Source organism: Callorhinchus milii, unplaced genomic scaffold (genome assembly GCF_018977255.1).
Source record: "Callorhinchus milii isolate IMCB2004 unplaced genomic scaffold, IMCB_Cmil_1.0 Scaffold14, whole genome shotgun sequence".
NCBI classification, from domain to species: Eukaryota; Metazoa; Chordata; class Chondrichthyes; order Chimaeriformes; family Callorhinchidae; genus Callorhinchus; species Callorhinchus milii.
This window is the reverse complement of record NW_024704755.1, coordinates 14,077,409-14,365,766: the sequence shown is the minus strand read 5'-3', so window position 1 is coordinate 14,365,766 and position 288,358 is coordinate 14,077,409. Positions and strand designations below refer to the sequence as shown.

The 288,358-nt window shown below is 43.3% G+C and overlaps 6 protein-coding genes and 1 long non-coding RNA gene across 11 annotated transcripts; 2 read left to right on the top strand and 5 right to left on the bottom strand.

Annotated features, from left to right (window-relative positions):
• Window positions 1–32,429: 32,429 nt before the first annotated feature.
• smpd3 (sphingomyelin phosphodiesterase 3) lies at window positions 32,430–54,358 on the top strand. Its single transcript, XM_007904682.2, has 7 exons — window positions 32,430–33,765; window positions 46,072–46,147; window positions 46,767–46,922; window positions 50,840–50,929; window positions 51,530–51,593; window positions 52,066–52,222; window positions 52,719–54,358. Exons 1-7 carry the CDS (start codon window positions 32,437–32,439, stop codon window positions 52,818–52,820), a joined length of 1,974 nt encoding a protein of 657 aa, XP_007902873.1. The 5' UTR covers window positions 32,430–32,436; the 3' UTR covers window positions 52,821–54,358.
• Window positions 54,359–56,555: 2,197 nt separating this feature from the next.
• On the bottom strand, window positions 56,556–70,350 carry prmt7 (protein arginine methyltransferase 7). The gene is made up of 17 exons (XM_042340279.1): window positions 70,208–70,350; window positions 67,603–67,639; window positions 66,882–67,031; window positions 66,046–66,154; window positions 65,406–65,518; window positions 64,619–64,863; window positions 63,799–63,979; window positions 63,098–63,225; window positions 61,740–61,875; window positions 61,299–61,382; window positions 60,991–61,038; window positions 60,750–60,839; window positions 60,470–60,631; window positions 59,788–59,862; window positions 59,161–59,321; window positions 57,774–57,870; window positions 56,556–57,001 (listed from the first exon to the last, which is right to left on the bottom strand). The coding sequence occupies exons 1-17, from the start codon at window positions 70,300–70,302 to the stop codon at window positions 56,843–56,845; spliced, it is 2,070 nt and encodes a 689-aa protein (XP_042196213.1). The 5' UTR covers window positions 70,303–70,350; the 3' UTR covers window positions 56,556–56,842.
• Window positions 70,351–73,013: 2,663 nt separating this feature from the next.
• b3gnt9 (UDP-GlcNAc:betaGal beta-1,3-N-acetylglucosaminyltransferase 9) lies at window positions 73,014–76,458 on the top strand. Of its 2 annotated transcripts, none has more exons than XM_007904684.2 (2): window positions 73,014–73,328; window positions 75,075–76,458. In XM_007904684.2, the coding sequence occupies exon 2, from the start codon at window positions 75,188–75,190 to the stop codon at window positions 76,412–76,414; it is 1,227 nt and encodes a 408-aa protein (XP_007902875.1). In that variant the 5' UTR covers window positions 73,014–73,328; window positions 75,075–75,187; the 3' UTR covers window positions 76,415–76,458. The 2 variants fall into 2 exon arrangements, with proteins under 2 accessions (XP_007902875.1, XP_007902876.1); XM_007904685.2 differs by lacking the exon at window positions 73,014–73,328 and adding an exon at window positions 74,706–74,785.
• Window positions 76,459–81,937: 5,479 nt separating this feature from the next.
• On the bottom strand, window positions 81,938–115,609 carry phaf1 (phagosome assembly factor 1). Its single transcript, XM_042340289.1, has 16 exons — window positions 115,163–115,609; window positions 108,961–109,043; window positions 104,808–104,891; window positions 100,148–100,191; window positions 97,190–97,269; window positions 96,308–96,402; window positions 95,411–95,508; window positions 94,419–94,531; window positions 92,045–92,178; window positions 90,237–90,320; window positions 90,063–90,145; window positions 87,882–87,925; window positions 87,444–87,502; window positions 86,611–86,669; window positions 84,231–84,303; window positions 81,938–83,645 (listed from the first exon to the last, which is right to left on the bottom strand). The coding sequence occupies exons 1-16, from the start codon at window positions 115,224–115,226 to the stop codon at window positions 83,556–83,558; spliced, it is 1,287 nt and encodes a 428-aa protein (XP_042196223.1). The 5' UTR covers window positions 115,227–115,609; the 3' UTR covers window positions 81,938–83,555.
• A 5,895-nt stretch (window positions 115,610–121,504) lies between these two features.
• Window positions 121,505–155,951, bottom strand: cbfb (core-binding factor subunit beta). Of its 4 annotated transcripts, none has more exons than XM_007904688.2 (6): window positions 155,652–155,951; window positions 154,011–154,097; window positions 150,654–150,770; window positions 129,853–129,969; window positions 126,173–126,265; window positions 121,505–123,117 (listed from the first exon to the last, which is right to left on the bottom strand). In XM_007904688.2, the coding sequence occupies exons 1-6, from the start codon at window positions 155,727–155,729 to the stop codon at window positions 123,049–123,051; spliced, it is 561 nt and encodes a 186-aa protein (XP_007902879.1). In that variant the 5' UTR covers window positions 155,730–155,951; the 3' UTR covers window positions 121,505–123,048.
• Window positions 155,952–169,352: 13,401 nt separating this feature from the next.
• gnao1b (guanine nucleotide binding protein (G protein), alpha activating activity polypeptide O, b) lies at window positions 169,353–258,889 on the bottom strand. Its single transcript, XM_042340414.1, has 8 exons — window positions 258,863–258,889; window positions 252,367–252,425; window positions 251,831–251,972; window positions 203,184–203,344; window positions 193,973–194,101; window positions 192,504–192,633; window positions 182,011–182,164; window positions 169,353–169,746 (listed from the first exon to the last, which is right to left on the bottom strand). Exons 1-8 carry the CDS (start codon window positions 258,887–258,889, stop codon window positions 169,559–169,561), a joined length of 990 nt encoding a protein of 329 aa, XP_042196348.1. The 3' UTR covers window positions 169,353–169,558.
• Window positions 258,890–285,638: 26,749 nt separating this feature from the next.
• Window positions 285,639–287,483, bottom strand: LOC103185929. Its single transcript, XR_488696.1, has 2 exons — window positions 287,329–287,483; window positions 285,639–285,804 (listed from the first exon to the last, which is right to left on the bottom strand). It is a non-coding gene; the product is annotated as an uncharacterized LOC103185929 (long non-coding RNA).
• Between the last annotated feature and the right edge of the window lie 875 nt (window positions 287,484–288,358).

The following is a 288,358-nucleotide window of genomic DNA, read 5'->3' as shown; positions in this document are numbered from 1 at the left end:
AATGTTAGGGAGGTTACACATACTGCTTGAGGGTAGGGGGATGGTTTGTGAGAGTTGCATTGTATTCTTACAGAAGGAACGCCTTTTGACTTACGGCAGTGTTTGTTATTTAACTGCAACTGTTCTGTCGCGACTGCTTTGTCAACCACTGTCAGACTAATAAGTTTGCAAAAAGCCAGCCCTAGTCCTGAGCCTCAGAAGGAGTTTTTGATAATGAAATGGAAACATACGATGGAATGAGTGGACATGACAATGTAATCCCCAAAGGGAAAAATTCAACAAAAAATAATTTATTTTGTTTGCAGTTAACATAAATAATTTAGAAATTTTCTATGTGCAGCCTAACATTAACGGATATTGTCAACTTCTATTATACTTGAAAATATTCCGAGTTCACTGTGGAACCACAAAGAGTTGGTGAGCATTCTTCTGATTGAGTTTCTTTGAATACAGTTTATAAAAAATATATATAATAATAAATTGGTCACTTCAATCCACGACTGTTTGTGAGACACTGCTGTGTGCAATTGGTAGCTACGTTTCACCCACAAATACAGTCAATTCACTTTACTGTATATTCTGTGAAGTGCTTTGAAATGTCTTGAAGACGTGATAAGGGGCTATGTCAAATGCAAGGATTATTACAGTATCTCCCGTGCTCACAGAGCTATACTATAGCTGCCACTTGTTCATGGCAACCAAGTGTGTCCAGAGGTCCAGGCTCTTGCTAGTGATCTGAGTGCTGCTGAACACGAAGGAACATGTTAAAATGATAGTGGGTGTAACTGATGCTGATTGTATCAACTTGATCCTGTATGTACTGGATGAAATAGTGCATTAGCTTGCAAGCATTGATCTAATGCAGAGTGCGAAGTGGAATACACGTACTGCAGATTATCATGATACAGAGAGTGTCAGTCAGAGTATATATAAAACACATCAGTCAGAGTGTCAGCTGATGATACAGAATGGCAAAAGTTTGTCAGCATGCTACAACTGTAGAAAACAGCCTCCAGCTTTGGGGGGGATAGCAGCGATGAAAGGCTGGACTGAGGTACCATATCTTTGCTACCTTTGGGGGTAAAGACTGGAGGGGAGCTTAGCAAAACTTCTGCAGAACTTTGCTTCAAGAGTTGAAGTGGACTGAATCTTTGATCTATCCGATTACATGTGGTATGTGGAAGGAATGAGCTTCCACATAATGGCTGTGTACAGCACTATGGACAGCATGCATCAGAGTACAGCAGGAGCAAGCAACATGACCAGTGCTAGTGCTAACAGAGCTTAACACATGGTTCAGAATGGGCCAATACCCAACAGTGTGTTCACATGTGACAATGTGCAGGGAAACAGAATGTAAATCACCGGGCGTTGTAAGTGAAACCATCATGCCACAAAGTGGATCAGAATGTAGCAGCGTGGAAGAGCAGAGTGGCTTTTGTGTGCTTCCTCGGCTACCCAAAGAGTTCTTGCGCTGCTCAATTGTTGAACTTCCATGACAGTTTGATAAATGAGCAGCTCTACACAGAAGAAATGACAAATGGCAGTATATTGGACCAAAATCTAATGTGTGTTATAACACATCCCATCCGTTCTGTTAGTTTCCCAGTTGAGTGAAAGCATGTGTGATAATGCGCTTTATGTTTAATGTCTTATTTTTACACAAGGCAAGGTAAGAAAAATGCTTCTCCCTCTAGGCTGATTGTCAGCTGGAAACTATTTGAATTCTGATTTCAAAGAAAGAACAAAGTAACAATGCCTCCAGTGTGCACAGCTCTCACCACCTGCAGATGAGAGTTGAAGGTAAATGTCACCACTGATGGGCACTACTTCATAGGGGACATCACACATTGGGCTTATCACTGGCAACAACACATAACAAGTCAATCACTGATCGCCACCTACCCTTGCGATTAATGCTAACCCAAAGGGTCCATCTCACTGACTGGCACTTAGCTAGTGTCCATAAATACTAAAGAATAAAGTATTAGGTCAGCGGGTTGCTTTAATAGAGGCAAGTGTTTTCTCTTTTTATCTGTTCTTCTTTTCTGCTGTGCAATATCCATCCCTGGAGGTTTCATTTGCACATGTCAAATGAATGGAACTAAAATCTATGAAGATAACTAAAATTTTACTCTTCAGTATTCGAGGGGCTAATATCCTGTTTGTAACTTTTCTGTTTAATCCAACAGTGTGTGGTGACAAGGGCACAAGGATAACTGTGCATGTGGTGGTTTATCAAGAAGAGACATCCTCTGCCATAACCTTGACAGGTCAGTCGCCTTTCTCTGTCAAATTATGAAGCTATAATCTGGATAAATAACATCACACAATAAATTACATTTGTATAGCACCTGCCTCTCATGTCAGAAGGATGGCCCAAAGCGCTGGTCAGTCAGGGATCCGCACCCTAGTTGGTGGTTGGGATCAGGAGGGTTGGAGGATGGGGAGGTCAGGACAGACAAATGGGGCATTCCAGATCATTGAGTCCTGAATCTGCACACTCAATACTGATTCTGGAATTACTCCAGGTCTCAATAAACAGAGCATTTAAATTGCATTTCCTTTTCCAGGTCTTGATTATCTTTGATGAAGTTTTCTCTGTAAGAAAACTTCCTGGTGTCTGGCCTAAACTTGCCCATCAAAACCATGAACCTGTGTTCTCTTGTCCTGCTGCCTTGGTATATCTGAAAGTATTCTCCTGCATTTACTTTCTCTTTCCTGTTTAGGGTATTATATTTCTCTCTAAGATCCCCTCTAAGTTATTTCTTTTCAAGGCTGATAAGCCCTATCTTATTTAGTTGTTTCTCATAGTTCAACTCTCCCAACATTAAGGGTCAGATCTCACTGCTCTGTGCTATTCCTAAGGCCTTAGCAGCCCCTTATGTCACTGTGACAAGAGCTGTATCTGGTACTCCAGGTGCAGCCTAAAGAGACTACTGTACAGCTTGGCATCTGAGCTCACTGATTTAGCAATGTAGCCCAACAAGCTGTTTGCATTTTTTTCCTGCCTCACACTGTTTGAATGTGATTGGCAATGAGTCATTTTTTTTATTTCCCCTTGGCAACTTCTATCTCTTCCATGTAGTGCAGTAAATGTGTTCCTACTATGTTTTGAAACTCTTACAGTGATTATGAGTTTACTCCATATACAATGTTTGTTATTAGTAGATAGATTTCTTCTTTTAATGTTCAAAAATGGTTAACAACAACAACAAAAATTAAATTTATAGCGCGCCTTTCACGTCGGGAGGGTGTCCCAAAGTGCTGAACAGTCAGGTGTTGGGGCCCGAGTATGGGGGAGGGGTGGTATAGGGGTGAGGGAAGGCAGAGAGGTGGGAGGGAGACCAAAGGCACGATCGAAGAGAAGGGTAATAAAGATGTAAGTAACCATTTTCTAAGAAAGACAGATTGATACTTTGAAAGTAAAGGTTCTGAAGTTATGTAGAAAATACAGGGAATGGGATTAAACAATCTGCTCTAATGTAATAAACTGGTGGAATTGGCTTGGTGGGCTGATTGTCTTCCTCCTGTTCCTTGTTCCTACCCATTCACTATGTGTATCTCTTATGTTTAATTCCTGCATGCATTTAGCCGCATTGAACTTCATTTGCCAATGATCAGTCCAGATGCAGAACCTATACACTCTTTGTAAAATAATGTCTGTTTTCTCTGATTCCAAGGGGTTGGGTGTTGGGGAGGACCCAGTACTGAACATGAGGCACTCCACATTTTCCTCTCTGTCCTCCCCTCCTCCCTATTCCAACCCCAACAATTGCCTTCTGCTTCCTTCCCCTTAGCCAGTTATACATCAATGTCCGTGACTTATCCTTGATACATGGCGACGTCAGTTTATAAAGGATAACTCCACACAGTGCAAAGCTGCGTCAAACCTGGAATTAACTTTCCTTCTCTGTCTGAGAGCTGCTCACTGGATATATTTGCTAAAAACAGAGTAGTCTCCCCTGGAAATAATTAATTCACACCAAGTAAGATCCCAGCTTTGGTTCAGTGTTTTGTGATTAATGTTTTCAGTGAATTGCTGTATAAATAGGCTGCAGGGCAGAGATTTATAAATAGGCTATTTGTATCTGTAGTTAAAAACTCTTGATCTAATCATAATCCTGATCCAATTATAATCCTGACCCAAGCAGAATATTTCTCTGCAGCCTAGTTATGTTTAGTAAGATTCAACCACATTTAGCCATGCAAGATGCTGTGTATCACAGATCGCTTCGCTGTTGGAGGGCAGTAGTGGATATAGACTGTTGGAAGTGCATTATAGTGCAGGTATTTCAGACTGCAGTGTGGGATGAATTTAATAGAGTAGGACCTTGTACAGTGTTATAGAATTACTGTATGGAAGTGATAATACAGCACCAGAGATCTTCTTTGACAAGCTTCCAAGAATATAGATTGTTGGAATAGAATACACACTCTCTCCTTTGAGGCACACATCCTGCTTACCTAATTTCGGAAAGTATTAGGAGCAGGTTGGCAAGAACCAAGGCTTGGGGACCCAGAGTGTGTGTTGGGGTACTGCTGGAGTCTAACCAGCTAATACTGCATAGCTTGCCATTGATATTGCTGTCCGGCAAGCTTTCCCGCTGCTTGTCCAGCTAGGACCACCCTACCGTTAGGACTTTGGCTTGCAGGGTTAACAGGAGCTGAGTGGGATGACTCCCTGCCCCAGTGACTAGTCTGCTCTTCTAGGTCCTGCTGATGAGCCAAGCTGGCTGTGCTGTCATCAACCATGCTCTGGAATACACTGGCTAGTACGCTAAGGGACACTGCAGATAATTATAGCAACTGCCAATGTTGCCCTGGCTGCAATCGGCTAACTCAACACAGAATGACAAATCATAACTCCTGGTCTGTAAGGGGAGTACTGCACGTTTTGTCACCAGGTCATTGAGGAAGCCGGGGTTATTTATTGAAGGCGTTGTGCTGCTCTTATGTGTTAAGCAATCTTACTCAATTCTGCATCAAGGCACCTCTGGCTCAGTTCTATTTGGCTCACTGCTATTTCCTTGCTTCATGTAATCATAGTAATAGCTCCCATCCTGTTCATCTGTGCTGACCTTCCAAGTCGTTCAACACAATGTGTAAAAGTTTACCATGCAGAGAGATTGCAAGTATTCTTAATTTACAGACAATGAAAGATTTATTTCCAGTGAACAACAACAACAAGATTCAATTTATAGAGTGCCTTTCACGTCGGGAGGACGTCCCAAGGCACTGGACAGTTGGGTCAGGACCCGAGCAGGGGGGAAATGGTCAGGGTGAGGGGAGGGAAGAAAGGGAGCGAGGAGGGGGTAGAGAGTCGAGAGGGGAGCTGAAGGCACAGTCGAAGAGAAAGGTTTTGAGACCGGCCTTGAAGGAGGAAAGGGAGGAAGCGGCGAAGGCACTGGGGGATGGAGTTCCAGAGCCTAGGGGCTGAGAGGCTGAAGGCCCGACCACCGATGGTAGGGCGGTTGGGGCGGGGGATGTGGAGCAGACCGGAGCCAGAGGAACGGAGGGTACGGGCAGGTGAGTAGGGGATAGTAGGTCGGAGAGGTAGGAGGGAGCAAGGCCGTGAATGGTCTTGTAGGTGAGGATGAGGATCTTGAATTCGATCCTCTGGGGGATGGGGAGCCAGTGGAGGCGAGCGAGGGTGGGAGTGATGTGGTCGCGGTGTTTGGTGCGGGACAGTACACGAGCTGCAGAGTTCTGAATGACCTGCAGTGTGGAGGGAGGGCCGGGAAGGCCGGCGAGGAGAGAGTTCCCATAGTCCAGCCTTGAGGTGATAAAGGCGTGGACCAGAGTTTCAGCAGCGTGAGGGGTGAGGTAGTGCCGTAGTCTGGCGATGTTCCGGAGTGGGTGGAAGGTGGTACCAGTTGTGGTGCGGATATGAAGAAGAAAGGACAGCTCAGGGTCGAACAGAACGCCGAGGTTCCTGACGGCTTTGAGAGGTGGAGAGTGCAGCCTTGGATGCTGATGCTGTCAGCGCCTGAGGTGCGGAGGCGCTGACGTGAGCCAATCAGGAGGGCCTCAGTTTTGCGCACGTTGAGCTGAAGAAAGTTGTCTCGTCCAGGACTCGATGTCAGACAGGCAGCTGTCAGGACATCGGGGGTCGTGGAGTTGAGGGTAGAGGAGGAAAGGTAGAGTTGGGTGTCATCCGCATACATGTGGAAGTTAACCCCATGTCTGCGGATGATGTCACCACAGGGGGAGCATATAGAGGGTGAAGAGGAGGAGACCGAGGACAGATCACACTTAGCACCTGAAATTGGAGTTGTCTGTCTGATAACGATGCTATTGTTCGGTAAAGCTGACCGGCTATAAGGCTTTTGTGCAATGTTATGCTCTTCTACCAAGCCATCGATCTGGTTTTCACCTTTGTTAACTGTAATGCTCGGGGAACTCAGCAATTTTGGTCTCAGCTAAAAATCAAAGTCTTTCTAGACCACCATTTGAGTCAGTGACATCTTCAACAGTCCGTTTACCCACTCGATTCCCTGCCTCCATGACAAGCTATATTTTTGTGGATTTGTGTGAAGTTCTGTAGCATATTGATTAGAGCACTTGCTTCGCAACCGAGAGGACCCGGGTTTGATTCCTGGACATGGCAAAACCTTGGATAAGTTTCCTTAGTCCACACACCTCTCTTTACCTTGCAGCAAGTAGAAACCCAGTTGTTAGTCGATTGGCGGATCACTTCCTAGGGGTAATAATCCCTTTTATCCAAAACCAAATTGTCAAATCAAACCACGACTGTTTCTGAGACACTGCTGTGCGCAATTGGCTGCCGCGTTTCACCCACAAAATATACAATCAATTCACTTTGCAACATATTCTGTGAAGTGCTTTGAGACGTTTCAACGACGTGATAAGGCGCTAGATCAAATGCAAGGATTATTATTATTACTTTTAAACTAACTAGCTGGGGAGTTCTTGTTTTATGATGATTCCTGAATCAATTTGACGCCAATTATCCACAGTGTAAACCATGTGCAAACTACTTGCACAGACATAATTACAAGTGTCCTTAATTATGCAATTAACTATCATGTTTGTTGGTTAATTACATAATTAAGAGTACCTTTAATTGTTTAGCACATATTACACCTGTGTACATCTAGTTTGCACATTATTTATACATTCTTGTATTGGACCCCAAAGCAGACGGCAGATTTTAAACTGATGGCTCTGTTTAATCATTAGAAAAGAGCATGGAACCTGCATTAAAGCATTCAAACCTCCTTCCACAACTTTACATAAGAACATAAGAATTTGCTGGAGAAAGAAGACCGAGGTCCATCTAGTTCGCCTTCCACCATCCGGGCAGTCGCTTGACATGTCGTGTCCCAAACTATATACTGTATCCTGAGATAATATTTTTTAGCAGAAATCTATCTAATTTGTTCTTGAAATAAACAACACTTTCTGCTTCCACCGTCTCCCTAGGGAACCTACAAAGTCTACCTTCTTGTGGATTCTTTCCTCTCCCGACTAGCTCGTCTCCTTGGGATAAAATATTACCTAGATTGCTTCTGAGCTTTAATTCAGATAGTGCCTATTCTGAATTTAGTCTGGCAAATGTGAACAAGTTCTCTCAAAATCTGCCCAAGAAATAACCTCTCAAAATGTGCCCTGTAAACACATTAACACTTCTCATTCTGTACCTCTGGGTCATCTCACACACTGCTCTGACTGCACATTAATGCCTTCAGTGAGCCCCAATCGCACACCGAGAGATGAAGCAGTTACCATGGCAACTCTTCAAGATGTATGGCGGTGTGGGATTCAGTGCCTTTGTGGCTGGTTAGTTGGCCAACCTCTGAAGCTGTGTCAGTGACATCCACAGGGACTGCTCATCACTGCAAGTGTTTTAGGTACATAGGCCAAGAGGCAGCATGTTTGACAGTGAAAGCAGAGAGAGAGAGACAGACAGGCAGTAGACATCTTGCTTTATTTTAATATAAAAATAGTACTTTGAACATCAAAAGGCTACAGCTAAACAACTGTCCCTGTGTGGTCAATTTGGATTTTGAGGGGTATTTTCGTAATGGTTTACAGGGAGATTCACGATTCTAGGGTTTGATTGCAAAGTGTAAACAGCAGAATACTTTATATTGTGGTAGATGGGCTTGGGAGATGGATATTGTGTATTTTAGGATTCAATCATTCTGTTTGGCCTTCATCCCTAGGTTGGTTCAAGTTAGGGATGGAAGTCCTGCCTCTGCATTGACCAGTGACAGTGATAAGTACATCACACAGCATACAGTGCTGGTCGTGTATGTTGCTGATGGAAATTAGCCTTTACATTTCCTACAAAACAAGTTGCTACACTTCAAAGTAACTCACTGCACAAAGCACTTTGAGATGTTTGTTTGGAGCTGCAGTGAATGCAAGTGTATTTGTTAGAATTATTACTAACAAACATAAGCCAGGCTCATTCTCTAACTCAGTGACAAACACCAATCCTGCAATCTAAATGTAACGCAGAATTTATTGTAAATGGGGACATTGTCACAGTGAATTAAATTATGCTACATTTACACGGGATTCCAAATTTAAATGTACTCCATTAAAATACAGATCAGTGTTTGATTTCTAGGTAATCTTACTTTCACCCTCCCCCCACGTCCCCCTTGCTCATAACAACCAAAATATTCATCCACAAAATATAGTCAATTTACTTTACAGTAATTATAAAGCGCTTGTAAAGCGCTTTGACTCATCTCAAAGTTGTGATAAGGTGCTATATCAAATGCAAGAATTATTATTATTAAAAGTAGGTATATCGCAGAATGGAAGTCATCTATGCCTAGAAATTAGAATGAAAATGTCATTTTTATTTTACTGTAAAACCTTTCTGGAATAAGAATAATCAAGCATTTAGTTGAAACAACAGGTCTAACTATGAAAGAAGTGTCTGCAAGAATTAATATAATTTGGCGCTTTCTGCCTCTGCCCAGAACAACTGATGAAAATAAAGCAATGTCCATTAAATAGTGTGCAGGGTATTGGATCCTCTATATCTATTACTGAGACTGATGGATTCTCCATGTCTGTTATTGAGTCTGTATCCTTTGTGCTATTGTATGATGAAGGCCCTGCCCAGTCCAGCTCTACCAAACAGACCAGGTCGTTGGTTCAAATTCCAGTGTATGCTGCATTAGCTGCACTGCAAATAAACTCGATGTCCCTGGTTAGCCAGGGCTCCCATTCTTCTTCTCTATCCTATGCAGAATACCCTACTGAAAGCTCCATATGTGTAGATATCAGGTGAGGCTGCGATTTTACCCTGGAGTCTAACACCCTGATGTCATTCACTTTCAAGGCTCACACTTGAATAGTGGTACCTTCAACGAAAAAACAAACATCACCAATACCACTATTTAAGTGCTGGTAACAGTTTACTGTAAATCTTAAGCTAAATTGTGTCCTAACAATCTGGACAGCTGTAATATACCAGTTGTTTGAACTAAATGATGTTGAATTGTGTTGAATTCTTGGTTTCTTGCCCCTAGCCCAGGGAGGTCTACACTTCCCACATTGTCTCTGGGGTGCAGACTCATAAACACAAATGCTTTTGCAAAATATTTTGTTCATTCTCAACTGACAATCTGCTTCCCCCTCAGCAGACTTGCTGGGTTCATCCCAATGATGTATCTTCAAAGCCAAGCTCTGGATCGCATCCAGTGTAACAAAACGTCAGGCCTGGTTTGTACTCTGGAGCCCATCTACTGATCTGTGTATGTCAGTAAACAGCTCAATGTTGGCATGAAACAGAGTGTCTACAAGAGTACACAGGCTGTGCTGTCTCTCATAACTTTGAGTCTATGGCCCTTTATATCACACAGATCCAAAAGAAAAAGAAAAAACATGAAATCTGAGTTAAAAGCAGCACCAAATGCAGGAGTCACACTGCAGTGTCTAAAAGAGAAAGAATCTTAGTGAAGTGACACAGCTTTAACTTCAATCTTTTCTTTCAGACTCTGATTCACTTGCTGTGTTTGGGAATCAGCTATTGTACAGAAGTGTCACTGTGATCTTTTCTCTCTGGGTTTTGGTCTGGGAGGCTTCCTATAAAGGTACAACACACATGTGAAAATATAATATTGCTGGTATATAATAATAATCTTTACATTTGTTATAGTGTCTTGCATGTTCCACCTGAACTCGCAGAAATCTCACTTTACGGAAGTAATCTGAGAGGGTTGAGATATCTGGCTCCGCATAGTCAGGATGAAGTTTAGAATAAAGTCCTATACGTCCACTATACATTGATTTTACTATAGGTATTGTGTACATGCATCTTAATGTAGATATCCTGTTCGTACATCTCGCTACATACAGTATATTATAGGTATTCTGCATGTTCATCTTTATGTATCCTATACTTTTACCTTACTGTGGGCATATGACATGCATATCAAGCTTCTGGAGTAGAGGACTGGTAAATCAGCTCTGGAATGATCTATCTGCTCTTGAAAAATATATCAGTTCTGGATAAATCTACTAGATTCAAATTCAGTTTTCAGAGTACATGATTGGCTGTGGACTAATGTTCCATTTGTAGATAAATGTCCCACGTCGGGAACAGTACTCTGGCTCTGAGGTTGTTTGCTGACTTGCCAATTCCACTTTGTCTTAATGTGGCTCGCTTGGAAGGATAGATTCCTGGGAGTGTGAGCACATTGGTATAAGAAATCCCTGGAGATCATCACTGTAAGTAGATGGAATTAACTGATGTTATTTCAAACATTTGCACTGTATCCAGGAACTGCTTAACCCATCAGCAGAGAACATCCTTCAAATCTTATTAGACTTCTCATTGTGACTGATTGCTTGGATGACTTAGATATTCACAGCCACTCAGTGGGATCTGAATTTCCTCAACCTGATACCTGCTAACTCTACTCAATCCTGCCTCGCTCCTCTTTATATATCTTTAAATCCCACCATAAGGCTTGACTCTTCAACTATCCCTACGGTCACTTCCTCCTCCCTCTCCCCACCATCCCTCGCTCAGTGTCCAACACCACTATTTTATTAGCTTGGAAACCCAACCCTGAATTTAGGGCACTATGTAGGGCACCAATTCAGGGTAAAGTAGAAAAATAAGCCTCTACTCTTTAACGTAGGGATAGTTTCAGGCAGGTCCATCTAGCTACTCATCCAACTTCTCTGAGAATTCCCTCTGTCCTTCAAACGTATCACTTAAAACCTTGAATCCTTTTCATTGCCAGGAACTTGTCTTGTTCACGCACCAGACACTTTAATTCCAGCCAAACTTGTTCAGATCAGAATCAATTGATCTTTTCACCGAGAAATGCTCCATTAGTTGATCGCGCATCAACAATCGGTGGTTATCATTAGTTGTGCTCTATGTGCTTTGTGGCCTCTGCTTGGTTAATGGAGCAGCTGACCTCCAGGAGGCTGAGCCAGGGTTAGGAGCCAGTGTAGGGCAAATACACATATACACGTGCGTGTGTTTGTGGGGGTTGTGCGGTTACTCCATTGCGTCTGGCCTCAGTAAGCAGGAAATATGACGCAAATCAACCACATCCTCTCCTAATCAAGGCTCCTCTTCACAGCAGCCTCTGCTGCAATTAAAAAGCTTCATTTCACATATTGCAAGTTCCACAAGATCGACTCGAGACTTTCCAAACCCGACTCGTCTCCTCGCCTCCTCCGCAACCCCTTTACAATCAGATGCCTCTGAATCTGGTCACAGTTCAGTAATGTCTTAAAAAACAGTTACACCTTAAGTCTAGTTGTCAACGATTGTCGGGAGCCAAAATATAACAGACTCGCACAAGATGGGAGAAAATATTCACTGATTTCCAAACCAGTTGATTTGGTTTGTTATGAACACGTATTGCTGGATTTTTCACATCGTACTTATTTGAAGGGGTTTATTTCCTTGGAGGAGAGCCTTTACGGACAGGCACTGAATGGCAGTCAGAGAATAGCAGCCGCAGACAGTGACAGCAACACAGCAACATCGGTCTGAACACATCGGTCAGATGATGTGGATTGAGAGATCCTGGACTCTTCTCTCATGGGGTTCCTGAGAGATGTTGAAGGTGAACTTAGTTGCAAGGTGAGCCTGTTCGATTTGAGGTGCTGTTCTCTTTGAAGGTGGGGCGTTTTGAATACCTAGCTCACGGGGAAGAGAAGTGTGTGTTTGTGTGTGAGTGCCCTCAGCCAATGTTCCCATTCATTCATGTGAGTTGGGGACCTTTCACTCTGGTGGTGCATATGTGCTGGGCTCCTACTCCTGCCACAGTCTACAAGCAGTCCTATTGTGACACTCTTTGCTTTGTGCGCTTCTCTATATAAGGGAAACTTTCTCTGTTTTGAATGTACATATTGTATTATATAGTATAACAAAATGAAAGTGCTGCAAATGCAGCAGTTGCGAGTCAAAGTCAGATGTTCCAAAGCTGCAGAATTCAGTGAGCATGGACTCCTCAGCAGCAATTCCCAATGGAAATAATCCATCTGAATGTTTGATACTGATGGTCAGTAGGTAATCAGTACACAGGTATACAGTGCATAGTACACAGACTTGTATAGATAAGCACAGATACAATGACATAGATGCAATTCTGAACGATCTTTGGTTCAGACCTGTTATGTTGAATACTTCTTGCACTAAGTTGGGAGGTTTTTGCATACACAGCAGGCACGAGTTTGAAGTCTGACTGAGATGTAGGAGAGACAGTAATTCTAGCTAAGTAACCACAATTCAGTTCATGTCTTCCAAAATACAGTTCAGGAGCATCTCAGCATCCACAGAACAGATAGTTTGCAGTCTGGTATGTAGACAGTGATGGGTGGATGGAAAGAGGGGTTTAAACATTTACTTTGTCTTTAAATACTTAATGTTTCCTACTGTAGATACTCACTTCCTCTCTCGCTGTTCCTCTAGAACAGAACAGATAGACTGCAGTCTGGACTGCAGACCACAAGGTGTCTCATGAATGCAAAAGAGATCCTATCAGTGCAGTAAATGTTGCCTATGACTGAGTCCAGTTTGATCTCTTCTGGTAACATTTACAGTCCTAGTTCATATATGAGTAATGGCCTTTTGAGAGAGTGTCTGGAGTTTGGAACTGTACCCAGCAGAAGGAAAAAATTATTCTTCAGGGAGAAGGAGAGGGGAGAAAGCCAGAGACTCCCAGCCCATCTTGCCCTGGATCACCAGAGAAGCCAAAGGAGATTGACTTTGCTTACCTACCCAAAATGTTGACCCACTTTACTTTCTCCATAGATGCTGCCTGACCTGCTGAGTGTTCCCAACGATCTCTGTTTTTGTTGGAGATTTATTCTGCTTCACACACTCAATGAAGGTGCTACCGTGTTGTACTACTCTGTTAAATAAGCTTAGTAAATTTGTTCCATGCTCCTAGAAATGGCTATAATGCCATTTCTAATTGTAAATAAAATTATATTCTAAATGTACAGTTCAATTTTAGATATTAATCTGCTCCCGGTGCCTCAGTTCTGAATGAGGTGATGCAGTGTGAATGAGGGTGGAGGAGATTCACTGTTGGAGTTTATGAGGTGCGGGAGAGAGGGGTAAAAGGCAGAAATAGAAGAAAAGAGAGTGCATTGCCTGAAAGGGTGGTGGAAGCCGATTCATTAACAACCTTTAAGAGAGAAGTAGATAATTATTTGGGGAGGATAAGTTTGCAGGGCTATGGGGGGAGAGTGGGAGTGATTTGGAAGCTCTTTTCAAAGAGCCAGCACAGACACGATGGGCCAAATGGCCTCCTTCTGTGCTGTATATTTCTATGATTTTATGAGTGATCCCCCCAAAAAAGTTGTGATTAAGGAGATAGTCATGTGCTTTAAAAGAGGAGTAATTTACACAAACCAGGTTAGTTGTTAACACACTGTTTTGTCTAATCCTGAATAATCAATAGGGGTTTAATCATTTACTCTGCCTTTAAATATTTAATGCTTCCCACTGTAGGCACCTGCTGAGAAAAAGTCACTTCCTTCCTTGCTGTTCCCCTCGTGGAGTTCATGCATATTTCTGAAAGCTGGCGAGCGGTTTAACCCATCAGCTGCTGAGTGTGGAGTTGAAGCTCAGGGTGCCTGCAACTGAGTGATAAACAGAATGAATGCTTGTGCAATAATAATAATAATCCTTGCATTTGATATAGCACTTTTCACGTCTTCTAGACGTTTCAAAGCGCTTCACAGAATAGGCAGTAAAGTGAATTGATTGTATATTTGTGGGCAAAATGCAGCAGCCAATTGCGCACAGCAGTGTCCCACAAACAGTCATGTATTCAAATGACCAATTTATTATTGTTCTTTTTTCTTGAGGAATTATTATCAGGCGTGTATGTGGAGTAAGGAAACTTGCCCAAGGTTTCACTCTGCTGGGTATCTAACCCAGGTCTCTCACTTGCAAAGCGAGTACTCTAACCACTGAGCTACAGGACTCCACAATGAGGGTAACATACTCCCAGATATAACCTCTCTCCCCACAGGAGGCAGAGCTTAAAGCACTGATGCCTCCATTCCCATGCCTTGAAATAACGCTTGATGCCAAAATACTGAAATCCCTTAAAATCCAACCACCACAAGTATTGTGCAATCAGTCAATGGTTCGTGTTGCCCACTGTTAGGATGGAAATCTGCTTGGGGTTATAAACTGGGGTTTTCACTTTGTGGTGCAGACGAACACTATGCGTAGGTGTTGGAGGTACTGTTCCTTGGATGAGTCATTAAACAGAGGTTCATTCTAAGCGCGGATGCTAAAGATTCCATGGCAATATTTGAAAAGAGAAGGGAGTTTCCAATGTCTAACCAGTAATCCTCCAGATCAGATAAGTTAACCTCATGACTGTTTCCATGTGTAAGTTGTGTGTGTGTGTGTGTGTGTATGTATACATATATATATATATATATTTGGATCTCTGAATGGTTTGGATGCTCTCAAGCACGTTGCTAGGTTTCCCCGTATATCAGACACACGGCTGACCAAAAAACCCAAATACTTTGTGGGACTCACTGTGCGCTTATATAATAGTTGCCATGTTTTCCTACAAAATATAGTTAATACACTTGAAAGTAATTACTGTTACTAAATTACTAAATAGATAATTATTTGGGGAGAACAAGCTTGCAGGACTATGGGGAGAGAGCAGGGGAGTGGGATTGAATTGGATAGCTCTTTTTAAAGACCAGCTCAGACACGATGGGCCGAATGGCCTCCCTCTGTACTGTATAATTCTATGATTCTATGACTGAAGCAGTGTGAGACATTTCAACCTGAGGAGATGCTATGAATCTATGAGTTCTCACATAAATGGTCATTAACACAATAATAGTCAAGGTTTTTCACTTTCTGTATTTATTTCCTCTCCAATTACCCCTCCTCCCATCTCTTCCTGAACATGTTTGACTCTATTGGAGTATGCTTCTGTGAGTATCAGTCTCTCTTATCCAGGCACCATTAATCATGTGAGTGCCAGCAGTTCACATTTAGCAACAGGCCCGATCGATCCTGCTCTCATCTGATGGCCACACACCTGGGAACTGTGTGGTTCAGCTACTAAAGTTAGGGCGGAAGTTACATTAGGTTGTTTTTAAAACAAATTACAGCGATATTTAAAGCTGGATAATAATCATAGGGAGAAAGGCTTTGTTTCTTTTACACAATTTTTTTTTAAATATTGCTTAAAGTAACATTCTGTTCATTTGTGTGACTTCCCTTTTGCTGGTGCACTGAAAAATCAATAATAATCCTTGCATTAAATATAACACCATTCATGTCAGGAGGGCGTCTTGATGGGCTTTACAGGATCTACTGTAAAGTGCAGTGACTATTTTGTAGATGAATGTGGCAGCCAACTTGTGCACAGCAATATCCCACAAACAGCCGTGAAAAGAATTACTAATTTTATCTGGGGATTGTTGGCCAGGACACTGGGAGAAACTCCCTTCATTTTTGAATAATAATAATAATCCTTGCATTTGATATAGCGCTTTTCACGTCTTCTAGACGTCCCAAAGCGCTTCACAGAATATACTGTAAAGTGAATTGACTGTATATTTGTGGGCGAATGCGGCAGCCAATTGCGCACAGCAATGTCCAACAAACAGTCGTAGATTGAAAATGATCAATTTATTATTGTTTTTGGTTTTGGAGGGATTATTATTAGGCTCTGTGTGGAGTAAGGAAACTTGCCCAAGGTTTCGCCCTCTGCCTGGAACTGAAGTCAGGTCTCTCGCTTGCAAAGCGAGTGCTCTAACCACTGAGCTACAGGACTCCATAGTGCTATGGGATCTTTAAAGTCATCTTGGAAAGGCAAATAGAACCTTAGTTTAATGTCTCATCCAAAGGGGATGGCTCCTCCACCAATGCAGTAATCCCCCAGCATTGTTTAGAGTGTCATCTTAGACTATGAGTTCAAAGTCCCGATGTGGTGCTTGATCCCACAACCTTCTGACTCGGGCAATAGTTCTACCAGTCTGGAACATCACAGAGTAACATCACACCAAAGATAGAATGTGTAATTATACCAGACCACAGAAACAATCTCACGAGACTCACAAAAATCAGGTTTCAGGAATCGCGCAGATAGCATGTAGAAAACTAAACCATGATTTTAAAATTCAGGAGATCATTGGAGAAGGTCAGTAACCCGCTCTTGGTAAATAGAGAACTTTGATGCAGCTTCTGCTGAAATTGGCAGTCTCTGCACATTGCAGAGGCTATTCTCCAGCTGTGAACTCACCAAGAGTAGATCAGTGGCAGTGACCTCTACACCTGTTGTGGCCTCCTGTGCACTATGCCCCTTCCTCCATCCAAGCGGTTGAGCAGATGACTGGGTTCTGGGCAGATGACTGGGTTCCTGGCTGCTGTCAGCTGTGTTGTATAGCTGATCACTTAGACCAATGTGTACTGATCCTTTCTTTTGTGTGTGTGAGTGTACAGTGCTTGTGCTGTGCATGGTAGGTACAATAATCAGTGGTGTGTGTGCAATGGTCTACTTTTCAGCTGCAGACATTAGCTGAGAAAAGATCACTCAGAGGATTTGGGTATATAACTTCCTCTAACCCACTGTGACCCCATAGCAAGTATTCTGCTTGTAATGAAGCTCCCTGTCTGGCTGAACTGAAAGAACCTGATAAACAGACGTATTCAGCTGCAGTCTCAGCTCCTGCTTGTTAGTTGCTTTGTTCTCAGGAGAAGTCCACTGATGTTTGAAGGGCTTATAAGATCCCATACAGATAAAATCTGATTAAATTATTATTGGGGCCCATGAGTCAACCATAGACTCTGCTTTGCAAAAGCAGTCCCCAGCGAAATGAACATTCTCATGCTTCTTAAAAATCCTTTTGTCGGGGAGAGACTTCATTAGAATCCAGACTGTAGCTCAATCCTGAAGATCTGTTATTCTATAGAAAACATTTTGAACCTGTCTTTCAGATTCTAGCCTGTAACTCACTTCTGTGGATCTTCTGAGCTATGTATAAAACATCCAAAACCCTTGATTAGACTCAGCAACAACTTGCATATATATATATATTATATATATACTGCCTCTCACATTGGATGAACGTTTTGAAGGGCTTCACCAAGCAGGGAGAAGAGGAAGGCAAATTTCAGGATGATGGCCAAAGCCATAGTCCAAGAAAAGTTTTTAAGAGGGCTATGAAATCAGGCAAAGAAGAAACACTGTGAAAGGATTTAGGGGGAAAATGTTCCAGACAGCAGTTCAGGAAACATAGTGGCTGAAGGCTCAGTCGCTGATGTTGGATTTGATGGAGTAAGGAACCAAATTGGTAAGAGCTTGAGTCTCTGTTCTCTCCAGCCTGCAACCCGTTCCAAAGGACGGTTGTTATAAAGTTAAACCATCCAAGCCTCTCAGTGAGGTTCTAGTTGGTGACTTGTGCCTGGGTATGCGATCGCAATGTATAACTGTCTGTGATGGTTTGACATCCGTTCTTGCTGTAGTTGAACAATATTTGTTAGGTCAGGGTATTAAAGGATATGAGGCAAGGATGGCTAATTGGACTTGAGGTTCAGATCAGCTATGATCTTATAGAATGGTGGAACAGGCTTGAGGGTCTGAATGGCCTACTACTGTTTTTGTTTGCAGTGGAACATTATTTAGTCTCAACATAAAAATAGTCTGGAATGAGGAAAGGCCATTCAGCCACTAAAGCCCATCTTTGCCTCATTGAATCACACGCCCCTTTGAATAACCACAATGTTTAGTCTCTGTCGTTGCTTGGTAGAACACTCCAAATATGTGGAGCTTTTTCCTGATAGACCCTGGCCAAAGTTCAGGGAAATTATAAAATATATTCATCAATAAGATGGCTGAGAAAATACCCCTTTGTGTTTCTCTCTAAACCCATCTGGCCCACACTGATGGTCTATTTAGACTATTTCCAGCTCTTTCCTCCCTCAGCTGGAGCAAGGCTAATATCCCTCAACCTCCTTTTCAGTTAGGAATCTGTTAGTTTCCTCTTTGAACGTTTTACCCCTTTACGAGGTTTTAGTCTGTCCAGAAAACAAGTGAGTTAGTATTTCATTGTTCATCAGGGTATGTTGTGTTGTGCTTCACTGGATCAGATACACATCGGCAGTCATTAATATTACAGCATGCCAGGCAGCTCTACTGACAGTTCCTGTCAGACCTCCTGTGGAGTTACCATGTGCCACATCAGTCAGAAGCCTGTGTTGATGAATATTTCAACTGGTCTGCTGCCTGGAGAGCGGACAGCCAGCAGGGACTTTACGTACTGCCTGTCAATAGGTCAAACAAGTCTTCCTTGGTTTCAAGAAAGCCTAAATCCTGTTGCGCTGATAATAGTGTGCAGGGCAGACAGATGAGCTGGGTACAGGCACAAATACAGAACCCCTTCCTGCCCAGAGTCCATGTCTGTCCCTGATGCAGATCAGGAAAGTTCTATTCATACAGCACGGTAGACACCAGGGAAGTGCCGCTGCTGAGTTGATTTCAGGAATGCCGGATTTAAAAGTTCCTGGATTTCGCACTTATCAAAGGTAGTTTATATCAAAAGCAGGTTTGTTAACAGCAAAACATCTTGCAGATGTATGTCAACCTATGCCACTCTTGATCATTCAGCAGGATGCACAGTGCACCGAGCTGAACAGAGGGCTGTTGGGTGCAGTTACATTCAGTTCCTCACTGTCTCTTAATGGTGGTTCCAGTTTCCTTTATGTTCAAGAACAAGAACAGTCTTTACATACTGGATCTCATTTAAAGCTGAGTTAGTGAATTAGTGGAACACTGGTCTTTATAAGTTAAAGGGGATGTGAATTGCTCAGTGCTAAACATCACAAAGGGAGACATCTTCCGTGTATCTCTCATTCTCTACCCTCATAAGGTATTGGTACACTTTACAGTCCTTTGTCTCCGTGTAGTTGTCCCAATCACCACCACCCCCCCCCCCCCCACCCCACTCCACACTAGTTATGGAGTAACACAATGAGGTGAGTGCTCCAAAAAGTGTCAGCGGACACGATGATAGCTGCAAGTGCCATCTTTTAGATGAGACTTTGAGCCAGGGATCTGTCTGCCTGTTCAGGTGGATATTAAACACTCAATGACATCAAATCCAAAAGAGATGGTAGTTTTCCCTGGATGTTCTGTCCAACAATCCTCCAGATTAATTGGTTATTCATGGGACCTCGCTGTGAGCAGAAATGACTGACATTTTGGCCTGCAAAACAAGGCACTGCACTTGATAGTAATTACTGGTCCTTTGAGACGCTGAGAGTGTAGGTTGGTTCTTTTTCAGCCTTCCCCTGTCTCTGGGAAAGACAGGGGAAGGCTTTCACGTCCTCCCGACGTGAAAGGCGCTCTATAAATGGAATCTTGTTGTTGTTGTTGTTATGGATGGAAATAATTGTGATGTTCCAATAATTGGGCAATGGGGATTGTTGATGTAAAGAGCCTAGGTGTAAGAGAAGTGGTTCTCTGCAATATACAGAGGTTGGAAAGACACTATTTAGTGGAAGCTTCACATCCTATGTAAAGCTATTGGACAGTTCAGTCCACCGTTCTATCGCTGATCTGTGAGGATGCTGGTGTGTGAGCCAGGCAGCGGGGCTGGGGTGCTATAATTGGTCTCTGCACCCCTTAGCTAGGGTTAGGAAAATCTAGCCAGAGTTCCTGCTCCTAACCTTCCTGGCTCTGAAGCTTCTGCTAACTGCAGAATGAAAAAGCACCTGAGGTTAAGCGGGCTGAGCGATTAAATTTTTTGCTGGAATCCCTCCGTGCGCTAAATGCCAATGCCACGCAAGCTTGATATCAGTGAAACAGGAAAGCTTTGCTATTTTCTATTAAATCTGTTGACCTCCCATGCTGCATCTTGTATAAAACTGTTCCATAAAGAGATTTTAATATTTTTTAAATAAAATGGATAGCACTGGAATGCTTCCTTTTTAGGGTAACTAAGCAGCTCCATGCTGCATTGTCGGAGAGATCATGAAAGAAAAGTGCTCATAATGCTGTGATCCTTTAATGCATGTTCTTACTTACCTGTAAAATACACATCAAATTCAGGCCAATCCGGGCTCAAATCTTCCGCTCTAATTCACAAAAATCATCCTCAGCAGCTTGAGACAGGTACTGACACAGATCATAGCAATAGTCCTGATCCCAATAGTTTGTCAGTGAGCAGATAGAATCAATCTACAAACTGACTCAAACTCATATGTACCACATATATAGATTCGAGGAGGGGGTGGGGTGTCTGTGTAATGTATATATTAAATACAGGAGGTGTTGGTGTGCTGTATACATAGATACAAGAGGGGTCAGTGAATGATATTTTTCTAATAATGAATCATCCTTGCATCTGATATAGTGCCTCATCACGTCGTTGAGACGTCTCAAAGCACTTCACAGAATATACTGTAAAGTGGATTGACTGTGTTTCAAGGGTGAAACTTGTATCTTTGTTCCCTGCTTTTCCTGTAAGATTGGATTGAATTTCAATTATTTGAGTGCTGCCTTGGGTGATTTGCTGTTAATTGATTATACCTGTCTTTCCTGAGCTTCAATCATGTCGTGTCTCGCAAATTAAACATCTAATTATTTGTTGGTCGTTAGGTGGGTCAGCGCTCGTGTTAATGTTGGAGTCGTGATTCCTGTCACATCGAGTTGCCAGCAGCAATGGAGACATTCATGCCATCCGGCATGAATCAATAGCCTAGAAAAACAAAGAATGGTGGGGGGAAATAGTGCGTTCTAATAGAGTTAAGAAGTAGAGCCGAGCAGGAGGTGAAATGGACAGACGAGTTAGCTGCAGTTTAGTGAGGAGACTAAAAGGTGAATTGATCTGTACGCTACAATGTTAAATGCAGAATTGTTGAGCTGTTGAAAGGTGGAATACTCAAGGAGTTCCCTATTTTAAGATGGTCCACAAGGATCTGTGTTACAGTATTGGATAGCAGTTAGGCAATAAGCCTAAACAGACAACTAGAATCGGTTTGGGGGAGTAAGCTAGCATTTGCTGAAGGCTGGCAGAACCAAATGATTACAGCTGCTGATCTGTGTGTGTGTGCTTGTGTGTTTTAATTGTTGGATTCTGAAGTGGTTGATGTTTATTGATATATTTCTGTGCCTGTGTGCTTGTCTTTGCCAATACATATGTCTGTCTATGCCTGGTACCCATGCTCCACATATTCTCCACTAAGAAGGATACACCTGGCTAAGTTGGGCTCAAGCCTCACGTCAGGACTTTGAATTCACAGTCTATAATAATAATAATCTTTGCATTTGATACAGCGCCTTATCACGTCTTCTAGACGTCTCAAAGCGCTTCACAGAATATACTGTAAAGTGAATTGACTGTATGTTTTGAGGGCCAAACGCAGCCGCCAATTGCGCACAGCAGTGTCCCACAAACAGTCGTGGATTTAGTGACCAAATTTTTTTTTGAAGCGATTATTAACCCTGGGAAAGCAATCCGCCAATCAACTAACAACCGAGTTCCTACTTACTGTTAGGTAAATAGAGGCATGTGGAGTAAGAAAACATGCCCAACATTTCGTGCTGCGGGAAATGCAGGTCACCTCACTTGAGAGGCGAGTGCTCTAACCACTAAACTACAGTCTAGGCTGACACTCCAGTGCAATGCTGGGGATGTGGTGCATTGTTAGTGGTGCCATCTTTTGTATGAGAGTTAAATCAAGGGTACAAATTCTTGACTCTCCAGCGCCTTGGGACGTCTTCTTGACATGAAAGGCACTGTACAAATGTAATTTGTTGTTGTTGTCCTATCTCCCTTTTCAGGTAGATGTTAAACATCCCATGGCCCTATTTGGGGAAAAAAATGTTTCTCCTCGCATTTTGGCCAACAATTCAACAGATTAAATTAGTCATTCTATTCCCGACTTTCGTGGGACATGCTGTGTGCAAATTGGCCACTACATTTGCCTGCAAAGCACTTCGAGACGTTTCAACAATATGATAAGATGCTATGTCAAATACAAGGATAATTATTATCTCTGCAGCCCAGCATGTGGGTGCAGCCCTCTGTAATGTATACATGCTGGCTGGTCTGTGTGCGCATCCACAGGACCAGGAGACGATTGTGATTTATTTATTGACGCTTTTATCCTCGATCAAAATAATTACAATGAGTGAAGCAACATTAAAGCGATTGAATTAGCTGAGTAATCAGAGACGTGTCTGTCTCCCAGCTTCCTGATTGAGACAGTCGGCAGGGAATTGTGTTCCTTCAGATGTAGCGGCAAAAACATTCATCAAAAAAATTGCTGATTAAAGACTGTGGCCATCAAACCTGAAACTTCAAGGCTTCTCAGCAGCAGCAGCACTGGTACACATTGCCGTGCAATCGAATAGACTCATTGCTGTCAGACACATATTATTATTCAATAAGAGACTTAATTTCCTGAAATCTTTGGATGCCTGCTGTAAAGTAAAGCCATTTGCACCTTTGAACACTCCTTTTTTCTAATACCATTTGTTTCTCAAATGTGTCACTGCATTGATTGCTTTTTATTGACTTTTTTCATTCCAATTTGTGTCAGTGTCCTTACTTCAGTGTGCCTCAGTGTGCCCTCATCTCTGGGTCAGAAGATTGTGAGCTGCAGCCCCATCCCAGGATTTGAGCTCATATCTAATCTGCGAGATTCTAAACCTAGGTCTTGTCTCGAGTTCTCCCCAAATTCTGACCAATATTTCTCCCTCCCTCCCTCATCTAAAACCTCTGAACATGCTGATTAATTTGTCCTTTATGTTTTTTGCTGTTTGTGGGATATTTCTGATGCAGATTATATGGTGTCTAGATAACAACTTCAAAATAACTCTGTGAGTGAAGCACTTTGACACGTTCCAATCTGATAAGCCACTGTTTCCATTCTTTTAATATGTTAAAGCTGGTGCCTCACAACATCCAGCTGACAGTTTTATTTTTAAACAACAAAACTTATTAATGTGGGCAGATATCTTGATTAATGTGGTCCAAGGCACTGTGTGTTCAAGCAATTAGTGCAGTGAATTGGCAGATTAAAAAGTAAACTACATGGAAAAAAGCAAGTAAATAGTGCTAAAATGATTCTCTTAAAAGAGCCAGCTCAGACAGGATGATAATAATACTTGCATTTGATATAGCGCCTTATCACATATTTGAGACATATCAATGCGCTTCACAGAATATACTGTAAAGGTAATTGACTGTATATTTTGTGGGCGAAATGCGGCAGCCAATTGATGGGCCAAATGGCCGCCTTCTGTACTGTAAATTTCTATGGTTCTAAGTATTGACCTGATTTAACTTAACAGTCCCTGCGTCAGGCAGGCAGTAGTATGGGAGTTAGAATTGGCCTTGGTGATCCTGGGCTGCATAGGTAGGAAATTAGCCTGTGTCCTGCTCCTAATCATTTTGCAATAACTTCCAAGTTTGAAGGTAGACATGTGTGAATAGGATCAGACTCGGCTGTAATGATCAAATTACGTGCCATCAATCATTGTCTTGGTTCAGACATCAACAATAGTCACTTGTACAAGATACTGGAATGTAGCTGACAACTATGCAACTGTACTCCAGCATGAGTCAGTGCCTTCAGCAGAAGGGGAAACATTTGTGATTCGGGTATACTTTTTTCATGGGGCAATGATTAACCGAGGCGTTGAATTTAATTTATTTTGTCTGTGGAGATTATCCTTTATTGCATCTCTTCATTCCAGTCAGTACTGTCATGAGCTTTGCCCTGTTAGAGTTTTACATTCTCGTTTAGCTGTGGTTAGTATAAGGACTGGCAATATCCCTTTATTTCAGCAAAAGGTCTTGAGGTTAGAAATTGTCTCAGTAACCACTTCACAATAAGTAGTAGCTAATGACCAACATTACTTTTTAAGTGTAGCTGTGGATGAGATTGCTGTATTTAAACATAGCGATCAGAAAGCAAGTGGGAGGTAGAACTCTGCGAGCAGGTCTGAAGATAAGGGATGCTGCATTGCCTCAGTCCAACCCAGCAGAATCTCACAGTTTCCGAAATATAACCCAAACTGGTAAATAATTGCATCATCAACCAAAAGGGATTAGATTACATAGAAACCACATCAGACACAAAGGACTTTAAATGGAATTTCTACTCAAATACCTTCCAATGGTTTGATTCCTTTCCAAATCTTGGCCACTGACAGGCATAAACCTTCCTGCTGCAGAAGCGAGTATTTCTCTCTCCTGTGTGTGGGTTCTACTCACACAAGGGAATCTCTGAAATTCACAAGTCACTGGCAGCCCCCAGATCATAAGAACATAAGAATTAGGAGCAGGAGTAGGCCATTCGGCCCCTCAAGCCTGTCCCGCAATTCGATAAGATCATGGCTGATCTTCTGACCTAACTCTAGTTACCTGCCCTATCCCCATATCCCTTAATTCCTCTATTTTTAAAAAAAAATCTATCAGTTTCAGCCTTGAAGATGTTCAAGGGCTGAGCATCTACAGCCTTCTGGGGTAGTGAATTCCATAAATTCACTACCCTCTGAGTGAAGAAATGTTTCCTCAACTCTGTTCTAAAAGGCTGACCCTTAATTTTAAGACTGTGACCCCTGGCTATAGATTCTCCTACCAGGGGAAACAGACTCTCAGTGTCTACTTTATCAGCCCTTTAAGAATCTTATATGTTTCAATAAGATCTCCCATTGTAATTCTTCTGTACTATAGAGAATACAGCCCTGGTTTATTCAGCCTATCCTCATAGGTCAGTCCCCTCATCCCAGGAACTAACCTGGTGAATCTACACTGCATCCCCTCTAAGGCAAGTATTTCCTTTTTTAAATAAGGAGACAAAAACTGCACACAATACTCTAGGTGCGGTCTCACCAAGGCCCTATACAGTTGCAGCAAGACTTCCCTACTCTTGTACTCTAAACCTTTTGCAATGAACGCTAACATGCCGTTCGCCTTCTTAGTTGCTGCTGCACCTGCAAACTAACTTTTTGGGACTGGTGTACAAGGACACCCAAATCCCTCTGAACACTAACACTATCTAATCTCTCCCCCTCTAGAAAATAATCTGTTTTTCTATTTTTGCTACCTAGGTGAATACTTCACACTTCCCCACATTAAATTCCATCTGCCACCTACTCGCCCACTCCCCGAGCCTATCTATATCCTGTTGCAATCTTTTTGCATCATCCTCAGAGCTTACTCTCCCACCGAGTTTAGTCTCATCCGCGAATATAGATATGTTACATTCAATGTCCTCGTCTAGATCATTGATGTAAATTGTAAATAGCTGAGGCCCAAGCACTGATCCTTGTGGCACTCCACTAGTCACATCCTGCCAATTCGAGAATGACCCGTTTATCCCTACTCTCTGTTTTCTACCCGTTAGCCACTCTTCAATCTATGCTAATATGTTCCCATTAATTCCCTGGGCCTCAACCTTGTGCAATAGCCTTTTGTGTGGCACTTTGTCAAATGCCTTTTTAAAATCTAAATATACTACATCTACTGGTTCCCCCCTATCTAACCTGCAGATACATCTTCAAAAAACTCTAAAAGATTAGTTAAGCATGACTTCCCTTTTGTAAAGCCATGCTGACTCTGCCTAATCTTGTTATGGTCTTCCAGGAATCCCATAACGACATCTTTAATTAAGGACTCAAGAATTTTCCCTACCACTGATGTCAGACTAACTGGTCTATAGTTCCCCATCTTTTCTCTCCCACCCTTCTTAAATAGTTGTGTTACGTTTGCAATCTTCCAATCAATGGGAACCATTCCAGAATCCAGAGAATTTTGGAAGATCAAAGACAAGCCATCCACTATCTCAGTAGCCACCTCTTTTAAAACCCGAGGATGTAGGCCATCAGGTCCAGGAAATTTATCAGTTTTAAGACCTGATAATTTATCTAAAAACATTTCTTTACCAATATTAATTCCTCCAAGTTGCTCGCTAACATTGTCTTCTTGGTTCCCCTCTATTCTTGGTAGGTTTTCCGTGTCTTCTAAGGTGAAGATAGTAGCAAAGTACTTGTTTAATGACTCTGCCATGTCTTTGTCTCCTACTATAATTCCCCCCGTCTCTGCCTGTAGCAGACCCACATTTACCTTTTGACAGCCTCTTCCTCTTTATATATTTATAAAATCAGGGTCCATTAGTCAAGTTGTGCAGTCTAAGGGTGGGCAGTCACAAACCCATTTCCCAGTGGAAGGGTCCCACTCCACAAAATCATCATTAATGTGACATTAAATTGGCAATCTCATTCATAGGAACTATTCAAACACGGTTGGAGCGGGAATTGGAAATGTTATATTAGTGCAGAATGCATGTGGCAGGGTTACTAATAATCTTTGCATTTGATATAGTGCCTTCTCACATCTTTGAGACGTCTCAAAACGCTTCACATAATAGACCATAAAGTGAATTGACTGTATATTTTGTGGGCGAAACGCGGCAACCAATTGCGCACAGCAGTGTCCCACAAAGAGAAGGCAAAGTACTGCAGTCGTGGATTGAGTGACCAATTTTTTTTATTAAGTAAATGTCATTTCCAAGAAGAAATCAATGAATACTTTCCAATAAGGTTAGCACAAAATAGTGCTAACCTCATATTATTTGTGCATTGCTACATCTGGGAGTAGTTGATGCTGAAATTGAGCAAGTGTTCTATTTCCTAGCAATAACTTGCCTACCTTGATCGCCAAAGTATTTATGGGGAAGAGAGAGAAGGGTTTAAATTGTTAAATGATTACACATCAGTGAAGCAATTGATTACTGAACCAGTGAGTATTGGCACAGTTCAGTGCTATAAAATGAAGTATAGCCAGTCTCAGTCTGAGATTCTGGTTAACAAATAACTTGAAGTCTCTCCCAATGATTGATTGTCATATGTTCGGTACAAAAGACCTGAGGCCAAGGCAATAATAACATTACTGTTAATAATGTTCCCAGCGATGCAACATAATATAAACTTACAGGCAAGTGAGGAAGAGGTCTGGAAGTGGCTGTGAGCAGCTGTTGTGTGTCGAGGCAATAATTTCATGTTTCATGTTGTGTGTGCTTCTGGTGCAAAATGAGGTGTTGAGATCAAAATTTTCATGCCTCTTCAAAATGTCTATTGTATATTTGAAATATAATTAATTGGCATTAGATTGAAGTTTATGGGTTTGGGAAGGAGAAATGACTGAAAGAGTGAGGTATGTGGGATTGGTAATGAGGTTCCTTTGTGCTGGACTGTATGTTGTTTATTGCTAAGAAACCCAACACTACAGCTACCCAAGAACATACCCTTTAATGCGATTGCTCTCAGTTTCTCAAATGGTTTAGTGGGCACCATGTTATAAATACGAGAAGGTTTCAGATTGGAAGTCCAGCCTTTGTGCTGAGTGAATGAATAGTATAGCTCATCTCAGGGCAGTAATTAGAATGCAGCAATTTGGCCTCAGTTTCTGAAGTAAAATCAGACAAGTTTACTACTCCTATTCACTATCAAGAGGTCCCTTCTAGAGGTGAAAGTATGTGGATATCTGGTGAAAACCTCACCACACCACATCTGATAAATTCAGTTCATCACAGTACACTTGAGTACTAGCTGACCGGTCTGGCAATGGAACTCCGGAGTGCAGTTGGACTTCGAATCGCTCTCTCCCACCCTCCCGGCAGCAAGTGTGCAAATTGTTGTGCCCTTTAAGTCTGGAGTTTTATAATCTGAGCTCTGGACTACAAATTCCATTCTAATCCATTGAGGATTAATTATGTAAAACCCCTTGGTGTTGTTTAGAATTCATTTTCTGTCTGTCTCTGAAGAGAGTGAGATGACGAACTAGCTTCAGTGAAATGCATTCCTGTAAATCTGTCCATGAGATAGTGAATTAAAGGATAATCAAGGACGTGAATGGCACTATTTAATGAATTGCACTCGCCAGCAGCTCAGGGTAATGTGCTTTGTGATGACGGGGCCATTTAGTGACGTCTGTAGCCTGTCTGCACAGTGCCATACTGCTCAAGCATGGCTGTCAAGTCCGCAAGCCAAAATACTGAACTCCCATAAAATACTCTGTATTCATTGTTTTAGAGTCGAGGGTAATCCATTGCATCGCTATCAATAATTACTCAACATATACCCATAATAATGAACAATTTATTAAAACAGCGGAAATCAGACAGTTTATCCAGCAAGTGTCTGAGCCTTAAGCAGGAAGGTATTGGGTTCAACCTATCCTTCCTGTCTTAGCAGATCACAGCCAGAGAGACAGTAATGCACTGGGGTGGAAAAAGCAGGCAGGGTTACCGCTCTGATGGCAGTATAGTGTGGGTTGGGTTTGGCTTGGCTGTGACTCCCCTGCGATTGACTAACCTGGCAACGCTCTGTGCCAAGGCTCAAACACAGTGGCCACTCGGGTGAGGTAATGTAAGCTGACTGCTGCCTGTGGAATTCGAACTATAAGCATCCACAATGGGTTTGCTTCAGAATCAAAACGCACCTTCTGCCAAGGTAGATTAGCTCCAGGGTCGGTGCCATGGAAACATTGACCACCTACAACGGCATGGAATTCCAATTCACCAGCAACAGCACCAAATCATCCTGAGTGGTGCTGTGAATGGCCAGATTGTGTCTTTGTGAAATTACCTCACGGGAGATTTTCTATTCTGGGAGACTATTCTGATAAAATAACGGACTAAAAGGATATAATTGAGCTCAGATTTAATGATCCACTGAAAGAAAATGGACTCTGCATTGTGACACTTAATACAATCTTAACCCTGAGTCCTGCCTGTCCCTGTATATTCTTATATGGTTCTATTATATTATGATCGCTGCACCCCAAATGCGCCCCCAACTTCAGATTAGTTACCTGATTCATTCTCCAAAACTAAATCTAGAACTGCTTCTCCTTCCAAGTAAGGCTACCCATAAATTGATTAAGAAAGCAGTCTTGCAGGCATTCTAAAAATACAACTCCATTTTGCCCCATGAGTTCTTGAGCCTGATGGATCTATATCTATAGTATTGCAAGGCACTGTTAATGACTAGCCAACATGACTCGTACGAGCAGATTATTCGTTCAATATAGAGGTTGTTTCCATTCCGTTCTTGTTAACCCTACAAGCCAAACTCCTCATGAAAAGGGTGGTCCTAGCTGGAAACGCGATGGGAAGCTTCTCAGGCAGTGCTGTCAACAGCAAGTTATGTGGTTTTAGCTGGTTCAAACTCCAGTAGTATCCCATTGTACATTCTGGAGTCCCCCAGCTTTGGGTCTTGCCAACCTGTGCCTAATATCTTCCGTCATTAGGTAAGCATTCAGGGAGAGAATTTGCGTTCCTTTCCAGAGAAACGGAAATTTCCATACACAGTGGAAAATGTATGTGGACCTCTGTCTGGTTTGGATACTCTTAACCATGATGATAAGTTTCTTTTGACTAATTTAACAACAACCGATATAGTTTTTTCCCATAAATCTGATACAGAAAGCAAGAAATCTCATTAAATGTTTCCATGCTGAACATTTCGTCTCCAACAGCTGAAAGCATTTTCTTAGTTGATCATATCCCTAAAGAAGAGAAGCCTCCTCTCTTAATCTGACAGTGATATCACTTCCAGCAAGAAATCAATGAATGGGTTCCATTAATATTTTATGTGAGAAAACAATTATTTTTTTCTCTCTCACGCACACAAAAAACAGATGATATCAGGTTCTGGTAAACAAAATGTATTACATGAAATTGGAATGAATGCTATTCCGATAAAGCATAGAGTGCCAGCCAGGAGACAGCATCAGGTGTCTTTACACAGGGACCAGTAGTAACTACAGGGCGGCTGACTCTTGCTGTGCAGTAGCTGTGCAATAACTGCAGGGTGTGGAGCAATGAGGAGCTTTGGTAGCTGTCAGTTTCAGTTTGTAAAGCTATCTGGTGAACAATAGAGATATCACAGTAACCTTTCATTGCAAATAATTATAATAGATTAGCAGCTTTGTCAAAATAGAACACAATACAATAAATATCAGAACTTGCATTTGATGTAGTGCTATCCTCTCAAAAGAGTTCACACAATCAGTGTGATTCAGGTTTAATAACTGTTGTTGCTATATAGGGAAACAAAGCAGCTAATCTGTGCCAGCAACAACCCACCCATAGAATGAATCCGGTCGATGTGATTGATAGATGTTTGTCAATTATCTCAATGATTTCTTACAAAAATAAGTTTTATACAGAAGTGCTCAGAGGACATTCTTAAGACTCTACCCTGCATGAACAGCATTATATAAATGAAAGTTGTTCTTGTTTTAGGTAAATATTGTTTTATAAATCCAAGTTATTCCTACAGTTAGTCAATTTTTGCTTAACTCGTGTGCAGTTATGCTGTATTTTTAAAACATCACAATGTCACTTGTCATCTAAGTGACCATTCCTGCTGGAATAACATGTTTGACTGTTTATATAGTAGTAGAAAAATCCATCATTGAGGCCATGAATAACAGTATAATGTGATCAAACACCTAACTCCATTCAGGCCCTGGAGTCACAATTATCCACTTTGCGCAACAATACAATACAAATTTACACTTACATAGTGCCTTTCATGTCAGGATGACATCCCAAAGTACTTAATTGTACTGGCTGGGCACGGAAGCTGAGGGTGGGTGGGGAGGGGAAAGATGACTGAAAGCATGGTCAAAGAGGCAGGTCTTGAGACAAATTAAACAAATTGAAACATTCAATTACAGTTTTTACAAGCATTTAATCCCACTCCTCAGGTTAAATCCAGACCCAACAGAGTGGTGAAGCTCACCTCTCTCTGATAGCTCCCAAAGATCCACTGTGGAAAAAGGCAGAAAAGTCAATTTCCAGAGAGCAGATGAGTGATCTTATTGTGTTTGATCCTGCCATCTTGGGGCAAAAAGGAAAAAATGTTATCTGTTAATTTGAAAATTGGGGAGAAAAAAGGATCAAATTCAACAACGTGTTTATGGGGTGGGTGGGGGGCGAAGATCACTTTCAATTTCAAATGCTTCAATCCATTTGATCTCACCAACCTTTCATCTTATCAAGCTATTTCTTTACTTGTCCCTGGTAGTGTTGGATATTAGGAAGTGAACCTGGTTGAGAGTAGCTATTGTACACTTAGTACTGAACTTACTTATATAGTATTTTATTATAGTGCTTTCAGCCTCTGTGCCCTGAAACCCTGGAACACTCTCCCTCAATCCCTCCGCTTTGTCCCCTCCATCCCCATCTTCAGGTCATACCTGAAGACCTTCCTTTTCAACCGTGCTTACGGTCCATCCCTCCCCCCTGGACTGGCATCAGGCTCTAGCACTGTCGGGTGTTCTGCAACACTACCCTGCATAAGGAGTGCTATATAAATACAGGTTGTTATTGTGGCAAAGGTTAAGCCATGTACCGACTAGAGAGAGGAGACTGAGACATTTTACACCACAGCACCATCTAGCCTCGGTGGAGCACAGTGTCAGCTGTAACTCACTCTAATTCGAGTTGCAGGGCGTATCCATTACAGACGAGGACATTTCCATGGAGAGGTGGTCCACACATATGTCTGGTTTAGATACTATTCAGTATGGGAATGAGTTTCAGTATGTATCAAACAATGACGAAAAATATTCGAGTTGTCAATGATCTTTTGTTTCTCTTCAGGTGATTGGTGATTTCCTGTCCCAGCTCTTGCCAAGGGAGGATTGAACAAAAAGATTTTCAATTGGCAGTGAATGGATCTGCACAGACCAGACCTGCACAATCTCCTTGAGTGGCAATCAGTGAAAAACAGCTAACTTACACACACACCTCTGTCTCCACCTTTAACTTCATCACAAGATGGTGATAATAGCTCCAAGATGATTAAACCTATTCTTCTAAGACACCGTCACCTTCTTTCTCAGTACAACAATGACTGCAGCATAATGTAGGAGCTTAGAGACTGGAGTCCCCATTTTGTTGCCATGGTTTTGTACACATCTGCTTTTCCCAACTCCTTCTTACAAACTCTTCACTCGCTGGCCTGGGCGCTGGTGTTTCCCTGTTATTGGTTCACCGACCGATTACTAGTATCCTTTCTGCCCACGACCTATGAAAAAGGTCAAAGATCAGACGATTCATGTTACCTACGGGCACTTTGCCTTATTATTGCCACGCCCATCTACCTGGCACTGCTGGTTGCTTCTCTACCATTTGCCCTCGTAGGCTTCCTCCTCTGGGCTCCTCTTCAGTCTACTCGACGACCCTACATTTATTCCAAGTTTGAGGACAAATCTCGTAGCTACGGATCACCGGGAGTCAGTGATTGGAAGGCAGTGGGTAGTGGGAAAAGTTTCTGCTTCGCCACAGCCAACGTGTGTTTGCTTCCTGACTCCCTGGCCCGGTTTAACAACCTTTCCAATACTCAGATTCGATCCAGCGAGATTGGTAAGAGGATCCGAAATGGAGCAAGCAGACCTCAGATTAAGATCTACATCGACTCTCCCACCAACACGTCCATAAGCGCGGCAAGTTGGAGCAGCCTGGGTTTCTCCAACAGTGCTGAGAACGCCAACCGCGCCAATCACTCGGGCATCAAACGCACTTCTTCCATGGAATATAAAGGAGACAATTTCACCACTAACAGCATCGAGGAGAATAAAGACCCCAAGCCAAGAGGGGAGCAGAACGATGGGGAGACCAGTTCCTTTATTGTCCGTGTCAGTGGTGATGATGGAAGCCAACTATCTGACATTGATATAGATGCCTCCATCATACAGATTAACATGTCGAGTTCTGCAGACCAGTCGGTCGATGTGCAGTCCCAGACAGGGAACCACCACCAACAGAAAGAAGGGGACGTGGGCAGCCTGGACAGCAACACTGCCTCCAGGGAATCTCTGATCCGCTTCCGAATCAGTGACGGCCCAATGGACAGCAGCGCAATGAATAATAAATTACTGTACAAGGCCTCGGTGATGAAGAAAGCCTCCATGAAGAAGAAGAGACATGTGGATGACACGTTCGATCATGAGACTTCTGCTTTCTTCCCCGCGAACCTAGACTTCCTGTGCCTCCAGGAAGTGTTTGACAAGCGAGCGGGAGAGAAGTTGAAAGAGCAGTTGAACCCCTACTTTCAGTACATCCTGTACGATGTTGGGACGTACGCCTGGCACAGCTGCTGCAGCTTCAAGTTTTTTAACAGCGGCCTCTTTTTTGCCAGCCGTTACCCGGTTTTAGACGTGGAGTTTCACTGTTATCCCAACGGGAAGGGAGACGATTCCCTGGCTGCCAAGGGTGCCCTATTTGTGAAGGTAGGAGTCAACTGCTGGAAATGCTCTACTGCAAATAATCTTCAGGACAAAAGAATTCAAAGTAGTGAATGTCAAACGATATCTAGGATACAATATCGTAGCCTTAAGATCATTGTCTCAAAATGTAAGGAAATGCATTGTTTTGAAAAGCCTCTCTACTGGTTGACCACACATCCAGTAGATTGTGCTAAAGAGGGACCAGGTTGATTTATTTTATGAGATTATTTTATAACCTCCCCATGCATCTCTGACTGAGACCAGCAAACTCAGCACAGAGCAGGGTTCAAAACAGCCCTCCCTGTCTGTAAACTGCAGCTCTATCCTCTGCATCAGTGAGGGTTGCCCTCTTAAGTTCAGACATAATTTTGAACTGGGCAATTGCTAACAGTGAAGGAGGGATGTTTTAAGGTAGTTGTCATGAGCTGGTGCAGCCAACAGTGCCCGAATAAAAATTGTTGTTACTGTCTAGAATGCACTGCCTGAAAGGATGGTGGAAACGGATTCAATAACAACTTTCAAAGGGGAATTGGAACTTGAATTGGAAAGCTACTTGAAAAGGAAACATTTGCAAGGATATGGGAAAAGAGCAGAAGAGTGGGAATCATTGGGTAGCTCTTCCAAAGAGCCGGCACAGCATGATGGGCCAAATGGCTTCCTTTTATGCTGCAATATTCTATTATTCTATGACTGTGTGAAGCATGATGTCAAATCCCCAACATATTTCCCCTCAAATGGGCTTCATATTGAGCGTAGCTTATAGAAAATTCCAGGCCTTGTTCCACAGTCGAGGTTGTCAGCTGCTTTTCTAATCGCACAATGCACTGGCATCTGCCACAGATAGTAACAGAAAAGTGCAGTGGGAGGAAGACTCTCTCTTTGAGTCATGGCTGCTGCCCGTCTGACCATTGGTGTTGTGGGGATGCATGGATGAGTCAAACAGCTTGACAGATGTAGACAAGCTAAATAATAGATGTGGGCTCAGTGTAGGCCGAGCTCAACCACTCACCAGCAGGACTGCCTTAAAGCTCCTGTGTTACCCTTTGCCCTGTGCTGGAAATGACCAGCCACATAAACTAAACTGACTGACTGAGATCAGCGCAGGAGGATCAGAGCAAATAATCGGTTTAGCTTTCACATTTGTTAATTCTAATTCATTGATGACCTCTAGCAATCCTCACAATTTTTTTCATAGTAAATATAATATGCAGGACTGATGCTGTAGCCAGAATCCAATCCTGTCTTCATATATACTGTATAATATATAGAGCAGTGTTATCACCAACAACACTGGTGTATTACGTTAATATATACAGCAAGGTTATACAGAGTAATGTATAATTTACTATTATATAATGTTTACAGAAGTGTTATGCCACATTAGTGCAGGACTTTTCTATCCCAATGAAACACAGAATTATCCAGTTATAAATGTAGAGTTTCACTCTTAGCCAAAGGGGTCAGTGGTCACTACTTAATGCACAATGACAACAGTAGCGGCATTGTGAAATAAATCACTGTTATGGACACATTCACATTCCTTCGGGACTTGAGCAAGAACCTGACAAGTGGACAGACAGAATGTGTGCCAATCCCACACAGCCTCAAGGGGAGATACCTATGTAATGCAGGTCACAGACATCTCCTTGAGGACGTGCTGTTAGCCTGGAATCCTATTGGTTACTGAACAATTAATCACAACACAAGTCAGAAACTTGGTCCTGCTCAGGGACAATTTGGATGTGAAGAACAAGTGTAGAGTTGAATCACGCATTGAAATTAGACATTTTTGATCCTTTGTCTCTTTCACCTGCCTTTTACAGTCGCTCTCATTGTGCCTGACAAATAGTGTTTGACCTTGGGAGGAGGCAAGCACAATAGAGCTTTAGGTCTAACTTCCCCCTGAATATCTGTCTCTTGAACAAGGCACTATAGCACACTCTGAGATTAGACTTTACACCAGACGGATTCCTTGTGTATTCAACACAAAGAGGCCGACTGTGATGGTCTTGTTGAAGTTTCAACACATCAGGGAGATAGCACACAGAGCACCTGGTGATACTGTCCAGATGGTCAGTGATCTAGCCATATCTAACGTGAAGATTTGTGGTGTTATTACACACCATCTGGTGCGATTGAAAATCATGGTGTGGTTGAGTTCACTGGCCGTTGTGTTCAGGAGACAGGGGATACCTGATCTGCAATCAGTGAGTCAGACATAGCTTCTAACTGTAGGGGCTAAAAGATCAGATCCTTGCATTTGGTACAGCTGCAAGGGAAAGCACTTACAAGGATTATATGACTTGTGATGTTTCACTGAGTGCTGTCCTTACATGCCACTTCCACCCACACCCCATTACATCCCATCAATGTTGCATCCTGTAGCTCAGTGGTTAGAGCACTCGCCTCGCAAGCAAGAGATCTGGGTTCGATTCCGGGCAGGGCAAAACCTTGGGCAAGTTTCCTTACTCCACATGCCTGATAATAATCCCTCAAGAAAACAAAACAATAATAAACTGGTCACTTCAATCCACGACTGTTTGTGGGACATTGCTGTGCGCAATTGGCTGCCGCGTTTGCCCACAAATATACAGTCAATTCACTTTACAGTGTGTTCTGTGAAGCGCTTTGGGACGTCCTCCTGACGTGAAAAGCGCTATATCAAATGCAAGGATTATTATTATTATTATTCTGTGAAGGGCTTTGAGACGTCTAGAAGATGTGAAAAGTGCTATATCAAATGCAAGGATTATTATTATTATTATTACCTAAACCGTGTCACCCTCCACCTCGCCACTCTGAATGTATAAAGGGTATCACACAGAGAGTGTGAGAGTGAGGCAAGTCTGCCTGCTCTGTGGCTGAAATCTGCTATTGTTTCATTTTACGATTAATCTCATGGAAAGCAGCAATGTGATTGAATCACCATCGCTGTGTCTGCTGCGGATTATATTTGTACTGGCACACAAACTGGTCCATTCATTCATCACCCTTTGAGTGCCATGGAGTGAGTCAGCTTAATACTTCATTGAAGTATCTCACGGTGTTTAATTTTACAGCAGCACATTTTACGTATTAATTTACAAATGCTATCACACTGTGGAGTTAAACTTTAGCCTGTTAACTATTCAAGGTATAAAGAGGGCTGAGAAGATGCTGTACCCCTGCAGTCAGGACATTTCAGAACAGAACAAAGCCACACGGTGACTCGCAGCATCTCCTCCATGCTTCTCCCTACCCAACCATGTGGAATTCTCAGTTTAAATGACGTTGGGCTGGAAAAAAAACACTAGTCAGACCATCTGGTCAGTTCTATTTTCAAACTCCATCTTTCCCTACGTCTACAATTCCTCTTAGATATATACATGCTGATACATGCACACATGTACAACAACAAGATTACATTTGCATAGCGCCTTTCACGTCGGGAGGATGTCCCAAGGCACATTTCAGACCCGAGCTGGGGTCAAGGAGGGAGAAGGGAGGGGAGGGGAAGGGGGGTGGCCGATGGCATGGTCGAAGAGGAGGGTTTTGAGGTGGGACTTGAAGGAGGCTAAGGAGGGGGCGAGGTGGAGTGATTGGGGGATGGAATTCCAAAGGTTGGGGATAGAGTGGCTGAAGGCTCTCCCGCCAATGGTGGGGCGGGGGACGTGGAGCAAGTCGGAGCCATATGTACACATATATATGCATGTAGACACACAAGTATGTAAACACAAGTATGCTTATATACACGTACACATGGGGTCACTATTCTGGCACTAACACTGCTCTTTGGGAGGTGCATTAATGTAGACTTATGGTAGGGACCTTGATGACTTGCGTTCTCTTACTGGTTAGATTTTCCTTCCAGGAACTGCCATCTGTATCTCAATTTACAATGTGTGATGTATTGCTGTGCGAGCTCTGGCTCAGCGCACTGCTCTGAACTGACAAGGGGGCAAATCACCCAAGCTGGGCATCAGAATCAGAATGAAAACCCAGCTGTTTAGATCTGTCATGCTAATGACTAACACTTAGAGTGTGGCCTCTGCTCTGGTAAGCGGTCTCTGGCACCCTCTACTCAACTTGTGTTAGAGGAGAGCGTCCACACTGCAGAACCTAGCTCTGGAGTCGAGGACAAACACTAGGCTTGCCTCCCAAGCTAGAGACCCTGGGTTCGATTCCCAGGCAGGGAGAAACGTTAGGCAAGTTTCCTTACTCCATACCTCTCTGTTTACCTAGCAGTAAGTAGGATCCTGGTTGTTAGTTAATTGGTGGATGGCTTTCCAGGGGTGGTAATTCCTCAAAAAAAATCTCCAGGGGTGTTAATCCCCTTTTTTAAAATAAAAAGAATGGTCACTCAATCCAGGACTGTTTGTGGGACATTGCTGTGCACATTTGGCTGCCGTGTTTTGCCCACAAAATGCACAGTCAATCCACTGCGTGGGGGTGTGTGTGTGCACTTCGCAGGTGACAGTGGTCACCTATCCTTTTCCTGTATTGTGTGGATGAAGGCTTTACAGAATAATCATAGTTACATATGAAGCTTAAGCTGCTTTGCTGCCTGCTATAAATAATGAAAGAGACAGTCCTTTTAACTCAATATTCAAGATATAGACTGTGGTTGTTGTTGTTAGGAATTTCTGGACAACTGAGGAAGAGGCAGCTGGAAAAGGCAGGGTTTCCCTGATATGGATTTGGTGACTGAGGTTTCCAGCTGCCTCTTCCTCAGTTGTCCAGAAATTCCTAACAACAACAAAATTACATTTATAGAGCGCCTTTCATGTCAGGAGGACGTCCCAAGGCACTGGACAGTCAGGGGTCAGGACCCGAGCATGGGGGAGGGGTGGGGTAGGGGTGAGGGAAGGCAGAGAGGTGGGAGGACGACCGAAGGCACGATCGAAGAGGAGGGTCTTGAGACCGGACTTGAAGGAGGCAACGAAGGAAGTGAGGCGAAGGGACTGTGGGATGTAGCTCCAGAGTGGGGGCAGAGAGGCTGAAAGCTCAGCAACTGATGGTAGGGGGTGTTGGGCGGGAGACATGGAGCAGGCCGGAGCCCGCTGAACGGAGGGAGGGGGCAGGTTGGTAGGGAGTCAGCAGGTCAGAGAGATAGGAGGGGGCAAAGCCATGGATGGCCTTGAAAGTGAGGACAAGGATCTTGAATTCGATCCTTTGAGGGATGGGGAGCCAGTGGAGTCAGGCGAGGGTGGGAGTCACGGTGCCTGGTGCGCAAGAGTACACGAGCTGCAGAGTTTTGGATGATCTGCAGCTTGTGAAGGGAAGAGTTGGGAAGGCCAATGAAGAGGGGATTTCCATAATTGAGCCTTGATGTGACGAATGTGTGGGTGAAGGTCTCGGCAGCCTGAGGGGTGAGGCAGTGGCGGAGTCTGCCAATGTTGCGGAGGTGGTGGTAGGCAGTGCCGGTCATGGTGCGGATGTGGGGGAGAAAGGACAGTTCGGGGTCAAACAAGACACCCGGGTTCCTGACTGGCTTAGTGAGGTTGAGTGTGCAGCCATGGATGCTGATGCTGCCAGTGCCCGAGGTGCGGAGGCACTGGTGTGAGCCAATCAGGAGGGCCTCGGTCTTGCTGATGTTCAGCTGGAGAAAGTTGCCCCTTGTCCAAGACTTAATGTCGGACAGGCAGTCGGTCAGGACGCCAGTAATTGAGGGTGGAGACAGAGAGATAGAGTTGGGTGTCATCCGCATACATGTCGAAATTTACCCCATGTCTGCAGATGATGTCACCAAGGGGGGAGCACGTAGAGGGTGAAGAGGAGGGGACTAAGGACAGAGCCCTGAGGAACGCCGCATGAGACGGTGCAGGGGCTGGGACGAAATGGAGGCAGTGTGAAAGGTAGAACCTGAACCAGTCAAGGTCAGAACCTTGGAGGTTGAAGTGGGAGGAGAGGCGGTGAAGGAGGATTGAATGATCCACAGTGTCAAAAGCGGCGGAGAGGTCGAGGAGGATGAGGAGGCAGAGGGAGTCCTGGTCACACATGGTCAGGATGTCATTTGTAACCTTAACCAGAGCAGTTTCTAAACCCGATTAGAGGGGCTCATGGAAGGAGTGGGAGAAGAGGAAAGAATGAAGCTGGAAGGCAACGGCTCTCTCAAGGACCTTGGACAGAAAAGGGAGGTTGGAGATGGACCGGTAGCTGGATAGCTGTGTTGGGTCAAGCGAAGGTTTCTTCAAGGTGGGGATGATAGTGACTGTTTTGAGGAGGGTAGGAACAGTGCTGGATGACAGGGAGAGGTTGATGATGTCGGCGAGTAGAGGGGCAAGGAGGTGGAGCTGGGATTTAAGGAGAGGGGTGGGATGGGGTCCAGGGAGCAGGTGTTGGGCTTCATGGAGGATATGGTGGTGATTATAGAGGAGGGGGTGACAGGTTCAAAGGTGTGGAAGGAGGGATGGGTAGAGGTCGGAGTGTGTGGGGTGGGGGCGGAGTGGAAGTTGGGAAGGCAATGGCAGCTGAGTGGACTCCCTTGCTTTTGGACTTGAGGAAGTCCAGCATTATCTCACAGTGAGAGTCGGAGGAAAGAATCTGCGAGGTGTGGCAGGGAGGGCAGAGGGGCCGGTTGGTGTTGGAGAACAGGAGCCTAGAGTTGCCCTTCACTTCCAGGATTAACCTGGAAACAAAGGACGATTTGGCCGAGGTGAGAATGGAGTGGTAGGTTTTGATGAGGTCCTTCCAGATGTGCCAGTGGAGCGTTATGCCGGATTTGAGCCAAGTGCATTCGGCAGCCTGCACCTGGCCCTTGAGCGAGCGGAGGTGGCTGGTGAACCAGGGTGAGGATCGGAAATAGGAGCCAGTTTGGGAGCTGAGGAGGGCAAGGACATTGAGTGTGGTGGAGAGGGTGCTGTGGAGGAGATTAAATGCAGAGGATGGATTGGTGGCAGAGGTGGACAGAGGGGGAGGAGTTCAGAGGATTCCAGGGCAGCGGAGAGGGATTGCGGGGAGAGCTTTTTCCATGGGCAGTAGGAGATGGTGGTAAGGTTGGAGGCAGTGGGGAGAGGGATATAGGAGTTGAGGGAGATGAAATGGTGGTCAGAGATGGCCTTGTCGGCGATGGTGACAAGGCAGACACTGAAGCCCTGGGTGATCACCAGTTCAAGCGGGTGGCCATGAACATGGGTAGCAGAGTGGATATGGAGGGAGAGGTTGAGAGAGGAGAGGAGAGAGGTGGAGGTGGAGAAGTGGGTGTGAAGTGGAAGTTGAAATTACCTAGGATGATGTGGCGGTCGGAGCAGAGGCAGAGGGAAACTAGAAAGGTGGAAGCGTCAGAGATGAAGGTGGGGGAGCATTTGGGGGGCGCGGTAATTTAGGAGAATTTTTAATGAGAGATGGGATGGATGGCAGAGGGTAAGGTGTTCAAAGGAGGGGAAATGAGCCAGTGGAATAGGGGGATTGGGCAAGTGACGCCCTGGAGATGAGGGCCACACCACCGCCATGACGGTTGGGGTGTAGGGCATGGTGGTAGGTATAGCCGGGTGGTGTGGCCTCAGTGAGGGAGAAGGTGTCACCTGGGGTAATCTAGGTTTCCGTGAGGGCCATAATATCAATCGAGGATGAGATCATTGACGGCCAGGGTCTTATTGAAGATGGAGCGGACGTTTTGAAGGCCAATGCGGAGTGGACAGTTGGCAGGGGGATGTGTGGGATAGGAGGGGGTAGTGGATTGGTTGGCAAGGAGGGTGGGGATGTGGATGAGGGAGGAGAGGTTGGCCCCCGGGGTCTGGGTCCAGGGTGGCTTACGGCGGTAGTGGGGAATGGGGCAGTCGGTGTGACTGCTGCTGGATGTCGTCGATGTCTCAAAGTACTTCATAAGGCAAACTGTATCCTATGTATTTTGTGGACGAAACGCAGCAGCCAGTTTGCAGACAGTAATGTCCCACAAACAGCCAAGTTTATTTGAGGGGTTTGTTGACCAGGACACAAGGAGAAACTCCCTTCGCTTTTCGAATAGTGCCATGGGATCTTTAGGCAGACAAAACTTTGGTTTAACGTATTATCTGAAGGGCGGCACCTCCGAAAATTCAGCACTCCCCCAGCACTGCATTAGAGTATCAGCTTAGACAGTGTGATTACAAGTCCCGGAATAGGGCTTAAACCTACAACCTTCTGACTCCACGGCAAGTGTGCTTCCACTGCACCAGGCTGATACATACCCTATGACATGATAAGGCATTATACCAGATGTAAAGATTATTATAGCTGTGCATCCTTTCAATTGATAAACTTATAAAAGGAGACTTTGAATGTATAGTTATGGGGTCTATCACATCACAATTACCAGTGTTAGCAATCAATCAATGGGGAATGGTCTCCAGTGGACATACACTTCTATCCCCATGCTGGAAATTGCATGTGTGGCCATGAGAGGACAGGATGGAACTCAGCGGTGATGCTATTTAGGATGAGTAGCCTTTTAACACTCATATCTATGCTCACACATAAAGAATGGCCTCCAGAACAAGACACTAGAGGAGGACAGCCATTGAGTTTCACCCGCAAACCCCTCCTCCCCCCCCCCCTCCCCAGCAAGAGACAGAACTTCCAGGAGAACAAGGCAGAAACTAGTAATAAAAAGAAAAATTGAGTTGGCCAAATCCCACAGAGAGATTAAACCCTTCTCGTTGCTCTCAATGATGAAATATTTCAGCCCCTGTTGAATGACCGACACTTCATTCTGGGATTGCTAACAACCACATTGAATGAGAAGATGAAAGAATTAGACAGCTGCTTGATATTCTTTGCTGTTTCTCTTCCTATCCTCCCCGGACGGATCCTGATCGTCGAAAGCAATTCCTTATTTGGCTCTGGCTGCCCAGAATCTGTGAGGAATAACCTCGTGGCTGATGTCCAGCAACTCGCCCTCGGTGCAGAATAAAAACGGGAGAAATTGGCCATTTCTCTCAAACACAGGCATCCTGCGGCATAATGAGGCCCAATACAGGCAATTAAACAGTGCAAGATAACTGATATCTTGCCCCAAGTGAGCAACCTCGAAATTCCATTACAACTCCTCTCGCTCAGGAGCTTCTCATGCTAGTTTACAAGTGGTCCATTAAATGGTATCCTATCCTCAGAGCTCAGCAATCTGCTAATAACCCTGAATACCAGCTGGTGTCAGACTGGTGCTCGCTGGAACTGTGAACATCAGCCACTGAGAAAAGGGAGCAGGTAAACTGTCAACTATATGAGTTGACTAAAAGCCACCATGAAATTAAAGCTAGAAATTACCATAATAATAATAATAATAATAATAATAATCCTTGCATTTGATATAGCGTTTTTCACGTTGGGAGGACATCCTAAAGCGCTTCACAGAACACACTGTAAAATGAATTGACTGTATATTTGTGGGCGAACGCGGCAGCCAATTGCGCACAGCAATGTCCCACAAACAGTCGTGGATTGAAAATGACCAATTTTATTATTGTTTTTTGTTTTCGAGGGATTATTATTAGGCTCTGTGTGGAGTAAGGAAACTTGCCCAAGGTTTCGCCCTCTGCCTGGAATTGAACTCAGGTCTCTCACTTGCAAAGCGAGTGCTCTAACCACTGAGCTACAGGACTCTAATATATTTGATAGAGAACATATTCTCTATTATATATTGAAGCTGTGGTACAGTGCATACTGGATACAGCAAGTGGAGACAATGCTGTTTATTCAATTTAATCTAATCTCATAATAATAATCCTTGTATTTGATATAGCGCCTTACCATGTCTTCAAGACTTCTCAAAGCGCTTCTAAATTTCAATGTGTGAGGCGGAGGTTATTACGGAATCCTGTCGGGATGCAATCTATATTTTAAAATAACTGGTTTGCTTATAATAGCCCACTGGGGCTTACTAATGTGAAATGTCTCACATAATAATAGACTGGGCATTATTGGAGTGCAATGGTTTATATGATAATGCATAGAGTTTTATTGCAGAGTAATGGTATATGATAACGCACCTGGGATTATTGTTGTGAAATGATTGACTCAATAATGCCTGGGTGTTATCGGAGTATAATGGCTCTCTTAATGTTGCACTGGACATTATTAGAGTGTAAAAATTTTATGATAATGCTCTGGGTGTTACTGGAATGAAATGATTCATAATATTTCATTGAATGTTATTGAAGTGGAATATCCACTACCCATCAGATCAATCTTAAGACTCTCATTTTGACTGCAATGTTGTCCTCAACTCCCACCGTGTTCGATTGGGGGAGTTGAGGACAAATTTGAAAGGTGCTGCATCAATACAAATTGATGCTATTGTTGTCATGGTTTATATAACACTTCGCAAAATAAAGTACCATGTGGCACCTTTGGTATTAGGGTGAGTTAATGAGAGTTTGTTTCCCACCGAGAATATCTTGTTGCTTGTGCATGAAGCATCATCGAAAATGGCCTTTATATATTCTGTGGTTTTAGGAATACTAAATCTCAAGCAATCTGTACACTAGATATCTGAACTTATGGACTGAATTTCACAGGGTGCAGAATGCCACCCTGAACAAACCTGAGGTCAGCATACACATACACAAATATTGCACATGATTGTACAAAAATTCACCACCATGTGCATCCTAACCTGCACAAGCCCTGCACATAGACACCAGCGAGTTGCGGAAACACACCACACATATGAACACACGTGTAGGTTAGCCACCGCCCATGCATGAAAAAGATGAAACTGAGGCATGGACAAGGAAAGATTTTGCCCTTTTAAGGCTCTCTTTCCCTTTTCAAGCAAGACACCTTAATAATATCTAATAATAATTATCCTTGCATTTGAAATAGGGCCTTATCACGTCTTCGAGAACTTTCAAAAGGCTTCACAAAATATATTGTAAAGTGAATTGATTGCATATTTTGTGGGCATAATGCGGCAGCCAATTGCACACAGCAGTGTCCCACAAACGGTGATGGATTGAGTGAACAAATTATTCTTTTTTTTTTAAATTTTTTTGAAAGGATTATTGCCCCCAGAAAAGAGATTCGCCAATCGACTAACAACTGGATTACTACTTACTGCTAACCACTAAGCTACAGGATTCCACCTTTGAGGCTGACTAACCCGCACTCGGCTCTTGACCCCCACCTGCGCGCTCACAGCGGGCTCTAACAATCCACTGGTTGGCAGCACGCTTTGGAACGAGAAGGTCACGACACAAACTCGTCTGGCAGAGAATCAGCTCGACATTTACAGAGTTTGCCTCTCCGTGCTGCTGATTATACTCACTGACGCTGCCCAATTGCTGCCCTAATGAAAAAATGTAATTAGTTGCTCGGAACCAGAATATTGACATGGAATGTTGGTCTTTCTCACTCGGGAGATTGGGAGCTCAATGACGATGTAGTTTCAGCATTTACCAGTCAAGAAAAAGGACTGCATAAATGTTACCACAATGAGTGACAATTACCCTTCTGAATAAACAGCAACTCCCCAGTTATCTGCCACAGAGAGTAACTCTCACTTTGCTGAATAAATTGCTGTTCTCCATGATTACAGAATATCCTGCTCTGATTCTGCTGGTCAGGTGGTTAAGATATTCCTTCCCAGTTGGGCTTTGGGTAAAGGCTGCATTAGGAAAGTGCTTTAATGCAGCCTTGGGATGTCCTCCTGACGTTCTCTCTTGCTGCTGATTATATTCCCTGACAATTGCTCCTTAATGAGAAAATATAATTAGTTTCTAGAAACCAGCATACTGACACGGGATATTGGGCCTTTCAGCACCTTGGGACGTCCTCCCAATGTGAAAGGCTGTGTAAGTGTAATTTGCTGTTGGAAAGGACTGGCTCTCTGCCCTGCACCACTATTCTCCCTCCTCATTATGTGACCCTCTGGATAAAGTGACCTCTTATTGGAGGTGATAAGAAGGAAGGGGATTGAGGGAATCTCAGAGCTTGGTGGGAAGCCTGGCTGGTGTGACAGACTCCATTTGGAGCACTGTGGATCATCAAGGACAGGATCCATTTAGAGTATCAAGTAAATTTAGTGCCAACACTGAGGGTCAGATCATAGGCAGGTTAATCTGTAGGAGGAAAGGTTTGTAGAGAGACCCGTTTATTCCAACATCATGTTCCTCTGCAGCTTAGACAGGAAGGACACCACTGTCTTACAAAAGTCCATGTCCTCTCGACCATTTCTCCAGAGCTCAGAATAAATCAGAGAGAAATGTTCCTGAACAGATGTGCATCAGGTTATTCAGGACGTTCTTTGCTTATTCTGGATGTTTCAGTGAAACTCAGATAACACACCGGCAAATGCTAACCTCAGGCCCAAAGCCCTTTCATTGCCCTGACGCTTCTCACTTTCCTCTCCACCAGGTGCACGTTGGAACCACACCTCAGGACCAAAGAATTGTGGGATATGTCTCCTGTACTCACCTTCAAGCGTTGGCTGGTGAGTAGTTAGTTACCTTCACATTCCCGGTGATTGTGTGCAGCAAATAAATAGGCTGACAGTCTCCTCTCCCTCACACTGATAGTCTTGCTCTGCCACTTTAGCGTGAAGTGGAGTCTCCCTGGGGCAGTTAGACACATCGCTGCACAGTGAGTGATGCCAGGCAGAAAGGCTGAGGCGAAATACCGCACCATTGATGTGGCTCCTGCTGCCGGCTGCACACATACTGCACTGCACATTACCAGGATTTTTAGAAATATTTTTCTACTTCTTCCAAATACTAACACACAGACTAACCTTTGCTCCTCATTTGTGATCACATTGGTCTATTCTTGACGGCAGCCCAAATGAGTGAGATGAAACAAAAATATTCCACATGTGCAGGTACTCGGACAGTATGGTTAGAATGGGAAATCTCCCTAAAATCAGGTAGCATAGATCTCGCTGGCATTAATGACCGCAGTGAGTGAGATATAATAATAGGAGCCTGAGATGATGGTTGTGTGAGGGATGCCACTGACCTTTGTGTTCAGTCTTTTCCATATAACGCCTCGATGCTGGTATACATGATACTACTGTATTTAATTAAGACAATGGCTGACATTTGCCTTTGACTCAGGAGACGCTGCCATCCGCTGTGAACAGATGGACAACCTGCTGGAGTGGCTGGATGCGTTCCACAAATCTACCTCTTCATCAAACGCTGCTGAGCCCGAGGAGCTGGTGGCGTTCGATGTACTGTGTGGGGACCTGAACTTCGACAACTGCTCCTCAGGTGAGCGTCTGTCACAAAGCCACCCGCCTGCACCTCACCCCAGATCAGTGGCTTCACATATTACTGTGAACTTTGAGGGAAATTCCCCACTTGGGTTGTCAGAGGTGAGACTATCTTAAAATAATCAGACCTGGCTAATTAGGGGGTCAGTAAGCTTGTGTTTGAATTGGGAGCTAAACAAAGTTAGGTGCACACTGTTCTATTATTAATAATAATCCTGTTCTATTGTTAGTAACCACCCTGTTCCAAACTAATAACAATCTGGTTCATTATTAGTAATAATCCGGCTCTATTGTTAGTAACATTCCGGCTCCACTGTTAGATATGGGGTTGTTATTGGACATTACTGTCAGGGCAGTAGACTTACAACACCAAAACCAACCATTTGGCCCAACTGATTAATGCACGTGGCTCTCTACCCTTCCTAATCTCCTCTCCCATACCCTCTATTCACTCCCCCCTCATGTATGTTTAGTATGAAATACATTGAAATGTACATTCAGTATGAAACCCCTCTCCTGCGGCTTAGTGTGTTAGTAGATTCTCTATGTGGGGTAGGTAACCTCTGATTGAAGAATGATCAGGCCAGCCTCAGGCGCTCACATAAACAGGAGAAATAATTGAAGTGTGACATTTTGTACTTGACCTTAAATAATTTATACTTTTAAAAATATAGTTCAAGGGGCCGGTGAATGAATTGACCTTTACGGCATGGTAGGGCCAAACATAGAGCTGATGCACATCAGAGAAAGTTTTATCAATAGAGCGCCTGGTGGCCAACACATGATGACAATAAATGTGAAGAGGTCCCAATAAGTGTTGGGAATGATTATAAGTCATTATAATAATTAGTAACAATAATGCTTACACTTGATATAGTGCGTACAATGGGAAAACATCTCGAAACACTTTACAGGAAATTGCTATCGACTGTATTTGTAGGGAAACACAGCGGATACTTTGTGCACAGGAAAGTTCCACAAACAGCCATGAACTGAATGACCAGTTTATCTTGTTGGCCAGAACTTCTCTCTTTTCACATAGCAATATGGGATCTTTAACATCTACCTACACAGGCAAACAGTTTAGAATACAACAACAACAACAAGATTACATTTGTATAGCACCTTTCACGTCTGGAGGACATCCCAAGGCGCTGGACAGTGCAGCATTTCAGACCCGAGCTGGGGTCAGTGGGGGGAGAAGGGAGAGGAGGGAAAGGGGGGTGGCCGATGGCATGGTCGAAGAGGAGTGTCTTGAGGCAGGACTTAAGGAGGCTAAGGAGGGGGCGAGGCAGAGGATTGGGGGATGGAATTCCAGAGGTTGGGGGCAGAGTGGCTAAAAGCTCTCCCATAATACTTTAGAATATACAGCACAGAAACCGGCCATTCGGCCCAACTGGTCTATGCCAGTGTTTATGCTCTACATGAGCCTCCTCCTGCCCTTCCTCAACTAAGCCTTCAAACATAATCTTCTATTCCTTTCTCCCTCATGTACCTGTTTAGCTTTCCCTTAAATACATCTGTGCTATTTGCCTCAACAGCTCCTTGTGGTCGCATGTTCCACATTCCCACTGCTCTCTGTGTGAAGAAATTTCTTCTAACTTCCCTATTTGATGTATTTGTGACTATTTTATATTGATGGCCTCTGGTTTTGGTCTCCCCCACAAGTTGAAACATCTTCCCTATGTCTACCCTATCAAACCCTGCCATAATTTTAAAGACCTCTATCAGGTCATCCCTTACCCTCCTCTTTTCAAGAGAAAAGAGTCCAAGCTGTTCAACCTTTCCTGATAGGTAGACCCTCTCAGTTCTCCGATCATCCTTGTGAATCTTCTTTGTGAATCTCCAATCCCTGTACATCCCTTCTATAATGTGGGGACCAGAACTGCACCCAGTATTCTAACCTTTACCCCTACTCTGTTTTCTGTTTTGTAGCCAGTTTGCTATCCATTCCGCTATTTTTCCCCTGAATCTACGTGCTCTGACCTTATTCATTAATCTATTATGTGGTACCTTATCAAACACCTTTTAGAAATCTAAATATATTATATCTACCGCATTACCCTTGTCTGTTCTTTCTGTTACCCCTTCAAAGAATTCAATCAGGTTGGTCAAGCATGACTTTGCTTTTTGAAATCTGTGTCGACTATTCTTTATTATGTTTTCCATTTCCAGATGTTTTTCTATTATCTCCTTCAGTAAGGATTCCGTTATCTTTCCTACTACTGATCTTAAGCTGACAGGTCTATAGTTCCTTGGGCTTGTTCTATCTCCCTTTGTAAATTATAGGTATAACATTAGTTATCCTCAAGTCCTTTTTTCCAGTCCTACTCCCTTTTCCAATGAGTTATTATATATGTGGAATAGAACCTCTGCTATCTCTTCCCTCGATTCTTTTAATATACGCGGATGCAATCCATCAGGACCAGGGGTTTTATCTTCTCCTGAGTTTCTTTAGTTTTTTGATTATATCTCCCCTTTGTATCTTAAATGTATTTATATTATTTTTGATCTTCTAGTTAGACCTCAGTTTAATTTATCATCTAGAGGATGGCACTTCAAACATTCCAGTGCTCATCAGCATTGTATTGAAATGTGAGCCTGGCCATTGACCTCAGGGCCCCAAATTGGCTCTGGTCTAAGGTCGAGAGATGTGTGGTTTGGGTGGGTGTTCTAATTCAAGCCTTGCTAGTTCATGTTGAGAAATGTATGCAGAGCCTCCCCGGTCAGCAGTTTGGAATCAGAACGAGCGACAGGAATAAACGTGAAGAAATCCCACAGTTTGGGAAATGGACGTTATATTCAGCTGTCAGTGTCCAAAGTGCCTGCACTGAGAGAGTGCATTGAAATGTGGTTCTGCCGAGTGTCGCGGTCACATCACACGGATCAGGACTGATCCACACCCACATGCTGTTTCTCATGTCGTTGTGGTGGAGCCTGGTGACACCCGCCTCCCGCTGGTAATGGGCGCACATTACACCCAACATTACACCTACACCCAATTGCATTGTCACATTTAAGGATTTCCTACAGTGGAGCGGAACAGGATAAATCCCAGCCCATCCCATGGTTGCCAGGGTGACTTTCACTCCCTGTGTCAATCCTACAATGGCAGATAAATCTCACAAGGCAAGGGGTGGAGAGGAAAGCACAAGAGAAAATGATTGCAAACAGTCTCCGGCGCCTTCGTGGTGATGTTGCACGCACAATAACCAGCTCTCCTGTCTCACCGAGCATGCTTATTATCGGGTAGGAATGTAGCACGACAAGGGGATTTGCAGTTCAATTTGTAATTGTTCTTTATTAATAATAATATTATTTTTTAAATTGGCTAACAATGACTCCTCAGTCCACACGGTTAGAAGTGCTTCAGTCAGGGTGTTCACTCCCACTCGCTCTCAGGACTGAATCAGATCTGAACTAATACCCCAAACATTAGCAGAAACGATTGCCAACACAATGTCAGGTTCAATTCCTTTGGTAGACCTGTCTAAGACATTGAACAGGGACGGAGGGCGGCCAAACATCCTGATGGCTCTCCAAGTCCAATCTTGCATATGAAGAATACCCAATTGGGTGTGGGCCCCAATATCTACCTTCAAAAGAAGAGGGGAGTCGGTGCCTTTCAGTTTGATTCTGAATTATGAGAGAGGCCAACAAAAAGGGCCACTGTGTGGTGAGAGCTTAAATGAAGAATATGATGGAAGAGTGACACCTGACACGTGCTGTTTCTCAAAGGGAGTTAGTTTAGTGCCTTGTCCTTTTGTAACAAACATTTGACTAACATTTTCACTCAGATTTTGTCTTTCTTACTTAAGTGCTCTGGGATGCTGCCCTGCATGAGGGGTGCTGTATAAATTCACGCTGTTGTTGGCAATGGCCTGTTAGGCCCTCTGATCTCTTTCTGCTGTTTAGAGGACAAGTTGGAGCAGCAACATTCCCTCTTTACTCATTATAAAGATCCCTGCCGCCTGGGACCAGGAGAGGAAAAACCCTGGGTCATGGGTGAGTGGAACAGGACAAATTGTTGGTCAGGGAAATGTGGCTGGTGACTTGGTCAGGGGATGGGAACAGGGGCCTGTCTGTCAGGCATGAACATAACTGGGTATCTGATCTACAATACCAATTTGGAGCCCAAGACATCGCTTAACTGGAAAGGGAATAAGAGGTGGAAGTGTAGCTGAGAGATGGAAGAAAACATATTCCTTGGTTTGTAAACTGAGGGCTTTGAGAGAGCAAGAGGGACAGTGGATAACAGTGGGTGATAGAAACAGTAAATATTTTAGTAAATAGTTCATCTCATTGTTTCTGGAGGATGAGGGCTGGACTCTCAGGATAAAGAAGTCCTGTTTTGTAGAAACTCTGAAGATTTTCCTCCTGATAAGCCATTATTAGAAAGATGTAATAAAAAGTTGGCTCATTTTGTTAGGGAGGCTGCACTGGCTTAGGGGAAGCATTCAAAACTGTGAGAATTTCTCCTCTGAGGAAGTGCCACTGTTGATGTGAAGGCCCGTCACAGGAAGGAGGGACACTGTCTGTCTGTCAGCGTTATGTGTGTGGCAGACCCTTGGCGCCAGTGTGTGTGACCTGATTTCTATTTGACAGGCACCTTGTTGGATCCAGAGGGACTGTATGATGAAGACTCTGTGTCCCCTGATAACCTGCAGAAGTAAGTGTGTAATCCACACCCTCTCCTTTTTGGGTGAGGGATTTGGGTCTTGATGGGTGGTGAAGGGAATGATGGGTGATGGCAATGGGATGTGACATTGACAGAAATCGTTTCACACTCACTGCCCATTTATACAAGGCTGCTGGATATAATCATCTGCCAGCCCCCATCCAACCAACATAACACTAATCATTCCACAGGCTTGAGAGGATGGGATTGGAAGAGTAAGGGAGGGCTGTGAGCAGTGAGATGCGTGCTGGAATCTGGACAGTCAGGGGATATCAAACTTTGAATATATATATATCGACATAGGTATAACTGAACCAGCTGCTACACCTCTCCCCCACCAAAATACACATACTCTGACCATCCCACAGCAGACAGCGATTATGGCAGCTTCACCTCATCACCGGCAGGAACGGGTGGGGGAGGGAGCGCAGCCCTTGGTGCTGTAACTTGTGGCTGTTCTCAGGGTACTGGAGAGTGAAGATGGACGCAAAGAGTACTTGGCGATCCCTGGCAGGAAGAAGCCTGGGCAGATGGGGAGCAAGGTGCCTCTAAAGTCCTGTGGGCGACGAATCGATTACGTGCTGTACTCGGAGGAAGGACTCCACCCTGACTGGAAAATGGTACGTTGCCTTCATCCCTCGCTTTACACAGCAGGTCCCATGGCAGGAGCAGGAGAGCAGCCCAACCCCACCCCATCCCCCTACCCATTTGTTACTGAGCTTATCCACCAATATGCTGGCTGGGACCTGCCCCACCCCCGCCACCATCACGAAACATCGTCTCTTTACCCACCCTCCCATCACCTATCTCTTGCCCACATACCCTCTCCCAGGTAGGTACTGGGGCGTTCCTCGGGTTGAGTTGGAATTTGGGAGGAAATTTCAAGTGCTCTGAGACGCTACCCTGCGCGGAGGGCACTATTGTAAGTGCAAATTGTTGTTGAGTGGAGGAGTGGAAGAAAAATCTAGGTGTTTGCCAGCCTCATTTTGTGGTTAACCTTCCTCTTTGATCGTGCTTACAATCATCTCCTCCCAGCTCAGTGACAGAACTCCACGGGCTTTTAATGCCACCGTTAACCGCTCCGAGCTGCTATATAAAAGTTGTTGTTGCCTACAGGAGGTGGAGGAGTGTAGCCTGGTGACCCAACTGGCAGGATTGACTGACCACCTGGCTGTAGCCATGCGACTCTTGGTCTCGACAGGGGAGGAGGAGCCTTAACAGCCACCGCCAGCCGAGGAGAGAGGAGATCCCTCTGGAGCCGTTGTGGACACGTTACCCGAGTCGGGGAGGAAAGCATTTTCGGGTGTTCCACCTGTCCTGCGCTGGGCCGCTCTCCCCACTCTACTCCGCTGTAGGAATGGTTTGGGAGGTGGCACTAAGAGTCCAACAGCACTGGTGAATATTCCCGTGCTCAACCTGAAGGTCCCGGTGTAAGTGTGAGCTCCCAGGATGGTGGAGAGACCGACCCCGATGACACTCACTGCCTTGGATCAGTGCCATTCCTGGAATTTTTTTTAATGCCTAGCAACCTTAGTGTGTGACCAGTCTGTGAGTGTTTGAATTTCATTTTAGGGGAGAGAGAAAAAAAAATCTTTGTGTAACTTTGAGAGGAGTTTTACCTTTCAACGAGCATGACCGTACAGCATGAAATCATAGTGCATGTCCCATTTCTGAAAGTGTTCCCGGAGCTGAGAGAACTGAAGTTAAACCCAAAGTATAAGTGAGGAGCTGGTGTTGGCAGAGAGGTAGTGCTGGTGAGTGTCACGCTGACCTGACCCACCTACTGATCGAGATATAGCTAANGGGGGGGCAGATGGTGTCATCACCAGTTTCTCTGACCATTGGCCTCAGTGGTCACACAGAGTGGCTGCCGCAGGTGAAGTGAGTCTCTCACCAAAAACTTTGCAAACATTACGTATACTTCAGGGAAGGCCCGGGACTGAGGGTGGCTGGGCAGTCAGTCTCTGAGGGCCATCTCTGCCCCAGACACTGTCTGGCAGTAACCCGAGGCACCAGCAAGAAAGAACACCTCTTGCCACTGTCTTGCCCAGCTCCACTGGCCCAGCCTGGCTCAGTTGTGGACCTCTTACCTCTGATGGTCCTATCCCTGACCTCTAGCTGTGAGATAAAACTTTTGAGCTTTTTCTCATCTGAGCAAGGATACAAACATACACGTTCAGTAACCATAAAATGTAGGATAACAGAAAGGATTGAAGCTAAAGTGATGTTCAGAGACTCAGCTCACCCTTGTGGCGGCTCCATGGTCACACCGACAGATTGAGCTCCCATTAGCAACCCCTTCCCTCTCCACACGAGGGCAGGAGTGAGCCATTCGAAGAAGAAGAAATGTTGCTGCCCTGACATAGCACTTCACTGCCCCGGAGGGTGGTGTGGGTCCACCTGCGCCTCCTCACAGGGCTGTCTGTCCATGTGTCTGTAATCAGAACGTCCCATCCCAACCCACAACTGCATCTCACCAACTGCTCACACAGCCCACGATTAACCAGCCGCTCGACTTACTCTTAAACATTCCAATTTTATAAAAATTGTAAATGCAAAAGCCTTTTTGATCTTTTTTCTGTGCTGCAATATCTGTAACCCCCCACCGTCCCGGAGGGCGTGGGCTCAGTCTGCAGATTCACGGTGACGCCGCAACCGTTCAGAACACAGTAAAATCTGGATTCCGAAGCCCTGAAATTCAACCGCGTCTGTAAAACCAGTCTTAACATTTAAGAATTGCAGAAAAGTCAGTCTTACATTTGTGGCGTCCTGTAGCTCAGTGGTTAAACGAGCACTTGCCTTGCAAGCGAGAGGACCTAGGTTCAAATCCTGGCAGGGCGGAACATTTGGCAAGTTTCCTTACCCACACGCCTGTCTAGCAGTAAGTAGGAACCTGGTTGTTAGTCGGTTTGCGGATCGCTTTTCCGGGATAATAATCCCTAAAAAATAATAATTTGGTTTAGGCAATCCACAATTGTTTGTGGGACACTCTGCGTAATTGGCTGCCACGTTTTGCCCACAAATATACACATGCAAGGATTATTATTATTGAAGTAGCTTTTTTAAAAAAAAAATCCAGTTCCAAATTAAACTGAATTGAAGGATTTTCTGCAATTCTGCAAATTCTTAAATTTTAAGACAAAATGGTCTATTTGGGGAGCTGGGCAAGTGACGCATGCAAACCCATCACCGTGCTCAACAGTATCCAGAGCAAGCGTGTGATGCCCCCCAGCCATGGATAGATTTCTATGTCTGGAATGGAATTGCACTCTCCACCTAGTGGGATGCACCGTGCTTACCTAATTCCAGAGAGTATTAGGCACAGGTTGGCAAGAGCCAAGGCTTGGATACTGCTGAATTTAACCAACCAGCTTTCTGCTGCTTGTTCAGCTCGGACCACCCTGCCCATTAGGGCTTTGGCTTGTGGGGTTACTGAGATCTGAGTGGGAAGAATCCTTACCCTCAGTAACCGATTTACAAGCTAAGAGTAGAATTTCAGGGCTTGGGCTCTGTGCACCAGTTATCAGCTGCTCCAGTTCCTGACTCTCGCTGCTCAGACCCTGTACTGCGCTGAGCCGCTCATTTCTGTTTTTTCTACTCGCGTCTTTCACACTGTACTTACTCGTGGACATTTCATCTGCTGCTTTTACTAGACTGAGAAATCGTTTTGATATTTTTTTGTAAAAACTGCCAGGATCTTTTCAAGTGTATCAGACCTGTTTTATCAGTAAAGAAAAGCACAATGTTAGCCACAACCTGGTGTTACTCTCCTCTGTTCTGTTTCTCTCACGGAGCTGGCTGCTCAGGAGGAGAATGGGGCTTGAAGCAGGCCCTAGCATTTGACCTTACCCAGGAAACTGACCCCGAACCAACAATCCGAACCGGACGAGTCCACACTGGATGAGAACGCAAACACATGGGAGCCAAGTTCACAATCCCCCCCAAACTAGTCAAGAATTAGCTCAGCCACATCTAGTAACCACATAGTGAGTGCTAACGTGGAGGAACAGGTAGCCCAGTCCACTGCTCGGCACGCAGACACGAGAAGGGGAAAAAGCTGGGCGTTGGGTTGGGGAGATAGGAACAAAACCTAGTCTGTCTCCTGTTCCAATCAAAACACTCATTAAAACGCCCAACACTAACCTCCACAGTGGGCATAACCTAGAACATTCCAGTTCATAGCAGTCGCACATGTATATCCACACAGTATATAATATAAAGATTATACACAATCTACATAATAAAAGATATCAAAGAAACACTTTTTAAAACTTTTTAAAATTCACTTCCATGGAACCCTCAGACCCAGGCCCTCGCATACAGAGACTTGCCCCTTTTAACACATTAACAGGTAAGTCTTAATACACCAGAGTCACAAACTTGAGAAACCAGTGTGCACATTAAAGCAGGGAGGGCTTCATTGCTTTCTACTCTGACACTCTGGTTTAGAGGGTAAAGGAATGGAACCCATGGAACCTTTTCCGGGAAGGAGAGAATTAGAATTGCTGACTGCCCCCCCACCCCTAAAAGGAGCATCTGATGAGGACATCTGACGAGGGTAGGACAAGGCTTGGCTTTGATTCACCGGTTACAGAGGCTGTAATGGTAAGGTGAATGCAAACCTGAGGGAACCCGGCGCTCCAGAACGGTTCCCAGAAAGTGGGGAAAAAAAGAAGCCAAACAGACACTTTCTTGAAGGAGAGAGAACTGAGAAAACCATTGTTCCTGATGCAGGAAGAGAGGAGGGAAATCCTCCGGGAACACTGACCTCGACGGACAGGACATGAGGTTTGACTGACCGGAGCACTGGCAGCAACTTGCCACAACTCCTGATTCACAAAGTGTTTATTTAGCCCAAGAGCAACAAGCTCGGTTCAGTGCAGGGGGGGGAAGGCTTTCTATTTAAACACACACAATCTCTTGATGGCCAGGAGAAACACATCACACAAAAAAAATGTTTTTTAATGCGACTTAAAAAGAAATGGAAAATATTATTAAATACAATCGAGAACTACCAGCTGCCTCACAGTGACTGAATCCACCTCGATCAAACAACCGGTTGCATGTTGCAGTTCACAAACACTCGTATCAGTAACGAGTCTGGCGAGGACTTGGTGTGGGCTCCACTCGACTGCTGTGGGATTCACTGGAAGTAGTTTCCCCGCAGTCTCCTGTGGTGACTCTGGGGCTCAGCAGTATACGGCCCTCCTCAGCTCACCGTGGCTGCAGGGTTAACCTGGTCACCACACAGGCTTAAACTCCACCGCCAACTTCCCAGTCCCTGGGTGGAAAGTGACAGTGTAGTGGATTGAGCAGCAGCTCGCAGCTGTCTCTCGCTGTGACTCCGAGCTCAGGAAGTACACGCCTTGCTTACAGTGTGGGCTCCACGTGCAATCCCCCTGGCGAGACAAGAGCGGTTTTAATGGAACGTCAAAATAACACTCCCAACATCGCCTGGTGAATGTCACAGCGACAACACTTCCCCTTCTCAAACCACCTCAACACAGGAGGTTATGGGCAGGGTGGCTGCCCAATTATCTGTAGACAACGCCTTGGGACATCCTCCCGACATGAGGGCGCTACACAAATGTAATTTTGTATTGTAAAGATAAGGCAGCGCTGACACTGAGTCGCACAGCGCTCCTGGGGAGTTCCCACAGTCATCGCATGGTTTGCACAGAGTGAGGTGACCTCGGCCGGAGAGGCAGTGAGTAGGTTTCTGGGGGGGGCGGGGGCTTCAGTCCCGCTCTGATCGCTCGACAACATCACATTTTAGACATCGCGTCTTTCACATCAGGAGGACCTCGCAAAGCTCTTCACAGACATGACTGGGAACCCGAGCTGGGAGAGGGGGAAGCTGAGGTGGGTGGGTGGTGGGGGGGAGAGAAAGGTGAACAAAAGTGTCGTCAAGAATAAAGGATTTAAGTTGGTTTTAAAAAGAGAGCAGGTGTGAGGTGGAGAGCCTCTGGGATTTGGTTGTAGAGCTGGGGCGGAATGGTCGAAAACTCGCCCAACGATGAGGTGGGTCGGGCAGGCGAGGGATATCAAGGAGTCACCACAGTCGTTACCTCCTCTTCTCCCCCACCAGACAGACTCTGTGGACGAGTGGACAGGCTCTGTCTGTCGGGTGGGAGAGGAGGGGAGGCACCGACTGTGGCTGTGGAGGTTTACCGTATCTGTGGGTGGTCTGGTTAAGCCGGTGCTAACGGCGATATCATCAGTCAGCTGATAATCCATCCACAGCACCACTCCGTGACACGATCCGGTTCTGGAACATAGGTAAATAAAAAAAAATCATAAAAGTTCCTTCAGAAGCATCTACCACAACAAGTTTATGACCAGAGGTGACAGACACAGATTAGACAGCCACAGGCTCCAGTCTCGGGCTGAGCAGCTGTGAAGGTTACAAATAGCCTCATTGGCCTTGGGTTCCTGTAGGAATCCTACTGGGAGATGTGGACGTGGGGAGATTGGGCGAGGACAACACTGGCTGGCTCCTAATAATAATCCTAGCATTTGATATAGCACCTTATCAGGTCGTCGAGACGTCTCAAAGCGCTTCACAGAATACACTGTGAAGTGTAGTGACTGTAGTTTGTGGGCGAAACGCAACAACTAATTGTGCACAGTAGTGTCCGACAAACAGGAGCGGATTCAGTGACCGCATTATTTTTTTTCCCCCTCTGGAGGGATTATTACCCCCGGAAAGCCATCCGCCAATCGACTAACAACCGTGTTCCTACTTACTGCTGGGTAAACAGAAGCCTTGGAGTAAGGAAATGTTTCCCCTGCCTATCAAATAGTCTGCCTCAGTCAATCCTAATGCTCACTGTCAGGGCTCATATTGGAATGGTGGTTGGTGGGGGAGGAGGGAGGAGGGAGTTACTGGAAAACGAGTCAGGAGAGAAAAGCATCAGCTGGGTAACAATATTACTACCTTATTCTAGTCACAAACACAGTTTAACAGCGGCATGGCTAATAAGTTCAACACTTATGAAAGACCCTTGATCCTGAATTCTTTTAAAAGGCGCTGTTGGCTCAATGCTATTTAAAGGGCATGTGAGGAGTGAGCAGGACATTATAATAATAATAATCTTTGCATTTGATATAGCGCTTTTCACATCTTCTTGACGTCTCAAAGCGCTTCACAGAATATGCTGTAAAGTGAATTGACTGTATATTTGTGGGCGAAACACGGCAGCCAATTGCGCACAGCAATGTCCCACAAACAGTCGTGGATTGAAAATGACCAATTTATTATTGTTTTGTTTTTGGAGGGATTATTATTAGGCTCTGTGTGGAGTAAGGAAACTTGCCCAAGGTTTCGCTCTCTGCCTGGAATTGAACCCAGGTGTCTCGCTTGCAAAGCGAGTGCTCTAACCACTGAGCTACAGGACTCCACATTGGAATTAGGGATTAGATGAGGTGGCTCACGCAGAGAAAAACACCAGGGGCGGTGTGAGGAGCCTGTGTCTAAGTCAGGTTTTAGCTCATGATTTCAGTAGAACAACAGGGCAGCTTCTCAGAGTGTTTAAAGTCACCGGCTCGTGTCTCCTACCTGAGCAGCGGCACTGACCCCTCACTGCGCAGGCTCTCCACGGGAACCTCCCGCCGGAAGTCAAACGTCAGGGAGCGGAGAGGATCGCTGAGCGCCCGGCACGGATATTCCCACAGAGGCTGCGGCTCCGTCTCCTGAGATTCCCGGAAATCCAAAGAATTCTGAGAAGAGGCGCAATACAGAGAGAAGCGTCAAGATTCAAATCAGAGAGCGATCACCAGTCATTACACTACCTTACAGCGCCCGAGACCGCCCTACAGCGCCCGAGACCGCCCTACAGCGCCCGAGACTGGCCCTACAGCGCCCAAGACTATGCTACATTACACTACAGGCTCAATCAGGAGCAGCTTTAAACTTTGCTGTTCTCAGGTTCCAAGACAGAGCAGAGGGGACAATAGCATCTTCCTCTCTCACTCCTCACACACTGCGCCTCCCTCCACACCCTCCTCTGTCTGTCCCCTCTCACACCTAGGTGAGCTGGGGGCACATTCCCGGTTAAGCTCCCCATCACCGACACCTCGGTGCCACAGGAACAGTGCTTTTGCCACTCTCTGCGCCTGAGTCCCAGGATACCAGGAGACATCCCAGAGGAAGGCTTATTCTGGGAACACCGCTGCTCACTCTCACCTGGACCATCTCGTCCATGAGGCTGATGTCGAAGCCCTGACACATGCCACTGGGAGCACGGATCCTCCAGAGATCCTGGGAAGAGTTAACAACACAACACATGAACAGCGTCTCCGGGGCAGGTACAGCCAGGACACGGGGAAATGTTTATAGCAGACATTTGTAGGTGAATAAGCAAATAGTCACAACACGTCACAGTAAATCCCACAAAACGCTTCAAGATATAATAATCACATCACATTTCTAGAGGGCTATCACATCATTGAGACGCCTCAAAGCGCTTCACAGAATATATTGTGAAGTGGATTGACAGTGCATTTTATTGTTGGCGAAACGTCGTAGCTAATTGCACACAGCAGCGCCCCACAAGTACTCGTGGGAGAATTGAGTGACTAAATTTTTGCCCTCCTGACGTGAAAGCTACCAAGTCAAATGCAAGGACAGTTTTTCTTGTACCGTTTACCATTTGTAGATGCAAAACCCTTGTCTTTGGGACGTGATTATCCTGACATGAAAAGCGCTGCATAAATACAATTGGCTGTTGTTTACGACCTGGCTCAGGTGATCACACTCTTGCCTCTGGGTCAGAGGTAGTTGGATTGTGAGCCTGGGGTCCCAGCTGCCCGCAATCCCGAGGCCGGTGATTTGCTGTTGCCGCGTGTGCCCAGCGCAGTGCCCGTACCCTGAACTCCACCGCCATGAGGACGAGCGTGGCAGAGCACGGCATCACAGTGACATCAGGGCTCAGTTGTCTGGCCAGGGCTGTCCGTGCGTACCAGAAATACAGGTTGTGCCAGGGCAGGAGGCTGGTGGTGAAAAAGGGCTCTCCGATCAGCACCGACACCTGCTCCAGCAGAGAGGAGGAAACAGGAAGGAGAGTCAGACAGGGAAGAGATTGCGCGTAGGGTGAGGGGAGGGGGGCGTGGGCGTCGAGGTGTGGGGTGTTGGTGGTTGAGTCTTACCTGCTGGTTAGCCAGATCCTTGGAGGTCAACTGCTCTGGTCGCTTCTCAGAGATGGTCACCTTCCCAGCCAGCCTGTTGGCAGCTAAGATCTGTCAGAGAGGATTAAACAAACGCTTTTACAACAACGTTGACGTCCAATCGCCCCTCCATGGCCCCCCCGCCCCTCCAGCAAGTCTCAAACCAAGCTCCTGACCCCACCACTCCCCACCCCAACCCCAGTGAGTGTGACCATAATCTCACCTTTTCCATAACTTGCTTTGACAAGGCAGAACTTTCGAGGCTAAATACCTGTAGAGAAAGAGAAAGAGAGCGCATGAGACACAAAGAAAAAGTGAGAGACACAGAGACTCGGGAGGGATAGAGAGAGAAAAAAATAACACATTGAATAAGACAGAGACACAGAGAGACAGACACAAAGAGCGAGAGATTCAGTAAAGTTAGTTCACAGATATTAGCCAGTCTAACAATAATTCCAGCCTTTAGCACACATCCTCATGCTCCCCCACCCATACCCACCCCACACATCCCTTCAGCACCCCCATCCTTACCTGTGCTGCCCCCAGTAAGCACGTAAACACAGAGAGCAGGCTGCCGTCACTGATGCTCAGACACACACTGTGCGGCTTCACGACCTAGGAGATGGGCAAACAGACAGACAGGTTCACATCAGATCAATATTCTCGCCCAGAACAACGTAGCGCACAGCGATCGCTGCATACAAACTTGCACTGTCCCCACAAACTTCCCGTCCATTAGACGGGGAGGCTGAATAACTGAGGGCTGATACTCAGGCCCTTTGCCTGACTGAGGTTATGGGTGACAAGTCACCAGGTTTAACCGTACACATAATTCTTAAACCAGGTCCAAACCCACACCTGCGCTGGTTACACCAGGCTCCGGGTAACCCGGGGTTGCAGCAGATTTAAATCCTAAGGTTCTCACACACACCTTCCCCCCCAACGCCCTTGTGAACAGGACACATCACTCACAGTTTTCAGGGCCTCGATGTAGGCTTCATTCCTCATCTGGTCGTTTAATTGTCCGAAACGCTGTCTGTTGCACATGAGGTGGGCCTGACAGGAGCAGTAAGGCTGCTGTGCCCATCCTTCTGTCTCCTGCTTGTCGCTGGGAGTGAGAACAGAGAGAGACTGTGAGCAGATGGCGGTTACTGACAGCAACTGCTTTCCCATCATTTTCATCTTGTGTTACGTTTCCCCAGATCACAGGATCTCCAGAGACAGGCAGGCTGTGTATACCCCAAGTCAGTACGTACACACAGAATACTGTATACCCCAAGTCAGTGTGTTCACAGAACAAAGTGCATCACCCAAGTCTGCATATACACCGAACAAAATGGAATCTTGTTGTTGTTGTTGTTGTAGGCTCATTCAGCACAGCCACTGGATATACTTAAAAAAGAGCAATCCTAAAGGATGTGGAGATGAGTAGGGGAGTGGGATTAGACTCAGAGGCTGACGTGAAGAAAGCATCCCTATATACAAAAATGATAATAACCCTTGCATTTGATCCAGGCCTCATCAAGGCGTTGAGACATCTCAAAGAGCTTCACTGTACTGTACATACTGTAAAGTGATTTGTAGAGCAAAACACGGCAGCCGGTTGCGCACAGCAGTGTCCCACAAACAGCCATGGAGCGAGTGACCAAAGGCCGGCTTATGTGCTGAAACTCCGCACAGACCATTGGTCGCTGCGCTGGTGAGCAGGTCCACAAATGAGAGAGTACCAGCGAGCATTCACCCCACAAGCCTTCAGAGCTTCAGCCTCACGACTTCTGAGCTACAGGACTCAGGAGTCCTGTAGCTCAGTGGTTAGAGCACTCGCTTTGTAAGCGAGAGACCCGAGTTCAATTCCAGGCAGAGGGCGAAACCTTGGGCAAGTTTCCTTACTCCACACAGAGCCTAATAATAATCCCTCCCCCCAAAAAACAATAATAAATTGGTCATTTTCAATCCACGACTGTTTGTGGGACATTGCTGTCCGCAATTGGCTGCCGCGTTCACCCACAAATATACAGTCAATTCACTTTACAGTATATTCTGTGAAGCGCTTTGAGATGTCCTCATAATAATGCAAGGATTATTATTATTATATTCTCTCAATGTGGACAAACATTACAATACTAAAATGACATTTGGATGGCGCCTTTCATGTCGGGAGGAAGTTCCAACGTTCAGGGAGCAATGCAACAACAACAACTTGCATTTACGTAGCACCCTTCACACCCGACGGAGTCTCGGAACGCTTAGACACCCAACAACTCAACCCCCAGTAGATGGAGTTGTGGCAGGAAGCCTCTTTAGCAGAGATCCCTGGCCTCCTCTCCTACCTGCTGTCCTGCAGCTTGTACCACACGCAGTAATCGTCGTGAGTGGCCGTCAGATGGAGACGGTCACCCTTCTGAACCGTGGACTCTGTCGCCAGGAAGTACACGCACTGCATCCAGTGATCCCGCCACTGTGAATACAAACCACCAACCAGCCCTCAGCAGCAAAAACTAGTGAAGCAGCTTCACCCAAAATAAGGTCTCTAAGCACTTGATAAACCTGCCGATGGACACCAAGCAGTGAAACAAATTTACAGATTGTTGACCAAAGGCATGTTTGAAGAGCAATGTCTTTAATAATGATCCTTTCATGCGATCAGCGCCTTATCACGTCGTTGTGACGTCTCAAAGCGATTCACAGGATATAGTGTAAAGTCAGCGACTGTGTATTTTCTGGGCAAACTGTGGCAGCCCAAATGCGCACAGCAGTGTTTGTTGGCCAGGGAGAAACTAGTTTCTCTTTTTGAATAGTGTCACAGGATTTTTAACGGGCAGATGGTTAACGTTACATCCGAAGGACAGCACCTCCAACAAATCATTGCTCCCCCAGCTCTTCACTGGAGTGTTACCCTCAAACGCAAGTTCCAAGTCTCGAATGTGGAGCTTGAACCCACAACCTTCTGACTCAGTGGTGAGACTGAGCCAGGCTGACACAGGATTAGTGACTGACTCTCGCGGCTTACGTTATCAGGTGTCAATCTTACCTGGATGTTATCTGGAGAGGGATGGGCCCAGTGAGGGGCCATTGTACATTTGATGCTCCCCTCAGGGTCCATGTCCATGTCCCACCAGGACAGTACGACCTGGGCCTGCCCGCTAGCGGTCGCTGGTACCTGCACAGTGTGCTGGGCGGACGCACTGCTCACTGCTTTACTGAACTCCACCCTGCGGACAACATGGCCATCAGCCAATTCAACCAAAGACACCGTGAGAAAGGACAACACATGTCCCCCCCTCCTCTGCACTAACACGTCGTACGTAGCTATATACATAGGAGCAGGAGTAAGCTATTCAGCCCCTCAAGTCTGTTCTTCCATTCTATTAAATCATGGCTCATCTGTACCTCAAGTCCATTTACCTGCCTTTGCCCCAAATCCCTTGATCCCCACCTCAGTCTTGAACATGTGAATGGATCCAGCGTCCACAGCCTTTTGGGGGAAGAGTTCCAAATTTCCACTACCTTTTTGTGTGAAAAAGTGGTGCAAGATTTCACTCCTAAATGGCCTAGCTCTAATTTTAAGATTATGCCCCACTTGTTCTGGATTCCCCCATCAGAGGAAATAGTTTCTCTGTATCCACCCTATCGAATCCCTTCAACATTTGTCCTTTACATGTACCCCTATGTGTGTACATTCCTACCCACACACACATTTACCTGCAAACAAACATCTGCATACATTCCTACACCACCACTACAGACGCAAACCCCACTCTGCATTACATACTCTTAGGTACACCTCTATACCAGACCCCCACTTCACAGCAGACAAGCTCCTGATTAAGCAGCCAGCAAGTCCTCTGTACCTGAACATCTCGGTGACATGGGTCAGGGCTTTGAAGTGGCTGCGGGACACCTGGCTGAGCTGAATATCATAGACGGTGGGGCAGCCGGCACAGGCCTGCATGTCCGGGGGCGGCACCACCTCCCTCACATCTCCGCAGCCCAGACGCACGGGAACAGGAAGCAGCTTGTTCCAGGCCCACATCTGTTTCGACTCCACCAGCTGTGCGTACACCGTGGCTCTGTGAGGAACCGCCTCACAGCCCTCCTGTCCCAAGAGAAAGATCACAAGACTGAAGTAGACGCAGGCCAGAGGTGAGCCAGGCAGCAGTACAGGACACATCGACAGCATTTCAGGCAGCAACCATTACAATCACATTCACACTGGAGGAGTTACTCATGGGTTTGTAACAGGGGCACATGGAGCAGTGCAGACAACTCTGGTCACCATGTACTGGAAGGACATCCTGACATTACCACAAGTTGCATTTATATAGAGCCCTTCATGCTGGACGGCATCTCGGAGAGCTTAAACACAGACATGGTACAATGAGGGGCAGCGTGATTAACAGCTGGAATTAAGACCATCGAGTTACAATCGGAAGCCGGGAATGTTTATACTCAATACAAGGCTCTGGGGGAGATCTTACTGAAGTCCTCACTGTCCTAAAGGGAGAAATGGCACTCAATAACACGGTCAAAACTCAAGTAGAACAAGACTCAATTTCTGAGACAGAAAATGAACAAATAATTCAAACTGAAATAAATACACTGGGATCTCCCTGCCCCCCTGACCCTCCACCTCCTCACCTGAACAAGGTATCTGTGAGCGTGCTCATAACTCGGCAATGCCCCCTCTCCGATCAGCTCTGTATCAAATAATTCAGTCACCAGGATGTTGGCTCTGCACAGCAGATCCCCCTCTGCAGAGCGAGAGAAACACACAAAAACTCGCATTTACATTTTTGCCCTTCACTCAGAACAGTGTCTCGGAGCGCTGAGGAACACAATCAATCAGCGCTCAGAGTATCCGCTGTTTGACACCAGAAACCCCCCCGCACGTCCGATTCAAGGATCAAACGTTTTTAAAAAACTTTGATCAACATCAACCCACAGTTTCATAGCTCGCTGACGTCACTGAGTGGATTTACCCACTGGAGCATCACAGAGACAAGTCTCATTATGTTTTTAAGGAACTACTGCCCACGAGCACACAAGGTTAGATAACAAACACCAAGAAACATCCCATGCATTAGAAGGACAGAGTGAAGAGTTGTGCCTCTCAGCCAGCAACGAAGATGCAGCCACAATAGCAATTACTATGAAAATCGCTAATTTCAAGGGAGTCCCCAGTTGGGCCCAGTTGACGGCGTTACACTGAGGTTTCTCCGTACATCAAGTGACAACCCTCTCTCCCCCTCCCCTACGAGTTCCTGACACTTCCTCTCACCTGGCCCCACTGTGACCTCGGTCGAATGCTTGTTGATAATTTTGATTTTTTTGGCAAATCCATTTTTTTCCACAATCTTCCGAGCGACGTCAGCCATCGGCTTAAAAACCTGGGAACAACAACATTTACATCAGCCACAATCTCTTCCCCGCACAAGTGGGCATTCTGCACCAAAGCTGCACTGTGAGCAGGGAGCTCGGTGATGATGGGAAGCTTCAGTACATAAATCGCTAGGTTTCAGAGTATGCCATAAAGGTAAAGTTCAGAGTCAAGCAACTTCCTGAAGAATATTATTTGAATATTAAGAATTTTAATCTTAACAAATTAATCTATCGGAAAGCTCCCCTTTCACAAACATAGCCAATCTTGTAATTCCACTTAATCTAGCGGTCGATGAGGTTTTTCCACCCTTTCTAGTTTACGTCTAAAAATATCCTCAGAAAAGAAACAAGGGAATGTAAGCAGTTTCCCTGAAACGCAACAGGTTTGCAGTAATCCAAGGCATTGTTCTTAGCTGACTAGTCAGATGAGGCCCGAATGTATAGCTAAATCCTCAAACCTGTGAGCTTTAACAGGTGAGGTCCTACCTGCATAGTAGTTGTGAAACGTATTCAGTACCATGTACCGTAAACTGCTTGGTTCCCATTATTCACAAAAGATACCTTGGAAAATATAGACTTCACAGCTATAAACTACCAGACTCGACACTTGGTTTAATCACTTCAAACAGACTGAGAAGAAAACATTTGTTCATCAAATCTATTCACTGAAGACATGAAAACTAACAGATTAAAACCCAGAGCAGAGCAACCACCTCTGGCCGGTTGACCCCTCACCTCAATCGCATAACAGTAATCGGCTCCGGCGCTCATGGCCATCATTGAGAGCAGTCCTGTCCCTGTTCCAATGTCCAGAACAATCGCCTCCTGTCCTCGATCCTTCACCCTGCGAACCGCAGCCCGGATCCCACTGTAGTACTTCTCATTCTACAATGTACAAAACAATGCCTCAGGATAGAACACACGGATAATCTGGTCAGCACTCTGCAGATGAGGGTTTTTCACCTGACAAGGATTATTTATTTTCTCCTGTTCCAAGATGTATTCTCCCATGTCCATTGTCCCAGCTCACTTCAACCAATGCTGAGGCAGCGTTAACCAACAACAAAATATAAAAAAGACAAGATACCTTCTGCTTGATTGTGATACTCATTGCAATCAAATAAACACCCAACATTCACTGTTTAGATTCCTAAGTGAACAATTAGGTGAGGAATCTTAGGGTGATTGGTGCAATTGGAACTAAACCTCAAAATAGTGACATCTTTTAAACACAGAAGCTGAGAAAAAGCACAAAGTCACCCATTTTCAGTTATCTGTCTCTAAACCTACCTGATTATTGAGGTAGAGGCTGATCATGTCGAGCCTTAAAATTTCAGTTTTTTAAAGTTTTTAAAAGCAAGATCCAATTGTGTGTCCCTCATTGTACAACAGCTTTAAACCCACTATATATACTAGATTCCTTAAACACGTGTTTAACTTTGTGTCAGACACCTACCCTGTCTGTGTCATGCAGCATATCTGCATAGGAGGACCTGATCAGAGAAACAAAGAGAGAGAGGTGAGAAGTATAAATTAGTGCAATATTCATTGAACCTCAAGCTCTTTAAACAGGGCCATTGATTACCACCTCAATTGCCACCTGTAATCTTGTCATCAGGTTAATATGACAAAGTGAAGCCACCCATCCCAGGATAGTCAATAGGGAGAAGGGCTTATCCCATTATCTGGGCATGACATACAAACTGGAATTTAATTGAGCAGAATACAAAGTATTTGCAACACATAGCCCTCTTTAATTTCCATTAACATTTTAAATGAGCCAACAGGACAAACAACTCCACGCTCCCTCTTACACACACAGAAATAAACTGTGTATCAACACACCCCGTCATCAGAGCGGATAAGGTCGCCCATCACACGGATGAAGCCAAGCCTTGGCTCCCCCCAACCTGCACCTAACACTCTCGAATTCAGGAAGTTGGGTGCATCCCTTCAGGGAGAGACAGCATATTCCATGTCAGACATAAGGAAATTTCCATGTTTAGTTGGCATATCATACATCACTATGCATAATCGTATCCAAACCAGACATGTAGCACTTGGTTTGGATATGATTAAGTATGGTGATGGGTATCTACGTGCCTCTGGCTGTCCCCAAAAAATCAGCTTGGAGACCCGAGTGTGCATTGGGGTATAACTGCTGGAATCAAACCAACAGAGCTCTCAGAGTTAAGCCGTGTGGTTTCAGCTGCTTAGACCGGACTGGTTACCCCCTTAACTCAAAGCAGAATTCCAAGATACAACTGAAACTATTTTTTTTACGCCAGCCTGGGGACTGACACGTTATTTAAGTTATTCAAGCAGCGCCCACGAAACATACAGTCAATTCGCTTTACAGTATATTCTGTGAAGCGCTTTGACACGTCTCAAAGATGTGATGAGGCGCTGTGTCAAATGTAGGGATTATTATTTATTATTATTATTGCTCCACTATTGAGCACTTCAGCGGAGGCGGGTGACGAGCATTTTAGACAATGCCCATTTTTCTAAAGTAAAGCCCAGAGTCCAGCCACGTTCTCATCACTGCGAGGAGGGGAGGGAGAGGAGGTTAGAGGGAAGGGGAGTGAGGAAGGGGTGGGTGAGGGGGGAGGAAGGGAGTGAGGAGGGGGGAGTGAGGAAGGAGGGGAGTGAGGAAGGAGGGGAGTGAGGAGGAGGAGGAGGAGGGGGAGTGAGGAGGAGGGGAGTGAGGAAGGAGGGGGAGTGAGGAGAGGGAGGGGGAGTGAGGAGGAGGGAGTGAGGAGGGGGAGTGAGGAAGGAGGGGAGTGAGGAGGGGGGAGTGAGGAAGGAGGGGAGTGAGGAGAGAGGAGGGGGGAGTGAGGAGGGGAGTGAGGAGGGGAGTGAGGGGGGAGTGAGGAGGGGAGTGAGGAGGGAGTGAGGAGGGGAGTGAGGAGAGGAGGGGAGTGAGGAGGGGAGTGAGGAAGGAGGGGAGTGAGGAAGGAGGGGAGTGAGGAGGGGGGAGTGAGGAGAGAGGGGAGTGAGGAAGGAGGGGAGTGAGGAAGGAGGGGAGTGAGGAGGGGGGAGTGAGGAAGGAGGGGAGGGGGGGGAGTGAGGAGGGGGGAGTGAGGACGGGGGAGTGAGGACGGGGAGCGAGGGAGTGAGGACGGGGAGTGAGGGAGTGAGGACGGGGAGTGAGGAGGAGGAGGAGGGGGAGTGAGGAGGAGGGGAGTGAGGGGGGAGTGAGGAAGGAGGGAGTGAGGAGGGGGGGAGTGAGGAGGGGGGAGGAGGAGGAGGGGAGTGAGGAAGGAGGGGAGTGAGGAAGGAGGGGAGTGAGGAGGGGGAGTGAGGAGGGGGAGTGAGGAGGAGGAGTGAGGAGGAGGAGGGGGAGTGAGGAGGGGGAGTGAGGAGGAGGGGGAGTGAGGAGGGGGGAGTGAGGAAGGAGGGGAGTGAGGAGGGGGGAGTGAGGAAGGAGGGGAGTGAGGAGGGGGGAGTGAGGAAGGAGGGGAGTGAGGAGGGGGGAGTGAGGAGTGAGGAAGGAGGGGAGTGAGGATGGAGGGGAGTGAGGAAGGAGGGGAGTGAGGAGGAGGGGAGTGAGGAAGGAGGGGAGTGAGGGGGGTGAGGAGGAGGGGGGAGTGAGGAGGGGGAGTGAGGAAGGAGGGGAGTGAGGAGGGGGAGTGAGGAGGAGTGAGGAAGGAGGGGAGTGAGGAGGGGGGAGTGAGGAGTGAGGAAGGAGGGGAGTGAGGAGGGGGGAGTGAGGAGTGAGGAAGGAGGGGAGTGAGGAGGGGGGAGTGAGGAGTGAGGAAGGAGGGGGAGTGAGGAGGGGGAGTGAGGAGAGGAGGGGAGTGAGGAGGGAGGGAGTGAGGAGAGAGGGGAGTGAGGAGGGGGGAGTGAGGATGGAGGGGGGAGTGAGGAGAGAGGGGAGTGAGGAAGGAGGGGAGTGAGGATGGAGGGGGGAGTGAGGAGGGGGGAGTGAGGATGGAGGGGGGAGTGAGGAGGAGGGGAGTGAGGAGTGAGGAGGGGGAGTGAGGAGGGGGGAGGGATGTCTCCGCTCTGTCGCTGCCCGGAGCCTCGTGCGCGGGACCCCGGGAGTCGGGGGTCTGTACCGCGCGATCTCCTGGTGATAGTCGTAGTCCTGGTCCTCCTCCTCCCACTCCATGGCGCCGGTGGTGGGGTTCGCTCGGCCGCAGAAGGTTTTCATGGCGCCGAACGGGGGCTGTGAGAGGGCGACCGGACTCCCAGCGGTGCCCGCGGGGGGGGGAGGGGAGGGGGGGGGGGGGACGCGCCGCGCGCGCTGCCGCTACGTGGGCGCCGCCATCTTGGCCTTCCCAGCATGCAGAGCGAGCGAGCGCGGGGGGGGGGGAGGAGGAGGGAGCGGTCGGCACGTGACGAGGGCCGCTCCCGCCCGGGGCCCCCGTCACGTGCTCCGAGCACGGCTGGGTTCCGGGTCACGTCACGTGGTCAGGGCGTGGGAGTCAGTGTAACAATCCTGTGGTCTGACACCATGTGCTGACCCACCAGTCCCTTAAGCCTCAAACCCCCCACCACCACCACCACCACAACAATGACCGCCACTGATCATTCAGGCGTAGGCTCATAGGCTTTGCTGCGCCCCCGCGCCCCCCCCCCCCCCCCGCAGCAAAGCCCAAAGCGACTGAGCGTTCGCTGCGCCTTATTATCCATTATATATTACATCAAATGCCAGGGTTATGATCGCTATTATTATTCATTTGTTGTCAGAAGTTACGAGGTTTCGAGGTTCGCTCAACGCAGCGTCTTAGAAGCCTCACCCGGTCCTTCCGCACTCCACGATTTTCACGTTGTGTTTACATTTATTTATTTATTTATTTATTTATTTACATGACGCGGTTCAGCCTCGGAAGGACAGCTGCAGGAGGAGGATGATGATGATGATGACGATAATGATACACTGCATTGGATGTAGCGCCTCAGCACGTTGTTGAGATGTGGCAAAGCTCTCCGCAGAACAGACGGCAAAAGTGGCCAAAACACAAAATACTGCAGATGCTGGAAATCTGAAACGAAACAGAGAGGAAAACCGCTGGTCAACCCCCGATCTTCTGGTCTCCTGCCATTTTAACTCACGCTCCCATTCACAGTCTGACCTCTCCATCCGTGGTCTCCTATGCTGTTCCAATGATCCGCGGCAAAAGCTTGAGGAACAGCACCTTATCTCTCTGCTCGGGACCCTACAGCCTTCTGGCCTCAATATCGATTTCAACCGCTTCAGACCATAAGAGCTCACCTTCACCCCTCCCCCTCTTTCTGTTACCAGAAGAGTTATCTTCTGTTACCATTACAATCATCACCCCAGACACTCTTTGTATCCCTCTGGTGTGTTGTCTTTTCTGCACTGTTAACACCTCTTCCCAGTTTTGTTTCAACCCCCCCCACCCACCCACTTTATGTTTTATACCGCTATTACCTCTTTAAGCCATCAACTAACGCATTCTTTCCTTTGTCTTCCTTGTACTGCCTCCCGCTCTCAACTCGTCCTTGAAAACCTCCCTTCCAATATGCCCCGTTCTGGCGAAGGGTCGTGGACCCAAACATTGACTCACTTTCCTTTCTCCATAGATGCTGCCTGACCTGCTTAGTTTTCCCAGCTCTCTCTGTTTTTGTTTCAGACTGTAAAGTGGAGTGACTGTAAATTTTCTCAGCAAACGTAGCAGGCAATTTTGCGCACAGCAGTATCCCACAAACAGTCGTGGATTTAGTAACCAAATTTTTATTTTTTGAACTGGAAAGGTCAAAGGATGACCTTTCCAGTTCCCACAATGGGCATCTTTGTGGCATTTTAGTGTAAGAGATTACCAATTTAGTGCTATATTTGTTTTTTTAAATCTCTGCCATCGCCCATTCTCATTTCATAGCCAATAAGAACTTTCATTCCGATATTCTGGACTGCATCCAAACTCATCAAATGCTACATCTCCACTGGGATCTAACCCGCCTGTTTGCTGATGCCAGCAATCTTTTTATTCAGTGCTTATAGTGGGATTTACAATTACACGCTTACCATGAAAAGTTTGTTAACACTCGTCAGCAATGTGTGTTAGGATATTCTCATTTCCGTGTCTCCCTAAATTACTATGTAGATTTACATGGGAATGATTTGTTTAACAGTTAATTTACCTCTATCCGCATGGTGATACAGAACACAACATTTAATAACTATATCATAAACCAGCTTAGCATTTCCAAACAGAAACTGTTCAAATACATCCTATAAGTATTTCATTCAATCCACAACTGTTTGTGGGACACTGCAACTGGCTGCCACGGTTCGCCTACAAAATACACAGTCAATCCAATTGTACAATACAGGTAATTGGAGATATCGCAATGATGTAATAACGATAGATTTATATCAAATGCACAGATTATTATTATTATATGTGGAGCTGAAAATATGGTTTGAATACTCTTAAGCAATAGTGATGGGTTAGCAAACATGTGCCCCACTGCTGACCAAATAAAACATTTTTCTCCAACCAGGAAGATATCACAGCATTGTTAGCATCTGATATCATTGCAGCAGAAACAGCAAGTTGCTCTTTTAATTCTCCTCGATGACTGCAGTACTCTCCAACTTTACAGCGGTGGCTTACAGGAGAGTGCAGTACAGTTGTGGAGGGGAGCTGGTAGAATAATGGGCTCTGGTTAATATCACAGTTTCTATTTTCCAGACAGTCTCGCAAGCTCCTTAAATGGTTGAGCACTAGGAATGCAGCCCCAGGAAATGACACGGGTCTGATTTTGTGCAGCATCGAAACATTCATAGAGACCTGCCTCTCCTAATGCAACACGTTGAATGCATTCGATGTAAAATACGTTTATGTTGAAGGCGATTGGGTCTCAGCAACACGTGGGCATGTCTGCAATGGTGTGAGTGTGGGGGTGGGATGGGGGGGAAAGAGACGACGACTGCAAACACGATAAACCTTATTGTAATTTTTTTTATAAAAAGAAAAATCTGATGACGGGACCCTGAGCTCAAGTTCCATTAATGCGATCCAGATGTGTTCTGCTTGGCTCGTCCAGATTCCTGGCCAATCAATCAACAAACCCTCCACTGAAACTGGACCCTGCAGTCAGCTCGGGCTCTCTCAAGTCTGGAAACATTGTTTTATCATTCGGAGGCAATCGGATCCTATCACTGTTCTTCCTGCTGGGTTCAACTCAGTTTGAAAGAGGTTCCTGAAGGTACAGTACAGGGAAAGGCTTGCGAATTCTGCAATCCGCTGTTTCCCCCACTTTTATATTTCGCTTTCGAATCTTGCCTGTGCAGATAGAAGCTGACCTATTTCACTCTGCAAGCAGGAGAAACGGCAGCCTGCTAACTTAACCCTCCACTTCTCACTCAAGTCTGCAGTTGCACACTTCTTCAACGTAGGAGTGCGAGTTTAATGTTTATAGTTCCGGTTGTCCAGATGCGAACACTCTGGGAAGATGTCATAGGGGAAAAAACCTTATGTGCAGAATGTAGTGGAAAGCTTGGCAGCTTCCTTCTCTCTGCTGAAAAAAAAACCTTATGCGCAGAATGTAGTGGAAAGCTTGGCAGCGAGCTTCTCTCTGCTACAATGCTTGGAGAAACTTATTGAATGCGACTGTGATTTCGCGAGAGAGAGAGAGAGAGGACGACACAGCTGTGAGTTGTACTGTACTTCCTTACATTAATAATAATCCTTGCATTTGATGTAGCGCTTTTCACGTCTTCTAGGTGTCTCAAAGCGCTTCACAGAATAGACTGTAAAATGATTTGACTGTATATTTGTGGGTGAAATGCAGCAGCCAATTGCACACAGCAGTGTCCCACAAACAGTCGTGGATTGAAATGATTGATTTATTATTGTTTTCTGAGGGATTAATATCAGGCGTGTGGAGTAAGGAAACTACATTGGCTGATTAAACACATTTGACACCTTTCCCATGCGTTATTTTAGTGCTAAAACACATGCTTGTTTAATGACAGATAGTGAAAAGAAACAGGATTGCCTGCTTGGAGCTTTTCTCTATCCAGATTTACAGAAGTCACTGTTTGGAGTTTGGGTTTTTTTCCAGTGTTATAGCACACACAAAGTTTCTGTTGTTTTTCATTTCTGGATGTTTGTTACCAAGAGAGCAGAGTGAATGTGTGAGACACATGTTCAGGAGAGGTTGCAGAGATTGATGAGGTAGCTGTTAGCAAGAAGATGGGAGCTTTCTTTTACAGAAATGCAGTCACAGCAACTGTAGTAACGGTGAGCTTATATGGCTGGTGAAAGGCTCCAGCTGACTGCTAGTGACTCACTCACTAGAACATGTTCTGCTCAGTGTCCAAGAACATTCTCATTAAACACTGGAGCGACATTGTTTCCAGGCCTTTTGGCTAAGATCGAGTGAAGGTTTTAAGCCAAGTCCAGTTACAAAAATCAATCCAAAGCCTATTGAGATGAAGGTGGTGCATGGGTGTGGCAGCCTAAACTAGGAGCTCACATTCTTAAGCATAGCTTGAATTTACAACAATAATAATCTTTGCATTTGATATAGCGCCTTATTACATCGTCGAGATGTCTCAAAGAGCTTCACAGGATATATACTGTGGAGTGAATCGTTTGTGCATTTACTATCTCATGAGCAATCTACAGTAGATAATAAATAGGATACCATGAGAAACTCTGGTAGGTACTGCATATTTATTTGCATTAATGTCTATTTATAGACCTTAAACCTGTCTCATGGATAGACATAAGTTGTTTCAAATTATATTTGTATTTGCAAATGTGAGACACAGAACACCAGAAGAGCAAGATAAATACTTATTCTGTAAACAATTATCCGTCAAAATATGTTGAAGTTTCTAATTTAACAAGAAGTGCCAGGGTTGTCAATCCTGAAATTGATTCTTTTAAACATTCAGTGTTTATTTTTGATCAGCTGTTTCTTAAGCCGTGTCTGTTTGTCCTACAGCTTTAAAGATAACAAAGCCAGGATCCAGCCTGTGAACCAGCTCAGAACCAACCTGCCAACTTCAGGCCAGCCCTGTGCAATCTCGCCTGGGGCGGCCTCAGGACCCAGGCACCATGAGACTGCGGCGGAAGGGAGATTTGATCTGCACCTTCTTGCTGCTAACAATATTTTGCATTTTGATTTACATCCAGAGGGACTCTGACTATTCACTGTTAAAACAGCAAACCCGAACAGCAGAAACAGAAGCCGAGACAGCGCAGCCTCTGCTGAGCGCCCATGTCACACCCAAATCTATCTTCATTCCAACCCGGGTGGCGATTGAGAATATTTGCCAATCCCAACAAAGGTCGGAAAAAGGAGTCGTCCAAACAACCATTGCTCCAACCTCTGACACTTTACCCAGCAGCTACCGACAGTACCTCAGGCAAAAAGACTGTCGTGAGTTTCATCAGATCATTAACCAAAAAGACAAATGTAAAAAGATCCAAGGGGAACCAATCCTGCTGATCTCAATCAAGGCTAGGGTGGAGGAGTTCGAACGACGTGAAGTAGCTCGAAAAACCTGGGCCAGAGAAGGTCTGGTCCATGGGTTCCATGTCCGTAGACTCTTTTTGTTGGGATTTCCAACCAACCAGAGTGCTCTGTCTCTGTGGAGGCACCTGGTGGAGTACGAGAGTCAGGTCCACCAGGATATCTTACTGTGGGATTTCCAAGACACCTTCTTCAACCTGACGTTGAAGGAGATCCACTTTTTGAAGTGGGTCGATGAATTCTGTCCAGAAGCTGACTTCATTTTTAAAGGAGACAACGATGTCTACGTAAATGTGGATAACATTGCTGATTTTCTTGTGGATTTCAGTCCAAAAAAAGATCTATTTGTTGGTGATATTATTTACCAAGCTCTTCCCATCAGGAGAAAGAAGAGCAAGTACTTTATACCAGAGATGATGTATGGCCAGGGGGTCTATCCAGTGTATGCAGGTGGAGGTGGCTTTCTCATGACTGGTTACACAGCAAAGAGACTCTACCAGGCCAGTAAGGAGGTGGAGCTGTTCCCCATTGACGATGTCTTCTTAGGCATGTGTCTGTTGAGGATTGGCCTTGAACCAGTGTTTCATAAAGGGTTCAGGACCTTTGGGATAACCCGGCCATCTGCGGCCCCTCACTTGCAAACATTTGATCCGTGTTTCTATAAAGAGCTGATGGTGGTTCATAGTCTAAAAGTGGCCGAGATTTGGCTGATGTGGACTTTGCTACACGACCCCAAACTGATCTGCACTCATAAGGAATCAATAAACCTTGCATTCCAATGGCAAAGTCAAGCCAAAGACAACATTTAACCTTGTGAAATGAGATCAATAAATCCAAAGAGAGCACTGCCACAAACAGTCGTGGATTGAGTGACCAAATTATTATTTTTTCTCAAAAAAACAAATTCCAAAGCATTCCAGCTGACACTTTGAATGTTTATATTGTGGCAAAGTGTACTTGCTGGACCTTAGGCTTACAGCATTGTCAAAGAAATCAGAAAAGTGCTCTGGATTTACAACAGCTCTACATTATCTTCTCTGACCCAGTTCACTTGTAGGTAATTTTGCGATACACACAACTTGTTGAAAATGACAGCACAGATACATTGTGCTCAATCAAACTAAATATGGTATGAAGCAAAGTAAAATATTTCACTCACATTGAAGGGGTCCAATCACTCACCCATCGAGCGTGATCCATTGTGGGCAGTTTTTCCTCAGCCGGGCTTCAACGGGTTTAACACGTGGAATTTGTTGGGTTTGTGTCGCATTCCATACCTATCCGTTTCGCAATGCTGCTGCTGGGATCGTCAGAAATTGACCTGTTCTTTCTAGCATACTGATTATAAGCATTTGATAAGAGCGCCTTATCAAGCCGTTGAGATGTCTCAAAGCGCTTCACAGAATAGATTGCAGAGTGGATCGACTGTATATTTTGTGGGCGAAACTCGCCAGGCAATTGCGCACGACAGTGTCCCACAAACAATCGTGGATTAGTGTATAGAGTGACCAAATTATTATTATTCTCTTAGTGTACTAAACACTTGGTTGTTCAACAGTTGGAAACAGCATTCAGGTTAGGGCTGGGGGGGGGGGGGGTGGAGAGAAGGCACAATCAGGGAGTCCAATACACTGATACCCACGTGGACCATTGTCCACTTTCTCCAAAACTCTGCAGGTATCTGCTTTCCTTCTCATGGGCTTTGACGCTTGGCTCCAGAGGGAGCAGTGAATAATTTGGGGACTTGCTTGGGCAAAGGCAGGGAAAGGAGCCGAGGCAATGGGGGTGTTCGGAGGAGGCAGGGAGGAAGGGGCTAGAGCAGAGACAATGAGAGGTTGGGCCACCAGATAATAGATAAAAATGACAGACGTTGTAGTTGACAGGTCACCACTGATATCACTTCCTGTCCGTCAGCAGCGTCTTGTCTTTACTTGATCTGTGACCGTGGGGAGCCTCTTCCCCCCCAACATTGGCAAAAGTCTGTCCATTACTATATGGAGAAGCAGATGATTTTGTGCAGTAGAACAAATCCAAGCCTGAACTCACTTTCGTGGTCTTGCTTTATTAGTGAGAATTGGCTAAGTATTGGACCTTGGGAGGTATGAAAGCCAAGCCAATCCGGTTCTCACTCAAGATCCTCACACAATTTCAGTATGGGTAACCGTACTTCCTTATTAGCTTCAGTTCATTACAGGGCAAGGGAGGAAACACACACACAGAGACACACAATTTCAGCGGGTGGCATCACCTGACAGTAATTGGGACCAGAAAACTTGGCTGAAAATTCTTCTCCCTATTCCAGCTGTATCACGCCCACTGCTGCCATGTCTGAAATCACTAACTCGGTACATTACCTCCAGCCACCCTATTGCCACAAATGATCGCACAGAAAATGGAGTGTGAGCTGGAGCCTCACACTGTCTGGATTCAGGAATCATTCCCAATCACAGAGCTGCTTCACGCAAGACAACAACATTTAATTTTGGTATCTGCTTGCCTATCCTAAAGAGAGTTATTTTCCGCATCACTCTCTCCCCCCAGCAAACCCACCTGCATTTCCCTTCAAAATGTCCGTTCCCTCTCTAACAAAGCCCTCACCATCCATGATCTCATCCCGATCGAGCACCTCGACATTCTTGGGCTCACAGAAGCCTGGCTTTCTCCCACCAACCTGTATCCCTAGTTGAAGCATCCCTTCCAGGCTACTCCTTCCACCACACCACACCCACCCGTCCAAACCAACATGGCAGCGGGGTGGCCCTCATCTCTAAAACCTCCCTTGGTCTTTCCCCCTACTCTTCTGGCTGCTTCCCCTGCTTCAAGCACCTCACCCTCTTCCATCCCTCTCTCCCACTGAAAATCCTCCTGATCTACCGCCCCCCTAAGCCCCCCGGCTCCTTCCACACAGACATCTCTACTCTCCTCTCTTCCCTGTCCCTCTGCTCCGAATGCCTGCTCATAATTGGTGATTTCAACCTCCACCTGAACTCCCCTTGCACCACCTCTTCTGACTTCACTGCCCTCCTCTCCTCCCTAAACATCACCCTTCACATAAACTCACTGACCCACAACCGTGGTCATGCCCTCGACCTCGTTATCACCCACGGCCTTGACATTTCCGACCTTAGCATAGTGGACAAGGCCATCTTGGATCACTTCCTCATCTCCTTCTCCTCTCACATCCATCTCTCCTCCGCCAAGCCCTCAACCATTCTCTACCGCCCTTGAAAAAGGCTACCCCCTGAGACCCTCACAAAGGCCCTGACATCGTCAAACATCCTATCCCTCTGGCCTTTCACCCTCGGAGATCCTGAAGCAGCCGTCCAGCTGCTCCATAATCGCCTCTCCTCCACCTTCAACTCCCTCATCCCCCTGAAATCCAGGACCATCTCCAAATCTACCCATCCCCCTGGTATAACAATCATCTCCGCTCCCTAAAACCCCAAACCGGCTGCTCGAGCACAGATGGCAGAAAACTGGCCTGACAGTTCACCGCCAACTGTGGCTCGAGCATCTCCACAGCTACCGCCGTTCTTTGACGCGTGCAAAAGTCAAGGTCATACAAAACTCTGCCCACATTCTCACCCGCACCAAACTCCGCTCCCCGATTACCCCAGTCCTTGCCAGACTGCACTGGCTGCCTGTCCCAGAGAGGATCGACTTCAAGATCCTCACCCTTGTCTTCAAATCTCTCAACTCCTCTGCACCCCCTACCTCTCTGACCTCCTCTCATCAATGCCTGTTACCTTCGCTCCACCGGGTCTGGTCTCTTCTTTATCCCCCGAGTCCTTCACTCCACCCTCGGCGGCTGTGCCTTCAGCCACTATGCCCCGAGGCTCTGGAACTCCCTTCCTTACTCCCTTCACCTCACTCCCTCTCTTTCTATTTTCAAGTCTCTGCTGAAGAGACTTTCTTTTCAACTGCGCCTTCGGTCACTTTCCTCCGCCTCCCCAGGATCCGCTCCCGTGAAGCGCTCTGAGACGCCGTCCGGCGTGGAGGGCGCTATATACATCCAAGTTGTTGTTGTATTTTGCAGTGCTGACATTAAACAGTGCAGTGGGACTGAAAATTACTTTCACAACTATGGAAGGGGTTTGCCTCAATGTCTCAGTCCACGTGAAGGAGCTTGATATTGATGATGATCATCATACCATCTTTAGTCACTTTACATGTTAAAATTGATAAAATATCTAAACAGTAGTGCAAGATTCACTCGCTTTTCGCCACTTACAAATTACATTATGCAATCTGGTTACATGGCAGTTAGCTGTTTACAAGATGGTTACAGATTTGGGTAGTATGAATGGCTGAAAGGGATAGAATCATTGACAGGGGGATTTGGACAAAACAGGAAGAGACTAAGAACATATGAATTTTGCATATTGCGTGTTGCTGGAGCAACTGGACTGCCTCACGTAACAGTTATTCTGGAACTGTTTAAGGTTGTAAGGAAATTAAATTGGGATCTAGGCCAAGAAGAAGACATTCTTACCACAAGCAGTGCATTCTTACAGCACGATTTTCCAATTTGAAAGGAGTACAAGTGAGCAGCAAAATCACAGTGCCATATACTGACGATCCAATTGTACAGGTTCTGATGTTGTCTCAGTCTCCTCCTTTTCCACAATCACTTCAATTTGTCCCTCTCTGTAGTTAAGACAAAATTAGTCATAGATGGAGGGGAAGGGAAGGTCCCATTAGAAGGTTAGGAACAATGATTTGATCTTTCACAACTTGTTAGAAAGGGAATTCTATTAAATTCATCGTCAGATTACTCACCTCACCTGGAATGATTGACAATTAGACTGATCACCTTTCTCAATTTTGTAATTGGAAAATATTAACATCTAATAAAGGAAGTAAGTGTTGAACAAATATTATACAAATGAACTATTCTCCTTAGAGACAAAGTAAGCTCATATTCCATGACTTAACAAGGCAAACACTTTCTGTTTAACAAAGGAGTGTGGCATTACCAGACAGTAATCAGGACCAGAAAGCCTTCAGATTGTCCGCAGTTAACCTTGTAACCACAGCTCAGACTATAGAGAGGGCCATGGGTTCTCTAACAGGAATGCTATCAGCCACACATACATGGACACTGAATGCAGGAGTTGACAGATTTCAGTTAAAGCAAAACAGCACCAGAGAAAAAAAAAAGTTGGCATTCTTGCCGCATGCCTAACCCACATTGAAAAAATACCATTTCCGTGCAACTGGAGGTGGAGGAGAGGCTTGTAAAGATTTTACCCACGATGAAACCGGAGTTTCTCCAGGTTAAAGTACAAGTAGTTCCACTAAACTCTACCTTCTCAAGGTAAAGGTTGGGGGGAGAGAGGCTTTAACGTGCAGATTAGTCATACCCTTTCAAGATTTGTGAATCTTCCCATTATATAACCTGCCAACCATTAATCGCAAATACATCTGTAGCTATTTTGTGGGGAACCAGCTACACAACTGTTCCATTGGAGAAATTAATATCCTGGTGCATTTATTCAATGAAAATCCAGGATTCAGTGGCTAAAAAAGGGTAGGTCAGTGCTTTTTCCATTGCAGACAGCTCAGACTGCAGACCTGCAGAAATGTATCATTGTGTATGTTTTCTTGAATTAAATGTTAATCAGCTGTTGACTGAATGGGCATTCCCCTGGCTGAATGGTCCCCATACAATCAAAATAAACCAAATATTGCTTCCTTCCCAACCACACGACAGCACAATAGGGACACACACAAGGACAACACTTGATACGCCACATATCCTTCCCCTGATGTTAAAAAGTCTTTCAAAGGTGCCAACAATGTACAGGGTATCCACAAAGTCCTGTTACTCCACCCCCTTGTTACAAAACAGCAATGTAAGACTGTGGAGGAGCTGAAACAGGTTGTCAGAGAAGCATTTCACCTCCTCACTCCATCCACATTACGGAAGATGTGACACCGAACACGGTGACGGATCATTATCTGTCATGAAAATGATGGTGTTCACACACTCACACCGATCCTCTGGACGTTTAAATACAGTTAAATACTTGTACTGATGTGTAAGTGCTTCTAAGTGCAATTATCATCATTCTTCCACGTTTCAGTTGTTGGGTCAGAGCACTGTAGACAAAAAAACACACGGGGGGGGTAGAGGAACAGGACTTTGTGGACACCCTGTAGAAAGTCCACTCTTGAAGTGAAGGAATCTGTGTCATGTAGAGCGGCAATGAAACACAGAGGCTAGAGACGAAGCGTATGTCGACTATATGTCTTTGGCATCAAATGAATAATATGCGATTCAAGACAAGGTTATGCACTCCACAAAGGACCAGTCCACTCAAATCATCACAAACAGCGAACTGGAGTTGGTTTTATTTGCTTTGCAGAATACATGCTTGTAATGTGCATTTTTTTCCCATTTTTATTTTTTTTTAAATAAAAGTCAAGAGGAGAGCTTTGCAAAAGAAAAGAAAAAGAAAAAAAACGAGGCACAGACCGTTGCTGGGGTAGGTAAGCAAAGAGAACTGGAAACGGCACTAAACTAAGCGAGTTTAGTAAAAAAAAATCAACAGCTACAAGAGAAACAGTTTCAGCACTGAAGGTAAACTGTAACATAAATCTTTAAACAACATCCACATGTGTTGAGTACAACAGTCTGGAATCTTACAGGAAGACAGAATGCGAAGCATCACCTCAACACACATCTTTGCTACTGGTCCAGAGTTCGAACATTGATTATAATACAACCTTCTCATTGTTCAGCATGAAACTGTACAGGTGGGCTGGCTCCCTGCACATCTTGTTAAAATTACAAAATGCTTTATTTACAGATTTGTACACACAGTGTAAACACACGGTTGTCTATTTATCACAAGTTCCTACAACGTACTATGTATGTAAAAATGCGGAAATGGCTAAAAGAGATTTTAATGGTATTAAAAAAAAAAGCACAAAGCACTCACTATTTCGATGAAGGAAATGGCCCAAGTGCCTTCACGTCTTCCTATGAATAAACAGACCTCTGGAGAACGTCGCAAAGAAGAGGAGAGGCGTCTCTTTACTGAGCACATGCAATGTGCAATCTCTTCTACAGACTGACTGGCAGGCAGCGGGCAGTCTCGAGGCTGGGGTGTGCAGTTCCGTCACATAGAGCGACAACGAAACACAGAGGAGAGAAACAAAGCGTATGTCGACGATATGTCTTTGGCATCAAATGAATAATATGCGATTCAAGACATGGCAGAAAGGATTGGGATTCAATCCCACATGATGGGGTGAAGTGAACTGAACACCTCCCCCACAGAGTCGCAAGACCGGCTGTGTGCACGGACTGGAGTCCTCTCCGCCTCCCCCCAGTCTCACCCGATTAGCTGGCACTCTACCCTGACACACCTCAGTGGATAAAACACATTAATGAAGTAATTAAAGTGTATGTAGTGCAAAATGATAGAACGATTTCTAGAAAACATGCTACAGTCTAAAGCTACAAAGCGATGCCGTGCCTGAACTGATGGATAGACAAGAGACGCCTGTCTTTCCGTACCGTGCTGGGACACAGAAACGTGAGTGTATGGAGCACCACAGCACTACAGTACACCTATTACAGAAACCTGAAACACTGCCCATGTGAGGCTCAGACAACTTGTGCTTGTTAAGACTGCAGCTCTGTGGAGTGTCTCCCTCCTCGCCCTCTGCAGAGTGGGATAGCCCACAGAGACCAACGCACTGCACAATGGAGGAGAGAAAATGGCACAACACAAGCACAGAGCTGCATACCCCATCACCAAGGGGCCAAGACGAGCAATGGAGAGAGTCTCCGCACTCACCCACCCACCCACACCCCCTATCAAGTTGAGGCCTGGGGCCCGGTGAGGATTGGATCGTGCTCTTCTGTACAATGTTGGCAGCAAATCAAGGCACACTGTGCTAAACCGTTAGCATTCTGGCTGGTTCAAACCCGACCAAGGCTCACTGGGTCAGCTCTGTGGTTCGAGATTGGCTGCTGGGTCGAGGAGGGCCATATAGTGTCACTGACGCTATGTGATTGTTCTGCATGACCTGTGGAGAAACAAGAGCGTTAACAGGGCTGCACATTTGTCACCAGATTTTGGTTGAAAACTGAACAGCACTTTTAAACAAAATATTCCTACCCGCAAAAATGAACAGGATGCTAAAAGGGAGATAAAATACTCAGGGAAATAATAGGTATTAAAGGATTACAGAGAACCGGAAGGCAATGGGATTATTATCATCTAAGGAAGTATTAAAGGATTGGGTGGAAAGCTTGGCCAAATGGGAGTTCAAAATCTGCCACGATCCAATAAAATGGTGGATCAGACTCGATGCTTCTTTCTATTGCACATTACAAGAGAACCTCGAATTTCTGCATCATTACATTCAGCAGTGTCAGCTCAACTGTAATGTTTCAAATTACTGAGGGCAGCTGTACAGACAAGCAAGAGCTATACTAATTACTTATGCAGCAATAGCACAGTACATCTGAAGGATAAACCTTCACACTCAGAGACAGCTCAGTGCTGGGTTAATATTGTTATATCACATTAAATTGTACTGCAGTAAACATACAGAGAGCTTGAATTGGAATTAACCCAAAACATAAACATGTGCTCTCACCCTACGTACCTCAAAGATCATGCGCTGCAGTCCAAAGCAGAAAGTCGATCCAAATGGATTTGTGTTGTTTGCTGAGGAGGATCTGACAAGCAAAGAAATAAGGATCAGTTTAGCCATTCAAAAGAGTCACACCCAGAGAGACGGCTCTGAGCTTGGTCAATCTGTGCCTGGAAACCACATACCAGGCAGCCAAACATCTATAGTGGGGAAAAAGGTGGACAGAGCTCATCACAACAATACAAAAACTACAAGGAGCTGAGTCGATTCAGTCTGTGAGAAACAGTCTGTGAGAAAGTAACTAAACATAGGCATGACACCTATACTTTATCAATTCTTTCAATCTGACAAAGTTCCACTTGAGATTATTAAGAATTATATTTATTGATGAAAACATTCTGTGGAAATGGCAAGCTCGATAGGTCCAATGCAAGTAGTCAAGTAGTCTGTTATATCAGCAATGCTTCGCTGTGTGTTGTGAGATCAATCTCACAACATCTTGTCCCATTTTCCTTCATCTTTCTCCTCCCCACACCCCCAGCCTGGTTGCCTGAACAGTAGAGTCAAGCACTGTGTACATACATTTCCTGTTCTCTATTGTCTTATTTATCTATTATCAAAACTCGTCAGGCACTTCAGTCCATCTGTAACATTGTTCTAGATCAGTGTCCTCGCCCATGAGTTCCCCACGTCATGGCTGTGGGAAAGTGGCTGCCTGTTTGCTTACAAAACACACAGTCACTACACTTTACATCGAATCCCGTGAAGCGCTTTGAGATATCCACCCGATGTGAAAGGCGCGATATCAAACGCGAGGATTATTATTATTTCACGTTATGAACAGCTCCAGGGAGAGAGTGCACATTCCATTCCAATAACCACCTGTGTGCTGTGTGAACACCTGGGTACTGTACTGCCATATTCAGTGGGATATGTTAAACTCTCAGTTTGGTTTGAATACTCTTAAGTATGGGGATGGGTTTCCGTACGTGTTGGCTGACCGCCAAAAAATTTGGATAGCATGAGCAGATCCTACAGAACTCTGCTAATCACTGCCCCATCAGGGAACTGTTTCCATTTATCAACAGTTGCTTCCCATTATTAAACCAGTTAGTGCTAGTCAGCCGAATGAACGCTTAACTTAATCCTATTCAACACCACCCTTTCACCAGAATGATTGAGATTCATCACCAATCCTATTCTATCCCTTTGTACTGTTTTATTTTCTACACAACAACAACTTGCATTTATATAGCGCCCATCACGCAGGGCAGTGTCCCAGAAGTTTTAATCAAATGCATCAAGAAGTTTTAAACAAATTTCAATTTCTCTGCTCTGTCTTTGTTACAAGGCAATAAATAGGACAGAGGGTGAAAGAATGACAACTCAGTCAGACGTTTTTAATATTTTCATCAATAATTCAACAGGAACTTGTGTGTACGGGGCCTGGAAGCTTTATCACCTGTGCTACTGGAGGCCAAAATTCAGACTAGATTTACACAGAAAAATCACAGAAAAATTTTCTTCCTACAGTTCAAAACTTGGGCAACTTTGCAATAAGTTAAACCGAACTTCACGGCTATTTGTGAGACTTTGCTCTAAGCACATTGGCTGCCCTGTTTGTCTGCAAAATACAAACTCACTACACTTTACAGTAAATCCCATGAAGGACTTTGAAACATCCCCCCAATATGAAAAGCGTTTTATGAAATCTAAGGATTGTAATCTCCAAATACACTGAAGAGACAGAATTTTCAAACCGTGTATCTCAGATAAAACATTTTTGAATCATAATTGCAATGCACCGCTGGATATTTAGTTTGTTTCACAACTTTGCCAGATTCCAGCTGAGAAGAGTTTGTTGAAGTTTGTTGAAGCTTCACTTGTTATTCTCTGCATTTCAATAACCAGAGGCAAAAAGAAGCATTCTTCTCTTGAGTAGTCATCCTCAAACTCCTGGACTTCTCAATCTCCCTTGAAAACGTTCTCATCCCATCCCTCATGTTTCCCGTAAAGATACAACAATTTCAACAACAACTTGCATGTATATAGCTCCCTCCAAGGAAAAAATACAAGACAGCGATTAGTGATACTGGCGTCTCAGAGCGCAGACAAAATCACTCTTAAACCAATATCAAGCAAAGGTTCCATCTGCCTGTTCTTTAAGAGAATGTTAAAGGTCTCATGGCACTATTCAAAAAGTACAAAAGAGATTCTCCCAAAATCCTGGTCAACAATCCTCCAGATAAATTGGTTATTTCGCTCTTGGCTGTTTGCAGGACCTTGCAGGTGTAAAATGATTGCCAGATCATTACGTTCCAACAGTAACTTACTGTGAAGTGATAAAAGCTCTTTAAAATGAGTGTTTCCTTTTCTTTGACCCTATACTTACCTATGAAGGACCACTGGCTTTTCCATGGGGTGTCCGAGCATCTCCTGAATTGCATCCCACTGAAATCAGTACAACACAGGATGAGTGCTATGAGATTGCTTATTTACCTTATATATATGAAGGAAATGTAATTTATGAACAACTCAATCTCAGCCGACATGCACACAGCTCAGATAAGCTTGTCATCTTAAAAAAAGGCCACATTTTCCTCTTTCTCCCCCAATGGGCAAATGGGTAAAGGCAAGACTTAGCCAAACAGATAAGAAGATCACATGTTCGAATCCTGGTGCTGAGTTAGCTAACTGCAAATACAATCAACCCCAGTACTCCTGGATTAGGACGGGGGTGTGGGGGGAGAGAAGGAGAAATCAGCCTGAGTTTCTGCTCCTGGTTGCTAACTACACATCTCTGCTGGTGGTGCACGGCAAACTGAGGGTTGCTGTGAATAACCTGCTCGTCCTCACAGCAGCAATTAGGAACCCGGTTGTTAGTCGATTTGCAGATTGCTTTCTGAGGGGGAATACTGCCACCCACAAAATAAAGTCATTCAATCCACGACTGTTTGTGGGACACTGCTGTGCTCCACTGTCGGCTGCATGTCGCCCAGAAAATACACAGTCAATCCACATTCCAATATATTCTGTGAAGTGCTTCGAGATGTCCCAATGACGTGATAAAGTCAGTGGTGGTGTGGAGGGGGGAAAAGAGTCGGGGGTTGGGGAAGGAGGAAAGAGTGGGGTGGAGGAAAGAGTGGGGTGGAGGAAAGAGTGGGGTCTCTCCTCCCCCTCCCACCAGCCCACTCTTTCCTCTCCCCCCCCCTCACCTTGTCTCACCTTGCTGTGTGTGGTTACCGTACAGGGCTCAGTGTGGGAATCACCACTACTACTGCTGTCTGTGTGTGAGGTGGGGGAGTTGAGAGAAAAGAGAGAGAAAAATGCATCAGTACTAGAGAAACCCGACCAACATAGAGACCTCACTAAACCCCCTCCAGCCTGTAGCCACTCTAAACTCACTCCTCCCAGCCCTTCATTCTACACTTTCGGTAAGTACGTCCTCTGAACGAAAGCCATTTCTTGACTTGAAATCTAAATTTTAATAGATTTCCCATTAAATAGCTGAAACTTTAAATAAACATTCACGCCCCTCACCTGCCTGTTTCCTCCCACCTCGACTCTTCCCATCTCTCTCCCCATCCATCCCCCACATCTGTCTTTCTCCAACCCTCCGGCCTGCCTGTTCCTACGCTTCTCCCCCAATAATCATGGTCTCACCTCGTTTAACTGCTAGTGGTATCTTGAAATCACACCGATGGTATCTACAAAAATGAGGACATAAACTGTTAGATATCTAGAAACTCAATCCACAGGACAGTCCACACGTACCAAAATCATTAGAGCTAACTCTTTCCTCCCACCTCTCACCCCCCAAAAATAGTCTTGTTTTTGGTCTGCCAGGTGTCTGACACATGCAGAAAACCATCATCATCCTTAAGACTAATAAACCCAGAGTTCCATGTATCACACCTATACATTAAAATTCCCATGTTCGGAATGGAGCGTGCACTCTTTCCTTTCCCTCCTCCCCACCACCACGGGACGCAATTACTTACCTAATTTTGGAATATATTAGATGCAGGTTGGCAGGAGCCAAGGTTTGGGGAACCCCAGAGGATGCGGTGGGAGTAACTGCTGGGAGTCTCACCAGCTAAACCCACATAGCTTGCTATTGAAAACTGTGCAATCCACCTACTGGAGTCAAGAACCAGATACCCAACCCACCCAATCGTTAGGGACACAGGAATGTACTACAAGGCCTGGAACAGACTATTGCTGTTCATCTGGTTCCAAACTAAAATAAACAATCTTCCCTTCACTAATCAATCAATTTCTTCGACAAATTGCTATTGAATTCCCTGTTGAATGTGCTGGCACATCTACCTCTCTGAATCTATCCCACATATTCACCACTTTCTGGGTAATTACATTTGAATTTTCTCAATGTAGAACTCAGAGGCTAGACTATTTTGAAGAAATCCATTTCACAATCTATCATTGCGGAAGTATCAGAAGTGAAAGGCGCTGTGTCAACTATAATTGCAAGAACCTGAACTTGTCCATGATCACCAATAGTGGTCTCTGCACATGTTTGCATTCAGCAATTCTCAAATCAATTAAGCTGAACAGCACTAGTGCAGGAATTGTATTGCACAGGGGAACTACACTACCTCATTCAGCTCATCAATGCTGCCCTGCATTTCATTAGCATGTGGCAGATTGTATTTCATCACATTGCCCTGCCTTTTCTACATATCTTTTAATAAGCTTTCGCCCACAAAATGTACAGCCAATTCACTTTACAGTATGTTCAGGATCCGTTTATTTCAGGGAAGAGCCCATCCCCATCTTTTATCAATATCTTTAAGCTCCTCAACCAGATCATCACTGAGTTTCTGGGGAACACAGCATTTTCACTAAAGAATGTGCTGTACCCAGAGATCCTGCCAGGTTCTTTCTGACAGCTTCCAGACTTAAATTTCTGGTAAACCATTGATTGTGCATAAGATACTCAATAAAGCACACACAATAATTGTGGAATAGCCACAAACAGCACCTGACTGTGCTCTGCACTGCGTTTCCATGAATTACAGCCTTGACTTTTCTCCATTCCAACAATCTACTTCTGGAATTTCCATGTGTAGGTGGGATACAATACAAAATTACTTTTCTAAAGCTCCTTTCACATCAGGGGGACGTCCATTACGCTGAACAATCAGGGATTAGAACCTGAGCCGGGGGCGGGGGGATTGGGTGTTGGGATCAGGGTAGGAGAGTGGCCGAAGGCACTTTCGAAGCGGAGGCAAGTGAGGGAGCGAAGTGAAGGGATTGTGGGCCGGGCAGGGGACACGGGCAGGCCGGAGCCCTCTGAGCGGAGGGAGCGGACAGGTTGATATGGGGTTAGGTCAGAGAGGTAGGAGGCCCAAGGCAATGGAGGACCTTGAAGGCAAGGACAAGAATTTTGAACTCGATCCTCTGAGAGATGGGGAGCCAGTGGAGCTGGGTGAAGGTGGGTGTGATGGGATCACGGAGCCTGGTGCGGGAGTGGACACGAGCTGCAGAGTTCTGGATGTGCAGCTTGTGGAGGGAAGAGTTGGGGAAGCCGACAAGCAGGGAGTTGGCATTGTCGAGCCTGGTTGTAACAAAGGCATGTATAAGGATTTCGGCGGCCTGAGGGTTGAGGCAGTAGCAGAGGTGGGGGAAATGTCACGGAGGTGGGGGAATGCATGGAATTCTCAGTTTGGTTGAGATACTCTTATGCATGGTGATGTCAGACACCCGGCTAACCCAAAAAAATCTTCTGAAGGCTTTCTTTTTCTTTCTACAGTTTCTCACTTCAGAAACTGTGTAACAGGAATAAAGCCTACACTGTGTTACTTGGCTGCAGCTCACACTCACATGTTGAAGTTGTAGTGACCTGGGTAGTTGGTATGGAGGACAAACTTCTTCACCTGATGCATGGTGGCATCAAACAGGACGTCCTGTTGTGCAGAGAGGGAGAAGGCGATGTACAATGAGAAAGAAATGATAGCTGGCAAATTGAGCGACCAAAACAAGCATGCAGATACTCACCACTCCCAGGGTGAAGTAGTTGAAAAAGTAGTCATTGCACTTGGAAGGAACCTGCTTATGGGGGGAGGGAGAGTGGATTTTCATCTGCAGAAGAAAATAGAAAATCTCTTTAATACCTAATGACTGTATCCAGCCACTGAGCTTATTACACTGAAGAGGAACAAATCTACACGGTGTCCTCAAAGTCCAGTTACCTCCATGTATTTTTTCTCTACAGTGCACTGACCAACAACTGAAACAAGTGGAAGAATGATGATAATTGTATTTAGAAGTACTTAATTGTATTCAGTACAAGTTTTTAACTGTATTTAGAAGTTCAGAAGATCGGTGCATGTGTCATCATTTTCATGGCAGATGGAGTGAGGAGGCAAAATGCTTCTCTGAGTTTGTTTCAGCTCCTCCGTAGTCTCAGATTGCTGTTTGTAATAGGGGAGTAAGGGGACTTCGTGGATATCCTGTACTTCAATATTCATAAGAAATCACAATAATCAACGTGTTAGTTTCAACAACAACAAGATTTCATTTATAGAGCGCCTTTCACGTCGGGAGGACGTCCCAAGGCGCTGGACAGTTGGATCAGGACCCGAGCAATGGGGAAATGGTTAGGGGGAGGGAAGGGAGGGAGCGAGGAGGGGGTAGAGAGTCGAGAGGAGAGCTGAAGGCTCGGTCAAAGAGAAAGGTCTTGAGACCGGCCTTAAAGGAGGAAAGGGAGGATAAAGGCGTGGACCAGTTTCAGCAGCGTGAGGGGTGAGGTAGTGCCGTAGTCTGGCGATGTTTCGGAGGTGATGGAAGGCAGTGCCAGTTATGGCGCGGATGTGGTTTCAGTGCCAGTGTTCCCTCAGACTCATCAAAATTCATCTCAACTTTGCAACCCGTTCTTGGCTGTGGTTACAGTTAGATTTAAAAAATGAAAACTGAAATTGTACGACAGTTATTTAGGGCACCACAATACAAAATATAAAATAAAACTGAACCTTAACAACAAAATTACATTTGTATAGCGCCTTTCACGTCTGGAGGACGTCCCAAGGCGCTGGACAATCACTGTTTCGGACCTGAATTGGGGGGTCGGAATCTGGAAGGGTGGAGGGCGGGGTGGGGGAGGAGGGTGACCGAAGGCACGATCGAAGAGGAGGATCTTGAGACGGGTCTTGAAGGAGGCAAGGGAGGCCTGGCTGGATTCCTTGTCTTCGCTGAACAGAGAGAAGCTAAGGAGTGGTGGCGACAGGGGTCTGATTCTGATCATTATCCAGAAACCCATCCCTAGTCATTGGATTCAATTCCCGAGGGAAAAAAAAAACTCTCAGTAAATGTATTCAGTCTTGGTGAGACAAACTGAACCCAGATGAGTTTATTGGAGCATAAAATTTAATCATCTGTTGCCACACAGACAATAATGGATTGACTTCAAGAGATGGAGGAACAATCATCCCCCTGCCTTGCTCCCTCCTTGCCCAGCTTGTAGTTGAGCCTAAAGACATTCTTCTTCGACAGTGTCTGCGGTCACCTCCCCCCTCTCGGCGTTTGCTCTGCCACTGTCGAGCGCTCTGGGACGATACCCTGCATGGGGGTGCCTTATATAAATACAAGTTGTTGTTGTTAATAATTCTTGCATTTGATATAGCACCTTATGCTGTTGATACTTATCAAAGGGCTTCATAGAAATATACTGTAAAGTGAATCGACTGTGGGCGAAACGCGGTAGCCAATTGCACAGAGCAGTGTCCCACAAACAGTCGCGGTTTGAGTGACCAAATAGGAGTGACAGAGTCTGCCCCGCCCCAGACCTTATAACTGAGAATTATTACCTTGTCCTCCGATTTGTAGAATACTTTGTGTGGTGACCCCAGCGCACCCAGCACATCCTGACAGGAATCACCAAAATACACACAGCGTTCAAACACATGCATCTTGGTATCTGCCAGCACCCCAGGGCCACAACCTGCAACCAGCAAACACAGGCTAGAATAACCTTTACACAACTCGGTGCCACGGAGCAAATCATCAATTCAATCAACGCCGAGACACGTTTACCGAGACAGGAAAGTGTAAATACAAAACAGCTAATTGACGACACAACAAACAGGCAGCGTCAACGCTCTTCACTTTGGGGAGACGGATTTCAGGAATAAATTCCGAACAAACCCATTGCAGTCTCGGTTGGAACGGCGAGTGAGTGAGCGACTCTCTGTTGGAATGGTGAGTGAATGAGTGAGCAGAGACCAGCTAAAACGGCCACCAAAACTCTCGCTCTCCAATTGCCAGCTAGAGCCATGCTGACGGGGCCCATGGGCAAAATCACCCTTCACACAATCAATTCTAAATCACTGCTGTCACCAATTAATGGAACCAGACTGTGTGGGTCTGTTAAACTTACTCAGTTTGGGATCACTTTACTGCCTATAAATGGGTCACTCGGCCCTACCAGGGAGTCTGCGAAAATAGGCTTGAAATGAGACATTCCATTCCGTTGCACGCGGGGAGAGGTTCAATACAACTCATGAAACCAGCAAGCTATCGGAGAAACATTGCGGAGCTGCCAAATTATTATATAAAAGTCCCTCTCTCTTTACTCGAGTGAAATTCTACCACGCTGGATCTCATTGATACGCTTTTGCAATGTGCTCCCCATTTTCTGGCTTTTATCAATTATAAATATAATCCTTGCAGTTGATATGCCGCCTTATCATGTCATTGAAACATCTCAAAGCGTTTTGCAGGATATACTGTAAAGTGAATTGGCTGTATATTTTGTGGGCAAAACAATTAGATAAAGGGCTCGTCCCCACTTATCTCTGCTCAACTGTCCCAACCAGAGCATTACAAGCCTCACAAAGCCAGTACTGTGCAGTGTGTGTTGAAGAACAGACAGACACCGGCACCCGCCTTGAGAACCTTTCACTTCAGTTCCCATTTTAAGTCAGTAACTATGACAACCCAGATAATATTCATCAAGAAAGCACATAACCCAGCACTCTGGGGAGCACTTTCAGGAAGACATGAACTCCTCCCGGAATAAATAAATAATAGCATGTCGACCGCGATGGGTTGTGGAGAGTGAGCTCCAAATGCATAGCAGGGATGTAGCGAGACAATGGGAGGTCAGGCAGAAGTGTACAAAGATAAATAGCACATGAAGTCTTTTAGAATCAACTTCCCTGAATCCTGCACTCAAGCTGTTTTCAGCTTATGCAAAGCCAAGCTCTCTTCCATTTATCAGTGCGGGAGAAATCCCACACAGCGACATACAGGAAACGAACAGTAACGATCAGAATAGAGACACAAACCTGAACCATTTTCTCAAAGAGGCGGGTTTTAATGTGGAAAGCAACATTCAGTAATTGAGACAGCTCGCACTGACATGGTACAAAGAAACAGAGGCCAAATGCTGTGCCATACCAATGTTCCCATTCAATCTGTCTGCATTGCTCCTGTAATGCCTCAGGCAATAGCTTCAGACAGGACTGCTCATCACAAATTCTGACAACAAAAATCTAAGTACTTTTACAACTTCACATTAGGTCAGACGCAAGAGGAAAGTAGACAGGCATATGAAAAAGTAGGGCTTGAATGGGGTACGGGGATAAGGCAGGGCGGGATCAAATCAATCTTCTTGCTCTGTGAGCCTGTGGCTACATGAGCCGAATGGCCTCATTTAGTGATTTAAAATATTTTATTGCAATTGTTGACTGCTAAACCATTTTGTCCTTCAGTTCATATTTGCATGGTTCCCTGGTAAACAAATGCAATGCAATGAGATGGGGAATGGGCTTTGAACAGCGGCTTGCACTGAGGATTGGGCTGTGCTCAGTCGCATTTCCAATAACTTATGCCCTTCACACGCTGCGGTGGCCACGGTTTGACACTAAGCTGGGGAGAAAGGGTAGGTGACAATAGGTGCGGTCGAAAAGGAAAGTCTTCAGATGCAATCTGAAGACAGGCAGGGTGGAGGGATTGAGGCAAAAAGTTCCAGAGGTTTGAGGCTATTTTGCTATCAGGCGGTAACTTGGGAGTTATCCCCCATTGAATCACAGTGCACAACACTCAGAGAGCAGTGTTCATTTTGGTTCTTGTGTAAGTGAGCAATTGAATGTTAAAGGTGGAAAATGCCATGTCCCTCCCCAACCCCGCACCCCACCTCAGCCCACTCTAAAACATGGAGGGAAAATAGTTAGACGTTACCTGCTGTCAGCAATCGCAGCCGGAGGCCCAAGGGTCCAATTGCATCTCTCAATATCTCAACAGTCTCTGCATACACATTACCATAGAAACAGCTCAGTGGCATCAAGGGAGCCCTATAAATATAAAAGTCAAATTGTCACACTTAATGCACAAGCAGCTTAGAGAAACTCCCACCAATATCCAGACCACAAATGGATCGGTGGGTTTTAAAATCTTCCGACGGCAAAGTGGTCTATCGATTAGGAAATAATACTCTACATACATGCCTCTCGTCTTACTAAATGTACATAGCAAGCAACACGCATCTGCAAAGCAGGCCTACATTGTTATCAGAAGCCTGTGGAGCTGGCAATAAAGGAAGCCCCCACAAAAAATTCTCACTGCAAAGCCAACACCCTTTGAATAGCTGCTGACAGTTTGCTCGAGCAGAACTAAATACACTCTTTTTGCAGCTGCCCACTTTTATAAACAGCATTCAACAATATAATTTCACCCAAACCTCCCTTCTGTAAGTGGTAAACATGGAAAGCATGTGGAGTCTATCCACAGGTTCTGAGCAGTCTCTACAAGGCAGCTCTAACCTGTACCTTGCATCCATATATAATCATAGAATATTACAGCACAGAAGGCCACTCACCCCATTGAGCCTGTGCCAGCTCTTTGGAGAGTGTGTGTGAAAGAAAGATTGAGAGGGAGAGAGTGAGAGAAAGAATGTGAGAAAGGGTGCAAGAGAGAGAGACAGAGAGTGTGAAAGAGATACCTATAACTCCACCTACACCCAGCTCAGCACTGGGTAAACTTCATACTTACCCAACTGGTATATTCAGCACAATGCTCAGTCTCCTGCTCTTATCAGAACCTTCAACAAAGGCAACCAACAGACTCTTGAGGGATTGATATTGTGCGTTTGCTTTTGTGCTGGGGGGTGATTTAGAGGGACAATTGCATTCAACTTAACACATGTTATTGAAATGCAAGGCAAGACTCCTTACTTTGTGTCTTGTAGGCTGTTTGCAGTGTATATGTACATGCGTTTCACAGTAGCACCATGTGGGATCTGCAGCGAGGCTAGGCCGTGAGCAAATTTGGGCTGTTTGAAAACAAAGAACACAAGGTGATCAGAGATCGCAATAAGACAACAGTAAAGTGCATCGAGGTGAATTCATCAAGACCAGAGTGACACTGAGCCCACACATACTGCAACATCCTAAGCTTGCTCCAAACGAGATGATCTCAGAGAGGTTAGCAGTTAGACGTTCAACAAATGTTCTATCTTTGGAGTTGAGGTACAAGTCAGCCATGATCTAATAGAATGGTAGAACAGGCTCAAGGGGCTGAATGGCCTACTCCTGCTCTGATGTTCCTATGATCCTAAATGTTCTCTGCATCTTCAGGTTAGAAAAGGGGGAAAAAGCACCCAGTTTCCTCTCCTGATCGTTATTCAATGACCGACTGCTGCTGGAAGACGAGCATATGTGCATGTCAGACCAGACAACGATGGACTCAACAACCAGTAGTGGTCTAGCTTGTTGCCACTCACAGCCTATGCTCACACATTAACAACGGTCACTTAGGAAAGCTGTGGGAAATAGCCTAGGGAACTGGACCCTAATACAAGTTAATTGCTGATTTTTACATTGAAAAAAATTCAGAATCACACTCCAATTATTTGGGCAAACCCTGTCCTCCTTCACGTTTATTATTATTACAACTCTTCTTCTCCCACCCACACTACCGCCACACACACTCACACATACACACACGTGTGATCAGTCACGATGGGTTAACAACCGACTGCCACACGGCTGAGAACAAAAACCTTTGCCCTGAGTGTGGGTACGGAGCCATGAGTGGGAGTCCCAACAACAGCCCACAGACACAAGCCTTACCTCAAATTTAGGAGCTTCTTTCCAAGAGTCCAGTTGGAAGGAGAAGGAAAGCCCTCGAAAGTTGAGATGAAAAAGCTGTTCAGCGGCATTGTACACTGTGACGGAGGGAAAGGGGAAATGAGGATTAGCAGCAACAACAACTTGCATTTATATAGCGCCCCTCAGGCACGGTAGCATCCCAGAGCGCTTGACAGGGGCAGAGCACGGCTCCGAACCGGAGATGATGGTAAGAACGGTGCCATAAATAATAAAGTAAGCTTTAGTCTGCTGTATGACTTGGCAATTGAACAGACCTATTTGCACCCCTCATACACACATATTCATACATCAAAACTTACACACTGGAGAATCCCCTCTCTATCATCCTCCAGCTCACAGAGCTGTGAACTTTCAAATACTTGAGAACCTGACTGTGCAGAAGATCGGGGTCCATCTGTCTGTCTGTGTGCATCTCTCTCTTTCACAGGGGGGCTACAGGTCTGGAGTCCTGTAGCTCAGTGGTTAGAGCATTCGCTTTGCAAGCGAGAGACCAGAGTTCAATTCCAGGCAGAGGGCGAAACCTTGGGCAAGTTTCCTTACTCCACACAGAGCCTAATAATAATCCCTCCAAAACAAAAAACAATAATAAATTGGTCATTTTCAATCTACGACTGTTTGTGGGACATTGCTGTGCGCAATTGGCTGCCGCGTTCGCCCACAAATATACAGTCAATTCACTTTACAGTGTGTTCTGTGAAGCGCTTTGGGACGTCCTCCCGACGTGAAAAGCGCTATATCAAATGCAAGGATTATTATTATTATACTCACGCACAGACAGTGCATCTCACACATACACAACGCCCTGTGCAACTAGGACACAATAGGCCTGTAAAATCCACTTACCTCCAGGGTGAGTTGCTCCAAATGACTGGTCAATCTGCTCTATGGTTGGAGCTATAGCCTGAGAGTTGAAGTGTACACCACTGCAACACAATGGGACAACATTCAGAAACCCCCCCCAAAAGACAAACAGCACCGAGACTCGCTTAACAGCACAACTTGGCACAAAGGCAATACTCAACTTCCCTCTGACATAGACCCAGCACAGCTATCAATCACGTTGCAAGAGAAGGTTTAGCATCCCTATTCTCAGTCACCACCCCCCCCCCACCCCCAACAACTTGCATTTATATAGTGCCCTTCATGCTGGATAGCGTCCCGGAGCACTCAGTTTTATTTTGTGGCTCGTTCCCCCTCACCCAAATACTTTATGAACAACATTGTAATATTTTAAGACGTAGCATTTAAGCACCACCATCATGGTTACAATGTTTAATGTTATTAAAAGAATCAATTACATATAAAGTCCACTGAATGTTATCGAACCTCCAAAACCTTTTGAAGTTCCAGTTAGGAGATCTAGAGTTGCACTGACTATCTTGACACTGTGAGGAAAGAGAACACCACTGCTGTAAGCTCAGGCCAGTCTCGTCAGTGGAGCTCCAGGATGGCTCGATTAAACAATACTCTAAAAATTAAAAATAACCTCAATGTATACTGGGCTTCCCAGTAATTCACAATATAAATCTGGCATTGGATAACCCAACTCACTCAATAACCTGAGATTGCTTAATCTCAATAATAACAAGCAAATCAATACATAAACATTAAGGTCCAATCTATGTATCAAATGTTAGTTTCAGAAGATTAATACTGTCCGACTCACAGATCAAACTATCGCCACTCACACCAGACCCATTGTCAAAATAGTGCAGGAGAGAGAGAGAGAGGGGGTTTGAATTAAATCAGCTAAAATTTCCAATCCTGATCAGTATCCACTAACTAGTTTGAAAGATCACACGCGTCTGCCCATCAGCCAAGGTCAGCAGCCGGCTGGGCTGCTGTGCTCTCCCCATGGTTGCCCAGCTTGTGGATGCCAGGCTCACACATGAAGAACGGCTCTTGGCTGAAGCAGCCCAGGGCAACCGTAGCACCTCTGGACGGATCCAGGAGGAATCTGCTGCAGTAATGCCAGTTGTCTGCCACTGGAGGGCAGCCCAGCTCTACTGTTCATCAAGGCTGAAATCCAGGACTGCAGTCACACCGCGCGGGAGACCACGGAAAATACCAGAGAATCCAAACCCTACTCTCAGTGAACTTTAAAAACATACAGGTGCACCTCACTGAACTCTAACCCCACTTCCTGAAGAACGAATTTGAGACGCCTCCCATCGAATCAAATTGTCACGGTATTTATTGGTTTTGCAGTACATGTTGTGTTAGACACAGGAAGCTACATGTATGTAAGGTTTGCTGGACATACTGGATCCTTAGAAATGATTGTGCTCATTAATATCCCCTATTGTGAGAGCTCTCTTCTAATTCAGCAATTTACAGCACAGGGAGAGAAGAACCATATAGAGGAATACAGTATAGAGGAACCATACAGTGTGAGAAATCAATGCTCTGCCCAGTGTCAACCACACATGGACAAAGAGGTGGCATGAAGATATGGCACACAGAAGCACACACAAGTTCTGCCACTCAGCCCTTGGCATGGTACTTTGGAATGGAAAGATTTAATGAGGTACTCAGTGTTTTGTAATCAAAGACGTAGAAAATGACAGGCTGTAGTCAAACACCGTGGTCTGTCTCATCGTAGTATTTCTTTCCAAAATATGGTTCTGCTGACAGCAGCATCCCAATACTTCACCCAGGCAGCCAGTCTCCACATCTGAGCTTTAGTAGCAGGTCTTCACACCAAATCCATTTCTAACAGGTGTTTGTGAACAGCAATGAGGAGCAGTGGGTCCTGGCTAATTTTCCTGCTTCGTTTGCCCAGGGAGGGCCATTCAATACATTCAGCTAATTCACTGCAATCATGGAGTGAAACGCCAACTTCCTGCTCAAAACCACACGTGTGATGCATTTCTATCCACTGAATCATCATGGCACCCTTTGGAGGGTTGAGAGGAAAATAACACAAGCAATTTGGCATCCTTTTACTCTATATGGAGTGGAGTCCTGTAGCTCAGTGGTTAGAGCACTCGCTTTGTAAGTGAGAGACCTGGGTTCAATTCCAGACAGGGCGAAACCTTGGGCAAGTTTCCTTACTCCACACAGAGCCTAATAATAATCCCTCCAAAACAATAATAAATTGGTCATTTTCAATCTACGACTGTTTGTGGGACATTGCTGTGCGCAATTGGCTGCCGCGTTCGCCCACAGATATACAGTCAATTCACTTTACAGTGTGTTCTGTGAAGCGCTTTGGGACGTCCTCCCGACGTGAAAAGCGCTATATCAAATGCAAGGATTATTATTATTATTATTATTATTATATACTGCAGCATCCTTTGAAGGTGTGTCCAGGAGTCTATCAATGCACATTGTACCCCTACAGTAACTAACCCCCATCAATCCACATTATACCCCTACAGTAACTAACTCCCATCAATCCACACTGTACAGCTACAGTAACCCGCAGCTTAAAGGACACTGGGTACCCCAAATTTGTACCTAGTTGCAATGGGCCCAAAACTGAACAATTTGTAAAAGATTTCCGTGGGCCTGCATGTGTGTAGTGTCCCACCAGCCCACGTCCTAGTGCTCGTCTCCTCTCTCACCGTGGGTTTGGCCTTCAGTTGCCAGGCAGTGATGTCGAGTTTGAATCAATTTTAATCACGAGAATAAACTATCTTCTGCTTGCGAGATTCAAACAGTTACAATGCAGGTACGCCATAGTCAATAGTCGGATCTCTCTCCGGCTCCCCATTGATCCGGCCAGCTGGTGTTTTACTGTATGTTCATGCCTCACACTGTACATTTTGGGATCTATGGAATTTCAGCAATATTACTCACCAGTATTTCAATTTAACTTTGCTCAAGTCGTAAACTTCAATCACCTGGAAAGCAAACAAGAGAGACAAACAGGTCAGCTATCAACACAGTGTTGAACCCGGACCCAAAAATACAGTGTTAGGTTTGGAGAAGCATAATAGTCTCACTGTTTACACTACAGATACTTAGTATTCCCCTCTTTCAATCGGGTAGCAGAGCTATGCCTAGCTCTCAGTCAGTGCTGCTTGTACAAATAAGGGGATTGAATGTGATTAGTGTGACCGATTATATGATTCACCAGATTATATAGATATAGAATCATAGAAATTACCGTACAGAAGACATTCACCCCATCACCCAGGTCATCTAGAGAGCTAACTACTCTAGGTCCAATTTTCCTCTCTTTCCACAAATCCTTTTATTTTCCTTCCTCTTGTATTTCCAGAGATAAATGCAACCTTGGCTGCACAATACACTGGGTGGACATGAGGACAGGTAGACGGTAAACCATACCACGTGCTGAAATAGTGTGGCACATTGTTACATGCCGAAACACATACAGCGGCAGTGGCAAGTAAATCTAGGCTTTTTTTTGTTCAGCCAGGTGCCTGACACATACGGAAAGCCATCATCAAGCTTAAGAGTCTCCAAACCAAGCTGAGATTTCCACGCACCCAGCCTACACATGGAAATTCCAGAGATAAATTGTTGGAGGGACGCAACTTGCTTACCTAATTCCAGAAAGTACTAGGCGCAGGTTGACAAGAGCCAAGACTCGGGGACCCCAGAGCGTGCGTTGGGGTACTGCTGGAGTCTAACCAGCTAAACCGTATAGTTTGCCATTGATATTGCTGTCTGGCAAGCTTTCCCTCTGATTGTCCAGCTAGGATCACTCTACCAATCAGGGCTTTGGCTTGCATGGTTAACAGGACCTGAGTGGGATGACTCCTTGCCCTCAGTGACTGGTCTGCCCTTCCAGGACTTGCCGATGAGCCAGGCTGGGCAGTCATCAGCAGTGCCCTGGAATACTGCGGACCCGCCTGGCTCAGGAACCGGACTAGAGGCCGCCACATAGGGCTGGCTGCAATCCGATATTCCACTGCCAGGCATGTCACATCGGAGCCATTCACGGTGCCCAAGAGAATACTGCAAACAAAGGTGACGGCTACTGAGTGTTACAATGATACAGTGCAGGCTCCAGCCTGGAGGCTGCAGTCACAAACCATTAGTTGTCACTACCACTATAGAATACGTGTGAGAGCCTGGCAACTATACAGAAGAGATAACCCGAGGAAACAGTGCAATGTACAACATATTCAGCATCTGATGTGCTTAGCTCAGTAGTCTCTTACCAGACTGTGCTCATACTGTTATTGACTAAATGTGCTGGCCCAGGGCCAGGAGCCACTGAACTTCACTACAATCAGACGTACTTAATAACTGATAACACTGCTCACTCGGGCATTGCCCCAAGCCAAGGATTGAGCTTCGCAAATGCACTTTGCATGCACACACACACACGCACACACACACAGTACTGTCGTCACTAATGGACAGCAAATGTGAGAGGAGTTATTTGCAACAACACAAGCTTGTTTCTGGAGAAGACTATAAACGCTTGCAATTTAAATTCAGCTCAGTCATAGACAATAATCACTGTCTGGCTTTCAAACTCCAGAATATCTGCTCCTTTGTCGCACCCCAATGAAACGTCGAGCACTTGGCAGGGCACAGGCGCAGCTCTGCCAAATACCCCTTGATAAAGAGATGGTGTAACTGTACTCAACAGCTGCTCCTGGAGCGGTTACGTTTGGCTGGTGAAACTGGAATCTGTCTGGTCTGCTTTAGGTATGAATTTTCCTTCTCCTCCTCCTCCCCGCCACCCTGCCCCCAGCATGTTGAGGAATGTTTAGCTGTGTGCAGTTCATGTCTTTGTAAGCAAGTACACACAAGAACAGGATGTCCCTTCATGCCTTTGCTGACTGCTGGTATCGTGCTTATGCAGAGTCACTCATGCCTTCGTTATGTGGCTGGCTGACCTTCCACAGGCAATTTTAATTATTCTTGGCTGTTGTGTAACAAAATGTAGAAAACCATTATAGACTGATTGACCTAGTGCATCCACCCTTCACCAAGATTTTCAGGATCATTTCGACCCACTTGGCTTTAAATGTTCTGTTCTCCCTCTTCTCTCTTGAAGGCGTCAACTCCCAAACCCTTACAAAATGCCCACAGGCACCATATTGCTAACGCACAACTCAGATTAAATCCCAGTTTAATTTATACCTAGTTGAGCAATGGGAGCTGACTACTTGCACAAACACTGACACACACCGTGTCAATGCATAGAACATTTCAATTGGTCTGAGTTTAACCTTTAAAAAAAATCCCCTTTTGACAGTTTTAGCTTAATCAATGGACTAACAAACGATTACACACATATCGTAAAACACTGTATTTAAATCAATATGCATCGCAAAATCAATACCTGCACTTGGCAATGCTATAATATGCTTTCAGACACTAAAATTAGGTTACAATGCGCTTCATTATAACACTGGTTTGCATTGACTGACCAAAAAAGATTAAAACGCACTCGGCAATTCGATCAGCTGTTCAAAATACTGGTCGGAGCACGAAAAGCCAGACATGGCGAGTTCCAGGTTATCCAGTTGCCACCAACATCACTTCCTGTTTGCTGCGTGTGTGTGTGTGTGTGTGTGTATGGTACGTTTGAAGAGACATCAGCGGTGGGTGACTGGATGACCCCAAAGTCAACCATTTGGATTATTTACATGTTGGCCAGAGCAAGTGGATGCAGAAGAGTTGACTGGTGATCATGAACTATTATACCACTGGTTAAGATTTTATGGATCCCAACGACGGCATTAGAATAAGGCTGTACTGCACAAAAAGCAATTAAATGTAAACACTATCTTAATCCAACACTACTGCTTCCCTCATATTATGTTGGATCCTAAATCTGTCCCTGCACACAGAGGCCAGTAAACCATGAGTACAAGGAACAGACTCATCTATTGTCGCCATCCCACTCAACCTTCAATGAAAGAAACATCTCCTAACAGGGCCTTTATGCAACAAATCTAGACTGTTCAGCAATCAGGACAGAATCAGGCTCGGCTGTGGTGCCCTCTGTGATCAAATGCCCTGCCAAGCCTCACCGCTCAAGGCTCAAGCATGAATAATAGCCACTTGTGCTGGTACCAGTACTGCACCCCAGTAAAAGGAGAGTCAAAATGTCAAAAAGGAAATATGGAAAAAAAATAATATAAATTGCATAGAACAAGATAATATTGAATTTGGAGTCCAGAAAAGTGAACAACTGGAAGCTCAGTGTTATTCTTCCCATACAAGAGGACAGAAAGTGAGAAACTGGAACAGGAACTAGTTGAACAGCCAAAGAACAGCACTGGATTAATTTAACGAGGATTAAGTTAGGAGAGGGATGGTGACTGGGACACAGAGATTACCTCCCGTCAAATTCATCCTCCACAAAACCATACATATAACCCTCAAACATAGGAGCTATCGGGTTAACATTTTTTCTTACGACAGACTCGGGGCCACAACGGTGATTTTCTTTGGTCAGCAGGTATCTGACATGCAGAAAACCATGGCCATGCTAAAGAGTATTCAAAATAGAGTTCCACATCTGAGTGCCACCTCCGGGCAGACATTTATTTCCCTGTGATTGGGAACCACATGACACTGCTCCAAACACAAGGCCTGACTTGGAAATGCTCATTGCTCAGAAGAGACGGGCCTGAGCAGCACTGCCTGGTCCATCCATTGCATTGCCCACACGGAAATGTTTTGCAGACGGTTTAGGAAAATCTTGCGGCATATTGGCTCAGCAAGCGGCCACAGCCGAACAGCTGAGCTCACATTTTGACCAGCAATTCAAGAGCAGTTAAACAGTAATCATCAGAAAAGCGTCACTTTGGCCTTCTCTCCCACGCTCCCCATAAGCTGCTCAGGAACTCAAATAGTCTAAGCTGGCACTCCAGTGCAGTGCTAACAACGTGCTGCATGGTTGGAGGCGCTGTCCTTCAGATGGGACATTAAATTGAGGTCCCGTCTGTCTGTTCAGCTGGACAAGGACCTCAGTTTAACGTTTCATCTAAAGCATTATTTGAAATAAAAAGGTTTTCCCAGATGACTTGGTCAACAATCTCCCATATAAAATTGGTTGTTTACTATATGGCTGTTTGTGGGACATTGCTGGGTAGAAAATTGGCTGCCGCGTTTGCCTACAAAATTACAGTTACTACACTTTAAACTAAATTCTGGCAAGTGCTTAGAGACTTCCAGCTAATGTGAAAGCCGCTAAATCAAACAAAAGGATTTTATTATTAACAACAACCTTTGATTATTGATAATAAAAGAATGAAAATTTAAACAATCAATCGTTTACCAATGTAGTAAACAGTCTGAGCATTCAGCAGCTATACCAGTGTCACGGCAGGTCTCTTGAGACAGGTTCTCAATAGACCCACACACACACATTAGCTCAGAGGTTGCTCGTCAGTCAGAAAATCAACACAGATTGACTGACTGATTCTCAGGCAGCCTGAACTGTACACTCGGGCCATTTTTCTGATCAAAGAGGATTGTTGTGCTCCATATGGTGTTATCTAGTGTGTCAAAACTCGCCTCCTACCTTTAGTCTCTGGTTGTAAGCGTCAAAAAGTAGTTTGATTCCATCCTGAGTCAGATTAAGAATGAGGTCGTGGCTGAGCGGTGACTGTGAAGAGAAGAGATATAACATTAGCAAGTATTAGACTTTGTAGTTGATCCATTCAGTATGGGTTGGGTTACATTTTCAAAGTACCACTCAGTCTCAAATTCCAAGATATAATACAATTCAAATTTACATTTCTATAGAGCCTTTCACATCAGGACGACGTCCCAAAGTGCTCAACTGTACTTACAGGCCAGGCACCTGAGCTGGCGGTGGAAGCTGTGGGGTTTGGGGAAGGAAAACGTGGTTAAAGTGGTAGATCTCGAGATGGACTATGAATTCCCACCCGCTGATGGGGAGGGGACATAAAGCAGGCCAGAACTCACTGAGCGAAGGGAGCAGCCAGGTCAGTAAGGTGGCAGCATCCATTTGGGAGGGAATTGTGTATTTTTAAAAAAATCATCTTACTGACATCCTCTGTTGAGCAATAAACAGTGACCACATTGTCATTGAAGGATCATTAAAACTGCAGTAAGGAGAATAAATAAACGGTGGAAGCTTTCTGTACAATCCACTTGGATGACTGATGACAGCTGCCTTACAGTTTGATTAAACCCTAATAATTTCACTCTGTAAAGCACCATTCAGCTGTTTGTGATTTGCTTCTGTGTGCACAGAATAAATTAGCCAATTCAGCCAATGTGGCAGCATAACACCCTCCACTGTGACATGTTTAGAAATGAACCAGAGTCTGTCTTGATTAATATATTTAAGAAGAAACTTAATGCAAACATAGAGAGGGGATGAACATAAAGGAGAAGGGAAAAGCTGGGTATGGGAGAGGGGATGTGAGTGGTGCAGGATCACGTGGAGTAGAAACACCTTCACAGACTAGTTGGGCTGAATGGCTTGTTTCCGTGCTGTGATCTTCTATAGAATTCTATATAAAGGAAATTGAACAGGCTGGTGTTTCAGATCCCAGCTTCCTCAGCACGTGAAGACCTGAGCCCTACTGCTTGAGTCTCCATGCAAACAATTCCAGTTTAAGGCCAATTTTACGTCAACTCCATGGTCCAGAAAGTCTAAACATGTTCATTCACAAAACTGCAGAGCCTGTGTGCGTCCACCAACTCATAAACCCCAGGAACTCTACACAGTGGTAGTCTCGAATACACCCCAGTAACAGTGTATTCAAGGCAGTCACTGCCTTGAATAAACCACAGTAATTCGTCACAGCTGGAATTATACTCCCAGTAAATACAGTCAGATGGGATGACATCCCAAGTAATTCTCTATAGTGCCAGCTGGGATTCCACCCCAGTCACTACAAACTCACAGCCTCAAACACACCCCGGTATCTACCCACTCACAGCTGGGAATACATCCCAGTAACTCCGCACAATCATCAAAGTTGCTGTATGGGGCCCATACCCGACCCACTGTTCTCCAGGGTATCTGCCTGGCATAAGAGGTAACTCTATCGCCCCTGAGTAAGAAGGTTGTGAGTTCAAGCTCCATTTCAGGAATTTGAATTCACTCTAGTCTCGGCCGTCACTAGTACACTGCTGAGGGAGCACTGCAGTGATGGGAGATAACGTCCTTTGAATAAGATGTTAAATTGAGATCTGAAGAACATCACATCAACATTAAAGATCCCATGGCACTATTTGAAAAAGGAGCTACTCCCAGTGTTCTGGCCAATAATTGTTCCTTCATACGTGAAAGGCGGTCTATAAATGTAATTTTATTGTTGGTGGCAGTCAATCATTTCAAGGCTGTTTGTTTACTTACCCAGGTTTGGGAGCTACCATTCCACAACAATGATTAAACTCTGTTCCATAAATAAGGAAAGGAATGTGCACATTACTACAATTTCGACCCCAATGCTCGTTTTAAAAAAATACAAACAAAACTGCAAATAGCACAACCCATCACCCCATATACCTATCACTTCTCAAGGGCTCACTGAAAGTTTAACAAAAAGAAAAATCTGATCGTAATCTTGCATTTAAGTCCAGCTTTTCTCACTGTAAACAATCTCTGTATCACTCAGCCCACCGCTTCGTTTTGTTGAAGTGGCGAGTGCTGTTTTACAGACTGGGTCAGAGATAATTGAGACTCATCAACATTCACAACTAAAACAGCCCATGTTTATACAACCCTCTCCCACCAACCAGGCTATTGACCAGTTCTTGATGTCAAATGATCTCTCGTCTCTTCCATAGTCTGATCCCTCCCAGCCAGTGGTATCAACGTTCACATTTATGAGCAAAAAACATTTCTTAAATGAAATAAACAGATGAACGGGTTTGATTTGGGGCAAAATTCAGTTCAAGTGCCTGTTTGGGTGAATGAAGAGTTCAATTAAGGACCTAATTGGCAGTCAGCCAGGGACTTGTGAAACACTTTCCAAGCTGATGACTTGTAGGAAACTGGTGCAAAACACCTGACAGAGCAGGTTCTGATCACGTGCCTTCCTGAGCATAAAGAAAGAAGTTCATCATCTTTTCAAAAGGACACACAGCAGGGCCAGGTCTCACCCCACCAGTAAACCCAGTCTTTCATTCCCTCACGTAAACCCAGAAGACATGCAGAAAACATTCCTTTGTCCTTTACACGTGAAGTGGAAGTGGTGGATTGGGGTCTCAGCATTAAGTAGGAACCTGGTTGTTAGTCAATGAATTGGCTGATCGCTTTCCGGGGGTAATAAAAAAAATTGGTCACCAACTCCATGTAATTGCTGTCGTGTTTCACCCACAAATATACAGTCACTACAATTTACAATATATTCTATGAAGCACTTTGAGACGTCTCAACAATGTGATAAGGCGCTATATCAAATGCAAGAATTATTATTATTATTGTTATTCTCCTGGGAATAGATGATAGCCTCTGGCCTTTTCCCACATTTCCCTCTCAATGTTTCGATGTCGGATTACTAAGTGTGCTGGAAAACAAGCCTAAGCCATCACCCTCCTCTACAACTCAAATAGAGGTGGATTCAAACTCACTGACTCAATATAACAGGGTCTGAATGTGGATTAGTGGAAGACGATCATGAGAACAAGTAGCTCACTGCCCACTCTCACTAGGGTAAACCTATTTCCCCAAAGAGGATTGGCACCATTTATTTCAGTGATGAGAAAGAGAACTAGTAACTGGCAACGAGCAACAATAATATCTTCAATCGCAACTGCAAATTCAGCTAAAATGAACAGATCAATACAATGTAGCTCTTAACAGTCGTGAAAGGCTTCCAAAGATCTTGTAGACATCAGACAGAGGCTGAAACTGAGGTAAGACAGACACTGCTGGTCTAACAAGTAGATATTTTTTATACAATTGCCAATGTTCTCCTTTAAATGCATCCCTGACCTGCCCATATACTCAGGAAGCAAGCGCAGTAAAATTCATTCTTTAAATGGATGCTCCTCCCATACCCAGTGGACAGAAACAAGGGAATAGAATTCATAATGGAATTCATTATTACAAGTGCCTATTGAGGTTGGATCAATAACAACAATAACAAAATTACATCTGTAAAGCGCCTTTCACGTCGGGAGGACGTCCCAAGGCGCTGGACAGACAGAGTTACGGACCCGAGCTGGGGTCCACAGAACAGAATCACTTAAACAGCAACTGGAAAAACTCTGAGAATTGAAAATGTTAAATTTATTCGAGGTTAGAGCTCCAAAGTTACATGAATAAATAATAATCCTTGCATTTCATTGAGATGTCTCAAAGCACTTCACAGAATATATTGTAAAGGGGATTGACTGTGTATTTTATGGGCGAAATGCAGCAGCCAACTGCTCACAAGTGTCTCACAAACAGTCGTGGATTGAGTGACCAAATTTATTGATTTATTGGAGGGATTATTATTCCCGGAAAGCAATCTGCCAATCAACTAACAACCGGTTTCCTACTTACTGCTAGGCAAACAGAGATTTGTGGAGTAAGGAAACTTGCCTAGGGTTTCGTCCTCTCTGGGAATTGAACCCGGGTCCTCTCGGTTTGCAAGGCGAGCGCCCTAACCACTATGCTACGGGACTCCACGTAAAGAAATGGATGTAAAGAAGCAAGACAATGGGCTGAATGGTCTCCTCTGCGTTTAAAGTTTCCAAGCACTTACCTGTTCGCTGTACAAAACCTGCACGTTTTTGATGATCCGACAGTGCTTTTGGAGAATTGCAACCCCCTGAGCCAGTGGCATTCCTGCAAAGACACACAGGCAAGACTTAGAACTGGTCGGCACAAAGTGGCCACAATTTCCAACAAGAAACTTTAGCAGAAAAATACTAACACAGACAAACATGTGAATAATGAATCCAGTCTCTGCTATGTGCACTCATGAAATCTGAATCGCTTTCCTGGACCAAAGGGGAAAATTACTGCTAAATTTGGTTAATCAGAGTTCATTGTACTATGTAAACCTGGGTCTCATGCGACTGGGCTAGGAACCACCAATGTCCCCAGAGACTGATTCAGAACTAGCCCTTTGCCACCAACCACAACGTATCTGTGTTTCAGTAAGATTAATTTCATCAACTTAGAGAGTGGGGGTCTGCATTAAAATTATACAAGTTTTAGTGAGACCAATGAAGTGACCTCTGCCAGAAAGTGCACAAGTGGGGGCAACAACAACTTGCATTTATACATTACCCTTCATGCAGTGTAGTATCTCAGAGCGCTTAAAACCTATTTGTATGGAGAGTGTCTAATAATAATAATTCTTGTATTTGATACAGCACCTTATCACGTCTTCGAGAGTTTTAAAGTGCTTCACAGAAGATAATGTAAAGTGAATTGACTGCATATCTTGTGGGCAAAACGCGGCAGCTAATTGCAAAGCAATTGTGGAGTCCTGTAGCTCAGTGGTTAGAGCACTCGCCTCGCAAGCGAGAGACCTGGGTTCGAATCCTGACAGGGTGAAACCTTGGGCAAGTTTCCTTACTCCACACGCCCAATAATAATCCCTCAAAAAAAACAATAACAAATTGGTCACCTCAATCCATGACTGTTTGTGGGACAATGCTGTGCGCAATTGGCTGTCACAGTTCGCCCACAAATATACAATCAATTCACGTTCCAGTCTAATCTGTGAAGCGCTTTGAGACATCTAGAAAACATGAAAAGCACTATTTCAAATGCAAGGATTATTATTATATTATTAACTTATAAAGCAGTGTCCCAAAAATAGTCATGGGTTGAGTGACCAATTTTCTTTTTTGAAGGAATTATTACTTCCGGAAAAGGGATCCACTAATCGACTAACAACCAGGTTCTTACTTACTGCTCGGTAAACATAGACGTGCGGAATAAGGAAACTTGCCCAAGGTTTTGTCATGCCGGGAATCAAACCCAGGTCTCTCGCTTGCGAGGCGAGTGCTCTAACCACTGAGCTACAGGACTCCAGAGCATACAGTTAAATCATGAGTCTTGAACACTAAGAAACACCTGTTGACATCAGGGGGAGGTAAGAGGAATACCATCAGACACCTCATATGTAGCAATACAAAACAAAGAAGCTATTGCAAGCCCTGTTGGGAAGATGCTCTTATTTTTCTTTGGATTTTGATTCTGCTGCTCACAAAGAATGACTGTTTGACTGTCAGGCTCCAGGCAAGCAGGAGAGCAGCAAGAGTCAGCAGCTTCAGATCAAGAGAAAAGAAAAATGGTAAAATCCCAAATAATCTGGTGATAAGGCAGCTTCAATAGCAGATTGAACTGCAGCGTTTTTGCAACAACAACTTGCATTTATATGGCACCCTTCACTCACACAGGGTAGAGCGTCCTAGAACGCTTGTCCATTTGAAATCACCCATTATGAACAGGTGTTCAGTGTAGAGGCAGAGGGATGAGAGGAGAGAGATGCCAGGGATAAAGGAACCAGGTGGATTGGGAGAAGGATAGATGAGGAGGATTTTGAAGGAGAGGGAGGGATGGTACAGGGTTAAATGTTCAAAGGAGTTTTGCAGTTCGACAGCTAAACAGCCACTGTGACGGCCTGAAGATAGACCACTGGGAGAATGTGAAGATGCTTACTGCTCAGAAATACCACTGCTGAAACCACTTATTTTGAATGGAAAGCATACAGTTACATCATGAGCCTTGAACACTAAGAAACACTGAATAACTGTGCACCAGGGAGAGGTATGAGGAACACTGCCTATGTAACAATAAACAATGAAAAGGCAATGGCAGCAAGACAAGCTCCCCAGATTGCTCATTAACAAAGAAGGCAGCCAGTACAGTTCTGGTCACCGCAATACAAAAAGGATATCGGAGAAATCGAGAGGATACAGAGGAGGGCAACCAGAATGATTGAGGGAATTCAGGGAATGGACTATGACTAAGTAAATTGGGTATGTTCATGCTGGAAAAGAGAAGATGAGAGGCGATATGATTGCTGTCTTTAAGATTCTAAAGGGGTTAGACAATATAGATCACAACAGGCTGTTTCAACTAGTCCAGAATACTAAAACCAGAGGACACGCCTGCGATTGAAAGCGGATAAGTTCAGAACGAATCTAAACAAACACTATGTTAGTGAACGAATAGTGAGCCTGTGGAACCGACTCCCTAGGGAAATGGTTGAAGCAAGTGTTGATTCCTTCAAACACAGATCAGATCGTTTTCTTTTAGGAAATAAAATGGGATATAGTACATGGGTAGTTTGGGACATATGTGCATGCGACTGCCAAGAAAGGCCTAGATGGAGCTTGTTTTTTTTCCGTCTAGCATTTATTATGTTCTTACGTACAGCACAAAGCCTCAGTCCAGAAAGTTAGGAGGCTTAAAAGTCACTGTGTGCTGAGGTACCTAAAGTAAGATCGTAATCAGGGCATTACAAATAGCATTAGCACTTGAGGACAGAAGGGGATACCTCTCGAGGATTTCCTCTCCTACTACCTATCTAGTGACTCCTGATGAAAGTGTGTGTGTGTGAGGACAGCATGGGGTTGAGCAGTGAGTGATGACCAACACCTTGCAACCCTCCTCCCACCCATCACCACTAGTCTGCCTTGGCTCAGACATGAACTGACAAGTAGAACCATATCTCAGCATTGAGTCTGTGTTTCCAATGAAACGGGAGTAGGAGAAGAGGGAGAAAATTGGAAAAAACATTTCTGACGGACAAGTAGATTTCAGATGGAAAGAGGTTCCCGATACGTTCCGATGATAGATACAGAGAGAGGAGACAAGATGCAGACTCCATCAGTGTTGAGATAAGAGATATAAGCACAGTCCCATTGGTCAAAAGGACTGACTCGAGGCAAGTCCCCATCTCACCATCATAATTTCAACGATAACAACAAAAACTTGTACTTATATAGCACCATTCAGGTCGGATGGCGTCTCGGAGCGCATTGATGAATAAATATAGACGGCTACTGATAATGACCCTAATCTTCTGTAAAACTCAAAGTGACGGGAATTTGCACCCAGGTCACAGGGAGGCTCTTGGAATACAAAACCAATAAGAGTAAGAAGCTGGTCAGTTTGTGCCAAAAGTGATATCAATAATGACTCAACAACCTGCACGTGGAACCAGCTGCCCGTTATAATAGATCTGTTATAATGCAGGTTCTAATTTTATGGTCTCAAACTATTGTTATTTAGATTAGAATCATCCTTTAGTGTCACTGGATCTTGAACGTGCACCTGAAGAATAGGCAGACGAATACCTTGGGATAACGTCTCAAACAAAAGACGGAATAAGATTCATCAAAGCAGACTCTTTAATTTTTCAAACAATGAAAATCCAGTATTGAAACATACTGGCTGTAGTGTAGGCCAACAAAATACAAGACAATACCAGCCTCTAAAACACATCAAGTAATCCAGAATAAAGGTGATGAACCTTCTCCAAGGTTTAACTAATGAAACAAGCAACACCTTTAGTATAAGTTACCAGAGTAAGAGAATTGTATATTAGGTTAAAATACTACTAATGATAATAATCCTTGCATTTGATGTCGCCTTATCACGCCATCAAAACGTTTCAAAGTGCTTCACAGAATTTAGTGTAGAGTGTAATGACTGTATTTTGTAGGCAAATGCCGCAGTCAATTTGCACCAGCAATATCCAATAATCATCCATGAAGTGAACAAACAATTTTTTATCTGATGGATTGTTGGCCAGGACTCTGGGAGAATTTCCCTTCTCTCTTCAAATAGTGCCATGGATCACAAACAGGCAGACAACACCTCGCGTTTAACTTCTCATCCGAGGTTATCACGAACAATAACATTGCATTAACAACCACCTGCATTTATATAGTGTCCTGCACGTAGGACAATGCAGGGGAGTGCAGTTCGAACAGGAGATGCTCAAGAATGAGGGCAAGAACCTGGACATCTGTCTATTCAGAGACAGGGAACAACTAACCATTACAGTATGTCAGTCCAGTACAAGTGAAATGTGTATTTTCATCATGACAAGAACAAACTAACATCAAAGCCAGATTCGTCTCCCTTTTCCTGATTACTGTCACGAAGGTTGATTATAGCACCATTTATATCTTGTCACTGAGTGAATCGCTGTGGATGCACAGATTTGGGGTCTCTGCCAGATATAACTCAGTTTTTACCTTGGATGACTGCCAGTCAGCTCCTGCTGCTGTACATGTGCTCAAATCACACCACTTCCAGGTGAGAATAGTCAGCAACTACACATTGCGCTCTTGGCCACCTCTGCCCTTTCCTGCTCCCCCAGCTCGGCTTGCCCAGTCAGCATTGTGAAGTATTGAAAGGTGCTACAGAAATGTAAATTGCTGTTGCTGTCACGTCAGCTGCAGAGACAGGGCAGACTTGCCAAGACTACTTTTACATTTGTCACTTCCATTACATGACATTTGTCGTTCTTAACACTAAATAACTGGACATATTTAAAGACGTTTCAATCTATGTCACCCCTAAGAGTTGTCTGATGTCTGATGCCCTTTCTTCTCCCTGCTCTTCTCCAGATGAACACACCGAAGAATTGGGGCCAAAGGGTTCACAATTCGGTTCCCTCAATTTGTCCCACTGAGTTTAAAAAGCTTTCCTTTTCTTCCTGTGAAGACAACCCCCTCCCCTCTCTCAGTGGAGGATCATCTCCGCTCCTACTCCATCTCACTGTAGAGACAGTCCCCAATTCCCTCCTCCCCACAAAACGGTCTCATCACCCCCACCCCACCCCTCACCACCCACTCCCGTTACAGACCCCACTCCTCTCCCTGCCCCCTTACAGGGAGACAGACCTCTGTACCACTCTTGTACAAACAGTCCCAGTCCTCTGTCTCTCACACTTCTGTCCAGATGACAGCCCTCACTCACCCCCTCCACAGTCCCCAGTGCCTACTTCTGCGCCCTCCCCCACTGCTGACAGTCCTTCCCCCCACTGTACAAACAGGCCCCACACTCTCTCTCTCTCACTTTCCTTCCCCCCCCCATCCCAGGACCGACAGTCCCCTACTCCCTGCCCACCCCCCAAATAGACACCCCCCCCTCTCTGTGCTGAAAGTTCCTCCCTCTCACATACATAGTTCCCCCCTTTCTTTCTCCTCTAGACACCCCCCCCCTCTCTCCCCCCCCCCTCTGTGCTGAAAGTTCCTCCCTCTCACATACATAGTCCCCCCTTTCTTTCTCCTCTAGACACCCCCCCCTCTCTCCTCGATGCAGACAACCCTTCCCCCCCCACCCCTCTCTCTCTCTATACATATACATACAGCCTCCACCTCTCTATACATAGTCCCCCCCTCTCCCCCCACCCATACACACACAGAAACACCCCCTTCTCTATACAGACAAACAAGACAACCCTCTCCTTCCCTGTCTCCCAGTTCCCCCCCCACCCAGTCCCCCATCCCCTCACCCTGTCCCCAGTCCCCCACCCTGTCCCCCACCCTGTACCCCCACCCCGTCCCCCCACCCTCTCAGTTCCCCCCACCCTGTCCCTCCCCAGTCCCCCCCCACCCTGCCCCCCAGTCCCCCCCACCCTGCCCCCCAGTCCCCCCCACCCTGCCCCCCAGTCCCCCCCACCCTGCCCCTCCCCAGTCCCCCCCACCCTGCCCCCCAGTCCCCCCCCACCCTGCCCCCCAGTCCCCCCCACCCTGCCCCCAGTCCCCCCCACCCTGCCCCCAGTCCCCCCCCACCCTGCCCCCCAGTCCCCCCCACCCTGCCCCCAGTCCCCCCCACCCTGCCCCCCAGTCCCCCCCACCCTGCCCCCCAGTCCCCCACCCTGTCCCTCCCCCAGTCCCCCCCACCCTGCCCCTCCCCCAGTCCCCCCCACCCTGCCCCCCAGTCCCCCCCCCCGGGCCCGGCCCCGGCCCGCGGGCCTGTGTATTTACCGAGCGCGAATTCCCATCGTTCATTCCCCAGTGACCGCTCGGGCACCACTTCCAGATCCAGCATTGGGCCCGACTGCAGGAGGGGCCTGGGGTCTGGAGAAGCCGGAGTGGAATCCCCCGCCGTGGGTCCCGGGCGGGAAGGCCGGGGGTGGCGGCGGTGTGTCCCGGCGGGGTCCAGGGGTGTCGCGTCGCCGTGTCCCCGGGTGTCAAGGCCGGGGGTGGGGGGTGTGTGTGTGTGTGTGGAGGAGGGGGACTCGCTCTCAATCCCGAACAATAACAGCCGCCGCCGCCATCAGCTGACGATCACACAGTGCCCTCAGCTCAGCCCTCTCCCCCCGGGGGGCGCCCGCGGTTCCTGCTGTCGGTGTCGGGAGTTTATTGTTTACTAAAATGTGCCCCACTCCCCTCCGCGGTGACACAGGCAGCGGTTGGGCCGAGCCATCCACCGCCTCTGTCTGGCCTCGTGACCAGCGGCCGCCGAATCCCCGGGCCCCGTGACGCCGACCGCCCCCTCACGTGACGCCCCGAAGCCGCCCTCGCCACTCTCCGCCTCCCCCCCACCACGTGATCAGGGCCTCCCTGGCGTCGGCGTCATCGTCATCGTCGTCGTCGTCCCCGGCTCGCGGCCGCAGGGCGGAGCCTGCGGTGGTGGTGGTGGTGGGCGGGGGGGGGGCAGAGTCGCCATGGTTACCGTGACGAATGCGGCAACACTTGTTGCCACGGCAACACGTCCTTAAAGGAGCAGAGGTTCTGTTACTCGGATTTATCTCTTACTGTTTCCAATGGCAACATCAGCATTTACACCCACCTCACGTGCGCCCACAAGCTCCTCACCCCATCGCCTGCGCTCCCCACACTGCCCCATCGCCTGCGCTCCCCACACTGCCCCATCGCCTGCGCTCCCCACACTGCCCCATCGCCTGTGCTCCCCACACTGGCCCCATCACCTGTGCTCCCCATCGCCTGTGCTCCCCACACTGGTCCCATCGCCTGTGCTCTCCGCACTGGCCCCATCGCCTGTGCTCCCCGTCTCCTGTGCTCCCCACACTGGCCCCATTACCTGTACTCCCAACACTGGCTCCATCATATTTATTTTTGGTCAGCCGAGTATCTGACCTCCTCAAGGCTGCCTGTACTTCCCGCACTGGTTCCATCGCCTGTACCATCCACATTGGCCAGCTCCATCATCTGTAATGCCATACTAGTTCCAGCGTCTATACTCCCCCACTGGCATATTGCTTTAAGCACCTATACTCCCTGCATTTGGACACTGGTTCTAGCGTGTATCCCCTCTTCCCTTCCCCAGGCTCCCTTCCCAGTGGGTGTACGCTCCACATTTGGCAATTTACACATACTTATACGCTCATTCTAGCATATGAATTCCCTGCATTTGCACTTTCTGCTGTGTACCGTTGGCACTTGCACACTCGTTTTAACAGCAACCTCCTTTCCTCTTACACATTTTCCCCCTGACCAGAGAATTGAAATAATATCCTGTGATCATGCAGGTCTCAACCACAAGACCTACATATGGAAGGTGTGGATCATGTTTATAAACCATTAATGTTTGCTAAATCCTGTGTGTAGAGATTGGTAATTCTCCATCTGTTACAGTGCAGAAATACCAATAGTTCAGCCTGTGGCCTATCGCAATGTGCTATTTCTGACAGGCTGATGTATATGTGGTTCGTTGGCAGGAGCAAAACTCTCATCTATCATTTCTTAACAAAGGATGCACCAATGAAATCACACTCTGTGAATATCCTCTTGTCACTTGGGGTTTTAAATTGTGTATGCTATTCATGAGAGGATTTCATAACCATTCATCTTCAGCCATAAAATAAAAAAAACCAAACATTCACAAGCTTCAACGGGGCTTGTATTTGAAACTTGATGTTTTATTTTCAAATAATATTCTTTGAATTGATGATACAGCACCTTATCACGTCGTTGAAACGTCTCAAAGTGCTTCACAGAATATATTGTGAAGTGAATATTTTGTGGGTGAAAATGCTGCACAAAAGGTACTGACATATTCAAGCATGGTTTGGTCAATCACTATTTAGCCACATCCACCTCACTGAAGAGACCTATTTTCGTGTGCAGTCTAGACAGTGATTGCTGACAGTTAATAAGCACCTTTCACATGAGGAGGATGTCCCAAAGTACTTCACACCATATGATTACCAAGTGCAGTGACTGTGCATTTAGGCTGTGGAGGGCAGCAAGCCAGAGTTCAATCCTGTTCTCAGCTGGGTTATTTTTGGGACATTGGTCACAGATTGGCTGCCATATTTGTCTACATGATATTCACTTCATCTACCAATTATAATTCTGTAAAGCACTTTTGAGACATTTTCACATGTAATAAATAAGGTGCTATACGAGTGCAAGTCAGAGTTGAGTTCCATAGATCGTGATTAGGGACTGTAACTCCAAGCAATTTCTCCCTTCTCTCGCCCAGTTGCCATGCCCCAACACACACCACACCTGAGATCAGCTAATTCAGATCAAATCTGGAACACTGCTCAGTTTAACGTTGGGCAGTGCTATTACCATCTGTGGCTTTCTTGTCATGTGCTTCTTTGGGATTTTTGCCACTCCTGAATAATTGCAGCATACTATGATTCAAAACCTCACACCATACAACATACTCTCTCACTCTGCCTGAAGGCACAAGGCTGCCACGTTGCTGCAGTATTTATTGACCCGTCTTTAACATGCATTCTCCATTTACACAAGAGATCAGATTCAGTTCAGATCTATTTATCCTAGCTGGAATCATTGTTCCTCTGTGTTTACATTGCAACTTGCCCTTCAAACAGAGAGAACATGGAAGGCGGAGAAAAGTGCTAAGTATTGAGCAGGTAATATTCTCTTATTTTAACTGGAAATCAAAACTCCAACCATCAATTTACATTCAAAAATTTGTGTCTCAATGCCATTATAATCAAGGTTTTCTCATAGAGGAAAGCGTGGTTTGCCAACAAAATGCTTTTTCTTGATTGAATGTTTAAAAACTGAAAACACACTACTGATCGAACACGGTCTTGTGAGCATGTTCGGAGACACTTCCGGCCCACAACCACAGATTGGCTACCACTGACGTAATGCTGTCTGTGCTCCAATGATAGCAAACAGTTCAATGTATTAACTACTTTTTAAGGATGGATTAAAATATTGTGGTCTACAAAACATCAGGGCTTTGCGCTAGTATTTTCTCTCCTCTCCTGGAGTAACTGACTTTTGCTAGGATACAGTTCAACTGGCTCTAAAGCATTCTTCATAAATAATAATAATCCTTGCATTTGATATAGAGCTTTTCACGTCTTCTGGACGTCTCAAAGCGCTTCGCAGAATATACTGGAATTAACTGTATATTTGTGGGCGAAACGCGGCAGCCAATTGCGCACAGTAGAGTCCCACAGTCGTGAATTGAGTGACCAAATTATCATTATTATTATATATTTTTTGAAGGATTATTAAGGTTATTTTCCACCGCAGATCTCGACAATATCACAATAATGTGCGTCCTCTCACCATTCCCATTGTTCTCCCTGATTTGGGAAAGACTGACATTAATAATTATAATATGATCTTATTATTATATATTAATAATAATTATTATAATGAACACAGATAGTGGCTTTTTTGAGGAGGGGTAGGCATTAATTTAACCATAGAACTGAGGCTAGCGGGTATTTTCCAATGAGGCATGAGGGTTCCAGCTTTCCTGCTCTTTGCTTCACAATGAGTTTACACCAATCCAAACATATCTATTCTTTTTCCGAAGGTAGTGCAGCATTCTATCCAGGCTCCATAATGGAAGGCTTGAATAATACTTAGTTTAATATAACGCCTTTCCCATCAGAAGGATGTCTCAAAGTGCTGCACAGGATTTACTGTAAAATGTAGCGACTATGTTTCGTAGGCAATTTCCACACATCAATGTCCCACAAACAGCAATGAAGGGAATGGCCAATCTTATTTGGGGGATTGTTGGACAGGACACCGGGCCTCTTTTTTTTTTGAATGGCGTCACAGGATTTTTAAAGTCCACCAGAACACAATCTCAGTTTAATGTCTCATTGTTGGCACCTCCAACAACGCAGCAGCACTGCACTGGATTGCCGGCCGAGACTACAACACTTCAAAGCCTCTTCTGATTCAGAGAACTGTTGGAAAGTGATCCAATACTATCCTCGACTCTTCCCCAATCTTACTGAGAGGTATGGGGAGAGGTTTACCTTTTCACAAGATAGCCAAGTTCAAGGAAAGAGGAAATCCCTCATTGAGGTTAAGTCGATTGACTCCACTCTGTACCTGTGGGTTAAAACTATGTCTGGTTTGTGTTGGAATCTATTAGGGATGCCATCATTTGAAAACTCAGTACTGTTGGGAGTTATTTGAAGAAACTAAAAACAAAGTTAGTGTATGAATCAATTCCTTTTTTACTAACAAAAGCTTTAAGCAATTCATGTTAAACCAGGGTCAAACTGTTGCAATGGTGAGTAGTAGAGAGCGTGTGATACAAGACCCCACTTGAGAGTGTTGGAGTGTTTGCATGTATGTTAGTGTGCAATGCGATTGTTGGGAGTAAAAATAGGAGATCTGTAACAAGTCGAAAATAGTAAATGCTGCCAGTGATCAGCTGCGCAGCAGAGACCTGAAGGTGCTCCCCTCCAGCATATCCAGAAATACTGTCCCAGACTGAGCAGTATATTTTAGACTGCTTTGGCAGTGATTGGCAGCCAAATTTTCAGTATAAGGGGGGATTCCAATAGCGCAAATCGTGCCAGCAGTCAGGTGCAACGCAATTGCACTGGGTTCTCTTTGACCCAACTATTTCTTGACATTAGTAAACTGCAGGTTGGTCAACACTTAAAACAGTGCTAAATAGCCAAACTCCAAACATTGATGTCCTGTGCATGTATCAAAGCAAACAATATCAAAAAAAATTTCCCTGGCCACAATTCTGTATTCTTCTCCATCGCTGGTACTGCTCAGAATAAAGCAGTTTCGCTCAGTATTTGAGACATAATCTTTTCCGGGACGCCTTTGACGGAACTAAGTTGTTCTCTGAAAGTTCAAATAATACATCTCATGGTTATACACCTGTAGCACCTGCTGTATTGGAAAAGCGCTGAAGAGTTACACAGCCCATTAATAATATGACACTGGAAGACAGTGAGAGAGGCAACAGCTGCAGTAGCTCACAACATCGAGCAATGTTACCTTACACACTTGGGTATAAAAAACAAGTGTAAACACCCCGAGCTCCAGTCATTGTCAAGACTAATGGAGTAATGGTAGCCAAACAGAGTTCAAAGAAAAGATTGGCTAGGCACTTCTCTATGACACCTCGAACCATTACAGTGTATTGGAGTGTCAGCCTGGAAAGAATTAAATGTCCATGGAGCTTGAACCACGAACCTTCTGACTCAGAGGCAAGAGTTCTACTAACTGAGCCAGGCTGACACCTAAATACTGTAAGTTCTGTAACATCGCCCGACTCCACCACTACCTCACCCTCAGGCCGCTGAATCTCTTGTTCATGCTTTCATCACATCCAGGCTCGACTATGCAAACCCCCTGCTTGTCGGCCTTCCCAACTCCTCCCTCCACAGGCTGCAGATAATCCAGAACTCTGCAGCCCGTGTCCTCTCCCGCACCAAACTCCGTGACCCCATCTCCCCAATTCTCGCCCGACTCCATTGGCTCCCTATCCTTCAGAGAATCCAGTTCAAGATCTTGGTCCTCACCTAAAGCCCTCCATGGCCTCGCCCCACCTCTGTGACCTCCTATCCCCCTATCGACCTGCCCACTCCCTCCGCTCAGCCGGCTCCAGCCTGCTCCACGTCCCCCGCCCCACCATTGACGGGAGAGCCTTCAGCCACTCTATCCCCAACCGCTGGAATTCAATCCCCCAATCACTCCGCCTCACCCCCTCTTTAGCCTCCTTCAAGTCACGCCTCAAGACCCTCCTCTTCGACCATGCCATTGGCCACCCCGCTTCCCCTCCCCTTGGGTTTGAAATGCTGTACGATGTCCAGTGCCTTGGGAGGTCCTCCCGACGTGAAAAGCGCTATACAAATGTAATCTTGTTTGTTGTACAGATGAATGAAATGATGGATATTGCAGAGTTTGAATTTGCTTACTTCTTATGGTCAAGTAATAGGTGTTTTTTTTATTTCTTCCATCTTGCCTGCCCGTGGCTGTTTTTCTCTCAAGCATGTTAGAAGAGTTCAAACAGATAACAGCTTGCACAAATGGCTCTTTCCTTATGTTTTTAAGTACAGTCAAAACAATTTGGAGTTTGAATAATGACCAAACCAGACAGGCTTGAGTGGATAGAAGTTTATTATGAAAGTAATCCAAAAGAAAAATGCTTTAGATTCAACAAAAGGTAGCAAAGGCTATTCTGATAAATCAAAGCAACCCCTTAGGGGGAGGTACTGTAAAAAAGATGCAATTCTTTCTACTTAAATACAGAATGGAAAAATATCTCATTAACATCGCATCAATAACTTAAAACCAGTAACGTAAAAAGTTTTGAAAACCTTGCACTGAATAGTAGAAAGCAGAACATCCCATCTTAATGCCAGCATTAAGATTTTTTTTAAAGCAATGCAGAGCAGGGAAATAGCCCACAGGGCCACAAACCAATTTTAGGTACTTGCAAAGCACCTGTCAGGTCCAGTGCAGACTCACGGCACACCCTGGCAGGGGCAGAGTACACTCAGAACTTGGTCAATCTGAACATGTCCAGCACAATACAATTCAAACTGCAGACAGTGCATGCAGGCAACACAGATCACACCCCCAAATTCAGGATGAAACTTTTTATGTGACAGAAATGTATGAAAAAGCACAATAGTATGCTGTTTTGCGGCTTTTAAAAAAAATTATCGTGAAAGTCACTGATGTTTCCTTAAAATTTCTGTGCACATCAATTAATTGATTTCAAAAGGTGCATTGATGAAAATCACCATTCTAGGTGGGTTTTTCGGGTAGGTGGCAATTGAAATTGGTAAAAAGCACCAAGTTCAAACACAGTCTCCGTTAAAGACTTTTCTGCACTAGCACTCCTTACAATATTTATACATTGCAGCTTCCATTTCAGAATATATTTCACCTTTCAACACTACACCACACTTTAAACCCTGCACTAACACAGCTTTTGTCTCATAATCCTTTGTGGGCCTGATGCATTTACCTTTGCTGGCCACCTGCTCTACACTGCTCATTTCTTTTCAGTTTCCTCCAGTAATTTAAACTGAAACAATTTGTTATGCGGCTATGTCTTTAGAGAATATAAAATAAGAGCTAGAAACTGCTAAATGGGAAACAATACATTCCCTCAGTGCTTAAGAAAAGCAAAAGCAAGCAGATAATCTCCAGCAGCCCAGAGTTTAATTTAAAGAAAAGGCAGAAAGTGGAAACTCCTGATTTCCTACCACTTAGCAAAAAGAAATCCTTATCCAACTGAAATATATATTGACCTAATGTTTTGATGAGATTTCCTGCACTGTTCTTGTATCACACAACAGGGGAAAGACAAGTTTAATACATAAAAGGGAATTTTACACAAAAATTGGTAAAATATTGCCAATAACAGAATAAAAAAAGGCTTGCATAGAAAACAACGTCACACAAATTGCTACTGGCTACATGCATACAACAGGAAATGCAGGTACTGTAACATGGACATAGTGCAATCCCTGGCAGTTTGTACTGGACGGGGCAGCCACAGGCCAGGGGCTGTGGGGACAGGACAAAGATATCTTGATCAGGACCAAAGCACCTCCAGCCATATCTACTCCAGTCTCCCAAAAAGCTGCTTGATCTCCCGCACACAGACCCACAGCGAGGCCGCTCCCAGCACGCTAGCGTAGTTTGAGTTCATCTCCGCTCCCCAGGTTGGAGCCGGGACTGGGGTCCTGCTGCCTGCGTGCCTATGAAGGAAAAACTATTGTTGAACAGCAAAGAAAGGAGACATGACCTAAAGAAAATATGCAGGTTTTACAGTTTAAGTGGGACTGAATGTATAATAAAAATAATAATCCTTGCATTTGGTTTAGTGCCCTATCACGTTGTTGAGACATCTCAAAGCACTTCACAGAATATACTGTAAAGTGAATTGACTGTATATTTTATGGATGAAACCCAATTGCACAGAGCAGTGATTCACAAACAGTAGTAGATCACGTAATCAAATTATTATTAGTTTTTTAAAAAGGGGATTATTACCCCCTGGAAAGGTGAGTAATAATCCCTTATATTTGCTGATTGTGTAAACATTTATTAAGATAAATACTTTAATTAAATTCTCCTTCATGGTTTGGAACCATCCCATTGTGATACACTTGCCTCCAAGTCAGAAGGTTGTGGGTTCAAGTCGTATGCCAGGACTTTGAATTAGTAGTCTAAGCTGAAACTCTAATGCAGTGCTGGGCGTGTGCTGCATTGTTGGAGAAGCCGTCCTTTGGATGAGAAGTTAAAACAAGGTCCCATCTGTCTGTTCAAAGTTGCTTGCAGGATACTGCTGTTCACAAACTAACGGTTTTGTTTGCCTACGAAATACAGTCACTACACTTTACAATAACTCCTGTGAAGCGTTTCAAGACATTGTCCTCATGTGAAAGGCACTGTGTCAAATCAAGGCTTTCTTTTATTCCCTCACGCTGTCCAAGCTTCAATTTATAAACAAAGTGATAAGGCGCTATATCAAATGCAAGGAGTATTATTATTCTTCATGCACCAAACAAACCTCATTTCAAATCCGAATATTTAGCTGCCAAAACCCTTCCTCTTCACGTTTAATTAAGGCTTCTAGAATATCTATCTACAGATGATCTTGGCTGATTGTTACCCACTTGTTTTCAAGTTTTTAAATTCCTCATGTCAGGTTACAGGACACCGGCCAATAAATTGTAAACTGCAATTTCTGGAAGAAACACTGGATGGTGCTAAAAACAATATCAGAGTCTCTGGAAGCTGCAGACACCAAGTCAGGTTACGTCGCAGCCATAAATTGTTTTTACTAAAGTACAAACAGCCACAACATACAACTGAATTTGAGAAAATGTTTAGTTGATAATCAATTCCAACTAAAATGTTTTATTTGAAAAATGGCAAATTTATGCTTTATTCCGGTCACATAACCGTTTTAGTGCCAGTAATTTAAACTGTTCTGATCTCCACATGCTTCGGTCTGCTCTGTCAAACAAAATCTCAACCCCATGAGGTATTGTAGCAACAACCCCCAACAATTCACTCCCCAAGTCATTAAGGGTGGGAGTGAGCCGCACCTTCCAATTGTTGCAGTGGAAGAAAAGATTCTCTCCTTTCACACATAATGTAATTTAGCATATCACACACACCAGCTATAATATAGCCTCAAGTTTTCAAATGGCTATATTCTTCATGGCTGATTGGTGCAATCGTGTCTTTAAATTTGAAGATTTCTGCTAATGAAGTATCACAGTTCAGTAGGATATAGTGCAAATCAAAAGAAGTCATTTAATTGCTGAATCAACAATTAGCCAGGCACCATGTGAAGCGCTCTGCACAAAACTCAGGAAGGTGGTAGTTGCCTCTTAAGGGTGAGCACCAAATGATGTTGAGAATTAGGGTGTTGGCGTGTGGAAAACCATGGAATTGGACAGTTTTTCTTTCGAAAACTTGGCAGGGTCTGTAGATTGTGAAAGGGATTAACAACTCTGATTATATGCAAACATTCACTAGAATGAACAATGAATCAATTTCATCTCCACCCAACACCAAGGTCTAATCTATGTGAAGCGAAATTCCATCACTCTTTAATTCAACTCTATAGTTACCTAAAAATCAATGTTTGCTACATTCGTGAGGAGCTTTACTCATCACATAAAAAGAAATGGCACTTGATATAAAACTATTTATTTTAACTGAAATAAACCCAAATTTCCAAGAATCATGAGGTTATTGAGGTGAGTAATGGGCAATGTTTAATATATTCAACACAGGATGTTGTCTAGCATATCAGAGGGCTATTGTATATACAGCAGAGCTTTTGCAGGCCGAAGGACTAATCTATACAAGATGCATGTTTTTGAGAAACCTGGCACTACAATCCCTGTAGGGGGTGGTGGGTGGGGTTGGTGGAGTAAAGGCAGTTATTTCGGTTACACAAAGGGAATGAACTGTAATCTGTTCTCCATTAAAGTCATTTCATATAAGGAAACATTTTAATTTTCTACTTTAAACAGTCTTTAAAAACAGAAGAGAGTGTGTTCTGCCAGGAAAAGCAGCCACTGTATAATACCGGATCATTTACCCAGTAACTGATAGATCAAGTGCAGCTGGGTTAACTTCATTTTTTCTTCAAAATGTGTGCAAGCATTTATCTATTTAAAAAGGGATAGGTTCCTAGCAATAGGTTTGTCCTTTATGGGCAAAGCAGCCTGCATCTTGCATCCAAGTGGACGTTTACAGGAGCACAAAGCAGACTCAGAATTGATAGAAATTTGAGCTTCAAACAGGAGGCATCGAACACTAAATAGACAAATACAGGTAGGATTAACAAAAAAGTTTATGCTTCCAATCAACAGCTGCTAGGAATTCAGCAGCAGCAGGAGTTTACCAGGTACCAGAGACCTGCTCAGATTGAAATTCTAATCGATGTGCACTTATTTAATTAGACATGGTACTTTGAGAAAAAAAGAAAACTTCTTACGTATTTACAATTAAATAATATCAGCCTGGACTGAGCTCAAAGTCGCAACATGGGGGCTCGATCTACAACCTTTACTGTCAATGAAGATTAACCAACTGCTTACTTCCTACACAAAAAATAAGCATTTTTAAAACTGAGATTGGTCAAGTCTACACAGTGACACTCCTATTGCTGTGCAGCTCCTTCCTACAAACATTTATTCGAATTTCCAATTCAATTTCGTCAAACACAATCACACCCACCCAAATATCCCATCCCTCAAGAAACTAACAAAAAGGGTCCTAACCTCTCACCTCCATGTCATCTCGATGGGACCGGTCTCGGTCTTCAAAATCCCTGGCTCTCCGTCGAACATCCTCATATGCCTGCTGAGCTAAGGTATCCTCCTGCTGCAACAATAATAATAATATTCCTTGCATTTGATATAGGGCTTTTCATGTCTTCTAGACGTCTCAAAGCGCTTCACAGAATAGACTGGAAAGTGAATTGACTGTATATTTGAGGGCGAAATGCGGCAGCCAATTGCGCACAGCAATGTCCCACAAACAGTCGTAATTTGAAGTGACCAATTTATTATTGTTTTATTTTCTTGAGGAATTATCATCAGGAGTGTGGAGTAAGGAAACTTGTCCAAGGTTTCACCCTGCTGGGAATCAAACCCAGATCCCTCGCTTGCAAAGCAAGTACTCTAACCTCTGAGCTACAGGACTCCAAAGAATATAAACAGGTTTGGATAAAACAGGAATAAAAACAGAAGTCGCTGGGTACACTCAGCAGGTCAGGCAGCATCTATGGAGGGAGGAAAGTGACTTAACGTTTCATGTCGATGACCTTTGGTCAGAACATTAACTCACTTTCCTCTCTCATAGACGCTGCCTGCCCTTCTGAGTGTTCCAAGCGACTTCTGCTTTTATCTCAGATTTTTTTTTAGCATCTGCAGTATTTTGCCTTTTGGATAAAGCAGGAACAGTTCTAACAAAAAAAATCACACCCAGGGTCTCAAAACTTCAATTTCTCTTTGTGAGTTTTCCACATGCTGCAACAAAGAAGCAAACCAGATTCAGAACACAGCAGTAGCGTGTCAGTGCTGGACTGCTCCTACATTTAAAATGTTCCTCCCCTTACAGCACCATTCCCTTTGGAATATGAAGTGCCCATGTTTTTTGTACAGTAACAGTCGCGTGACGAACCACACAGAATTTGCAAAAAAAAGAAACCATTTTACCGCACTGAAAAATGGTAGGTAGCATTTCTAAATAATTTCTACCCTTTAAGCAGTTCTTTTCTTTTGGTCAGCCAAGTGTCTGACACATACGAAAGCCCATCATTATGCTTAACTCGCTTACCTAATTCTGGAGGGTATTACGTACAAGTTGGCAAGAGCCAAGGCTTGGGGAACCCAGTGTGAGTTGGGGTACTGCTAGAGTTTAACCAGCCCTAACTGCATAGCTTGCCATTAAAAACACTGTTTAGAAATCTTCCTGTTGCTTATCCAGCTACACCCAGTGTAAACTTTAAGGCTGCAGGAGCTGACTGAGTATATCCCCTGCTCCCAGTGACTGGCCTGCCAATGAGCCAGCTCTGTGATCAGCAGTGCCTTGGACTCGTGTGGACCTGCCTGGCTCAGGAACTAGACTACTGAGACTGCCACAAAGGACTGACTTAATTCTGACATTCCATTGCCTAAGCATGTCACCTTGAAGCCAGCTCAGCTCCAATGGCGATCCTGCATACCTTCGCCACCCCCAAGGAGATAGCCACTTGTTGGTCATTTGACAAGCACTGTTTCGAGTCTTCAATCGGTTGATAGCAGCAACCAGAAAGTTACTGAGACGTTCATGAATTCCCAACTGGAACATTAATAGAAATGCCTGGCACATTCTGTACTAAAGATCCCTATTCCACAAAAGATGGAGAAACAATTCATGCCATCCTTCCACAAGCAATCCAATGCCGGACTGGAACTTAAGTTCCTTAAAAGACTGCAGTGTTGTTGATTGATCACTAAACTCTTTGCATTTGATATAGCGCCTTTCAGCTCAGAAGGATGACCCAAAATGCTTTGCAGGCCTACTATAAAGTGGAACCACTGTATTTGTGAGTGAACAGAATTATCATTTTCTAGCTCCATCTCTTCCAGACCGAAGCTTGATCCCTAGTTAATTGACAATCAACTAAAGGCTTGAAATCCAGTGAGTTCTCATCCAAACTTTCTGTAGTATTTGGCACAATAAACCAGTCAATATATAGGCTTCCTAAAGGCAAAAATCTACAGATCACAAGAAAAATCCAGACCCATTTATTTGTGGGTTTCACTTCTCAGATATAAAATTACATCATGTCTGTAATTATATCCCTCTCTGTGGAAGTAAAATACATGCAACAAAAATTAAACAGCTTCATTATGGTCTGAATCAATTCAGAGTTAAGAGGCAAGACCACTGCAGTTCATTCCATCCAAGAGTTAGTAAAGACCTGTACGAATAAGAAACGAAATACAAATTGGGACAATTTTCTACAGATGCGGGTACCACTGCAGGAGACACGCTGCTGATTATCAGGTCACTGAACCAGAATCTCTTACATTTCACCATTGTGAAAGCAATGCACCAATTTCTTATTAGTTATGGATGGTTTGGCAGAATCTCTGAAGTAACAGAAAATTGACTTTTCTGCCTGAGGCATCTGACTTCCTACAGTGAGTTCCAAAAGAAAGGCACTTCCCCAAGGCTTAGAATCTTCCACTCTCGTAACTGACTGCATTAAGTCAGCAGAAATTGGTTGAGGAAGTACATTCTCTCCATTTATTGAGTAGAGGCATTCTTCCCATCACTGCAGAATAGCGAAATAACAAAGGCATCTAAACGAGGAAGAATTAAATATCAAGACAAGCATGCAGGCTAAGAAAAAAATATTGGTCCAATAGGAAAAACTATTTATCCAATAAAGATAATTTCTGAAGCAAAGCTACATATACATCTTCTGAAAACAAAGGTTATCGAGCTGCTTCATGCTCCCCGAAGCTGTGAAAATCCAGTCCAGTCCCTGTGTCAGGCAACTTAGTATTGTTTCTTCAATAGTCTGACAGCTATTCCTGCAAGTGGATCCATGTTGCTAATGATACAGAAGCTATACTCTTCTTATATTCTGACCTTCAGAGTTGCATACCACACGCTATTTATGCCATTTACTCTTGGACCTCACAATGTCTTGCACCACGCTACTAAATTCTCTTCAAGTCCCTCCACATTTCTCTCCACCCCTACCACTGCTACCTTCAACCCTACCAACCCCACACCTTCTTTCACTGGCAAGCATCACCCTGCGTTATGTCCCCTGCCCTATTCACATCACTACCAATAGCTGGGATTTCAAACATTCAACCCCGACTCTCTAGATCTCCATCCTGGAGTCCCTCAGACTCGCTCCCTCACCTTGTTCAATGTCAGTCTGAAGATATACTGCTAACTATGGGTTTGATCATCTTTCCTTTCCCCCTTCGAATTCCACCCACACCTTGGGTGCCTAGCCAACTGTGTTAAGCTCTTCGAGATGTCCTCTCGACATGAAAGGCACTCTATACATGTAAAATTGTATTGTATTAAATCACAATTATAAATAACTTTACAGATGCATGGTTGACTTCATTTTCTTGCATGCTTTCCCTCTGCCATGAAACCAGTATTCAATAACTCAATCTCAAAGCGTTTATGCACGCAAAAGATTAAATATTATGCTTAATTAGTGAGAGACTGACGTGGTGCTCATGAATTAACAGAATGGTGTAACAGGGCCCTTCCTGTGGTACATTTTTGCGTTGGAAGAGGGAAAAGAGGAAGAGGAAACAAAGAGGAAACTGAACAGTAATTAATAAAAATACATGCATGCTCAATCTTGCAGATTGGGGTCTTGGTTGTATTACTGCATATTGAGGAATTAAATCAGATTAGCCTCTGTCACTTTTCTTGCTTACCTGTGCACGTTCCTCATCAAATTCCAGGAATCCCATGCCATCAAGTCGCTGGAGGTCAATCCAGCCCTTCCAGATCACACAGACTCCATTGAGAATCATAGGGGCCTTTAAGTACACCTATAAGAGAACGAAACTGTGAATTCCAGGTTACTATTGTGGGCTACCAGTAGCATCAATCTCAAAACACAAAGCCACACATTATTCAAATTAGAGCAGTGGTAATTTATTTTATAGCAGATTTGTAATTTATTTTATAGCCTATGGATTACTGAAATTACAAAACATCCAAAGAAATCCTCATTTTTAAAACTAACACAAAATTTGATAGTCACATTGCAAATCCCAAGACTGCTAGGATTGATATTGCAGTATTTCATGTCAACGTGCATTTTTCTAATGGTGAGGTATGGTAAAGTGAAGCTGACTATACAACTTGTAAGAACTATAGGTGAATAATATTCTACCTCAAGTAGTGCCATTTTATTGTGGCCTGTAGCATATACAGTATAACATTAGACAAAGGAAGATTTTTATTCATAACAGTATTCCTTAGAACTGATTCACAGGTGTTCCATATCTAGCTTCTAGTTTCAGCTCCGTGAGCTTTTATGTAAACTATTATGGGTCCACCAGAGACTTTAAGTCTTCCAATGATTCTCAGCCTCTCCCCCACTTTGTCTCCCCTCCTCGTCTCTCCTCCTTCCCCACCTCCCCAGCCATGGTTGCTCCAGAGTAGGCCTCCCTGCCCTAGTCTAGAATGAAGTAAACAACATCAGTGGGGTGTAATCTGTTGATCAGTAACAGCAGCGCAAAAAATACTACAATTTACTGACAGACTATATACCACAACTGCTAATCAAGAAGCGAGACTGCTGGGAATAGGAGCTAAAAGACCACCACCTCCTGTTCCTTCACAATCGGACAGGATACAGAGCATTTTCCTTTGGTTACATACAAGTTTTCCAGTTCTTGGAGCTACAAAATACTTAATAAATCAATCATTTTAAGCCAATTGTTCTTAAAAATCCATATTGATATTTTGAGTGACAAGTTTGGTTCAGAGTGTAGAAAGTTTTTTTAAGGCAGATCTGTACTGTTTGGGATCAGCATGGTTGGGAAGCCTTTTAATGATCCCATGTGCATTATATAAAGAATCTCTCATACATTACTCTTTCCACAAAAAGTGATGTTGCTGGTCTTTGACTCAAATTGGCTATTTATATAGAGTAGGTGTGTTTCTAAAGACTGATGTGGCCTTTTCCAATCGTTATGCAAAATGCAACATTTGAGAAGCAGCACTTCAGAACCTCCCTATGATAGTTCTTACTTCACTTGTGCTTTGCTACATTAAGGTTCGCTCGGTCCCCTTGCATATCCTCTAATCTGACACTTCAAATCAGTGCTGGCGGAGCACTGCTGCATATTCAAGTGACATGAGAGAACCCATGCTATTATTCAAAAAGAGAAGGGATTTTCTCCAGATGAGTGTCCCAGCCAACAATATTCCAGATCAAAATCTACATTTACTGTAATCAATGGTGACACTCCAATCCCCTGGTTGCAGTTGGAATGGTTACGGTACTGCAGCTGCTCTTGAAATTTCATTCACTCTTTCGCTGAATGGGATTTTGATGCTCCCAGACTGTCAGTCTGCAAACTGAAGCTTACCAGGCGCCAGAGAGCCCTCCACAAGCTGCAACTTCACAGCACAGGCCAGATCTGTACACCCTCTCAAAGTCTTCATCAGCTTGCACCGCGCTCAATGTTACATTTGCAATATTACAACAACAGAATTACATTTATAGAGCGCCTTTCATGTTGGGAGGACGTCATTGCCAAGAACTCATATGTGAAGTGTATGCAGACAACAAAATGCATGGATATATTAAGAACAGCAAACCATAAACTGTCTGATCCAATGGGTTAGAATAAAGTGTTTGAAGCAATTTTGTACATATTGCCACTTCAATGACAAAATACAAGGAAGATAATAAATTAAAAATAAATTAAAGGCTTGATTCATAATTATGAGGGAAGTTTTCTTCAATCTTGAACAGTCATATTTACTGACACTTTTTCACAATCACATTCAATTTTATTTATTTTTTGTCATTCAAGTATCTGATACATGCGGAGACCCAGCATCATGCTTAAGAGTACCTGTAGTGTCAACTTGACTCAGTTGGTACTACTCTCACCTCTGAGAGTCAGAAGGTTGTGGGTTGAAGTTCCACGTCACTATGCATTACAGTAAATTCCGTGAAGTGATTTGAGGCGTCCTCCCAATGTGAAAGGTACTAGTGAAATGATCAAATGAAATGATCATTATTTTATTATACAATGTTGATTATGGATATAGTTGGCCACTGTAAGATCGATTATTCAATCGCAGTTTCATTGAAGTAATGGTGGGTTATTTGTGTCACAAAACTAAAATCTATACATTTATCACTGTGGGAAGCAGTCTGCAGTATTCTGGGGATAAATTACTTAATCAAGTGGTTTGGGGATGCAGAACATGTAAAATGTCTGCCCATTGTCATCCAGGAAAAGACTTCATTAACATGGGATTAAGTAAGACCTGGGAAAGGAGTTTTTCATCAGTGTCTCAAGTTGTTGAGGATTGAGCTTTTGAAGGACTTTGGACAAAGTTCTCACAAGTGCTTTGCAATATTAAGGGTCTGCATGAAAGTGGAAGCCTTGTGGGTACGAGCCTCAAATGAGCCAAGCATGCAAATATCTTGCTAGGCTGGTTGGTTAATTCATCCAATTCACATTTTGAGGCATATTAATGTAGATAGTTGAAGTCAAAAAATAACTATCAGCTTCAGGATGGAGGGGGTGTGCAAGGTCTCCTGGGAGCTGATCTGGCTCCAAAGTGACTTGCTTGGCAATGGAATTCAAGTCTGCATTGAAGTTGCAATTATGTGGAACCAAAGCACAATACCTTTGGAAACCATGTATTTATCATCGAAAGGAATATGTTGGAATATGTCACGGTTCCCATCGAGGCTTGTGCCAATGCCACACATGCTCTGCGGGCTTTGGTTTTAATCTGAAATATAAGAGGCAGGATTTGCTCTTGGACAGATCCAAGATTGAGGCTCTCGGTTATCCATAGTTAAGACTAATTTTCAGTTCTTACTCAGTCCCTGCCAGTTGGTGGATAACTTGCAGTAAATGACACTGGATAAATAGTTAAATTACTGTAAGGAGTATGGAGTACAGATGTCAATAAACTTTGCAAGCTCTAATCTCAAAGCTTTCCTGCTGCCTAATGCACTGTTCACGTGTTCTCACTATTGTGTCTGTGAGAAGGAGTGGTTGAATATTTTTTTAAAAAACAGTGCAGTCAAATAAATTGCCAGTCAAAGCCCCTCTCTGGAGATATACTTCATTAAAGGTGGTTTAATTGTGAAGTCCTCCAGGATGTCACCTGACCCACATTTCGGTCCTCATAACTTCCTGTCAGCTGTCTTTTTTACTGCCTTTAAAATCTCAGGGTGTTGTTATTTCTTTTTAAAACTACATTCTATAAGCAAAATGCAAACAATGTTGCTTTGATTATTTGGTCCATCCGAGTCCATTTAACCTGGACCTTACATATAAACACCTCAATTATTTTGCCCCACCAGGCAATCAATCTAGCCACATTAGTGCAATCAATCATATTAAAAGAACCATGGGTCTAATTGGAAAGCGGGAAACATCAGTCTGTGCAGCAAAAAAAACGTTAAACCGCACACTTCCTCTTCAGCAGCACACTCAGTCTCACTCCTCCATCCCCCAAAAGAACCTACCACAGACAGCAACTAGCTTGTACTTCCCTTCCCCTATAAACATATTATCCCCCACCAACCTCTCATTATGTCCATTACTGTGCATCAAGTCAACAAAAAACAGCAATGCAGAAAAGGACAATTCTTCCAACAGTTGCTCACACTACATGTCATGATACATGGAAGAACTAAGACTAACAACTTTCACTTCTGTAGTCAAAAGTATTACTTGAGGAAATGGAAGTTCAAAGAACCAGGGATATAAAGTGGATGTGATTAATATTGTGTATTTCAGATAAAGTGTCCTATTAAGATTGACATCAGGTGACATACAACTACAAGGAAGGAAAAGAGTTGGCATTCCATGTATAATTGTAATCAATGCAATGTGTCAGTCTGGCTCAGTGGTAGCACTCTCACCTTGAGTCAGAAGGTTATGGGTTGAAACCCTAAGCTAGGGCTTGAACTAACATAGTCTAACCTATAACTCACCAATGCAGTGCGGGGGGAGGGGGTTGTATTGTCAGAGGTGCCAACCTCCGGGTGAGACATTAAACTGAGGTCCTGTCTGCCTGTTTAAGTGGACATGATAGATACCAAGGCACTAATAATTTAGTATTTGAAAAGACAAGAGAGTTTCTCCCAGTCTCCTGGTCAACAATCCCTCAAATAAAAAATTGGTCATTTATTCCATGGCTGTTTGTGGGACAATGCTGTGCACAAGCTGTATGCCTGGTTCGCTCTACAAATAGTCACTCACTTCACAGTAAATCCTATTTAGCACCTTGGGACATCTTTCCAATATGAAAGGCACTATACCAAATGCAAGAATTATTAATATATTTTATAACTTCCTTATAGAAAAGGTTGATGGAATACTAGCTACCCGAGTAATTTCTAAGGCAAACATAAATGACCAAATATGAGATGCCAATAAAATGATGCAACCTGATAATTTCATATAGTACCTTTCACATTGAGAGTACAGCTGAAAGCGCTTTACAGGATGTATAGTGACTGGATTTTATGGGCAAATGTGGTAGCCGATCTGCACAAAGCAAAGTGTCATAAACATGCTCAAAGTGAATGACCAATATTATCTGGGGAATTGTTGGCCAGGGTATTTTCACGTACAATGTCATGGGATCTTTAATGTCCACCTGAACAGATAGATGCAATCTTTGTTTATGTCTCATCTGAAGAACATAATTTCCAACAATGCAACACTACCCCAACTATACTGGAATTTCAGTGTGTACTATGAGACATGGGGCTTGAACCCACAACCTCTGGTTCAGAGGCAAGAGTGCCTTCAACTGAGATATGATGGCAACAATTATGTCAAGAAGATTTGGCCATTTTTGTTGAGATACTTATCTACCATAATATTAATGTATTATTGGGAGTGCTCAATGCAAAGATTAGTTTCACCTATACCTTCCCAAGGTAGCTCTCAGCAGTGCATCCTACTTCAGTAAATGTACACAACAATGAAACAATGTGAACAGACATCTGCTGCGTTGTCTTTGGTTCTGTGAAACACTTAGTTATACTGTTTTTCAAAAGGTCTTCCTATACACAGTACTACCAGGGAGACCAGAAAGTCGTGATATCATCAAAATGTCTAAATGTCCTCATGCACTGAACACTGTCTTTGAAGAACTAATTATTATTAAAATCGATGGTAACATGACTCTTTGGTCACCCTGTATACAAATGTCCTCAGTAAAAGAAAAAAAATAGGTTTGGATTCTGGCTTGACCATATCCTGACCACCCACCCACCTCCTTTAAGAGTGCGCCCAGTGTCAATAGGAGGGCAGCAGCAGCACTCACCCTCCCATGGTTCGAGTAACTCAAGGTCAGGACCCAGTGTAGTCACAGCAACGTCCAACAAATTTTCACTAACAGGAAATGGCCGAGACCCTAGACAACCAGTCTGCCCCCTCCAACAAGTGCATTCCCAATGGGAGCTTTCACAGTCTACATTCCTTCATAGGAGACTGAGCTCTGACTCATCATTCCTGTTTTGCCATATGAATCTGTTCATTCATCCAGGCAAACCACAGCTATCTTCTGCATCCTACACTTTGTCCACCTGCCCCTGAATCATCTGCACTGTTAAAAAGAAATTATCTGCATTTTATAGCCAGTTTGAGCATTTTCACCAGCAAAAAAAGCACAGAAGTATTCCTCAATATTAGTCACACAATTTAGATCGATCAAAACCATAGAAAGATGATCCAAAGACATTCTGGGAAGACAGGCACTTTACAAATACTCATTCAGTCCAACAAAAATAGAAATAGTTAGTAGCTTAACTATCAAAAGCCACTGTTTTGATGCATTTTCTCTGGCATATTATACAATAGAATGTACATTTATATAGTACTGTTCACGTGGGACATCTCAAAAGGGTCTGGTACACCTTTTGATTCAGATTTTTTTAAAAAACATATCGTCTTCAAGCAAGAAAGACTCCCAAAGCTCTTTTCATTTGGCTATATGAAATCACTTCCTTTTCATCCAATATCAAATGCAAGGATTATTTAACCTTCCATGGGGCAGGTGAATTCCAAGATTTACAATTAAAAAATATGATTAATGAAACAGATATCTGAATGTCTCCAGTAGAATCTTGATGATCCGCTAGAGCCCATGTGTCTCTCCAATTTACAACAATAAACTTTCTCAGTTCAATGAAATTCAATCAATTGAATATCGGATAACCAAATAATTAATTTTAAATGTTTTGTGCAATACTATACAGTGAAGTGCAATGTAGTGATTATGCCAATGTTACCATATCTTATTAAACGAATAACCAATGCATAGTGAAGTTCAATTATTTTTGGTGGGGAAGAACTCGATTGCACATTGATGATTCTCTATTATTTTGGGGGGAAAATTATTTTCTATTCACACTGTTTTACGTGAGAATGTTCCTTCCCAAGAAACCAGATGATGAAAATAAAAATGTAGTATAAAACATCGAAAAACTGACTTTCCAAAGGGAGGCGAGATGTGTTCTTCTCTATGCCTTGAGGTGGAAGTGTATTTTTCAACCCTGATGCTAAACTAAGTTTGGAATTAGATCTGTTTTACTGAGAAACTTTTTTTTTAAAAAATCTACAACATGTGCTCAGCGGATGTAATACAGAAATTTGATCTTAAAAAGGTTGGTGTATTCCCTGGGAAACAGTAAATCATTACTTTATATTTAATACCCACACGTTTGGCAGTGGTAAAATAGGTTTAGATATACAAGTCCTGAAGCTAATCTTCTACTATTCTATGACCATCTATTTCATGTAATATGAAGAGGTGTACACTTCTTACACACTAAGTTCAAAAACATAGTCTGAAGAGAGCGTGGATTGAAAATGTGCAGGGTATGGTCTTTTACTGTAGAGTCTGAAACCAATTAAACAACCAGAACGATCCCATCAGAGACATAATTAGAATTGGGTTGTAATTTAAAACAAACATTGTACAAAAAAAATAAGCTATGGAAATAGATTGAATAGGATTTCTAATCCTCCACCAACATGACTCGTACAACCCACTCAACACCTTAAAGAAGGTTACACCCTTGGGCACACTGTCAAATCAAACCCATCCTCAAAAAACATTTACAGTTTTAAGTTAGTTTCTGGGAGGAGGGTATTGACACGTCTGCAAATTGTTCAGCTTTCTTTCAACTGAAATTATTGATGGAACACAACAATTCACACCTCCAGCACACCAGACTTCATAACAGTACTTAAATGACCATCCTAGTGACTCAAATAATTTTGCAATATATATGGTGCGATTTGTTTTGAAATATGGGGAACTGAATTCAACATATTATCCAAAATAATGAAGGTATCAGAGGACCAAGATTGCAAATATCGATCTGTTCAATACTGTAAAAAGCCATCACTCATCACAATTGAACTCTATATATCCCCGTACAAAGTGTCAATTCATTGTCAGTGAATTCAATTTTTCCTCATGTTGGATATTTTGTCATACAGCAAGAAAAATAAAATAATTTCCTCAAGTGTAACAAATCAGCATCACTTACTCTCATATATTTACTTTCCTTAGGTGTTAACCATATCCTAAGACAAGTGAGCAGCACAAAGCCATCAAAATTTACTAGAAGATTTAGGAAGTATTTTTCCAGGTATTCCTGATCAGCACATTAAGAATGCTATGGTAAATGGCTTTACAGGACAGATTAGTAAATGATATGGTAACACTGATCAGGCCCTCCTCCAGATTCCTTTCCATTCATACAAACACAAGATTAAAACAATCCACGTTGAGAATTGCTTGCAGCTGCCGAGACATCTGGTGCATCAGCAACTTTTCCCAAGTAGTCAGTGCAGTGGAAGCTGAACTCAACCAGCGTCTCCAATCTAATAAGAATGCATCACCCTTTCAAACCACTACTAGCTCTTTCAAAAAAATGAACATTTGGAAATTATTTTGGGGTAATGTCTACTGCACTTTTCAAAAAGCTTAGCGCTCAAAACTTGGAAAGAACTTCCATCCATGAAGTAGGATTGGAAATACTGTATAACTCTTTTGCCAAACCTCTAGCTACTCAGTATTTCACAATCTAGTCCATTTCCTTTAGTTTGTTTTATTTCCTTTCTAGTTTAAAAAGACCTAAACAAAGGAATCAACAGCTTTAAATATTATTTGAAATATTCCCAGAACTATTTAAAGGGCCAGAGCTTCAAGGTGGGTCTGTAAAATCCTGAACTGAATATTCTAAAATATAAGTAACAACTTCCAAGAACCCTTTCCCTGCTCTCTCCAATTTGGTAGAAATGTCAAACAATTACATTACTATCTTTGACACAGTCAAACACTCCATCCTTTTCCACAATCTCTCCTCCTTGCTCCACGACACACATCCGTCTTATGCTAATTTCACTTCCATCTATCCCAACATCTTCCCTTTGTCTCTTCCAACTGGTTTCTCTTGGTCCTGGAGTGACATGTGGCGGTCCTCAAGGCTCTATCCTTTGTTCTCTCCTTTTCACCAATGTATGTTCCCATTAGGTGACATCTGCAGACATGGGGTCCACTTCCAATTGTTTGCAGATGATGCCCAACAATCTGGCATGAAATGTGCTATATAAATGCAAACTACTGTTTAAAATTACCTCCTCGCCTCTATATACAAAATGAGTCATTATACAGCAATAGTGAGCCAGCCTTTTTCTGAGGAATTCCCAGTTATTTCTAACTGCACAATCTGGGTGCCATTACTCAGTTTGGCGTTTCAGTTAAGAGTCCCTGGAAGTGGACGACACTGGCAGTCTAAAACTATGATTCCAAGCCCCTTCAGACAGAAAAGTCATCAACATGGAATTACGAGTACCATAAAGAGGAACCACGAGTCCTTTGTTCCAATCAGAATTTTGGAAGAAGGCCAAAGCATGTCTGCAAGTGTTTTTTTGTTTTCCGTACAATCCCTCTAGCAAAGATGACTGATAAAGTTCTACATTAGTTTTTCAAAACCCACCCAGAGACAATACCACACATGCCTCTCCTTCAGCATTCCCAGCTCTCAAAAGTGTTAGAGAGACAAACGAAAACAGTAAATTACTATTACATGCATGTAATTACATGCATGCAAATTAAAAAACTAAATTGCATTTATATAGCAGACAATTTGCACAGACCAGTACCCCACAAACAGCTATACCACCCTTCTCTTTTTGAATAGTGCCATGGAATCTTTAACATCAAAGCAGACAGGACTTCAGTGACTCATCTGACAATGGAGTGATGGCCCAGCACTATTATTATAAGCCATGATCTCAAAAGTCTAAGCCTGGAACCCTCAACCTTCTGACCCAGAAGCAAAAGTGGGACCAACTGAGCCAGGCGGACACTGGTAATATCCAATTTTTTTCAATACCACTGCATTATTCCTGCAGCTGGCAACAAGCAGCTTCAACCACAATGACTTGTTTGGTCAAGAGGAAATGAGATTCCACATTGTGCTGCGAGACAGTGATACGGGTGCCTTTTCAGAGCATAAATTGCACTCCTATTTATAGATTTGTGATGGTCATCCCACATAGTCTCAACTCCCTGCAGGTGGGTTAGTCTTCTGCTAATCTCCATAGTAATTGATGTGAAATTTGAGAACAGTTTATACTGCCAAAGAACACATTTCCTCGTAAAATAGTATTTGCAACACAAGATCAAATCAATTTGAATCACACTTGTTTTTTAATTATAAAGTGCACAAACAGCAACGCAGCCAGAAATTCACAAGATTAACCTTAATCCAACCTTTAAATGTGGTGACCCCCAAAAGGGTAACTTTGCCTGATAAGCACCCTATCACACATCACTTCTAGGACTATATACATCGACTGCTCTGCAAAGGTTAGGCGGATATGGCTACCCGCGGGAAAGGAGCTATCAAAAAATTTAAAAAGGTGAACAGTAATAAGGTAAAAAAAAGTCAGATTTAAAAAGTTAACCATAACAAGGTACAGTTTCAGGAATTCTTGCGCTGAAAAGCAGCTTAATGATGCAATAATTCCCAAACTATTGAAACTAGCCAAAAATACAAAGATGAATATTTTGCTTTTCCACTGATATATATGAGTATTATTAAAAAACCAAGAACTGGAAACTACTCTGAAATCAAATTACTTGGTATTTACACGTTTAAAATTGTGTCAAAACCTGATACCAGTCATTTCCATCTCCACTCTCGAAGAATTTTATACACAAACTGTATTCATTCCTGCAACCACACTTTTGGTCAGATAGGTCCCGATTTTGTTGGGGATCAGCCATTCCCTTGAGCTCTCTTGAAAACCTTTGGGAGACAAGTGACTTTTCCCTCAAAATTAGCTTGAGAAGTGGGGAAAGAGACAGACTGCATGCTGGATAACAGGAGACAAGTGTTTGGTGGGAGCTGAAATGGACAAATTACCCTCAATGGATTTCTGGACACTTCTGCTGCTCTTATGTATTTACAATGTACAACTTGAAATGATATGGGCTCAAGACATCTGTAAATTGCCACTTACTCGAAACATTATTCAATGCTACAAACAATTTGTTTGGGGCACAGCTGGAGAAACAGAAATTAACAATCTTAGGAGGCCAACCTGTTAGTCAATGAGTCTAAGATATGACATCGCATTATGTCACCTTGCAACAACTTCAAGTGAGCTAATACAGTTATAAACAGGCTGTCTGGAATTAATTTTAGAAACAAGTATTTGTGAAGTGTGCAAGGAGCAAACGTAGCAAGATCCAGCCAATCAAAGTGTCATTCATATGTGGATGTGAGCAGGTAAGCTTTCAAGACACCAACACATATTTAGAGCAGAGGCCTATGCTGCTTGTATAATATAGGATTGCTTATAGCTGCACAGTTGCCAATGAGAGAGTGTGCTTGTACTATTCTTGGAATTCTCTGCTAGTTTACTTTGTGGGATGGAATTCCAGGCAGCAAAAACATGGAAAAGGTACAAGAGTCCATACGTAGTCATTTTTAAATTGCAATATTTCCAATCGGTGGAAGCCGATTCGATAACAACTTTTAAGAGGGAAGTAGATAATTATTTGGGGAGGACAAATTTGCAGGGCTATGGAGAGAGATCGGGGAAATGAGATTGACTTGGAATGGGATTGATTTGGATAGTTTTTTCAAAGAGCCGGGACAGACACGGTGGGCCAAATGGCCTCCTTCTGCAATGTATGATTCTATAATTCTATGAAACCATAAACCTTCCTCGATTTCTCAGGGAAGCCTGGACATGCTACCAGTGAAAAAAAATCATTGCTGACTTATTGGGACAGAATGAAGGATGACAATAATAAACATAGCAGCCAATGCATTTAATGATAGTTGCTTATTGTGTAATCTTGGATACCATTGCCCCCAAAGATGGAAGGTGGTATTAATACTTCAAGTAACTCATGTTGCTTACAAAGCTGCTTCTGAAGGCAAAGCTTTAATTTAGGTACACATACTTTTCTCACATTTACAACTGTTGGAGTTCAAGGACAAGGCACATATTTCAGAGCATCGTGCATTATTTCTGCACCCTTTTGCAATACCGAAGAGTCCAAACAGAACAGTAAGAAACACCCAGTTACGAGAAGCACCAGTAAGTCACCCCCCCAATGTTTTGATGGTTGTCCACTGCCAATTTTGATAGTCGCAAGCATAAAAGTAAACTTTGCAATGTACATATGCAACACATCTGACACCATTACATCACTTATACTACAACTTTTCATTTTGAGTCCTGAGAACAATTCAGGTGAATGCATTGGTGGAAGGTTTGGTGACCCTTATGTACGAGTCGCCTGCAAAGCCAGACTTGCAAAACCAATATAAAAGCAGTTTGAGTAAGCAAGTTTTGAGGAATTGTCATCAATACGTATTCCTAACACCAGTTTAAGCATTTTGACAAAATGTTTGTAGGTGGGGGGGGGGGTGGTTAGAAAGAGAATTAAAGCTCATGGCTTCTAACTGCTATGTAGTACCAGTTAATCATTTTAACTATAGGTTTTCTCTATATTATTGTACATCTAAGAGACAAACATAGGCAGAATTGCTTCCTGCCAATGGCATTATTTCAAGAACAGAATATTGAAACATTTCACAAACAAAGTCAGACTCGACTGTGACCAAAGGAATCCACATAAAGACCACACAATGACGTACACTCTCAGCATGAATACTGGCTGCAGTTTTTAATTTGTGAAAAGCACATAAAGCTACAATGCTCAGTCAGCTACTGACTATCCTCATTGGGGGATGGGAGAGGAATGAAGAACAAGATGCAAGTAAGTGAGGTCATATAGGAGCTTTGTTGGCGCCAAGCTGACGCGCAGGGCATTGAACTGTTGGAATCAACATCTGCGGCAGTCGATTCCTGAGCCAGGCAGATCAGGAATCTAAGGCAATATTCCAAGACATGGCTAATGACATACCCCCAACCTGCCTCATCAGCAAAACTTGGCAGGGCTGGCGACTGCGGCCATTGGAGCAAGGATTTTTCCCACTCGGCTTCTGTTAACCCTGTAGCCAAAGTCCCAGTGGGTAGAGCAGCCCAGCTGAACAATCAGCTTGTCAGATGACGGCAATGATTCTCAATGGCAAGCTATGTGGTTTTAGTTGAAAAACTCCAGCAGTACACCAGCACACTCTGTAGGCCACAAGCTATTGCCAAATGTGCCCAATACTCCCTGGAATTAGGTAAGCAGGGTGTGTCTCTTCAGGGAGAGAGAGGGTGCATTAATTCTAAACAGGGAACTTTTCAGGTTGCATGCATATGTGAACTCTGTCTGTTTTGGATACTCTTGTGCATGGTGATGGGTCTCCATATACATCAGACACCAGTCTGACCCATCTTGGAGTAATTTATCAGTCATGAATCATCTCATCGGCCAACAGAGAATTACACATGTAACAGATCAGGTTGGGTGGGCTTCACTGTTCTACTATCAGACTGCTTCAAACTGTACAATTCACTGCATGACCAAAAGTGCAATCAAAGAGATACGTTTGGAGGGGTGAAGAGGGGGTGGGGGAGGGGGTGAGCAAGCCGTAGGGAACTGGGAATGGAGTTGCAGACAGCAGGCATTAACTAGATGAAAGACCACCCACTGATGGTGGGCGATAGAGCAGGGATGTGGCGTACAGTAACACCAACCAAACAGTAATATAGTAGCCAAGTGGCTGTGCGAATGTTCCTAATGAGTGTGTTACAGGCAGGACAGAATCCCATGTCAAAAAGCTAACAGTGAAGTGGAGCAGTAATGGCCTGCAATCAAAACAATCTAGTGATTGGAATGCTTCCCGGAAGAGAAAAATCATTACAAGTACAATAGCTTGGGAAACAATTTATGAAATTATCCAATAAGTGAGATAATGTATATAGATACAGTAATTGCTAACATGGTAGCTAAGTCTTCGCTTAAATATGGTTCAATAACCAAGTACAAAACCCCAGGCGAGAAAATTGCTTCTAGGAATGACTCCAAAGGGCAAGGGGAAGGAAAATGAATCACTGGGGGGAGAGGGGGAAGAAACATTTCTATACAAACCCTAAAACAAAAGGGGAACTTAGTCACTACCAAATAAAATGCTAGGGTTTTGGTCAGAGGTAACGCTTCTGAAGACATCTCTTTAAGATTAATAGTACTGTTTCATAATTCGTGTTATTTATGTTTACTCCATTTCTACTATGCACAATTAAACCTCCCTGCGCTAGAATATCAGTTGAAAGTTCCAACATGGGACTTGAACCCACACCCTTCTGTCACAAAGGTACGAGTGCACCAATTGAACAAAGCAGAGACCTGATGCAGAAATATAGCAGGCATTTACACAGAATATCCCAATAATAACCATTATGTGAGTGACCAATCTGGGATTTTATTTGCAGGAGCAAATTCAAAAATAACAGGTTGTTACTATTAGATCAGTGGTATGGGATAGATTATGCTCACATCAAAGTTGAAAGTTGCATTTGTTTCTCATTCAGCATGGGGTTCTTTTTGTTACACTGGTTTTGTTATTCTTGGTAAAAATAGAAAATACTATGAAGAGAATCTACTAAGATTATCAATGACATTGAACTACGTGGGAAAGTAGTTATTCACAAAATGGACATCTAAACCACCTATTTCCACTTAATTGGGCAGCCAAATGATAAATAAATGACTTTCTCATATTTGAAAAGTAATATGAATTAACCACTTTCTCACCAAAGCAATACATGAATTGTGGCCGATACTGGTCAGTTGTCCAGTCTCATGACACCAACAATACTGCTCTGAAGTCAGGCATTAAATGTTCCTTCCATTCTATGAGAAGATAGCTGGCCACTGATGTAGCTGCAATCACCCACCCTGTGTGTGGGGGTGGGTCTGGGGGAAGAGAAACAGTCACTAGTTGCTCATACAATTAATCCACAACACGTTGCATCATATCTTAATAAGAAATTAGCAGGCCTGCTCATTACTTCTAAAAATAGACAACAAGTGCTTGTTGGGAAATTTCAGCCACTTTTCATTGTTGGTTGTGAATAATGGCATCCACAGACAAACTCATAATGTATAAAAGCAGTATAAAGTAAACAGCCATGATTGAGGTTGGGGTGGATTTCACTGCTTGATGTTCTGCCATTATTTAAGTTATTCGACCTGGTACAAAAGAACCTGAGCACCTGCAACAAACCAAGGAAGTTAACCCCATCAATGTCAGCAATTTCATTTTTGTCGGCAAAATCCATTTGTAGACTTTTCAGAACAGCTTTCTGCAGTCAGGGAATAAGCAGAAACTGAGATTTGGGTAAAATACACAAATCTAATCACATTGCATCCATCATTTCAGATCATTTTAAAGTATTGTACAGGAAGCCTTGTACGGAGCATTGGACTTGGACCTCGAGAACATCATCGTGGCTGGCACGTCAAGCTATCCTGTAAAGGTCCTCCAATCACGCTGAAGGCAGAGGTCATGCACAGATTCATTCAGTGCAGATACACTGTAGAAAAGGTAGGAATCCAGACATGGTTTCTAAACAAACATAAAAACATTTATTCCTGAGATGACAAGCAACCTTTCTGTGTATATTTATCAACAAATATTAGGGTACTCGGCCTGTAGAATTCATGACCCAGACATGATTATATTTTTAAACATAAAGAGATGTATTCATTTATTGATTCCTATTAGGTTAAAAAACAGATTTAATACTTCTGCTGAAGTATGCCAGTGACCCACACTGGACTCTGCTGTTACAAATCACACAATGTTAAGACTGTTAAATTGCTAAACTTAATAAATAATATCCTTTTGATATGATTCCTATTATATCACTGGGCATTTCAAAACGCTAATGCTACTGTGAAGTGTACTTTATGTAGTCAAATATGGCAGCCAATTTGCACACAGCAACTTCCCGCCAATTCTATCTGGCATCTCTTGGATTTCTTAAACATGGCATCTGACAATGCAGCCCTCCCCTACAAAGGGGCAGGTTGACACCTCCAGATAAAACTGGTGATTCACTTAATGACCCCCTGGGGGTGGGGGGACTGCCACATTCAAAGAAAAAAAAAGGTACGACACTTTATACAAATTTCTTGAAGCTCTGAGAGTCTGAAGATACTAGCGCAGTGTCAAATGCATGGATTATTTATTATTACCACCTCCAATCTGAGGAAATAAGTCACTCGTTTATTTGAATAAATTTATTGGTTGCACATTCATCTTTTGAAATGGCTGATAGTGTTGTCCGAATCTGGCTCTGAAATACCAGCATTGATTGACATCATGAAGAACGAATTCAGCTATGTGCACTCGTCTCCTAATTAATAAACAGCCACATACAGAAAAATATCATTACTGCAATCTCCCCCACCCTAACAATCTCATATGATTAATCACAAAACACACTTGCCAGTCAAGATGGAGGTACAGTAAACAGTTTCTTGTTTTGTAGTAATGTCACCCATCTGGTTTAACCGGATCACACACATTGCAATTTTTTTAAAAAGAAACAATGTACCCCATTATTCCAGCAAGAAGCAGACAGGAAGTCATTCGCCCTCAGTGATTAGTGAGAAATTAGTGTCTGACAACAGAAGCAATGTGGGTGGGAAAGAAACACGACACAAGCAGTACTGGAATCTTTAACATTCTTCATTTCACACACAATTAAACAGTTTAGAGGCCAGATATCTTCAGTAATCAGATCCAAAACTAGTTTTAAGAATTTTTTAAAAAAAAATAAAAGTTCCTAAAAAGAATGACCCTTTTAAGAGGTGAAAACAGTATTACTTCAACACGAAAGCTCCAGATTGCTTTTCATCTTCACATATTCAAACCTAAGCCTGCCTTTTTATTTGAAAACTTTCCTTTGGTTAACATATCCAGGGTGGCCCCATTCGAACATAGAAGAGAAATTGTGAGAGCAGAATTGTTTAGAACATAGTCTATTGCAGTGGAGTCCTGTAGCTCAGTGGTTAGAGCACTAGCCTTGCATTGGTCACTCAATCCACGATTGTTTGTGGGACACTGCTGTGCGCAATTGGCTGCCACGTTTTGCCCACAAATATACAGTCAATTTGCTTTACAGTGCAGATGTGAAAAGCGCTATATCAAATGCAAGGGTTATTATTGTATATCCACAACAGATATCCATGCTCTCCTGATAGTTCAGTAGACCGGGTTTCCACGCTAACTAGCCATCACCCAGTGCTAAAATGGATAAACTCTGGGTCACTAAGTCTCCATAAATGTGTTTTGTGTGTCCTATAAGTTTATAGAGGTTTACAACTGTAGCTCAATGTCCCCAGTACAATTGTCAGCATCAATAAGCACATTCTGCTCTTTGCTCCGTATGGTACAACTGCCAAGCACATAAATGCTTGCTTTCAACTCCCCAGAAAGTTAACACCACAAGCTTCAAACACTGCAACAATATTAAAAACAAGTCTCATTTTGCCCAATTACTTCAGCAATTACCTGCCAAAGTATAGACTTACAAAGAGAGCCACACCACAAAACTGGGAATGCAGCTCCCGAGGGCATGTGACTTCTTTCGTAGTTTTACACCATCATACCATAAGTGAACAATTCTGAAACAACTTATCCATTGTGTGGCACCAACAATGGCTCAATTACTTAAATTATGCAGCATTTCCTTCTCCTCTGTAGGGCTAATCTTATTCTTTAAATACAACAACAACAAAATACAGTAAGACTCGCAGAAGTCTCATCTTTATAAATCGTTCAATTGCCTAAGTTGCAAATTCACCCAAGTCCTATTCAGTTTCCTATTGAAAGCCATTTAGATTTCTTTGCATTACTCATATTAATCACCTCCTAACTCATAACTCTGCTCCCTAGCCTCCATGACTCTCGCACAGACCGGCTGCCATGAATCGTGAGAAAGGACGTCCTGATCCATCCACACATGCGCAGTTACTGGCCGGCTGCATTGAATTTCGGGAAATGTAGTATTGATCTATCAATGCACACACGGAAGAACTTCAATTCCTGCGATTCAATGCAATTCCAACGCTTGCGGGCAAGTAGGCATGCGGCGATGGGTCAAGACATATTGAATCGCAAGAAATGTAGTCTTGACCCGTCACTGGATGGGCACTTACCGGCTGCAGTAAAGAACTACCACACGTGCATTTACTTGCTGCATTGAATTATGGATGTGCAGTATAGGTTTATTAAATCCTATTTGATTCTACTTATACAGTTTGCCTGCAACTCGGACTTCATGCAAGTCAATGGTATGGTCCCGGCTAATAAGACACAGGATAAACAATGGCAAATGACTGGAAAATGATTATAAGTAGCCCTTTGCTTTTCTGATTTAAAATTTTATTTTTCAACAGAAAAAAAATAGGGTTTTGGGGGCTTTTACTTGTAATGAGATTCAGACATGCCTGCACACAAGGAGGGGAGAGAGGCATTTGCACGCATTGCCTCCCTCCTCTCACAAAATCATCAGACGTGCCTGTGCACACGGAGGGGAGATGGAGAAAGAATATCACATGCACAGTTTGCGTCAATACAGGTAATTTATGGCGGTTTGCTGTGTTTGTTGAATAAACACCAATTACATTTTTTTTGTGTCAGGTTTTCAATTAAAACCAAAAATCAGACGCCCTAATTATAAGTAGTACATTGGTCAGCTACAGAATTACACATTACACTGTAACAAGGAACAACTCAAAAGATCATGAAGTTAAAAGTCATGTAAACCCAGAGATAGGTGCACAGCTTTGGAACACAACCCCAGAGCCTGTTTTTGCTTGAGAATATGTTAAACTTTGCATTTTATTGCTGGATTCACCCTGACTGTTCTGGCATAGTCATGCTGCTAAAATATTTTCATTTGACTCAAACGCATTTACTATAATAGAATAGAATGTTCACATACAATACAGTAAACATCCTTGTAACAAGATGTTCTTGTAGGAGTCTTCCTTCCTGCCTTATCTGCGATACTTTCATCACAAAGGTTTTCATCTCCTCCTCGCACACGATGTATTGAACCCACACTGAACAGACAAGTGATGATAAATCTTTAAATAAACAAACTGCATGTATCTGCAAAATCCTTACTGTGCAGTTTGGTATATTTTACTAGAGTACAGTAACAAATTTTTTAGCAAGTTGCAAATGTTCATATAATATCGATTTGTATGCATCATCTGCAACTGTATTTAAACCCTTGCCATCTTGTTACCAATTTAGTGCAGGATAATAATAATACTCGCATTTGATATAGCCTTTTATCACGAAGACGCCTTCGAGACGCCTTCACAGAAAATACTGTACAGTGAATTGACCGTATATTTTGTGGGCGAAACGCAGTGGCCAATTGCACACAGCAGTGTCCCACAAACAGTTGCGGATTGAGTGACCAAATTATTATTATTATTTTCTTGAAGGAGTTATTCCCCCCAGAAAAGCGATCCGCCAATCGACTTAACTGCTAGAGAGAGGTAAGGAAACTTGCCCAACATTTTCCCCTGCTTGCGAGGCGATTGTCTAACCACTGAGCTACAGGATGGGATATATCCATACAGACTTCAGATACTGTGCTGGACAGGGTCATATTGGAAACGGTGTTTGGAAATGTATTAAGCAGAGAGCATATCCTTCCACCATGCAAGTTCTTAAATTGTGCCTTTCTCTTTTCTAGTGAGACTAGAAACAAGCCAGAACAGCTTGGCTCACATATGATGCAATTGAATTGCAAAATGAGCAAAGCAGACAGCTTTCCCAATGTTACTACAAGCTCAGTTCAAATCAGACATAGGGCAGTTCTTTTTGAAGACTCAATTCAGATTGGGAAGCTACAGCAAACTGACGAGCCATTATGTGTCTTTTGCTGCTTTACATAACTGACTATGACAACCTCACCATAAAACAATTTATACAAAGCTCACCTCAACAGTGAATCCCCTGCCCCTACTGCACAGCTTGATGGAATGCATTATTTTGCTTGATTTCTGTGTGGATACTAATAGAATCCTCCAGAGAAGATTTCATATACATCTTCTGCTGTTGCGGTAATTAATTCAAAAATGCACCTCGCAGGTTCCATGATGTCTAAGTATGAAAAGGTACTAACTAGCTTACGTCACACCAAACCACAAAACAGAGGGTCACCCAGGTTTCAATTGTCAAGTCTGTGCTAAATTCAGCTGGAGAAACATTTTGAGAGCTTTTATAATTGTAAAATTTACTTTAGTATCCCTAAATATGGGGGGGGAGGAATTCAACCAGGATACCAACTGCTTTCCAGTGACTCCTGCTGGTAATTTCTTACCAGTATTCACCATCTGGCCTTACATATGAAAGATGGCTACTCGGGCAGATACAGCAGGGTTGACCAGGACACAGATTTAAAATAGTTGCCAAAAGAACCAAAGGGAAGGTGAGGAGACATTTTTTTCACACAGCGAGTTGTTCAGATCTGGAATGCATTGCCTTAAAGGGTGGTGGAAGCTGATTCAATAGCAACTTTTAAGAGAGAACTACATAGATATTTGGGGAGGACAAATTTGCAGGGCTATGGGAAGAGCAGGGGATGGAGCGGGGAGTGGGACTAATTTGGGCAGCTCTTTCAAAGAACTGGCATGGACCCGATTTGGCCGAAAGGCTCTTTCTGTGCTGTATAATTCTATGATTCTATTCCTTTTAGTTTCCCAATTTCACTGTCATCCATTCTCTGTGGAAAACCATTAAAACATTGAAGTGTTTTTTTTTTAAAAAAGGTGGAATTGCTGATGCACAAGGACCATATTTCATTTGCACAATAGTTTACAAACTAATTTTGTGGAAATGCTGCTTGAGGTTTCGTAATAAAAATGGAAGCACAGGTTAGAATAGTTCACAAACAAACAGGGAAACAACATTAGTAAGCAAACTAACAAAACCCTTTCAAATCTCCTCGACTTTGCAATTATTCTGGGTATCTATTGGAAATTTTCTTACCTTGCCTGATTCACGATCAAAGTCCACATACTCTCGGGTTGGTGTTTGTCGTTGCTCCCCATGCCAGTTTGCTGGGAAAAACTGCAGAGATAGATTGGTTCCAGTAGCCACAAAAGCCTTTCAGGAAATCAATACAAACTATATCAGAGAACAGGACTTTAAATAAATTATGCAGTCAGTCATTTATTTTACATCAGTGCCAAGCCCTATGCTCAAAGCCTGCCAGGCAGCACAATATATCCAATCTTCAGAATTACACACAAACATGGACTCATCATTTCTTATCAAGTGTAGAGTTACAGACATTCAATTCTACCCCGACATGCAACCCACAGGATAGCTTGAAATAATGCATTGATCAATATTTTCAGCATTAATTATTCTACTGGCCAGGACTGAATAGCTATATTTTGAATCAATGTACAGTTCTCAATAAACATTTCTTAAAAGGCAGTAGAATATAGTGAATCAAATCCAGAGAATAGGCTTCTCCAGTATGCGGACAGCAAAATAATCAGTTGCACTCATTTAGTTCAAACATTCCTAATAACTGTCCTAAAGCAAGCAATTTGACACATGGGGATGGAGCTTGGCATCATTGTATAGCCTGTGTAAGGCAAAGGTCAAGCTGACCTGGTTACAACATGGTTCATATTTATTCTATCTGTGACTTTGGAGAGAAGTGAAAGAAAGAGGACAACCATTTTCACTGACTCCATAGAACTATTTTCAAATGAAAAGGAACAAAAAAATTCCTTCAAAAAAATTGGTCACTCAATCTACAACTGTTTGTGGGTCACTGCTGTACGCAATTGGCTGCCGTGTTTCGCCCACAAAATTGTGTAAAGCACTTTGAGATGTCTTGAAGATGTGATAAGGCAAGGTTTATTATTATTAAAATACTGCATTCAGTGTTCACTGCTTAACTGCAGTTTGATCAACTGCACAGTACATTTGTAGATGACATGTACCAATGACCCAATTAATAATTCCCCAAAACAGATGCAAAATAACATTTTACATGTGCTTAAGCTGACCGAACAGTTGCAGGTTTGAATCCTTGTCTGTGCTGAGTCAGCTGATCTCAGCCAGGACAACAGTGCGGGCATTACAAATGGCTTTAGTAAAAATCAGCCAGTGGTCTGGTTCCCGATTGCGATCCAGGGATGATTGCTGGCAGGCGTGTGTAGATGAATGTCAGGTGAAGACAGGATTGGACTCGGCTATGAGGTAAAAAAAAAAGCCTGCCAACATTTACTGTCAAGGCGCAAAAATAATGACCACCTAGACAAGGTACCAAAGATCATCCGGCACCCATAGAGCAAATGCACTTTCAAAAGAAAGGAGTCAAAATATGCTCAGGTGAGGGGAGAAAAATTAGTGGAGAATATAAAGTCTGGGCCCAAGCTTCACTAAAATCTACTGTACGCTCAATGCTTAACCATCTGTCTGAAAAGCAGGGATTTTACTTGTGTCACATTGCACTAAATATTAATCACTGAACTGAAACTACTTCAAAAAACAAATGTTCATCTGAACCTGATGTTCATCTGTTCATGTTCATCTGAACCATATGCAATACACCTTTGATGGAAATTTGACATCTCAGTTTAACTCACTCTTTCCTGAAGATTATAATAAAATAACTATCAATACTGCACCAGGACAGCAGCAGATATTAGGGTTAGGACACTATTATCTATCCATCCTTAACTTTTTTTGAAGATGAATTACAGAATCTCATTAGTTCACACAGTAAACTATTGATTAGCAATAATCTCCAAGCATATAGAATGCATTTTAAAATTAACGACAAATATTTTAAACCATGTAGAGTAAACGTGCAATAAAAAGAAAAATATTCAAGATTTTATTACTCTTGAATATTCAAAGTCTGCATTCCCACAGTTCTAAACAAGAGATAATATAACTGTAATATAATCCAAATATACTACTAACAATAGAATTTGACAAACATTAGAAATTAGCAGCCAACCAGCTGTGACAATGCTTGTGCATTTTAATCCTCTACAAAAAAAAACATATTACAACAGCAACGCAGGATGTGGGATTACTGACAGAACAGTAATCATTGCCACTCCATCATGGAATGCTTCACATGGATTTGTCTAAGTGTTGAACGATCTCAATATGCTATCGGGAACAAGCAATGGATAGAGACCCAGCGCTGAGAGAACTTTATTAAAAAAATTGAACTTATTGAGTCCATTCCAACTACGGGCTTGGAATAAAGTAATGGACAATATACGAGTGGAAATTCACCTGGCGTATCAACATTGCTGGATAGATAAAAGGGATCCCCTTAAACTTGAAGTACATTTCACTATTTTGTGTCTCAGCCACAAAGCAATTTCATGGTACCTGAGCACTCTACATCATGGTTACCGATTATGAGAATAAAATGCAAATTATGGTTAACATTATTTACACCACATTCCAAGCAAATACCGCTGCCTTCACTCAATCACTTCTGGTACACATGTTGAAAAGCTTAAAGTCTATAAAGTAGAAGAGGAATGTATATGAAACGCAATCAAACTGTGTACACGTTTCTCTAACTGAAAGAGCATTTAAAGAAATACGGCCGAGGCCCTGATGAATACAATGCGATTAATAGACATTTAGATTTTAAAAAAAGGGCACGTTGAGGCCTAAAAGTTGAGGAATGTCAAAAGACTCCCCAGAAATGATGCCAGAGACTCCAATTATTTTTCTGCTCGAGGGGATCTGGCTATTCCCTGAAGTCGTGAACAAACGCTCAGCGGCAGTTAGTTCACAGTTGTAATTCCTACTGACAGCACAGTAGTGGCGAAAACTTGAGAGCGAGAGAGAGAGAGAGAGAGAGAGAAACAAAACATTTCGCCATCTCGTTTAATCCTACATTTTTCACTCAGTACCTGGAACGCTTTACCCCCCAAGTCATCGGGTTCTGCTCTAAACGTTTACCTGACGGCAATCCCGAGCTGCACTGCCTCCCCCCACACTCCCCCCACCCCCCAAGTACGCAAACGTGCGGGACCTTCTGGCATCTCAAAAATCAGTGTATTTACAGATTACTGAGCTTCACTTCGGGGTCTGTCTGTCCGTCCGTCTGACTGTGTCCGTCTGACTGACTGTCTGTCTGACGGTCTTGTCATTGGGTTTGTGCGCTGAGCGATGAGTTATTGGGTGTTCGCTCTGGTACCGGATCACAGGCTCCGATTCCCTCTCCTCTCACTTCCCTCTCTCCCTACACACTCCCCCCCCCCCCCCCCGCTCCGCCGTGTGTGTGTCGGTGTCCAGTCCGTGCAGACGAGGAAGTGAACGAGTTGGTGGGTGGTGGGGGGGTTTACTCACGATCTCAGACCGGCCGTCCCTGGAAGCATTCTGGAAGCGCATCTGCCTCTCTTCGTGCGGCCGATCGCGGAAACCCGTGTATTTAATCTGAAATGGGCGAAGGAGATCCAAATCAAAACGGAGCAGAGGGAGGGAGAGAGAGAGGTGGGGAGAGAGGGAGGGAGGGAGGGAGAGAGAGAGGGAGGGAGAGAGGTGGGGAGAGAGAGAGGGAGGGAGAGATAGAGGTGGGGAGAGAGAGAGGGAGGGAGGGAGAGAGGTGGGGAGAGAGGGAGGGAGGGAGAGAGAGAGGGAGGGAGGGAGAGAGGTGGGGAGAGAGAGAGGTGGGGAGAGAGGGAGGGAGGGAGAGAGGGAGGGAGGGAGAGAGAGAGGGAGGGAGAGAGAGAGGGAGGGAGAGAGAGAGGTGGGGAGAGAGAGAGGGAGGGAGGGAGAGAGGTGGGGAGAGAGAGAGGGAGGGAGGGAGAGAGGTGGGGAGGGAGAGAGAGAGAGAGGGAGAGAGGTGGGGAGAGAGAGAGGGAGAGGAGGGGGGGAGAGAGAGAGGGAGGGAGGGAGGGGGGAGAGAGAGAGAGAGAGGGATGGAGAGTGGGGAGAGAGAGAGGGATGGATGGAGAGAGGGATGGAGAGCGGGGAGAGAGAGAGGGATGGAGAGCGGGGAGAGAGAGAGGGAGGGAGAGAGGTGGGGAGAGAGAGAGGGAGGGAGGGAGGTGGGGAGGGAGAGAGGTGGGGAGAGAGAGAGGGAGAGAGGTGGGGGGAGAGGGAGGGAGAGAGGGAGGGAGGTGGGGGGAGAGAGGGAGGGAGGTGGGGGGAGAGAGAGGGAGGGAGAGAGAGGGAGGGAGGGAGGGAGAGAGAGGGAGGGAGAGAGGTGGGGAGGGATGGAGGGAGGGAGAGAGATGGAGGGAGGGAGGGAGAGGGAGGGAGGGAGGGAGAGAGAGGGAGGGAGAGAGAGAGAGGGAGGGAGGGAGAGGGAGGGAGGTGGGGAGGGAGGGAGAGAGAGAGAGGGAGGGAGAGAGGTGGGGAGGGAGGGAGGGAGAGAGAAGGAGGGAGGGAGGGAGAGAGGTGGGGAGGGAGAGAGGTGGGGAGGGAGAGAGGTGGGGAGAGAGAGAGAGAGGGAGGGAGAGAGGGAGCAAAGTTGTACACACTTGTGCACGGTCGCGGGCTCTCGAGATCTCGTCGGAAAAGTTTGCGTGGATTTTTTAAAAAACAATTAGCGAGTAGTTACTTCATCATCAACATCATCAACAACAACAACAGCCGCCGCCGCCGCCGCCAAACTACAATCCCTTCGCCTCACTTCGCCTCTCGCTGTAAAAACCACCGGAGGGGGATCCCGCCCTGTGCTCGGCGTGAACCCCGGGCCGGGACCCCCCCCTCTCCCCGCCACCCACACCCCTGGCCGGGGACCGTCCGTCCCTCTCCTCCCTCCCCGGAACCCACACTCTTCCCCGGGACTCCCTCCCTCCTCCTCCTCCTCCTTCCCCACCCGGGACCCGCGGCTCCCACACCCTGGCCGGGGGACGCCGTCCTTCCCCCCCCACCCCCCGCCCCCCGCCCGGCGCCTCAGACGCTGCGCTTTCACCTCAGCGGCAACTCAACACAAACTTTACCGGCTTCCCCCCTCCCCTCCCGTTTCTGCCGACATCTCACCTCACATTCGCGGCTGAGTTTGCGGAAGAACTCCTCGTTCTCGAACTTGCTCCTCTGATCAGGGACGACCCGCGGCATGTTTCCTCAGCCCCTGCCTCTAGCCCTGTGCGTGCGTGCGTGTGAGAGTGAGTGAGTGCCGCTCGAGCTCACGGCTCTCTAACGGACAACTGCGGCTCGCGCCTCACTGCACTTCCTCCAGTCTCGAGGCTGCAGCGCTCGCGCGCTCTCTCTCACTCACTCACTTCCTCTCGGCAACACTGCACCATTCACCACGGAACAGGGGGCGCCGCGGCGCGCATGCGCAAGGACAGGCCCCACCCACCCCCCAGCCCGATCGCCGGCTGCTTTGCATACAACTTCCCCGCGCCCCAACGCCATTGGTCGCCCCCGCGGCTCATTAGCATAGCGGTTTGCCATATAAGGACTCGCCGGAGATTGCCGAACAATGCCGAGCCCTGTCCGCCTTCCCCAGATGCGGAAATAGCTGTTGTATCAGATGGCAGAGGCTTTTGGGGGGGGGGTGTGGACTGTGGACTGATTTCTTCCTCCTGTGCACTGATAAACACACATGCGGCGGTGTTTCCATTGCCAAAGAAAATGATTTGCAATACTTTGCACCGCTCTCTCGCTGGGTTGCAGCGGTTGGAAGTAAACTTAGGGAGGAGGTCTTTGCTCGGGGGCGGTTAGGGATTGAGGAATAATTCACAAGGGGCACCGACCGAGGGGAAAAAAAACACACACACCAAAGTCAATCCATTTGGGGATATGGGGAAGAGCTGGAAATGGGGTTAATAAGACGAGAGGGACAAGGGCGCAAGTAGCCGGGTAATTGGCCACGTGGGCCGAACGGCCTCGTTCTGTGCTGAAAATCTAAACGTTTCCGTTTCTTGTCTCTTTCTCTTTACCGTTTGCTCCGTACTAGCGTTTCCCAGCCCAAGTGGGCAGAAAAGCGGCTCTCGTCACGCTCAGTAATCCAACTGCCAACGGGTGCTATACAAGTCGGTCATTTTGGTTCCACCATAACTTTCCTCCCGTACATTTGGTTCCATAAATTTGGGAATGAGCTTGTGACTTGGGAAAACGTTAGGCATAGCTTTTTGATGTCAACCTATGTTCTATCACTGATTATCCTCCGGATGGGTTGGTGGGGGTGGGGGGGGGTGGAGATATAATACAGGATCTTCTTGGAGCTCTCCCGACTCCAATATGACACGCTTGGCAATGGAATGTGGGAATTGAGTCAATCCTCAGTGGCAGTTCCTGAGACAGGTGTATCTGCAGTATTCCAGGGCACTCCACCAGCCAGCCTCACTGGAAGCATTTGGAGGGACGGACCAGTCATTGGGTGTTGGGATTCTTCTGTTAACCCTGCAAGTCAAAGCTCTATCGGATAGGGTGGTCCTAGCTGGACAAGTACATGAAGCTTGCCAGACAGTGCTCTCAATAGTGCTCTATGTTGTTTTAGATGGATAAACTTCAGCAGTTTCCAAACATACACTCTAGGGTCCAGAAGCCTTGGCTCTTGCCAACCTGTGCCAATTTTTTTCTGAATAATAATAATAATAATCCTTGCATTTGATATAGCGCTTTTCACGTCTTCCAGACATCTCAAATTTAGGTAAAATTTGGTAATTTTGAATTTGGGTAAGCAGGGTGCGTACCACTGGGGAGAGAGAGCCTGTTCCAGACACTAGAAAAATTCCATGTGTAAAGGGCATACGTGTGTGGAACTCTCAGTCTGGTTTGGATGCTAAGCACGATGATGGGTTTTCCATATGTGTCAGACTAGATAACCCAAAAAGTCCTACCAATCCATAGCAGAGCTGATTGGAGCATCAGCATGTTGTGTTGGTCTCACCTAATGACCTCTATAGGCATGTCCAAAGAACTGTATCATTAAGTCAATATGTAGCCTGTATAAATCAGAAAAAATATAGCTCCTAATTGTTAAACTTCAGGACTAACCTCATGCTTCAAAGTTAACTTTCAAATATCTAATCGCACATGATAAGAGAATGGAAATTACACTTTATAATAGGTATTTCATTTTGTAATGTAAGATTATTTTATTGGATATCATAAATTAATAATAGAGGATAAGGGGTGTGCTGCTTTAGGAAGATTATATGGTGTCAGTTATCTGGATCTCAGTGCAATAAACTGTATGGTATCTGGCTCAGTTAACAGCACTCTAGCTTCTGCATCAGCTCATGGTTTCAAGTCTTACACCAGCATTGACCACATAGTTCAGACTGACAGTTTGGGGTTGTGCTCATTTATTGGAGGGGTTATTGTTCAGATGAGCCATCAAACTGAGGTCTCATCTACCTCTTTGAGACATCTCAACTACGTGATAAGGCGCTATATCTAAGGCAAGGATTATTATTATTATTATTATTATTATTATTAATCTCTCCCACTGCCTCACCAACAATCTTCCAGATTAATTAAAGATTAAAAGATGGCTGCTTTGGGGATCTTGCTGCTTGCAATATGGCTGCCACATTTGTCTATGAATACACAGTCAACAAACTTGTCAGCAATCATCTAAATGAAATGCTTTGAGATGTTTCAATGTTATAGGCGCTATATAAATTGCAAGGATAATTATTATTGTTCATATAGTCCTGTTGTGTTATAGCATTGTACACACTGGAACCCTGAATCTCAAAGTCACCCATTCCAATACTATCAAATCTGAGCTCATGTGTATTCATGACTTGTAGTTTAGAACGCAAAGGCACTGCAGCAACCTACTCCAGCGATTATAAATACATTGTAAAAATATTTACCCCACGTACATTTATTTCTAAAACGGCTCGTGAATTAAATAACTGCATCTTAACTTGGATGAAGTACATGTGTGGTTAGAGAGACAGCAAGCACGTGGGGCTGTTTGAGAGGATGATTAATGAGCTGACAGCCAGGAGAGGAATGCTGAGTGTAAGAAAGGATGAATACGGCACCATTGATCAATACCCAGACAGACAAGCAGGACTGGACTCAAACCTCTGTATCGATCCAACCCACCCATCACTTAGAGACAAGCACTGCATTACTGCAACAGTAAGAAGCACAGATGATTCCAGAGCTCACTCAACTACTGTGAGTGGAGGTGTGGGCGGGGGAAGGGGGGAATAGACATCCATTTCCTTCTTATTATATTCAGCCTTTATTTGTACTGAAGCCTCTCTGTCCTGAGACAGGTTGAATTAAGCACGAACAACAGCTCTCAGAAAGTTGAGCCTGCCTTGGCAGTACATCTCTCTCAGAAAGACTGCTTCTCTCCTACAGCATCTATCTATGGAATCCCGATATAAGAGGGATTTTCTGCAACAGAGGCCTGCAGTCACTGACAGAGTTAACATTGATTATAGAAAAATGCAGCGATGTTTTGGAGTACTCGTTTTATTAAATATTTTTGAAATACTGTCAGTCTCATCTTTTGGTCAAACATTTCTTTCCCCTCAGTAAATTTTAACTTTCTATAAGCACAAGCTTGTTCACAACTTGGATCCTGCTTCTCTATATAGGGAAGCTTTTCCAAGCTAAATTTTCTAAGCTGCGTTTTTCATTGGTTAGACTCCAGCGGGAACCCTAACGTACACTCTGGGGTCCCAAAGCCTCAGCTCTTGCCAATCTGTGCCTAATATTTTCCAGAATTAGGTAAGCAGGATGAGTATGCATTCTATTCCAACAATCTATCTCTGGGATTTCCATGTGTAGATGGGATGCATGGAATTCTCATTTGATTTGGATACTCTTAAGCACTGTGATGGGTTTCCACATATGTCGGACACCCGGCTGACCAAACAAAAAAGAAGCTTTTCTAACCTTAATCTTACACTCCTGGAAAGGTTACAAGAAGCAGCTTGTCACCTGATAGTCTCGCCTTTGGCCTCCATTCTTTCTCGTTTCATTCCAAATTTTCTCTCTATTTATTGATGAAGTTTCCCTAAAAAATAGAGTCACACGACATTTTACAGTGAAACCTTAATAATAATAATATTCCTTGCATTTGATATAGCGCTTTTCACGTCGGGAGGACTTCCCAAAGCGCTTCACAGAACACACTGTAAAGTGAATTGACTGTGTATTTGTGGGCGAACGCGGCAGCCAATTGCGCACAGCAATGTCCCACAAACAGTCGTAGATTGAAAATGACCAATTTATTATTGTTTTTGGTTTTGGAGGGATTATTATTAGGCTCTGTGTGGAGTAAGGAAACTTGCCCAAGGTTTCGCCCTCTGCCTGGAATTGAACTCAGGTCTCTCGCTTGCAAAGCGAGTGCTCTAACCACTGAGCTACAGGACTCCACCTTGTGAACCACATTGAGACATCTCAATTATATGATAAGGTGCTATATCAATTGCAAGGATTATTATATTATTAATCTTCCTATCAACTTTCCTCGCTTGTTCTTCCCAAGCTCCAACTCACCCTACGCATTCTCTTAAGAAATCTCCCATTTTCTGCACATCCTTAAAAATGTAAGACTTTTGCACTCAAGCACATTTTTGAAGCATTAACTTATTTTCCTGGAATTTGTTCAACAATATCCACCACTTCTGCTCTCTAATCCTTTTGAGGATTGTGAATTTTATATTTGTCATCTGGTTCAGTGAAATACTTTAAATTAAATCAGCTGCCTACATGTCAGCATTTCAAACAACTAAACTGGGAAAATGTCAGCACAGCAGGCTATTCAGCCTTTTATGCATGAGGTATATTTGGTCCCCACTGGAGCCGTCTTGCTCTAATTCTCTCGCTATTTCCCAGATCCCTTTTACTGAATATCTTTATTGAATTGTTCAAGCATATATCTAATTTCCTTTTTTAAATGACAGTTACATTGGCTTCAACAGCCACTTGTGGCAATGTGTACGCATCCCAATAACTCATTGTGCAAACATTCTCTTTAATCTCCTCCTTTATGCTTCTATTTGGCCACAAAACGCACAGTCACACCAATTTACAGTAAATCCTGTAAAGTACTTTGGGACATGCTCCTGACATGAAAGGCAAAATGTAATCATTATTATTGTTATTATTTATTCGAAAAGAGAAGGGAGTTTTTCAACAATCCCCCAGATAAAATTCACTTGACGTCTGCTTTATTAATGTGTGGAAATTGGCTTCCACGTTCGCCTACAAATACATAGTCACTCACTTTACAGTCATAACTTGTGAAGCACCTTGAGACTGCTTGACAACGTGGTAAGGCCTTAAACAAATGAAAGGATTATTAGCAATAGTTCTAATGTCGAGTGGTAGCATTAATCTTGTTGCTGATTCACCAAACACTAATTGAGATGCATGGAATTCTCACGTTGGATTGGTTACACTCAAGCACGGTGATGGATTTCTGCACATTTTAGACACCCGGCTGACCCAAAACAACAACAACAACAACAAGATTACATTTGTATAGCGCCTTTCACGTCGGGAGGACGACCCAAGGCGCTGGACAGTGTACAGCATTTCAGACCCGAGCTGGGGTCAGGCGGGAGAAGGGAGGGGAGGGGAAGGGGGGGTGGCCAAAAAACTCCAACAACCAGAAAAAAACCATTGGAAATAATCTTTCATTATGTACTCTCACAAACCCTTTTATTACATCCCTTCTTAACCTTCTCTGCCTTCAGCCTTTCTACCCCCACTCTTTGGAACTCCATCCCACATTCCCTTCGCCTCACTCCCTCCCTTGCCTCCTTCACGGCACATCTTAAAACCCTCCTCTTCAACCACGCCAGCCAGGCGTTCTGTAGCTCAGTGGTGAGAGCACTCGCCTCTCAAGCGAGAGACTTGGGTTCAATTCCCAGCAAGTTTCCTTGCTCCATATGCCTGATAATAATCCCTCAAGAAAAAAAACAATAATAATTTGGTCAATCAATCCACGACTGTGTGTGGGACACTGCTGTGCGCAATTGGCTGCCGCATTTCGCCCACAAAATATACAGTCAATTAATTCATTTTACAGTAGAAGACATGAAAAGCACTATATCAAATGCAAGGATTATTATTATTATTAAATTTCTCCCTTGTTTGTTCTTGTTATGTGAGGAGGAATAAAGAATAGTAAACGTCCACTGTGGACTTGAGCCTTGTGAGTGGACTCACTCACTTGTACAACTTTATCAAAGACATAGATCTAAATCTTATTAAGGAGACACAATACATGGAATTACGTAGAGCATCATTTTTAAAACGCTATTAATTTTGTTCCACTGTACAAAAGACCCATTCGATTAATTGGCTTTGATCAGCACTGGCACTAAAAGCCAGGAAGTAATAGATCAGAAAATAACAACTTTCCCGCTGGGCAGTAACTGACCGGTTTACCTCTAACTTAATTTCCGAAGACATATTGTCCCAAAATAGCCTCACGACAATGAAAAATCTTGGTGAGAGGTTCCTTTTACTGCTAAGTATAACAACTCTGAATAGGTCGCTTGTAAGGTGGGACATCCTGTAGCTGGAGTCCTGTAGCTTTGGTGGAGTCCTGTAGCTTTGTGGTTAGAGCACTCGCTTTGCAAGCGAGAGACCTGAGCTCAATTGCAGGCAGGTCAGGGCAAAACCTTGGGCAAGTTTCCTTACTCCACACAGAGCCTAATAATAATCCCTCCAAAACCAAAAACAATAAAAAATTGGTCATTTTCAATCTACGACTGTTTGTGGGACGTTGCTGTGCGCAATTGGCTGCCGCGTTCGCCCACAAATATACAGTCAATTCACTTTACAGTGTGTTCTGTGAAGCGCTTGGGGACGTCCTCCTGACGAGAAAAGCGCTATATCAAATGCAAGGATTATTATTATTATTATTAAGGTCACATGAACAATGTCGCTACGTTAAGTGAAGTGACATATCACCCCGTTAAATGCCAAAACGGACAACTTGACAATTCGTCGACCTTCTCTGCTCTGTTGTTACTTAACCTACAACGGTAACGACATAAAACAACTAATTTTAATGTCTGCCCCTCTATCTTCTCCTGGGTGTGCGGCAGCGAAATAAGTAGCACTGATCCTCCTTGCACTTGACAGAGCGCCTTATCGCATGGTCGAGGCGTCTCAAAACGTTTCGCCGAATGCGTTTACAAAGGGGATTTAATGTGCATTATTTGTGTAAAAAAGAGCACCCATATCAGGCTACGTAACTCTGCTCTGCGCGCACTGGGTAAGAGCAGAGCCTCACTCAGGCTCTCGCTGTTTGCTGATACCTACAGCAATTGACACTCAGATGGAGATCTCGAAATGGAGGCAGTCAGTCCTCGTGTCGCTCTCCACTGAACAGCAGTGACACCTGGTGATAGATTGTTGTATCGCATCCCTTCTGTGAATCACGTTAGTTGCTTTAAACAAAGCGCGTGTTCCCGTTGAGGTCCAGTGGGGCACTGACCTTCTCTCTTGGAGGACAGGAAGTTCGGGGATCTGAAGGGAAATTTTAGGACGGACTTCGGGAGGTTTCGTGGAATCGTGAATGTTACAGCACAGAAACGGGCTGTTATAATAATAATAATAATAATAATAATAATAATAATAATAATAATAATCCTTGCCTTTGATATAGCGCTTTTCACGTCGGGAGGACGTCCCAAAGCGCTTCACAGAATATACTGTAAAGTGAATTGACTGTATATTTGTGGGCGAACGCGGCAGCCAATTGCGCACAGCAATGTCCCACAAACAGTCGTAGATTGAAAATGACCAATTAATTATTGTTTTTTGGTTTTGGAGGGATTATTATTAGGCTCTGTGTGGAGTAAGGAAACTTGCCCAAGGTTTCGCCCTCTGCCTGGAATTGAACTCAGGTCTCTCTCTGTTGAATGTTAGCCGGCACATTCAGTAGCACACTGACCTCTCTGGCTGAGAAAGTTATAGGTTCGAGCTTGATTTTGGGGGTTGGGCTCAGAATCCAGGCTGACACCTGATGCAGCAATCTACATTGTCAGCAGTGTCAAAATACTAAACTACTGGGACAGAATGAAATGTTAATGCAGTCTGAGGCTGGAGCTGAGTCAGGAATCTCATCATCAAAAAGTTTTATCCAACAGCAAGGGTCAAAATCAACGTTAGTACTGGTAGCCCTTACAGTACTGACAGGCTTTAGAGCACTGGCAATCTCTACAGCACTGGCAATCTCTACAATACTAGCAATCTCTACAACATTGTCAATCTCTATAGCACCAGCAATCCCTACAACACTGTCAATCAAGGCTGAGACTGATAGATTTTTAAAAAAATAGAGGGATTAGGGGATATGGGGATAGGGCAGGTAATTAGAGTTAGGTCTGACGATCAGCCATGATCTTATCGAATGGCGGGGCAGGCTCGAGGGGCCGAATGGCCTACTCCTGCTCCTAATTCTTATGTTCTTATGTTCAATCTCTACAGCACTGTCAATCTCTACAGCACTGTCAATCTCTACAGCACTGTCAATCTCTACAGCACTGGCAATCTCTGCAGCACTAGTGATCTCTACAGCACTGTCAATCTCTACAACACTGGCAATCTCTGCAGACTAGTGAAATCTACAGCACTGCCAATCTCTACAGCACTGGTAAAAAAGACCCAAACACCAGCCTGCTTCATGTCACCCGCCACCATCTGCCCACTCTCTGCAGGAGGCCTTTCAGCTAATCTTCCTCAGACCTGCTCTGTTCCTCGCTTCATTCAAGGCCCATCTCAAGAACTAATAATAATCCTTGCATTTGATATAGCGCTTTTCAAATCTTCTCAACGTCTCAAAGCGCTTCACAGAATATGCTGTAAAGTGAAGTGATCGTAAATTTGTGGGCGAACGTGGCAGCCAATTGCGCACAGTAGTGTCCCACAAACAGTCGTGGATTGAAAATGACCAATTTATTATTGTTTTTGGTTTTGGAGGGATTTATTATTAGGCTCTGTGTGGAGTAAGGAAACTTGCCCAAGATTTCGCCCTGCCTGGAACTGAACCCAGGTGTCTCGCTTGCAAGGCGAGCTCTCTAACTACTGAGCTACAGGACTCCACCTTGTACAGCACCCTTCACATCAGAAGGATGTCTCAAAGCACTTCACAGCATATACTGTTTATTTGGTGGTGGTGTGGGGGGGGGGGGGTGCAAATGCGACAGCCAATTTTGTGCAAAGCAATGTCTCACAAACAGCCATGGAATGAGCGACCAATTTTACCTGCCAGATTGTTGGCCAGAACACCAGGAGAAATTCTCTTTTCTTTTTGAATTGTGCCTTGGGATCTTTAACGTCCATGTGAAGAGGCAAGGCAGGACGTTGGTTTAAACCGCACCTGTGACAATGCAGCACATCCTCAGCGCTCAATAAGAGTATCAGCCTAGACCCAAGTCCTGATGTGAGGCTTGAAGTGACAAACTTCTGATTCAGAGGAGAGAGTGCTTCCAACTGAGCCAAGCAGCTAAACTGCACTTTCAATCTTTATAGCACTGGTATTCTATCTTTACAACATGGCAATCTCTCTTCGCAACATTGATAATCTCTATAGCACTCACTGATTTTATAGGACAATGTCACCTTCTGCATTCCTTTCCCAACTTGCAGTTCATGTTACACCTAATGGGCTGTTGTACTCCAATCCATATTCCTCAACCCACTGTTCAAACAAAGTAATCCAATGCAGTGCAAAGCCTTGTTGATTTGACTGAGAGGAAGGGCTGGAGTTAGAATGGCTTTGTGATTTGATTCCCAGCTGGCTTGTGTGTACAATGAGTTCAGTCCTCTCTCTTCCTCTCTCCCTCCCTCCCTCCCGGAAACAGCTCCTGTATTATTTGTGGTTCAGACTGGTAATTGGTGGTATCGGCTGAAGCCCATCTTGGCCACTATTATCTGCATGACATCATTAAGGAGAGGCAACCGTCAGCTGGGGATGGATTTTGATATTGGGTTATTATTACTATCCAGCACGTTGTGCAGAAGTCCTACTTATTATTAATAATAATAATCCTTGCATTTTGATATTGCACCATATCACATTATTGAGACGTCCCAAAGCTCTTCACAGAATATACTGTAAAGTGAATTGCGGACCCCAGAGTGTGTGTTGGGGTAACTGCTGGCGTTTAATCAGTTAATTTAGCATGCATTTGACATGGTACTTTGTCATGTCATCGAGATGTTTCAAAGTGCTTCACAGGCTTTTTTTTACTGTAAAGTGTAGTGACTGTGTATTTGTGGGCAGAGAATGTATATACAAGTCTTTTGTATATAAATGCGTGTATACACGTCTGATGTGTATGAATGCTCCTGTCACCAGTGAGAGAAGCTGGAGCCGCGTATAGCCGAGGGAGAGCCCTTGGCTCCAGATGTTCCTGTCAGAAGCTCAGACATTGCTTACTCGGGGACACCGGCAACATTGCCCACTGTCGGTAAAGGAGGAGGGAGTGGGCGCAAATGACGGACACGTTACCAATGGCACCAGATTGTCTTGCTGTTGCTACTGGTGAGGTAGGCTCTCCAGTTACTGAAGGTGAATATGAAGGTAAGATCAACAGAACGTGACACCAGTTTCAAACGAACCCACATTATTACATCTCTGCCAAGAAATGGGGGGCGGGGGGGGTGGGCGGCGGGGGAAGGGGACAGCAAAAATAGGGGAAGCTTCTCAGTGCGCATGGTTTCTTCTCAGAGAGAAATGGTGCACGACCCTCTGTATCTGTGAAAAAATAAAATCAGTGAATTCAGAGCATCATCACCATGGAAATGCTCATCCATTTCAGCAGAAACACTGCCCTTTTAAGTCAATCACAGCTCTTGCGATAATAGTCCTACAATAATCCTCGCGTTTGATAAACTGTAGTACCTTAGCATGTCGTTGAGATGTCTCAAAGTGCTTCAAATTATATACTTAAAGTGGTGTGACTTTTGTAGGTGAACTCAGCAGCCATTTTGCACACAGCAATGTCCCACAGACATCTACAGAGAAATTTTATTTGGGGAATTGTTCGCCATGACATGATGTGGGGGTTTCTCTGAGCTGAACAACCTACCTACAGGATGAGACCCTGACTGACTGTTTCCTAACCTCTCCTGTCGTGACCTGTGTCTTTACAGCGATGCATCTGCTCCAACTGAGATGGTATTGACGGTGAGATTTATTCTAGTTCTTGAAGCACTGGAATTAAAAATGCAAATTGTGTGACTTGACAAAACTTGCAGAATTGGAAATGATCAGCGGTGATAGGAGGACTACAGCGTAGCGGTTAGAACACTCGCCCCTCAAGTGAAAGGACCTGGGTTCGATTCCCGGGGAGGTCAAACTTCGGGCAAGTTTCCTTACAACAACAACTTACATTTATATAGTGCCCTTCACCTGGGGTAGAGTCCCGGAGCACTTACTCCACACGCCTCTGTGGATCGATTTTTTTAAAAGTAATAAATAATAATTTTGTCACTCATTACACGATTGTTTGTGGGACGCTGCTGTGCGCAATTGGCTGCCGTGTTTCTCCCACAAAATATACAGTCAATTCACTTTACAGTAATATTATGTAAAGCACTTTGAGACGTCTCGAAGACGCAATGAGACTTTATATCAAATGCAAGGATTATTATTATTATTATTGTCATTATTATTGGAGGGGATATTTTGGAAGGATGAGAACAAATGGGTTGCAGTGCCTTCTTCATCCGAACCTCTTATGATCTTGTGAACACACCAGACAAAGGTACTTTCCATTTACACTCATGTGGAAATGCTATTTTTGTGGTTGCAGGAAATATTAACAGGTAATTAAAGGGGCACATTCTCTAATCCTCGGTCTGAATCAATTGTGTCAGTGTCAGCGCTGAGAGCTCCATTGGGAAAAGAGAGAGAAAGAGAGGTGTGTGTGAGCAGGGTTACTTGACGGGTTTGGGTAATTACTGTGAAGAAAGGGCAGCGAGGTCACTTGCACTGTAAAGACAGACAGCGAATAGAATGACATTTCAATACCACAGATGAATCAGGCGGAAAAAAAATCTGAAAACCAGAGGTTTGGAGACTGGAAGTTACTGACAAATTTCCTCTTTATTGAGATCTACACACGAATATTCCATTATCTGTAAAAGAGACTGGCCCATGTTCAACAGACACCAGCAACACATGATAAATACGAGTAGAAATGCCTCTGCCTGATCGGCTTCCATTTTCTACAAGCTCATTCGCTAACTGTCAGCATTAAAATCAAGCTTTATTCAGAGTGAGACAGGTGGGGGAGGAGGGGGGGGAAAGGGGGTGCGTTTTTGCTTCAATCAAACTAAGAAATGACAAACAATTGATCATGAAAACCGTGACTTTAATGTAAACACTACATTCGAGGTGTTTGTGTCACTTAAACATCTCACAGGAGAAAACACCATTCACTAAAAGAAGAAATAGCAGCACAGACGTTCACTGAGAAAGAAAGGAAACCTAACTTATATATTACACAGTATCATAGCGAGTCATAGTCTAAACTGGGAACATCTTTTCCTGTACCTACTGGTCAGTGAGGGCTGTGCTTTTCTATACAAACCTGGAGGGCGAACAAGTTTAATTTTTCAATACAATTAGAACTAAGATTAAAGTCTAAACACCATTTCCTTGTTACTGTACATTTGCACTGCCTCAGGGACAGTTGCAATCCGTAGTGCGGTTGAAAAAAAAATCTCCAGGCCTAGTAATCGTTGATGCAATGTGGGCAGTTGGGTTAAGGAGTAAACAAAGCATTGCTGAACCGGTAAAAGTCCAAAAAACATTTAACATGGGAACTGAAAGAGAGTGTTGTGTACAACATCTCTACAAAAGTCTTCAATTTTATTTTTAAAAAACGGTGGGGGGGGGGGGGGGGGGGGGGGGGGGAAATAGCTACAAAGCACAAGAATTAGATTTTTTTAAAATGTAATTTATTTTTACGCTTCTACTTTAAAGAATTTGGCTAAAATCAGATCTACAGCAGTCTACTGAAACACACAGCCATCATTTGAGTTTTGGAGAAAGGTTGTGTTGACCGTGTAGGAAGGCTGTGTCTCACAAAGGCCAGAGATCATGCTATCTGTACATTAAGGGCACCAAGATAGTCCATTATACAGTCTGCAGGAAGAGAGGCCAAGAAGCCTCAGCATCCCTTTCCATCGCACAAAACACACAGAGAGACTCTTCATGCACACTTGGAGAGGATCGGGATGGGGGCATCAAAGAGAAACATGATCAGGTCGTCTACTTGCCTAAGCCATTTTCACAAGCTGACCAAAAAAAGGGTTTGAGGGGCAGGTTGGCACTGAATAAGGACAGTCAAAAAAAAAATACCGAAAAAAACCCACACATTTCTCTGGCAAAAATAGACCTTCAGCTTTTAGTAAACGGAAGCCCCTCTCTTCCCTCTGACGGAGTGAACAGTTCCAAGGCTGTACCTGTGCTCTACTCAGAGCCGTTCCATTCCACCGGTGAAGAGGGGGGGGTCAGTGCAGCTGATATGGTTGCTGTCCTGTGCGTCCTCAGGTTTTCCTAACAATATTAATCAAAGCTGCCGCGAACCACACTCTGAACTCTTAGCCCCACGCTCGCAAGTTTGAAGCGACACCAACGCCCTGCTCCAGGGGAGGTGCCACGGGTTAAAAATGGATGGAGATCTGAGATCACACCCATAAAAGGATTTTTTTTTTGTTGGTTTTTATTTTTTTTTGTTTTTTTTTGTGTGAATTTTTGTAAAATGTGTTTTTTCTTCTTCTTTCTCCCCCCCACCCCCCTCCCCCCCACTAAGCAGAAAATCCTGTGAAGGGTTAAACCGTGTACAAGTTTCGCGATAAGGCTACAGGCTTCAGGGCTCTAGTTCTGTCGGCAGCTGATGATAACAACTAAAAGGAATTATATACGTTATGCCTTTATTAACCATCTTGCATTCAATAATCATCACCGAACGTGCCGCTGTAAAGGAGAGTCAGTATAAACCACAACCTCGGAGATTGTTGGCGATGATGATATCGGTGACGGCGTCGAAGACCACTTGGATGTTGTTGGTGTCTGTAGCACAGGTCAAGTGGCAGTAGATCTCCTTATTGGGGGAACGGTTCTTACTCTCAAATTGTGCTTGAATGTAGGCGGCAGCGTCCTCGTAAGAGTTGGGACCTAAAGGTTGGGGACAAGGACATCACAAAACACAAGATTAAATAGAAAGAACGCTTCAACAACAACAACAACAACAACAACAAGATTCCATTTATAGAGCGCCTTTCACGTCAGGAGGACGTCCCAAGGCGCTGCACAGTTGGGTCATGACCCGAGCATTGGGGGAAATGGTCAGGGTGAGGGGAGGGAGGGAGAGAGGAGGGGGGAAATGGTCAGGGTGAGGGGAGGGAAGGGAGGGAGCGAGGAGGAGGAAGAGAGTCGAGAGGGGAGCTGAAGGCTCGGTCAAAGAGAAAGGTTTTGAGACCGGCCTTGAAGGAGGAAAGGGAGGAAGCAAGGCGAAGGCACTGGGGGATGGAGTTCCAGAGCCTCGGGGCTGAGAGGCTGAAGGCCCGACCACCGATAGTAGGGCGGTTGGGGCGGGGGACGTGGAGCAGACCGGAGCCAGAGGAACGGAGGGTACGGGCAGGTAGGTAGGGGGATAGTAGGTTGGAGAGGTAGGAGGGAGCAAGGCCGTGAATGGCCTTGTAGGTGAGGATGAGGATCTTGAAATCAATCCTCTGGGGGATGGGGAGCCAGTGGAGGCGAGCGAGGGTAGGAGTGATGTGGTCCCGAAGCCTGGTGCGGGACAGTACACGAGCTGCAGAGTTCTGAATGACCTGCAGCTTGTGGAGGGAGGTGCCGGGAAGGCCGGCGAGGAGAGAGTTCCCATAGTCCAGCCTTGAGGTGACAAAGGCGTGAACCAGGGTTTCAGCAGCGTGAGGGGTGAGGTAGTGCCGTAATCTGGCGATATTCCGGAGGTGATGGAAGGCGGTGCCAGTTGTGGTGCGGATGTGAGGGAGAAAGGACAGCTCAGGGTCAAACAAAACGCCGAGGTTCCTGACTGGCTTTGAGAGGTGGAGAGTGCAGCCTTGGATGCTGATGGTGTCAGCGCCTGAGGTGCGGAGGCGCTGACGTGAGCCAATCAGGAGGGCCTCGGTTTTTCGCACGTTGAGCTGAAGAAAGTTGTCTCTCGTCCAGGACTCGATGTCGGACAGGCAGGCTGTCAGGACATCGGTGGTCGTGGAGTTGAGAGTAGAGGAGGAAAGGTAGAGTTGGGTGTCATCCGCATACATGTGGAAGTTAACCCCATGTTTGCGGATGATGTCACCGAGGGGGAGCATATAGAGGGTGAAGAGGAGGGGACCGAGGACAGAGCCCTGAGGGACACCACATGAGACAGTACGGGGGGTGGAGGAGAAGCCATTCGTTGAGACGAAGTGAAGACGGTGGGAAAGGTAAGAGCTAAACCATTCAAGGACAGTGCCTTGAAGGTTGAGGTGGGAGGACAAGCGGTGGAGTAGGATAGCGTGGTCGACCGTATCGAATGCTGCCGATAGGTCGAGGAGGACGAGGAGACAGAGGGAGCCCTGGTCACAGATAGTCAGGATATCATTGGTGACCTTGACCAGGGCAGTTTCTGTGCTATGAGCAGCACGGAAACCTGACTGAAGGGGTTCAAAAAGAGAATGGGTGGAGAGGAAAGAGCGCAGTTGGGAGGCGACAACTCTTTCCAAGACCTTGGAGAGAAAGGGGAGGTTGGAGATGGGCCGGTAGCTTGATAGCTGCGACGCATCAAGGGAGGGTTTTTTCAGGGTGGGCGTGATGATGGCAGTTTTTAATGGAATGGGGACAGAGCCAGAGGAGAGGGACAGGTTTATGATGTCAGTGATGTGTGGGGCAAGAAAATGGAGCTGGGAGATAAGGAGTGGAGTGGGGATGGGGTCAAGGGAGCAGGTGGTTGGTTTTAGGGATAGGATGAGTTCAGTGACAGAGGGTGGGGAAACGGGTACGAAGGTGTGTAGGGGAGGATGGGTAGGAGTCGGAGTGTGGGAGGGAAGGGGTGGGTGGTGGGTGGAAGTTGGAGGGGAAGTGACCGCGGAGCGGATTCCCTTGATCTTGGATTCAAGGAAATCCAGCATCTCCTCGCAGTGAAGGTTGGAGGAGATGACCTGCGCGGGGTGGCGGGGGGGACGGAGGAGTCGGGATGTGGTGGAAAACAGTAGCCTGGGGTTGTTCTTCGCCTCCAGGATTATCCTGGAGTAGAAGGACGACTTGGCCGAGGCTAGAGTGGAGCGGTAAATTTTGAGGAGGTCCAGCCAGATTTGTCGGTGGACCGTTAAGCCGGATTTGACAAAGGTGCGCTCAGCAGCCCGCACCTGGCATTTCAGTGAGCGGAGGTGGGTGGTGTACCAGGGGGAGGAGCGGGAGTAGGAGACAGTGCGGGAAGTGATGGGGGCAAGAGTATCGAGTGTGGAGGAGAGGATATTGTGGAGGAGGGAGAGAGGAGAAGAGGGGTCGGTGAGGGTTGAAGGCCAGAGGGAGAGGAGTTCAGAGGACTCCAAGGCATCGGTTAGGGATTGTGGGGGTAACTTCTTCCAAGGGCGGTAGAAGATGGTGGTGGGTCTGGTGGAGGTGGGGAGGGGGGTGGAGGTGGTGAAGGAGATGAAGTAGTGGTCGGAGATGGCCTTGTCGGTAATAGTGACATCCGAGACACTGAGGCCCCGGGTGATCACCAAATCGAGTGGGTGGCCGTGACTGTGAGTGGGGGAGTTTATGTGTAGGGAAAGGTTGAGTGAGGAGAGCAGGGAAGAGAAGTCTGTGGAGATGGAGCAGGAGGGGGTGAAGTGTAGGTTAAAGTCGCCCAGGATGATGAGGCGATCAGAGGAGAGGCAAAGAGATGTGAGGAGTGTTGAAATGTCAGAGATGACATTTCAACACACCTATTGCCAATCAGGGTCTCTGGATGCCTCGCTTCTCGCTGCCGAGTCCGGTTTATACCCTGCGCTGTGCCACATTCTACATCTGGGCTTATATTAGGAACATAGGAATAGGAGTAGGCCATTCAGCCCCTTGAGCCTGTTCCGCCATTCTATTAGATCATGGCTTATCTATACCTCAACTCCAATTATTGAATCGGTGGGACCCAGTAGCATGGGCATAACCATTGGATTGAGTTTGTATTTGAAAACCTCCAGTTGCCTTTCATTAAAGACTTATGTGCAGAGAGACCACTCTTGATTTTCCAGAGTCATTTTACTTAAAAGCACAAAATGGAACAGGCAGTCCATAAAAACAAATCCTGTTTCTTCAGGAGAAAGCAGGTGCTGTAGATTTCACTGTAGATATAAGACCTGTAGCTCAGTGGTTAGAGCACTCGCCTTGCAAGTGAGACACCTGGGTTTAATTCCAGGCAGGGCGAAACCTTGGGCAAGTTTTCTTACGCCACACGCCTGATAATAATGCCTCCGAAACAAAACAATAATAAATTGGTAATTTTCAATCCACCAGTTTGTGGGACACTGCTGTGCGCAATTGGCTGCCGCCTTCGCTGACAAATATACGTCAATTCACTTTACAGTATATTCTGTGAAGAGCTTTGAGACGTCGAGAAGACGTGAAAAGCGCTATATCAAATGCAAGAATTTTATTATTTATTACAAGCCTGAAAGCAGTACCAATGGAGGGCTTGGTTAGTTACTACTTTTCTTTCCAGGCTCTCTTCCCTCCACATGAGTTCAAAATTCTCTCATTTTTTTTCAGGTCCAAAAGGTTTCAAAAGGTTTTCACTGACACCTTGAAAATACAATCTCTCTCAATCCCCAATTCAAGGTAAAAATGCACGCTGATTAGTTAGGTTCCTGTTGCCATCAGCATTGAATAACCGGCACATCGATTTAGATGGGAGTTTCTTAGTTTCTTCAACTTCTGATGTTTGGAAGAAACTTTCAACACCCAGCAACTGGATTTAATTCTTCACATCATAATTCTCCCTCCTCCCCTCCCCGTCCATCCCAATATTGCCAAGGTGTTGCACTGAACCGTGACACACTTCCAAACAAACCTCCAAAATAAATTGTCCACTGCACTGCTCTTAATTGCACCTTGATAAACAGGAACACTGTCCCTTTAAATCCTGCTGGCTCCTCTGTGTATAAAAGGCTTCAGCAATAAAGCTTCACATCTGTTTGCAATACACATCAGTACGCTTGAAAGAACCACGGCTGTGTTGGGAAGCAGAGCTGTCAATGACAACACGCTGTTGAGTGTTGTCCACAGAATTCATTTAAAATAGCAGACAATTCCAATTAATTCACTGCAATTTTTCCTGTCCATTTCCATTGATTCTTAACAATCTTTTTCATCAAATAACAACATTACTGACCAAAACTGCCTGGTAGGAGTTACTGAGCCTAACAGTGCTTGGGAGCTGGATTAACATCAGTAGAGATAAAGTCACTAACACTGTCTGACAGGAGTTACTGATTCCGACAGCATGAAGGAGCTGGATTAACATCAGTCGAGAGGGAGGCAGAAACACACAGCACTGGTTGAGGAGAGTTACTGAGCCAGTCAGTGCGATGGAGCTGGATTTACATCAGCAGGGAAGCAAATAGTTACACAAGGCACTGAGCCCGACAATGTGACTACTATATTATTTGGTAGGAATTACTGTGTTTAGCACAGAGTGAAGGAGATGCAATAATGCGCACGAAACACACTGGGTCAGAGTGTCACAATTTCAAAGAGATACAGAATCTTTCTCCCAGTTTTCCTGGTTTCTATTCCCTCATCAATCACAAATTGAAAGTAATTGCTCGCTCGTCTCATTCCTCTTTTGTGGGATGTTCCTGGTGCAAATTAACATCTGCATTTGTTTCCAAATGAATAGCATTCAATTCATTCTTCATTAGTTTTACTTTGTAAGAGGCATCAAGCAATTTCTTTCACATTAAAGGTGCAATTTAAATTTAAATGCTGCCGCTGATGTAAATTCATCTCTTATACTGATTCATTTTAAAGAGTACAACAACAATAACTTGCATTTACATATTGCCCTTCACATAGAATAAAGTCTCAGAAATGATGGGAATGGCTGCCAAGCAAGGGGAAGGATGAAGGGAGATGAACAGATAGGAGGGGGCAAGACAGAGAAGTAGAGGAAGGGAGTACTAGGGAGGAGCATTCAGCAAGCCTGAGTTAGCCGGGCGGAGGAGGGGGACGAGCTGAGGAGTGAGGTAAGAGGAGTTCAGAGAGGTGCTGGGGTGTGAAGGGATTTATACGTGAGGGTGAGAATCACTGAGAGATAGGAAGCCAGTGCAGCCTGGCGAAGCCTGGAATGATTGACGTGCAGATTTTGGTGCAGGTGAGAAGGCGGATGATGGAGTTTTAGATATATGAAGAGCATCCAGTATATTACATAATATAACTACACCCAAGTCACACAAGCTGAATACTGTATGTAAACAAGCATATATTCCATTAACACAGGGTGAGTTAAAGGAGTGTTAGATCCAATAATACTCAGTTTATTATTAAATAATGTATTCATGAGTGTTGAACCCTAATAACACACAGCAGATTGGGGAACAGAAAAAAATGCGCTTCTGTTGTAAAGACTTTAACAAACAAATCATGACTCTTGACAATTTGGTAACAACAATGGCTTTGATTGTGCTCATAGCCATAGCAGACAATGATGACAAGTTGCACTGTATTGATCATCTGTCTTATATCAGGGCCTGAATAATATTGATGAAAAACCATGGTCTCAGCAATCTGTTCTCATTTAGAATTGCAAAATGCCATAAAACACACAAGGGTGTTTCTTCATCCTTAATGCTTCGTGTAAAGTAAAACTTTATTGTGGAAGTAAAAGTAAATCCCCCCACCCCTTCCCATCTTCAGGATGGAGGTTTGTAAATGCTTCCTCCAGGAAATCAGAGACCAGCAGAACTAGCCTGTGACCACAAAGGTCCTGGGAGTCAACTCTTTCACTCTGGATTTAAAGACAAGCCAGAATGTTAGACGGAAATAAGATTTTAATTTTTTCCTGATGGATATTAGACCGGCAGCCTTTGAGAAAACAACTTTGAGAACCTCCAGAGCTTTTTGTCCAGCCTCAAAACCATTTAGTGTGTGGGCCTGGTCAGTTACACTCTGAGATGCTACCCTGTGTGAGGGGCACTTTATAAATGCAAGTTGCTGTTGTTGGTCAGTGTCACTGTTTTTTTCTGTTAAATAACTTTTTGCGATTTTCAGCAGCAGAGAAGACACTGCTCCATTGCAAAAGGAACTCTTTTATTGCCCCACAAGATGCCACCATGGATCCTGGATTCACAATGGCACAATATGGGACTGATATCTTCAAAGGCGCTGATCAGAATATGTGCGAAAGGGAAGAGTTCGTCCACCTCTGATTTATTCCAACTGATGGCTTCACTCTGGACATTCCATCCCCATTACTCGTGCTGTGATAGCAAGTCATGTCCTCTGCCACAACCACGCCTCTCCTTCACCTTCTTTATTCCCAAGGAGATACATCAATCCATCTCATTGCTTGATAATTTGAGACACCAATCTATCCTTCTTATTCATTTTCTTTCAGTCTCTTTGCAATACAGAAATATCTTCCCATCAATAAATTGTCCAGACCTGCACATAGGCATAATGTGGTCTGACTGACGCAACCACCATGCTCAGGAACACTGATTGATTTGATTCCTACCGTTTTAATTTATCATTTTCCTTTCTGTTGATTCTGAAATGTACAAATATTTCTAAATTGACCCCCTTTAGTCCTTTTCAAAACTGAACCCCATTGCTCATTCACTTTACCTGTTTAATTTCCACAAACTCAGTCTTAATGTAAGAGCCTGAACATAATATATATATAATACATTCTACGTCTTTCCTGTAACTGGAAGAAAATCATTGATTAATACGTGGCCTATATCTCGCTGTTTGCTACTATATATTGTATTTATATCTATTATGCGCAAGCAATCATAATTGCTTGCTCACAATAGATATAAATACAATATAATATAAAAAGTTTGCGTGTGCTGTGTATTGGTGTGAGACAGCCCTCGAGGTCTAATGGAGGCAGTGACGCAGGATGCCAGGTTGATAATCTGCTCATCTATCTCACACAATAAGTCTTTGAAATGTTTAGTTCTGAACAGGTGCTTTATTATGAATTGTCTAAAGTGAAATTCATCACTGAGCTGCCCTCTATCCGTCTGTGTTCCACTGAGGCTGTGAAGTGAGGGCTAATGTGACAAGGCGCTGTGTTTCCTCATTAGTTTGTGTATAACTCAGCATATGACAATGAGAAAGGGTTGATTGCTGAGACACCCCTGGAGTCCATTACACATTGATTGCTAAAAATAGCCAACCTTTTCACTACGTCTTAGAATGCGATAATATCACTATTTTTAGCAATTGGAAAATGGCAGAGTAACTGTGTTGAGCTCTAGTCCAATGCTGAGGGAGGGCTGCAATGTCAGAGGTGCCATATATCAAATGAGACATTAGGGCCTTCTGTATAATTTGGTATCTAGGGGACATTGCTAAGTACGTGATCATAGTAAACCCCTCGACCCTTCAAAAGTGGCTGCATATTTAAAACAAATGTATGTTGTAAATACTGCAACCAAACCCACAACCTCACTGTCCCTTATCTGTACACAGTATAACGGCAACTCCCAGATGCCTTCAAAGAGAGCAGTGCCTGCACACTTTGTGGTCACCTTTCTACAGTTAATTACTCTTTCACTGCCATTTGAAAAGTAACCTGGAGTATCCAGTAATTCCAGTGTTTATTTGCACACAAACAAATAATTGGGGTGGAGAAGATATCAGATGTTAAGGGGTCTGAGATAAGTTCAGATGTAAAACAAGTGATTGTTTTATGGTTAAAACAGAGGTAATATATGTGATCTAGAAGATACAATGACAGGTTACATAGCAGGTTAAAAGCCCAGAGAGGAATGTTAGCGGGGAGAGAGAGGAGCTTGTGGACCTGTAATTAAGTTAATATGTTTTTATGTTCTGGATGGAAAGTGTTGTCATTTTATTTGAGAGGTGTCACACAACAAGACTCGCACACTGAGAAACACACACAATCACAGAAGGACACATAAAGAGAAGCATGTAGATAAGCACTGAATCATAAGTAGATACAAAACACTCACATACCAAAGTATATACACTGACATGACAAGCATACCGAAGCACAACACACATTTACACAAAACTCACACAAATGAGTGTGTGCGCACATACATCGATGCGCACACACACACAAAGCAAATGAACAATAGATTCAAACAATAGGAAATGCATCAAGACTAAGTAAATTAATTTCTAACATCTATCGGTATCTCCACTCCAAATAGTTATGTTCCACTTAAAAATCATAGTGAGAACAGAAGAAAACACAGAACAAGTTATCACATGCAGCGCCTTTGTGTTCTGTCATAGGCCGTATGTATTACAGGTTACACCCAACCTATTTACTTTGTTTGCTCAATATAAAAAACACAAGATTCATGTATTTTCAGTCATGATCATTTATATCAGAATATTTTGCAGACACAGACTAGTATGACTTCAGGCAGTGCTGTCAGGCAATGCACAAGCAGGGAGAGCTCATTAATTCTGACGAGTGTCCTGCTCTTTATCTGAAGCTCGAAATACCACCAGACTGACTTTCGCTGTAAGACCATCGATTTTATTTATTTAACCTGGAAGCTGTTTTTTTTTCTGAACTGTGGAAAACGAGTTCCAAACAAGACAGCACTGAAAAATTCGGCACAGTCTTAAATTTTAAGACAATGATCTTAAGTCTAAGAGTTTACGGAACTCTGAATGGTTTCTCATGACAACAGCATTTGTACAGTACTGTGCATTGGGTATGTTGACTTGCTTGGACATCCACTGTGAGTTGCTGTTTATGTGAAATGACCTGATGGGTCTGGCATTAAACTCATTCAGTGTTTTCAGCAGCTCCAGTGCTGTGAAGTTCTGACTGGACAGCTCCGATTACTCTGATGATAATTGGAGATTTCCTGTGCTGCTCGGCGCAGATCGATAACTTCTTTATTGTGTGAACCACTGATAGTTTTACAAATCTATCCTTGGATGGAAAATACTGGTGGCATATTCGCAAATGACAAGTCATATCTATTATCAGCTGTGCCAATTTAATTTCTCGCTATCGCTTATCTCTTCTCTGTACCAAACAACAAGAACAGCTTGCATTTATATAGCACCCTTCACGGAGGATAATGCCTCAGAGCACTTAACAGTGATGGGGTTGATGCTGAGCAAAAGAGAAGGGTCTCCTACCATTTGATACAATTGAAGAGGTAAGTTTTCAGGTGGGACTTTTTGATGGTTAAAGAGGGTGTGAGGAGGAAGGATCGCGTCAGTAAATTCCAAAGATTAGGTGCGTATTGGCTAAAGGCTCGGAGAGGTTGGGGAATGCAACCCAGGCGTGTGTTAGCTGAGAAAAGGGGGCAGGCAGAGGAGTGGTCTACAAGTAGGTCAGAGATATAAGGCATGAAGGGATTTGTATGCTAGAGTAAGAACCTTGTAGTTGATGGATCTTCTTGGCTGCCGAGTTTCGCCCACAAAATAAAAACAGTCAATTTACTTTACAGTATATTCTGTGAAACCCTTTCAGACATCTCAAAGACGTGATTAAGGCGATATATCAACTGCAAGGATTATTATTATTGATCCGTTTGGAGACAGGGAGCTAGTGGAGCCTGGCGAGGTCCTGGGAAATAGGGGTGTGGAGTTTGAGCAGGTCAGGATACGGGCAGCAGAGTTTTGTAATAACTGGATCTTGTGCATAATGGACCTGGAGGGACCAGCAAGAAGCATGTTTGAGAAATCAGACTGTGAGGTGACAAAAGCTCTGATGAGGGCTTCGGCAGCATTCAGTCTGAGAAAAGAGGCGAGTTCACAACTAGTATTCCTACTGCAAGGTTAAATTTGCATGTGCTCCCTGTTGCACCTCTGAGATTTGTGTTGTCAGCAAATGTGACCAACTTCAGCAGGTGCTCCTGAACCACCTTCACTTGGTGCTGAAAGAAATGGTGCTCTAGTATCATTCCCACTGGCTCAACCCCCAATACTGCACATTGGCAGCAAATCCCTGCAGTTTCAACAACCCTTCAGCGCCTCCTCACCTCAGGCGCTGACAGCATCACTATCCATGGTTGCACACTCCACTTTGCTAAGCCAGTCTGGAACCTTGGGGTTTTGTTTGATCCTCAACTATCCTTTCTTGTTCATGTTTTCATCACCTCCAGGCTTGACTATGCAAACGCCCTGCTTGTCAGCCTCCCCAACTCCTCCCTCCACAGGCTGCAGATCATCCAGAACTCTGCAGCTGGTGTTCTCTCTCGCACTAGGCTCTCTGACCCTATCAACCCTATCCTCGCCCGACTCCACTGGCTTCCCATCACACAGAGGAAATAGTTCAAGATCCTGTTCCTCACCTTCAATGCCCTCCATGTCTTGCTTCCCCCCTACCTCTGCGACCTCCTAACCCTCTGCCATTTTGCTCACTCCCTCCGCTCAGTGGGCTCCGGCCTGCTTCATGCCCCCCACCTCACTTGCCCCACTATGGAGTCCTGTAGCTCAGCGGTTAGAGCACTCGCTTTGCAAGCGAGAGACCTGAGTTCAATTCCAGGCAGAGGGCGAAACCTTGGGCAAGTTTCCTTACTCCACACAGAGCCTAATAATAATCCCTCCAAAACCAAAAACAATAATAAATTTGTCATTTTCAATCTACGACTGTTTGTGGGACACTGCTGTGCGCAATTGGCTGCCGCGTTCGCCCACAAATATACAGTCAATTCACTTTACAGTATATTCTGTGAAGCGCTTTGGGACATCCTCCCGACGTGAAAAGCGCTATATCAAATGCAAGGATTATTAGTATTATTATGGCAGGGTGAAACCAAGGGCAAGTTTCCTTACTCTACAAGCCTGATAATAGCCCCTCAAAAGAAAATTGTAAATTGATAATTTTCAATCCACGACTGTTTGTGGGACACTGTTGTGCCCAATTGGCTGCCGCACTTCGCCCACAAATATACAGTCAATTCACTTTACAGTCTATTCTGTGAAGTGCTTTGAGACGTCTAGAGGACGTGAAAAGCACTATATCAAATGCAAAGGATTATTATTATTATATTATTATTATTATTGGCGGGTGGGCCTTCTGCCACACTGCCCCCACCCTCTGGAACTCCATCCCACAGTTCCTCCATCTCGCCCCCTCCCTTGCCACCTTCAAGATCCATCTCAAGACCATCCTCTTCGTGCTTTCAATCTCCCTGCTTCCCCCCCTGCCCTCCACCCTCCCGGACCCCGAGCTCGGGTCCGTAAATGTGTCTGTCCAGCGCCTTGGGACGTTCTCCTGTCATGAAAGGCGCTTTACAAATACAAACACAGCAAACACAGCAGCAGCATTCCTGTTGGTTCATTTGCATCTTTGGCAAAAACCTTCTGAAAGTCTGAATTATATGATAGAGAGTGCCACTGTTAACTTGGGCTGCAATATATTCAAAGAAGTCAACAAAGTTTGACAGACATGAATTACATTCATAGAAATGACAAGAGTAAAATAAAAGCCTTCAGAATCTCTGCTGGTGTCAGGTTCTCCAGTGGAGCTAAACACACTGATTTCAATTTCCTTGCTCTTACATTATTCCTCTTTAACTCCTCTTCACTATTCCTATTTCTATAATTCTCTTTTAAATGTTTTTAAAATGTATGAGTTTCAATAGCCACTTGTGGTAAAGCATTTCCCTGTTAACAACCCTCCCTCTGCAAGAAAAGATTTCTTCTAACCTCCCCATTATTTCTTGTAGTAATAATCGCGAGATCATGTCCCTTGTTACCAACTTCGCTGCTGTATTGCTGGTTTCTTAAGTTACTGCTGTATGAGGAAAATGCTTCAGCTGCTTCTTGGAATATATTATTTTACATTTCAATAATGTGAGGAGGGGAGGCCAGTTATCCATGTAGATACACAAGACCAGCATAACTTGATTGGAGTCTTGGAGTGGGTTTAATCTGTGATTGTCACAATAAGTGTTGGAAGTGATGATGAACACATTTGAAAAATGTGTTTTAAAAATAACAAAATTTGGAGGGCTCAAGCATACCCCACCCCATAATACTGTTACTCTCTCTCACGCACACACACACACATCCACGGACACAAATATTTCAGAAATTGCTGATCACATTGTCCCTTTTAGTCTTTGCAAGAGAATGGTTAATTTTGTTAGTGAAATATTTCTATTGAGCGGGCAGGCTGGCCCAGGAGAGTGACACACACAAGTCCACTAAAAGAGAGAGGCAGTCACCTTCAGAGAAACACAGATAGGGACAGAGGCGAGTTGAACACAATAAGATTCCTACCTGTGTACTCAGGGAAACAGATTGTGAGAGGCGACTTCTTAATCTTCTCCGCAAACAAGTCCTTCTTGTTCAGGAAAAGGATAATGGAGGTGTCGATGAAGAACTTATTATTACAGATGGAGTCAAACAGCATAAGAGATTCGTGCATGCGGTTCTGCAGCAGGAGACAGGGAGAGAAGAGAGAGAAAGAGGGAGGACTGGTTAGCATCAGAAGGAGGAAACTACTAATGAGTCCAGTTAATAAACAGAGCCAATAGGTATAAGGCACAAGAAAGCTCGCAATCAAACTCATTCCAAACTTCAAGAAAGAAATTCACAGATACTTTGACGTAGACCGATGGCGTAACATCGACCGGCTTCTTAGAGGATTCATTCATTCAAGTGGCATTCATTCTGAAAGTCAAATAGTCCTTTGCTCTCTTCTTTAGGGCCATGTTTTGTATATTGACATTCCATACCATGGAAGCCAGTTGGGTTCTACTACATGTGCTCTTGCAAAAATAATAATAATAATACAATAATAATAATGATAACTCTGTCCGGTGTAAACGTTTCATGAGCCAACTGGGGAGGATAGAGGAAAACGAGTGCCCCACATACTTGAGATTTCCTTATTACAATTCAGAGATCAACCAGGCTGTATGCTTTTTTGCAGTATTGCCTGGTCGAGCTACTGCCTTTGCTGTTCAATCACATCCATCCCAATTTCGTCACTTTCTTCTGGTTGAACACAGAAGCACTGAAACCCATTGATTGACATTCATTGACCTGCATTCATGCCAGAATCGGGAAACCCTTTAGCAAAGGGCCCCTGGGATCTGTAATCGCACAAGCTCTTCAACTGGCTTCTCTGCTGAGAAGGAAGCTAGAGAGTCACATGAACTCTCCAAACACTCAAAGGTTCTGAAAAACTCAGAATTGTGCAATCAAATGAACCAATTATATAAATACTCAAACATCAAGCTCACAAAGTACGTACAGCATGGAAACACACCACTCGGCCCAATCAGTCAATACTAGTGTTTATACTCCATACGAGTCTCCACCCACTCCTTACTCCCTCCCATACTCTTCTGTTCCTCTCTCCCTTATGTGAAGATCTAGCTTCCTCTGGAATGTATCTATGGTATCTAAAAGCTCTTGGCTCTCATTACGGTACTGACAAACCCTCTCTACATACTACTCATTAACGACAGCAATCTGGAGAGAGGACCATCCACCCAGAAATAACTTTGTGTATTTGTAGAATACCTCTATGGAAGCCAACTGAAAATGGTTACAGTTGTATGGAAATAAACTGAAGTTCTATGTAAATACACAGCAGCAGATAGTGTAGTTGAAATAAAACCAATCACATCATGCCAGCCATTCAATGTACAAGATTATGCTGTACACATCTAGGATGCCAATACCAACACTCTTTGTTCTGTTCTCGAATACCTGGTTCTCTGCTACAGTAGGTACACAATTTACTCAGAGAGTATCACCTATTGTGAAACTGCATAGCCAACAGAATCTCAAGTAGTCCCACCAAAGGTTGGCAGCAGGACCAAGTAAAGGAAGGTGAGAGATTTGCCAAATGTGCCCAAATGTGACAAAGAGTGAGGCAAAACCCTGGTAATATTCTGCCTAGACCTTCGGAAAGCACCTGGGACTATAAAGCAACGGGAAGTGAAAGCAAGTCAGGCGTTCCATTTTGTTGGATAACTGAGGATATAAATGCTATGTAGACACTCTACTCACCATGATAAAATGCAAGGTTGGAGCATTGCTCATCTTCTGCCACTAGTTGTAACCAATATTTTTTTTTACAAAACAGCAATATATTTACAAAATATATACTTTCTGCACATTTGACTCCTTAAAGAGGCTCCTCTGAGAAGCCAAGATCTGCCATTGAAAGATTGCACTCAACATGACCAGGACAGGGAGAAACCACACAAACACACCCTATAAGAAAGAGCTGGCACTTTATTGACATCTCATTGATAATTACATTAACATCAACAACAACTCGCATTTATATAGTACCCTTCACGTGGGGAAGGGTCTCGGAGTGCTTAAGAGTGGTGGAGCTGTGGATCGAACCTAATACCTGGGTTATGTACAGGCTCAGCAAGTCTTAGGGATAGGTTGGGGAGGTTGAGGAGCTCAGAGCCACAGGAGATAAGACGTTAACAGAAGCCGAGGAATAAGGCTTCTGTCTCGTCCACGTTCAGCTGCAGGAAGTTTGTGCTCATCCAGGCCTTGATGTCTGACAGACAAGCTGACAGAAAATCAGCGGACTTGGAGTTGCAGCTGGTTGAGGAGAAGTAGATTTGGGTGTCATCTGAATACATGTGGAAGTTTACCCCGCGTCTGTGGATGACATTGCCGAAAAGGAACATGAGGAAAAGGAGGGGGCCAAGGATGGAGCCATGGGGTATGGGCCAGGTGGATGTGCAGGAGGAAAGACGGTATTCACAACAGAAAACTACCACTTAAGTCATCATGATGCTAATATGCCAGCTGCATTTATTTATGCATTTATACACATGCTTAACTCGCCACTCCGGATAACTTGTCACTGAGCCCCTTTTCCCCTGAAGTGACGAGTTATCAGACGTTTATTGTATTTACCTGCATGAACAGATCAACGTTCACTTTGGTACAGAACGATTTATAAATACATTCTCACGCAATAAATAAATAACAGCTGAGTGCTGGTCACACTATGTGGTGACTCGAGATGAAGTTCTGGCTCCTTCTCCTATGCAGTAGTCGCTGGGACTCTGCCATTGAACTGTGACAGAGCAATGGGGGTCCTGAGGGTTCCTCTGTAGCAAAGGGAGGATAAACCCTGGAACAATTGTATTGGTCTCAGACAAAGGTTTAATCCAAAGCCCAAATACAGGTACTCCGCACAGTTCATTGATGTAAAGCACTCCAATCTGGCTGAACTTTGCCCAACTTAGTTTAATGGCACTATGTAGATGAGATGGTAAGAAGTTATCCTTCTTTGTGGTTCATAGTTTGGAAAGGAACACTCATGGCACAAGAACAGTGAGCCTTACAAAGGCATGTGACAGACTGCTAGGCAAACCCTCAACATCTTCTTGTTGTTTGCCAATACTGCTCTATTTTGAAGCCCTTGAGGACCAGGACTATGCAGGCCCTTTGACAAAATACTCACAGCCCTTTGCCAAACAGAAAATGCGCACACACCATGAGGTCGAATACAACAACAATAGCTTGCATTTATGTAACACCCTTCATGTGGGGTAGTGCCTCAGTGTGCGTAGTAATTGCGTAGCTTGACACTGAGCAGGGGAGAGGTAGGGGGTGACCATAGGCACGGTTGAAGAAAGTCTTCAAGTGTGATTTGAAGACTGGGAAGGAGGTGGCAAGGTGGCGGGACTGAGGGAGGGAGTTCCAAAATTTGGGGTCTAGTGACTGAAAGCACAGCAGTCGATGGTGGAGCGGAAGGGACGAGGGACAAGCAGGAGGCAGGAACTAGCTGAGTGCAAGTAGCGAGTAGTGGTATAAGCAGGTCAGAGAGATAGGGGGGTGCCAGAGGATAAGTGGATTAAATACAAGTCTGAGGATCAATTTGTAACAGAGCGATTTGTAACAGGACTTGCTAATGGCTGTTACTTCCAATGTCCAAAAGTTAATCAAGTTAACCTTTGGGAATTCTGTTCCAATGCAATTTACTTCCAGAACTGAGTTCCTGGAGGTTTGACACACTCTGGGCACCAACAGGATAATACTCCTGTTAGAGAATCATTGTGTATCTAAACCTGATGTGAAAGTTCATGAATTCACATCCAAAACAGTGCTCTGACACACCACCACTGCAGACTGGTTCTCTTCCCAACTACATTGCATGGTTTGAAAGATATCCACTGGCTGGATACCATTGATTCAGTCAATGAAGTCTCACATTCCAATCCTGGCCCATGGCCAACAGTACCTGAACAATCAGAGCCAGGACACATTTCTCTGTGAGATAAATTCCCGATACCAATATTATTCTACAAGCAAACAAAAGCACAATAAATTAGCTTATCTGTTGAATAGTTAAACTCTGCAAAACTGCTTAAACGCTGGTATTTCATGTGAAAATTGTCCAAAACCCACATTCATTTGGCAGATTCAAAAGCGAAGTTTGTGGATGAATAATTCTCTACCATTTCTCCAATATACCTTTTCTTTACTTTTTAAAAAAAAATTGGGGGAAATATTTCTCCAAACAAGACAAAACTGAGAAAGCTTATTCTCTTTTGGAGATAATAAAACATTCAGAAGGCACAACAGCGAATGGGGCTGGTGAATTTTGCACAGCAACATAGAAAAATACAGGAGCTTCATTGTCATGTGTATATACGTGTGTGCCCATCGATGAGTGTGAGTGCTCAGGGCAGTGAATGCTTGTGCGAGAGTGAGTACCTGAGTATGAGAATGGATGAGTATGATGTATGTAAAGGAGGCAGTGCCTGTGTTGGTATGTCATATTACTAGGTGCTATGTTGAGTGAAGATAGAATTTGTCTGGATCTATTCTGTGGCTTAGCAGCAGTTGCACAATACTCTGTGGGGAGTTGGAGGGATTTTTTTTAAACAGGAGTAAAGCCTGCATCAGAACATCCCAGAAATGCTGTGTTTGCCACACTCTACTAACTAGCAAAGTCCAAGGCCTCGCAGATTATTCGCAATGATAACATCAATTGCTGCATCAAAAACAAACTGAATGTTATTAGTGTCGGTGGCACAGGTGGTGTGTGTGTAGATCAGCTTGATCAATGATTTGTTCTTTTTCTCGTACTGGGACTGAATGCAAGACACAGCTTCAGCAAACAGGTTGGGGCCTGAAAGAGAGACAAAGAACAGAAATAAGATAACATCAGGTACATTCAACCATGTTCCTCACGCTTACTTTGCCAGGTTCGTTTATTGTCCCAGGTACTAGCCCTTTTGGTTAACCTCAGTCGAGATAATGCTTGAGCTAACTAACAGTGGTGTTCCAGTGAATGAGTCTGAAGATCCTCAATCACATCAAAAATGTGACTTTGCAAGCTGACATTGCCCTCTCCTTCTGTGACACCTGTTTCAGTAATGGTAAGCTGCAATAAGCACACAAGAGGCGAGTGCATGGATGGGCCTCAGGTTCCTGGTGTAGAGTATTTTTTTGAAAAGGTAAAACCGGATTTGCATAAACGAACGTAAAGAGCTGATAGACTAAATTGTAATAAGCTGACTTGTACTTTAGCTATGGAAGAAAAGGTCTTCTCAAAACCAAAACCTTCCTTCAATTACCATCCCTTGCAGTGACTTCTTCACTCAAACTGATGTATATATAGAGGAGAACAAGCACCTCTACAGTGATTTATGGAGGACAAATCCAATCAAAGACTAGGAGGATATTTCTAGCCTTGCAATTGAAACTATAGTGTTTGTTGTGTGAAGGTTGAGATGAATTGCTCTATGTATAGGAGCACAGTTACACAGGCATCTTCCAGTCAGTGCTGGGATTTAGTGGCTATTATTCATGTGTGAGGTTTCACACGGAATCTGCAGGCTGCCTGTCTCTACCACTGCCTCTCCTCTTGGACCGTCAAGACCCTCATCCAGGCCTTTATCACATCCAGGATTGACAACTCGAATGCTCAGTTTGTTTGTCTCCCCAGCTCCTCCCTACTCAAACTGCAGAATAGCCAGATTTCTGTGCCCTTTGTCCTCTCCCCCACTCGTCTCCAAAACCCATCACTATCTTCTCACTCGGCTCCCTTGGTTCTCCATCTCCCAGTGGATCAAGTTCAAGATCTTTGTCCCCACCTTTAAATCCCCACCCTACCTCTGTGACCTCCTTCAACTCTACTGACTTGGTAAGTCCCTCCACTCAGGAGGCAACGTCCTGCTTCATGTCTCCTGCCCTACACACCCACCAACACCGAACCAGCTTTCAGCCATTCTGCCCCTGCTCTCTAGAACTCTTTCCTGGGGCCATCTGACTTGCTCCCTCTCTCCCTTCTCTCTTTCAAGGCATGTCTGAAAATGTAGCTCTTTGACTGCGCTTTTAGTCATCTTTCCCCTCCGCCACCCCTGGGCTTCCACCTCCAGCTCAGGTACCCAGCCAGCCCTGTGAATGCACTTTGGGATGTTCTCTGGACATGAATGAGGTTGTATAAATATAAACTGTATCGTACTGTTCAACCGAGGGGGTTCACAGCTAAGCTTGATCTTATTCTTAGCTGAAGAGGTCTCTGGATAGTAAGCAGGAGTAGGAACCTTAGTTGAGTTTTTCAGGTGGGGGAGCTAAGCCAATTGTAGCTACAATTGCTACCCCAGTTATCGGCTAACTCAGCACAGAGCAGGGACCCTGTGCCTTTGAACCTATATGTAAGGTCCCTTTTCGGTGGTCTTACCATTATGTGCTTCATTCCTATTTTGGTTCAAGCATTGCTTCAATGAGTGTCAGCCTGGTGCAGTGGTAGCACTCTCACTTCTGAGTCAGAAGGTTGTGGGTTCATGCCCTACATCGGGATTTGGAATCACATAGTCTAAGCTGACACTCCAATACAGTGCTGGGTGGGGTGGGGGGGTTACATTGTCGGAGGTGCCATCTTTCGGATCACATGTTAAATTGAGGTTTTGTCTGCCTGTTTGGGTTGATGTTAAAGATCGCATGGCACTACTCGAAAAGAGAAGGGAGTTTCTCCCGGTGTCCTGGCAAACAAATCCCCCAAATAAAAATGTTCCCTTGCTCCTCAGCTGAATGTGGGACATTGCTGTGCCCAATTAGCTGCCGCATTTTTCCCACACAGTCAATCCACTTTACAGTATATCCTGTGAAGCGCTTTGAAACATCGCGATGATGTGATAAGGTGCTATAACAAATACAAGGGTTACTATTATTATGTAATAGGAGATACAATAGTTGTATATGAGTGCTCAGTATTCCACTGATAGGACCTAATATAGGATTTCAAGGAATGCCTAGCTATTTCTGATAGTTTGTCACAGCAAATAGATACTTTCCTTTAACCATTCAGTTCTATTAGCAGATACTGGGGCAATGATTCTCCAGTCTTCAGTAAACTGACTGTGTGAGTATCTAAAGAGATCTCTCTTCATAATTCATAATCGCAGTCTGTACTTTTACCAACGAATAGAGATCTCTCCCAAGGTCGAATTCAAAAGAAATCAATTGATTCTGATACTTCAAATAATCCCCAGCCCTGGCCTTGCTGTGGGCAGCTGTGGAGAAGATCTTGTTAGTTACCTGTGTACTCAGGGAAGCAGATCGTTAGCGGGGATTTCTTTATTTTCTCCTCAAATATATCCTTCTTGTTGAGAAAGAGGATGATGGAAGTGTCTGTAAACCATTTGTTGTTACAGATACTGTCGAACAACTTCAGTGACTCGTGCATGCGATTCTGAAACACAAAGAAGCCAGCGTCATCCCAAGCCCTACAGGCAACCCGAACCCGAACACATACAATCTCTGCAACTAAACCGAAAAGACATGGTTTCACCTGGTTACATTTTGTTAAACTCAGAGTTAACCATTTTTTAAAAGCAACATGCCTTCAACGCATTATACATATAGGTTAAAACTTCATTTATTTTATTGTTTTTTAAAAAAGCTCATTGCAGTAATTATAGAGGGTATAAATCATGCATCATCATGCGTATATATCAGCTACTCTTGTGAGGATTTGGTGCCCTTTATTATCTCCGAGCTCAGAATCCATGCAGAAATGTTCAACTAGAGTAGATGACAAACATTAAATTGGATGCATTAACCAAGGATGACACAGGCAGGTCCTTGAATTAATGCTGACTTGAAAACAGGCGGTGGGTAACCTTTTCCTGACCTTTCAGACTTTGTCGTGATTTTTTTGGGGGAAAAACTGCTAGGAATTGAAGATGGATTTTGAAAGGCTCAAGTGAAGGGACTAACACAGAGGGACAGAAAAAAAACCCTATAAGTTTGCAAACTTACTGAACACCACAATGTCAGCTCACAGAGATATTTGCCCAATGCAAAAACAAGGACTACCAAAAGCAAGGACAGGACACATGCCAAAGCAAAGTCAGAGACAGAATTTTTTTTGTGTGTGGGGGGGGTGATGGGATACAGACTCCCATGTCTTCTGCATGGTACATAGTGTGTGGGAAGAGCTCATGACAAAGTCCAGGCCGGAGGTGACACTGCTGCTTTCAATTCTTTGGTCAAGAGAAGCTTCATTCATACCTGACAATTTGGCCTGGTCGCTCAAAATCGGCTCATTATTAGCCTTTTGTTTGCAACAGTCAGCCGCTGGCGGAATGGTGTGACGTGCTGAGTGCTGAGCCTGTAGCGAGAGGCTGTTGCTAGAGGGTGCCTCCTTCCCCGAGGAATGGATGTGATAACAGAGAGCAGGTAAAAGGAGGATGAAGCACACCCAGAGAGTCATGGGATGGTCACACGTTACACTGCCACGGTGCAATGTCAAAATCACCATTACCATTGCAGTGGGCCCCAGAGGAGGCAGCTCTTCACAGAATAAACAATGCAGAGTGGAATTTAGCCAGAGAGCCTTGAAACGTTACACAAGCACACAAAAAAAGGCACATTTCATCACATTTTACTTCCTAGTCAGTCTTTGGTGCGACGAGATCCTTAAAACACAATGTTCGTGGTCGAGTTACTGAATATTTCAACATTTTATTCCACCATCGTGTGAGCTTCCCCAACCCGTCACACGCACACCTGTTTCACTCTTATGCATTGTGCCGCCATCACCTTAAGGTTGTAGCCGTTAGAACATCCTTCAAGAACCCTCCCCACTGATCGCAGCCCACACCTCAGAGCAAACATTCCCTGGCCTGAACAAGACATCACACATCAAGCGTAACAGTTCACTATTCCAAGCGACTTGCGCATTCTTGCAGAAATGACCATTTGGATTATTTTAGTCAAACCCATGGTGAAAGAGCTGAGTAGAATTGAACAATAATATACAGAAAGACCACAATACTACAGTATAACCCTATTCCCTTCCCAGCTCCCCAGCTCTTGTTCACTTCACTGCACCGCTTCTCAACATTTTATTCTCAAACACATTATACTCAGCACGGGGAGGAACAACATTAGTTACATTGCCCCACATATCCCTTGTACACAGAGGGAGGAGGGCAGTGAGGGATAGTCTACCAATTTACAACACCGCTCCTGGCGACACAGATTCAAAGGAACAGCCTGATATTATACTTTGTGTCAACATCATCCTCTTTATCACACTGCAACAAAATGCTTACACATCTTAGATTGCGTAATTCTATTCCGTACCCCTCCCACCACCCGGCCCCTTGGGGGTCATTTCCTGTTGAATTAAAAGAGATTTAATCAGACATATCAGAATCCTCAGAGTGACTGAGTGTCCACTTGGCGTGATATTAGTTGCAGACAATCAGAACTGGTATCATTGGCAAAATTATCTGTCCCTGTTTCACACTGGTTTTGTTTCTTTAGCCTCTGGATTCCATCAACTACATTTCCAGCTGCTGCCATTGCCAATCATGTAAATTAATTAAAACAATAAAAGAAAAACAAGGCAGGCAACCTGCCAGAGACCAGACTTTGCTCCTTCTTGCAAACAGCGGCACTAATACTGAGGGGAATGGTAATGTGCTCCAGCCACACACACTGTGCTGGTCAGTCTGGGTGCCTTAGGAAACAAACTTGGCACAATAAACAGAAAGTGTGCCCAGGTACAAGAGCCAAAACATATCACCTTTGGTCAGTGTCTCAGGGCCACATCCAGAAACAACACCCTGTTTGTCTTTCACAGTTTGAAAAAAACGAGGGGACAGTGAGGGTCTGCCTCAGGCTCCCGGCCACTAGGATCAGGGACTATATAGTGAGGGAGAAGCTGAAGCTCGGCTCAACCACAGCAAAGGCCAGATGGGGCCTGACGCTGGCAGGTGCTGCTCCAGGACAAACTGCTCAGGGCGCACCCACCGGGTAGCCCACTAGCGCACCCAAAACTGACTGAAGTAAGGGTACAGAAGGACGCTCGAGATGTAACCAAAGACTAACACGAAAATGTCTGTACGGTAAACATGTGCCCGTATAGTGCACATTGGGGCGCCTTCCGAAAGCGTGGGGGCCGGGAGTGCTGAAATAGATTAATCTGAATCTTACATCCAGGTTTTTACACTATTTGTGCACACAAACATACACTCCAATATGTACGCACTCATTGTGTATATGTGAGCAATTGCACCCATCGCTGACACATGGCAATGAACCCGTGGGTCAGTCCCTTGCCAAACACCGGACACTTGTTCACACAAGACCTGCAGGACAAGAGACCAGAGCGCTCACTCCCTCGGACATGTTACCACCACACACCCACAAATATACACACCCACACACACATACACCTATACACACATGTACACCCACACCACACCCACCCACCCACACCTTGCTTTTGACCAACGACATCTCTCTGCAGCCGTACTCACCGTGGTCTCATCCTCGTGAAGCACCTGATCATAGCCGCTCAGTGCCACGCAGAAAATAATCGCTGTCACATCTTCAAAGCAATGGATCCATTTCTTTCTCTCTGACCGTTGACCCCCCACATCAAAGAGCCTGTGAAAGGAACCATTTCAATTCAGTTCAGTGACCGACAAACTCGAGAATCTGTGACATTTCCTGTCATATCTCCCTTCAGAAAGTTAATCTTAGTTCTGGGCTCACCAACAAGAGCTAATTAATGCAATCCACCTGTTATCGAATCCCGTGAGCCACACTTTCTCCAATCTGCAGGTATCTGGAACTATCTCCTGGAGAATTAGCTAATAAAGCTTTGTAAAGTCACTTAGTAAAGTAGGTCTTTTGAAATGCAAACAAGACCTTGGGGAGAGGAAACAGATTGCCACGTCTGAACAATCACTCAAAGAAGAACCAATCTGTTCAATACCTCGTATTGCTCTATGCAACGTGAGTCTCTGTCTACAAGCAATAGTGAAATAGTAATTCTGTGCAACAGAATCACGGGAGATGCTTATGTCTCTGTTGAAAGTATATGAGAGGGAGGGAAAGTGGATGGGCAGACTGTTACTGGCAGAGCCAACACTGAGCTGCTATTAACATCCATGTTGATGGCAATGTAACAATCTACCACTAATGTTGTGAGGATGCATGATTATACAGCATGGAATTACGTCTGGAACCCACTGCTCCTGCCCAGGACTCTGCCACTCGTAAGCTCAAGATCGTGTCTTGAAAAGCAGTGAACTTCAAGGTTGGTGGAAGCGACCTTGAAGCGAAAAAGCCTAATGAAGAGTACAGTCTTGTCCATCCAATAAAGGAATAGGCGCATGAGTTGCATTGTCATTACCTTTACAATGGGGTTGAAAAAGAATTCAGACGATGGGAAAACGCAGTACCAATGGCACGAGTCCCGGGACATTAATGCATCTCGTGCAAGGAAACCTATGTACATTGCAAAAGCTCTGCTCAGAGACTCTCTCATGTTGTTGTGAATCAACTTGAGGGACCTGGGCTTCCAAGCACGAGAAGCACCTTCAGCTGATGCTCACACCATTCAACATTACCCCTTTTTCCATTTGAGAGCTTCATATCGTTTCTATTACTAATGGGGCTCCAAACAGCGTGATTGTGGCCTTCATGAGTGTGCGCATCTGGTGGGAGTTGGAAGGTCATTGTTTTACTGCAATGAAACCAGTTCAAATACATTTGAGCATCACTCAGCAGGCTGGGATAGAGCCAATCCTGGGATGCTGTACATGGGGAGATGGCTAAATCCTATCTAATATTGATCTATGTGTTTGACTAGAATGAGTTGCTGTCTATGGGGAGGCTGTTAATTCCTATCAGTTACTAATCTGTGTGTACCTTGGGTAGGAATCTCCTGCCTTCCAGCACAGTCATTCCGGTCTGATTCAGTTTGTTTTGATGATCTTACCTGAAATGGAGGTTTTTGAATGTAAAGTGGGTTTCTACGATGCCAGTGGTCTTCACTCTGGTTCGAAGGATATCCTGCTCTGTGGGCTGATAATCAGGCCCTCCGATTCGATCTAAGCATTCTAGATAACTGCAAAAAAACACAGGAGTCATTAGAAAGGGGCACCTGAAATGCACTAAACAGCACAGACTTTCTAACAGATCACATCAAACCAAATGACCAGTGGTTCTGACATCTAAATGAACAGCCATCTCCACACAGACAATAGGAAAACGCAGTACCAATGGCACAAATACCGGAAAAAGCACCTCAGGACATGAGCACATCTCATTTGAGCTTCAGATATTTTTCTCCCCTTGCTACACGATGTGCTACTTTTCATGGACTCTAATGTGTGGTGATTACTAATGGGTCTCTCTTAATAATGGCTCCAAGTCACAGATGAGAATTTCCCTGAACTGGTTACGAGACGTACAACATGCCGAATCGTGGGAATTCAGCTATGTAGATTGTGCTGTGTGTATGTTGGCGTGATATCCTCTGGTTACAGGAAAGTCTCTCCTTTTGCGACTTGGGAGTCACGGTTACAGAATCTAGTCACAAACCTCTGGATATCACACCACATTTATGATACCCATTTTTTGGATCAATTTAATTAATTTAATTCCAGAATTGACCTCACCCGTATCTATTCTCGACCTCACTACTGACCTATACTAAATTCAAATAGCAAGTGCGGAATTGCAGATGGAAAGACAGGTGGATTTTGTTGTTAAGGCACAAAGCATGATGAACAAACTAATTTAGATATAATGGAAAAATCCTTTTAAGGCAAGGATATTTCAGCTCAGCTAGGAAGCACTGACATCGCAAGATCCTTCCCAAAGGAGCACAAAGAGACAATAATAGAGCGAAGAGCACTGGATTCTCATCAGGTATTTATATCTGGAATTGAATCTCCTCCACGTACATTACTTGAAAGTTAGTGAACCATTTTTGTTTCATGCAGTAATTGGGCATTTTTAAATGCAATTATGCTGAGTTTCTGAACTCTGCTGAGAGCTCTCGCCCACAAATATACAGTCAATTCACTTTACAGTATATTCGGTGAAGTGCTTTGAGACGTCTCAAAGACGTGCAAAGCACTATATCAAATGCAAGGATTATTATTTATTATTATAGCTCTCACTGCTCTTAGTGGTTTTATATATGGATCATTTATCCTGCCTGTTGCCAGAGAGAAGGCAAGAATATAAACCACAATTTCAAACAATCTGAAACCCTTGATTTCTCATGATTAAGAGCACTGTTTTAAAATTGAAGATCATGTAGAATTTTGCAAATTGTTTAAATTAACTCTTAGTTTTAAACTTGCTCTTTTAAAGAACTGCACCAAACCCTCTTCTAAAATGAGTCTGAATTTAAAAATATTCCAAATTTCTGCACAATCTTACATTTTTAGCCAATGGTCTTGAGGCGAAGCTCATGAGAATAAAAATAAAAGACTGCATGGGATGAAAAGAAGTAGGAATCTTGGTTGATTTTTCTGCACTGCCCAACTATCCTCCAGGGGGGGAGGTAAAGTGGAGTCTTCTTGGAGCTGAACTGGTTCCAAGGTGCCATGTTTGGCAAAGGATCATTAGAATTGAGCCAACCCTCTGTGGCTGTCTTGGTAGTCCAGTTCCTGAGCCACTAGGATCTACAGTACTCTGATGAGAGCCAGGCAGCCAGCCTGGCTCAATGACAGGACTTTGAGGGGCAGACCGTCCCAAAGGAGTTTCTTTACTGCGATCCTTAACTTAATTAATACCAGTGTTTATTTAACTGCTCTTCATGAAGTGCTTACGAGAAGATAAATTGAGAGACGCAGGTAAGCAAGAATAACTAGCATGATCTACAGAAAGATTCAGATTGGGATATGTGATTACAGAGCATGTCAACGTATCCGGATATGATCAACTGTTCCTACAGAATCTTTTTGGATTTGCTAAACCTGTGCATCACATTAAGCTTAATGCTTTGGAAATCACATGTTCATCACCCACATAACTGCTGCAGCAATGCCAAACTACATCAAAGAGAAGATGGGGCCATTCAATATTTATGCTGTTAACCATGCTTTCAAAATGGTATCAAATATTGAAATGAATGCTGGTCCTTACCGTTTCTGAACGGCCTTTGCTAGTTGTGGCAGTGATGTTTTCACTTCCACTGCTTCGGGAGGTGAGTAGCAAGTAATCCTAAAATCTTGTGTACCTCATACTTGCTGGTCTCTGTGCATCTTTCACCAGTGCACCCGTTGTGGTGGAGTGACTCAAGACTTCAGAACAGGTAAAAGAAAAGTAATTCTCGCTGATCCATATATCTACTGACAATCTAATAAGGAATTGCAGGTGCCAATTGGTGCTTCACCTTTAACTGTGGCTCTTATTTGTACTTAGTTGTGGAGTCACTGATTCAATAGATTACTCATTGCAAAAATACAGGATGGTTAATTGAAAAAGGCAGGAATTATCAGGGGTTTTGTCAGTAATACTGTGCTGGGTTGAACTAACGTAGAGAGTCAGCCACACTGCAACAGGGTTGCACTATTGAAGTTTAAATCAGTCACACTGTGTCAGGGCTACACTATTGCAGGTTATGTCAATTACACTGTGCCAGGGCTGCAGGTTAAGTCAGTCAAGTGGAATAGCCTTTGCCATTTTGAAATGGTCAAATCAAAAAATGAGCCATGATTTACAGTTGGATTGCTTCACTGGACCTTAGCCAATACACCTTTGAGCAACCGGGCAAAAGTTTGGGAAATATTGTACCAGACATGTTTGATGGAATAATCTCCTAATTGTATTGTGTAGAATTCATGTTAGAACAGATGATTCAAGGTCTGTGACAGGCTTCACTATGTAGGTCCAAACAGTGATAATTTGACTATTGTGAGCCAGTCACACTTTGAGGCTTCAATAATTTAGGGTTAGTCACACAGCAACACAATGTCATTGGCACGTTTTCTGTCAGTTACACAGAACCACTCTCTTTCCCTTCCTAGATTAGTTGAAACAGAAATTCTATGATTCCAAAGTCTGCTCATCAGTGTCAGTCTCTGCACAACACAGAGGGCAGATGCAGTGTTCCTGAATAGACATTTTTTTTTCTTTGGTCCAAACCATTCACATCTTAAGCTGTCACACAGCAAATCCTGACCATCCTTCAGGCAAGCTGTCAGGAAGCTGCTATTTTTATTTTCTGGTGCCGGGGTTGATGAAATTTGATGACAAATGCCAGTGCTAAGATTTATCACATCTCCACTCACCTAGTCAAGGGACAGATTAGAAATGTTTACAGAAGTCTCTCTGATCACACATTTGTTGTAAACTAACGTAGAATCTAATTTTCTTTAAATCCCTCCCCATCACTAGCCACCTTTCCCTTTACTTTGCAGTGGACTCGATGCAAGGAAGCAGAGAATGAAAAACATTCAGCCCATCAAGCCTGTTCCTTCCACAAAAATCTATTCTATGAAGACTCTACCCAATTTATTCAGGAGATTATTCAATTCCCAAGCTTTCTCCCTCACTCAAAGATGCAGTGGCAACGTTCCAGAAGACATATGAAACCTCATATGTTTGGCTTTACAACCTTCACTCCCATTTCTAACCCAACATTTATCCAGCTCTTTTGAAAGGAGTTAATCCACAGATTGATAATTTCTTAAACTCAGTTAATCGCACACGTTCAATGTTCTACAGGAAGGATAATTTTTCTTAACCTAAAATCTTGCCGGAGCCTTGTTCAACCTTTACTCATATTCTGCACGTACAAGCTCAAAGCAAGCTGTTTAAATCTACATTATTCAGTCCTCATCTCATTTTCAGTGAAAATAAATTCACATTTTTGAGCCCTACTGTAGTCATCCATGTTCCCTTCTCTGAATCCCACCCGTTGCAATCCCAAAGGCAGCTGAGATTGACATGCTTTAAACCACTGAAAGGATCCTCTTAGTGATTCTGAAACATTGTACTCATCTCTCCTCCCCTGGGAATCCATCGAGTATCTGTTGGATTTTGTAGCTCTACTCTGGTTGTAATAGGGATTTTATCAAATTTCTTTGTAACAGTGTCCATCAAAATGTCTTCTGATATACAAACTGCTTTAAGATGCCTCTGCCTCTGAAAACCATGGGGAATTTTAGTCTGTGTCTGTAAATCAGGTGATGTTCATTGGGGAAATTTCAGCTTATCGTGCTGGACTATCAAAGGTAAGGCACTCCATCACAGCCTGGGCTATATAACTCGCTTGACACCTTAATCAGATTCTTTCTCGTCTTACAATAACTATGACAGCACAAAGCTAAAACGAACAGCCCTGAGTGATGATATTGGTAAATTATTTAGTTATTCCGCTGAGAGCAGTAATTGTCTGAGAGCACAGACTGTGGAGTTTCTCCAGGAGGGGAGCATTACACTGAAAATACTTCTCTTTATGGGTAATTACTACTTAACTCTGAATGCTGACCCCACTCCGCAAGCTTTCAGTACGGAAATGTCAGAACCACATGGCTAGACTTGCAGTATTCTTCCAAGAATACTGAAAAACTGATGAATTTATGTTGTGGTTTGTAAAGGAGTGTGTCCACAGCTCTAAAACTCATCAGATAGGCTGGAACTATCTTCAAGGAAGATCAGTGACAGATCGCCAGTAAAACACTAAAAATTGTCAGGGACTTTGACTCTCTGTGTTCTGCTGATGCGTAGAAACTCTGCAGTAAGGGTATTCCATCAGTTCTAACCAACTGCCTTAGGAGCAGGATTATTAAATGTATAGCAATTCTCTTTAATTTAAGTTCCCCAGCTTTTCTGCACGTCCCTTAACATTTTTACCTACCAAACATCCATCTCTTTTTCAATGCTCTAATGAACTCTGTGTCTATTGCTTCCTGAAGCTGCCATTCCATATTCATGCAGCTTTTTGAGTAAAGATTTTTTTTACAGCATTGCCCTATCCTCTAATTTTTAAAATGTCATTGTATTTCACTTGCACTGCAGGAAACCTCACATAAGTTGCATCAATTGGGACTGTACATTTAATATAATTTACTTCTGTGTACTTGTCAACATTGTTTTGTCAAACTTGCATAGAATCTAAACCCTTGAACGGGACTTGGGAGATTTAGGCAATTGTACGATTTATACAGATCAGACTTATGATGTTACCACCTGTGCTATGCATACATCAGTTGTGGATTGAGTGACCAAATTATTTAAAAACATTTTAACAAACAACTGGGTTCCTATTTACTGTTAGGTAAACAGAAGGATATGGTCTAAGATTTCACCCTGCCCTGGAATCGAACCCGGGTCCACTCGTTTGCGAGGCGAGCATGCTAACCAATATGCTTTAGGACTCCACTGTTTTAAGATTTATTTTAGGAGGATTTTAAAAGCAGGGGTAGAAACTTCAGGCCAAAGGGATTTTGATAGGGAGTTCCGGAGAGTGGTTACATAGTGGATGAGGAGCAGTGGACCAGAGTTGGAAGAGCACAGGTCAAAATTCTGATACTGTACACTGCTATATCCTCAATGTGTCAATACTAGTGAGATACAATTCAATAACTGAACGATTTCTGGGGAATGAAATCCAGCCAAATAGCCCAAATCTAAATCCGAGGCGCTGGTTGCATAAGATTTCCATTGTCAAATTAATAAATTTATATCTAGTAACCAGTGATCAGAGGGTCACAGGGGATTAAATGGGTTATTCTGTGATTGCAGGTCATAATATCACACTAAACAATGAGGGAACTCTCTCAATTAGGATATTGCCATTTTAAAAATTATAATTCTGAAACAGCACAGAAAAACTGAATTAATATAATGCTCCATTAGAGTGAGCTTTATGTGCTTCACTAGTGTAATCCCTTGTGCTTTTGGTGAGAGAGGATGAAAGCACAAATGAACTGGTCTATACTCTTTGTCAGTGGAGAGACGGGGAAGCATTGAGTCTGTGCAAAATCTTAACCTGATATCAAAAAGGACAAAGAACAGCAAATACATCTCGGTAGTGCTTGCCTTTCTGCTCACATTCTTCGCTCATTCTCATTCTCGCCTCTCTCAGTCACTCTGCTCACTTGTGAAATGAATTTGCCAGAATTGCAAACAGCATTTGCTGGAAAATCTGTTCAGAGCTCGCCATGCATTTCCGCCGCTTCTTTCATTACTTCTGTGTACTTGTCAGCATTTGTTACGCATCTTGCCATTGCACTTAACAGCCGTTATACATGGAATCTGTCCCATATTACTGGAAACAAATACAGTGGGACTGTACTAACAGACAATGAGCAGAGTGTGCAAGGCAATTGCCCGAGGTCCCTTCCATCAAACAATCAGGAATGAGTCCAAAGGAGCGATGCTTGACCTCGTTTCATTAAGTGGAGTCCAGGTTCTTCAGCCTCACGGAGCATTCAACAACAACCACTTGGGAATTCCTGACCGTTTCATTGGTATTGGAAGATTCTAGTATCACTGACATTTGATGAATCACTAGCTGATTTCTGTGCAGACCATAAGGGGAAATCATATAGTTTCCTGATTCCTAACTCACTTTGCTACCTGATATTCTATTTATTTTCCTGTTCAGTCTCTGAACAAATCTGCCAATGAGGCCAAAGTGTGAATGAGACACTAATTTGCTATTGACTTTCAACACCCATTATTCTCTGTACATATAGGAGATATGACTGCACACAAGGGAATGTCAGTAGGACAGGAAGAAAGTCGGATTACTTGGAAAGTTTGCAATTTAAAAGCCATCTTCTGTTCAGTCAAGATGAGGATGTGTTTCCAGTGCATTATCTGCAGTGCCAGGACTCCATCTCAGCAGCTTTTATGTTTTAGGGGAATCTGATCTATTAGTATGAAGCTTGAACCGGCTGCGTATCACTGTCCCTTTAACTTAACCACATTATTATCATTTACCTCCACTACACTCGAGTCACATTGATGCCATGAATTTGGTCTCGACGTTCAATCATCCAATTTAGTCTCAATTTAGCCCAGCAACGCACACGTTAATCATACCGAGCTGGGAATGCGAAAAGCAACTGCTAAGCGGTTTTCCTACACTGACAAAGTTGATCAACTCGAACGCTGACACTTTCAAGGTAAAGGATCTAAAAATATCTTGTTGAACTGTTTGGCATATCTCCTCAGCAACCCTTCAACTGCTCAGTCCCCAGTGTGAACCATGGTAAAGATCTTCCTATATTAATAATAATCCTTGCATTTGATATAGCGCCTTATCATGTCGTTGAGACGTCTCAAAGCGCTTCACAGAATATACCGTAAAGTGGATTTACTGTATTTTGTGGGTGAAACGTGGAAACCAATTGCCAGTGTCTCACAAACAGTCATGGATTAAGTGACCAAATAATTATTATTTATATATATTTTTCAAGGAATTATTACACCCGGAAAAGTGATCTGCCAATCGACTAACAACTGGGTTCCTCATTACTGCTAGGTAAACAGAGGCGTGTGGAGTAAGGAAACTTGCCTAAGGTTTTGCCCCACCTGGGAATCGAACACGGGTCCCCTTGCTTGCGAGGCGATCACGCTAACCACTATGTTATGGGACTCCACCAATTTTACTCTACCAAGTATTCCCAGGTCAGGTGTAGCGCAGGTTGGACCAGGTATCTCATGAAAGCATCCAAGTCAGGTACAGACTGGATTGCCATAGAACGTTCAGTACATACTCAATTAATTTCACTCTGTAAAGCTCTTTGAGATCTTTCTATCATGTGAATGGCAAAGCAGCAGCTGAAAATTCGGTCATGCCTCTACCTTTTGTGATTCATGAGTTATTCCCACTCCTGGCATATTGGTATAATGTCTTTGTATGGATTCCAAGCAGCAGCCCATTGAATCACTGGTCAGGGCACTGCTGGGTTTTAACTGCTCAGACTAATTATGAAACTGACACTAAAATGAAAATAGTTTTCGTCTTCTGTTCTCCGGCCACATGCTCCATACATATTAGTCAGAATTCCAAATCCCACAAACTAGGGCCACGCAGCACAATGTTAATGTATTAATGGGAAGGCCGAAAGCAGCATTAACTGTTTAATCATTTTCTGATTATAAAGGGGAGAGTGTGGGAAACAGATAGAACAACTGAGAAAATTGACTCTTTGTGTTGTAAATGGTATCACAGTCAATTCACTTTACAGTATAGTCTGTGAAGCGCTTTGAGACAATTCAAAGACTATATCAAATGTAAGGATTATTATGATTATTTACAATAGCAGTCCTCACAGCAGCTCCAGAATGAGCTGAACAACAGCTTAACTAAAGACAGATAGATTCACTATGAAAGCTCGGTGGGCTCTGGCCTGCTTCACGTCCCCCCCCGCTTGCTCTCCCCACTATTGGCGGGTGGACCTTCTGCCACTCTGCCCCCACCCTCTGAAAATCCATCCCGCAGTCCCTCCGCCTTGCCCCCTCCTTTTCCTCCTTCAAGACCCATCTCAAGACCTGCCTCTTTGACTGTGCTTTTGATCTCCCTGCATCCCCCCCTGCCCTCCACCCTCCCCAATCCCGACCCCCAGCTCGGGTCCGAAACTCTGTCTGTCCAGCGACTTGGAACATCCTCCTGACGTGAAAGGCACTGTACGAATGTAATTTTGTTGTTGCTATAAAACAATTTGAAGGGATTTCATTTGAAACCGAAATATACTTTCAGATACACCAAAGTAGCAGGACAAGAGGTAAGAGGTTCAGTATTGTGAAGGGAAACCTCAGGACAGACACTGAAAAATATTTCTTTACACAGGAACACAGGAAATAATTAATGATTTTAAGAAACAGCTGCAATGGAAAGACAGTTGGCTGGTATTCAGGAAGATGGAAACACGTAACATTTCGGCTCAGGGCACGGCCCAATAATCTGGTTCAAACATGTCAATGCTGTAAACCTACAGTAATGAGTGTGGATATTGTCGGTGGAAGAATGGAATATTCAGGTCTTGGACCAGTAGCTGTTCATTAAATCATGTTCAACCAAATGAGTAAGATGCGCTGACACAGTGGGCGAAACACTCCTGGTGCCTCTGCGTGCAATGACACTGACAAGGTATGCAAATGGAATCTTCACCCTGTACTGAACAACATCACTGAACTTAATGGCATGAGGGAAATCTCGCCTAGTGCATACTCACTATTGTGCAGAGTCGTTAAGCTGGTATTCGCGGGAACGGCCGAAACATTCCTGAAGCCCAGAATCTGTCCAAAGCCGTATCATGGCTGCCAGCAGCTCCGGGGAGAATGGCTCTGTGTCCTCCATCCGACTGACCACATCGCACACCATCTTAGCATCAGCCTGCGGAGAAAGAGATGATGCTTCAAAACAACATCACAACCCACAAAATCACAGAATGCAACAAGTCACAAGAAATACACCGACTATAACACAGAGGCAGCAACCCACAAATCACAGACTTCAACAAGGGATAGCAATGAACCAACCACAGGTCAAACACACACAGCACTCAGTTACTAAATGGAGGAAAATGGAGAAAGTGACGATTTTCCATGATGATATCAGTATAAATTGAAAGAGTTTTTCAAGATAGTGCAAAATTGGAGGATTAAAAGTGGATTAACACCCGGCTTTAGAGGCTTTCACTCACTCATTAACCAAAGGTGAGTTAATGGCCAGTTTTAGTACAATACGCCACGCCAGCAGAAACATCAGAGCACGAGCCTGAAATGCTCAGTCTCAGATCCCCACCTTTCTTCTTTCTACTTTCTTCCAGCAACTAATCTTCTGTGCTCTGTATAATGGTGATACATTTTGCCCACAAAGCACATTGAACCTCTTCACTTCCACATGCTTACACTGTGTGTGAGCTGTGGATAGGTGAGGTATGGCCCTGTGCTGCCGCCTGTTCTCACTGCATGGTGTTTGTAGCTGTAACCGGAGTAACAGCAGCTGTGACTTCAGCCCCGGAGGTTGCAAGCAGATGGACATTGTAGACAGTGACTACAGGCGTTACTCTTCAGAAATCAGGCCCATTCTCGCTAAGAAACAAAATAAAATCATGAATTCAGTTCAGAAATACCATATTTGGTGTGGTCATTGCAGAAGCTTTGATGCACGTTTGATCCTGACCTTGTGCAATAACCACATCAAAATATGCAAACTTAACACTTACTCTGTATACCTAATTGCATTAAAATGGTAGAGGGGAATAATGATAAAAGGAATACAGGTGCCTTTTTTAAAAAAAATCATAGCAAATTGAGGATACAAGCGTTTGGCAAACTTGATTTTGTTCCTTTGCGTCACACAATGGACTGAACTGATCAAACGTGCGTCAAAGCATCAAATGTGCAGGATCTGGACCCAAGATAATCACAGCCTTTTCTAACCTCTCTCCCAAACACTATTTCTTTTTCAATCAAAAAATCCCCTGAAAGCAGTGGGGGGATTCTTCAAAGAATTTGCAAATATTGAATCCTGTTGAATCTCATGTCGGCCTTGCAGAAATCTGCTCAGAAGCCCGATGTCATTCCTAACCTCAGATTATGGCCAGATGTTAGCTCTAAAACAGCACCTGGCAGGTGGGATGGGGAGTGACACATCCGGGTACCTAGACAATTCGAGAGTTGCAATTCCTGTTAATTAAATGTGACCCCGTCGTTTAAACCTTTCCGAGCTTTTTGGGAGGGCTGGTGACTCAGATCTGCTCAGATGCTCGCTGCCTACCTGGCTGTCACAGTGAGCCCTGAATATCAATGACAGCCATGGAGAAGCATGTCTTTCTTTTTACTGGCCCCAGTCCAACTTGTGCATTTATTTAAAATCTTTCTTGAGACTCATAGACTGCCTTTATACAGCCAAATGCTGGATTACACTATTTCCACGTGCATTTGGGATCACACATTTCTTCATCAGGGAAGAAAATAAATTATGTGTTATCGATAAAACAATAACGTAATTTTTTTTGCTGATATTCACCCAGGCGCTTAATGCATTGGATACCAGTGATCTTGACTTGAACAGATTAAAGTGCATTTTGCGTGGCTGATACTTGTTCCAACCACACAATAAAAAAAATGTTTCATTTCAATTCTACTTTCAACCAGCCAGTGTTCACAATATAACAAACAATCGAGTTCCAGAGATCTATGAAACAGGAAGGATCCACCTTCAGATTCACTGGCCATTCCCCTCATTACTGTTTGTGAGCTCTTTGCTAGTGCACATTGGCTGCCACCTTTGCCTACAAAACAAGTGACCGTGTTTCACTGTGGTCTGTCTTCTGCTGATTTCTAAAACTGGAGATATTTTTTTATCAGGGCAGCTCAGGGATTTGTAACACACCCACAGAACTGCCCAAGGAATTGACCTTCATTTTACCATTAGCTGAAAACGCCTACACACTGGATGGCATAAGGTCTAACCGCTAATAACAGTTCTCGATTTGTACAGCAGGTTAAATCAAAACATCTCAAAGCATCTCATGCACAATTAAATGCTTTTGAGAATAGTGAGTGGAGGATCAGGCAAGACAGAGGCACGGCAGGATGTGATCTCATGTGATCTGATAGGAATGATGGAAAATTCATCCGGACTGGAAAAGAATGGAGGAGAGCAGAATAACCGAGAGATGTGGGAAAATGTAGCAACTAATCAATGCCAATCATGTTCAAGAAGCAGCAATGGATTAAAGTTTTTGGTAAAACTAGATTAGAGAGGAATGTTGGTCAGGGCATGGGGAGATCATCCTGCTCTTCTTCAGAATAGTACGATCATGTCTTTTAATATCCACCTCAATCCTCAGAACAAGCAGATGGGAGCTCAATTTTAATGTGAACCAAAGGCCAAAAACTCTGCAGCAAGACAGAGGCACAGCAGGTTATGATCTCCTGTGATCTGATAGGAATGATGGAAAATTCATCTGGACTGGAAAAAGAATCGAGGACAGCAGAGCAACCAAGAGACTTGATGTAGCCTGCAGCTTGATCTGCCAAATTAGCTTCTTTGCTTTCAGTTTCCTGGCACAGTCTCTTAAATACCATTTATTTAAATACTTTCTTACTCAAGCAGAACATTGTATATACGGATTTAAAGTCTGCAATATAATAATTCTTGCATTTGATATAGCGCCTTATCGCGTCTTCGAGATGTCTCAAAGCGCTTCACAGAATATACTGGAAAGTGAATTGACTGTATATTTTGTGGACGAAACGTGGCAGCCAATTTCACACAGCAGCGTCCCACAAACAGTCGTCGATTGACTGACCAAATTATTTTTATTTTGATGGAATTATTACCCCCAGAAAAGCGTTCTGCCAATTGACTAACAACAGGGTTCCTACTTACTGCTAGGTGTGTGGAGTAAGGAAACTTGCCCAACATTTCGCCTTGCCGGGAATCGAACCCAAGTCCTCTCGCTTGCGAGGTGAATGCTCTAAATATTAAGTTACAGAACTCCTATAGACACATCCTAGACTATTATGACACTTTTGCTGTTTCCAAAAGGTCAGAACATAATGAAACGCACAGTAATGTATTCTCCAGCAAGTTTCTGCCCGATGGATTCTGACCTATACTCGTGCTCTCTATTTATGATATCGGACCCTATTCTGTTGCAAGATTCTCTTCCCCTTTATTCCTAACATTATCCAGGATCTTCACCATTTGTCATTATAAGTCGGGAGCAGTTTAGCTAAGGGTGGCAAAGGATCTCAGCAGGAGTCAGCTCCCACCATGGCTGACATTAGTCGTGTAACTCATGACCCAGCAAGAATTTGTGAGAGGATTGCAGACCGAGTAAGCTGTACATCACCAGCACGGAATCAGGAAGATGTTCCCACCCTTCATCCATTGATATTTCAACAGATAAACCAGCCTTCAGGGATCCAACGATTGGGCACAGCCCTGAACTTTGGGGGCATGTTACATTCTGCTCTTAACAAGTGTCAGTTATAAAAATAATAACATAAAAATAATAAATCCTTGCATTTGATATAGTGCCTTATCACGTCTTCGAGACGTCACAAAATGCTTCACAGAATATACTGTAAAGTGAATTGACTACATTTTTTGTGCGGGAATCTTTACCACCAGAATAGAATGACAGGGTTCTCAGTGTAAAAATCTCACTGGTGCCTCATAGTAGATTCTAATTCTGTTCTATTTCTAACAGGCACAACTGTATCTCTAGTATTCGATCATTCTGTCCAAAGGATGGCAACACTGTCAGTTTGGGGGAGGCACTCATTCCAGAGGCTGCTGAGACATGGGAGGTGCCAAGGTTAGGAGCTGAAAGGTCTGGGTGATTGAAACAGAAATGATTGCTATCACTGATCTCTCAAGTTGGAATGGCTCCCAAAACCCCATCACAATCACACGCAGGAAGTAAAATCTAAAATTCATCTTACTCGTGCGACCTCAATGCAATATACATTTCAGTGCAAAGCAGTTTTATTGCAACTAAATGCTGTTTTGCCACTCGGATAATGTACTCTCTCTCATCCTTTATTCGCACCAGTTATCTCTCCTACCTTCCTGACTCCAGTTTCCCTTTTACTGAAAATGTAAGACCGCAGGCACTGGTACAATAATAATAATCCCTGGATTTGACATAGTCTTTTGTCACATCGTGGAACTGTCTTCATAGGATTTTATTGAAAATTGTAGTTGTATTTGTAGGCAAATCTCACCCAACAGCCCATTGTTCATGTGTGAGCATTGACAATGATAGTCAGCAAGATCACAACGAAGGTTTGGATGAAGAACTTTGCCTCACTTGATCTCATCCTTCCCGACTGTACTCTAAACACAGCATCAAGGCATTTCTTAAATGAATCCATCAACGTGGCCTCAACGACCCTTTCTAGTGCAAATTAGGTAAGTTGTGATTGTGAAGGATGGATGGATGTGGGGCACAATGATTAATAATGAAGGTCGATTCTTTCAACCAGCAGTCAATGCAGAAAGCAAATTGTACAAATTGTACACGGAGATAATAGGAGGAGGAGGAAATGGGTCAACAAGTACCAGAGGCTTTGCCCATGTCTGTTTGCTTGCTCCCTGTTTAATGGATTCTAGCTCTGCCACCTTGTCTTGGTAACTCTTGGACTCACATAGGTTTCCCCTCAGGGATGTTACTAAATGGAAATCGTATTGACATTTCTAATATCTTTTCCACAGATGGCATCACACAGAGGAGACCGCAGCACAACACCCTTGGGAATGGCGCTAAGGATTAATACTCTTCTCAAAGAGGAAATAGACATGTTTTACAGCAGGTAACCTTTCAGCCAAGAGCCTGCCACTAGGCAGAACTGGTGAATAGTTGATCAATGGAAGAAAGGCAAATCCTAGCTGAATGCAACGTGAAATGAAGTCATGGAAATATTCAAACTTATATAGTCTGCTCCTTAACATAAAACATTTAACTGAAAGTGTGTGTGTCCATGCATGCGTGTCTATGTGTGAGGTGTGTGTGTGTGTGTGTAAGGGATTTGGGAGGGGAGTTACTCACGGTCAATACTGCTTTATTATTGATGAGGCACTGCAGGAGTCAGCATTTGTAAGCTGCTGTAGATGAGACTGCTGTTCACTCTGGGAGAACCACTTTGGTTTGCTTTATCTCCATGTCAAGTGACAAAAACATGTTTACAGAATTTATAATCACTTAATTTGTAAATGAATTGTTGAAGTGAATATTTGTAAGTTGCCAGTTGATCTCTGGATCCAGAATTGTTTGCTGAAGGTTGAAAAAGGGTCAATCTGCTCATTCACCTTGGGTCCTGGAATAGATATCCCCTCCTCTCACCTGCACACAACTGTATCTCACCCAGCTGTCGCTCCAGAGCTTCACCACCAAACATCGGTTGTTTCAATCAAATCATCTCTGTACATTTTCAGAGAAGCCTGATTACAGAAAGATTGTACAGCTCCTTATCACACCCTTTGTTTTGGGGATATTGCTTCCAGCAGTGAAGCTGATCTGATTTATATTTCTTATTCTTAATCACATTGACTAGGGAGTGAGAAGGAGATCTTTGCTCCAAGGACCCTTTGTGGTGACTTCTGTCAATCTGCACAGGAGGCATTGATGCACAGAGCCCTGCTCTGGTAGATCAGATTTCCACTGGTGTTCAAGATTTGTCAGTGTATTTAACAGGATGTCTGACACCGCAGCTAGTTATTACCCACAGGCACAATTACATGGTTTTTCCCGTTACTGTGCATGTAATACGCTACTTAGGTTGTGATCGAAATGACAGCAATGTCATGGACCATATTAATGACAGGAGGCCTGGACAATCTACCCCACCCAGATAGGCACACACAAGGGCGTTGGTATTCTGCTCCCACATCCTCTCCCACACATTCAACTCAGAATGTCAATAATGAAATCCACCACCTTGCTTATTTCCTTTCTTGCATGATCAATGCGACTCAATCGATATCTAGTTTTCTCCCAGCCAATAGGGTTTCCAAGTCAATACCTGAGAACACAGACATCACTGTTCTCCCAGGGCCAAACTCTCTACAGTTATAATGGGTCATTTCATTCCATAGCCTAGCTGTGCAAAAGCACTGACTATTTGTTTGCTTCACTGACCAAGATTCAGAGACCAAATTAAAGCCAATATTCAGCATCTTCTGTATAGCCACAAGATACAATTGGTTGAGTATCTCTACCTTTCAGTGTCCTCCCAGTTCACTGTTACTCTTATTCAAAAATCAACCGAGGCTCATTTAAAGTGCTCGTTTTACAACAACTCCACATGGTGGTTTGCACAAATTCCTCTGGACTGGAAACAAAGCAGAATTATCCTCTGTATTCCCTCTTGAAGGAAAGGGAAGTCCAGACAGTTCCAGTAAATTTTACAAAGCGATTTGAGGTTGGAGTTGCCGTTTTTACCAAAGTTGCTACTGAGCTGAGGAACAAGTTGTCATTTTGAGACCATCAAGGTTTCTGACTCTGCTATGATCATATAGAGTAGAGTTAACATGAGATTACATGTATGAGGCATTAAATCACATCAAAAGGAAATCCATGTAGAGGAAGATTTTAGAACATGTGGGAGGTACAAGAAGAGGCACGATGAAAACTTCTCATTTTTGTCATGAACTGAAGGAATGGAAAAGTATCAAATGCAAAGATTATTATATAAGGCATTTGGGGTCTCTGTAACATGTTCGGTGGTGTAAGGAATGGGAAAACTATGGCCCTTTGCTTTTTAATGTCTTTTTAAATAGCGGGCTTTGACTTGGAGTGGTGATGGTGGTGGTTGTGTGGTACTAGTGGGAGGGATCTGGAGGATATTTAAGGCCCACTTAACCGAGGAGGGTGACTGAAACTTGCAAATTCATTGGTTACGAGTGTTGCTTCCTTGTTTAATCTCAATGATTTTGTGAACTGGTGTTAATAGTGTTCAAAGAAATCTCAGCCACTGGGACTCCCCAATGAGGTAAATTGGTATAAAACTGACAGGGTCTAGACACCCCCCACCCCCAACACAATTCACGCTTCAGTCAGGTTGGCAAAGGCATAAAGAATTCATGCTTTGAATTTCTCACCCGCCCGACACAGCCCGTGAAGATGCTGCAAACGCATTCCATACTTGAGAGAAGCTCTAAGTGCATTAACGCGACACAATGTAGATTGAGAGCATTAGTGTGTGTGTCTGGTCTTGGGGGAAGGGGAAATATCTAAATTCAATATATTTATCTCATTGTACATATCAAAGAGAGAGAGAAATGAGAGAGAGAGAGAGAGAATCAGAGATTTTGACTTGGAAGGGACTTAATATAAGGTGTAGAAGCAACATGAAAGGGATCTTTGCCTATTTTGGGAAAACCACATGATCAGGGAAATGTATATGGAATTTGACTGTTGGAGTTTTGACTGTTATTGCTGGCAGCTTGCTCCGTACTGGTCCATTTTTACCATTGTACGAGGTGTTCTGTAAAAGGAAGATCAGCTCTGTTGTCAGGCTGGCTGTCTCTAAGACATCATTGGTTTTTCTTGGCCACTATTATTGCAGCCGGACACTCCCTTTTCTCACCTCCAGCGCTTTTCTATTGCATGAGCAAACTGGTAACCATGGCTACTGCTCTTTTCACAATGCATCCCACGAGTCACTAGTTAGCTGCGCGCTGTCGTTGCATTGATTTCATGAGATACTGAAAGCCTTGCTTTTGCAGCTCAACTGTCAGTGGATGTACAGCTGCAGCGCTGGCAATTCCGATTGGATTGTGGAATGTGCACGAGATATTCCTCAAGCCGCTCAGTGTAGAGGCCACAATACAGGCCGAGAATCCCCCAAATCCCATTGGGACAGACACCAGGAAGTATTTCTTTACACAGAGAAATTAATGGCTGGAAGAGTACCCAGCAGGGTGATTAAGGCCAGAACATTGAAGTCTGTTAAGAAATATTTTGACGGTGTAATGGGAAGATGATAGGATGGGTATTTTGGAAGGATGAGAGCAAATGGTTGAACGCTCACAGGGGGATATTCTGACAGTCAGTTAGAAGAACGTAACCCCAGTTCTTTCATTAATACAGTAAGATTAAGCTTCTTTTATAGCATTCTTATAACATCTCCCCTCCCTTGTGGTTTGGGTTTGTACCTAGCCACGACTGATTGGTTGAAATGGTCATTTTCTTTGGATTACCAAATTACATCTGCCTATTCAGGTGGATGTTAAGGCATTAACATGGCGTTATTCGGAAAGAAGTTTCTCCAAGTGTCCTGGCCAACAATCCTCCAGATAAAAGTAGTCATTCACTTTGTTGGCCGACAAGCATCCAGTCAGTCCACATTGCAGTAAATCCTGTGAAGTGCTTTGAGACGTTGCAATGACATTATAAGGTGCTATAACAACAACAAGTTGCTTTTATATAGCACCCCTCACACAGGGTGGAGTCCCAGCGCTTACACCAAATGCAAAGCTTATTCTCCCAATCCTCTCCAACACTTCAATGTCCCTTTGAAGTTAGGGTGCTCAATCCTCCACATAACATTTCAAATGTGGCCCTAGAAGACATAACCTACACAAGATTAGAATAAATTCTTATGATTTAAAGTGAAATGCCTTCATGATGCAAACAAGTGTTTGATTAGCTTTGCTGACAACAGCTTCAAATTAACTAGGAAACCTTTTGTGAATTATCAATTCGCACAGGCATGACGGAAACAAAGAATTTGCATTTTTATAAGGTCTTTTCAAACATCTCAAAGCACTTTACAAGTTGGCAAACACAACAGCTGAACAGGACCCAAAATAGCCATGTGGTAAATATTCAATTAATCTGCAGAATTATTGGCTACGAAACAGGGAGAAACTCGCTTATCTTTTCAAACTGTGTTACCAGCTCTTTAACAACCACCTGAAAACAGGCAGATAGGACTTTGGTTTAACACCTCTGAAAGATGGCATCTCCGATAATTCTGCAGTCTCCAGAACTGTCCAGATACTGTGCTGCCCCCACCCTTCGGAACTCCATCCCACATTCCCTTCGCCTTGCTCTCTCCCATGCCTCCTTCAAGGCACGTCTCAAGTCCCTCCTCTTCGACCGTACCTTCGGCCATCCTCCTACCATCCCTGCCCTCCAACCCCCACACTGATCCCAACACCCCCCTGTTCGGGTCCAAGCCCCCCCTGACTATCCAGCGCCTTGGGACGTCCTCCCGACGTGAAAGGCGCTATACAAATGTAATTTTGTACTGTATTATAGATACCACCGTGGTGCAGCAGAGGGTGCACTTCTGAACCTGGGAGCTAACGCACATTGCTGGGCCAAGGAGTCAATAAACCTGCGTCTGAGCTGTGCCCTGACAGCTCCTGACATCTGCAGAGTTGCTCAACGTGAAATATTCCTTTCCAGGCTCAGACAACTTTCACTTTAATGAGCAAAAAAAGTGCAAATTCAATCTTTAAAATACGAGAATCCTAATATCAAATGGAGAGAAAAGAGATCTTAAGGTTCTCGTCAATTCACGATTTTAAAAAAAATGCATTTGTGAAAAAAATGAAAATCGTTACAATTTTTAATCTTCGGATGACGGGATTCAAGACACATCTTGTGGTTTTGACCCTCCCAGTATTTACTGCAACAAGAAACACAGCAAAAAGGCAGCTATTTATATTTCTAATTAACGTCTAGAGTCACACAGTGCGAGCTTGTGAATAACTAAACAATCTGCTGGTGAGGGGCAGCTTCGCTGCACATACATTGCATCCTGTCACAAGCTCTGTGGCACATGAGCAAGCCTGCAGGGTTCTGAAAGGCACGCTTAGGACAGACACCACGAGATATTTCTTTACACAGAAGGCAATCAATAACTGGAAGTGCCTTAGGATGTCCTCCTGATGTGAAAGGCGCTATACAAATAAATAGGGTTGGCCAAACCTCTCTTGTGATCTTGTGATGTAGTCAAGTGCAGTCAAATAATTTGTTGTTGTTGGAGGAGGAGCTACTGGGAAGTATGGCTGATTCCAGGACTTTGTTCATATTTGATAACAACTTCATGCTGATTGGCAAGAAATCAGGAGGTCCAATGGATGAAAGGGCCTTCTTCATCTGATTAACATCAAACCAATGCGTCAAATCCATTCCTGCTTGGTCACCATGGAGAGTTCAACCCAAAGCAGGAATGTTCACGCATCCAGCCGGCTGGCTCTTAATTGCGTTGTGGGCTTCCGGCTCCACTTCCATTTAAGTCCGGAATTAAGTGCTTAGCATATAGTTTCTGGTCTGTATGATTTTGTTACTCGCTCAGCAATGGGGGAAATAATGAATGTCACCAAATTTACAACATCGTTACAAGATTTAAAAGGGTTCTGTTGCCAGAAATGTTGGGCTTGCAAACCAGAGATATCTTCTCATTAAACTTACTAATGTTGAGAACTTGACAGCCTGCACGAGCCTGATATTTCTACCACATTTTTTCAAATGATTAGAAACAATGACAATGTAACCCATTTCTGTTTTGTAACTCACTGTAAACCCCACCTTGTTTGTTAAATACTCTTAAGACGCCCCCACATTTGATCCGCAAATGGTGCTCAGTGAATGGATCTCATAGCAGCATAGGGGAAAACAGCAATTGTTCCTATTCCTGATCATTGTGGAATGAATTCTATTAGAAGTCAGTGGGTGTGGACATTGGTTTAAAACAAGATGGTCATTGACCTACACTTGACTACATCACAAGATCACAAGAGAGGTTTGGCCAACCCTACGGTTCACCCATTGTGGAATACTATAGCTCAGTGGTTAGAGCACTTGCCTCGCAAGCGAGAGACCTGTGTTCGATACCTGACAGGGCGAAACGGTGGGCAAGTTTCCTTACTCCACAGCCTTCTGTTTACCTAGCAGTAAGTTAGTTACCTGGTTGTTAGTCGATTGGTGGATCGCTTTTCCAGGGATAATAATTCCTTAAAAAAAATAATAAATTGGTCACTCAATCCACGACTGCTGTGGGACACTGCTGTGAGCATTTGGCTGCCCACAAAACAAACAGTATATTCTGTGAAGCACTTTGAGTCGTCTCGAAGATGTGATAAAATGCTATATCAAATGCAAGGATTATTATTATTCTCACAATAACACTAAACCTGTTTCCTCTTGTTATGCTTTTAGTACATCTAAAAGATTTTTTTTGAGTTGACTTGCTCAAACCCATTTAAACTCTAGAAATTTAAATGGGAAATTATCCTCCTGAAGAGTCCCAGCTTGTCTAATCATTGCTCATAGTTGATTCCTCTAACACTAGGGATAATCTTCCTTTCTCGCCTCTGCACTGCCTATAGGTCTTGGGCAGTCCTCTTATGTCACAGTGACAGGACTCTGTGGAGTACCCTAGATCAGAGCGATATACAGCTTACAGGATTCAGGGACTTCTGGTGTTAGTGGGACAGGTCCCCTGATTGCAGAATCTTCCACAAACTATTCATGCGTCTAGAAACTTTTCTATAGCTTTGCAGGATATGGAGCTCCAATTGACAAGGGAACACTCTACAACACTAAGTCCATTAAATGCCACAAGAGAGACATTAGTTGTTTGAGCTGAAGTGACCGCCAGCAATTGCATCTCTATGAAGGAACCTCAGTAAGTGCCAGCATCCAGGATGCAGAGTCTGGGCTTTATGTGTCAGTCTGCTCTGAATTCTTAAATCCAATTACATTCCCACTCTGTGGATGCATGATGACATCTTATCTCGCCTTAAGCATAAGCTCCTTAAAGTTGTGCTCACTCAGCAAGTCCATTTGAATGCAGGCTACTCTGCCTGCTCGTGGCATACATCCAGCAGCCCATAACTACACAATGAGGGCAACTAAGTTCTTTGTTGCATACATGTCAAGTCCAGGTATTGTCCAACGCAGATTAAAACATCATATTACATTTAGCCAAACTGAAACGAACTAATGACACATTACAACAGTCAAGTAAATAAAGATGACATAAGGTGTAATCTAGTGTGTGTGTGGTGGTGGGGAGTGTGGGGGGGAGCTCAGATGGCCTACTTTTGGAAAAGCAAAATTCTACAGGATGTAAACTCGTTAAAATGTTTGACATAAACTGTAAACTACACAACAAGGGTTTAGATATAACTACTTCACAGAGAGAGGTGAATAGATGGAACAGGATGTCAAGGGAAAGAGTGGAAATGGACAGTGTTGGCAAGATCAAAGGGGAGCTGGAACTCTCTTGGGCAGATTGTGCAGCTTAAGAAACAGCAGACTGCATGGTATTCCTTGGGTTCACTGGATCCAATCAAATAGACTTGTCTTTTCAAGTCTTGTGAGTAAAGCTAAAATGAAAGTGTTCTGAGATGGTACCCTACATGCAGGGCATTATAATAAATGCAAGTTGTTGAGGGATAACTTACATGAAGGTAATGGGGCTGTGATATGATTAAAGGTCAAAACTCAAATGGTTTTACACTTTGTGTTCAGATTTGTGACTTCAATTGCTTCCTTGTTATTGATTGTTCATTGATTTTTATTCTTGGCTGTGCATGAGAGAGAGAGAGAGAGCAACTTGGCACCACCTCAGTCACTCTCTGATATCCCTCCCACTCCTCCTGAGGAAGATGCTCCAGGCTCCATGGGTGACTGAGATTGGGCACGTAGTGGAGTGGAGCAAACCAAATGCGACTACACAAGGGAGGTTGCAAGTCAATGTTCTGAAGCTCTGTGCCATCATCTATGGCTCTATTGAATAACATTTATAATACGTATACTTTTAGGTTTCACTTTGCCAGCCTTGTCTTTGGTCCTGTTCCTGGAATCTGCATGTGGCCCAGGAGTTATGTGTGTTATTCTCGTTTGCAGTCCAGCGATTTGAGACGCCAGCATTGTTTGTTGCGATTCTACTGAAGGCTAAAAATATCTCTGCCCTTTTTGGTAATCTCAGCACAAGAATACTAATCGAAAGCTGCTGACTGTTTTATCCAGTGCTGCACTATTTCTGCTTTTGAAGAATATGACTAATATACACGCATCAGTGTCTCCTTGAGGCTGGCTCAGGATCCATATTGGCAGTTACTGGGCATTTATCCTACTGACACCAGCAAAAACAAGAGGATGCCATTCTGTATTTAAATCACGGCAGACCTGGAACCGGTTGTTTTATCATTAACATTATACTTGATCATCCGCCAATTCTAAAGTTCTTATAGAAATGATAATTTCTGGATAAATCACTGATTTTAAATAGAAAAGGCTTCTCTCTTCTTTATTACATGTGTAGCCCTGAGATTTCCGACAGACTTACCTTAAGCACCAATCTAACTTTGTGAAATATCTGGCTTGCTAAAATGGACTCTTATCCTCCCACCAAAACCAGTCTTCCCCTCATTTAGTATTTCTGAAGACGTTTGATTCCTACTGGAAGAACAATTCCATGGAGCCAGTTTGCATCTTGTTCTCTTCGAAACCAGACAGGCATCTCTGAGCTAAACAGAGTGGAGACATTTCTTATACATTCACCATCTCCCCTAAATGACAAGTTAATAGGTCTAAGCAGCTTAGCGACTTTAGACCTATATGTCAACTTTTACCCTATCAATTCTCTCTTTGCACAGTTGCTTCACAACACACAGTACAGCCTGACCAGTTCAAGGCGTTCCAGATAATATGCAGTTTGCACAGGCCAAGGAGCAGCTGTCTTGGAACCAATGACTACAGCTTCACTCTAGCATGGAATTGTTTGTGGAGTTTCCCAGCCCGCTGTCGGTTCATTGCTGAGTCTCTCACCCGCCTTCTTTTCATGAGAATAATAATAATTCTTGCAATGAAATAGCACCTTATTATGATAAAATGTCTCAAAGTGCTTCACTTCAGTGTTTTCTATGCAGGGCACTGCATAGTGAAGCACTTTGAGACATTTTATCATTTTGTTTTGTAGGTGAATCCAGCAGCCAATTTGCACACTGCAACGAACTACAAACAGCCAAGAAGTAAGTGACTGGCCAATTTTATCTGGGGAATTGTTGGCCAGGACACCGGGAGAAACGCCTTTCTCTTTTCGAGTAATGCCATAGGATCTTAACGTCCACCTGAACAAGGAGACGGGACCTTGGTTCAACGTCTTGCCAAAGGATGGCATCTCAACAAGCAGCGTTCTCTAAGTATATCAGCCTAGACTTTGATCTTAAAAGTCCCTACCCACAACTTTCTAACTGGGGGGTGAGTGTTCTACCAACTGAGTCAATCCGAGACACCATCCTGTTCCACACCTCTATCCCCCCCACTTTACACAGTTCCTGTGACTAGCTGGGACAGGCATCAGAGAAAGGTATTGACGTGTTACGTTAATCAGCTAATAAAGAGGTCATAATGAACCCATGTCAAAGAGTAATCAACAAAACCAAACAGATTAAATAGCTATGTGTTCCAGTGCTGTTACATCTCCCGCCGTGTCCAGAGCAGGAATTATTGAGCCAGACATGACACAGAGTCTACTTTACACTGATTAGTAAAACAGCGATCTTTTCATTAAACCCTTATAATTGGAACTTCTTCAGTGATCAGGGTGCGATCAATAGTGATCAACATGTCAGAGTTAATGATTTTCATGTGATAAATAACGATAAACTTGCAATAGTAATCAGCATGAGATAGTCAGCAATCAACGTATGATACAGCTCCACTGTGCTTGGAACTGTAGTGATGTGCTGAGCTTCCATGTCCAGAAGCCAAAAGGGAAGCATAAAGATTATCAACCATATTCTGCGGTTGATGTGCTCATGTGTGTGAGATCAAGCACAAACCATGAGCTTTCCACAACGTGTGACTGATCAGTTACTGGCACGTGAATGCACCACATGTCTTCATCCTTTCTATCCGTTACTATCATATTAATACTGTAGTCCCAGCACAATGTCCAGCATGAGAGTGCTTTTACATAAATTAATAAAATATTGATAGAGTTACATTCCAGGAAGAGTTGCAACTGTAATGGGCGATGAAATCTAGTCTGAATATGATGAATCCAAATACAAGAAATTCAACAAAATATTAATTAAACCTATAAGCAATGAGCTGACCTAACATAGTACAGGCTAGTAAACTGAGAAAGCTTTGCAATGCAAGGAAGCTCTCATTATATATAATATATTATATATTATATATTATATTATATATTATTATATGTGATACAAGCAAGGCACACTCTATTTGTTCTCTGCAGTGTTAGCTGGTTGAACTCTATCAGTACCCCCAAAGCAAACTCTGGGCATCTCCACGCCTTGTCTCTCAACAACTACCATCCAATACTCTGGAATTAGGCAAGCAGGGCATGGCCCACCAGGGAGAGAATGCACATTCCATTCCGGATACAGGGAAATTTCCGTGTGTGAGTGGCATATAGATGTGGAATTCCCAGTCTGGTTTGGATGTTCTTAAGCACGGTGTTGGGTTTCCACATGTATCAGTCTGGCTGACTGACTGTCGCACACTCAAGCGTCACACTTTCTGTGATTCCTTTTAGGCATTTCTTAAAATGTCTGTGTTGTTTCCAAAGAGCAGAATGTTTACTATAACACAGCTACCAAGTTAAAATAATCAAATGCTCGGACTTGGAAAAAATTTTATATTTAGTTGTTTGCAACATGTTGTCCATGATTAACAATGAATAATTTCTAGGTTATTAAGAAACAAATGCCAGGGAAGATCATATGGAGGTGAGTGCTATTTGTGTACGAACCCTATTGTTCCATGCCTTGTTCAAAGCTTCAATAATAAGCGGGATGGAATTCATCTTGCCCCTAACTCACAATTTGAAAGCAAAAACTTGCAATATAATGGCACCTTATCAAGTCGAAATGTCTCAAAGTGTTTCACAGGTCATTACTGTCAAGTGTACTTAATGTTTTTTTGTAGTTAAATCCAGCAGCCAATTTGCACACAGCAAGGTTCCATATCCAGCCATGACATGAATGACCAATTAATTGTTGGCCAAGACACTTTTGGCAGTGGAAACATAAAATGGTATTTTATGATCATAAAAGCACATGGGCTAAATTTCTACACTTAGTGAAGAGAATTTTCTATCCCCAAATTAGTTTCTTATGGGAATTGCTTTAATCATACAATTTATTCTTAACATTAATGAGGTCACTCTACTGTTATTTAACAATTTAACTACTGAGAAGTTACATCCAGAACACATCTATTCATTTTGGCGATATTATGAATGATTACACAAGAGTACATTGTGCAGAGAGGCAATAAGGGCAGATATTGGTAAGCAGCCTGCTTGATGGATGGAGTATTGAGGTATTAGGTTTTATTCAGCAATACAGTGGTCACTGCCCACGATAGCTTGACATTTCTATTGTCCTAGGGCTGGGCAGGGAGCAAATTCTGCTATATTGGCAAAATATTATTTTGGTTCTGATTTTATGATTAGGGGCAATGTACTAAATAGCTTTCACAGGATCCACAATGCTTTTGTGTCAGTACACAGTAATCCCTGGAGCAATATACCCATTGGGATTTTGGCTACACATTAAACGAGGTATTTATTTTGTGCCCTTTCTACAAACATAGCACAATGGTTCAGTTTTGGATGCCTTTCATCTGGTGCCACTTTATTCGATCAAATGGGCCATGGCCTCTGTAAAAGATGCACTGTGATTTTTCAAAGGCTGTACATTAGCCAGGGTGTCAGACGCTAAACTTAAGACTACCAACATTCAGTTCCAATGCAAGTCCGAATAATGTGAAAATGAAACATTGTTCACTGTTATAGTAATAGCATATTCTCTTATTTTTTAAGATTTCAGATGTGATGTGATTTGTGGATTTCTCCATGGCTGCACACTACAACTCGCCAAGCCAGTCAGGAACCTGGGTGTCTTGTTCGACCCTCAACTGTCTTTTCTTCCCCACATCCAAGTCATGACCCGCTCTGCCTTCCCTCACCTCCGTAACATCGCCCGACTCCGCCACTACCTCACCCCTCAGGCCGCTGAAACTCTTGTTCATGTTTTCATCACCTCCAGCTCGACTATGCAAACCCCCTGCTTGTCGGCCTCCCAACTCCTCCCTCCACAGGCTGCAGATAATCCAGAGCTCTGCAGCCCGTGTCCTCTCCCGCACCAAACTCCGTGACCCCATTTCCCCAATTCTCGATTGATTCCATTGGCTCCCTATCCTTCAGAGGATCCAGTTCAAGATCCTGGTCCTCACCTACAAATACCTCCATGACCTCGCCCCAACCCACCTCTGTGACCTCCTAACCCCCTACCAACCCACCAGTTCTCTCTGCTCAGCCGGCTCCGGCCTGCTCCACATCCCCCAACCCACCCGCCCCTTTGCCACTCTGCCCCCAACCTCTGAAATTCCATCCCCCAATCACTCCGCCTCGCCCCCTCCTTAGCCTCCTTCAAGTCCCGCTTCAAGACCCTCCTCTTCGACGATGCCATCGGCCACCCCCCTTCCCCTCCCCTCCCTTCTCCCCCCCTGACTCCAGCTCGGGTCTGAAATGCTGTACACTGTCCAGCGCCTTGGGATATCCTCCTGACGTGAAAGGCGCTATAAAAATGTAATCTTTTTGTTATTGCAGTGTGTTCTGTGAAGCGCTTTGGGACGTCCTCCCGACGTGAAAAGCGCTATATCAAATGCAAGGATTATTATAGGATTATTATTGTTGTTCTTCTTATTATTATTTGTCATCTCAATAGGAGCAAAGGTCAGTGTCAGTCTGGCTCAGTTGGTAGCACTCGAACCTCTGAGTCAGAAGGTTGTGGTTCAAGCTCCATGTTGGGACTTGAAACTCAAATAGTCTAGGCTGACACTCCAACACAGTGCTGGGAGGTGGGAGATGTTGGAGGTCCCATCTTTCGGATGAGACGTTAAACCTAGGTTCTATCTGTTTGTTTGGGTTTAAGATGTTCAGGATATTAAAGATCCTATGGCATTATTCAAATAGAGGAGAGCATATCTACAATGTCGGAGTCAACATTCCCCAAAATAAAATTGGTCATTTTCTTCATGATGGTTTGTGGAACATTGCTGCGTGCAAATTGGCTGCAGCATTCACCCACAAAACAGCCACTACACATTACAGTAAATGCAGTGAAGGGCTTTGAAAAGTACTCCCAACATGAAACAACAACAACAAATTACATTTATCTGCGCATTTCACGTCAGAAGGATGTCCTATGAAAGGCTCTATATCAAACGCAAAGCTGATTATTTTTATTTTAGACAGGCCTAACCCTTCAACTTTTCTATGCGTTTACTCCCCTCAGTGATAAGCTTGATGTATCTCATGTCACCCTGATGCAGCTCTGAACCAAGACATCAGCAGGAGCCAGAACCACTCACCCAACCCTCCCTCACAAACTGACAAAACCTTTCAAATCAGGTAAAATAAAGACAAAAGGCACTACAGCACACAGACCAAGCTGCATCTTTGTATTTCAAAGCCCAATAAAATTAATCTGAAAAACAGCGGAGCATAGATGCACCAATCCTGGAGATGCCAAACATCTTGGAAGCTTTGTTGCTATGGCAGCCACACATCTCCTAGCAGCGAGAGGCCAGAAGACGACAGCTTGTGGAAAATATTGCCTGTGGGGAACGCAAAGGGGTTTCAACAGAAAGGTGCGTAGCAAAAATTGACCCCCTGTTTCAAAGCCAAGTAACTGGGAAAATAAAATACTGGATTTAAAAAAACTCCACACTGGGGCCACACAGTTTGCGTGAGATACACAGTTGCCAATGCGATCAGTGAAACAGAAAATGATCGAGTTGTCAGATGTCATCCTGTCTTACATATTTTGGAGAAGGAATAGGAAGTTGTGATGACGTTTACGCAATAGGGATTCAACGCTCCTGATTCTTTCTAGCCCTGATCCCCACAGGAAAGATGGGAATGCTGGAATCTGTCTGAATTGAAAAGATAATGTACTCTGAGATATCCTCACAACAGAAATAGACTGCTCAGCTCACGCCCAAGAATATAACCATGCGAGTTCCTAATGACACACCCAATATTGATCCACAGCAAAACAGCTGCAGTACCATCCCGTCCACATTCAGTTGTGTTGATTGTCTGTGGAAAGCCAGACGAGACACGTACCACCACTTCATCACCTGCTATGTGCAATAGGCTGCATTTCGCCCACAAAATATACAATAAATTCACTTTACAGCGCTTCGAAGACGTGATAAGTCGCTATATCAAGCGCAAGGGTTATTATTATTACAATATCCAGCCACTCCCTGTGATACCTGCAGAATAATCAGCTTCCATTTCTCACATTATCTATCCTTGTAGCCTCTCAGACTAGGGCTGGCGATCTGTGGGTACATCAGCCTCAATTAAATATTAATGCCATCACTGGGAAGATTTTTTCATCCCATTAATCTGGGTGGATTCAAACCTGGGTCCCAGAGATGGAGATAAGAACGTGACAAACCTGGGCTACTAAGGCAACCAGCATGGAAAATGACCTTCAAGCAAATTATATTGATGTACCAATAAAAGTCATGAGATTACAGATGAAAGATGCTTGCTATATCTAGTCCGCAGGAGGTCCAAGCTAATGAGGATGTGACAATGCATCCAAATCAGTTCTGCTCTGTGTCCCCTTCTACTCCTGCTCCTTCCTGCTGTGTGCTGCTCTGAGCAGACCAGGCTTCAGCAATTGCCACTTCAGGAGAACAACAGCTAATTAAATTAATGAGGAACCCCGGAAACGACCAGGGAAACCGCAGGGCCTGAGCACGTGAGACATCATGCCTCTGAGCTCTGCTGGACTTACAATGTGATGGTTAATCATTCACTACTCATGTCATGTGGAACAGAAATGGCAGCAGGAATGGAGTTCAGAGTAAGTAACACTTATGCTCTACCTGCCTGTGGCTGGCAAGTCAGCTCAGATCAAAAGATTCCTCCCCCCAACAGCTTCCTGAAATGCAAGCTAAATTTCCTTAAATGTATTCTGTTCCCCCTCCCGACCTCACTTCAAACAGCATCAGCAGATGTGCTCCATCATCCAGGGGCAAATTCAGAGACAACATTGTGGCTTCAAGTGACCCATGTTTCCATTGCTCCATGTTCAAAACCCGGCAGGATTTGGGTTACCCACAGATCACTCACATACAAAATAATAATAATTTTGTCACATGGCCACGGTGCATTGAATGGAATTAAGTGACGGTTCCTTTCTTCAAGTATCTTGTATTGCAAACAAGTCCACGAGGAAACGTAATAGAACCTGTGACCCAGAAATAAATGGAATAAAGTGAGATAACGCTGAAGGCAAGCTTGTACAAACTCATTTGCTTTTAGTATTTAATAGCGTACAGAATGCTTGTAGCTTGACAACAGATCTCCATAAAGCTTGCTGAAGTGCTCAGACCTCCAGCAGCCTCTGGGTAACAAACAAGGGAGAGCCTTCACTGGATGAACTCAGCACAGATCCATATTCTGCAGCTAGCACCAAAGGGCAACTGGTCTCACTCAACAGAGCCTGCAAACTCGCCTTTGTCAGTGGACATGTTTGGGAAACAGTGTATCCTGCCAGCTCTCCTGACACATAAAGAGGATCTGTAGATTGTATTAATCTTTATCTACATCTTACTGTACAGCAGAATAAGGAACAGATTTTAGCTGTTTCTTCCATTGGTAATTTCCATGGTCTTGGGCTCAGAATCCAGTAGTTGGTTCAGCGTTAAAGAGGCCAAAAATCTGAACTTACCCTAATGATGGGACATGCGCTCTCTTTTAGCAATTCTTGATATACAAATCTGAATAGTGACATTTGTCATCCCGGGTATTTGGTTATTTCAGCATCAGGCACTGGATCAGAATCCCATGGGTTTGAATTCTGTTGTAACCACTAAGCCATCAACTCTTTTGAAACTAACCAGAGAAAGATACCCTGCATATCTCCCTTCCACAGAAGATAGATATGGTACTTCCATATCTATCTTCAGTGGAAGGGATGCAAGTGGAGTATCTGTGGAGCTGAACTCTGAAATGCAGCAATTGAAAGTTGAGAATGGTCGATTAGTTCCTCTGGCTCGTCAATGGGAATCCACTTACAGGCAAATTCTTGACGCTGTGACTCAAAGCCCTAATGGGGAGGAGATTTCCTGCTGAACTCCTGATGGCAATCAAGCGAGCTGCAGGAAAGGGCTGAGGAAGCACAAAATCTGTCTAGATTGTTCTTGAATGAGTGGTTGCTTTAGAAAGGTTTTTCCAAGGTAATAATCCCTTAAAGAATGTGATCGCTCAATCCATAACTGTTTGTGGGACACTGCTTTGTGCATTTGGCTGCCGTGTTTTGCCCACAAAATAAAGCACTTTGAGATATCTTGAACACATGATAAGGTGCTATAACAAATGCAAGGATTATTATTATTAAGTAAGAATAATTCAACGTGAGGTGAATGTTGTACTGTAATAAACACACCAACGCACCTGCATGTTTCAAAATGGCAGTGATCAAATCTTCGCCTGTGATTCATATCTTCCCATGTTAACCTGCCGGACTGAGTGGTAAGGTTTTGTTTCCTGAATATATGCATCTCACTCGATGCTTCGAGCATGACTTCACATCCATTTAGAACTGTGACTTCAATCACTCTTATCTCCCTTGTATGGTATTTGAGGGCAGTTTCCCTGCAGCTATAACACTATATAGCTAAATTGTTTCTATAATTTATTCTCCAGAAGCAGTGATGCTGGCCTGTAATTCAAACAGTGTGTTCCCAAACTGGCAGCATAATCACTCCAATTACTAACAAATACATCATGATGTGCAGAGAATTTCGATGGTTACAATCAGTGAGCATTGTGCATGGCAGAAAGACGCACGTCACAGGCTAGGTGTTGGAGGTGTCGTAGTCGCAGGTGATTCAGGAACGAACCACATGATAACCAAACACCAACCAGTTTTTCCTCTTCGAATATTTCTTAGTCTGGCTTCAGTCCCGGTCCTCGTCAAAGTCACCAATTATGTATTCTCTCTCTGTGATTAGGGCTCCTTCTGCCTCCTTGTCCTCCTTGACATTACTGCCGCTTTTGGTCACTGTTGACTGTTCCATTCTCCTTTATTGCTTCTCTTCCATCATTCACCTCCACGAGACTCTACTCTGCTGGTTCCAATCCTACCTGTCTCATTGCCTCCAATTCAACTCATCCTGCCTTCACAGCCACCTACCGAGTACCTCAGGATTGTACCCTCATCCCCCTCCTTTTCCTTATCAACGTGCTTACTCTTGGGTATGCCATCCACAAACACTGGGTTAACTTCCACATGTATTGTGGATGCCACCCAAATCTACTATTCCATTCCTACTCTTAATTCCAGTTCCACTGATGTTCTATCCATTTGCCTGTCAGATATTAAGGCCCAGAAGAGCCAGAATTTCTTGCAACTCAATATGGATAAGACAGAAGGCATCCTCCTCAACTCCCACCATCATCACCTCACTTCCAGTTCTGACCTCCTTAACCACCCACTGCACCCCCCCAATCTCTCTCTCAAACTCACTTAACCAATACACAACCTTGGTTTCCAGTTCGATCCTCAGTTGTCCTTCATTTCTCCCATTTGGTCCCTAACCAAAACTGCTTTTCTTCATCTCCACCAAATTGTCCATCTCTGCCCCATATCTCAACAAATGCAGCCAAAACCCTTATTGGTGTATTTGTTGCCTTCTGCTTAGACTTTTCAAATGCACTCTTCACTGCTCCACCATTCGCAAACTCCAACTAATCCAAACCTCTGCCCCCACAACCTGTCTACAACAAACTCTGCATACCCATCCCGCTAGACCTCATCAGTCCACTCAGCTAACCCAGGCTTTCTGTGTGTCCCCAATCCCTCCTCGCCACCATTAGTGGCCTAGCCTTCAGATACTATGCAGTTAACTTCTGGTACTCCCTTCCTCTACTTTTCTGTCTCGTCCCCTTTTTATCTGTCCAGCTTCAAAACCTACTTCTGTAACTGTGCCCAAGGTTACCCCCCCACCCCACTTCCCTTCTCCCTTGCTTGGCAAGGCACTCCAAGTTGTTATCCTCCATGAAGGGTGCAATGTAAATGCAAGTTATTGTAGTACATCTAACTAACAGCTTCCGCAAGGAGCAATTTTTAAGAACAATTACAAGTCTTGCTCCTCTGTTTTGACTCAAAAGTAGCTCTTTGAAATGATGGAACAAGTTTTCCAATCATATTTCTGAAATGTGGTGCCTTTACAGATTGATACTTTAAAGACGCTATATCAAACGCAAGGATTATTATTTTTTATAAAGTTTATTTGAATCTCATAAGCAAGTGGAGAATTTTCTCGAAATTTTCTTCAAATTCTGTGGAGTTTCTAGGCAGTTAATGGAAGTCAATTCAGTGATAGTAATAAAATGGACTTTGCAGTTTTATGGTGAATATGAAGAAGTGCCCTGAGAGGCAATCCCTGTTAGCAAAAGAACATGTGCCCAATAAATATTTATGGAATGCACTCTTTTATTCAGAGATAAAATATTCATTCACTCACAGACGGCACTTTCAATAATTCAAATAACTAAAAGAAACTACGATGTGTTTTTGTCTCAGACCCAAAGACTCCATCCACATGGGACAAGAGGAATCTATGACTGAAGTGTGGCCACTCCGTTGCTTCGCAGCAATGCTGAGCACAGCCACTTCACAACTAAAGGAGTAAGTGTAGTGACTGTGTGTTTGTAGGTTAAGGTATAAACTCTTAATGCAAATGATCCAAAGAAGTGGACAGAGTTAAACAAGGTCAAATCTTGGGGGGATTTTGACTCTGCAGAGAGCTCCTGTTCAATTGAATGAATTCAGTCCATATCTTTTGGAGGAATTGGAGGTGATCACATGCTCAGTCAAATTCAAGAATTAGGTCTTTTCAGTTCCTATGATCTTGATAAAAATCCACAATCTTGCACAGCGGGGTGCAGTGCTGTGCCAGTGACACAGAAGGCTACTTACATCCAGCTATGTGGATGTTCCTGTGTAGGTGGACAAATGGTTTGCCGAGAAATAGTCAAACAAGAAAACAAACGGCAGCAGAGCATGGAGCTACATCTAGTCCAGTGTAATAATGCCTGTCATCGTGTCACTCTATGGGTCGTTCAACGGTTGCAAGTTTCGCTGATGAAGACCAAATCTCAAGCGACACTCAAATAGAAGGCTCACTATTTCTCTCTTCAACCCACACAAATACATCAGCTGGATTTAGGCACGGTGAAGGCAGTTTAAAACACAGTTTAAACTCAGTTATAAACTCCACCTTAAAGGAAATGTAGAATTTGAAGTTAAAGATGAATTGAAAAAAAATGAAGCAATGCAGAAACATCGTGGGAAGAAACTGCTTCTGTTGAATCAAAGTCCTGTAGCTCAGTGGTTAGAGCACTCGCCTTGCAAGCAAGATACCTGGGTTCAATTTCAGACAGGGCGAAACCTTGGGCAAGTTTCCTTACTCCACACACCTGATAATAATCCCTCCAGAAAAACAAAACAACAATGTATTGGTCATTTTCAATTCACGACTGTTTGTGGGACACTGCTGCGCGCAATTGGCTGTTGCGTTTCGCCCACAAATATACGGTCAACTCACTTTATAGCATATTCTGTGAAGCGCTTTGAGACGTCTAGAAGATGTGAACAGCGCTATACCAAATGTAAGGATTATTATTATTTATTATTAAATAAATTAAATAAATAAATAAAATAAATAAAAGCAGCTATCCATTTGTCAATTATCTCCTTCTGCCTCTCCTGAAGTCGCTAAATCTTATCAAGGTCTAGTTTCACGGGGCAGGAAGTGCTCCGGTATCTGCCTTGACTGGTTATCCTTTGCGTACAAGTCTGGGCGGTGAGCGACTGCAGAGCTGTTTGTACTGGATTTGTTTAAGGGAGTTGAACACAACCTTGCAAAAAAAACAAGCCAATTTTCAAGGTAGACATAAGTGGAAATCAAAGCAGGAACACACAATAGTGTGTTATTGAACACAAGAGAGAATAAAGCCAGGTGTATTGATGCATCCCATTTCCACAGTGAATGCACCATTATAACATTATAATCCTTTAGACTCCTCCTTCCGGCATGTTAATCAGTTCTCAGATACATCAGAAACCTAGAGCAAATCCTGCTCTCCGCGATGGCCACAGCTGTAAACTGAAGCTGAGATCTGGTGGCAGACATTTTAAAATACCACTCACAGGTACCATTTCCACAGCTAAACCAGCAGCATAAAGCTTCAATTAATGCTCTCAGGAATTCACATTGAAAGGTAATGCAGCACTCTGCTCTACTGAAATAGCCTTTTGTTTTAAAATAGTAACCTAGGGATTGGTGAAGAGCAGCAGGAAGCTGTGAGCAACACCGAGAGACACTGGGCACTATGGAGACTGGTGCATGTCAGCAATTTCTTCACTTCACAACAAAGATTGCTCACAAGTGATAATCACTCAACATGGTACATGTCCAGCTCACAGACCCCACTCAAAAGGCTTTGCTTCTCAGAGTTGAGGACATAAAACATGCAACAGCCAACCTGACTTGGACAGCATGTCTCCTCTGAACCCATTTAGATCACTGGAGACACTGCTTACCTCACCTCTCCCCTACTTTTTGAATAGTGCCAATAACGTCCACCTGAATAATGACACAAGGTGCACCTCAGCTATTGTGGTGGCGACAATTTTGAGGGCAGGTATGATGTTATATGTATATGTGCCATCATAGCCATCTGCTCGTGGGTGATCTAGGTCTACAGAGTGACAATTCCATTACTCAGGTAGTGTACAGGGGACAGAGTGCTGGTCTCAGCACAAAAGAGTGAAATGTTGACCGAAACTCACTGGGATTCAAATCCCCAACAGTTCAGTCCTGAGACACTTGTTCACCTCACTGAGCTATAGCTATTGAAAATGTTGCTTTATGCTTAAAACTTTTGCTATTGATCAGCATATGGATTTGTGATGTCAAATCCAGCTGTAATCTCATTTCTTGTGAATTTTATACTGGCCATTTGTGTAATCATGAGATTTTAACAATTATCTGTGCTAAGGGATACCTTTCCAAATCAATCAATAAATGTAAGTGTGTTTTTTTCATACAGTGTTTTCTATTCAGCAGATGATCAATGTCGGAAGGTGCAGATTCAACCATCTGTTCAGTATTATTTTCCACCTTTTCATCAATTTGAACTTTCCTATGTCCGCAGTGTCAGGGAAGTACAGGGAAATCCTTTCCACCAAACATATCAATTATCTTCTGTAATGCAACACCAGATCTACATGGGGATAATGACAAGTCTGGTGTGTGATTCCACACCCCTTCAAATGGCAGGATATGTAGGGTAGATGTGATGCACCTCAAATCAAAAAATAAGTCTGTCAAGGCTGTTTGTGGAGCATTGCTGCACAAATTGGCTGTCACATTTACCCACAAAACATGCAGTTACTGCACTTTACAGTATATCCTGTGAAGCGCTTTGGGATGACCTCCCCACATGAAAGGTGCTAAACCTAATTTAAGGGTTATTATTAATGATATTAATAGTAATAAATGCAATCCTATGCATGTTACGATCAGGTTAGGGCACCAATAATAGTATGAATGACCTGGTGTCACACTCAGATTAGATATCAACACACACATATTACTGACTCTGTAACAAAGTCGCCTCACATATTTTACAGTGACAATTTATCCTTTTGTGCAAGCGTTCTAGGTAAATCTATTATGCTGCTGTAACACATCTAACCAATCTTAGACACTGTGGTACACTGATGTATTGCAGCACTGCACCCATCAAATAGTGAACAATCAAGAAGGGGATTGAAACTATCAGACGGCCATTATAATGAACCAGTCATTCAACTGGAGGAGATTATTCTAATGAGTTGGTCATCCGGAGAGGATTATTACTATAAATTCTTTATCCTGTTAGATATTAAGGAGTATAATTAACAAAAGGCAACAAATTAATGTTCTGATGTATCTTTCAGAAGCTCTAGTGGCTCAGTTTTTGCAGCTTGACATCAGAAGCTGTTATTTACAGGAAGGACACAATCCAGACTCCTGGCTCCTGACAGCATCTCCTCAGTGAACTATGAATTGCGAAAATAATAATAATAATCCTTGCATTTCATATAGCATCTTATCATGATGTTGAGTCGTCTCAAAGCACTTCACAGAATATATTTTAAAGTGGATTTCGTGGGTGAAAATCTGATCAAAGTCCATTAAAACTGTGCATTTCCTGACAGATAAGAATTACATTTCAATAAACTGTGACCGGCACTCTGTCCCATGGCACTATTCAAAAAGAGAAGGGAGTTTCTCCCAAAGTCCTTTCAGGGACATCAGTTGAGTCACTGTATGAAATGCTTATCTACTTTTAATTCAAACAGGGATTTGTAGGACAAGTTGTTTTGAAATAAACAAATTCCTGCCTCAGATTAGTTGAAGTGTCACAAATCAATTGGTTGTGAACGAGTTTTCTGTTTTGCTGCTGCAGAATAATTTACTCGAGATTAACCTTTATTGCAGGCAAATGGAAATCATTCATATTTGGAAATCTCAGCAGTTTGGTTTGGAGACTATTAAGAATGGTAATGAGTTTGTGTGTGTGTCTGGCTGACAAAAAAAGTATTGTGGAAGGCACAGTATCTCCCACATATCTCACTGTGCTTTACTGTGCTTTATCACCCCTTCATGAAAACCTCTGTCTTCTCACCGTAATTGCTATGGTACCCAAAGGTTCTCCCTGCCGATTTCTTGGTACTGGTACTGGCACTGGATCTTCAGTCTCCTAGAATTAAGATCCCTTGCTTCCAACACAAAAAAGAAACAGTTTAACCAGTTGCATTTTACTCCAGCCTCCTTCGTTCTTTTATTGATGGTGTGTGCTGACACAGTCAAAGATAGGAAGAGCATAATCTTTCTCAACTCTGTGGGTATTTTGAGCATCCCTTCTGACTGTACGTAATCATCTCAGCGACTGGTATTCCTGGTAAGTAAAGATCAAGCCAGTTGCCTAGGAGGAGTAGTCTTTTCGACTATGCTTTCAATCACCCTGCTTCCCCTCCCTGCCCTCCACCCTCCACAATCCCGCCCCCCCAGGTCGGGTCCGAAACACTGACTGTCCAGCGCCTTGGGATGTCCTCCCGACACGAATGGCATGATACTACTGTAATTTTGTTGTGTTGTTGTGATTTTGTATTGAGATTCTTCAGGAAGATTTATTGCAGTGTTAAAGACTGTCCCAATGCTTGCTCACACAGCAAGGCCTCTTGGCTGTGCACAGGTACTTAATAATATTCATAAGACTCAGTCGGTACTAGTTAGAGAGCTTGTAAATCCTGCGTTGGCCCATTGTGACACTGTGAAAAACGTCTCTTTTTGCTGGGCGCTGTCACTGCAGGACTGATTTAGTAGCTACAGCAGAGGTTCAGCTGGGAGAATGCGCTGACTCACCCAAAAGATTAACTGTAGGAGCAGATTTTACACATGAACAGTCAGCAGTACTGGAGCCCACCACTCAAATCTGCTCTTAAAGAGACCCATTTTGCAATCTGGCAATGTTAACATGCCTGTGCTTACAGAATTCACTGGACTTGTTCAACAAACAGCTTGATACTATAATGGGAAATAGCAGGGATGATATTCTTGAACGATGAGACCAAGTGGGTAAATAAGTTTCAGATGCAAGAGGCTTTCTTTTTTTTTCCTTCTTTCTTCCCTTCGTTTTCTTCTTATTTCTTCCTCTTTAATTTTTGAAATGTACTTTCACTTCCCTGGAAATTTGAGTGTAAATGTATGTGTCGTGGCCAATATCCTCCCGAATCCAACTTCACCCCCCGCCAAAAAAATAAAGTTAATTTAACCGCTCATCTCATTCTTGTTTGTTGGTCATTGGATGCTGTGTTTGTCCACATAACAACGTTCTATATGAAATACGTTTTTCATCTATTTTCAGATAAACATCCCTTTTCCGACTGTGACATCCATTTAGGCCCTGTCTTTTGATTCATGTGAACTTGCATAGTAACATATGAAAGCAGAAACAGGAGGAGACCATTCAGCCCATTGAGCCTGTTCCAACAGTTTATTAGATCTTGGCAGATCTTTTAATCCTAATGCCCACATGAAAATTTCCATGACTGGATTGGGATGCACACTCTTTCCCTGGAGTGATTCATCCTGTTTTCCTAATTCCAAAAAGTATGAGGTCAGAGTTAGTGAGAGCCAAGGTTTGCAGACCTCAGAGTCTGCACTTGGGTATTGCTAGAGTTCAACCATCTAAAACCACCAGCTTGCCATTGAGAGCACTGTCTAGCAAGCTTCCCGCTATTTGTCCAGCCAGGACCACTTCACTCCCTTGGGCATTCAGCTCCAAGGAGGATTTGTTAGGGCTTTGGCTTGCAGGATTAACAGGAGAATAGTGGGAAGAGTCCCTGCTCCCAGTGATTGGTCTGCCTCTCTAATCGAACCCACTCGCTTGCAAGGCAAGTGCGCTAACCACTGTGCTACAGGACGTCTTATAACAGATGCCTCTACCAAAGGGAAGAGTCGCCCACTTTCTAACCTGCCAATTCCTTTCTCTGCTTCTCCTGGCTCATATTCCACTCCAAATTCACCCCCCACCCCCCCAAAATCAAATTCATTAGCTTTTTGTCTCATTGTTGTTTGCAGGGCACAGATGCTGTGTTTGATTATGTAACAAAAATCGCATTTATATAATGCCTTTCACATCAGGGGGACGTCCCAAGGTGCTCGAAACATTCATGTAACAACATTCATTTCGTTTTGAAAATAATCTCATTCTGTAAAGCTCTTCAGTATATTTATTTTATGTGAAAGATATGTTAATAATAATCCTTGCAGTTGATATAGCCTCTTATCACACTGTTGAGATGTCTCAAAGAGCTTTCAGAGTTTTTTGTTACCGTGAAGAGTAGTGACTGTGTAGGTGAACACGACACTCAATTTGTACAATGTCGCACAAATAGCCATGAGGTGAATCACCAATTATACCTGGGGGATCGTTGGTCAGAACACCCTTCTCTTTTCAAGTAGTGTCATGGTATCCTTTATATCCACCTGAACAGGTAGATGGGACCTTGGTTTCAATATCTCATTCAAAGGACGGTACCTTCAACAAGCAGCACTGCATTGGAGTCTCAGCTAAAACTGTGAGCTACAAGTCCTCGACACGGGACACAGGATCTGAATTCACAACCTTCTGTCTCACAGGTGAGAGTACTATCAACTGAGACAGGTTGACACCAATGCGCGTTGTTTGTATTTTGGAAGGATGAGATCCAATGGGTGAATAAAAGAGATTCAGATGAAGGAAATATATGTGTGCAATCTAGCATGTCTGTTTGTACTGCATACATGTACAATCTACATATGATTATTCATATACTACTATATAGCCGTATGATCTACATCTATGTGAATAGGGATCAAGCCCTGAGGTAAGCTGACACCTTCATTAATAACACTGTATCTCTTGTTTCATATCAAATCGAGCAGCCAGATCAGAACCAAACTTTAATTTTCTCTGCCCATTCACACGTTCTTTTATTAGAAAAAGCACGACTGAGCGAAAAAGGTTAATTTAATTTTGGAATTGAAATTTCCCGACTGTAGTTGTTCGCTTTGCCTAAAGTGAAGTGAATGCTTCATAATTTAGGGCGTCCTTTGGCATCAGGTCTGTTGGCAGAAAAACTGCACAAGTTTAATAGAAGTAAAAGTGTTAACCTTTTAATAATAATTTTTTCAAATGTAGTTTCTCCCTAAAAGCACTGCTTGAATTCATGCCCTGCAGAACATTCTACAGCTCTATTAGATTGTTTAGGTGTGTTGACTCATCTGAGTTGCACTTATGCAGAGGTACAGGGTTAATAATAATCTTTGCATTTGATATAGTGCTTTATCGTGTCATTGAAATGTCTCAAAATGCTTCACAGGTTTTTTGCTGTAAACTGTTTCTAGATAAATCTGACAGCTGATTTACACAGCAAGTCCTACAAGTCAGTACCCAACCGAGCAGAAGGAGCAGACAGGTTGGTACGACTTTAGGAGGTCTAGGGTGGAGCAAGACCATGGAGGGCTTCATAGGTGAGGACCAATTGAAGGTTCAGAGTTGTGTGGGCTGAAAATCAACCAATAAAACCTGTTCAAATCATGTGCAAAGTAATAATAATAATCCTTGCATTTAATATAGAGTTTTATCAAATCTTCGAGACATTTCAAAATACTTCAAAGAATGTATTGTAAAGTGAATTCACTGTGTATTTTGTGGGTGAAACACAGCAGCCAATTGCGCACAGCAGTGTCCCACAAACAGTTGTGGATTGAGTGACCAAATTATTATTGGGAGGGGCGGGGGGATTATTATCCCCGCCAATCGACAAACCATCGGGTTCCTACTTACTGCTAGGTAAACAGAGGAGTGTGGAGTAAGGACGCTTGCCTAAGATTTCGCCCCATCCAGGAATTGAACCCGGGTCCTCTCGCTTGCGAGGCAAGTGCTCTAACCGCTACGCTATAGGACTCCAAATTCTCTCCCTCCCTCCTCTCCCCACCCCCCAAACCAGATTGCAATTATTAACAAAGAGTGACGTCCAGATTTGTCGGGTTCGATTGAAAAGATTCTGTCCCTTTAAACACAATGAACCCCATTCCTACCCCTCCCTAAAAGCAACGTTGCACAGTTTTACATGAAATTATGATCTCAGTCCTGTAATCACTGCTTGATGCAGCCGTGTAGCAATGCACAGATAATACATACCCTGCACTCAATAGCTTAATAATATATAATTAGGCAGAGGAAAGGCTATCATACACAAAGGAAATGTGCAGCACCTCATACTGTGCCATATACAGCCGGTCCCATCGCTCTTATTTACTAATCAGGATAGTGCAGTGGGAAATATTTGCTAAAGCAGTCAGTATGTTTTGCTGCGGTAAGGCAGTAGCTTTGTTCTGTCAGAGCATTTTCTTTGTCCAATTCCCCCACCATCCAGTATCCTTTTTAACAATACTAAGGCAACATGCTCTCTGTAAATACCTCGGCAACTCTCCGGTCAGCCGAGTGAGGAAGATCTAAACATGTAGCAAAATGGATCCAACTGTAACAAGCCCAAGCCTCGCCTTCTCACCCTGCGGATCACAAACAGCATTGCAGTTGTGCAGATGCTCCAAAGGGGCCATTGCTCCCCAGACTATAAGATGTGACTATTGGGGTGGAAAGTTGTAATCAGCACTCGGCTAAAGACAATTTTCACTGAATAAATTAAAGGAAAGGTCTAGACATTGTGATCTTGGGATTTCCTGCGCTGGAAGCTAAGGATTGAGGGTAGGATTGCAACCTCGAAACTGACCAACTGTATGGTTCTATTTCCCAAGCCCAAACCTGAATGATACTCAAATCTGCTAACTAAATCTCTGCCCAACTACGTGCAGGAAGCAGTTCATGACTGCACCCTGAAGTGAAGAGATTTATAGATCTGCACTGTATTACATTTCTAAATGTATTGCGTTCGATTTTTTCACTTTCCTTTTGGTGTCTCTGTACCACATTGGGGTCAATTTAGGGATAGATTCGATATATTCGCTCAATGGAGAAGCAACAACTATTGAGGCCTCAAAGCCCATTTTGTGCTTACCCTCTCCTGTGCAAAGACTATTCTCCACTTGTGCTCAATGCAAACAGTGGCGTTTAAAACCACTGTGTTAAGTGCACAAAGAATGAAATACAGGGAAAGATGATTTGACATCCATCGAGAAAAGCATTGCGGGAGCTGCTCTTGGAAGAGTTGATGACATTTTCATTATTTTTCCTGGGCGGGTGGGGGGGGGGGGGGGGAGGCATGTGTTGGTATATCTGTAGCTAATGTTAGCCATTCTCTTCTCTTCCTTCTTTCACAGGTCATCCATCAGTGACCACAGCAACAAGCCCTGCCACTTTCAATCTCACAAACTGCCTAGGCAACCTCTTAGCAACTCCCTAACAACCGCAGCTCTGCTGTGGAAAGAGTCCTCCGGGATGCAAATGAATTATTAACAACAAATGCTTTGGTGCACTGTAGCAAGAATTTGAAGTGAAAACCATAATCAACATGCAAAGATACATAGATTGCACAGAGAGCTGTTTTTCGTGCTGGGACCTGCCTCCTTCTGCTCAGCTGGTTTCAATACATTAGCTTGTGTTGCGCTCGCCACCATTTCTGCGGGTTCTGCCCATTAGGGGCTGTCAGATTAAAAAAAGGGAGTAACAGCTTTAATCTAAGGTTGTGTTAAGCCACAGCGAATATAGTCACAACTCGTTCTTTCAGACCTGTGGGGCCACACGAACCAATTATTGTCAAAGATTAGATCTCTTTTGCCGATTGGAGTTGAAGGGAGACAAGATGGATATGCCAGAATTTCTGTAGCAGAGCTTGCAATGAGAACTCACCCTGAATATAAGGGGAAAAAAGGCTCCCCCTCGACCCCCCTCCCCCAGCCCTTCAAGCCTGCTCCTTCCACCCAATCCCCATAGTCTGTCCGATCACTGACAATACACCACTCATTTAGTTTGTTGAGAAAAGATTCTAAAAATATCTACCTGACCCTCAAACTAAATTGAGCAAAACTCCACGATATCTCTAGACAAGAGTCAGACATTTTGGCTTGCTGAGCCTATCCCGCCATTTTATTAGATTATGGTGTCTCTTTATAACATGTAATTCCATTTTTCTATTCTTTTGCCATATTACTCAATACTCTTAGTTCTAAGCATGTATTTTTCTCTGTCTATCTCTTTTTAAACGACTCAATTAATGCATTGATAGGCTATTGGAAGCAGTGCATCTACATTCATATCCACATTCTCACTATAATTATTATTACCATCATGTTCCATACAGTATTTGGGTCATTTTTCTGTACTTCATTTTATAACCCTAAGTTTCATTCTGAACTAGATATTATTGTTAATAGCATAGCATTAACAGCTTTAGTTGGGAGTTGACTACAATGTGGNAAAAAAAATCTTCTAATATCTAACTTACATGAGGGCTTGCTTATTTTAAAGTCAAATTCTCTAGTTTTCCCACTCCCACAGAGTGCTGTGGCAGAGTTGTATTGTATTGTCAGAGGTCCGGTCTGCCTCTTAAGGAAGACGTTAAAGATCCCATGGCACTAGTAAAAAAGAGAAAGGAGTTTCTTCCAGTATGCTAATCAACAATTCCCCAAATAAAATTTCCTCTTTCCTCTTTGTTGGACACTACTATTCACAAATTGGCTACTGCGTTTGCATACAAATACACAGTTACTACACTTCACAGTTTAAAAAAATCCTGTGACGTGTTTTGAAACATCTATTGAGGAAATAAACAAAAACAAAAGCACTCATTTTCTATCAGATCTCACTTAGCACATTCCTGCAAAGAACAACGGTTTCATTCAGAGAGGGGTTTGATTAGTGTGCATCTCCTACAAGAGCGTAGGCTCCTATAGTGCTCTACTCAGTGTGTTTCTGTAAAAAGTTATTAGATGTGGTGAAAACTCCATATAATGTATTTTTCATAGAAAGCATGATTTCTCAGATAATAGTGATAGCAGGGGACAAATGGATGATATAATAAGCAATTCCAACAATGTTCTCACAGGCAGGGATAAGTTAGTCTATTTTTGTCTACAGTCACATAGTTTCAATGACCTACGTTCACTCGACACTCATGCAGTTTGATTACCAACCTCACCATCTAGGCTCAGGTTAGAGTTCAGAGTAAAGCCTGCAGATGAAGGCAAAATAAAACCTTGCACAGGAAGCGGTGGAATCACGCATGTCCTGACTTCACGTTTTAATTAGTTCTATAATAACCTTAGACTTTAATGGTTGGCAAATGACCAGCTGCATTTTCAACCCTTTTTTACACCTGATTTTAATTTGATTTCCCCCTTCGTCAGCATCCTTTTTTTCTTGTACCACTCAACCGATCTGATCCTGCACCTCAGCAAACCATTCTTTCACTGGCTACGAGAATCAGTGTGTCGAATTATTTTTTCTCTCTCTCTTTCACCTGAACTCAGTCTACCATTTCTTAAGAGCGTAAACCTGGATCCCTGTCATAAGTAGGAGCACACTTCTGCAGAGAATGGACCAAGTTGCCGTCTTATTCCCAGCCTCTGATGAAACTACAGAACTTCAGCAGGCATCAGCTAAATGGCAGTGTAATCAACCAGACAGAACAGGCTTGATGGAATTGCTCACTTTTGCACTGGACAGGATGGCTAATTTGGCTGCTCAGTATATCTAGTATCCACCACCACCACGATTAACGCACAAAATTCTCTTTGGGCTTAAATCTTTTCATTATTTATAGACTTGACAGCAACCTCCATAGTTGTGTTCCATGGGTGTTGATGGATGCTAAGCAGGACAGGCTAGTCAAGAAGCAAGTGAGACTGCACTTATTCTCCGCAATAAATGCACATCTACAGAGCTCACTGAGAGGTATAAAATGATAGCCTACTTGTAATCCTGATAACCCTTATTAGTTGAGAAACCCCCCCTAGCCCTATATTGCATCCATTATTGCACCTCTAGGCTCATCTGTGCTCAAGCAGAATAAAACAGTTCCAGACAAGTTTTGCACAATAAACCAACTGTCTAGGATGTTCTTCAGCGAGTTTTTCACTGCTTTTTCTTGGTCCAAAATGCTACTTCTAATGGTTTGATCCTTCTGAGCTAATGAAGTGAACATTGGTATTGTTACTGGGGTGTGAAAGGTTTCCTATCTCACTCCCTACACGTCAGATTGTGCACTGCATCTTCACTCAATCCTAGCTACCATTCTGCTATCTCTGGTAACAGGCTGGCACATCCAGAATCTTAATCAGTTTGAAGCCTCCCGGAGGCACTGCTCATAACCTTTCTAAGTCTGCTATTATTGTGGCTAAATTTAAATGCATTAAAAAAAACTTGCTTTTCTGCCTCTCCAGCATTTGTTGCTTCTGGCCTCGAGCAAACGTCTCTCAAAATGTCTGAGGATCGTCCTTTTCATTGCTCTTCGCCCCTTATCATTCTGTTGCTAGCTTTTCTTCCATTTAGGCCTTGGTAAGCTCAGTCTCCACTACCACTCATGCATAGGTGCTTACATGCTTACCTGAACACATCTGGTGGTTCGTTGTTGAAGCAGAAAAAGGAAGCAGCTGGCACTTCACCTTGATTTTGTCGCGAGATGCTATGTTTTCCTCGGTTGTTTATATATAATGGGTTCCTCCCCTCCATACTCACAGCTTGTACCCAGATGTCACTTATATTTCCAACTTGCTTAAAGGAATTAATAGCAGATTAGGAAGATGCCAAGATGATAAATCTCACTAACTGTCTATTCCTTGTGATTGGCATCAGCATGGCACGTGCGAGTGGTTCATTTCCTGCTGTTGTTAATGGGGAGGGTTGGTGCAATCTTACGTCTTGTGACAAGACACATAGAAAATGAGCCACTGTCTAAAACATCTGAATGTCCTTGTACATTTGTGGACATAAAGCCAGTCATTAAAAAGGCGTTTCATCGTAACGTGGCTTTATTATCAGGCCCATTGTACTAATAATAATCCTTGCATTTGATATAGCGTCTTATCATGTTGTTCAGATGTCTAAAAGTGTTTCACAGAATTTTAGATATGCTGAATGCACTGTTGATATATATTGTACATATAATATTCAAATTCTAGAGCTGCCCCAGCACCATTTTTTGCCAGTGATGTAGCTTTAACATGTGCAGCTCCCAATTCCCCTCAACTGCAACAGCCCCGTCCCCATTCAGTGAGCCAGCAACAATGTCTGAAGTCTCACCCCCATACCATCCTCCACTCTACCTGACCTGCGGCAAGAGGGAGTGGCTGGGCAAGACAATTTATTTCCCAAAATGTTTTTTTTACTAAGATGGTCTTCAGGAAGGATAGAGGTCCAGTAAAATTACATTCCATAAACAAACAAAATGGCTTTGAATGGAAAAAGTTGAATAAAACATATGGTGAGCATATACAAGATAAATACATAACACAGGATGACTCAGATGGTAAATGCACAATATAGTGTAGCATGGTGCTGTACAAACCAAGTATCATTCTTGGTTTGATCTGAGTGATCTAATTCAAGCCAGGGAGGCCATATTTCAGCAGCTAGGTATATGGAGGCCAGGTGACCGTAAAATAAAATACCTTGCATTTAATATAGCACCTTCCATGTTGGTAGAAGTCCCAAAGTTCTTCACGGAATTTATTGTAAAATGCAATAACTGTTTCACAGGCTGAGAGTGGAGCTAAACCATGATATTCTACATGGTTGGACAACTCAACAGCACACTCACTGTCAAAGCAGAATCATGGCCATTCAGGTAAAGTACTGTAGAAAAGCATCAAATGCCTTCAGGAGAGAAGGAGGGACAAAGGGAAATGCTTAAAAAAGATACTGTGCGTGGGGGTGTGTGTGAGTGCTGGTCTGCGTGAGAATGTGGATGGTATTTGTGTACGGGTAGATTTGTGCTAGTAAACACACAGCGAGATTGCAAGGTGTGTGAAACAAAACATGCAAGATAGGTGGATGGGGATGTAACCAGGCGTCAATAACGAGCAATTTTGAACATGTGGAGCTTAATTATGTAAGTACCATTAGCCAGTGAATGAGTTACATCAAGTGTAACGAGATGTAGAACTCTCAGTCCTTTATTATTTGGCAAAAAATCAACCTTTCCCTTCTTTTTGGGTTGGTCTCTCACTCACCACAAAATACCAGAAAATACCAGAGGAAAATTGTTTAATCTGCAGGTTAAGTAGGATTACATTCACAATGTGTTGAGCTCAAGCCTCTGAAGGAAAAGTGGGAGTAAGAAACTCCTGAGGAAGAATAAATGGTCAGGTACTTTGCCCATACTAGAGACATGCTGTGGTTGCAGATAAGACTATTTATACACAGAGGCACACGATCAATAAGGTACCAAGACACCTCCTTGTAACATATTTCATCACCATTAGTGTGAACGCTTCAGAAAAGAAAGAAAACACTGTCCTAAAAAATACATTGAGAGAAAAACAAGCTATGCTGTGTTTTTGTTCTCCAATATCCCAATGCGGCGGATTACAGAACCTCGCCTGTTTTCTATTTGAACCTGAGGGAGCCAGCGTGACACAACATCCAATTTACCAATCATAACACATTAAATACAGCTGATGCTCAGAGGTCTCATTGTGGTAGAGGTTCCGGTACTTTAATTCTAGCATTTCATGTTAATATAGATTTACACAAGCACACAGACGTACTTACATCCATTCTGATAATGTGTTTTCAGGATTCGGTCCCAGATTTACATCAATTATTTTATAGTGCATGAGAGGGGATTGCAAGATTATGCTGACAGAAATGAGATTAATGGCACTACTGTATCTTTATTAGAAACCTTTTTTTAAATTCAGTTTAGTTATTGTCAAAAAAGGCCAACACATTACAACAGGGCAGTGTCAGTTCCACTGATGCCCATTTTAATCAAACACTTAACAGGTGGGCTCTTAGCCTGCTCAGACCTTTAGGGAGACAAATATGCACTTCCTCAATTGACTTTGCTGGCTGTGAACTGGACATCGGGAGTTAGAGCACAGTGAAGTAAATGCAAACGTTTGCATTCACAGGATATTCAAGTGTTAAAGCTTTTGTGTCTGGGAGAAACTACAGGAATCCAGCTCACAGGGTCTTGTATCTTTGGAATATTCGTTCACATCAAATCAAAGGTTTATCTGTTCTCTGTCCTATAGATTTCAATGACTTACAAGAGAGTGGAGTCCTGTAGCTCAGTGGTTAGAGTACTCGCTTTGCAAGTGAGAGACCTGGGTTCAATTCCCGGCAGGGTGAACCCTTGGGCAAGTTTCCTTACTCCGCACGCCTGATAATAATCCCTCAAGAAAAAAAATAAATTGGTCACTTCAATCCACGTCCGTTTGTGGGACTCTGCTGTGTGCAATTGGCTGCCACATTTTCGCCCACAAATATACAGTCAATTCACTTTACAGTCTATTCTGTGAAGCGCTTTGAAACGTTGAGAAGACATGAAAAACGCTATATCAAATGCAAGGATTATTATTATTACTCAGGACTCTCTGAAACTCAGCTTTGCATTTTAATTGCAGGCAAAGTGCAAAGAGTGTGGTGAACTTTAGGACCTCCATCTACACATTAACTTCTCCCCCTCACCTTACCAATTTCTGGTTTACACTGTTTTACAACACAAATTAAAGATCAACATAAACATCTACAGGTAAAATACTTGTGTATTAAATTCAAGGTTCAGTCACAAGCCCTTATGGCTTGTATTGGGAATAGCATATTAGGAGGCTGGGCTAAAAGCACACTGGCAGGAGGAGACAGTGGAGGAAGCTTTATGCTGCATTTGAACTGTGTGATGGTGCTAACCCGGATCAGGGAGCTTGTGGCAACGTGCAAGTAGCTTTTCCATGCCTATAATTCACACTATATTTGACCTGGAAGTATGTTCAGTTGGCACTCAATCTCAGAGTGGACTTAAACCTTTAAACTGGAATTTAGCATTATTTAAGCAACTGGTCAAGGCCACGTTATAACTTTTTATATGTACATTTGGTCCAATCATTCTGTATTATGTTGCACAATTGCTTCTCATACAATTCCTATCCCATTGACTGAGAGATTGAAGGATTCATTGAATTGAACACTGATTGAAAAGAATCATGTCAACATGCAAATACAACCAGAAAGAGGCACAGAGAAGGTCCTGTCCTGTTCATATTTCAATCGTGAGCGTTTTGTAGAACACAAAATGAATTTAAAGATGGCTACTTCATTAAAGTGCTAGGGAGAGAATGGTGCTACTCTGTGGTCCTACAGTGAATAACTGATGAACTCATGGTGGCACATGCCTGCCATTTACAATAATGTGTCTCAGTGTATCCAACTACTCCATTAACGCTTTCAATTATTGATAGAATATTCCAGTAGAGAGAAAAAAACATTAATCTCCACTCCATTTATCACATAGTCAAGTGGGCTGTTTTAAGCCCATGGCTATTCAATCCAAGGCTTAGTGAAGCTGTGGAGAGCTGTTGAATCTATTGGTGAATTATTGTTGGTGGAACACTGAATCTATGCTAGCCATTAATGTCAATGACAACTTCCATCGCTGATATTATGGTTAAAAGAGGAGGGGGGGAGGAGGGTGGAAAGAGGGTCCAGAAATAACTGAACTAATGTGAGGTCTGCAACCTCCTAACCCCCTACCAACCCGCCCATTCCCTCCGCTCAGCGGCTCTGGCCTGCTTCACGTCCCCCGACCCACCTGCCCCATCATTGAAGGGAGAGCCTTCAGCCACTCGGCCCCCAACCTCTGGAATTCCATCCCCCAGTCATTCCGCCTCGCCCTCTCCATAGCCTCCTTCAAGTCCCGCCTCAAGATCCTCCTCTTCGACCATGCCATCAGCCACCCCCCTTCCCCTCCCCTCCCTTACCCCCCCAACACCAGCTCGGGTCTGAAATGCTGTACACTGCCTTGGGACGTCCTCTGGTTGTGAAAGGCGCTATACAAATGTAATCTTGTTGTTGTTGTTGTTACTATATTTAAGCCAGGGTCAACAAGTCAATTCCATGTCAGCAATTGGTTTCAAAGTCGGCAAATGTATTCAATGACAGGAACAAGATTGCCGCTAGGTGAGTGTATGTGCTTACGCAAATCCATCTGTGTGACTTGAGTCCCTTGGTATCACAGGCATGTGGCCCGTTTTGATGGTATGTTTTCCAAAATTATCTTCCATAATCACCAGGGAGCAGAAGAATCACAATATGAAAATTTCATGCAATGATAATCACAGCAAAAAAACATGGAGGTTAGCATCTACTGTCCTTTTGTAGATTGAATCATTGATTTTCTGACAACCTGGGAGCAGCCAGATCCCAAAGGAACACTATTCACTTTCAGAGAGTTGCTGATACTCACCTCGCTGTCTGTGGAGATACGGATTCTAAAATTGATGTTTTCCCATAAGGAGGGAGGGTAACTTTGTTGGGCAATCACCCCAGATTGCTATAATGTGCCTCCAAGTGGTAGGTTGCAAAAAGTCATTGTCAATGTCTGAGAAGTAAGTTACATACCCTCTTATCTAAGGAATGGTGAGTGACAGATCAGGTTTTGTGATGGGGGAGTGGGGGTGCGGGGGTAAGTTATTCAAGTTAATCAACAATTAGTGCACTTACTTTAATACCCTTGCTTTTACGGTGCTTCCGAACGAGAGAGGTGCTTTATAAGTGTAATTTGTTGCTGTTAATAAATCTATTGCTGTTTTAAGGCATTCGACAATTAAGTGAATAAGTCTGTAAAAGAATATGAAAAAACAGTGCGATTTGGAAGCATCCGTTCTCCAGGGATGTAATCTCACCATGGTCAAAATAATATTACAGATTGAAATAAAATGAACTCGCTTCCAAGGTATTGTAACATCTCTGAAGCAGATATGTGGTCAGTATATCAACTAGGATTCCGCTGAGAATTGTATCACAAGGATCACTGATATCATTTGATTTCTCCCCTTCTCCAGTATAGACATATGAATTGCTTCTGATATAATTACATTAAAGCTCTTCAGTAAAGTAACCTACGCTGAAATTTTAATTTACACACTGGAACATGTGCAATTATGTCTTTGTTAATGATAATGGTAAACAATGAAATTGAACTGACACCATTGGTAAGATGTGTAATTAAAGTCACTTCTCTCTTATAATATGTCTTATATAGCAGATTATTAACAGGGGAGGGGTATGCAAATTATATTTCAGGACCTTGGACAGAGCATACATAGGACTTTCAATGGTTTCCATTTAGTTTTTCTCCAGTTTGTTAGTTTTTATTGGAGAGCCTTCTAATGCAGGTGAAGTCAGAGCAACCCAGGGAATCGATGTACACAACACAGCAAATGGGGAGGAAAACTGGTACCTGCTTCATGGGCATTTGTGTGAGAGAAAGCACGCATGTGCTTGATACTTGTCTGGCTTCATGAAGGGGAATTGTGTCTGAAACGAGCTCAGTTTAGGTTCTCAAAGAGCTTGTAGACTTGTATAAATTCACTGGCCTTGAATAGTCTCAGGCTCTTAAATCAGTTTGATGGTCTGGAATTTCAGGCCTCAGAAATCCAAACTATCAAACACTTTGAGCTGAATCGAGAGGCTATTTTTTCATATGCCGTGTCTTATCCTGCTGAGCAGCCTTATGTCACACTCAGTAGGGTTTGAGTTAAACAAGAAACAAGAGGATTATTTGTCGCTTGTTGTTCTGCACGTGCTCTTGCCCGTTCTACTTTTGATGGGAGTACTTTTCACACCATTACAGACAGATGCTGTGCACATCCAGGAATCACAAGAACTCATCTCTCTGTGCTTCACAAAGAAACAGTCTCTCTGAGCACATGGTTTGCTTGGCATTGATTAGTGACCTTTTCTGTTTNAAAAAAATTATCGTTTACAGCCTTCATCTGACTCTTCAAAGCCCGTCTGCAAAACTTTCATCTCTGGCCCAACCAAAACAACTGTTTCATTTCAGTGCATTGTGGTTACCAGATATGTGTCACAGTTACTGTCACCCTTTGATTTGATTTAAGGTTGTAAGTTTTTTTTATATATAAAAATCACTAATAGATTACTGGATGCTATTGTCAATTAAATCTGAACACAGTAATTTTATAAGACAGTGAAGCTTAGGTCTTATAACAGATTTTAATATGATGAAGCTTTTTAATATCTCCCAAGTGCTCTATTTATACACCATTTACTTGCAGTGAGAGAATATGAGCAGCGAGCTTGCCTCATTGATTTCTGGTTCTTCCACTCACAACTCAGCCTTGAATCAACTGCTCATTCTGACTGTTTCATGGATTTTAACCTGCTTTGTGTAAATAAATACTTCCCGGTTTTGGTCTAAAATTGTCCTTAGAAACCCAGAACCTATGTCCTCTTGTTCCGCAACTTGATATATCTGAATGTATTGTTCTGACTTTACTTTTTCTTTCTAAGATGTTGCTTATCAAGGCCAAAGAGCTCTAGGTTTTCTAGTTGATCTTCACAGCTTATCTCTCTAACACTGTGAATCAATCTTGTTGCTCTCCTCTTCACTACCTCTAGAATTTGTGCCACCCAATTATGCCTTGGTGAACAGAATTATACAACTATTATTCCAGGTGCAGCTTTATAATCGCTAAACCAAATTCACAGATATCATCATTCATACAAGCTTATTTATCGATATTGATTTTGGTACGTTTGAGGAATGTGAATCCAGCTTGAACAAGTATAGTTGCTTATAGTATTTGGTTTATAGTATCCAGAGCCACACAACAATGGAAGAATCAGCATTTAGTAATAATAATAATCCTTGCATTTGATATAGCACCTTATCATGCCATTGGGACATCTCAAAGCGCTTTACAGAATATACTGTAAAGTGCATTGACTGTATTTTTGAGGCAAAATATAGTGCATACCGATACTAGATATACTACGTAGACATTTATACCTTTTTCACCTCTGTGTTTTGTTGACATTACAGAATGTTGAGTACTAAGGTATCACAAGGATCACAGTTGTGAAGATATTTTATTGCTCTCCCTTCTCACCTCCAATTGGAATAAAGAAACCAAAACATGTTATGTTCTGGGCACAGATATAACACTGCAATTACAAAACAAATGTTACTCTGATTATGGATACAGACATTAAGGACTAAATATTGGAATTTCTAATTGGAAACCCTTAATAAAGAACGCCTTTAGAATTCCATTAATGCAAACTCCGCTCTGGAGGTGAATTGTGCCAGAGAGGTATATTTTTGGTTACCACAAATAGATCTCATTTGCACATTTTCAATTCCACAATACTGAATCATATTAAGAAATACCACAAATTAGATTGTGTTGTCAGAGATCCAAACAGAAGCAATTTTGAGAGTTATCTTGATGTCATCTTGGTTTAAGTGCCAAACTTGTCCATGTAGCAGAAACACTACTACACTTTAAATGAGATCTCAATGATCCATGTGTTACTGTGTTAGCTGACAATGTGTTCGTTAAGGCACCCTTAAGTGACTGTTCGCATAGTTGATTTGCAATTGCTACGTGCACTTTGGCAACAACAATAAAATACACACACTCACACCACTTTACATTATGTCCTGTGGAGTGCTTTGAGATGTCTCGACGACATGATAAGGTGCTGAATCAAATGCACCGATTATTATTAACCTGAATTGAATATTTGCAATTCATTCTTTTTGATGAATTGTATTTCATAACTATGTGGGAGCATCTAGTGCAGGCAGGGACATGTAAATGTCGTAGGCAACAAATTCAATATATGGGAGATTCAAATATAAGCCGGCCAGGACACAGAAGAAATCACTTTCACCTAAGCCAGGGGGTGCTATTCAATAAAAGTTTAAAATTTGAGAAATCACTACAGGATTTCTGCCACAGTGTGAAGTTGCTTGTGGTCAAAGTTTTTAACTCAAAACCAATTGCAGCCGCTTTGACGCAAAGCTCTCTTTAGATGGGAGAGGGCGCGATAAAGAGTTATTAATAACTCAAAGTGAGAATTAAATTCTCCACACTTCTCCATCTGCTGAATGTGTTTCCACTAAATACTGTGAATGGAAATTTATCAGAAATGGTATCTGCACAGTCGTGGCAAAGGACTGGAAGAATAAAAGAGTCTGAATACAAACAAGTATTTACTGGGCTGCGAAACCCAGTGATTGATTGATTCCGATTACAACATTTTCCTCTTCTCCACAGAATAATGAACAGGAATTGACCCACATTTTTCAGATAATTATAGAAGTTTAGAGCAGAGAAGGCCAGTTCAAAAGAAATGCCTTCTAATATTATGCTTGAGCCTGTATTTTTCCTCCTCTCCGTTCGATACAATCCTTGCATTCTTTACCGTCCATTGTGATAAAGTAGCCTGTACTACACACAGAAGATGCCCTTATTATAAATGTACCAAGAAATGGCCCCAGAAGCTTTTAGTGAGACACTTAAGAGAAAACATTTACTTGAACGGACGTTGCACTCAAACATTAAAAGCCAAGTTTTGTCCACAAGACTGGATGACTCCAACTGTGTTATCAGGCACTTACTCACAGAGAAAGCTTCATTTTATGACAAACAGCTGCTGTGCTTTTGAGCCTTGAGCAGTACACTGTACCATCATAACCCTAAGATATGTGCACTGATCTGAGGTTCTTATCTGTGATTTAATACTGTATCGAAAATACAAAGCATCCCCTAAGACTAACTTGCGTTAATGCCAGTCAGGACGGGAATTCAAACGCATGTCCCCTAACCTGAGCTCAATACTCCACTGCATTGTCAGTTCTTACTCTCAGATTTGAACTTGTCTCAAGGAGGGATTTGTAGGTATTGGAACATTCCAGTGCTTGGCCTACATCAAGTTTGGAATTCATCTCTCAATTGAGATTCTAAAGCATGAGCAAAATAGTGCTCATTGTAATGGCTCAGGGACAATTGTGATCCTACTTCTGCACCTCTATTTATGGTCTACCTGGCCAAGGGATGTTGAGTGAGGTGGAATTCAGTTGCCTCTCTTTTTGGTTCGCTGGTAAAAGAAAGCAACAGGATATGATTATGAAGAAGGGTGGAACCTCCTGACGTGAAAGGCGCTATATAAATGTAATTTTGTTGTTGTCGTTGTTGGAATGTTGGAATCACTCAGCACTTGCACTGCAAATTAAAAGGCCCTGTGCAAATACAAATATATAATGAAACCGATTTTCAATGATTTCCCTTTCTTCTGTGGGTAAATGTCTGGCTGGCTTCCCCTTTGCCAAAGGGCACACTGGCGGGTTTTTTGGGGAGCAGGGGATTGCAGAGTATTTCTCGAGGAAACTGTTGCTTGGCATGGCGATCCTCGGCAAAGTATTACTGGGTAAGATGCCTCCAGCACTGCCCCTTCATCAAGATTGGTACTCACCTCCTGTTTCTGTCAGTTCGGTAAATTATTACTTAACTACTCACAAATCCGTTGCTTTCTCTCCAACCTCAGCTCCAGTGCAGGCCTCCTTAAGCTCAATGCCAAACACGCAAGTGCCTGTTATCACTTTTGGAATAAATTGGGTGCCTTGGGCACATGGCAAGAGTAAGGTTATTCCAATCTGTACCCAAGACAATAGAGTGTGACTTTCTACACTTTAGATTTGATCTCATGCATCAAACCTCCTTTTACCTTTATTAGTATCATATCACACAACATTGAACAGAGAAACAAAGATCATGCTGACGTCACATTTGTAACTATATATATCTTGACTAAGAGTGTTGCCACGGCAATTACAAGAATTTGTTTGTAGAGTTTAAATAAAGTTGCCCCTGAACTACAAGTTAATTTGTTCCAACGAAATGGACTTTATAGCTTTCAGAACCTGTGCCATCAGTAGGAGCAGCAAAATCCATCTGTGTGAGTGTGTTTGCATATTGAATGTTTGCATGCCCTGGATGTTTACATATGGGGCTGTGTCAGTAATTCAATCTGCTAAGCGTTACCTTACAAGGATGCCATGTGGGCTGTGTTGTGTTCCATCGCAAATTTCAGTATTGAATCCAAAGCTGCACTAATATCACAAATTACAGAAAGAGGAGCAGAACAGACGACATACATGCATAGCATGCACATACTTGAAAGGTCTAACTGACTTGTGACATCAGTCTGAGTTATACAGACCACCCTGTTATCTGACAATACTCAGCTTGCTTTGACTGAAATGCTGCTGCACTCAGAGATGTCCTCTTTGTATTTCATGACGAGAGAACGATGACGTTATGAAAGTGCTGGATTTCGTATCACAATTTTGTTATACAATTCAGCCGACATGTTACACTCAAGTCTGAAGGAACCACATGTGACATTTTTCGCTCTGGGTTTTCTTTGTATCAATGATAACTATTCCCTGCTCCCCAAGGTGTTCCAGTTATTTTCTTCCTTTTTCTACCCAGGTGACCGTCATTTATGTGCGAGTCTTGCTAGTGTGTGTCAGCAGGTTATTTCAACTGTTTGTTCGTGAAAGAGCCTGATCGTATTCTCACGCAACCCACGTCTTCTGGAAATGAGGAACTGAAACTTTGGCTGATTCCCTCCTCTCACCCACAGGGAGTTGAGGCCAAGCAATGTCCTTGCTGAGATCAGTTAGTTCAGGCAAGCGTGGGAATTGAACTTGTAGCTTTACCATCTGTATGGCCTAGTGTACCTTTACCCACCAGGCCATCGGGGGAGCTAGGCCAACACATTCTTTTAAAGTGAAGATAATCATTGCTGAGGTAATAATAATATTCCTTGCCTTTGATATAGTGCCTTATCACGTCTTCGAGATGTCTCAAAGTGCTTCACAGGATAGACTGTAAAGTGAGTTGACTGTATATTTTGTGGGTGAAACGCGGCAGCCAATTGTGCACAGAAGTGCTCCACAAACAGTCGTGCATTGAAGTGACCAATTTATTATATTTTTTTTTGAAGGAATTGTTACCCCCGGAAAAGCGATCCACCAATCAATTACCAACCGGATTTCTACTTACTGCTAGGTAAACAGAGACGTGAGGAGTAAGGAAACTTGCCCATCATTTCACCCTGCTGGGAATCGAACCCAGGTCTCTTGCTTGCGAGGCGAGTGCTCTAACCACTGAGCTAAAGGATTCTGTGAGATATATAAGCCCCAGCACTGTCTAGGAAACAATACTTATTGTCCAGATATGAAAACTGTCTTTCTGAATCGATTATGGATTGTCATAGCAAGGAATTATCATCAACTATTCATGATTTGGGGCAAGGCTGTGATTCCATTAAATGGCCATTCTTTGGTGGAATTCCTAATTAATAACCAGCTAGAAATGTGCAGCTGTGCCAGACATGGTTAACGTAGCCCTGACATCATGCGTTGCTGAATCTCCACTGGATCTTCTGTTTATTGTTGTACAAATTTCAATATCTAACTCCCGATTTAGTCATGAACCCAGTAAAATTTGTATACAGTACTTATTGCTGATTCTCTGTTTTTTTTCAACAGGCATATTATTAATGGCCCAATCAACTGGGTGTGTTGATTCTGCAAAATAGGTAATATGTCCACAAACAGCAACTGATATCATGGTGTAGTATGTTGGCCTGGTTTGCTTATATCAGATATTGATTTGTAGCTTGCTGCCCACCTGCCTTTCCACGAGTATAAGCAGTGTATTTGTTTTCATCAACTTACCTTTCTCTCCTTGTCACCATACTCGATACCCAGGGTGTCCAGGGCACGGACAATCGCTGCCAGTGACTGGATGGTGTTGCTGTACACAACAGGCTTGTACTGCTTGACATCGTCACCGGAGAAACCATCCTCATGGATGATCCTAGGAAAGTACAAAGGACGGCGTTACAGGAAAATTTGTTTAAAACCAGTCCCAACATTGCCTTCAAGACTCAGCAGCCCTATAACCTGTAAAGCTGTAATGCAAGCACCACTGATGTCAATCAATGGTCAGCGCATTCCCATGGTAGGGTGGGGCTATTTCCCAATTTATTCTTTCTATTCTGGCCTCAAATTGGAATGATCATTATTGCTCGTCCCCATTACAGTATTCAATCTAATAACTATGACCACTGGTGTATCAAGACCCAGATGACTTATTTTCTTCAGGCTCTTTGAAGATCACCCCTTATTGGCAATATTACCATGTCCCCCATTTTATTTTCCCGTGCGTTGCAAATGTCTCACACAAGTATCTGTTTTAATATATTTCCCACTTTATTCCCTCTGCCCCAGTTTGCATGTCGGTGGGTGTCAGCATGCTCAGCATGCTCTGCTGAACAAAGCATAAGGTTATATAATGAGCCCCTTGGCAACCTCCGATTTTAACCAGGCTTCTGCAAAATGAATTATATTCATCATCTCATCCCATAGATAACTTTCAAGCTACTTATATTCATGTAAAATCACTTTAGCCAATGTAATAATAATAATGACTGCAACTAATTACTTGCTTATTGATTTTAACCTTCCATTTTCTAAATGACTTGTTTCTGCCATTAATTGTTACTCCAGAGTGCTTTGCTTGGAGGGGGGGGGGGGGGGGGGGGGGGAGGGAGAGCGCTGCAATATCAGAGGTGCCATACATTGGTTGAAATGTTAAACTGAGTTCTCATCTGCCTGTTAAGGATCCCAATGCATAAAGGAAAATACTGGAATTCAGAAATGAAGTTATTATATTATGAGTGTTGCTCTTGAATTATTGCTGACTCATGACTACTCGTTACAAATTATTGTACAAATTATTGCTACGCCCTGATACATTGCTGTATTTGACAAGTTCCTCTGATTATATATTGCTGTATTTGTCTGTTGCTCTGATTGTTATCAGATTATTACTATGTACAATCTGACTATTGATAACCTCTGCATTTGATTGCTAGTTACTGCGCTATAATTCTAGTTCTCAGGACCACTACACCTGATTATTGATACCTATTATATTTATGATTACTACAGCAACAACAACAAATTACGTTTGTATAGCTGTCTGGCAATTGACAGTATTGTATCTAAGATTGTTAATTACAGTACTGTTTCACTTCTGATTATTATAGTTATCATTTTGATGACTATCTGGTTGCTAATTACTGCATTGTACCTCAGATTGCAGATTATTGTATTATTAGGTCTTTGATGAATACTGTATTCTATTCATAGGAAATAAGAACAAGAAGCACACATACTCTGTGGATGGGATAGAACTTGCCAAGAGGGAAGCTGAACGGGATCCAGGGGTGTTAGATGACTCATCGCTCACCATGTCAAAACAGTGTGAAGCAGCAATAAACAAGGCAAATAGAATGCTGGGCTATATTGCCAAATCAATTTATTTCAGATGCCCAGAACTCATCCTCAAGCCGTGTAGTGCTCCGGTCTGACTGCTCTGAGAGTCTGCAAACAGCTCTAGTCATCCAGACGTAAGAGCTCAAGCCCCAGAGCCAGTGAGCACATATACTCCATGGATGGGATTGAACTTGCCAAGAGTTATCTTCACTGCTTCTTGTAACATTGAGGATGATCCCCAGCATTACAGGAATTGGCTCTGAGCAATAATTAGCCAAGCTAGTGCTCTTCAGGCTAAACAAGAGATGTCTTGGATGGGATCTTATAAAAGTATATATGTTCTGAAATGTGATTGAGATATTAGACCCAGAACAATACTTTAGGATGCACCAAGTCAGCAGAAAAAAAGGACACAGGTTTTGAGTTGCAAATAGCAATTTCAGGACAGATACCAGTGGATCTCCTACCTAACTTGTCTTAACCCTGTGGACAATCACTTTTACTGCTGCTGGGCAAACCCTTTGTTGCCTTTATCCACTGGATTGGGTTAAGCCTCTCAACCTTACATTTAAGTTTTCTTTACCTGTTTTTCCTTTACCCGGTTGATTACGTTACTAACTTCAAAGGGACGCTTCTACTTGACCTTGAATTCCAAATGACTGTTAAGCAATATTGTGGTGACCATCCCTGCCTGATAAGCAGCTGTGTTGCGTTGTCTATTCAATTCAGGATACCAATGGTGGACATTTGCATGTACAAATAAGTGGAGCAACTTCATTTTGACAATGTAAGGATTGAGTCAGCCACACTCTTTATAATGCAAAGATCTAAAAATTGTGTTAAATAAGGAATAAATTATCATCCAAATTAATAAAGTGCTGTCACCTTAGGAGATAAACATGTGATTGCTCTTCTCAAGAAGAAGAATGATAGGAATGGGGCCAAATGTGTGGAAGTTGATCGTACTGTTTCACAAAGCTTGAGTCTTTGTGTTACATGGCCTGCAGCTGTATAATATTGAGGACTGGGACTTGGACAGTATTCATGTCCTTTCGATGGCCTCATGCCCTCGAACTGACAAACCCTTAATACTTTTTGGTCAATGACTCAACACAGCTCTCATTAAACCAGGTAATGTCAATTGGATATTGTTTGAGCATAATGTGGCATTCTTGTGGAACTGAATGTGATTCGCCTGGACTAAACCCAGCTGAAGTCTGCATTTTAGCTGGGAACTGGGATGCCAGTGTGAGCAAGCAACTTCGTGCTCACGACCATCCAAGTTGGCTCCTCTATACAGCTGAACCTCACATTCAGTATTCAAGATGCCAATGAAAGGCTACTTGGATACACACCAACTGGTTCTCTGTTGACTGCTTAATACAATATTGCTACTCAATTGCTCATTCAAAGCAGTGTCTCTATACACTTAATGTAATGTCACTGGCTCCTTTAAGAAACACAGCATCAGAACAGATTTATATTATTTTCTGATCCAATGGACTGAAAAGGTACTCCTGGTTTCATTTTATGGAAATTAACCACCCAAACGATGGATAATTAAAGGTGAAAATTGTTACAACCAATAATGAGATTAAAAATAGATACTCAAGGATTTAATCTCCTGAAAATAGCTTTCTGATGGTATATGTGCTGTTCACAACCTCTCGCTGAGAAGCAGCACTACTCCGAGCATCGACAATTCAACTCATAATATCATCAGTGAATAAGTGGGAAAACTTCATTTTGACAATGTAATGATTTATGTCAACCCCTCTCCTTCATTATATAATAATCTGAATGATGGTGTTTAATGAGGAACAATTCATCACCAGAATTCATAAAGTCTCCTCAACTCATGACGTATTTTAAAGATTTATTTTTGCCTTTTCTTTTTGGATAATCTCAATTTCACATGTATTTATCATCTTCACCATGAACAATCACAGCACTGCCTTTCAAGGTGTGGTCCTACAGGCACTGACCACCCTCTAGCAGCAATCACTGGGAGCTGAGATTATTCCCACTTGACTCTTTTTAACCTTGTAAACCAAAGCCTCAATAGGTAGGCTGACAAGCAGTGAGAAGGTTGCTAGTATTCGCAGTGGTAAATGGTATGGTTTTAGCTGAGAGAAGCAAAGCTGCAATCCAATTCCTCAGAACCAAAACACCCAACCAATATAAGGTTCTGCCTCAAAACATTGTAATATAAAAATACCTAACAATTACAAGTCTCAAAGTCATGAGTTCTTAACAAACATTCATCTTAATGGGCTATTAATTAATGTGTAGTTCTGGACCCTGGGCTGACCATGGAAGGAGTTCACGTGTACAATGTTACGCAAACTCCGTCCCAAAAGAAAGAACATTTCAATCGGCAAATTGTTACCTTGAACCTCCCATCTAGACAGATGGCCAAGGATTGCACTACATCAGAGACACAATAACAACCTCTCTGAATGAAGCGCCTTCCTAGCTGATAGACCAATTTCTTGCTCCACCAATTCTCTCTCCAGTCCACAGTGGTCTACTATTAACTGTTTCTATACTGTTCCCATTGTCAGACTTAAGTCAGACTCCTAAACTTATAGTTGATAACTCACAAGTATGATCATCTTTTGTTAGAAATCACACAGCATGTTCCAGGCGAGACACCAATATTTGACGGAACACACATATGCAGAGCAAACAGAACCTATCCCACTCATGTGGGAGGAGGCAAATCACTGAATACATTTTGATTATTCAACAGTATCTGATTTGCATAGTTTATTCAAGTGCAGGAATTAAATTAACTTCCTCCACAGTCGGTAAACCGCCCTCAGTCACTTCTCTGAAAGGAATATGTTTTAGCAAGTTATAATAGAAATAAACAGTTGCATCTGATGCAATAAATCAATGCAACGTATCAAGTTATCAAAAATGCATAGAAACTGCAATATAGGAGGCCATTCAGCCCAGCGAGTCTGTGTTGGTAACAGTTCCTCCACTGGAGCAATGGTGTCTGAGTGCTAGTCTCCATGTCTATCTCTGTAACTAATTGGCATAGTAATTTAACTAACTTTCATTCTCACTAATACATCAGCCTATGGAGAGAAGTTCCATTTCGTATAAAGGATATGAATGAATGATATCTAGATGATATAGCACTTTTGGGGCAGTGGTGGGTTGTTTTATACCATTGGTTCTCTATGTGGTCCTCTGTACCTACTCTTTTTGAAATGCTGCAAAAAGCCAACTGTGAACTCTTCCTCTGTTGTTGCAGCCCCTGATCTTTTCAAATGAATACCATGGTGTCCCTCCTTCAACTGACAGTCATCTTACTGCTTCCAATCATTACCAATGTTCAGACTGAACTGAATCCTTTGTTCAGTAAATTTAGTGTAGATTGAAACATTGGTTTCAGATACCCCAATCCTCTCAGATACACCAAGAATCAGGGTTGGGAAAGACAAGTTTAGGACAGCTACTAGGAAGTATTTATTTGCACAAATGGTATTCAACACTGGAACAGGTTACCAGGATCAGTGATAGAGGGTGGGATGCTGCAGTCATTTAAGAAACAGCTTGTTGTTGTAATTGAAAACGGTAGGGTGGGTATTCTGGAAAGATGAGATCAAATGGGTCGAAGGGTCTTCTTCATCTGAACCTCTCCTGTAAATTGTGATAAGCAAATAGCATGTGTTAAATCCTGCTGTGCACTTTGAAGGTTGAGCTGAATTAACTTGGGATGACGCAAGTCAGATTTTTTAATTTCCATTTACTTACCATTTTGTCTACTATTACAGTATATTAATCCTTCAAAAAAACCTAGAGAGTAGTTTGTAATATGCTGGAATTAATGAACTGCTGTAACAATGTGGGAAAATGCAAAGTAAAATTGAGGTTGAGGAATCTATGAAATAATTCATTTTTGCCATTTGTCTGCTCACATGTTTCTGATTGAAACTGAAATCCTGGTCATCTCCGTGATATCTGCCTCTGCACAGGGAGTTATCTACCACACAGCTTATATCCAGCAAAAGGCAGTAACCCGTTCACCTGTCAATTCACAGTGAATTATGCATGATTTGTCCACTCCACCAGGGGAGGAAATGATCTCTTTCACATTGTCCCTTTTCAGTTCCAGTTTGACCCCAAGAAACAGACTATTCCAAGAAACAGCACCTAACCCTCTGACCCACCACTTCCATGCACAGCATCAGAATGTCACAATGAAAAAAAAGTCATTTAACTCATATAACTGACAGAATGAGGGTAAGGTGCTTGAAGGAGCACCACATTGCTTATACATTAATCTTTGTGTTAGTTAACAGGAGACGGTATACTGGGGTAAGGTGTTGGAAGGATACAACCTCTGTGAACTAGTCTCACTCAATCAGGTCAAGTTGTGTAAATTCCTACCTGGGAAAATAAATTCTCAACTTTATTTTCTTTGCAGTAACCTTCTAGGAAGTTTCCATTTCAGGTCAAGGGAGCTATTCAGGTGATACAGGTCACCACCAAGTCAGCAAACCACTCCATTTGAGTAGTGGGAATCAGTGTTATTTTCATTTCAGAATGTCAATCCAGACAGGCAAGCAGTTTTCTAATTCAGTGCTGGCTAAGTACCTAAGTATTGTTACTTAGTGAAAGGGAATTGATTCCTGCTGCACCAAGGAGGCCAACTGCTGCCTGAGCTCATAACTGAAATAAATGAGCATCTCTTCAGCGACTTATTACATGTTCCTGCGGTGGACAGAGTCTGGTGAAACTTTAACTTACCAGAGTGTTCTTAAGTTGACGTTTTAGACTCCAGTGACCAAATTCACGATGATTGAAAGTTGAATTCATCAAGATTTTCATTCAGGATAACAATATATTATGAGATGTTAACGTTCACTTGAACAGACAATCCCACCTGCCTGTTCAAATGAATGTTAACAATCTCAGGCCACTATTTGTCAGCCGGGTGTCTGACACGCGCGGAAACCCATCTCCATGCTTAAGAGTATCCAAACCAAGCTGAGAATTCCACGTATTCCACCTGCACATGGAAATCCCAGTGATAAATTGTTGCAATGGAATGTAAACTCTCTCCCTGGAGGGATGAATCCTGCTTACTTAATTCCCAATAGTATTAGGCACAAGATGGCAAGAGCTGAGACTTGGGGACCCCGGAGTGTGCATTGGGGCCCTGCTGAAGTCTAACCAGCTAAAACCGCAAAGCTTGCAATTGATATCGCTGTCTGGCAAGCTTTCTGAAATCATTCTGACAAACATATCAAAACACAGTTTCTAGGACTAAGCAAATTGTCTCTGATAGAATCCAGGCACAATTGGAGTCAATAAAATCTCAATTTCTCCTTTTGGTTCAGAGCCAAAACACAAGCCTGGTTCAGGTCCATGCTTACATTTGGTTAAATGAGCCCCTTGTACTGTTCTGACCAGCTTCTCTGCTTCCTCCATGGTCATGGCTTTTTGGAGATAAGATAACGGCACATTTTTGTTTGATGAATTTGATCTATTTAATCTAATCCAAATCTAAACACTTTTATCCAGCTTTTATTGTGCAACAATCCAAGTAATGATGTCTACTTTACAATAAGGGATAGGCTACACTCAGGCAATTGTTAAAATTCCATTGACAGAAATGAAATTATATATAATGCACTTTAACTGTATGAATTATGTCACTGATACAGAAACCCAGGACGGCCTGTCCTTCCAACCTGAAAATTATGAGTTTATTATCAGGTAACCTTGGGCTGTCTCATTTTGGTGGCCGTGCTCTGATCTGCCCGAGACGGTGTAAAAAGATTTATTTCTCACCAGGATGCTTTGCATATAAGGCCCATTAACATCAGTTTTTATTCACAATGTAAAATCCAAGGGATTTTTTCTGCCAAACAATGGGAGAAAATCGGCGGGCAAAATTTAACACAACAAAACCTGGTGAAATTTAGTGAGAATTATGATGTATTTGGAAATGTCTGCTGAACTGCGCACACAATGTGATGTGTACACAATCTAAGAACCATCTTACTTGTGGAGGCGCATGTGTGGATGACATTATATGTGTATTCCCCGAACTGGCGCTGGATGTAGCGAGGCAAGTTTTAGGATGTATGTGTTCCATCACTGACACCAAAAAAAATTGTTTTGAAAAACTGAATTCAGTTAAAAGGAAAAAATCAGTTCTTACCAATCGATTTTCACCCAAAAATGTGGAGTAAGGAAACTTGCCTAAGGTTTCGCTCTGCTTGGGAATTGAACCTGGGTCCTCTCGCTCGCCTCCTTATTATTCAATAAGGTAAGTTACTCAGTTGTGTAACTGTACAGCATTGTTATTTGTGGGGCAGAAAACATGTGTGAAAGTGCACATAAATGCTTTTTATTGACCAGGTAAGGGTTTACTCACTGTGCAGCTGTTTGCACCACATGATGCGTTGATAGATATACTGTAGATCTGAGAATTTCTATCTCTTCCTGGCATTAAGCCATCATAGCATTTAGCCAAGGATTTCTACAGCTCTCTATTCTGTATTGAGTGTGCAGGATTATGCCATTTCGCAGATCACAGTACATGTTCTGCTCTCTATTCAATGCGCAGAACTGTATCACCACCTACTCCCCACCCACCCACCCCCTGCTTTGTTGTTTCTTCCCCAGAAAAAGGTTAGATGTTTTCCCACAGGAGATTCTTGTCAAAGTACAATGCACAATTTGCATTTATAAGAACTTGCATTTTTACAGCACCTAGAAAGTTAGAGCATCTCAAAATGCCTCGTAGTAATTACTGTCAAATGCAGTGATTTTTCTTCAAGACAAAAACAGCCATTTTGCTTAAGCAAAGGTCCATAATTTGCCATGAAATGAATGATCAAATTAATCTGACCAATTTGTTTAGCATCTTTCGCACAGAAGAACATCTCAAAGCACTTGACAAATGTAGTAGTGGTAACAAACTGTAGACCTGCACTGATGCTAAATCCCTTTGCAGCAAAATAGATGTACATTTACACATAGGTTGCACATTCACCAGAAACATTTTACACAGTAAAATAAAGGGTTGCCTGCTGCTTGCTTTCATTGAATTTGAAGCAGCTTCTTATATAGGTGGATATATTATGGGACTGGCAACATTTAGGATATGTTTGAATATAATTTCAGTAAAACAACCAGAAAAAATCCACAATGGCAAATTATTCCAGAAAATGGCTTTGGAAACAGATTAAATATTGCGGATAGAAAATAGAGGATAAGAAGATAATAATAATAATAATCCTTGCATTTCATATAATGCTTTATCACAATGCCGAAATGACTCAAAGCACTTCACAGGATTTACTGTAAAATGGAATGACTGTTTAATTGCAGGTGAATACCTATGTTACCTTTGTTACAAGTTAGTAATGCAGTTAACAACAACAACAAAATTACATTTATAGAGCGCCTTTCACATTGGGAGGAATTCCCAAAGCGCTGAACAGTCAGGCGTCGGGGCCCGAGTATGGGGGACGGGTGGTTTAGGGGTGAGGGAAGGCAGAGCGGTGGGAGGGATACCAAAGGCACGATCGAAGAGAAGGGTCTTGAGACCAGCTTCAGATAGTATTGAATAAGCAGTCATTCCCTGCATGATGTGTTCAGTGGTCAGTAGCATTGGAGGGGTATGTGTGTGTGTGTATATTGTTTCGTATCATCAGCAAACTGTTTCAATTTTCAAGTGTGTACCTAATCCACGCTTGCAATTCTTGTATTTGATTCCCAATCCAATAGTTGGATGTGGGTTTAAAGTCCATCATTACCATTGAATGTATAAAGTGTATCAAGGAGAGGGGAATAGGCACTTCACGACCAATTCATTCACAACTGCTCCACTTGCCATCGCATCATTGCATCAGGCAGCTAACCCCCAGCCAAACAATGAGCTGCATCCCACAGCATAAGCACAATATGGGGTTTGCTTGCAAGAGAGTGAAAATGGCAATGTTTGCTTTCACTAAACATTGATGATTTTGCAATGTGGAGTCCTGTAGTGTATTGATTAGTGCACTCGCCCGCTAACCAAGAGGCAAGATTCTCGGCAGGGCGAAACGTTAGGCAAGTTTCCTTACTCCAAACGCCTCTATATACCTAGCAGTAAGTAGGAATTTGGTTGTTAATCGATTGGTGGATCACTTTTCCAGGGGTAATAATCCCTTCAAAAAAAATTATATTAATTTGGTCACTCAATCCACAACTGCTTGTGGGACACTCTTGTGCCCAATTGGCTGCCACGTTTCACCAGCAAAATATACAGTCAATTCACTTTACAGTATATTCTGTGAAGTGCTTTGAAACGTCTTGAAGACGTGATAAAGTGTGATGTCAAATGCAACGATTAATATTATTATGACTATTATTATTATTATTTACAGCTGCCTACACAAACTTATTTTGTAGAACTTTTGTGAAACTTTCAATACATTTTCACAGCCAATCCTGTTTTGAATCTGAACGTGTGATCATGGCAAAGACATTTTTTTCGGTTTCCCTTGTGCTTANTTTTTGGAGGGGTGGGAGTGTGTGTGAAAAGATATGAAACCTACGAAAACTTTGTTCCACGCTTATTTTCTGGGAGCCTTTTCATATTTTTCACTCAGCTCAAATACATTCTTTACACATTGAGCGTACTGTCAGTACAGAAACACGACAGCCATGCACAAAACATGGTGCACCCACACACAGAGCACAGACTTTGCTCAACGCAGCAAATCTGCAATATACTGAAGCTAAATGCTAATCTGCTCCACAAGAGATTATCATGTTAAATGACTGTATTGTAAATTTACATGTATAATTAAATTTTGATTTGGGATGCAATGCTTTTTATCATTACCAATTGCATTACTGTTATTTGTAGGTGCACAATGACAAATACACTGATTAATGCAGCACGATACAGTGCTTTGTCCACATCTGATGCACAGTAGAACCCCATAAGAATATTGCTTCATTATAACTTGGGTTCATTTACAGAGCGATTGTGGACACCAACAGATACTTAACAGAAAATCCAAAAGCCAGGCAGAAAACTGTCAGATGTCTGTCAGATAGCTGATGAGGAATTTCTGAGGCTTGGGGCTACAGCTGCTGGAAAGCGTTACCTGGAGTCCTAGTTCATGAACATACGTTTGTACATCCAGCGCTTAGAATCCACCTTTATTGGTTTGCCTTGAGGTAAGCAGCTGCTGCTTGTGCCTTGCACCTCCAACTAGTGGAACCATCCGTCAATGGGAAGGGATCTGTGTCCGAGCTGCGGACAAGAAGATGGTACCAATGCTTTCAGGCATTTCATGCTGTGCTGTGGTGCCCACCAGGAAGCTCACAGGGAGTTTCTGGTACCTACCGTCCACCTAGTGAGGCTCAAACCCACTCTTGTCGGTTGTCAAAAAAACAATAATAATAATAATTCTTGCATTTGATATAGCGTCTTATCACCTCTTCAAGACGTTTCAAAGCACTTCACAGAATATCCTGTAAAGTGAATTGACTGTATATTTTATGGGCGAAACGTGGCAGCCAATTGAGCACAGCAGCTCAATTGGATTGAGTGACCAATTTTTTTTTGAAGGAATTTTTGCCTACGGAAAAGCGATCCGCCAATTGAGTAACAACCAGGTTACTACTTACTGAGAGGTAAACAGAGGCGTGTGGAGTAAGGAAACTTGCCCAACGTTTCGCCCTGCTTGGAATCAAACCCAGGTCTTGTTTACGAGGCGAGTGCTCTAACCACTGAGCTACAGGACTCGAATGAGTGGCGATTCTCCTGGGTGGGGGGGGGGGGAAGTAAGCGGGGTCTCTTTGGAGAGGTGACATATCTGGCAACGGAATAGCGGAATCAGTAATGGGTTTCCTCATGTGTCAGACACCCAGCTGACCAAAAAAAAACAGTCTGGGAAAAGAGGAACAAAAGTAGGACCACAAGATCTCCAAAAAGGTGGGCTAAAGCACATGAAAGCTTAAAATTTCAGCTGACAAATGCTGAAAGAGTTAGTGTCAGTTAGTGCAATGGTTCAACTGCCTTCAGATATACTTATGGAGAGAGGGGGGGAAAACATCTTCCTTGGAACAGTGCAGCAAATGAAAGGTAGTGCAGGTGATCATAGCCCAAAAATGCAAGTGGCCTTCTGACTGGATTGTTCGAGAGCTCAACACTGTTGTGACATCTAGCAACTTTGCAAAACGGAGGAGCTTCCCACGCTTGGAGCAATAGAGTGATAAATCATGTATTATGAGTTTTGAGCATGTGCTGTTCCCTTCGGAATTCATGCTCTCTGGGTCATCTTTTTTTACTGTATCTTGCATCACCAAAACCCTAACAGGCCTGTTAATCTCTTGTACACTAGCTCCAAACAGCTGGTGAAACAGTTCCAAGAGGTCTATAAAACCTTTTTTAAATGGCCAGAGTATAGGATCTCTCAAAGACAAAACATTATATCTTATATCCACGCATGAAAAAATGGAAAGAAAATGTATTATCGGATAAAACTTATATCCATAGATATAATTATGCGTATAAAGAAGTCTCTTATGAAGAGAATTAAATTTTGAAACGTATTGCAGATGTAAGAATGTTGGCAGTCTGTATGCTCGTTAATATTCTTCCCTCATCCCAAATCAACCAACTTCCCCCAGATGAATTGACCATTCGTCTCAAAGTTGTTTTTGAAGTGAAAATGGAGGACCAATTAATGCATTAAAATGTTCTGCCCCTTGAAAACTCCAGGTGCCATAGGATAGGATACAATATTTACTACATGTCGTGTCCAGTGGCAGTAATGGTAGCAAATCAATTAATTACTGAATGGAGTTTTATAAACAGCTGAAACAGTAAATAGGAAGTGATAACAGAAACAGGAAGTGACAGCAATCAGAGGAACTAGGCTCACACTTCCTATTTTTCTAAAAATGGCTAATAAAACACCTTTCCCAGTAAAGGATAGTGAAAACTGAGGAACGGATAACGCTTGAAGTCAGTGTTCTATTTATAAGTTTATTTATGGTTTGTCTGATGGCAATAAGTTTATCCAGTGAGTCATTGTGACATACAGGCCTAATAAAGCCCAGGTCCAGTCCCAGACTGTGCTGTTAACTGATTCTCGCTGGGCTCTGGCAGTCAGTCATATAGCTGAACACACGAGGTTATGCAGAGTTACATAGTGATACAGCTTGGAAACAGGCCATTTGACCCAACGAGTCCATGTTTATACTCGACATGAGCCCCAATCCCTCCTATTGCTCTCACCTATATCCCTTTATTCCCTTCTCCCCCATACATGTATCAAGTTTTTTCTTAAATACATTTGTGCTTTTTGCTTCAACCACAGCCTCTGCAGCGAGTTCCACATTGTCACCACTCTCTGTGTGAAGAAGTTCCTTCTAAACTTCCCATTTGATTTGTTTTGCGCTCACCATAAGTGGAAATAGCCTATTGACATCCACCATATCAAATCTTTTATAATCTTAAACACCTTGATCAATCGTCTCAGAGAGCTTCAACGTATCCAATCTTTCTTAATAGCTGCATTTATTCATCCCAGGCAACACCCCACACTGTACTCTCTCCAATGTTACAATATACTTCCTGTAATATAGGGACCAGAACTGTATGCAGGACTCCAAATGTGGTCTAACCAAGGTTCCATATAAATTGAACATTACACCCCCAATGTTATACTCTATTCATCTGGACACAAAGCCAAGAACTCTATTTGCCCTCTATGTGTCACCATCTAAACACAGTGAATATTCCAACTACACAATGGCAGAAGTCCCTGGTGCATCAGCAGCCTCCACAACTGTGCCGCCCACACAATCCAATTATTTAGTCACACCTTGGAGATTTTCACACCATTTTGTGATTTTGTTGTTCGCTGTTGTCAACATTATATCTAGTGTTGTGCTAAATCCAGTTGTGCCCCCCACCCCTCCCACCCTTCTCTGCAAAGTCCTGTTGTTGAGACAGTGTTCTGTTTATACAGGGCCTTGTTCCAGCTCTGCACGCTGCCTATGCTTGAATAGAGTTCTGTTTATACAGTCAAATTCAGGTTATTTATGGGCCAGCTGTGTTGTTAATGTGGCTTACAGGAAGAGAATGGATAATTGTAGAGGTTCTGAATGTCACTCTGATACTCTTCTCTTTTCACAATGATTTTGTAACACGAGTTCCACGGGCAGCAGAATGGATCTTGTTTAGTTTAGAAAAACAACCCGGATTAGTACGTAAATTGCAACAAACTTAAAATCCATATTGAGACTGGCTGCCAAGTACAATCAGATATAGCTCAGGTCTGGGTCTGAAATCCAGAGGACTTAAGAAGAAAACAGACAAGTAGATTTGTCTTTTGAATTCAATATGACACCTGATTATTTCTCTCCCTCCCCCAATCTAACAGCGGCCACCATCCAGGGCTCGGTTGATAAAATGTGGAAGAAAAATACGAAAAATATAAAAACAAAAACTGGATTGCACAGGTTGTGCACGCGTTTCCAATGGAATCCAGGAAATAACTTCCAATGACCTGTTTCATATTAATTTCACTCGAAACCGTTTGATTTTAATTGATGATCTGGCGAAGGGTAAAGCATTTGGAGATGTTCTCCTACCTGAAAAAAGTGCTGTATAAGTGAAAATTGTCGTTGTTGGGTTTGGTTTGAGAATAACATTGGGTCATCTTTTGGTCGGTTTTAGAGGTGTGGCCATCAGATGCTGCGCTCATACATTAAAATATCTACAACAGTTTGACCTTGATGCAAACCCCCAAGTAGCTAGGAGTGGGACTGTGCATCTATTGCACATTGTCTGTCTTATAGGACAACTTTAGATGTCCATTTCCGTTTTGATCTCTGGTAATGTGAAGCTGCAAAACTACAGCTGTAATGTTGCTTCTGGGACCTGGTCAGAGGTAACAGGATAGGAACTATGGTTTCTGGCTACTGAAGACATTTACAGAAGCCAAACTTCTAGCTGCCTGCAATATTTATTGTTTTGTCATTGTTAAATAAAAATGCCCTCAAAAGTCTTTCTGCAACATCAAATCCAACAAGATGGAAGGTACTTGACCTGCAAGTCACGTGCCCCAATTGAGTGTTTCCTCCAGTTAAAGAAGGCGGTATTATTTCTTTCAAATCGATTGAGAGAAAAAACCTTAACTCGTGTTTCACTGGTCCTATTTCTCACTTCTAACTTAAAAATAAAAGTGCATTAGTTACAGCACATCAAAACGTTTCAAAGTGTTTCATATAATAAGTTACTCTGAAGTATAATGACAGCTATTATAAAATAACTAAGGTAGAGTGGTAGCTAATTTGCATCAGCAATGTTCCATACACAGCCGATGAGATGAATGATCAATTATTTTTTCTGTTTGTGGATGGGGAGGCATATCGATCTGGACACGAAAGAACTGTTTTCTTCAAAATTATTCTGTGGGAAGTTTTAACATGCACCTGAACCAGCAGACAAAGACATCAGTTTGATCCCTTATCTGAAGAATGACACCTCCAACAATGCAGTGCTGTCTGTACTGTACTTGAGTGTCAGCCTAGATTATGAGCTTGAATCCTGGTGTCGGACTCGAATCCACACCTTTCGACCCAGAGGCTAAAGTGCTTCCAACTGAGATAAATTGATACTGATTAACATCCAACAAGTGTGCCAGTCACTAGCAGCAACATCTGTGACACATTCACTCAGACAGAGTCTGATCTTCTGTAAAGCTGGCCATTTACTATTCACTAAGAGGCAAATAAACCACTTCATGTCATGTTGCCATTACACTCTCTGTAGATAAACATTCTCAACTTCATTGAAGTCCAGTTGACAATAGGATTAAATGACCAGCAAGAATCCACATAAAAGCCTCAAGTGGGATGCAGAAGAGTTTAGAGTCAAGACTGTCAGTTAAATAGATTTCCAAGCTGGAAAGAGGAGAGGTGTTGAAAGGCACAGTCGAAGAGGAAAGTCTTCAGGTGTGATATGAAGATGGGTAAAGAGGGGGCAAGATAGAAGGATTGAAACAAGGAGTTCCAGAGATTTAGGGTGTAGTTGCTGAAACCACAGCCGCCGATGGTGGAGCAGTAGGGCCGAGGGACGTGCAGAAGACATGCATCATATGGATCCATTAGAAATGGCCCATTGCATTTTCTGTTCATATTTCTGACTTAGCCATTTAATGGAATAGAGCCATCACTACATTGATTTGAATGAAGAAGGCCAATTGATTTTATCTTTCAAGATTCCAATCCGTTCTAGTTCTTCGTGATTCTATAAAGACATGCAATTCATCTGAAGCTCAGTTTCAATTGTTCCCATATTAACTGTTAATTGTCATCAATCAACATGTTGTTTGATGAAGAGAGAGGTTCAATGAAGAAGGCTCTTCAGCCTATCAAATCTCATCATTCCAGAACACTAACTTTACTGTGTTCCATTACAGTATCAAACAGTTGCTTAAATGAATCCAGGGTCTGTATAAACTCAAGTTATTGTTGATGATCACCTTTGTGCGACAGCCAGAAATCATACCCTTTCAGCACGTTTTCAAGGCTCCTGGGCAGAGTGAGCAGGAACTGAGATTGCGTTTAGAAGATGATGGGAGGTGGGTCCAGAATGCACCGCTGTCAGTTGTTTGGAGGCCATATATGGACATTGTACTATCAGTGGCGACCTGCCATGCGAGGCTATAGGAGGCTAAGCCTCCTCCATTATTCTGTTTCTATGGTTATTGCGATAAAATCCTAAACTTGTTTTAGATTTGGGGTTAGAGATTCTTCAATTTTCAAGCAACAAGAATAGATGTGTAAAAAGCGAATCCTGAAATCTCTCTTCTTTTATAGCGAAGAAGAAAAATTGCAAATGGTTTGTCTCATATGCAAATATTAACATCTCCAAATGGTTAGACACCTGTCAAATCCACTTTTGTTGGCTCAATCCACTCTGGAAACACACCATTAATGCCTTCGGGTATTGCAGACCAATAATCTGAACTATCAGCAGAAGGCCAGACATCATGACAGCTGCCAAACCTGCAGTGCTGAAGACAAAATGTTGATGCTGGGAATGTGACGAGCACTTAAAAACATTGGCTTACTTTTACAGATAAGTGCAGTTTTCAAACAAACACAATGTTGCCCAACTATACTCCAGATTCAGTTCCATATTGATGCAATAGTTTGCCATTGAGAACATTGTCTGGAAGGCTTCCTGCTGCTTGTCCAGTTAGAATCACCCAACCTGTTAGGGCTTTGGTTTGCAGGATTAATAAGGAGCTGAGCGGGAAGAATCCCCGCCCCAGTGACTGGTCTGCCTTTCCAAGTCCTGCTGATAAGCCAGGCTGGTTGATCTGTCATCATTTGTACCCTGGAGTACTGCAGCCCCACCTGGCTCACGAATTGGGAGTCGAAACCATTACATAGCATTGGCTTTATTTTGACATCCCATTGCCAAACACGTCGCCTTGGAGCCAACTCAGTTACTTACCTTCCCCCCACCCCTCCCACTCCACAGAAGATAGTATTGGTACAAATAGGGTGGTTCAGGGCATGTTTAAAAAGAAATTACAAGTCCAAAGGTATGAAGGGCAGGTTTAGACAGATACCAACAACAACAACTTGCATTTATATAGGCCCTTCATGCTGGGCGGCGTCTTGGAGTCCTTCAGAGTGGCGGAGCCCGATGCCAAGCCAGGGGGAGAACGTATTTTTTTAAAAAACAGAATGTAATCAGCAGCTGGAATGGATTTTCCAGAAGTATTGTTGAGGCCAGGACACTGACATTCAATGAACTGTCTGATGCTGTAATAGGAAGACAGTAGGGATGGTATTCTGGTAGAATGAGATCATATGGGCCGAAAGGCTTCATATGAACCTCTTGTGATCTTGTGACTACTTTGTATATAACCAGTTCAATTCAACACCAGAATGTTGAAAATGTGTTAAATTTCTGCACTGTCCACAGCAGCTGACTTACACATCCTGTATTTATCACTCAATGTGTGTGAGGTTGGGACAATGGAATTGTCTCGAATTCCAGATCCTCACCCTCATCTACAAGGCCATTCACGGCTTTGCTCCCTCCTACCTCTCCGACCTACTATCCCCCTACCTACCTGCCCATACCCTCTGTTCCTCTGGCTCCGGTCTGCTCCACATCCCCCGCCCCAATTGCCCTACCATCGGTGGCCGGGCCTTCAGCCTCTCAGCCTCGAGGCTCTGGAACTCTATCCCCCAGTGCCTTCACCTTGCCTCCTCCCTTTCCTCCTTCAAGGCCGGTCTCAAGACCTTTCTCTTTGATCGTGCCTTCAGCTCCCCTCTAGACTCTCTACCCCCTCCTCGCTCCCTCCCTTCCCTCCCCTCACCCTGACTATTTCCCCCCAATACTCGGGTCCTGACCCAACTGTACAGCGCCTTGGGACGTCCTCCCGACGTGAAAGGCGCTCTATAAATGGAATCTTGACTGCTTGGGCACTGAGTGCACTTAAACCATGGTTTCAGAAAAAAAAACTACATTAGTTTTTAGATGTTCAAAAACTGTTTAGCTATTCAAAAGGTAAGACCCAGAATATAATGCCATAAAGCCAAACCATTCGGTGCGAAGGCCTTAATATAAAGTGTTGGGAGTAGATACACTATCTAAGATGATACCGTCGCATAAGGAAAATCTGGGAAGTTCATCTATTAGAATGAACTTGGATTCTTATAGTTTTTTTAAGCTAAAACATTGCAAAACGCTTCAGGGAAATTCACTGTAGAGAACTGTGTATTTGCAGCCACTTTGCACACAGCCAGCCATGTGCCATAAATAGTCATGAAGTGAATGATGAATTAGGCTGGAGGATTGAGAGCCAGAGCACCACCAGAAACTCCCGACTATTTCCCAATCATTTCATGGGATCTCAACCAACACCTCTTGAAAAGGCAGACAGGAACTTTGTTTATCATCTCATCCAAAACAACTAAGCAGAACATCACCATTCTTAGAAATTCAGGCGTCTGGAAGCAGCTTTTCTTAACTCTCCTATTATGTCAAAGGAGCTACACTTCATTTTTTGAGTGTCAACATTGTTGCTCATACAATATCTAATACCATATTTAACATGGACAACATAGGTCCTTATTTGGTTGGTTGCTTGTGGCAGAGTCACAACATCAAAAGCTGCACCAACAAGCTTACCAAACGAAGACATAAGCCTCCCACGATATGGGACTGACAAGGATGTATCTTGGGAATTGAAGCTAACAGATCGCTGTTGAATACAAATAACACATAACTGCAATGCGCTGCATAAAGAGATGGACAGCATCACTTTTTCCATCACTGATATTACATGTCTAGGGCGCTCATTGAAGTGGAGGTGAACGGTGCCTCTGTGGATTGGCCTCTTTGACACGACTGTCTCCCCTCCAGGGAAGCGTTGGGTTCGCAAAATAAAGTTGTTTTGACAAACCAAGTCACAGCTGTGGTTGACTGAGATGTGCCAACACTGTACCCTTACACCACTGGCAAACCAAGGCTTGATGGGTGTCACACTCATGCCCAGTCAATATAAGTTGCCATATGCACAGTAGGAAAGTACAATTGCAAACAAATTAAATGTTTTAAGTAACTTTGCTCTTAATTCACACAGATACACTCACTGCAGAATGTCCTCATATTTAAAACTTGCGATATTTGCTTACACTATTAGTAAGTTTCCTTACTCCACACGCCTTTATTTATCTAGCAACAAGAACCCGGTTGGTCACTCAATCCACCACTGTTTATGGGACAAATGGCTTTCGCGCAATTGGCTGCGTGTTTCGCCCACAAAATACACAGTCACTCCACTTTACTATAATTATTAATTATTACACTGAATGTTAATGATTATGTAACAAATTATAAATGTTAAAACAATGAATACGATTGATTTTTTACAGTCCTTACATTATTTAGGCCCAGTTATAAAACGTTCTACAATTTTTGTGGTAATTAACATCGAGCGTTCCTGCAGGATTTGAACATCTGATTCTACAGGGAATTACCTTCTTCCAGTGGGAGTTAACCCAGGAGCAACGTTACAGGTAATTTTCTTTGGGCTTTGATATGAAATGTTACTGCCAAATAGGAGAGAGTTTCACATTCAGAAAGAAAGTGTTGATGGACTGTCGAGGTGTAATGGCTTATTATTGGGATGATTAGTAATTCAATAAAGAACTGAAATATGCATCTCAAAGTTCACTTAAAATGTAAATGTTCCCCATTGTAATTTCAAGACCACCAAACATACCATGCAGTGCAAATGATGGGACCTCCATTTCCTCAAATATTATTATTATGCGAGTTCTGTAAACCATGTTTACAGAGGGAATTATAGGTGCTCTTAATTATGTAGTGAATAACCAATCAAACATTATGTCCTTTCAAACCAGAGGGATTGAAATGTCTCAAGATGGAGACATATTAATCACAGCTCCAAAATATGCTGGTGTTAAAATTAGGTGTTGCAACAGGTTAGGAAGTCCAAATTCTTTTTACNAAAAAAATCCTCTAGTCATGTGAGCTTGAAAAGCACAATCTTCAGTATCCTTTGACAGATGGGGTTTGAAGTGGGGAGGGAAGCAGAGTTAAAGGGTTTATTTTTAGGGAAATATGGCAGCCATGTTGCACACAAGATCCTACAATCAGAGAACCAAATCAGCTTTCAGGTGGATGTGTAAAGTCTGTACGCTGTTAGCTTCGCTCAGCTGGTACCACTTTCACATCTGGATCAGAAAATGTAAGTTCAAATTCCACATTGGGATTGCCACTCTAGCCCAGTGTTGGGGGATTCTGCATTGTCAAAGGTGTCGTCTTTCGGATGAGATGTTAAACGTGATGTCCTATCTGCTCACTTGGATGGACGTCAGTGATACCAAGTCACTATTCCAAAAGAGGAGGCAGTTTCTCTCTGGTGTCTACAATCCTACAGATATATTGATCATTCATTTATTGGGAAATCTTGCTGTGTGCAAGATGACTGCCACATATTCGTATATATAACTACATTTGACATGAATTGGCTGTGAAGTGCATGGAAATGTTTCAATATGAGGACAGTAATAATGCAAGGATAATCAAATATTCTTCACAGAATTCTTCACAGAATTTATTGGGAGGGGGTGATCCACGTAGTCTTTGTAAAATGCTTTGAGATGTTATTCTGCATAAAAACCATTGTATAAATACATGTTATTGTTTTATAGTAAATATCTAGTTTATTTGCTGCCAAAAGAAATTTCTTTGGACTGTTCCATACCACAGAATTGTTGCCACATTATCTTACAATGCACATAAGCTTTCTTCACTGGTTCTATTCCACAGCAAATGGACCTCTTAGTGAATGTTCTGCAGGATCCAGCAATGATTCAGGGAGTTTATCCAGTGAGCAGATGTGCCACGTACACAGACTGAGCTGATCCAAAGTTCAATCTAAACTATCTCAGTCAGGTCAGCTGTAGGGATGCTACTTTACTACTAAAAAAAATCATCAGGTTCCGACTGTTGATTGGTACCTAACGACATTTGGTAGAAGTGTGGGTGTGTGCGTATGCGCATCTTGGGAAGAACTGGATTGAACTCAGCAATGATAATGATACTTGCATTTTTATTGACACTTGCATTTGATACTTGCATTTTATTGATATCACAGACTATAATGTCAAGTGAAATGACTGTATTTTGTGAGCACAATGAGCAGTCAATTGCGCCCATGTCCTTTATGGTTAAATAGCATTGAACAGGCACACAGGTGAGATATCGGATAGCAACCAGTTGATGTCATACCCTAATGGAAGGCAAATTTTTGAGATGGAAAAAGAAATGTCATGTAAAGAGAGCATTTAGTGACAACTGCAAGATATAGAATGAAAGAGCCAGAGTAAAGAAAGTGATGCAAGACATATTAAAAGACATTGTGCACATTGTTACAACACGCAACATTCCCCTGAAACGTTTTGAGATGTCTCAACGATGTGGTAAGGCACTATATTAGATGCAAGCATCATTATTGTTGACAGCTGCTATTGCACACATAGGATACTGCTTAGAATAGTGGTTTGACGACATCTCACAGTTCCTGTCCAAACTTTTTTTTTCTTTGATTAGGCTCAGGTAGTGAACAAATTCTCTCAATGGTTCGGAGTGAGTGCCATCCTCACTAATAGGAGATTGTACTGAATGATGTTCTTCATAGAAACCAGATTTTGTACATTACATTTTACGTTAAAATTATTATAGTTCTTGCACTTGATATTGGTCTTCTCTTCATCATGCTTATGGTCACCTCCTCCCCTCCCTCTCCCTCTGGCTCGGGGTTAGACTCCACCATTGTTAAGCGCTCCAGAACTCTATCTGGTGTGAATAGCGCAATATAAATGCAAATTTTTATTGTTGTCTAAAGTCGCATCTATTTATTGCTTATTTTAGTCATTAATTTAAAACAATGAGTGTACGTATCGTACTCCCCGTAGTTACGCCACTGTCCTACCTGCTCAATTGTACAATCAATTTACTTGCAGATCCATCTCAAGTTGAATCGACTAAATAGCATCATAATGTCAATGATCTTATGATTCTAAGCTCTTGCCATATGTGAGCCAAGATAGTGAGAACCTGCTACCATGTAACCCACCCCTAGAAGAGTTCAAGAGCAGGCCCCAGCAGTTATAGTTCCTCCTTCCTGAAAGGGGAGGTTTAATGTCTCTGTCCAGCATTTCTTGAGCAAAATCTACAAACTCAGCATGCAGGAAATCGTGTTTGCAAATCTCACTTTTGTCGTAACGCAACCCAATGTTGGTGACTCCCGAGACACTGAACTGCTGAATGGGATTTCTCATTCACAGGGACAGCGTGAAAAAGTTGCTCATTCTTGTGATGAGGTGAGCATGTGTGGATGATGTGCAAGGCCAGAATTAATTTGGACTGCGACAACCCCTACAATCAAATAACCCGATGACACACACACACGCACAGTATGACCAGGTGGATGGGGTAATGCAAGGATGCCCAGTGTCTATGTTACTGCAGTAGAAAGAAAAAACAAATGATGCCTTCTGGAGAGGAGGAAGGGAAGAGAAGATAAGCAAGAAAAAAGAACAGTCTGATTGTTACATAATGCAGTAGATCAAACAGAGTCTCTTGATGTTAGCTTTTTGTAATTCAACAGCATCACAACCTTGAAGGGTTTTTATGTTGTTGGGAGAAGGATATTGCTCCATCATTTGCATCTCGTGCCCTAAATGTATCCTCGCTCTCTTAGAACAGGATCTCCCAGATCACACATCATTTGAAATAATCCAATGATCTAATCGCTGCCTGAGCAATGACAAGACCAATCACTGAACTTGCAACACTAAATCCGATTGCTCGCTGAATGAATCACCTCCAATCACAGCTGGCATCTGGCCAGAGGAAATCCTGCCTTTCATTAATTCAAAGATCCATTGCACAAACCGACGAAGTGCCTACAGCAGTGGATTTACAAGATTACTGTATCAGATATCGCTCTCACCCCACAGTACAGAGAGGATAGAGTCGGGTTTCACACAGACATTTAACCCCCCGGGATATGGTTCTCGCAAACAGAACAGTTTTAATATAATCAATGCACACCAGAGGTCACTGGGTCATGGAATAAGTGGCTCTTTCAGCATGCTGAGTAAACACAGGTCACGATAACCTGAACCCGGAAATTTTCTCTCGCAAGTCAAGCCTGAATCATTGAAAGAGATTTCTCATTTACAGAGAGACTGTGAAAAAATTCCTAATTGTTGTGATCAATGCACGATCACCCATGCCCTTCTCCTGAGTTACTTTGAAACGTCTTCCTTTATGTAGACAAACATATTAGCTAATCTGTGCCAGCACAAAACACAAAACAACACTGCGGAATGATCAATTTATTTGGTTCTGGTACATTTTGGATGACAGGGGAATATCGGTCAGGGCACCAAGAGTCCTCCCTGCTCCTTTCCAAAATATTAGCAGGAGATCTTTATCATCACTTGACACGTGGCAGATAGACCTAATCCTTTCATGCCCTTGCACCTCCCCATCTCTCTGATCTCCTCCTACCCTACAACTTTGCTCACCCCCTCTGCTCGACTAACTTGGGTTGCTGCATTTCCCTGCCCTAACCAAATTGTTAATAATGATTATATCTGCAACGAGGTCAGTCTTCACTGGTCACAGGAATAAGAATAGGCCATTCAGACCCTTGAGCCTGTCCCGCCATTCTATTAGAATGATCCACTTCCTGATCTGACAGAAAAAGGGGCTTTAAAGCCTGACTTTTTCAGCCAAGGAAAAACTAAATTTGCTTTCAGAAAATAAAGCATGTAAACAAATTGATTTGGAAAAAATGTCAAATTGAATAAGGCAGATAGGATAGGAGAGGAAAGGATAAAAAGAACATAAAAAGGGGGAACGTGTGCCTGTGATTCCAATAATCAGATTGAGATCCCTCTGAGAACGGTGGATGAATTTGGGAACAGTCTTGTTTTTGTAGCAGCAAATCTGAAGGGAATCATTGCTTAGAATGTTTTCTAGTGTTGGCTCACAGTCAGATGATGGCTTCAGGACAGCAGTGAAAGATCTCTTTTATACAGAATTACTTCATGTTTGTCGACGGATTAATGACTCCTTTGTAATTTTGCCACTTACCAATGGTGAAGTCATTGACAGCAGCATCACAGGGTGAATCAGTTAAGATTCTGTATGTATGTAAGGCCTGTGCCTTCCAGCCCAGCTGGTAAACAGAGTCCTATGACAGGTTAGTACTTGAGAATGAATCCAAAGCACCCTATCATGGGAGGTCAAACCCTCAGCCAGCACCGGCTTGTCACTTGAATCTCCCTGCCACAGCTGTGATCAGTGCTACCAATGCTGTCTACCACTATTAAATCAAACATCTGACAGGAGAGTATTTTATGTCAAGGGCAATATTGGAACAGCACCACCAGGGCCTGGAGCAATCTCCTGCTTCATTAAAGGTCACACTTTCAAGGGTCACTATCTACCATCTCTGGAAGTTCTAATGGAAGAATGAGGATAGAGATAACAAACTCCATCAATGGAAATAATAGCTTTCATACACAGATACTCACCCTGCAGTTACACATCTGGGTTGTGCTATTCTACAGATAATCACATCTATATGTTATGCGCCTACAATAGTTTTTCTGGGTGGTGGGGGGTGGGGGGCTGCTGGGTGTGTGACACATCCTACCCTACAACTTAGTAATATCCAAACCAAACAGAATTCCACATATGTATGCCACGGACACATAGAAACTTCTCTGTATCTGGAATGGAATGCACCTCTGCCTGGAGGGAGACACCCTGATTACTTTGAGAACGTTAGGCCCAGATTGGTGAGAGCTGACATTTGGTGATGACTTAATTCCCCACAAGATGGAATTACCTACATACTGTGCCAGATGTGCTGACATTATTTGCTTAGAGTCAGAAAAGTTTTACTATCCCTCATACCTACATCATGTATAGTCCAACAAAATTCTTTCAGTCTTTTACTTTCCTTCTCCATATTTTTTTGAATCAGGTGCGAACAAGAGAGTTTTTCTTATTGTGGATGCTTAACCACAGTGAGCTGATCAAAAGATTGGTCATTCACTCTATGGCTTGTTATGGGACTGCTGTATGAAAATTGGATGCTGCAACCACCTACAAAATACAGTTACCACAATTTATAGCGAATCCCATGAAGCCCTTTGAAATGTCCTCCCGATGTGAAAAGTGCATTATCAAATACAAGGATTATTATCACTATATTATTATTATTATGAGAACGAAAGAGGAAACAAAAAAGAAGGAGAGGGGAAGAGAGAATGAGAGCACGAACCCAAGAGAACGAAAAAAATGTTAACCAATCTGGGATTGATTGACATCCAGGCTGTAAGATGAAAGGAGTTTGCTAACATGTTTTTTTCACTGAGCTTATGCTAGAAGCATAAATTTCCTGTGCGGTCTCACAGGACCCAATACAAATATATAACAAAACTAAACTCCAAATAAAGCAGTCTTGGGCAAACACCTACAGATAATTTTCTGCTGCAACTCTGAACTGCTTCAGGTAATACAAGTATTTATTTTAAATCCAACTATTGACCTATTTACTGATTCCAAGCAAGTCAACCTTGAGCAATCAAGGCCAAACAATTGCTCTGTTCTTATTCCTACAGAATACCATCTGAATCACAGTGAAATACTAAAGGTCTAGATTCGACCTAGTTTTAGTCAATAAGACCAATTTGTCACCATTTTGACAGTGCAGAGTGGTGAAAACTTCGTAAAATCAATCGTAATTTAGAACCGTTTCACAAGTTGCAACCAGATGCAGTTGTGGAGTAGTATCACAGATGGGAGGGAAAGGAGAGAAGAATGGGAATTGTACATTTCTGTCTGATTTTTTCCACACCTAAGTCCCAAATCTCAGCTGTAGCATTGTGGAAGCACGAAGCAGTGACCAGAGAATTCACTGAGAAGGAAAATCACACAGGACATCCCAGTGTTTCCCAGTATAGCTATCAGCAGCCAATGTTTCAGTATTTCAGAATCATAGTGGGTGGCACTGGGAAACCAAATGAAGTTCCCTAAATATATCAGCTACATTTTCTCCAGCAAACAATACCCACCCCCATACTAAGATGGCATTTTCAGTCAATGCTTTCTATCTGGTGCCAAACTCCTGTGTAAAAATCTGCATTGATTTTTCTCTATAAAGATGTATAAGTCCTGCTATTAAATATAAATGATATTTGGCCTCATGCTACTTAATCACATCTTCTTCAGACAGCTGCTCTTATTTCATTGTCAATTTGTGAAAGTCTTGTATTTAGTGCTTGCAGTTGGCCTGTGGATGGATTGTGCTGATAACTGATAGCACTAAAAACACTGCCCTGTGGAGTGCAAACTATTGATCTGCCTCAAGTTCCGATAAAACAATTCAGTGTGAGAAAACTAGAGCTTCACAGTACTTCCGAACAGACAGGACTTCTTACAACTACCTATTGGCTTAAGTATTATTCAGTGTCGCTCGTTTCCTCGCCTAGACAGCTCCATCGTTTGAAACAAATGATTATGTTTTTATCGATGGTTACTCTTCTCAAATTGGCCTACTGACGTAAGCGATTTGAGAAAAATAATAATCCCTGTAAATGGTGCAAATATTCATATACATTTTGACCTATTCATCATGAGATAGATCTACAAGCATACTGCACCTTTGCTAAGCTCCACCTTTAGCAGAAGGAACAATGGAAGCAATAAGAGGGTCATATCACTTCCCTTTCATCCCTAGGTCAAGCATTATGTCCAGGTGGGTGAGAGAGAATGGAAGTCTCCTCACATTATCAGAGACTATTACTGCACAGAAACAGGACATTTGGTTCCCCTCCCCGATTCCGACCCCCAGCTCGGGTCGGAAACACTGATTGTCCAGCGGCCTTGGGACATCCTCGTGACGTGAAAGGCGCTATACAAATGTAATTTTGTTGTTGTTGTTGTTGTTGTCCATCACGTTTTTCTCTCCACGTTTGCTACCTAAGCTAATCACACTTTCCTGGTCGATTTCAACACCCATCTGCGTAAATCTTTTCAACAACAACTTGCATTTAAATAGCTCCCCTCATGCAGGGTAGCATCCCAGAGCCTTGACTATCTAAAAGAATCTTTAAAAGTAAATCTTTAAAAGAATCTTTGGTTATCAATTCCACCCATCTTCTGTGAAAATATTTTTTTGCCCCAATCGCCCATTTAATTTTTGATATGATCTGAAATTGGTTCCCTCTTATTGCCTAGCTTGCCAATCAGTAAAAACAATCATTGCTATTCATCCTAATGTCTTTCAAATCTTCCAGATCTCTATCGGATCACCTTTTAACCATCTCAGCTGTGGTGAGAATAGCCCTAATTTCTCACATCTCTCTTCATAACTGAAGCCCCTCAACCCTGGTAACATCTAAGCTGCATATTTTCCATTGTTTTTACTGTGGTGGTAGTGGGCCCAATGCTGTGCATAATACTTCAATTGGAGTCGCCCGTAAATCGCCCGTGTCTGGATGTTTGTCAATTCAAAATCCAATAAATGGACGAAAAACTACTCAACAATTCACATCTGGAGGACAAACATCTGTCCAAGTAAATATTGCATTGGTTTGCTGTTAATGAAACTCTACCCACAACTGAAATGATTTGTCATCATCAATCCGCAGGATCATTTCATCCTCTTCAGAGGACTGCTGCTTTGTCAAGTCTCATCAGAAGGCACATGCACTGATCTGAGAGATGGGTATTAATAGATCTGTACTTGTCCCAAGGTCGGACCTCTGTTTGCTTCAGAACTTTGTTTCTCTGATGAGTTAGTGGCAGCCCGTGATATCCTGTTCTATCACAGATGTCTCAGTGTTTGCTGCAGAAGGGACAATAAACAAAAGTACCGATGGAGCCAGAGGTGCTTATCTTGAATTCTGAACACAAGATTCTATCCTATTACTCCAGATAGCTTGCTTGTCTAACTCAGGCCCAATCCACAGGCATTCTTATTTAGACTGTTTTACTAATGTCATCAGTCATTCTTCCCTTCCCCCCACAACTATCACAGATTTGTGGCAGTTTATGTGGATGCACAAACCAGCAAAGAGCAGGCATCGTTTTCGGTTCCTGCTTGCCGCGCACATCTAGTAACTACATATTTCATTCAAGATATCGGCAGTTACCACTGCAAAGCAGGGAAGGTTTGTTATGTCCTGTTGGTATGATCACTATCCTACTGGTACAGTATATTGATTGTATAGTACTTGAGACAGAGCTGTAATTAAGTGTGAAACGTTGGAATGGACAGGGTCAAACAGAAAATCACCAAGGCACCCAATGTGGCCCATAAATTGTTACCATGTACTACGGTATTAGGATAATATTTTCATCCACTGAGTGTGAGCATTCAGTTTATGTTCCAATGTGTACTGTATTGAAATCAATTATACAATTCTGTGAATGAAGTTCATCATCACTATGTGAATGGAATGAACCAACTCTGAACAATGTCAAGGACACCAAGGTTTGAATTAATCTTCTTGCAAAAGCACAACCTTTCAGAATGTTCTTTTGCTTGGTTTCCTCTTGAATTGTTAATAAACTGAGGACTGAACAACCTTGCACCTTTGAAAGTGCATTTTTTGCTCATATACATCCAACTATGATTTGATGACTTTTCCAGGAATGACTCAAATACAGACTCCAAACAAATCATTGAGTTAAGGTGGATGTACTTCAGTGGCACACAGGCCCACATATTGCCTCCCATCTTGATGTATATACAGTATATAGTTTGCGACATGACATGTTAAGTGCTACCAGGATGGTGGAAGGCAAACCAGATGGACCTTGGTCTTCTTTTGTGTAGCAAATTCTTATGTTGTATCATTACCATAGATACGGTACAGCATCATACCCATCTCTGATACAGTTGCTCAAATCCTACTGTAGAAATGGCAACTTCCTCATTGATGAGGACCATCAAAGTTGTTTCTTTTCTTCCCAAAATAAGAACGCAGTTATTTGTTGTGTCTAGTTTTTCAGTCAAAAAAATAGAGAGAGATGCATCACAATGAAAAGAATGAAAATTGGGTTTCTTTTGGAACATCTGCTTAAAGCTTGCTTTGGGAAGCCTATCTGGCTGCAACATCGGTCCCTCAACTGACTGTTGAGAATATTTCTGGCTTCCGACTGCATGTGTACTATCATGGATGCCCAAAAATTGTGAATTTGGATTTTAAAAATGAATGAGGTAAAAATATTTTTTTAAAAAACCAACTGACTTACTAGCTAAAATTGGTAAAAGCAAGACTTTAATGGTCCTTATTGATTGAAGTTTTTGGTTCTCAACTCAGAAGTGTCACACATAGTAGCTAGTAACCTGATTTCAACGAAGCGGAATCAAATCGTTTAATTTTCCAAATTCAATATAAAAGCATCAAAAATCAACATCCAAAATGGGAGATGTGGCTAAATTCTGAAATTGGAATCAAGTCATCAGTTAATAGTCATACACGTAAAAAGATTGGCAAAAATATACCAAACCCAGGCAGCAAAATACACACACAGAAGTACTTGAATGAAGAAGAGAGAGAGGCCAACAGATGGGAATAAGCTGCAGAGAATTGCTGGATGTTAACATCCTCAAAGGAATGACGGGAAAATCACGTTGAGCTGGTGATGAGCCATGAAGGCAAGAATGTGCATTTTCCATGTTTGTCAGTAAGGAATTCCATTTCTGAAGTAAATGTAGCCAAAATTACAGTCTTTATGTGATGCCACCATGGACAATAATTTATGTTGTTGACTATAATACTAATAATTCTTACATTTATCATGTCTTCGAGATGTCTCAAAGTGCTTCACAGAATATACTGTAAAGTGAGTTGACTGTATGGTTTGAGGGCAAAACTATATGACCATATGATCCGTCTCAGCACAGCATCTATATGGCGCATAAGCTGTAGCGGTTTTCCTAGAACTGATCAGCATTGTGCATCCCGGCATAGCCTCCCCTGGCGCACAATGGCAGGTTTTGTTGGTAATGTTTTGTTGGTAATGTCAGCATGGTCTCCTTTGATATGGAATCAGAATAACTTCTCTTGGTCTCTCTTGGGACACTGTCAATGTCCAAACAGCAGAACCTCTCACCAAACTATTATTGTCAAAGCAAGAAAAATAAAATCCAGAGAAACTACCCTTACAATTCGACAGCTGCTGAGTGGGAGGTCCATTTTACTATGATTTAATAGATCTGAATATTCCATTGATTACATCAATAATCGATAGTCTATTAAATTACCCAAAGTTACCGTAGACACAGCACTCGATCCACATTCGCACTGTTCCCACGCAATTTGAAACATAGTGCTTATTTGTTATTCAAGATGCAGTATGAAAGCTGGATTTCTCCTCAGCTGACACTTCATTTCATTAAACACTATCCAATAGGGGGGGGAGGGCACTTCAATGCTGGCTACATGGGTTACCATTCCAGCTCTCACTTGGTGAGGATAATTCAATGTAGCCTGATCAAAACGTTGCAGTTTTCTTCACAAACACCCCAGCTGAAAGTATGGAGGACACACAATTTGCATGAGTCCAATGCTGCCGTTACCCTGGCTAAGTATTAAACGTTGAAATCCTGGTAAATGCACCATTAAAACTGCCATAACATTTATAACTCTCTAAGATTGTATTTGGAGCAGTATTCCTATATCAGGAATATAAACAGATTGGCCAATTTTGGGCCCCTAATAATAATAATAATCCTTGCATTTGTTAAAGCAACTTATCACATCTTTACGATGTCTCAAACCTCTTCACAGAATATACTGTAAAATGAATTAATAATAATAATAATACTTGCATTTGATATAGCGCTTTTCACATCTTCTAGACGTCTCAAAGCGCTTCGCAGAATATGATATAAAATTAATTAACTGTATATTATTCTGGGAGAAACATGGCAGTCAATTGCGCACAGCAATGACCCACAAACAGTCGTGGATTGAAGTGACCAATTTATTATTATTATAATTTTTTTAAAGGAATTATTACCTCCCGGAAAAGCAATCCAGCAATCGGTTAACAACCGGATTTCTACTTCCTCAGTAAACAAAGGTGTGTGGAGTAAGGAAACTCGCCCCACATTTCACTCCCTCGGGGAATTAATCAGTTAATAATTCAATCTGGATCGGGCACATACTGTAAACCAGTGTCGTTCATTTAACGTCAAATCAGCATAATCTAAGCCGTATCTTATTCAAGGACTGCTCTCAGGGACACTGCAATGTTGTGTATCACACAAGCGTGAGACCAAACTTCAAACCTTGTTACCACGTGGTAAAATCCTGAATTCAAGGCCAAGAACTTTCACATTAACAAAATAGATAATTGAATCGCATTTTACACTTGAGTCAATATTTTATATAAATATATGGTTTCTTGGCTAAGTAATTCTCCACACACAGAGTGAATGGGAAAGGGTATTTCTTGATTGAAGTTTTACATGATGGCAATGAATAGAAAGGTTTGATTCATTGGAATGCCATCCACATGTTCTTAAAAATAACAATCTTAAATGCAATAACAAGAGTAGTCCAGTGATATAATGGCTTTATGTGCCACTTGCACTATTCTACAGATTAATGAGAGCAACATCTAACATATTAATGTCAGCATATTAATTTCCCAAACTCTTCATTTTGAGGCTTGTACCTTCCTATGAGGAAACATGTTTCTAGATCCTCTAAACCGTCCAGCTCCCATGTTAAAAGGGCAGATTGAGCATCTTAGGTCTCCATCAATATTGTATTTGGCCTGCCTACAGGAAATGTACCACAATGGGATCTAATTTGAAAAAGGAAGCATTTAATTGTGTTTTCCAAAAGCAGCCAAGGTGCAACAAAAAAGTCCCTATAAATGCCATCTCCCTTGAGTCACCAATTTTGCTTTTCATCCTTTATTTCCACACTTTGGCCGCTTTTTCAAATCTCTGACCCCAATTTGGTCTCTTTGACTAACTGAATTAGGCCTTTCCCATATCTTATCCCAATGTTTCAGTAGACTTCCCATCTGACTTCCACTGCCACCTGCTGGGAAGTACCTGACATTCACACCTACCAATCTCAATTAAAGTGTTGGAAGCACAAAGTAGGGGTCAACAGGGATAGGGAGAAAGCCACAAGCCAAATGACAGGCAATTGTGCGGTTGATTTAAGAGGATACAGCAATTCCTTTTTTTAAAAAAAATACTGCTCAACTAATCACGAACACCTAAAAGTCAAACCACAGACACAGCCAGTCCTTCTTCAATGAATCTGCTGTTAATCCTCACATATTTCAAAAGGTGAAGGATGGAATTGTAGAAGAAGGCAACCCTCACTCAATACCAAATCAGGCACAGCAGTACAGTAGTGTGACATTTTCCCACATATTGTCCCAATGATTAACGCTAACCACCACCTCAAAAGGTTAGTCAGATTATCCCAGCGCTGCATTTTTTCTGCCAATAACAACTCTCCCCCTAGAAAGGATCTCTGGATTAATCTTAAATTGTGCAAAAACTATAGGCAATACTGCACAGTAGCATCCACTGGTAACCAATTAAAACCTGCTTACATTTTGTTTATATGGAATCTCAGAAATAAATATGTATGAAGTTGTTCCCTTTTGTATCAGCACCTCAGGCTCTGGCAACATCAGCCGCCATGGTTGCACACTACAACTCGCCAAGCCAGCCAGGAACCTCGGTGTCTTGTTCGACCCTCAACTGTCTTTTCTCCCCCACATTCAAGCCATGACCCGCTCTGCCTTCCCTCACCTCCGTAACATCGCCCGACTCCGCCACTACCTCACCCCTCAGGCCACTGAAACTCTTGTTCATGCCTTCATCACCTCCAGGCTCGACTCTGCAAACCCCCTGCTTGTCGGCCTTCCCAACTCCTCCCTCCATAGGCTGCAGATAATCCAGAACTCTGCAGCCGATGTCCTCTCCTGCACCAAACTCCGTGACCCCCATCTCCCCAATTCTCGCTTGACTCCATTGGCTCCCTATCCTTCAGAGGATCCAGTTCAAGATCCTGGTCCTCACCTACAAAGCCCTCCATGGCCTCGCCCCACCCCACCTCTGCGACCTCCTATCCCCCTACCAACCCGCCCGTTCCCTCCGCTCAACCGGCTCTGACCTGCTCCACGTCCCCCGACCCACCCATTGGTGGGAGAGGCTTCAGCCACTCTGCCCCCAACCTCTGGATTTCCATCTCCCAATCACTCTGCCTCGCCCCCTCCTTAGCCTCCTTCAAGTCCTGCCTCAAGACCTGCCTCTTCGACCATGCCATCAGCCACCCCCCTTCCCCTCCCCTCCCTTAGCCCCCCAACCCCAACTCGGGTCTGAAATGCTGTACTCTGTCCAGCGCCTTGGGAGGTCCTCCCGAAGTGAAAGGCGCTATACAAATGTAATCTTTTTGTTGTTGTTTGTCTGGATTACGTTCAAACCCAGGTTCCAGAGGAACACACCATAAGATCTCTGCTCCATCAATTCTTTTTAGGATCGATTGAAATCAGACTTTCAGAGGTGAAAGAATCCATAACCACAAATACATCCACTTTTCTGGAACACAATATTTAATAAATGCCTGTCTTTCAAATACCAACCAATTAACTCTCATATTACATTCTGTGTTTCGATTTGTTTCATTTTCCATCTCTCCAAATCAGAGCATAAGGCTATGTGACTATTTGACAACGCACATTTGCATCATAGCAGCATCTGGAAAAAGACAATACAAAATTATGTTTTGTTTTTAAAAATGAGTGTAGAAAGCTTACAATTCGAAAAGGTGGAAAAAGCCTGTTATAACGTTGTTCTCTGTTTTCTCGGCCAGGAAGCAAAGTGATAGGAGAACATTGAAGGAAGCGGCTAAATAGAACCACCTAAGTACTGCATTGAAAGACCACATCATAACAAATTTTCTGATGACATGCACCTCTGCCGAATAGCCAATGTGATAAGATCCTCCTATGACCAAATGCATAAAAACATCTGAAAGCGAGACAGTGAGAATCATCAGTTTTCTTCTCCACTTCCTTATTTTTTAGTTCTCTCTGAAATTTATACAAACGTGGTATACATATCTGCAGACATATGTGGCTAATGTATACTGCAATTAGGGTATTTGGATTATTTTATTTCTCTCAACCACATTTCACCCCTCCCACTGTCCTCGAGGGTTTGACTATTTATTGTGGTATGGTTCCATCGTTGCCTTGTCAGTGAGAGCAGACAGGCTATTTGACATCAGGTGAAGATGGGAAAGAGGGTGAATCATGAGTTCAACCCTATCCTGACTTGGTATTTATAAGGGAGATGCATCTGGGGTCTCTGGATAGTGAAATGGCATGGGCAATTTTTCCATTGCCTCTTTACCACGTTTAACACTGGAGTGTTCCAGCAAGCTACTATAGACAGCAAGTCAACTAATGCAATTTGATAAGTAAGTGCTGTCATGCCATTTGATTTCTCAAATATTAATAATCGTATTTTCTTTGCTGAAACAGAGGAATAGCCTTTAAAATCTGTATTTGTCCCATTCAGTAATAGTGATTAAAAATAATGTCAAATAAAATATTCAAATGTGCAGTTTCAAAATCCCATTAAAGAAAGAATAACACTGTTTGCTTGGCCTTGTTTAGAGCATTTATTCTGTTCCCAAAGAGGCCTAAATAATAATAATAATTCTTGCATTTGGTATGGTGCTTATCACTGTATTAAATGTGCTTCACAGAAAATACTGTAAAATTATTCTGCATTTTGTGGGCGAAACGCGGCAGCCAGTTGCGCACAACAATGTCCCACGAATAGCCATAGAGTGAGTGTCCGATTTTATCTCTTTTCGAATATTGCCATGGGATCTTTAACATCCACCTGAACAGGCAGATAAGCCCTTTACTTAATGTCTCATTCGAAGGCCAGCACCTCTGACACTACAAACTCTGACAGCACCGCACTGGAGTATCAGCTCAGACTATGTGATTCCAAGTCCCGATGTGGGGCTTGAACTCGCAACCTTCTACCTCAGAGACGAGAGTGCGACCACTGTTCCCAACTGACCCACAAATCAAATGTACAGTACACTAGTTAAATAAGGAGACAGTTCCAGTGCCTCTTCTGAATAAACAAGAATATTTTATTTTGGTCATGCTCCCTTAACATTATCAATGTATTTTATCGTTTTTAAAAAAAAGTCATATTATTATTATATCTCATGCTTCCTGTTCCATTCTGGCAGCTCACCTTTTTACTATTATTCTGTTTCCTTCATTCCCCCATCGCAGTCTCTACTTCCTCCATGCAGAAACAGCTCACCCTCTGACCAAAATAAGGAAGACACAGCTGTTTCTCGAATAAGAAAAGCTGCAAACCACATATTGCTATATTACTTCAATAACCTGCCTACACTGAGTGTATGAAAATTAAGGATTTATTGCTTTGCACTTGGTTGCTGGGTAACTGCTTGTCCTACACGGTATAATCTAGCAAGGGCCTGAAGATAAATGAACCTTAATATATCTGTATTTTTTTTTGGGTGTGGGGGGGTAGCAAAAAGCATGTTTAATTGTCATAGATCACTTATAGAAAGTAAAGCCTCACAGGCAATGAGCATTATTCATGACCTGGGCCCATAGAAAAGTGCGACTGCACTTTTCCCGCAGAATCCGCTACAAACACCCTCTTCCTCTACAAACCCGCTATCAATATTGTTTCTGGCCCGCGGGCCTCCTGGCTGTTTACTTGACGTCATTGTGGGCGGGACAATTCCGAACGCTCATCTGTATCTCTGAATGAGTGTGTCCCTCTCTGTGTCTCTGACTGTGTGTGTGTGTGTGTCTTTGTGTGTGTCTCTCTCTCTCTCTGGGTCTGTGTGCGGTGCTGGGCCCTGAGATCTCGTGTAGCCTCGCTGGTGTACCCCCCTCCCACCCCCCCGCACAGTTTTTGTTAAAGAATTCAATTTTCTTTTGCAACAATCTAATATGTGTTATTTCCTCATGTTTAGTTGTTATCAATAAAGTGAAAACATGTAGGTTGGCAGGAAAATGTACCTCAATAGCACCAGTCAACTTCCCGTCATTTTCTGTAAAATTTGTCAAAATTCCCACTGCAATATGTTTAAATCTCGCCGCAATTTTGGGCAAATATTTCCACACTTTTCTATTAGCTCAGCTCATGACTCCCTGAAAGTTCCAATTCCTCATGTTGAACAGCAATTAGCATCACATGATAATCAGCAGCACTTCACAGGATGGGTTCATTCAGAGTATTCCGG

Bases quoted from the DNA above. Each gene is read 5' to 3' on its own strand.
- smpd3 (XM_007904682.2), top strand. From the start codon at position 32,437: ATGGTTTTGTACACATCTGCTTTTCCCAACTCCTTCTTACAAACTCTT. The intron at 33,766-46,071 runs GTAGGAGTCAAC...CCTCTCCACCAG, and splicing joins AGGGTGCCCTATTTGTGAAG to GTGCACGTTGGAACCACACC. The intron at 52,223-52,718 runs GTACGTTGCCTT...TGTTGCCTACAG, and splicing joins TCCACCCTGACTGGAAAATG to GAGGTGGAGGAGTGTAGCCT.
- phaf1 (XM_042340289.1), bottom strand. From the start codon at position 115,226: ATGCTGGATCTGGAAGTGGTGCCCGAGCGGTCACTGGGGAATGAACGA. The intron at 109,044-115,162 runs GTAAATACACAG...GTGTCTTTGCAG, and splicing joins ACGATGGGAATTCGCGCTCG to GAATGCCACTGGCTCAGGGG. The intron at 92,179-94,418 runs GTAACGTCTAAC...TGCTGGTTGCAG, and splicing joins GCTGCGATTGCTGACAGCAG to GTTGTGGCCCTGGGGTGCTG.
- cbfb (XM_007904687.2), bottom strand. From the start codon at position 155,729: ATGCCGCGGGTCGTCCCTGATCAGAGGAGCAAGTTCGAGAACGAGGAG. The intron at 154,098-155,651 runs GTGAGATGTCGG...CGCCCATTTCAG, and splicing joins AACTCAGCCGCGAATGTGAG to ATTAAATACACGGGTTTCCG. The intron at 123,118-126,172 runs GTGAGAGGTTAG...TTTCCTTCATAG, and splicing joins CCCATCGAGATGACATGGAG to GCACGCAGGCAGCAGGACCC.
- prmt7 (XM_042340279.1), bottom strand. From the start codon at position 70,302: ATGAAAACCTTCTGCGGCCGAGCGAACCCCACCACCGGCGCCATGGAG. The intron at 66,155-66,881 runs GTGAGGGGTCAA...TGTTGTTCCCAG, and splicing joins ATTACTGTTATGCGATTGAG to GTTTTTAAGCCGATGGCTGA. The intron at 59,322-59,787 runs GTGAGAGTGAGC...GCCTCTTCTCAG, and splicing joins TCATGGACGAGATGGTCCAG to AATTCTTTGGATTTCCGGGA.
- b3gnt9 (XM_007904684.2), top strand. From the start codon at position 75,188: ATGAGACTGCGGCGGAAGGGAGATTTGATCTGCACCTTCTTGCTGCTA.
- gnao1b (XM_042340414.1), bottom strand. From the start codon at position 258,889: ATGACCATGGAGGAAGCAGAGAAGCTG. The intron at 251,973-252,366 runs GTGGGAAATATA...GTACTTTCCTAG, and splicing joins ACTGGGGCAGAGGGAATAAA to GATCATCCATGAGGATGGTT. The intron at 182,165-192,503 runs GTGAGTACGGCT...CTCCTGCTGCAG, and splicing joins TTCACGAGGATGAGACCACG to AACCGCATGCACGAATCTCT.